At 39.2% G+C, this 288,358-nt stretch overlaps 4 protein-coding genes across 25 annotated transcripts; 2 read left to right on the top strand and 2 right to left on the bottom strand.

Moving 5' to 3' along the window:
• Positions 1-13,070: 13,070 nt before the first annotated feature.
• Positions 13,071-57,489, top strand: ABCD3 (ATP binding cassette subfamily D member 3). Of its 4 annotated transcripts, none has more exons than XR_016280502.1 (24): positions 13,071-13,324; positions 25,939-25,972; positions 27,527-27,625; positions 30,159-30,247; positions 32,434-32,503; positions 36,994-37,091; positions 37,274-37,397; positions 38,269-38,325; positions 38,947-39,089; positions 42,015-42,084; positions 43,165-43,234; positions 43,751-43,848; positions 43,934-44,025; positions 44,725-44,813; positions 44,897-44,969; positions 45,946-46,009; positions 46,957-47,034; positions 47,127-47,192; positions 47,276-47,365; positions 49,160-49,279; positions 50,088-50,192; positions 51,390-51,446; positions 53,181-53,895; positions 57,268-57,489. XR_016280502.1 is itself a non-coding variant. In XM_089515695.1 (24 exons), the coding sequence occupies exons 1-23, from the start codon at positions 13,197-13,199 to the stop codon at positions 53,256-53,258; spliced, it is 1,992 nt and encodes a 663-aa protein (XP_089371821.1). In that variant the 5' UTR covers positions 13,071-13,196; the 3' UTR covers positions 53,259-53,299; positions 57,268-57,489. The 4 variants fall into 4 exon arrangements, 3 of the variants coding, with proteins under 3 accessions (XP_089371821.1, XP_089371820.1, XP_089371822.1); XM_089515695.1 differs by having other exon boundaries at positions 53,181-53,299; XM_089515694.1 differs by lacking the exon at positions 57,268-57,489 and having other exon boundaries at positions 53,181-56,154.
• Positions 57,490-64,764: 7,275 nt separating this feature from the next.
• LOC149316504 (tissue factor-like) lies at positions 64,765-78,731 on the bottom strand. Its single transcript, XM_089515693.1, has 6 exons — positions 78,471-78,731; positions 70,949-71,063; positions 69,211-69,395; positions 68,086-68,267; positions 66,831-66,990; positions 64,765-65,630 (listed from the first exon to the last, which is right to left on the bottom strand). The coding sequence occupies exons 1-6, from the start codon at positions 78,562-78,564 to the stop codon at positions 65,491-65,493; spliced, it is 876 nt and encodes a 291-aa protein (XP_089371819.1). The 5' UTR covers positions 78,565-78,731; the 3' UTR covers positions 64,765-65,490.
• A 3,912-nt stretch (positions 78,732-82,643) lies between these two features.
• On the top strand, positions 82,644-237,873 carry SLC44A3 (solute carrier family 44 member 3). Of its 18 annotated transcripts, none has more exons than XM_089515682.1 (27): positions 82,644-82,710; positions 82,836-82,914; positions 127,058-127,170; positions 128,399-128,447; positions 134,248-135,905; positions 138,920-139,029; positions 148,248-148,316; positions 152,417-152,504; positions 160,619-160,768; positions 162,658-162,794; positions 163,544-163,635; positions 168,697-168,897; positions 183,958-184,065; positions 186,631-186,773; positions 187,545-187,681; positions 190,471-190,564; positions 195,639-195,808; positions 198,395-198,484; positions 199,643-199,767; positions 202,619-202,805; positions 210,533-210,698; positions 218,496-218,652; positions 223,422-223,505; positions 228,212-228,349; positions 229,746-229,982; positions 232,072-232,170; positions 234,930-237,873. In XM_089515682.1, the coding sequence occupies exons 12-27, from the start codon at positions 168,715-168,717 to the stop codon at positions 234,939-234,941; spliced, it is 2,130 nt and encodes a 709-aa protein (XP_089371808.1). In that variant the 5' UTR covers positions 82,644-82,710; positions 82,836-82,914; positions 127,058-127,170; positions 128,399-128,447; positions 134,248-135,905; positions 138,920-139,029; positions 148,248-148,316; positions 152,417-152,504; positions 160,619-160,768; positions 162,658-162,794; positions 163,544-163,635; positions 168,697-168,714; the 3' UTR covers positions 234,942-237,873. The 18 variants fall into 18 exon arrangements, with proteins under 18 accessions (XP_089371808.1, XP_089371806.1, XP_089371813.1 ...); XM_089515680.1 differs by having other exon boundaries at positions 152,369-152,504; XM_089515687.1 differs by lacking the exon at positions 152,417-152,504 and having other exon boundaries at positions 160,623-160,768.
• Positions 237,865-272,830, bottom strand: CNN3 (calponin 3). Of its 2 annotated transcripts, XM_089515691.1 has the most exons (8): positions 272,629-272,830; positions 244,370-244,491; positions 243,167-243,233; positions 241,738-241,875; positions 241,126-241,242; positions 240,307-240,453; positions 238,882-239,031; positions 237,865-238,517 (listed from the first exon to the last, which is right to left on the bottom strand). In XM_089515691.1, exons 1-8 carry the CDS (start codon positions 272,683-272,685, stop codon positions 238,500-238,502), a joined length of 816 nt encoding a protein of 271 aa, XP_089371817.1. In that variant the 5' UTR covers positions 272,686-272,830; the 3' UTR covers positions 237,865-238,499. The 2 variants fall into 2 exon arrangements, with proteins under 2 accessions (XP_089371817.1, XP_089371816.1); XM_089515690.1 differs by having other exon boundaries at positions 237,865-239,031.
• Between the last annotated feature and the right edge of the window lie 15,528 nt (positions 272,831-288,358).

Genomic DNA, 288,358 nt, shown 5'->3' with positions numbered 1-288,358 from the left:
CTATTCTGACCCCAGTGCTCACCCAGATCTTTCCTTGGGTCAGTGCATGGACAAGTGGGTATTTACATACCTGGGACCTGCTACAGCTATGTATCCCCTTATCTCTGTTCATCATTGTCTTGAGTAGACCCCATTGCCGTGTCTGACATGAAAACGGGGTGTCTGGTTGCAATCACATGGCCAGACACCCTGCTTTCACACAGTGATGGGAGCCTGCTCACTTGCAGCAACCACAGATGTAGGTAAGAGGTGCGTGGGACTATCTGATCAGCCAGGGTTTGCCATGGAGTTTCAAAGAAACTCTGCAGCAAACCAGGGGTCAAATTACCCCTTTTGCCCTGGGATTAGGCTGGATACTCTGGATTTGCATCTGGTCTGACAGGATTGGTACTAGAAGGATTCCTGTTAGAAAAGCATGGTTTTGGTCTATATTGCTTAAACAGGATGATGCACAGCTGGGGGGAACCCAGGCCTTTTGGCCTGTATGGACAACCCCCAATCTTCTCTTTTTCCTTTTTCCTTTTCTTCTTCTTTGAAGGTTTAGTAGATGAGTTTCTGGACTCATTGTGTCTGATCTCTTTAGAGTTGAGAGATCTGGAGGGGTGGTGAATGATATATAGTTCAGTGCAAGTTAGAGTGCAGTCCTGGACCAGTCCTGGTCCTGAATCATCAGCTGCTGGTCCCTGGTGAGTTTCCAGGAAAGAAAGAAAAATTGTAGCCAATTGACACTGGAGGAAAAAGAAAATCTTGAAGCCAGTGTGATGGTCTCTGGCACACTGGGAGAAAACTGCATCTCCTTCACATCAGAAAGCTGGAGAAGCATTAATGTACTTCATTAATCACTCCTGCTCTTTTAGAAAGAGGTAGAAGCAGCCGGTACTACAGGAACCATCAGTGAAGTATTCAGGTTTTGCAACTTGATCAGCCATGTGTAAGCATTTGTTCCAAGAATGAAGATAGATAGATAGATAGATAGATAGATAGATAGATAGATAGATAGATAGTTTTGGAGGTCCTGCTTGGTGCAATGATATCAAATGAAACAGATATAAATATTGGGGTCCTCCCTCAGACAGAATAAGCATAGTGTATGACCATCTAATGGAGCTATTGAACCCCTGTAAATGATATACTTTTTTAAAAAGGGCTGGAGAGGAAGAAAGTGGACAGAGTTCAAATAGAGGAGAATGAAATAGCCAACAGCTAATCTTTTAAAAGGAGAATAGCAGAGTGGCAAGATGAAAAAATTGAGTTGTTTCTTAGTCAAAGGACCAAATGATGTTGTTCTTGCAGTAAACAACAAAGAAAAGGGAAACAGTATTCCAGATGTGCCAAAGCATCCATAGTAATGTAGAGTTCCCACCAAAAGCTATTAGGTGTTACAATTTTATGGATGTGACTCTGCAGTGGTGCATACATGTGAATTATGGAGACCACCAGAAGAATTATGCTTTTCTTTTCAAGCAGGATATTGAGTCTTGGTTTGCTCCCAAGACAGCAGATTACATTTGATATTATTTTTCTAAAATACAAAAACATATCCCAGTTTATACCAAGGAAAAATACAGAATTGGTATATAAATTACTAACAAAGATAGAGGAACGTACCATTCTAGCCACCATGAACATTTCCAGTAGCTTTATCAACGAAATTATTTTAGCTTTAGGCATGACTATGATAGTGACAGTTTTTAAAACACAGCAACTTTTTTTTTTTTTTTGCAAAAGAAAAATCATTAATTATGAAAAATGCTTAAATCTTGCCTTGGGGTTGTAATATAAGATAATCAGTAGGAATAAATTACTGTGAATTAACATTCTGGACTTTCATTAATAAATGAAGAACCATGACCTGGCAGGTCAAAACCAATTAGATACAAATTAGATCCCTACAATTATACATAGCCATGTTAGTCGGGAATATCAGTATGCAAAGAGATATTGTAACACCATGAGACTAATTGCGTGCAAGAAATTGTAGCATAAGCTTTTGCAGATACATGCGAGATAGTAGACCTAGTCTACGAAAGCTCATGCTACAAGTCATTTACACGGTTAGTATGAAAGTTGCTACAAGATCCCTACAATTATGTCTAAGAAACAACTTCTTAAGCAATCTGATTTTTAGAAGATATATAGTACATTTTAAAAAAAGTTAATTCATAGAGAAGAAGTGCTTTTCACCTGCTAGTCCAGCACTCAGACCACTGCACTGGCTCTTTCATCTTGGAATAATTATTCATCTTTTCTTTATCCCACTTTTCTGCAAACTTTCTATTGAAGTGATCTTGGATCAATGTATGCCATCTGATCTGCTGTTCTTTGGCAGAATGCTTGACAGAGTACTGTCAAGAAAACATTCCTGATTCTTGGATAAAGCTGGTTATCAAAATCTGGTTTGACCTTCCTTGGTCGGTGGTTTATAATTGATGGAAAAGTCTCACGAGGAATGTGTTCCTATTGTTCAGCATGGACTTCTTGACAGGTTTTGGTATTATGTGGAATATTGTGGTATACTGTTGTATATTGGCCTATTACTGGGAGTTGGGGGATTACTTTGTGATGGTTCTCTCTCTCTCTCTCTCTCTCTCTCTCTCTCTCTCTCTCTCTCTCACACACACACACACACACACACACATATCCTGGACTATTTTTTGGCATTTCCAGGCACATGCTGCAATATTTTATTCCCACCAATGAATGGGTATCTTTTTAATTCTGAGACATGTAGGGACAGAAAAGTCTTCTCCTCTCTTCCTTTCCCTGTCTTTTTTTAATTTTATTTTATTTTTATTTTTGAAAAAAGAGTTATAGCAATATAATGGATTAGTGCATCAATGAAATGGCACTTTTGCACTGTGACACTAAGCATAAGAAAACAAACAGGAAAAATGTGCCCTTCAAACTATAAGCCCAATTCAACAAACCATATCCCATTAAAAAAAAGAAATACCTTTGGAAGAACCTTAGTACAGATCCAAGATATCACTACAAACAGGCCCCCAAATGAATATAATGAATGGACACTGAAGTTACAATACTCGGCAAAAGCCAAGGAGTTATATTGTTAAAAGTCATGCTTGCTTAGCTCAAAATGGAAGAGCCCAGCATCTTCCAGAGTTTCCCTTCTTAGGGCTTTCCTTAGGCTGGGAGTTGTCTTCTCATACTTAGCTAACACTGTTCTGTACTGGCTTTTCTTCAGCCTCCTTTCCTGTGTCTTCTCTTTCCAGGTTCTTCTCTGAACTATACCAGCTATCCTCCCTGTCATTGCAGTGTCCTGCACTGCAGTTTCCGGCAGGCCTTTCCTGAATAGATACCCGGCCACCAGATTAAAAACCCAAGTTGTGACCCGACCTCGCTTTAGCCACTGTTATTGCCTGCATGCTATCTTTTAAAGTATGTTTTAATTTAACTTGGGACTGAGGGTTTGGAAATGTATATTTTAACTTTGTAAACCACCCTGATTGCATTTCATAGAGGGCAGGGATATAAATAAAATTTATTATTATTATTATTGTTGTTGTTGTTGTTGTTGTTGTTGTTATTTTAGTATCTGGACTCTGCTGGCCACAGTCTCAGACCAGTAACCTCACCAGGTGTGGTGATTTGACAGGACCATCTGCCAGTAAGATTTACCCAGTGATGGATATAATTTCAAGTAATTTTGTGAGGACCAGTCAGCTTATGATAGTTCTTTCTGATGCCCTGATTGATATAAAAAGTAGGTATTCCTTTTACTTTTACGTTCCAAAACATGTTGCCTTCTTTAGTGAGTGTATCCAAAGCCTCTGTCTAATATTTAGAGGTGGTAATGAGACACTTATGAAAATCTCATGAGCCAAGGTGCTTAAATTGCTGAACCACACTTATAAATATTCGTAACGATCTACATTTTATTCATTTACTTTAAATAATAATAGATAATAAATGCAGTCTCCACAGGCTGTGACTACATGTTCTGCTGCCATTTCCCTTGGGAGACAAGCTACCAAAATAGATTTTATTTTATTTGATGTTATTCCATAGCTGAGCTCAGCTCCTACATCATCAATAAATGAACAGCACAATTCCCCTAAAATATTATCTAATAGCAATCATCTTAGGATTAATCCACAGTTGCAATGACAGGTTTAAATGTTTTCCCATGTGCTGCAACTGATTTATGCACATTTCCCAACAGCTGAAGAAAACATCCATGTACTTACATGGCGCAGTGTGCATTGTGAGCACAGTAAGTCAAATGGAAGGCAGGAAAAAAAACCAGGCAACCATGATACTAGGCTGGGTGTAGGATATTACAATTAAAAGCAGGATGCACCATATTACTATGATTGGATGCTAGAAAGGTGTATGGTATGTAGCTTTTATGTTGGGAACTATGGCGGGTTACAAACCGCCATTTTGTACATATTCACTACGTATTAGGGTTAGGAAGGGGTGGTGCTTCTGCACCCCTCTAACCCTAGTACGTAGTGAATACACGGCCGCCGTCATATCGACGTAGTGGACGCTGTGCGTCCACATGTTGCGCACGCTTATGATGTTGCGAGTGCACCATTGGCGCCTCGCGGTGTCATAACTGCGCCGCAGGAAGAAGCTCCATTTTGGAGCTTCTTTTTTGCTCCGCGCGGGAATCGCATGGTTTGGCTGCTGCAGCTCCCTCGCGGAGCAAACAGCAGCACCAGCAGACCGCCGCAAAGCAGCGGTCTGTAACGCACCTATGTGATCTTCCAGATGTTATTGTCCTGCAGCTCCCAGCATTCCTCATTTGCTAGTGGTGATATTTTGGAGAGCCACAAGCGTGTCAACCACTAGGTCCTAGGTGTCTGTGATATCTAAATCCAGGATCTTCGACATGTGCTATAAATCAGGAGCAGAAATTATGCACACCTTCACTACCTGAAGTACCTTATTTCCAGCTTCTATACTAGATAGAGGATGAATATTGAAAGTACTGAAAACTGCTGCTATGGACAAATAGACCAATATAGCTTGCTGTTGTAGAAGAAAGGTGCAAGCTACACCTATCTGATTTTTCAGTAAATGGATTCAGTTATGTATCGAATTTATCCATTTGCATTGAAAGTCAAGAATCTTGAGAAGTTTTTAGATAGAGACAATAATAGATTGTATGCTTAATATGAACATTAAAAAGAAATTGCATAGAAGTACTCTGTGGGCTCATTCCCACTTACACTTTAAACCGGTTTGGGATTCACCTTCGCTCTGTGTTGGTAATCAGTTCCAAAAGATTCGTTGTTCCCACTATGAAACCGGATCTTTTCATTATCCCTGTGTAATCACTTCTTTTTTGGCATGATTGTCGTCCCCAGAAGTTTGTGCCGCTTCAAAATCTATGTCAATAAAGTGACATAAGTGGTAGCCTGGACTCTGGGGGGGGGGGGGAGAGGGTGCTGGCAGGCACTGGGCCTCTTGACAAGCCTGTGGGGGGCAGAGGAGGAGGAGGAAGAGAATGAGGAAGAAGAAGGCGAGGCGGGAGGAGGAAGAGGAGGGTGAGGAAGGGGCAGTGCGGTGCAGTGCGGTGCAATGCGAGGAGGAGGAAGAGGAAGGAGAGGCAGGAAGAGGAAGGGGCAATGTGGCATGAGGGGGAGGAAGAGGAACGCAAGGCAGGAGGAGGAAAAGGAGGAGGGAGATGAGGAAGGGGCGGCACGGTGCAGTGCAAGGAGGAGGAAGAGGAAGGCAAGGTACGACATATGGGCTTTAAAAAAAAATAGATCGATCATTGGTTTAGCAACTACTTGCCTTTGCAGGTAGTTGCAAAATAAATGAATCAAATCTTCTTTTTTGTTTTTATTTAAAAAAAACATGCACCCATAGGTCACACCATAAGCAAAAAGGCAGCACTGGGGTGTGTGTGAAATGCTGGATTTCCCAAAAACTGAGGAGGGATGGTAAACACCCCTCTGTCATTAGTCCCTCCCTTCCAGAACGATGTGATTCAGATCTGTTGTTACCACTTGTTGAACACGCTTCAGGATCGATTCTTTTCAAAAGAACCACTAGGAAACTAGTATCTTTTTTTTTCCTTTTTCTTTTTTTGGGAGGGAGTTTGCCTTGCTTTATCACAACAGAAATTGATCCAAGTACGACAGGAACTGGTTTCAAATGGGAATGACAGTCATTTAAACCAATCAGAAATTCGCTTTATTTCATAATGGGAATGCACCCTGTATGGAATTAAAATTTAACTGATGTCATGCGATAACTTGCAGCACAACTTTAATAGATTTTCAATTTTTAAAAGAGATTTAGAATTTTTAGAACTTATATTTTATGAATATATTAAGATACCATGATTTTTTTCCAGATCTCACTGTACTTTTCTGCTATTGTACATCTAAAAAGGAAGTGTTGAATGGCAATTAACTTAAGACTATGAAAATGATTTCAGCATATTCACATGATGGAAATCAGTAGATAACAGCAAGATCAACAAAGCGAGCTTAAATGGGGGCTTAAGCAACAACTAACCCTTAAAAAAAGGGCTTGGAGCTTTGGAAAAACAGATATGAATTTCCTGCTAAGCAGGAAAGACAGCTTATTCCAGTTACTAACTTTGCTTAACTACAAACCAGTAGGTAGTAGAAAAACCTGTATGACTAGTTACATTTCTAAACCTTACTAAACATCTCATGCTGCACAGTTTTAAGGTGTGTGTATAAAAGTACTTGGGAGAAAAGTAAGATAAGTATATGGATTAGTCAAATAAAGGTTCAGAGTTTTCTTTCAGAAATTTTTGATGAAACTTGAGATCTTTTTTTAGATCTTATCAAAAAACCCTAATCTAATCAAGTATGCGCGATTGCTCCCACACTCTATATTGAGACTGTGACAAAATGCTGCTTGTCATCCTTTTAACCCAATTATGGTTGACCCTGCTGTGACTTTGGGTGTTTCCCTCCCTAAAGGATCAATGTAGTTAGATGGATGGCTATTTTGTGTGTGTCATATATATAAGATTGTAATGTGTATAGCGTTGGAAGGGGCCTCATGAGCCATTGAGTCCTCCATTACTCAGTGCTCCAGCATCCCCAGCAGGCAGCTTTCCAGCCTCTTTTTGGAGACATCCAGAGGAGACTCCACCATCTCACTGGGCAATCAGTTCCATGGCAAACCCGCTCTTACTGTCAAAAGGTTTCTTCTAATGTTCAATCAATATCTACCCTTCTGTAACTTAAAACATTTAGACCAGCTTCTACCCTCTGAGGCAGCAGAGGACAAGCTTGCACCCTCCTCTTTGTGACAGCCCTTGAGGTACTTAAAGAGTGTGATCATATCACCCCTCAGTCTTTTCTTCACCAAACTGATCATGCCCAGCTCCTTCAACCTCTTCTCATACATTTTGTTCTCCATATCTCTTATCATACTCAAAGTGTATGTATACTATGTACATATGAAAAGCTGTTCTTCACCAATTTATCCCACACAAAATAGCCATCCATTCTTGCAAACAAGCTTGTAAAATGTGGGCTAGTCAAAGTAACTGTTACATGGATTTGTAATTGGTTGACCGGATGAACCCAAAGGGTGCTCAACTATGGCTCTTTTTCAGCCTGGAGAGAAGTGACCAGTGGGGTCCCACAGGGCTCTATCCTAGGCCCAGTGCTATTCAACATCTTTATCAATGACTTGGATGACAAAATTGGGAGCATACTTATCAAATTTGCAGATGACACCAAATTAGGAGGAATAGCTAATACCCCAGAGGATAGGATCAAAATTCAAAATAACCTGAATAGACTAGAAAGCTGGGCCAAAGCTAACAAAATGAATTTCAACACAGAGAAATGTAAGGTACTGCACTTAGGGCAGAAGAATGAAATGCACAAATATAGGATGGGTGACACCTGGCTTAAGGATACTACCTGTGAAAGGGACCTTGGAGTCCAAGAAGACCACAAGTTGAACATGAATCAACAATGTGTTGCAGCTGCTAAAAAGGCCAATGTAATTTTAGGCTGCATCAATAGAAGTATAGAGTCTAGATCAAGAGAAGTAATATTGTCACTCTATTCTGCTTTGGTCAGGCCCCACCTGGAATATTGTATCCAGTTCTGGGCACCACAATTCCATTTAATTAAATTTGTGATCTCTTTCAACTCTATGATTCTATGATGGTACAAACATATATCAGGAAACATTACTCCAACTGGAGCTGTGTCACTGACGGCTGGTCTCTATACATTAGGCCTGGATGGATTTTCAAAGCCGGAACCACAAGTGTCACATATTTTCATTGTTAATAGTGCAGATCTTGGGGATAAGCACTCGTTTTCCAGATAATTTCTATTGTTAAAGATTGTATTTATGCAAGCAAATTCACAGGAACCTGAAACCTGGGATGAATATGATCTGTCAGTAATATTTTAACATAAATTATTCTCATTCAGCTAATCCCTTTTACTCTCCACCCATTTTTTCCCTACTGTCAGCTGCCCAAAATTCTCATCACCAGTCTGTCATTACATGTTCACACCAACTTCTTTCTCATTTAACATCCCACATTCCAAGCAATCCCCCACCTTGCAAACACAAATCCCATGTCAGATGAACACACCTCTTAGCTTGTACAGGCATCCTCAAATACATGATGTTATTTTCCCCATAGAAGCCAAGAGAAAAGCAAGAGTGGGCAACTGCTGTGGGCCTGAAGGCTGTTTTCTACGTGAAACCCTTCAGGGATACACTAACTGCCACTCCCCCCCAAGCCCAGTAAATGTTAAAAAGTCTACTTTTCATTTTGAAAAATCAGTACTTTTTGGATGTGAATCAGGGCAGGGCAAGGGAGTATTGCAAATTAGAATAATAGAACTGGAAGATACCACCAAAGGTCATCCAGTCCAACCCCCTGCCATGCAGGGATATACCATCAACATGCTCCCTGTGACAGATGGCCATCCATCCTCTGTTTAAAAACCTCCAAAGAAGGAGACTCCACCATTTTCTGAGGCAGTGTGTTCCATTGTCAAACAACTCTTATTGTACTAATTACCTACAATTTTTTCTTTCTTTCCTGGAAACTTGTCAATGATGAACAGCCAATGGCTTGTGACCTGGCAGTCGTTCATGGATTATCATTCTGAGTATCACTGCTGTAGAGAAAAGAGAGGCCCACAGTGACTTCATTACAACACATGATATCAGAGTCTTCCGGCCCCCAGTTATACTTCATAGCCAGAGAAAATACAACAACAAACAGCACTGTGCCAACAACCTATTTTATTTTTGATTGCTGGTTTACCACAGGATTAAAAACGATGGTTGGTGTGGACAAATGAGGCTGAAGAAATCAAGATGAAAAAGAGCAAGCAAAATGTCTTGTGTAAAAATAAAACTTTCTAGAGAACGTGACAGTCCTCCCATCTAGTTTCCCTGAATACATTTTCTTGAAGTTGACATCTGTAAATACACTTTCACCTTTGGACAGGGACACAGGTAACTTGATGGGGGGGGGGGAATAGTTCTGCACATTTTTAAAAATGTCTACCTATCTGTATCTATATCAATTTATATTTTAAAGATAGGACCAAACTTTTCTTGCTTCAGTAGACCTAGATGTGGTTCCAGTTGGAATCCAAACATTAAAACCCAGCACTTAATTTGTATTACTGAAGACAAACTCATCCCCAATTTCATTTTAAAAGGGAGCAGGCAAACACTTCTTAGAGACAACAGCAGTGGCACCATAGCTAATACCTGTTAATAATGCACAGGAGGCATATTAAACCTTTTGAATACACACACACACCACAAAACCCCTATGATGAGACAATCCAAAATGAAAGAAGAGAGTACCAAAGATGAGACTCCCAAGCCAGATGGCACTCAATAAGCTAATGGGGTACAGCAGAGGACAACTACAACTAGTTCCATAGCTAGTAACGCAATTGGACTCAAGCCAAAAGGATGTTCAGCTGCTGATGTCCTCAGAGGTGAAAGGAAAGTCTGAACTAACACAACACTTATTATAGGAACATGGAATGTGAGAAACATGAATCAGGGGAAGCTAGACATAGTAAAACAAGAAATTGAAAGATTCCATGCTGGAGTCCAGGAGGAAATTGATCACACCAAAACAGGACTTCTTGTTAATCATAGGCGAATGGGATCCAAAAGTAAGAAACAGATTAGTATCAAAGATTGTAGGAAATTTTGGCATATGATCAAGGAATGAAGCAGAGGAGTGACTGATGGAATTTTGTGCGGTCAACAGTTTGTTCATTGCAGACACATTCTTCAAACACCCAAACAAGCAACTGCAGACATGGACAAGATGTGACAACCAATATAGACTACATCAGTGATTCCCAAACTTTGGTCCAGATGTTTTGGACTTCAGCTCCTAGAATTCCTGACTGTTGGCCAAGCTGGCAGGGAGCTCTGGAAGCTGAAGTCCAAAACACCTGCAGGACCAAAGTTTGGGAATCATTGGACTACATAATTAGAAGCAAAAGACAGAGAAGCTGAAAAAAACAAGACCAGGAGCAGATTGTGGCATAGACCATGAACTGCTTATACACACGTGCATGCACACACAGAAGAACACTAAACCAACCATCATGCCAAAATATAATCTGAAGACCATCCCTATAGAATGTAATGATAATGTAAACAAATAGATTTGCATTATTAAGTTTAATTGACTAGGAGCCAGAAGAACTCTGGACTGAAGCCAGGGACATTTTCATGGAGGAATGCAAAAAGATATTAAATGCAGCCTGCAAATAAGAAGAGAAACCTCAGTGGATGATAGATGAAACTCTTCAAGCGGTTAAGGACAAATGAAACAAAAGTGAACAGTAAAAGAAACAGAGTCAGAACTCTAAATGCAACTGTTCTGTGTGCAGGGACAATGAGAACTACTCTAATTATCAATGCAGTTAACAGAAGGTGACAACAAAAAATGAAGAACAAGAGACCTCTTCCACAAGATCTGAAAAATCAATTGTAAATTTAAACCAAGAGTTAGGATGCTCTACCCTCAGTAGGGCAATATAATACATGACCAAACAGAAATAAAAATATAATGGAAACAATGCATGGAAGAACGATATAAAAGAGATGAAACGATGATTGATTAATTGAACCATCTGAAGATGAACCTCCAATTATAGAAGGTGAAGTGGAAGTTGCACTCGGAGCACTTGGGAGAAATAAATCACCAGGAACAGATGGTATGCCAAAAGAGCTGCTTCAAGATTCAGAAACCGAATCTACTCTACCCCTAACTAAAATCTATCAAAAAGTACGATAAAACAAAACAATGGCACATAGACCGGAAACATTCAATATACATTCCAGTCCACAAGACAGGGGACACTAGGAATTGCAGTAACCGCAGGACCATTGCATTAGTTTATCATGCAAGTGAAGTGATATTCAAAATTATACACCAAAGACTTCCATATTTAAAGGAAGAAATGGCAGATATCCAAGCTGGGTTCAGGAAGGAAAGAGGCACTAGGGATCATATTGCAAACATTGGTTGGATAACGAGAAGACATGACTCGTTGGAAAAGACAATAATGTTAGGAAAGGTGGAGGGAAGTAGAAAGAGAGGAAGGCCACATGCAAGATGGATGGACTTTATTAAAGAGACCACGAATATGAGTTTGCAGGAGCTGGGCAGAGCAGTAGAGGATAGGGAGGCATGGAGATGTCTCATCCATAGGGTTGCCATGGGTTGGGATTGATGCAATGGCAGTTAACAACAACAAAGAGTGTAGAATTCAAAGATACAGCCGTGTTAGTCTGTAGAATCAGTATGTGAAAGAAAGAAATTGACAGCATGAGCTTTTGCAGATTTCATTCTACTTCCTCAAATGCAGTTGGGTATAATGATGATGTGGAGAGATCTTGTAACACTTTTGAGTCGAACTGAAAGAAAGAAGTTGGCAGCATGAGCTTTCATAGACCTCAGTCTACTTCCCCAAATGCATTTGGTTGAGGGGAAGCCAGGTACAGACATATATCCTCCCAGTTCCTTGTAGTGAAAGTATTCCCCAATTGACTTTGTTGTATATATATCCTTCGATTTTAATATTGTCAGATTGCATGTTTTTAGATAATTATGTTGGATTGAAAATTGTATTATTGTTTTTAATTTGCGTTTATTGTATCATGACATTGGTCATATTTTATCTGTTGTTCACCGCTTTGATCTACAAGGAAAAGCGGTATATAAATAAACAATTTATTATTATTATTATTATTATTATTATATGCCATTGGTATATGAGAATGTCAATTCAAAATACAAAATCCTTTGTGTATGGAAATGAAAGTTGCAGGTCCAGTTTCAACGATAGCCATTAGTGCACAAAGACATTGGAAACTGACCTGCCAGTGCTGCCAACTTCTTTCTTCCAGTGAGTCTCCAAAAAGCTGCTACAAGATCTCTCTACATCATTATTATTGTTATTACAGTATATCCAACTGAATCTGAGGAAGTAGGCTGAAGTCTAGGAAAGCTCTTGCTCCCAACCTCTTTCTTCAAGTGAGTCTCAAAGGTGCTACAAAATCCCTCTACATTATTATCATTATTATTATATTCCAAATGCATCTAAGGAAGTAGACTTTAGTCTAGGAAGCTCATGCTGCCAACTTCTGTCTCAAAGGTGCTACAAGACCTCTCTATGTACTGATTCTACAGATGATAGATAGATAGATAGATAGATAGATAGATAGATATCTGTATATATGTGTGTGTGTGATATATAGATATCTGTGTGTATATATATATATATGTGTGTGTGTGTGTGTGTGTGTGTGATATAGATAGATATCTGTGTGTAGATAGGTGTGTAGATAGGTGTGTGTGTGTGTGTGCATGGGGTATATCTTTGAATTCTACTCTTTGTTGTTAGTGTAGTGTGTGCTGTAGGTAATGTAGGTAAACGCTGTTGTGACTGGTGCTACTGGTAGCTTGCTGACCCTCAGCCATCGAGGGAGGGAAAGTGGGCAGAGCCGAAGGAGGAGGAGGAGGAGGAGGGGCCGCCATTACAGCCTCCTTCTCCTCCTCCTCCTCCTCCTCTCCGTCCCTTCCCTCATCCTTCCTTGCTGACAGAAGAAGGCAGGCCTCTCTTCCTTCCCGGCATCCTCCGCGCCAAGGAGGCCATTCCAGGCCGGCTGTCGCTGCTGCTGCTGCTGCTGCCGCCGCCGCCGCCACCTTCGCCATGGCCGCCTATAGCAAGTTCCTGACGGCTCGCTCCTCGGCCATGGCTGGGGCCACCACCGCCGCCGCCTGCCTGGTCCTCTGCCTGCTCAGCAAACGGAGGAAGGCGGCTGCAGCCCTGATCCAAGGGTCAGTGCCATGGGAGGATATGGCACTGGAGGGGCAGGGAAGATGGAGGGCAGGAGGGGGGGAATGAGGGCATCCACACTGGGGAGATAACCCGGTTTAGTACCGCTTTAACTTGTCTGGCTCTTTGCTATGGAATTCTGGGAGTTGGAGTTTGCTCCGCTCTGGGCCCCACAACAAACTCCAACTCCCAGAATTCCATAGCAGAGCCATAGAAAGGGTTAAACCGGTACCAAACCGGGTTATCTCCCCAGTATGGATGCAGCCTCTCAACAGGTGTGTATTTGCAGCTTAATTTTCCTTTTAGATTCATCTCTTCAATTCTTTTCCTTTCTTTTCATGGTGACCCTCTCTATCCTAGGGCTTTCTCCACTGAGAATTGGTTTGCCCTTGCTTTCTTCCCCTTGAGGCCGAGAGAGTGTGACTTGGCTAAAGTCACCCCACTGGGTTTCTATGGCTGAGTCGGGAGCCGAACCCCGGTCGGTCTCTTAGAGTCCTGGTCCGACGACCGAGTGGATTTAGAGCAATCTGGACAAATGTATTATGGTTAAGATAGGGGTTTATCACACTAGCGAGTTTCCACCGGCAAACGGGAGCTAAACAACCGGAGTCAAGCTGCATTTGAATTTAAAGAAGGCGTGTAAATGCTGTTAGTTTTCCGCAGTGAAATAACGCAAAGTGCAATAACGCAAAGTTAATCTGCGGTTAAAGTGGAGGAATCCAGCAGCTTTTTAAAATTCAGTTTGTTCCGAATTTAAAAAGCTGCTGGTTTCCTCCACTTTGCGTTTGGGTTAACTTCGCGTTGTTTCACATTAGCTGCAACGTCACGTGATAAACTTTGGGCATTTCCTGTTATCTTCGTGTTATATTGTGTTTAACTCCCGTTTTCCTGCGGGATCTCGCTAGTGTCATAAACTCCCTAGTCCAACAACACTCAAACTTCTACGCCAAGTTGGGGTTTGAGTGTTCGGACTACGGAGAGCAGGGTTCGAATCCCTACTCAGCCATGGAAAAAAACCCACGCTCTCTCAGCCTCAGGGGATAGATAGCAAGGGCAAACCTCTCTCTGAAGAAACCTTGCCAAGAAAACCTTGGTCGCCATAAGTTGGAAAACCACTTGAAGGCACACCACAACAACAAACTCACAAGGGTGTTGTCAATTGACATGCAACTTGGAGGCACGCAAAATGCGGGTCTTTAGGTTATAGGGTTAATGATGTAAGCCACCTCGATCCAATTGGAGAGGCAGGATATAAATACATTGTTATTATTATTATTATTATTTAAATCCATGTCTGCATTGCTTGGCCAGTGTGATATCGCTGGATGCTTTTGCATCATTTAGACCGGTGGTCCCCAAACTGTGCTCTTTAAGGGATTTTGGACTTCAGCTCCCAGAATCCCAGACTATTGGCCAACATGGCTGAGGCTTCTGGGAGCTGAAGTCCGAAACCTCTTAATAAAGAGCACAGTTTAGAGACCACTGATCTAGCAGATGTGCTTAATAGGATAACATAACAATCATAACAATAACAATACAGGAAGCCTGTAATCATATATATAGAGAGATAGAAAGATAGATAGATAGATTAAGATCTTCACTTCTACTACTACTGACAGGGAACAAACAACTCAGTATGGTAGATGGTTGTTATCTCCATCTGAGATGATTGCCTTTGAGAATGCTTTGCTTAAGATAAATTGTGTAGCCCTTTGGATGTTGCTAACTGCAAGTCTCATCAGCCATACCCAGCTTTGCCAATGATGAGGGATGCTGGGAGATGCAATCCAGCAATATCTAGAGGGCCACATGTCCCCCACCTGTGACCTAAGCCTATTCAGTGGGTATATGGTTGTAAGGAAGATAAAGAGTAGAAAGAGCATTCCTCCAAAGTCTCAGTTTGTTCACGAAACAAAGCTGCCTCTTCCCTGTTCTCTAAAGAAAGGGAATGTTGTCACATTGATAATTTAAAGAGGCAGGTGTCTTGTCTTAAAGTTATAGGCATTTGGTAATTGTAAAAATATAAGCTGCCAGGTTTCTCAAAGAGGAAGTGGCACTTGACCTACAAACATAAAATACATGTGCAGAAATGTGTGTGAATCAGGGTTTTTGCTTCCTAAAGGTAGCATTGTTCGGCTTGGAAGAGAATCACAAATGTTTTGGGAGGAAATGTATTTTTAGATAAATCGAGATTGCTGTCTATCTGCATAGGGCTTGCAAATCTGCAGCTGTGATAATTAAGGCTGGAGTAATAGTTTGGGAACTTGTGTTTGTGAAATCCTTAGCACCTACACACCATTTGGTTTCAAGGGTGTGCACAAGCATAATCAGGGCGTGACATCTAAAAGATGGGATCAAAGTCTGTGTTTCAATCTGACCCAGTCGGAGTAAAAATTTGACAGGACCAGGCAACATCAGTTTACTTGTTGATTGCTATATTGTTGATTTCAAAGCACTTTTATGAATTTGTAAATTGTACACACACACACACACACACCAATGTTATGTATCTTTTAAAAACTTAGATAATTATATGTTGGATAGACTTAACAGGGTGTCATTTTGAGGAAGCGTCTGGTACATACTGAACCACATTTTAACTAGTTTTTAAGATATAACAGTAGCTCTCTTCTGAAACTGAATTTCTCAAAAAACCACTATCGCTCAGATGATCTGATGCACAAGTGGGTTTGCTGCTTTTATTTGGAAACAGATTTTCAGCATCCAGTGGCTCTTTTGGAGTGATTTAATAAAGGGGTAGCTGCTAATGTGTACTGTACTTGCTCAGTTGTAAAACATTAAGACTAGTCAAAGAACTGTAAAGATGCAGTTTTTCACAGCCAGGTTCCCTAACCAGGTTTACTCAAGAGATGGTTTAATTTCAGGGGTGATTTCAAATTATATGGAACAGTTAGAAATGTGGGGCTCAAGAGAAGGTATTTTGGCCTTGTTTTGTAGTAGTATTACTATTTAATATTTGCGTAGAACAAAATATGTATAGTGGGCCCTTATTATCCACTGGTGTTTGGTTCCAGGACCCTCCATGGTTACTAAAATCCTTGTGTGCTCAAGTCCCATTAAATACAGTTGTTTAGTAAAATGGTGTCCTTATATAAAATGGCAAAATCAAGGCTTGCTTTTTGAAATGTATTTTCTTAAAATATATATTTTCAAGCTGTGGATGGTTGAATCTATGGATAAGGAATTCGTGGATTCGGAGGGCCGACTGTAACATTGAAATTGTCTGTCCAGATGGAAGGAATAATAGAATAGAGATCTGTAGCAAAAATATAGATTAGATGTTCTAATTAATTGTGAAATTATTAGTCTGTTGAATGTAAAAATGAAAAAAACGAAGGTAGCTAGTGGTCAATCTACTGAAGGACTATATGAACATATTCTTGTATTTGAAACAGATTAATTTCCATTCCTGAGCCTGTTGACCAGAGTACCACCGAGAATAACAAAAGCTGTTTAATCAGATGATGTGGTACAAAGTCTGAAACAGGTTTTCGTTTAACCTGTTGACTCATCACCTTTTTGACCTTCAGAGACTAAAATCCATTTACTTTTAGAAGCTAACATGTTTCTGTCCTTCCTCACTTGCAGTGGTGGCTTGAATGTAGTGCTAATGCTAAAACAAACCACACACATTTTCTCTATCTGTATTACATAAAAGTCTTGCAAGTTAAACTACAACATTAGTCTGCTAATATTTATCACTGGATGTATTATACAAAGAACTCTTGTACTGCCTTTGAGACTAACTGAAAGAAAGTAGTTGGTAGCATAAGCTTTTGTAGCATAAGCTTCCATATGCAGATGAACAAAACTAAGGTCCAAAACCTACAGCAGAAGTAATCCAGTTTGAGACTGCTTTAACTGCCCTGGCTCAGTGCCAGGGAATCCTGGGAATTCTAGTTTATTGTGGTACCAGAGCTCTCTGACAGAGAAGACTAAATGTCTCACAAAACTTCCGTTCCCAGAAAATTCCCTAGCATTGAACCGAAGGCAGTTAAAGCAGTCTCATACTAAATTATTTCTGCAGTGTCTTTTGATACTAAGTCTGCAAAAATTTATGCTATCAACCTCTTGTGCTCAGTCTCAAAGTTACTACAAGATCCCTGTGCATACTGACTGACAAAGATTAACAGATCTATGCCTTTGGAAATGAACTAATTACACTTTTAATTCCACTTCTGTAATATACAACAAATATCTTGCAGACTGAGAATTTAATTCCTTATATATGAACAATATATGTTTTATGTGGAAAGGTTAGCAGAAGTAGAGAAACTCAGGTGTTGAGATACTTTTATTTTGTGTAGCATGGTTTTATTCAGTCGGAGAAATAAGGTAAATACTAATTTCTTCTACTCAGTCTTGCCAAATGTAAGGCTCAGAAGCCTTACCAGGCTCTCTTAAAATCCCCAGCTGCACTACATAGTTCTCTTCTGGGCTAGAAAGCTATTGACTTGAATACAACAGGACTGGCATACAGTGAGTAATGTTTATTATTTTTATTTGTCCATGTTTGAATTTTTAATTGTGGTAATGCTAAAAAATATACGGATACATCTTTGATGGTCAAAAATAATTCAGTCTTGTCATTCTGCCAGCTGCAGAGTTTTGGTCACCAGAACTGAGAAGGCCATGACCCCCCCCGTGTGTCACCAGAATCTGGGAAACTCTCCAAAGTACAGATATCTGAGCAGTGAAGATGAGATGAGAAAAGGACAGAGGGACTCAATAGTGCAATCCCACTCATTCTCTGAATTTTCTCCAGTTTGGACTATCAATGAGATTCAGGCCTAAGCCTAAAAAACAGTGGCTTTTACTGCATACCACAGTGTAAACCTTTCTATCCCAACTATCCATTTTGAATATGGCAGCTCTCAAGGAGTTCAGCAGGTATATAGTTCATAGAACTAGAATGAAATACGGATAATTTTTTTATAAATTGGAGAGGACTTGGAATGGAGGAGGAGGCAGGAATGTCAGGGATATTTGAATTGGAGGGGTAGAGAACTGTTTTTCCTTGGAAAATTGATCTGGATTTCCTGCATGGCAGGGGGTTGGACTAGATGGCCCTTGTGGTCTCTTCCAATTCTATGATTCTATGATTCTATTCTAATTTGGGAAGGCAGGCAGTGGCATGTGTAAAAGGAAACCTAGATCTTGAGGAATTTAGAGGATACATAGGTCCCCATGATAGGGATTTGGTAGCTGATGGTGCAGCTATGGTGTAGGTGAAAAGATTTAGGTAAACAAAAGGTACTATTGTGGCACCTTAGAATTGGACAGTGACTTGTATTTTTTTAATAAGTTAACAAATGATCCTGTTATTCATGAGCAGATTTTAAATGAAGCACAGGGGCTGCCTCTCGCACCATTTTGAAGGGAGGCATGCCTTCAGCTCAGTCTATGAATCTCCAAGGTTATTATCCTCCTGAATTGTAACTGTGTGGGGTTTTTTACTGGTGAAAAATATAGGATCTTTAAATTTAATTATTTAATTTAAATATAAACATTTAAAATAATACATTTGGCTTGGTTTACTAGTCTCTCTCTCTCTCTGTGTTTGCAAGCAGCATCCTCCTGATCCTATAAATGCACAGGAGGTAAGAGTGCCTCGTTTTAATTGGGTATGGAGAAGGTGGCAAATGACAGCTGTTTCTGAACTCAGGACGAGTGACAGAAAAGCCTTCTCTGAGGCAGAGAGTATGAGAGAGAAGTGGGATGTTTTCCCATTTTCACTGTGATTTGGAGAGGACAAGAAACCGTGTAAGAATCGTAGTCTGCAAACTGCAGATCAAATGATAGCTCAAGGGAAGGAAAGTGTATTGCTGTTAATCTTCTTGACTAGAGGAAATAGGCACTTGTCGCTTATATCTTGCTTTTGGAAAAGGTCAAGTGTTGGCTTTAACAAATATATTTTGCCACATAGCACGAGCTCCCCTGACAGAGTTCGGTGATCTTACTGGAGTGTGTAGGTGTTAAAACAATGAGGCAAGTGCAGATAGGGTTATTCGTCGTCTTCTTACTAGGTGAACAGGGTATGATTATTAAACTAAAAAAACAACACCACCACTTTTATAACACTGTAGTACTTGAGTCACACTTTACTCTTTATTCCAAAGGAGTTATGAAACTGGATGAAAGTTGAGGTCAAGTATCTTGAGAAATACTGTAGCAATAGTGTCGTATCTAGCAGTGTTAGATTACCGTATACAGTGCTTGAATTCTTTACAGGCCACATACTTTGTAGAGAGTTCCAGGATAATAGGCCTCTTGTTAGAGGTTTCATGTATAGTGAATTTTCCCAGATAAAAACAACAGTATGAACCCCTCTAAAGGTGTTTAAAAATTTGAAATGTCAAAGCTGTTGCAGTCAAAGCAGGTGGCGTCCAGATAAATGGTTGGAGCAAAGTAACATTAAGCACTTTGGAATAGAGTGTTTTTTTATTATTATGTTTTTTGTCATTCAGGCCTAACCAATTATGTTACCTGAGGTGGAAAAGCAAATAGTCCCACTTCTTCCCAAGTCAACAACAGTACTCAAGGCTAGCCAAGTTATTTTGATGCCTGAGCCAAAATCCCGCATGTACTTGTCCCCAGAATAAAAAATGCAGTAAATATATGTGACAGTTTACTGCCTTTTTGTGTGGCACCCCAAATCCGCTGCTTGACATCACTGCCTCACTTTGAGTAAAGACGGGGCTGACCTTGCTGTCAGTGTAGCAAATGGGAACTGCCCATATCCTAACTAAAAGTCAGAAAAAGAAAAAAACTGAGAGAGGTGTTTTCCTTCCAAAATGCAAACTAGTTAGGGTTATGGGAAAGTCCGTGTTTTCTCCAATATCATTGTAAGCTTTCTGAGGAAGCCTTAGGTGACTCTTGAAGATTCTGAATCTCAACGAAAGAAGCAAACACTTGGTAGGGTGTATCGTATATACTTGACTATAAATCGAGAAATGTATGCCCCAAAATTGACCTTAAAATCCTTGGTCACCTTATATACAGGTCAGTACACTAATACTGGTTAGAAAGGTTCTAAAACAAGCACCCCTCAATGCCCCACTCTTCTCCAATCTTTGTGTCTCAAGGCAGGAGGTTTTGTGTGTTTGTGTGTGTGTGTTGTGAAAGAGTTCCCCAATCCGATTTGAAAGCCTTCTCTTCCCATCAAAGAAACACCCCTTTTAGTTCCACTTCTTTCCCTTCCCAGTCTATTTGAAAGCCTTCTCTTCCCGTCAAAGAAACATCCCATTAATTCCACTTCTTTCCCTTCCCAGTCTATTTGAAAGCCTTCTCTTTTCATCAAAGAAACACCCCATTTAGTTTCACTTCTTTCCCTTCCCAATCCGATTTGAAAGCCTTCTCTTCCCATCAAAGAAACACCCCATTTAGTTCCACTTCTTTCCCTTCCCAATCCGATTTGAAAGCCTTCTCTTCTCATTAAAGAAACACCCCATTTAGTTCCACTTCTTTCCCTTCCCAATCCGATTTGAAAGCCTTCTCTTCCCATCAAAGAAACACCTCATTTAGTTCCACTTCTTTCCCTTCCCAGTCTGATTTGAAAGCCTTCTCTTTCCATCAAAGAAATACCTCATTTACCTCCACTTCCTTTCCTCCTCAACCCAGTGTTAAAACTGTCCCAATTTGCAGCCTCAGGGAAGTGGTCCCATGTGGTCGGGAGAGGTCTAGAGAAGGTAAAATGGAAGTGGTGTTTTCCCTTTTCCATCCTTTGTTATCGCTCCCTAAGTTTTACCCTCGACTTACCCACAGGTCATATCAAAATCCATGATTTTTACCTTGATATCTTCATGTTGGAATAATGGATCCTGGGGAAAATGCTCAGATGAAGGTGAAAGGTGACAAGGTTACTTGGAGTCACCCAGCTGTCATGATGAGTAAGCATTTGGACTGTACTAAGTCACAGGAGGTGACATTGTCATGGGCAGAAATCTGCAAAATGACCGTGCATAGAGGGTTCACACAGGAAAAGACTGGACTAAAGTGCTTGAGAGGTGCACATGTATATAACAGAGGAACCTCAATGTGCAGCGTGAGTGTTATGGTATCTGGTGTATTGCAAGTAGCTTTGTCCGTCAGGACAAGCTTACAGTATATACAGAGAAACAAAAAGTAAAGAGCCTCTTTGAGAGATATCTGCCTGGTGTCTTGTTTGTCTGCTTCTGGAGGGAGAGGGGAGATTCTTATGCCTGCACAGAGCTCAGTGTCGCTTCTCAGGTGGCCATTCAGGTGCACAGCTTTGGCGTGGTGCAACACAGCCAGCGCAAGCACACTAACACTTCCCTGGACTTATACATGAGGTTGATTTGTACACGAGTATATACGGTATATATCTTTCTATAAGAACGTAAGATTTTTGCTTGGTAACAGCCAAAGTCCATCTACTCAGCCTTCTCTTTCTAACAATAGCTAAGGTGATTAGTGTTTTTGAGAAAGTATATAAGCAATCCCTGTAGACAAGTGCTTTTTCCTTTGTTTTGTCTGCCAATCTTGCTTCTTAGTCATTGAGTTTCGGGCCAGCAACTAGATCCTTTGTAGCACACAGCAGAGAAAAGTACTCCTGCATTTTATCCTTTTAGTCTCTCCCAAAAGAATATCATGGGACTTGTTCAGTACAAAGAACCTAACTTTATACAATGGCCTACTGTGTGTTACTTTTGCTTAATGCTGCATAAAATATATGAAGCTGCAGCCCAAAAGTTGCAGTATGCAGTAAAAATACTGAAAGTGAATAGAAAGAGGTTAAATGATAGATTTGTGATCAGAATTCAGTCCAATTATAGTAATGGATAAAATTTTCAGTTGCACAATAATTAGTTCAAAACTTTTTGAACAACTAAAAATGTTCCCACGGTGAAGTGGGCAGATGATTCTGCTACTTGAATGTTTTAAATTCAAATGCTTATAAAAACTGCAGATAAAAACCTAAATCCTGTTGTTAGTTCCAACTAGAGTAAACCCATTAGATCAGTAGTAGTAAGTCATCACTTACTGAGGTTCTATTGATTTAATGGGTCTCCTCTGTTTGAATCTAATAATAAGATTTAGGTGAGAAAGAGGCATTTGTCCCTTTTTGAAAGGAAAAAAAAAGTTTGCTGGGACACCTGTATAAATAACCAAACACCGAGACTTCATGTTATTTAGAACTTTGTTTTCGCATGCTTAATTCATCTTAATTCACATAGCAAATTGAATAAGTTTTATTTAATTGTCTGGTACCTTTGTTTACAATAGTTTGCATATTTTAATGTACTCTTTCCCTAGATTTTTACAAAAAATGTATTTTGGAACCAAAGTCTCTTGAGAGCCTTATGGAGGGTAGAAAAAAGTGTCTGATGGCTCGCAGCGTTTCTGGGAAGGGAGTCAGAAGTTGGCTGGCTGAGAACAGAAGTGTGCAATATGTCAGTGTATAAAATCTGTAAACACCCTTCCATTTTATGGAACTGCCTTACTTGGTGAAAGGTAACATGTTACCTTATTACATCACCTTTGAGCTTTGATCTCTGCAATAGATGCTGTACATGGGTCGAAAAGGAAATGTGGGAAAGAAGCCAGAAGTACAGTATATACAGGCTTTAGTTATTGTCAAAAAACAATCTTATTTTCATTAATATTGCTGCTCATTAATGAGAACTGTATAATAAACAGGCAAGAAAGAAAATTTAATTGATTCTGCTTGGATATTTACACAACCTATGCTGCAGCTTCCCAGTCCACCAGTGCCGTCAGTGGTACCCATAGCTCTTAGAAACAAGGGTACTGTTTTTCCCCCCTCTGGCTGTGTTGCACAAGGTAGCTTAGGTAGAATTTGGAGAAAGGAGGAAAGGGAATGTTTGTTTATCCTTCCTATTCCAGAAACCAGCTAAAAGGAGAAGGAAGAAGAGAGCAGTGGCAGCAAAGAGAATGGCCACAGGTGATCTGCCAAAACTGGCTTCCTGTCAAACCAAGCGTAGGAAGGAGTTGTGAGAATAATTAGCCATGTTGCCTTCCAGCCTCTGGGTAGAAATCACTGAGTGTAGGATAACTGAAGTAAGCCTTTCCTCATTAAGGAGGATCATAGGATTTGTGAGGAAACCTCACGAGTATTATCAGTTTTGATTCTGTCATCATCTTCTGTCCTCCTTCTTTTCCTTTTAGTGAAGGGGAAGGGGACTTGTTAAAAGAAATGAAGAGACGCTACCCTTTGCACTAGATCCCAACAAAAGGTTTTGCTGCCCAGCACTCATGGGATCTCAAAAGTGCTTTATTCTGCACCAACATTCAGACTTCACCTTTCTCTTAGACATATTCCAGTTTCATGAAGTCTGATTTAGGACCCTGGTATGTAACCCAACATTTTATGTCTTTTAGTACAACATACTATAGCAATAGCGGCTATATTTCTATACCGCTTCATACTGAACTAAGCAGTCTCTAAGCAGTTTACAAAGTGTAAGCTAATTGCCCCCAGCAAGCTCAGAACTCATTTTAGCGAACTCGGAAGGATGCCAGGTTGGAGTCCCTGGCTGGAATCAAATTCACAACCTTGTGGCTGTGGGTGAGTCACTGGAGTACTGGCATTTAACCACTGCACCATCAGGGCTCCCTGCTGAGTTATGTATTGGTTTGTAGATTAAATTATAAAGCGATATGCCTTTGTACGTTTTACTTACTTTTAAAGATAAAATAGTTGCACTTTGATTAAACAGCAGTAGTACATCTCGTTTTTCAGTTGGCATGGCCATTGTAAGTGACATTGCTGTGAAAAGAAAATGCTATGAACTAGCTGCACACCTAGTAATTCAGGTTATGCCATCTACTAATTGTACATCTGTGCACATTCTTAATTTCCAAATGGAACTACCTTTCCAAGTTGGTTGCTCAGCCAAATTTCAAATTTAAAAGACCTGCATAATTGCCCCAGGCAAGAATTTTGAAAGTCACAGAAACCAGTTAACTGCACAACTGTGAGAACTTCTGAACAAATTTCACAATTCTCTTTCTCCACATTATAACATTGTAGTGCCAATTTCTCCCCCCGCCCCCAAACGTACTGGCGAAGATTCCTCTTAATTAGAAGTGTAATTTACCATATATACTTGACTATAAGTTGGCCACGTATAAGTCAAGGGCAGGTTTGGGGGTCAAAATTGTGGATTTTGATATGACATGTGGATAAGGGTAAAACTTAATAGCATGTTGCTATGCCATTGTATTTAATAGGACTTGAGCATCCATGGATTTTGTTATCCATGGGGGTTCCTGGAACCAAACCCCAGTGGATAATAAGGACCTACTATATTGTTTAATATCTATATAAAAAAGCAGTGAGCATGACTTTTCAAATCTGACTGTCATTGATTTCTGAAGAGAAGTGGAACAGATATTTAGGCGTCAAGCATTGATATTCCTCTTCAGCAGTTTAAGTTCAATACACGGAAGGTGGGGCAGGGCTTATTTTTTGAAGGGACAACATGCAGTATTTGAGTCACATGTCTGCATCTTGTTCTGTGTGTAAACCCCATTGCAAACATTATTTATGTAATGTGTGAAGGGAGCAATGAAATCAAAGTATTGTGAAACAGTCTGGTTGAATTGTTATACTTTTTTGTGATGAATTTTCCCCATGTGTATATCCTTAAAGGATTTCTGAGGCATTCAGTAAAATCTCTGGGCACTTTCCAGTAGGAGTTTCTTCTGAGTAATAGTTTCTGGATAAAAGCTTATGAGGAGGAGATTTTCATGCAGATTCTTTTTCTGCAAGCGAAAACAGTAATGACTTGTGCTCTTTCTCACCCATTCTTCCTGCAGGAATATATGGTGATTAGTTTACCAGCCCCCAAATATTTCATGCTCTTTTCTCACCTGACAATATCACCTATTTAGATTGTTAGTGCTTATTCTTATAGCTTGAAGTGTAAGAATATTAAAATCCTGAAATATTATTGTTATAGCTCATGTCAGTTGTGTAAAATTAAATATTAAGCTATATTAATAGAGTGGTCATGTCTAGTAACTTACATATTTCTAATTCACCTGTTTATAATGCATCTGTAAAGATACATACAGTGCACCTGTGCCATATGTGGGCACGCCATATGCAGCTTTCAGCTTACACTGAAGCTGTGCAATGGAAGCAGCAATGGCGCACGCATCTATGGCACACGCACCACGCCGCATGCACAAGCCCCATTGTTTTCAATGGGGCTTGAGCATATGGCGTTATTTCCCTTATGCGGGGGAGGGGGGTGTCCGGAATGGATCCCCACGTAAGGCAAGGGCCAACACTAATTTTTTAGTCAATGAAAATAATAATTTTAGAATGTATTACATTACCCCAAGACAATAGATATAATGATACATGTGGGAAAAGTTTGTGGTAAAGTAAATGGTTACTATTGTCTACCATGGGGTAGAGTAGAGTATTGTTGTCCTAAATAATTGTATTTTGAGAAGTGCATAGCGTGATTAAAAACAACAACAATGTTGTTCTCTCTGTTTGAGAGAGGTGGGGTGATGTTTTTATTGGTTACTTGTCATAAATTCCTTACCAGAATTAAAAAGAAATATTTTGATTAAAAATGTAAACCTATTTCATTTTCAGAAAGAAAAGTGATAAAACGTTACCCGGCAATGAGGTGAGTTTTTCAGGATTTAAAATGTAAAATACAGATGAAGTAATTGCTGAAAGTCCAATATTTCCAAGGAAAAATTCAGTGAGATTATTTGAAATGTTAGGGCATGCCCAGAAGAGTAAACAAACAATTCCATAGGAGAGGGTTCATCCTCTCAATTAGTTTATAGAATGATAGAATGAAGTGTTTGATGTCTCTAGCCAATATAGCTAGATTGATAGTCTCAGAAAGAAATCCTGCTAAATTCACATGGGTGTGTGCCCAGGTAAGTGGACAGAGGATTGTGGCTAACAGGAGCAAGTCAAATGAAATCTTATTCTTTATGACAGTATTATATGTAGCTTTTGTAAATGGAAATATCTCTGCTAAATGTTAATTAATTATGTGTTACCTAACACGTGTAAGAACAAAAAGATGTTCTGCACTATTTTGTGTGGGAAAACTATGAGTTTCCTCCTTTAAAATCACCTGTTTCCCCTCCCTGCCATTTAGTTGACACTTGCAAAGAAGAGCAGCATTTCTGCCAAGTAAGCGCCCTAGCCTACTGTGTCAAGTGACAAAGTAGACTGCTTCTTTACACATAGGTAGAACCATTGATTGCAACTGTTGCACCTTACTGCTTTAAGCTTTTCCCTTACTGTGTATTAGTTCACAATGTTTTTGCATGGCAAACTGGAGCTGTGCTCATATTAGATACATTTAGAAGCAAGCCATTGTGATGTAGTGTGCTGAGCTTTGGACTGCATCCCTGGAGAGCAGGGTTCGAATCCCCACTTGGCTATGGAAGCCCACTGAGTGACCTTGGGTAAATCACACTCTCTGAGCCTCAGAGGAAGGCAAAGGTAAAACTCACTCTGACCAAATCTTGCCAAGAAAATCCTGTGATAAGTTCACCTTAGGGTTGACATAAATTGGAAGCTACGTGAAGGCACACAACAAGAAGAAACACTGATGTAGTGGTATTATATATAAAAGGATAGTAGTGCCCAGTGGTTCCATTCCAATTATGTCAACTTTATATAATTTCTGAGGGCCTGTTGAATCCTTGCATAAGTTTCATATCCAATACTTGATTCTTTGTACAAAGCATTACAGAACTCATTACTTCATTGAGCCAGGTATTATTTCCAATAATTGAAATGGTTGTTCCACTAGCTGTTATTCTATTGGCAACTTGTGTTCCTCCAGTTGTTGGACTGCAACTCCCATCAACCCTTATTACTGGCTTTGATGACTAGGACTCATGGGAATTATTTCTGGAGGGCCAAAGATTACCTTTTCCTGTGCCAGCAGAAGTGAACAGTGTCTCACTTCATACTTCTCCCACTACCACAACACTGGGCACAGTCATAACAAAACAAAGCAAACACTGCCCTCTTTGAAAACTGAAAGATTAGGGCTCTGAAAGATTAGGGCTCTGAAAATAATTCATATAGAAGGCTTTAAAAATGAAGAAGGTAATTAATATATTCTGTATTGTAGTAGACTACAGTCAGTTCACCAAAATAGTTTTCAAATATAAAAAAACAATGTCTTGTGTAATCTTTTCATGTGCAGAAAGAAGTCAAAAAAGAACGAGCTGTAGTAGACAGAGTTTTTTTTGCAAGACTATCTCAGATCCTGAAAATTATGGTCCCCAGAACATTTTGTAAAGAGGTAAGTTCCAGGAGATGATCATTGTCTCTAATTATGTTGCTCTTATTTGTCATCAGCGCTGGAAATGTAGATACTTGCTACTGTCATTTATGCCAACCTATTTCTGTGCAATCTTATCAGTTGTGTAAAATCAGACTCGGCATACTGAATAGGTTATTCTTAGTAAGTATAATCATTTCAAAATTGGGTATCATACAGTTTTATATATATATCCTTGACTACATACTCAACACTAAGATGATTGGAGTTATAGAGCCAGTGTCAGCATTAAGCCTTATCAACAGAAACAATATGGAGTGAGTATGAAAAGAGCTGCATAATATGGTTTATAGGTTTTTCTCTGGAAACCCCAGATTAAAAAGTCTTCTCAGACTATTATTTCCAATGACAGTAGACATTTATGAACCTGTTGTTTTAAAACTAACTTGTCTTGATTCTCAAACTAGATCTTGTGTTTTGATCTTTTTAAACAGTAAAGGAAAAATACAAAATACAGAAAAATACAAAAACAGGACACACCTTTTAAAAACTCAGAGCGTAACAGGGACTTACTGAGAAATCAGCAGCATCCCAGGGTATGCTCAATTTGTTATGTTCACCCAAACCTTCTTAAATGGTAGTGTCTTCACAGTTAGCTGAAAATTAAGGAATAATGTAACCGAATGAATCTATTATCATTCTTTGAAAAAGTCCTTTTATGGCCATCAGTTGGAGGGTAGAAACCAAATTCTTATTAATTCCTATTAGGAGTTGGTTCTTTTAGCTGTTCTTCCCTGACCACATATTTATTGATTTTGTTTTATTTATATCCTTCCTTTCAGCTAGACTTGGGATGCAAGGCAGTTTGCATCATATTTTTTAAAAGTTCCAGTAAAAACATAAGCTAAAAACACAAATTAAATAGTACTTACAGTACTGAACAGATTAATCCATTTAAAGCAATTTTAAAACAGAACACAAATAATAAATAAGCAGTAAAATATAAAACAGCCAACATGGTGTAGTGGTCTGATCATTGTACAACTCTAGAGTTCAGGGTTCAAATCCCTGTTTAACCATGGAAATCCACTGGGTGACCTTGGGCAAGAAACACTCTCTCAGCCTCAGAGGAGGGCAAGGGCAAACTCCCTCTGAACAAATCCTGTCAAGAAAACCCCTTGATAGGGTCAGCATAAGTTGGAAACTATTTCAAGACAAAAAACAAAATAGGAAAGTCCAGAACCCTCATCTTAAATCCTCTGATGGTAAAAGGTAGTTAAATGCCATTCAGAGATTTAAGGCCGAAACAGACGACCACGAAGGGGCAGCTTGAAGCTGTCCCCGCCAAAGACGCATCGGGGCTGTGGCAAACACATGTCATGCCCCCAGTCCACCCTGAACCCAGCCCAAATAGGAGTAGAAAAGATCCACGCCTATTTGGGTTGGGAAAGAGCAGTCTTTCCCAGCCTTGCTACGGCCCCAAGGCAGCTTCTGGGCACTCTGGCGGTGTGCAGTGTGTAAATCCTGTACTGCCGGAGCATCTTCGCAGCACGTGGTGTGTAAACGCTGTGCTCCCAAGATGCCCGAAAGTGGGCTTACCTATGCCATGTATTCTGGCCCTTAGGGACAGATACCAGAAAATCAAAATCGATGATGATGATACAGAATTTGAATCATTTGTTTCATATAACAATTTCTGTTTAAAATCACTTTTGGCTGCACTTTGATCTCCTGAAGTCTACAAACATTTTGAGGGTGTTCTTATGTAGAACAAGTCCCAGTAATCTAGTCTGGCTATTAATAAAACATGTGTGGACTGTTAATACAATGGGCCCTTGCTATCAACTGAGATTTGGTTACAGGAAGCCCCCCCAAATCTGTGGATGCTTCAATCCCTTAAAATACAGTAGTGTAGTAAAATGGTGTTCCTTATATGAAATGGCAAGAGCAAGCTTTACATTTTGAAATTTCTATTTGTTTTAATATTTACAAGCTGTGGCTGGGTAAATCTGTGGATATGGAGGATTCACTGTATTCTAGCCTACATACTGAGAAATGCAGATGGTATTTATACATTTACTGGAGTTCTGAATGGGAAAGGAAAGAATGCTTATCTTGGGGAAACAACTGTATTATGCTGTGTCTTCTGCAGAAGTAAAAGAAATGGCCTAAGATTAGCCTAATTTCTGATGATGATGATGATGATGATGATGATGATGATGATGATGATAATAATAAACTGTTGTTGCAATCCTGTCTCCTTTGCAAATTGCCATTACTGAATGGTGTAAATGACATGTTGGTTTGGTTTTTGGTTGTGGTTTTTGGTACAAGTGGGCCACAGCTGCCTAACATTGCCCACATCTTATAAACATAAAACATAAATCGGACTGTATCTGCTGTGCATTTCATGCCAAAGACTGGCTGAAATTTTTATGCAAAATCAATAAAAAGTAGTTTTTTATGGTTGAGCTTGGTCCTTAAACCTTTTTGTAGAAATTCCTAAAGGAAAATGCAATCTCTAAACACTGTCTTCTCACTTCACTTATATTAGACAGGTTATTTGGTACTTATTGCCATGATGTTGATACTTCGGACATATTGTGACATTTGGATGATTCATAATGGAACAGTTATTGAGAGGTAAGTGTTAGAAGTGATTTTAACATCATTTATTGACTGTTGTAACAGAAACTAAGGTTGTGTTCTCTAGAAATAAAGCTTACATCCAAATGACTGATACTTGATTTAGAGCTTAAAGATAATGGCTCTGTTCACATGAAACAGGAAACCATAGTTTACTTCTGTGAAAAGAGCCATGGTAAATCTTCAGATTCTCTTCTTGTGTAGCTGTCTGAACGACAAACTTTCATCTTTAAACTAACCATGGTTTGATCTTAGCTTGTTTTACTTAGTATAGTTTACACAAATTACAGTTTCTTGAGTGAAGATGTCACAGAGAATACTGTTTAGTTGAAAAATCAAATCAGAAACCTTTGGTCCCCTCACATCGAGAAAAGCAGGAGCACTTGAACTTAAAGCTACCTGTGTATCATTAAGTTCATTGCACAGCCATTGAGGTATAACTGTCATGAATTGAAAGTGGAGGTAAGGAAAAGTGTTATCAAACTATTAGGTAGTTGATTTAAAAAAGCATTCTATCTGTTGGTGATTACATTTCTGTTTGATATACAAAACATCAGGCAGCATATTTTGTCTATTTATTTGGAGAGTATTCATACAGTACAGTTCAAATGCAATATAAACCTATGGACAGACATCTTAGAATTTATCTGTGTTTTTTAAAAGAGAAGAAAGAATGTTAATGCTTTTTAAAAGCAAGAAGTATTCTGAGATTTAACTGATTTTTTTTCCTTCTGAATTTCAAAGTACATTTTTTGAAAAGCTTATGTGAAATAATTAATTTTTTTAAACACCTTGTTTTTGGTCTCTGTTTTGACATTCTTGCAATATGGTTGTGTTCTGTCTAAAAATAATTTCTATGCAAACTGCTGGAGTACATTGTTCCATTGTTGTCCTACACATTATGTTGTCTATTTAAGTAAATTGTCTTTTGGTATTGCAATTGTGTGTAATTATAATTTTTTTATACTTTATGTACTGTAAAGTTATAAACTAGAAACTCAACCTAGCAGTAAAGTTGTTAAATTATGTACATTTTTTTTCTTGCAGTGCAATCGTAAGCAGGGATCTGTCGCTATTCAAGAAATTCTTTATTAAATTTGTAGTTTCCATTCCACTGGTAAACAGATATTGTAAATATTAGCATGCATATATTACATTTATGCTCATAACTGATGCATAACTGAAGCAATTTGCTTTATATCTCCAGTGGTTTATGGCTTCAGAGATTTAGTTTGAACTGTATCAACTAAATTGTAAAGTCTATAGTGCTCCTATAGCTCTTTAATTTTCATCTTAATTGCTTCAGAATGTATATTCTTACAGTGAAACTGAATGCTGTTGGTGACCTTCGCTGTTGCTTTCTGTCTCTTCCAAAGAAAACCCTTTACCTAGGTTGAGATCCCTGCTTGCTTCCATTCTTGATCTAGGGATTACCAGACAGCTGCTTTCCTGTTTTGTTTTTAAAAGGCTGCCATGATTATTCAGTCTGTTTAATTCTTCATTTGTTTTAACATATATCCATTTTAGATAACCCCTTTTTCATTTTGTCTTTACGTGTTGATATGAACTTTGTTCAGATCAGCACTTTTCACCAAAATGGGCCTGTTAGTACAGTATTAGTTTTTTTTTTACAAAGAGCATGTGGCAGCCTCATCAAGTGGTAGCTCCCTGTAGTGCTGTCCTTTCCTTCTGCAACATCTAACATCATTGCAACATCATTTATTTTCTTCTAGTATAAAATGATGTTAGGGAAAGGGGACAGGAAAATGCCTCTTGTCATGTTGATACCAGGCTATAGCAGGAGTTAATAACTAGGCATTGCAAAGAAGTGGAGTTGAATAATGAACTTGTTCAATTGCAGCTTTTGTCATTTGTAATATGTAGTACCTTCCTTAAAGAAAGAAAATATATTGGATGCCCTTAAGTGTTAATAATGCCTACAGTTAGGGCTACAGCAGTAGCAGTGAGAAGGTGAATGGGTTTCAGTAAGCAAGCTGTCACTTTGTCAACAGATGTGGGAGCACATCTGTAATGGCTCTCTGGTGGCTACAGAATCCTGCTTTCCCTGTTGAATTTCTTGTTCTGTGTACACCTTAAATGGCTTTCTGCTTGCTCTTGTGGAAACACTGCAGGATGGGTCTTGCTTCCTATGCCATTAACATTTTGCATGTGGTGGTTTGCAGTGCTATCATTGGTCGCAGTAGAAAAGATTTCAAGAGGTACTTGTTCAACTTCATCGCTGCCATGCCTGCTGTAAGTGGTGCTTTTTGTTTTTGTCATCTCTTTGATAAAAGTTACTGATATTGTTAATTCCCAATGAGGGACAAACCAAGTTCTAAAAATGATTTTAAAATCTTACAAATGAAAGATCATGAGTGATCTCAAAAGGATACAAGAAATATATAATTTTTCCTTTACTTGGGCCACTTTGCACTTAGATTTAGTATCGGGTAATCAGTATTTTATGATGAAGAAGACTGTTAGTCTGCTATATTGCATTTTCCTAGCCCCACTGTGTGTCTGGATGTTCTAATAATTTCATTAAAAACCAGGGAGTCCAGGTAAAGGGAAGTGAAGGAGAAAATAAGGAAATGCTCAATATCAGAAGTCTCAGAAACCTTTCCCAACATGGTGCCTCCCAGAGGTGTTGAACTGAAACTCCCACCATTTTCAGTCAACACAGTTAGTGACCATTCTGGGTAAAGAAGATGCAGTTCAACACATATGAAGAATACCAAGTTATGGAAAGCTAGATTAAGTTATAAAACCTCTTTTCATAGCAGTAATAAAATTCTTTATAACATTTCCCATTTTAAAATAAATTGGCCACCTTGATAAATGTGTTTCATGTACTTTAAAAAATGTTCTCAGGTTTCTCTCAAATTGAATATCAGCTTAGTAAAAATTATTTTACAAATGTGGGAACTTTGTGAGATTTTTGGGTTAAGACATTCTTGTTTTAGAATACTGTGGCTGCAAGCATTTGTTTAAAATACAAGCATAAAAAAATATCCTGCCATACTCACAGGATTGGGTTAAATCTAATTTAAAAGATTCAAATAAAGGCAATAGGTTATATGTACTGGAAAGAATTATACTTTAAAACTCCAAATAAAATAATTTTAAAATACCACACAAATAATAGAAAAGAAGAAATATGTTTAAAATTTCAAGGCATTCATTTTAAAACTTCTGATCATCTCAAGCAGTTGTTGGAGGTCTACCCAGATACAAAGATCTTTGTCTGTTTTTGGAAGGGCAGTGAAGCAGCTAGATCTAACCCCCTCTGAAGAAGTTCCATAATCTGAATGTGGCCACGGGGAAGCTTCTCTCTTGCTTCTCTACTAGACATGGTTCTGAAGGGATTCTTTCAAACCCCGTGAATATGTTTATAGGAGAATATAGTCTTTTGGGTAGCATGGGCTAGTCACATAGGGCTTTACTGGTCATAACCAGCATTTTAAATTGTGCCCAGAGATGGTCTGGTAGCGGTTGTAATAAGTACAACCAGCCCAGGAAACAGTCTAAACACAGCATTTTGAACTAGTTGGAATTTCTGATCATTCTTCAAAGACAACCTCAAGTATAGAGCATGTTGAAGTAATCCAGTTGGGATGTAACTAATGCATGAATCAAAATCTCCAGAAATGGGCATAACTGATACACTAGATTTGATGGTACAAATGCAGTCTTGGGCACCTCTAAAACCTGGGGATCCAGCTTCAGGGTTGAATCTAGGGGTACACTCAAACTGAGGATCTGCCTCTCCCAAGTGAATGTAAACTAATCCAGCATAAGCTAAATCTGTTTTCCTGATCTGCCTTCTGGCTAACTAGGTATACTTGCCTGGATTAAGCTTCAGTTTATTCATCTTCATCCAGTCCATTACTGACACAAGTAGGTTTAAACTAGAGCAGCTTTTGGAGCAGGCCATGCAGTCTCCACAGTCCTGGAGCGATCGTGGCCGGAGCAGCCGGAGATCACTCCTTCCAGGCCATCTGCTGTGGCCCAGAGTTAGGTGTCATCAGCCTGTTAGTGAGACTGAACCCCAAATTTCCAGACAACCTTCAACAGTGGTTTCATGTAAATACTACAGAGCCCTGAGTGATTCCACAGCCCAATAACCAGAGCATCAAATGAATCCCCCAGCACCCCCTTCTGAAACCATCCTTCTCAGGAAGAAAAGAAGCAACTGTAAAACAGTGCCTTCTGTTCCCATCCCAGAAAGGTCCAAAAGAATATCATGACTGATGGCATTGTAAACTGTTGAGAGGTCCAAGGAACTAGTCTGGGTCCCAGTTTAAGTCATTACCAATATAATCAAAGCTGTCTCCGTCCTTCAACCAGGTTTGAAGTTAGATTAGATTGAATCTAGATAATTCATCTTCTCTAAGGGCTTCTGGGGCTTTAAGGCTGCCTCATGTTCTAGGGCCTACACCTAAAAATGGAGTAGGGGGAAATAGCTGGTAGTTTATCCAGTGTGGTAGATCCTGAGCAGAGCTTTTTAAACAGTGGCCTTACAACTGAATAGAACAGTTACATTAATAAATAAATTTGGTGGCTAATTAGATTTAGTTTGTACCCTTTTAAATTTCAAAAGTAATGCATAAAAAATGGAGTGTATTTGTAAATAACTAGAATAATCAGTTCCATTGTAAGCTATCCATAGACTTCATTTTCTGTTGTACAATCCACTTGCTTTAATTTTTAAAAGTTGTACTTAGTTCTAAAAACATGGGCATAACTTATTATAATAATATGCTTTGGAAGAAAATATACATGCAGTAATCTGCTTTCTTGAAAATACACATTTTGGGGCATATAAATATATACTCGACTATAAGTCAACCTTGTGTCTAAGCCAGGGTCTCAACTTTTGGGACCAGAAGTGTGGATTTTTATATGACCTGTGGATAAGTCAAGGGTCAGCTGGGGAGAGGCTGCAGGGATCACCGTTCACTCTTCCCAGCTGGGCTGTTCCCACAGAGGAAGCCCAGTTGGGAAGAGGCTCAGGATGGATGTACCGTATGACCCATATATAAGTCGACTTAGGTTTTTTGAGGTCAATTTTTGATCTTAATTTCTCAACTTATACATGGGTATATACAGTAGTTAGGTTCATTTTGTGGCTGTAAAATATAGAATAGAGCTAGCATATTTAGTTGATCAGATTAAGCCATTTAAAAAACCTATTTATATTGACTGAACAGTGCCACTGGTCAATGAATTTGCAGCTTTACAATCCTTATTTTATAAAATTGTACATAAGGCCTAAATACCCTAAAGGCACCAGATCCTGTTGATTTTAGAAGCTAAGTAGGGTTAGCCCTGGTTACTACTTGGATGGGAGACTGCCAATGAATACCAGGTTTTATAGGCTATATTAATGAGGAAGGAGGGGCAAAACCATCTCTGAGTATTCCTTGCCTAAGAAACCCCTTAAGATTCATGAGGTTGCCATAAGTCAACTGGTGACTTGAAGCACACACTCACAGTAAATGCTACCTTACAAGATCTGCTGTGATGTGTATGTGTTGTTTTAAAACAACCTAAGAGTGGCTTGAATTCAGAAATGGTCTTCCACTAGAGGACAGACTTTTCTGTTTATGCAAGTTTTTTTTTCTAACCTGCTAGGAAAGCATTGCATGAGAGAAATGACTCTCTAGCTAGAGATGTTCTTTCATTTGTGCAAGGTCTTGTGCAAGTCTCTGTACAAGCTATTTACTGAGACATTTTATGGCCTGTAAGACTCTCCACTGACTATTCCCAGGACCATTTACAGCCTGCTGAATTATATGCCATAGTTTATATCTAGCTTCTATGCTATGTTTCTCATTCTATAATATTAAACAGCTCCCCATTAAACTAAGAAACCCTTTGTTCTCTTGTGATGTTTTCTTCATGGGTTAGCATTATTACCTGTTCCCTTCCTCCTTGTGGTTCTTTGGATCCAATCCAAGTTCTTTGGATTCTTAAAACTTTAAGAAGTTTCTTTAAATAGTTTCCTTAAAACTATTTTATTCAATTTTTGTGCATATTTTATCAATTAAGTAGTAGATCAATCAATTAACAGTGGAAACCTATGCATTTTTACTCAGAAGGGAGTCCCACTGATTTTATTGAGAGTGCACCTACGCTGTAGAAGTAATGCAATTTGACACCATTTTAAGTGCTGTAGCTCCATCCTGTGGGATCCTGGGATTTGTAGTTTTACAAGATCTTTAGCCTTCTCTGACAAAGACTGCTGGTACCTCACAAAACTACAAATCCAAGGATTCTATAGAATGAAGCAATGACAGTTAAAGTAGTGTCAAACTGCATGATTTCTCCAGTGTAGATGCATCCTGAATCTTGCTCCAAAGTAGGATTTTAGTCTATGATTGGGCACTAGTCTTGGATTTTGGATTATAATGTGCCATCTCTATCTTAGAGTTTGCCTTCTTAGTGAAGCAGTTTGGCAAGTTGTTTTATATTTGTTGGCCTAAATCCATTTGGGGGACATGATAAAATTTCTGTTCAGAACTGGGAAAAGACTGAACTTTTCTCATCACTTCAGCAAACTCCCCCCCCCCCCACTCCCGCCCATGTGCCCTGTCAACCCTTAAGAACCAGTTTTCAAATGATGTCAGGAGATGTGATGGGAAACAGGAGGTGTGCACTAGTGTTGCACCACCAGCACCTTGTTGGATTTTGGTCTTTGTTCTCGCTGTTTGCAATTTGTGTTATATTCTTACTGTTCCTAGATTTCCCTGGTGAATAGCTTCTTGAAATATGGGCTAAATGAGCTTAAGTTGTGCTTCCGTGTGCGACTGACCAAGTACCTTTATGATCAATATCTTCAGTAAGTAATGCCTTTTTCTCAATGTGTAATGATTTAAAATTGAATTAAAATAATGGTGAGGTCAATTAATATTTACTTTCCCCCAAACCATACATAAAGTCTTCCAATTTTGTTTAATCATTTGATTTTTTTTAATGAAAGTGCCATATTAATTTGAATTTGCTGTTTTTATGACATTCTAGGACTTACACTTACTACAAAATGGGGAATCTAGACAACAGGATAGGAAATCCTGATCAGCTGCTTACGCAAGATGTAGAAAAGTTTTGTAATAGTGTGGTAGACCTATATTCAAACCTTAGCAAGGTGAGTATGATTTTTTTTAAATCATTCTTCAATTCATAATCTGAATCATTACTGTTTATAGGATATGTCCATTAATTATATTAAATAAATGTTTAGCATGATAACTTAGTATCTAAATCCAAGTTACCAGGTAGTTTGTCATGGCCTGGGTTAATTGCAGCCTTTCCTACATGTAATTCACTAGCATTTGTAAAGCAGTATTGCACAACTTGCAATACTTGCAGCCCAGGTTTGAAACACACACATACACATACACACAAAACCATCCAACAATGCTGCCAGAAATATAGTGGCTGCGTTCTTCCCTTCTGTAATCTTCCTTTTCCAGGGCTCTGTGGTATGCTCTGACACCATTCTGCTCACCCACACTGTAGTCACCTCCAGGCTTTAGCAGTAACTGCAAGGATTTCAAATGTAACAGCAGGGAAGCCTTTGATGAGTTATTTGTAATTTGGTGTGGTCCTCTGACTTGGGAAGTTGTCCACCCTCATTATAAAAGACATACTGTGCACAACTTAAATTATTCCAATTAAGCTTCTTCCTCTAGTTGATATAGTAGCTTGCTGCATCATGTTTGTAATCTATAGTTTGTTGTTTGCCAAGAAACACTGAGGACCAGCCTTTGCAGTCTCTTTTGTTTCTGTCTCACCATAAATCTGGAGAACTATATTGTATTGAACAGGATTTTATTCTGTTTTTAGATAGCTGTTGGGCAGGAGACATAACGAACACAGGCTTAATACACAGGATAATCCATTTTCTCTTTTATTTTTGTTTCTACTCAGCCTAAATTAGTTTTCTAAATAGAAATGGAATGGATGCTTTGTATCAGAGAATGAATATAAAACTAATATTCAACCTTCTTTTTCAGCCATTTTTGGATATTGTTCTATATATCTTCAAGCTAACAAGTGCAATAGGAGCCCAGGTAAAATAGTTTTATATTTATGCACTACAGTGCTTTGGTATATGACGTGATATGTGGAATAAAGGATGTTTATTAGGGAATTTTCTATAGATCGAGAACTAAGAAACACTTGTAAAACCACTCTTAACATGTACAACCAACTATACAGAAACTGCATTTCTTTTAAAGTTGATGTGTGGTGCTAAAGAAATGATAAATAATAATGTGGAGTATTAGGCTAAGTGCTTATTGATACTTATCCTGAGTTTAATATTCATTGATGCTTAACATGCATGTAGTCTGTGGTAATACGTCATATGAAAGATGCAATTATCTTTATTTTTTAAAGAACCTTGTAGAGTAGCCTTAGAAAAATAAGTAACTAGTATACACCATCTATTCACCCCACTACTCAACGAAGGGCATGGTTCCTTTTTAGACAAGAGTTATGATACAATACCCGCAAACGGGTGAGGGATGTGAACTCCAAGTCCATAATATATCAATGCAGCAGTTCAGATATATCTTCTGTACATTTACATATGTGTTCATTATCATTATTATTATTATTATTATTATTATTTTACATGTTGTTAATGGTTTTTTTTCTGAACTCTTGCCTTCTTTCCTAAATATTTATAGGGTCCTGCTTCTATGATGGCCTACTTGATTTTTTCAGGCTTTTTCCTTACCCGCTTAAGAAGACCCATTGGTAAAATGACTATCACAGAGCAAAAATATGAAGGAGAGTATAGATTTGTCAATTCGCGGCTCATTACAAACAGGTACTAAGGTTTAAACACAAACATTTCTTTGTAAAAGCCACACAATGCAGGAGAAACAAGATTATTTCAGTGTTTTTTAAATCTGAAAAAAAAAAAAATTAAGAGCAGAACAGCAATCCAAGTTCATCATCTTAAGACTGCATGAAGTCACTCTGCATATACACTTAATTTCTCTCTTGTCTTGGAAAGCAGCTACCAAGATGGTTTCCTCCCACAAGCTGAGTAATTTTTTTTAAACATTCGCCCCTGTAATAACAATATGGAGCGTAAACCTATGGAGACTTGTATTGTGCATCTGTGTAATAATAATAATAATAATAATAATAATAATAATAATAATAATAATTTTTATTTATATCCCGCCTCTCCCTACAGATCGAGGAGGGATACAAAAGGCAAATATAACAGTAAAATACATTATCCATTTAAAATTTTACATACTCCCCTACCCCTAACCTCCCTCCCTACCTTAAAAACATAATAAAATAAAAATAACAATATAAAATAGTAATTAAAATCAAATAAAATTAGAGGTACTTAAGACGAGACATCTTTCGTGGGGTTGATAGGAGCTAAGAAAAATCAGTGGAGGGGGGATTTAATCTGGAAAGGCCTGCCAGAAGAAATCCATCTTGAAAGCCTTTTTAAGGCGTCAAGAGTGAGGATGTGTCAGATTTCCTCCGGCAGGTCATTCCATACTTTAGGAGCGGCAGATGAGAACCCCCTCTGGGTAACCGCAGCCAGCCTGGTCTTCCTTGGCTGCAATAGGTTTTTCCCAGAGGACCTGAGTGTGCGGGGTGGATTGTATGGGAGGAAGGTGCTCCCGCAAGTAAGCTGGACTCAAGCCATGTAAGGCTTTAAAGGTTATAACCAACACTTTGTACTGTGCCTGGAAACTAATTGCCAGCCAATGGAGGGATTTTCGGACTGGTGTTATATGGTCGGCTCTGCATGTCCCAGCGACCAGTCTGGTTGCAATATTTTGCACCATTTTAAGTTTCCAAACTTGGCACAAGGATATCCCCCTGTAGAGTGCGTTGCAGAAGTCGAGAGGTTACCAGCACATGTACCACCATTTCTAGGTTCCCCAGCTCCAGGAAGGGTCACAGCTAGTGTATCAGCCAAAGCTGATAACAGGCACTCCTGGCTGTCGCAGCTATCTATCCTGACAACTGGAGTGACAAGTCCAGGAGCACCCCCAAGCTGCGAACAGAGTCCTTCAGGGGAAGTGTGACCCCATCCAAGACAGGTTGACCTCCCTGGATTCAGGGTCTCTATAGCAAGTACCTCGTCTTGTCTTGATTCAACATGAGTCTGTTTTTCCTCATCCAGTCCATTACAGACTTATGACATTCATTCAGAGGAGAGATGCCATCCATAGTCACTGCAGCAGTCCGAGACATGGAGAAACATATTTGGGTGTCATCAGCATACAAATAACACCCCGCCCCATGTCTCCGGATGATCTCACCCAGTGGCTTCATGAAAATGTTAAATAGAATAGGAGACAGAATGGCGCCCTGGGAGACACCAGATTTTAGCTCTCTTTTAGAAGAGCAACTGTCTCCCAGCCTCACTATCTGGAATTTGCCTGAGAGATAGAAACAAAACAACTGCAGGTACTTCCGGGTGGCGGGCATCTGTATTAGATCCCTTACCACCCTGAACAGCTCCAGCAGACAAGACTTCGCAGATGCAATACATGGAGTAAGACTTCTTCGCTGCATCTATTGCCACTCCATAGGAATCAAGAAAATGCCTATGGCGTGTCTTATCAGATAAGACTCAAATTTTTCTCCATATTGATATCCGGTAGAGGGTTGCTGTTATGTTTCTACGTAACAGAATCAGTGAAGTGTGCTGATTGTGTGATGCACATTGTATCAGTCCAGTTGTGCATGGCATTAGTCTTGATGTTTGTTGAGCACTCTTGCTGGTGTCCCATTATGCCTCTTTGCAATTCAGTAAAGGAGTTTCTTAGCACCCATGCTATGTATCTAAGTATACGTAAAGATAAATAACATAATGAGAGTTAGTGTAGTGTGGTGGTTTGAGTGTTGGACTATGATTCTGGAGACCAGGGTTTGTAATCCTGTTCAGCTATGGAAGTCCACTGGGTGACCTTTTGCAAGTCTCATTCTCTCGGCCTCAGAGGAAGGCAAAGGCAAATCTCTCTGAACAAATCAAGAAAACACTGTGATAGGTTCACCTTAGGGTTATCATAAGTCAGATACAACCTGAAGACATGCAACAACTGCGTAACTTAAAAGGTCATAATATAATTCCAGCAATAGTTTGTTAACAATTTATGAGAGCTGTTGCCAGGTTAAGAATAATCAAGGATCACAGCTTACAATATATAATAATATTTTAAAAAGTGTACTGATTATGAGCTATTTAACTGTCTGTTTTGATCATTTCAAAGGAAAGCACAATTCACTGGTTTTGATATGATTGATGATTCTCCTTTAATTATTGCAAAAGGATACTTTTACAACTTTGAGGCATATTCAACACGTGGCAGAAAAAAGGGAATTATGAATAAGAATCATGAGGAGGTACAATAGACTGTACTGCTTCATACCAGAGAGGATGGGTGATGCTTTTGAATGCTCTCCTCTCTTTTAAAACAGTTTGTACAATTAGAAAATGAGAATAGCAAAGTAAAAGAGTCTAGCTCACCTCGTTCTTTGTGATTTTAGCTAACCATTTAGCAAGGAGTTTTTGGGTTAGCTAATGGTAAAAACTGCCACCACCTACTAAAATCCAAAATGATCGCTACTGTTATCACTTTGATTCTCTAGGCTGATTCTCTTACCTGGATTGTGTCACTTATAGCCTCTCCATCCCATTCTGTAGCATAGGCCTGATTGCTGATTGCTCCTGTGCTCATCTGTGCATTAAAAGGGATGTGTTTTTTTACAGTGAAGAAATTGCTTTTTATAATGGAAATCAAAGGGAAAAGCAGACAATTCACAAAGCCTTCCGCAAACTGGTAAGTGGGAATTGTAAATATAAATACTAAATTCCACAGAGTTTGAAACTATCGCTTTGGTGGTTTATGGATTTTTGCATAAGCAGTAGAGGGCTGTCTTAATGTAATTGCCATCTAATATGACACTGAATTATAATGAAAAAATGAACTAGTCTGTTTCCCAGTACACAGTGCTGCATCACCACTGTGTAGAATCCAAAGAGATCTTGTAAAACATTTGAGCCTAACTGGATGGAAGAAGTTAGTAGCCTAAGCATCTACTTCTTCATATGCAAGTACTATATAGAATGTATTGTTTGTTAGAGGATGCGGTCAGACAAACGAAAAGAATGCTGTCCGTTGAGCATTCCTTTTCCTTTAGCCTGTGTTTGATTTTGCATCCTACTGAAGGTTGCTGAGATAAACTGCATGATGACTTTGTATCCAAAAGAGTTAGCAAAGAGAACTGACTTTTTTCTAAAATAACTAATTAGAATTAAAATAGATTTTTTTAAAAAAAATTGCTGGGTAGTGTAGGTTTCATTTTGAAGAAAGTTTGTGTGTTACAAAAGGAGCGAGAAGATATTAAGGAATGTTGAGATTATACTCCAATGAGGCTAAATTATAAGCTGTAACAGTAGGCCTGTGTCTTCTAATATGGGTTGTCACCAAAAAACTAAAAAGTGGTGAGGTGGGATGGAATTTCCAATGAAGATTTGAACAAAAGAGGTTGGATGTTTCTCCTGACTGCTAATCTCTCCCCCTCTTCTCCAGTTGCTTTCCACCTCCTTGACTGAGAATGAAAATGAGATTATTTATGAACCATGAAAAATTATCATATTCCTTTTAAAAAGTTACTTGGACTTATTCAGGTTGCAGTCGTAGCCTTTTTGATGTGTATTGCCCATCCTTGATCAGGCACTTTGCTCTTGTATGCTGTAATGTGTTTCACTGTTCACTTGTTTCCTGTCCCCACAACTTTGTGCATATCTTACTTCTCAAACAAGCAGACAGAGCTTCTTAGTACTACAGAGCTACTAATTCATTTGCCTAAATATTGTGAATGTATGGACATAATTCCCAACTTTTTCATTTCACTAGGTCGAGCACTTGCATAATTTCATTTTGTTCCGGTTTACTATGGGCTTTATAGATACCATTGTTGCCAAATGTAAGTGTGGACAACTCTTTTCCCCCCTGTCAGAAATCTCTGTAATAATTCCAAGACCAAGTATACATTGCTTTGGTGATTGTATAGCCCTGTTGGTCACTCCTTGTCTTTGCCCTAATAATGCCTTACACAAGTGGAAGTATTTGAGTCAAGTGACCTCCTAACTTCCATGGATTCTCCATTCCACTTTTGTGTCCCTCTCATGCCACACCCTTCACAATTCCAGAGAGTCCACCAATTCCAAGGAGTGGGTTGTAAGGATAAGAGGAATGAAGAATTCCTCTGGCACGAATATAGTCCTCCTCATCCTTTTTTGGATCCCAATCACTTTTAAAAACTGTAAACATAACTAGAGTTCACTTGACTGGAGTTTAGTGGGTGGAACTGGTAAGGAATAGAGTGGAAAAGCTGTGTGGTATTGCTACCTGATGGTTGGGTTCATGTCTGCTTTAAAAATCATGATAGCCTTCCATTCAGAACAAATATTGAAAGAAACATTTTCTTGAAATCTTACAGATCTTGCTACTGTAGTTGGCTATCTGGTTGTTAGCCGTCCATTCTTGAATTTAGCTCATCCACGCCATCAGAACAGTACACATGCAGAACTATTGGAGGTAAGTAATGTGCTGCTTAGAGTAGCTAGATTGGATGGCATGCATGTTACCTGTTCATTCATGAACTGTATTTTGTCACTTTAAGGATTACTACCAAAGTGGAAGAATGTTGCTGAGAATGTCTCAAGCTCTTGGCAGGATAGTTCTAGCAGGTCGTGAGATGACACGATTGGCAGGGTAAGGTTGATCAATAATGTATGTAACTGGTTATCCTTATAAAACTAATATTGGCTATTTCTCTTTATTGATATCTGCAATAATTATCAGAGTCCAAGAACTTAACTTCTCTAGCTCTAGCAGATTGATTCTATTCGGACTGTCCAAACTTAGCCACTTTCATTAATTCACTAATGTTTTAGAGTTGTCTCAAAACACTAAAATACATAGATCTTGAAAGATTTGGTTTTAATGAGGCTTAGGGTTTCTTGGTGCCTATTCGCTCTTTCCCCCAGCAGTTTCCCCTTGTTATCCCCCACCCCCACCACACCTTAATGCCTATCCTTGTAATAGGTTTAGATGTGGGGCAGAGGGAGCCAAGGTTTTACTGCCACTGATATTGAGGCAAATTCAAGCAGAAGTGGGGAAGGTCTAATGTGCCAACCTGGCCTCTGGATATTGCTTATTCCTACTCTTTAGGGTTTCAAGTTTCACTGGTCATGAACACTGACCTAAGGCAAACAGATTGTTGGATGAATTTAAACATTGTGGAAAAACACGTTTTAAAATTCTCTGTAGTAATAATGTAAGTGTGATTTGTTTGCACTATTATGCCTTCAGTTTTAGCAGCTTGGGAAATTTAATATATTTTCTCTGAACATTTGATTTTTGAAGAAAAGTTATTAATGTTTTTCACTTAAATAAAATCTTTCATTTTAGTTTCACAGCTCGAATTACAGAATTAATGCAAGTTCTGAAAGAATTAAATAGTGGCAAATACCAACGGACCATGCTATCACAAGAGAAAGGTAATTGACAATCTTAATGCAAATATTTAACTTATGATAACACCTGTCTGTGTCCTAACATTTGTGTCTGTTTGTAATTTCAGATTCAGATTTAGAGCAAGATATCCCACTGATTCCTGGAGCTGGAAGAATTGTCATAGCAGATAATATTATCAAGTAAATAAAGTTTCCTGCTTGATATTAAACCTTTCTAATTAGCCCTCAGTTTTATACACTCCCGTTTCTAAAATGCTTTAAATATTCAGCACTCGCTTTAGATCTTCTCCATGGGGTATGTGCCCAAAAGCTTAAAGCACTGACAAAGGGGCTAAGGGGCCATGCTTGTAATCCTGTTCCCCAAAACACATGGTTCCTCTCAGTCCTGTCTCTTCCACTGACATGTTTGAACTTTACAGAAGCCACCCTCTTAGACTTCTGTACAAGTTGGCTTCTTCTTAGAGTCCTGACAGCATAGCATTCTAGAACCTCAGGAAGCCTAGCCTAGAGGCCTGTGTGGATGAACCTGCCTGGCTCAGCTATTCATGTGACTGCATGGATTTCAGGATAGGGGGAAGCCACACATTCCCAAGGGTGAGAGTCTTGTTGGAAGATGGTAGTCCAAGCAAGGAGGCATCTCATCCCGCTACGGAAAGCTGAGGTGCCCCCCATTCAGATGATGGGCTGCTGGTAGTCACAAACCATTTCTGTGCACATTGCCTGTTCACATGAGTAACTGTAAAGGGGACTGTATAAAGAAAGATTACACCATTCTTTATCAGACATCCTGTGAAAGAACATTAGCAACCATAAATGCAAATAATTAAAAATGCCAAAATTAAAATTTTATGCAAATTGTAGATTTGCAGATGCATCCATAATCACTGTCAGAGTCTTTAGAAAATTTCCACCATTTGGGTTCAGCAGTGCTGGGCCAAACTGACCAGTCATCTAACCTGACATACTATAGCTTTGTACAGTTGTCTCTTTTGTCACCCTGCTTAGTTGCTATCTCTTTGACCCAAATAACGTTTTCTGTTGCATTTGGATTTAATAATGAAAATATAAATCCTAGCAAAGCGTCTTGGAAGTTTATTATGTTGTGTAGCAGTAACTTAGCAAGTGTAACCTTTGCTTATGTTTGTTTTCTTTGAAGGTTTGACCATATCCCATTGGCAACACCAAATGGTGATATCTTGATAAGAGATCTCAACTTTGAGGTATGTGGTCACAATCAAATTTTATCCTTGAAATAATTGATTGGATCCAGGTTTCTCTGCCCAGCTTCCAGAAAACATATTTGGTAGGTCAGGAGACATTTCTGAAAATTGTAATGTGTGGTGATAGTGGGAAAATTTAGTAGAGACATGTTGCACAAATTAATTTAAATTTTACCTCAAGTAAAATTCTTTGCAGTAAAGCTTTCTTATCATATGGGAATCTATACATTCATTTAAGATTTTAGAACAGTCCTGAATATCATAAGATGATACAGCACAATTATAATGCAGGAAAGAAAACAGATTTAATGTATCATATAGGCCAGTTTACAGCTCAATTCCAAGCATGTTTACTTAGCTTCACAGAACTAAGTTGTATTTATTTCCTGTCAGTAAATATGCTGTCAGATTGCTTCTGTAATTACTTGTAGTTCCAGATTACTGTGTCTGCTATAAAAGCTATAAAGCTATAACCTTGTAAGTGACCTCAGGTCTCATGTTGTGAGAAAGGTGGAATATAAATAAGTAAATAGTGAATTAAATTAACAGAACAGGAAGGAAGCAGAACCACACAATTTTAAGTGATTGGCAAATCATTTGGTGGTTTTTAATTCTTTAAAAAAATGCTTCCATCTTGAATACTTAGGCAAATGTCATGGTAAAGCAATAAAAAACAGTCTTTACATGCTATGTAGCTGAACCCCAGAGAGATTGTTTAAAACTCTTGAAGTGACAACATTATAAAATGGCTACTTTGTATGTCTCGTTCTATGTGAATTCTATAGTGAAATGTGACTGGAGTTTAGTGAAATATCCCATCTACTAGGCTGAAGATTAGAAAGGCTAAATTTCTAGATAGATCCATGCAATCTCAGCAGGTATGCTTATTGCTCTTAGTTTCAGCTTTCCTAAGATTTAAATGCTTCGTGCCTTGATTTCATTTTCAGGTACAATCTGGTGCAAATGTTCTGATTTGTGGGCCAAATGGTTGTGGAAAGAGTTCACTCTTCCGTGTCCTTGGTGAGGTATGAAAACACAAGAATAAGAACACTTTTAATATCAGTAACTACAAAATAACAACTTCCTGAACTGTTTGATTTTTCTTTTCCAATTGTAGTTGTGGCCTCTGTTTGGTGGCTGTCTGACTAAACCTGAGAGAGGAAAGTTGTTTTATGTTCCCCAGGTAAAGCAAATCACCATAATAATTCACATTTCTTATTTTTAAAGTCTGTCAGTGTTTGTTGATTCTTTATCATTTAATTTCAGAGGCCATATATGACTCTTGGAACTCTCAGAGACCAAGTAATCTATCCAGACACTGTAGAAGACCAGAGAAGAAAAGGGATCTCTGACCAGGTGAAATATCTTTTTGAAGTATTCTATTATTTTTATAGACAGATTTTTATGGCAAAGGCCAAGAAAGGCAAAGCTCACTATCAAATACAAAAAGAATGTAATCATAACAAATATAAGGAAACTAAGGCCCAAAACACACTTCTGAAATAATCCAGTTTGGGACCTCTTTAATTGCCCTGGCTCAATACTAGGGAATTCTAGAAACTTGTGAGACATTTAGCCTCCTCTGTCAGAGTGCCCTGGTGCCATAATAAAATACTATTCCCAGGATTCCCTAGCACTGAGCCAGGGCAGTTGAAGCAGTCTCAAACTGGATTATTTCTGCAATGTGTTTTGGATTTAAGGCTTTTATACAATATTTGACTTAATGTTAGTATGTTTTTGTCTTTCGCTTTCAAGTAAATCTTATGTGGTTGAATGCAGCCAATTTTGATACTTTATGGGTAATTTTCCCCAGTTGCCTTTCTTAGAATTACGGTATAATTATTTTTAATGTGTGTGGAGGAGAAGAAAAATTCTGTTAATAGAAAAAAAGCGTATCTGTTTTTTAAATAAAAGATTTGTAGTGGGAGAGGAAATAAATGCACATTCTGAGACCTCATTCTCCATCAGAGATACAGTGTTTAAAAGATGAAAATCTCTAAAACAATTGCAAAAATACCAGGAGTGATGGAGAAAGATACCTAGTCAGTTCTTGGATTTGGTTGTCATTCTTTACTTCTTTGTAGATTTGTAGATCTGTAAAGAACTTCACAGATAAATGTATCTGTATGGCTGCTGTGTGATGTGGTCTGAGCTGTTTAAGCTGCTGCAGGGACCAGTTTGTCCAGTTGGAGTTCTGCAGCAGCACAGAGATTGCCTTGTAAAAGCTAATCCTGTAAATTTACTTTCGATGTATGTCTACTGTGTCATGCATTTAGTGTGGGTAACACTTTTCCCCAAGTGGTAAACTTTGCAAGCATCCACGTACGTGTTCATTCTTAAGTCTAAGGAGAGAAGCTAGGGCACGTAGGTAGCTGACATTAAATCCAGAATGCATGAGTAGGATGGGAGATAAATGGGACAAAATCTGTCAGGCCAGCCTACATGCAGAGAGTGTCTTTGACCTAACCTTGAAGCAGGAGATGTTGGAGATAGTTAGCTTGACATCTTGGAAAATAACAGTTTCTGTTGGTTTTGTGCCTGTGGTCTCACTGTAAGAGTGAGACAAAGATACATATAGCTGGGCCCTCTGTATCCGCAGATTCTGCATCCATGGATTTAGCCATCCATAGCTTGAAAATATACCGTATATATATTAAAAATCCAAAAAGCAAACCTTGACTTTGCCATTTTATGTAACGGACACTATTTTGCTGTGTCATTGTATATAATGAGATTTGAGCAACCATGGATTTTGGTATCCACAGAGGGTCCTGGAGCTTAATCCCAGTGGATACCAAAGGCCCACTGTAAAAGATCAAAGTTCTCACTTTTGCTTCCCTGATTTGAATGTCCCAGTGCAAGTTAAGATGAAGTAATGGTATCTATTCCTGTCCGAGGTTGAAAGCAAAAGTCAGAGAGCAAACTGTGAAAGTCATAGTGCAGCTTCACAGAAATGTAGCACAATATTAATGGGAGTAACCTATCTTAGGGGGATTGAGAGTGGTGGTCAGATTTCTCCTTGGCCTAGAACTATTAGAAGTCAGAACCTTTTTTTAAAAAAATCCTTTCGAGGATGAGGCTCTTAGATAAATTTGAAGTCATGAAGAAGTTACATTTACAAGCTTGTTGATCTGTTTGTTTTACATACAGGTGTTAAAGGAATATTTAGACAATGTCCAATTGGGTCAGATCCTGGAACGTGAAGGAGGCTGGGATAGTGTTCAGGACTGGATGGATGTTCTCAGTGGAGGAGAAAAACAGAGAATGGCAGTATGTATTTCCCTTTTCAAGCACCCTTTTTAAAAGATATTAAGTAAAATTGCTGCCCAGTATTAAATATGAAAAAACCGTTTTAAAATGCCTGTGTTGAAAATAATTTTAAAAACTGTGAGTTGGCTCTTAACAACATTTTTAAAGTAATAATAACCTGAGAAACTGTCGTATTCTGGCTCAGAATGTTTGTCTGTTTAGTCCTACACTTGGTCTGGCAGTAGCTTTTTAGCATCTCAGGGATTAACCCTTCCATATGCCAATCACATGCTCTACTAATGGGCTACAACAGTCTTTCTCATAAATCTGAAAGATGGTACTAGATTGAGATCTTATTTTGATTGTTTTCAGTTGGAAAGCAAAAAGATTTTTTTGGGGGAAAATCTGTGCACAAAGGTAGGGATCAGAAACCTGGATCCCTCCAGCCTTTGTTGGGCTCCTGTTTCTATGGCCAGGCCTCAGCCAGTCTGGATGTTGGTGAGAAGTTATGGAAATATTAGCTCATTATCATCTGGACAGCCAGACTTTCTCTACTTGTGTACTAAACATAAGTAGTACTACATTTTAACTGGAGTGCCACATACTCCCATGAACTCCAAAAACTTACAAATACTGGTGCCCTTTTTGAAACTTGGGGATTATAGCCAAAATGAGATTTATATAACAGTTCTATCTTTGCTGTATATATTTCATTTTATTCAAATCATTTATGTTTCCTTATGTTAATTTTGGTAGAGTGTAGCGAAAATGTATAAAAGCATTGTGTCATGGTGTTGTGTGTTGTTTAGCATTTACTTTTCCATTGCAGATGGCCAGACTGTTTTACCACAAACCCCAGTTCGCCATTTTGGATGAATGTACTAGTGCCGTTAGCGTTGACGTGGAAGGCTATATCTACAGCCACTGTCGGAAAGTATGTGTGCTTGTTTTGCATTGTCTTAAGTTCTCCTTTTGGAAGCAAAATCAAGAAGTGTCAGTATGGCTATATTACAGTGGGCCCTCCCCATACGCGGGGAATCCGTTCCATTCCCCCCCCCCCCCAGCGTATGAGGAAAAATGCATATGCTCAAACCCCATCTGTTTTAATGGAGTAGTGTTTTTGTGTTCGGCACAGCACATGCACCAGAGGGCCACATGCCATTGTGTTTCCAGCAGCTTAACCTTCCGTGTAAGGTTTAAGCCATGTATAGTGCACCCATATATGGCACAGGCGCTCTGTACTATGTGTTCCTATACCAAAATGGAATCAAAATGTTTTCTAGAAGAAGAAGCATAAGATACATGACACTTAACTAGTGCAGAATAGAATCTGGATGAGTAGATCTCTCCACTTCATTTTTCTATAGGACACATATCTAGTTGTGTGTCCCTCCACACACAAAAAGCTCTTCAGTCCAGAGGACACATCTGTGAATAGAAGTGGAGAAGTAACTTTTATGACCATTTTCACTTTGCCGTCCTCTGTGCTCCTGCTTTCCCCATCTGATGGTTAGAAGACCTTGTGGAAGTGCATTGGATGTGGCATGGAAGCTGCAGGTTAAAGGAAGAATTTGTGAAAATCACTTCCCTCTTTTCAGTCATAATAACTGGAGAAAAGGGACTTTTGGAAATAGATGTATATACACACATACATACTCATATATATCCAGTACATACATGTGTATGTATGTATTAGATTCAAGATCCTAGTTGCACATATTCTTTAACCCCGTAAAGGAAGAAATGTAACAATAGCTGATGGCAGGGTGGAGGGGTTAGGAGTTTTGGTTTGGAGGCAGGAAATAGGGTTAACTTTTATTCCCTCGTGGATTCTTTAGTGTGCCAGTTGCTTGCCTCCATGAACTGCTATTCTAGAGGAGAAAGTTTCACAGACACCATAGTACATAGTGGGAATCTATGCTGAGTTAATAGGCCATCCGATTGTAGACCTGCTTCAAACTGTGTCTTCTCTTAATCACTGATTTTAGAAGAAGAAAACAAAAATATTGGGAGATCCACTCTCTGATCTCCCACAGGCAATGAAGGTTGGCATATTTCATTTTAATAATGTTTGGTGGAAAACTACCATCATAAAGCTTACTTAATCTTCAACTATGTTCTGTCACTATAGGTCGGTATCACTCTTTTCACTGTATCTCACAGAAAGTCCCTCTGGAAACACCATGATGTAAGATTTATTTTTATTCCCATATTCCTAGGATATTTTGATTCATAAAACTCATACCTCTTTCATTAAAAAGTGTTATTTCCTACAATAAAATGTTTTAAAGAGCTCTTTAAAATAGTAGCTTAATAGCAGTATATGCAAACTTTACAGAATAATTGTGGAAACTGAAAGTTATATGTGTATTCATTGAAAATTGAAACTAATAAATCTTATCAATGGAATTCAGAGACATAGCTATGTTAGTCGGGAAAATCAGTGTGGAAAGATATCTTGCAGCACCTCAGACTAATTGAAAGAAAGAAGTTGGTAGTGTGACAGTTCATAGGATTGAGCCTACTTCAAATGCAACAAAACCACTTTTAACAAGGGGGTTTTGAGGACACTAGAGCACAGAGAAGGATCTGTGACAGTCATCTAAATAGCTGTGTGGATTCATGGGGGGGTGGGAACAGTGGCTCTTCGGATATCTTGTCTGAAGAGAAGGGCAAAGTGTGGCTTTAGAACATCTGGATCCCTGAGCCTCTTTTTGTGGCCTTTTGTGGAAACCCCTCAAGATTTCCTGGAGTATCCTTTTTTTTCTGCATGAGCTATTTTTCCTAGAAACCTCCAGGAGTGGCAATACCTTTTTAAATAGAATGTAGGGCTCCTTTCCATGTTTTTTAAAAATATTTTTCCAAGCCAGAAATAGACTTCTGACTGCTTCTGGAGTTTTGGTTTTGGGCATTTTTGCCAGTCTCTCTGGCTTCCAGCAACTCTTAGAAGCAGAAAATTAGCCCCTGGTTCCATCATAGCTGCCTGCTATTTCTTATTCCCAAGGGTTTTAAAAGTTATCAGCAGTGTTTTAAATGGGATGGAAGCAAATCTGTCAGTGTAACTGTTTCACTGAGAAAATTGTATGCTCTATACATGACCACTGTTAACAGCCTAGCTCATTGGTTCCCAACCTTTGATCCTCCAGATGTTTTGGACTTCAGTCCCCAGAATTCCTGACTGTTGGCCAAGCTAGCTGAGGCTTCTGATTGTTGATGTCCAAAACACCTGGAGGACCAAAATTTGGGAACCACTGGCCTAACTGTAGCATTCAAGACCAATTAGAAATTCAGAACATTGTTTAAAAGGCAGCCATTTGTCTGTACATACCTGTAGGCAGTTGTCCAGTTCTCATAAAGCTGGGTTGCTATTACCCGCATCATAAGTATTGAGTAAAGAAAATAATTTAAATCTAGCTAAGATACAGTACCAAAAAACTGTTGTTTGGTTTACCTGTGATAATAACCAGTGGTTGCATAAAACTAAGATGAAGGCTTAGCTCAAAGATTTGAGAAACATTGCTGCTCAGTGTATTGCAGAGCCCTCCAAAGTTTCCTAGCCAGTTCTAATTCTATGAGGAATTCAGAATTATTTTAAGCATATTTTAGACGTTAAAAATATGAGGTTGTAGCTGAAACTGTAAGGACTATTCCGAGGCAATTGGTTGCACTTGTTATAAATCAGTCCTTCAGCACCCTGCCAGTGCCACCAGGTGGTGCTGTAACTTGTGCAAAATTTTACTGTATTTTAATAAGAAATATTTTGGTGTGGGTTCTTGTATAGATAGACACTCCTTATAGAATCAAATTTAAAAAGGGGATGCCCTTTTAAAATCCACACTCTCTATATGTGTTGGCTATGGATATGTATTGCATGCACATGTATTGTATTGTTCACTAATAATCTGTTTTCTCTCCTTTTCAGTTTTATCTTCACATGGATGGAAGAGGAAATTATGAATTCAAGAAGATCACTGAAGACACAGTAGAATTTGGTTCTTAAATCAACCCCCCCGCCCCCCAAAAAATCTACAGCCTATTTCGGTAATTGATAACAGCCCAGAACATAGAAAGAAAAAGCACACAATAATTTAACAAAGCTACTTGACTTACTCTTTTAATTCAGTTACTGTGGGTAGGTTAATATGATGTCCAAAAGAAGCTGTCAGTTCATTTATATTTATGTAGGAAGTGACTAATTTGTGTATATGTTGATTTAATTATTACTACATACTAAGAATATCCTTATTCTTGTGGTTTTTTTTAAAAAAAAGAAAACCTGCCTAAATTAAATTGGGCTTAAATCACTGTAACTTTGATTCATCCTGGGATGTAAACATTCTGAAGTCAATTAATTTGACTTCTGTTTGTCTTGCACTTATTCTGGGGAAGAGCCCTTATTAATGTTAGGATTGCTACCTCCTCTGGGCCAAGCACGGTAGACATGAAAATTCTGTATCATATCCTGGTGTGGCAACTATACTCAATATCATTATTCTTTTCAGGGTGATGCAAGTCTCTTCTGTTGCAGCACTGCAAGGCAGTGAGCATTTTCTTTCATCCAAGGTTGTGGCAGGGCTCTGCCTGCAGCCAGGCTGGGTTTAGGAGACAAAAGAGTTCTAGGCCTAACAGCTGAAGAGGTGAATTCATACTGTTCTCTTTTTCACAGCTTCCCGCTGCTTTTTCAGTGGTATCCTTCCATTCCCCCCATCAAGATAAACAAAAATAAAATAGTGCAGGTTCCATTTTGACCTTGAAGCCCAGCTTTAGGAGGACAGATGCAGTGGAATGTGGAAGATGGGAAAGTTTAAAGAACAAAGAGAAATACATGTTCTCCATTTCAGAATGGAGATAATAGAATTTAGAAAGTGTTGCTTCCATTTGCTGGCTCTGGGAAGCTGTGTACCTGACTTCTAAATAAAATGCCATGAGTAGTCACAATACAGAGATTCAGATTTCGCAAAGCCAGAATTTTTAAAAAATATTGTAAAGTCTAACTCATAACTGTTCAGAGCCTTTCAAAACTGATTTTTTAAAAATTATTTGTTTTGGAACTTGAGTGGTTTTTATGTGCTTCCCATGAATGACTTCCATAAAAATTACTTAATGCTTACCCACATATGAGCATTATCCCCGTGAGGTGGCTGCACATTTGTATCTGTTGGCAATGACCAAATAAATAAAGCAAAGGAGTTTTAAAATTATTTCAAGTGAAAGCCAATATGGCTGACCCATGATGATATGGTAATATTGCCAAGATTAGCCTCATAGATGGGACTGAGAACAAAGTGGTTGGCTAATCTGGACATATACGAAGCTGCCATAATAATAATACTTAAAAGCACTTCAGCACAGCAGAGCTCTGGGCACATGGTTTTGCCCTTATACTATAGAAATGCACTATATGAAGGCATGCACTACATATGCAAATAAATGTGATCAGTCTCTTTCTTTTGTTTTGCTGTAAAATTGGTATGCATCCTCAGTTATCATTCAGTCCTGAATTGTGCCCCCTTTTGACAAAAGGCTTGCTACGTATCAAACCACCAGGTGACAAATTAATTTGTTCTTGAATTACTCACAAGAGAACAGTTAGAAGTGTTTTTATAAGTGCCATGAGTTTTATACAAGTAATCCACAGAGAGCCATAACAGGATTAATTAACAGTAATACTTAAAAGTGATTTAACATTGGACTTTTTGTTGTCCCTTCATGTTTTTCATACTTAATGTGGCAATCAGGTGCCCTTCTGCATCTGTTGTTTTTTAAAAAAGCAATTTCAAACATCGATTCTGGAATTGCTTGAGTCAGCCAACATACACTACAGTGGGTTAATACATCAGGACTGTATCATAAAATCAGATATTAAACAGCTGTCACAGATAGTTTGGTTGGCATAATAATTACAGATTATAGATTGGTTGGCAACCTGATTTCAGATGTACATGCAGCTGTTCTGTAAACCAGGTTTCTGTGTTACCAGTGAACATTTTTTTTAATGTAATCCTTTTCTTTGAGATTAACTATTCTGTAGTGGCTGTTCTAGAGAGGCTGGCTTTCTCAGACACAACTGTTCTTAAAAATAGCCGTAATTTTTTTAGAGTGGTAAATGCTGCTTTTTAAATATTTGTATTCTTTTTCAGAAAGGTCTGCACTAAAATTGATAGGCGCAGACTTGAGGTTTTTAAAAGAATGTTGTATTTTTGTCACTAACTGGAAAGCACCTGTTATTTATATAGCATCTTTTGCAGAGGCCCAGACGTGTTGCAGTTCTGGTTAATAAGAATGATGAGTATGAACTCTGTTAATTTTTGTCAAGTAGCACAGATTAACTTCAGTAGCCATTAGCCAATGGAACTAGTCTGTTGACCACAGCAGTGGATAAGAAGCCAAGAAGAACTTGGTGTTCAGAAAATGCCTGGCCTTTATAACATCTCACGTTCCCATAGCCATACTTTCATTAAGAGTGTATCAAAACACCTCCCCAGTAGAGGAAGCCTATTTGAAGTGGAGCAGTGTTTAAGGGAAGTGGCATTTTAAGATTATGCTCTTTCCAAATGTCATGCAAAACGATCCAGAAATACGGTGCAGCTGTGAATTTGTGCTATGATCTTGTATGCTGATTGCTACTCTTATGAATGCTTAAACTGGATGTTTTGGCATGATGGGAAAGTCAGCAAGAATGGTTGATCCTCATGTTGCATGATTCATCTTCATGTTTGGCCTGGTGGTATTTGAAACTCCACTGATCACAGATGGCTCCTATGTCAATGGGAACTGATTGCTGTCCTTTAATATTTTGTAGCTTTTATGGCGCTTTGGGAAGAAAGGCGCTATATAAATGTATTTTTTTCTATATATATAAGTGCCTCTGGAATAATAAATCTGAGATAAACAGACTCCTAGTTTTTTTTTAACTAGTGTCATGAAAAGGGTTTTTAAAATTCCACAAATAGTTGCTACATCAAGTAAAATGGGAACTGGTCTATTACTCGTATTTTACCAGACACAACAGGTAAAAACACAAACATGACGTATTTTTCATGCAACTAAAGAAGTTGATCTATTTTTAATTACCTATGCATTAAACATTACGCATAAAATTAAACATTTTTTACTGATCTGATATACAGTGTAATATCTGTGTGTGTGTGTGTGTGTGTGTGTGTGTGCTTTTGTGAAAATAAGTATCTTTGATGTACAGTATTTATTTTTGAACACAGGATGGAGCCCTAAAGAAACTGCTCTATAAAGGACAGTTTTGGTTGCCCAAAACTGCTTACACCAAGCTCCTACTCCAAAACTACTTTTTATTTCTTCCAAATTTTGATTTACCATATATCCTTTCAAGGGGAGAAAAGGAGACAAGATGGACCATAGGTAGTGTGTATATACATTGGGCCACAGTTTGCCTCTTTTCTTTTGATTGGTTGGTTGTGTTTTTTTTACTGGGGCATGTGTAACTCCACTGCCTTTTGCATGTTGACCATTTTGTTTAGACTTGTTAGAATCCCATCTTAGATTTACTACATTGTACACTTGTCTGTGCTGATTCCAAGTGGACATGGTAGATTAGAATGGATTAAAGGTATGTGCCTTAAATATTTTGTACACTGTTATAGTTTTCACAGCTGATAGTGAATGGCATAGTTAAAATAACCTATTTGTGAGGAAATGTGAGAGCCTGCTCTTCCCCCTCTGGAAAATCGCATCATTTAATTTACAGCTTAAATTAAAAGTCAGAAGCTGACTTGGGTTCCTTGGCAAGAATTGCAAGGTGACTATTTGAGAGCCAAAAGACACACACATCCATTTTTTTTTAAATGTTGGGGTCTGAAGGACCCTGCAGAAGTGCAGAGGATTATAGAAAATCTGAGGACAGTAGGGGGAAACCACACATGGACAACATAAATCTTGTTCCTGAATTACGTATTATAACTGTGAGATACTGAAGCTAACAATTTACCTCTCCATTTTCTATGAATCACATCATACACATTACTGAATTCCAGAGAGCTGAAAGCGAACTCCATTCTTGTGACAGTTACATATTTGCTTGGGAAGAGGAAGCAACTCAAAGTACCATGGATAGATTCTTTAATATACTGGAAAGCAAGGTGATGCCGGTGTACTTGACGTATTTTTAGATCAACCAAATTGTTTTTCAATGGTGTAAGATATTAAACTATTAAACAGCCTTGCTGAATTATACATTTCAGGACATTGTGTTAATACAAAAGAGCTATTGTTGAATTTATGGCTCCTCTTCTGTCATTTTGTTACCATAATGGGGAATGGAAATGAGTTGTGAAGAGCAGGTTTGTAGCTGATGTAAGACTATAAAATACACAGTGGAAATACTGGAACTGAATGTGGTTCCTTTCATCAGAACAGCTGATAAAAAGTAAGCACCAGAAAGTAGACTACTAATTGGCTAATTGGAATCAAACGTCTGGTACGAAGCATGCATTTTATGCAAGCAACCCTCAGAATTCACAGGATGAGGTCTGTTCAAAGTCTTCATCCCACATGAAGTAGTTTTTCAGATCCTGCACCTTCAGACACCACATTGACAGTATGATAATTGGGTCTTGAGCTTTGCCATCCACTTATTCCATCAGTTTTGGATGGTAAGTGTTCACAGGTCCTTTCATTAAAGATATGTTGGTGATTTCCTCACTGAAGAAGATGTAGCATTCCTTGTTCAATTGAAAAGGGCTTACACTAATAAAGAAGCAAACAATCATCAAATATTAAGGAGAGACCAATAGAGGGAAAAGAAAGGAAAGCCAAACTCCTACACATAGAGAATTCCAAAAATTACCAAGGTAGTAAATCTAAAATTTCCCTCCATGGTGTGTGCACTTTTGTTGCCATATTACTAAGAAGCCAGACAATATTTTTTATGAGCTAGGAAGAACTAGAGGCGATGGTTTTGTTTTACAGCTATGGGTTTCGTTTGTAAGTAAGATTAAGATATAAATATAGTGTAAGTGTTGTATTGCATATAGTGCATTTATTCTTCTGAGACTTGCAGATGCTCCCCTACTCTGAGAGCTTGTGTTAAAACCTGTGGGTGGTGGAACATCCTAAGAAAGTGCAGGAAGAAGAGCTTTGCGTGAGAGAGATGCCAGCATGATGACACAGTGATTTGCCTTTCAAACAAAGATGTCTTGTTTAAAGTATTCAAGAGAACCAAAGGACTTGTTTATAAAGGGAATTTAATAGGACCTTTTTTTCCTCCTCAAATACCAGACGCAGCATGCAAATGATAATCTTAGATAATGACTTCAAGAATGTTAATATACTCTGCTTTATTCCTGAAAAAGTTTATCAGATTATAAAAGAAAGCATCTATTCCCAGAGTTGAAATTCTAGAAAGAGGGTCAAGAAGGGGTGGGGAGATGCTAAGAATTTCCATCACAGCAACAATTCAGGCAGGTGGCTGCAAATCGAAGGATAATCCTGTCTAACTGGAAAGCCTAATATATTTATTGCCTACATTTCAATGCCTTTCGAGGATGGCCTTGGTTGAAAGCACATCTAGCAGCAGTGAGGAGAACAAGCATCACCATTGAATTTGAAGATGTGTGAAACACATCTTGCTGAAGCTCAGCAATTTTATTGCTGGTTAGTGCTTTGGTGGAGATCCACTGGAGACTCTCTTGAATACCATAATAAAAGAAGAGGAGAGTATAAATTCTGTTTTCTTTCTTCATTTATAGACTACTTTCCACCCAAAATTAAGATTCAAGGTGGCTTACAAGAGTTTTTTTTAAAAATGCAAGTGTAAACACATATAGCTAAAAACATATAAAAGGTTACAACTAAAAGAGTATTAAACTGTTTATAGAATTAAAACCATTTGAAGCATTGCCCGAAAAACAAAGAGCAAGGTAATGTAGCACTCTTAAGAAAAGTTATTTTCTTGTAAAAGCAATCTGTTCCTCCAGACCCTGCTATAACAAAAGGGTCTTCATGTGCCAGCCAAAGGACAGCAAGGAAGGAGTTAACCTAGGCTTCCTAGGAAAGGAATGCCAGAGTCTTCAAGGAACCACAGTGAAGAACTTTCCTTATTATTTGGAGTTCAAACAGTAGTGCCAGAACATGTGCAAAGGCATAAGATTAAATTCCCAACTGTTGTAAATGCCATATTCTACTCAGTGCAAATATCTCATATGGATACTGCTCCCCAAAGTCTGCTGTCCAAAGTTGATCTAATATACAATGGTCCATTAAGTATCTATGTACTAACAGTATAAAAATATTACATTGTATCAACTCTTTTCCTTTCATTCCGAAAACTGGACACAGGTTATAATTTTAAAAGTGACACTAAGACAGAAACAGAGTGTTCATGAGCAACACACTCAGTTCTTTGTTTGATATTATGACAAGGTCAAATTTTTGAGTCAAACAGCTTCACATTTTTTAGGGATTAAAACAATAAAAAGTTCTTTGACCTGGGATGATACCGTGATGAGCATGTATGCCATTCACAACAATAATTATATTGTACCGTGTTCATCATACTGAAAATACTTCCCATCTATCTCTCATTGAGGCGACTTATATGATACAAATTAAGAAGAGAAAATATCAATTGGCACCCTACACACAGAATCAAGATTCACACACAGAATCAAAGCACATTTCCCTCCAAAATGAACAAAGAAGAGCCCCAACTAACACACTGTGTACCAAAACAAAAAAGAGAGAGAGAACACAGGAAAAATACTATCTTGTGTTCTGCCACCTTGTTAGCTTGTCCAACCCAGAACAGTTCCCTCCCCATCCAATCCCTGTAGCCATTTTGGATGCTTCCACCAAGCCTGAACTGTTCAGGATGCACTCTCAGCAATGTATATTTCTTTATGGGGTACATTTCAAGTTGAAGCATCAGCCTGGAGGCTCTCACCTGGCATTTCTGTATTCTAAGAATGTATGCAAAGCTCAAAGCTAGTATTGGAAATTTCATAGCATCCCAGGCTTTCTTTAATTATAATTTCATTTAAAACAAAACAGAACTAGAAATCAGGAAAAACAAATGCCAAAGGAAGCGTTCAAAAGGACCATAGTGGTTATGTGCCAGTAGTAAATCCTATAGGTAAAGTGACAAAGGCTTTTGCTCCAGACTATGTATGGCAACTCCTTTGTTGTTGTTGTTAGCCATGCTTGACTCATGGTGACACTGTGGGTGAGACATCTCCAAGACTCCCTGTCCTCCACCGCTCTGCTTAGTTCCAACAAATTCATACCCTGACCTCTTGAATAGAGCCCATCCATCTATCATGCAGCCATCCTTGTTTTCTTCTTCCCTCCACCTTTCCTAGCATTATTGTTTTTTCCCAATGTGTCATGTCTTCTCGTGATGTGGCCAAAGCATGACAGCCTCAGTTTAATCATCTTGGCTTCCAGAGAGATTTCTGGCTTGGTTTGGTCTGGGTTTGTCTTTTTTGGCTATCCACAGAATCCCTAGCACTCTTTTCCAGCACCACATCTTGAATTAACTGAGTTTCCTCCTATCCACTTTCTTTACTGTCCAGCTCTCACATCCATACATGGTAAAAGGGAATACAATGGCTTGTACGATTCTAACTTTCATGCTTAGTTGTATATAGTTACATTTTAGGATATTTTCTAGTTCTTTCATAGCTGCCCTCCTCATTCTTAGTCTTCTTATGATTTCTTGACTCCAGTCCCCACTCTGATCAATATTTGATCCTAGGTTTGAGATCTCTTTTACTATTACTATTTCCTCATTGTCTAGGTTGAATTTGTGTAAATTCTCTTTGGTCATTAATCTTGTTTTCTTTATGTTCAACAATAGGCCTGCTTTTCCACTTTCTTGATCTTCCTCAGTAGTTATTCTGGTTCTGTGATGTTTTCTACTAGACGTATGGTGTCCTCTGCATACCTTTGATTGTTGATACTTCTTACTGCTATTTTTACTCCTCCTTCTGTGTTCAAGCCTGCTTTTCATATAATATGTTCTGCATACAAGTTGAACAAATAGGGTGAAAGAACGCAGCCTTGTCTGACCCCTTTTCCAATTGGGAACCATGCAGTTTCTCCATATTCTGTTCTGGCAGTAGCCTCTTGTCCTAAGTACAGATTTCTCAGTAGGACTAACAGATGAATTGGCATTCCCATGTCTTTAAGGGCAACTCCTATTTTCTTCTAATTTATATATTCTGCTTGTTAGTTACATTTAAAGACCATCTTCTCTTCTTACTGTCATGAAGCAAGCAACATAGTACAATTGTCTGGGTTCAGCCACTGTATTTGTCACTTTTTTATTATACAAGACCTGTGTCTCTTTTACTCAGACCTGGGAAGCTGTGTGCATATTTGAAAAATTGTGCTAAATTGTTTCCTAGTTGACTGTTCCAGCAAAAACCATCAGGAGTGACCAAGAGCCTGGCTATTGCTGACTCCAAATGTTAGCAAAGTTCAAAAGTTGAAGCCCTGTCTGAGAACACCAGATGCAGCGTGTTTATTGAAGCTAAGTGGCTGTGGATTTGGTCAGTAATCTAGTTGACAGATCAGGAGAAGTTAAGTTAAAAAGCAAGATAGGCATAAATATTTAAAACTACAAAACCTCAAGAGATTAGAAATAAAGGATGGTCAAAGAAGGCATTTGATCAGATCAGCTTATATGATGCTTGGTTCTTGAGACTGTTGGAATATATTTTGTTCTTAGCAAAGACAAGAAATTCAATTCAAATGTTTTTCCTGCCATGTGAGGCAATCTTTAGTTATCTCTTTAGTTAGGACCCAGAATCTTCCTGCAGTGTGGTCTAGTGATTTGAGGATTGCACTGACTCTGGAGAATAGGGTTCAAATCCTCGCTCAGCCATTAAACTCACTCGGTCACCCTGGGCAAGTCACACTCTTAAGAATGGCAATGGCAAACCCCCTCTGAAGAAACATGCCAAGAAAACCCTGTGATAGTTTTGCCTAGAGATGCCATAAGTCAGAAATGACTTGAAGGCATATAGCAGCAACAAAGCGCTGTGCTGGATCTAACTCAAAACCTACCTAACACCTACACAATCTATCTGCCCTTCACACCAGATAATCCTGGGAACCTGATTGCTACTATGCAATGGTCCAAAGGTCCAGAACTAATAATCTGGAGCCCCACAAGGTTAGCTGTCTCCAAAAGACAGTGCTGAAGCTTTGCCAGTTGAGACTGCAGATCTCTGCTGTTATTTCCTCAACTCTTTTGGGAGGGCAAGTGTGGAATCAGTGAAGGCACTGGAGTGGCAAGAAGACTACTCCATTGCCGTTCTGCTCTCATTGAGTGCTTCCCCCACAAAAGAGTGCCTGAGTGTTTCGGTTCACTGCTGCTCAGAAGACCTGAGAAAACACTTTCATTTGGGATGGTACAGAGCTTCAACCTTGGTAGCAGTACACCTGAAAGTATAAAAAGGCAATCATCCTGCCAAGAATGAGGAGTAACAGTTGTGCTGCTTTCCCATAGCTGAGGTCTGACTAGATTGAGCACTTTAAATTGATAAATCGTAACAGAGGTGGAACATACTAGTACCTCTTTACCAATCTAAAGCCTTTTAATATTAGCAAGCGGTGGCGTTTCATAGGAAGGGCAATCTGACCCTATCTGCTTACAGGGGAAATATTATTCGAAGGGATAGGCTATTAGTAGTTATGGATTCTTTAAATATGCATGCACAGGTTGCAGAGAGAAGCATGCTCTATTCAGCTGGACTCTTTCAGTCAAGGAGACTCACCAGCCAGGTAATAGTCTATCTGTAAGAACAAACTTGAAGGGTATGGTTGAGTGACACCTTTTCTCTAGTACCAAGTACTTCTGTATCCATCCCAGGAGCTCACATAGAGACAGAAGGGGTTTTATATAAATCTATTGGCTTCTCTTTTGGCTGAGCAGTTTTCTGGGTGGTCTGGGAACCTATGAAATGTATTACCCCGGAATCCAGGAACTTCCCTTAAGAACAGCAGTCGGAAAATTCAGCTCTCCAGGTGTTGATGGACTGCAGTTCCCAGGATTCTTTCCTGTTAGCTAGGACAGCGCAACAACATATGGAGGGCTGCATTCCCCCTGCCAATACGTTAAAGGGACAGAAAGAAGCCAAAGTGTCATATTGAATGTCTCATCCTCGAACTCCCAAAACAGCGCCACAGATAACTCCTTCAAATTTTGGATTAAAACCTGAACTGGATTCACCATCTCACCGATATGAAAGCCAACTTTTTCATCCCTTACAGGTCTGGATACAGACTGAAGATGTACAGTATGACTTCTATATCCACAAATTCATTACCTGCTGTTTCACTTATCCACATCTGAAAAAATGTTCTCCTTAGGTATTTCTAGGTCCTCCAGTGCAATTCTGTGGTCAATGTCTGGCCTAAGCATACCACAGAATTACCCAAGGGCCTAGAAAAGGCTTTTGGCATTTCTAGGTCCTCCAGTGTGATTCTATAATATGCTTTGACCAAAAGCAGTTCATCTCATCAAAAATAATAGGGTTCCCTTTTATCCATAGTTTTAGACATCCATTGGAGGGAGGGTATGGAAGGTAACCTACATGGATGCACTGACATGGCTTTAAAGGAGAGATGCTAGGCAGTGAGTGTGCTGCAAGATTAAAATAAGAATGATGGAATGGGGAAAATAAGAGTGATGCGATGGGGAAGAGCTGAAGTTCTCCACTTGATACAAATTCACCTGTCCTTAAATACTTGAAATATTCCTTTGTTCACACAAATACTTGAGCTCCACCACTGGGGAAATCAACAGAATCCAAGCCTCCTCTGAACTATTTGAAGTATATTGGCCTAATAGATTTTTGTACCACGTTCCATCTGACTGGACAGCATTTCAGCAACAGAAGCATGAAGTAAAGAAAAGATCGAAAGAAAAGAAACACATGGTGTGTGTGAGTGTGTGTTATTCCTGCAAAGCCCTTTGTCCTAAATGGTCACATGCTTCATGTTCCAAGTTAAGCCCATAATCACATTCCTTTCATTATATGCATTTTGGCAGCCGCTTGCTCACAACCAGGAGTGAGATTACTATACTGGAAATGCTAGTTAACCTCTTCTGTTCCTAAACAAGATCTTATCACTCTATGAATGGTGTTATGGATAGCAACTGTTAATTATGTACACTGCATAAAGACATCTTAGAACAAAACAGATTATGCATCGTATATTACCATAGAAATCCATAGAGATCCATGATGAATCTTATATCAATGTTTTGAAATGCAATAATTTTTGCAACAGGAGTATGACATCCTATTGAGAGTTTTATATAAATTATGACTGTAGTAACTGTTCGGCAAATGTTTATGTAGGCTAGTGGTACTAGGCTTAGAAAATGTTGAATATTGGAAGGAAATGAAGCAGAGGCATTGCACTCATTTGGCTCAAAAAAGTATAGCAACTTGTTCGTTTTATGCATGCACTGAAGTTAACATGTGAAAAAAGATTTTCCGCAAAATCAAGCAACACACTTTTTAAATTCTAAATTATTTTTATTTCTGTAAATATCATATAAAATAAGTTAATGCAAAATATACAAATATATATCTCCTTTATTAAAAAATCATAAATATATTAACATTGATTGTTGTACCATGAAGAACCTCAAAATCACATCACCTACATGTACAGACTTATGCCATTTAAATAAATTAGCTCTGTCTCTGTCCAGCAGTTATTAGCTGGTAAAGTGCTAAATCCTAATACATAAATTAAAACGTATAGGTTATCATACCTATTAATTCAACATGTCTGCCAATAATGAGTTATTGCTCTGAAAATTTTTCTAGAAATCTGTTTCAAAACAGAGAACTTTCCAGTTTAAAAATGAATAGCATGTACCTGGACCTGGCATATTCTAGTGTTTAATATTGATCGGACACCATAAAACCTTACATGAAGTCTGTCAAGCTTCAATGAAAGGCTTTTCTTATGTTATAAAACCCGTACCATGATATAAAAATATACCGAAAGTGCAGAAGAAACAGTAGCACTTTAACCACCTCTGTCAATTAATATATTTTAAACAGTGCACACAGTTGTCTCTGGCAGACTCAAATGAAGTTTTTGAAGTAGTGATATAAGGAATGTTTCACAGAAACAGTAGAAGTCCTCTGATGTAAGGAGTCAGTCACAATTGCTTCCACAGGTGAGAGGAGAGTATTTTGTGCCATCAGCACTTTGAAGGCTTGAGCTTTTTCTCTCTACAGATTTGGAGGTATGTTCTCTTTTTTTGTTGCTTTCGGCCTTGTGCACTTATATGCAACCACAGACAAAATTATAACAAGAATGATGACTCCAGCTGCAACAGCTGCTATGATAAGAATTGTGTCTAAGTCAAGTCCTGGGGAAGAAAGAAAAAGTGAAGTCAGTTTAAGAGGACATACTTTTTCTATAATTGCTCTTGGCTGTGGTTTCAGAATAAAATGAACCTATGTTCTAATTATGAAATATGTTAAGAGCCACTTTCCTTGAATGCTAACACATTAGGGTCATAACCGGAGTAACACATTTGTTGAATTACATACCTACACCTTTCATAAAGCAAGGGTCCAGTTTTAACATGAAGAGACATACAAATAAGAGGAAATGAACCTGTCCCTCCCCCTTCTTTTTCAGTTACACATTCAGAACAATATAATAAGCAACTTTACTAGGAATATTAAAATCTCAGATGAGGTCACATGTCTGAATACTTCGTATCTAAACTTTCAATCATATACACAATTAAATGGAAGTGTTTGGGATTTATTTTTCAATACGTATATGTGGTCCAAACACCCTAAAGCAGTGATGTCCAAACTCTGGCCCTCCAGGTGTTTTTGGACTTCAGCTCCCAGAAGCCTCAGCCACCTTGGCCAATGGTCTGGGATGCTGGGAGCTGAAGTCCAAAAACACCTGGAGGACCAGAGTTTGGACATCACTGCCCTAAAGACACCAGATCCTATCTTGGAAGCTAAGCAGTGTCAGCCTTGGTTAGTACTTGGATGGAAGACTGCCAATGAATACTAAGCCATCATCAGCTGTATTTCGGAGGAAGGAACTGGTAAAACCACCTCTGAGTAGTCCTTTCCTAAGAAACCCATATGAAATTCATGGAGTTGCCTAAGTAGGTAGGAAACCTAAAGGCATGCGCACACACAGAAAGAGCCTCTGGCTTGGCCTTTGTCTTTACAAACTAGTTGTCTGTGCAAAGAAGACTGTTACACTGGAACATTTAATCTCTAAATTCGATTCTGAATGGTACCACCCTTCTTGGATTGTAATATTCTGGGCTATGCAGTTGAACTCTCAAAGAAAAAGAAAACAGATGGATGATGTTTCTAATAGGAAGAAGGAAATCGGACAAACAATGACAACATGTGGGGAAAGGAAACATCGCCAATTTTCTACAGACCAAATTTCATAGTAAAGAAAGGATAAATGCATTGAGAGCTCACTTTATATGATTACACAGGAAACTAAACAGAAATTCCTCAGTAAGGTACAGAAGTAATCTGTTATCAATATTTTATATGAAGCATAAGCATTGATCAATACGTACTGTCCAATTCCTCCCTTTTAATGCTAGTACATCTTTCCATGCTTTTTGGACTTTCACGGCTCTTTGAGTTTGATCTAACAGTTGCTTGGACATAGAAGCAGTAGCTTTTCCCTTCATCGACACTCAGTTCAAACTGGTTGCTTCTTTTGGTCGACCACTTCTGCAAGCAGAAAGAAATTTATTTGAAAATATAACTGCAAGTAATTTAGCTCTTCACATTGATGAACACAGACTGTGCAAATTCAAAGTACATAAAAGGGGGTGAGCTTTAAGCAGATCAGATTCAATATAGATAAGGTAATAGGGAGAGGTTTGAAATTAAAAGTTAGAAATTTATCATATCAGATTAAGATTTGTTGTTGTGTGCCTTCAAGTTGATTCTGATTTATGGCAACCCTAAGGTGAACCTACTACAGGAATTTCTGGGACTGAAAGTGTGATTAGCCCAAGGTCACCCAGTGGGTTTTCATGGCAGAAGGAGAGAATCGAACCCTGGTCTCCAGAGTTGTTATCCAATGCTCAAACCACTGCACCACGCTGGCTACCATTTAATTAAGATTAAGGTAATCTCATTAAAATAAATCTATTTGCAAGGACTGGGACAAATGTAAGGAAGAAAACTGGCAACAATTAATCCTTTTAGTGATCTACACAATCCCATTTTGTAAAAGTGTGAATAAATCAGTAAGATCTACATATTTAATACAAAACAAAATATAAACCTGGCTCTCTTACCTTTTACACATATGCAACAATTTCATATCACATGTATTGTATTTATCTTCTAGGTTTATAGAATCCCAGTGTTATCCCAGTGTTTAAACAGATTATGAGATGGCTTAAAATCAAATAGTTTAAACACCATAAAATAACTATTAAACTAAACCAAGGAAACAACTCTTTCAAAAGTATCATCCAAAAACCCCAAATGGATCAACAGAAGTGGAGAGGGAAAGCCTAATAAAATGAAAAAAGGTCTTCACCTGTCACTGGAAAGACATTCAAAAAGGTGAATCTCTCTGGAAAGAGTAGTCCACAACCAAAGAGTAGTCCACTGCCATCTCCCCAGTAGCCACATATGACACTTCAAATATGAAACATCCCCTCATGACTACATCAGACTAGATTTATAGATAATTTCTTTTTAATACAACTTTTGTATACATTGCCAATTTGTATCTGTATTGAGCTTTACAAATGTTAAGAAAATTGTTATAGAAACCGAAAACCTTGGAGACTGAAAACAGATGCTCACCTTTCCTGTACTTTGGTCTTTCCAGTAGTACACTGTATATTCTAGATCATCTTTGAATATGTCCCTGATCGTTTGGAAGCTTCCATTCTCAAATCTGTAAGGTGTTAGTGGATCCAATATCTCTATTATCAAAGTTTTGTCTATCTGTTCAAATTGTTTGATGGTTGGCATTCCAATCTCAGCTAAAAGAAAAATGGTTTTAAATTGTACCTGGAAGAAGAGCTTTAAAAGCTGGCTCCGACTGTGTTTTTATCACAAATGAACAAGTTAAATCTTTCAGTACAGTGCTCTAAAGAAATTGCTTATCTTCTCACAATGTAAGGAGCAGGATTCAAGGCCTAACACTAACACTGCAGATAGTATAAATACTTAAAATGAAGCACACTGTACAGTATTATAAATCATGATATTACTGGCCAAAATAGAGAGATGTTATATATTCCACTGCAAATGAAGTTTTGAGTAATTTTATAGGCGAGGTCTCTCTTGCAAATGCCCAGAACTCATATGTTGAAGGGAATATACACATATATTTTATGCATTTAACACCTTTCTGAAGACTCTCTGAAGGCAGATTACAAGTAATATCCTTAAAGATTTTCTCACACACAACTCCCATTAGATCTTATGGACAAAATACACATTAGGCAAGAGATCCATAATGAGACTGCTTAACAAACAAAATGAAAAGTTCTCAGTTTGACAGGGGCAAGGGGATAAATAACTAGATTGTAAACCCTTCCCTCCAGTGTATTTGTAAACATTTGATGGAGCAGGACTTGCAGATATTGGTATTTTCACCTATTGTATAAACAGCAGCATAGGAACAAGTTCAACTCAGAAAATGGCACAGAGAGAAAGGGTTCAATATACCCTCTCTCTACTGCTCCAATCAAATGTGATCCAGCCTCCCAGTTATGGAAGAAAAGGTGGGATATAAATAGCATTAATGGATTTATGACTTAAAATTAGCACTGAATGCTAACTGAATGTCAAGGGATCCAAAATCCTTCTTCCTGCACAAACTGCATAGAGTTGTAACTTTGTAAATCCTGAAATCTGCATGCAGAATCTCATTCTGCAAGTGAGAGACAGGGGGACACAAGTATAACATTTCTTACTTACTCTGTGCATAAGGTGTGAATGATGGAGAGACTTCATAAGGAGGAGTATTATAATCATCATTCTGGTACGGCACTTCAGAGTATATGCGAGCAACATAGCTATCTTTTACATTCTTCAGCAGGTTCGTAACATCACATTCAGTATTTCTGGTATGAATACAAGCTTTCTTTCGATCGGATAGCTGCCTATAATGATAAAGTAAGTAATGAAGACACAGAAAATTAACGTGTATGCTCGTGCTTATATATGCCTACAAGTCATTTGTTGATTTATGGCAACCCATCCACTTGTTGATTTATGGCAAGCCCATCGATTTCATAAGAGTTTTCTTAGCACAAGGAATACTCAGAGGTGGTTTGCCATCACCTTCCTGTGAAACATAGCCCCTGGTATTCCTTGATAGTCCTAAATCCAAGCAGTAACCTGGCCTGACTTTGTTCAAATCTGCAAAAGGAGGCTGCAGTTCAATAAACTGTGGCAGTCAGAAAGAAGTAGCTATTCTTGCCAGATGCATCATACTAACCTTGATCTATATTGTCAAGTAGTGTTGGGCAGATCCCTGTTGGGGAGTTATAAATGTGTATCCTGGAGTCATGCATCTGTAACTGTGTAGTATAATTCTATTGTTCCTTAACACATATTCCCTAGTTTAGGGGCACATGGAAGTCCTCTAACCCCCACTTACCAGGATGTGGTTGCTGCACTCAACAGTGGTCCATTACCCTGTTGCTCAGGAAGCATTTCCACCCCACTTCACATGAGTGATTGATCTCTGGCACTAGGAAGAATTGTAACAGAGAGCATGCTTCTGCCTTCTGGAGATCACTAGTGGGGTGAGAAAGTCAGTCATCTGCTTTTTAGAGCAAGAGGGAAACAGGCCCCCATCAATTGCAATGACTACTTCCTGGTAAGTGGGAATTGGGAAACTGTGCCAGAACTTACTGCACAGTTCCGTAACCATAGAAATTAAGCATTTGTAACTGCCAAATAGGATTCTGGCTCTTCCTGTTTGCATTTTGGCTCAACCAAATGAGCAAAAACAACAGATTCTTAAGATTAACAGTCATTCCTATGTCTGTTACTATATGGTAATAATTGTCATTAGGAAAATTCCAAACTGACACAATGTTTCACACCTGTAAGGAAAAGGAAATACTGTATATACTCATGTATAAGTTGAGAAATTTTAGACAAAAAAATTGACCCAAGAAATCTGAGTCAGCATATTCACGGGTCAATGTAAGTAGTGTACTTTAACTCTTATACAGTATATATTAAAAAGGAACCATCCCCTGGTGAAAAGGAAGTGTGTAATCTGTCCTGGAATCATTGACCCCATTCTACTCTCTCATCTATCTAGGCTATAGTGTAAACTTTTTAAAATATGTATTTCTTTCAAATTTTAGGAGCAAGAAAAAGCACAATGCAATACAAAAAGACTATGCATGAAAACCTTTTTAAACTTGAGAACAGAAAATATGAAATCTCTGGTCTTCTCACCAAAATGTGCATTTCAGTCCACACAAGCATGTATTTGTATGGTCAGTGTGTTCCAAACTGAAGTGTTATGCAAAGAAAATAAAACCAACTGCAGTTTCCTCAAAACAGGTGCAGCTAAGATCAGGTTAAAACTGTCATAGTTGCATCCATACAGTCTTACAGTTTCTTAACTCCCTCACCCCCAAGTTACTGTCCCTCAGCTAAAAGAGGAATGGATAAGCCATCAAATGCAACTTACCCATCTATTTCTACTGTATAAACATAATTGGTTGGCTCAGGTTCCCAAAGCAGTAGTGTCTTAAAATTGATGGATGACCAGGTAATGTTAACAGCTGTTGATACACCAGAGTTGCCTTTGTAAAAAGAAAAGGAGGAAACACATTGTTAGTCACGCTGATATTTTGACTGGCTCTGTTGTATTCTGTAAGGAGCAAAAACAACTAGGGTGTGGTTACACAACAAATATATGTTTTACATCTGTTTTATTGATGACTGCTTCCATAGAGATGTCATGACATCCCTAATCCCTTTGAGAGAGATAGTTTCATGGTGGAGAGGGAATGACTTTTATGTCAACTCACAAAATCCCTCAGTTAATACAGCTATATGACTGGGCTGGCTGGTTCTAGGCACTACAATCCAAAAAAGTTCTTAAAGGTCTGCTTGAAGAATCCATGAGATTTTGTTTTGAAGAAAATATGAGAACATATTCTCAATGTGCTCATGCCAAAGAGTAAGTATTAATAGTTACTAATCATGATGGAACTTCCAACAGCTGGAATAAACATTAAGAGATAATGATTTCCTTAATCAAATCTACAAACAATTACTTTTTTGGACCAGAACTCCCAGCCCACATGGCCGCTTTTCCAAACACATACCTTAATGCCTTGCCTGAGGCTTGCCACTATGGGAAACAGGAAATTGCACTCAATGGGCATTTGGCTCTGGTTATTGTGTCCAAGCAAATCCCCTTTCACTGCTGCCTAAGTGCAGAAAGTTCCTTTAGCTGTGTTCCACTTCTAGTCTAATTTCTTTCTTTTTGTTATCCATCACATTGATATGCTCCTCACATCCACAGTAGTACAACCAGACTGTTGTATTACTCTGGGAACAGTTTGTAAATTTTCCTTAGGCCTTAAGCCAACTGTAACACTTAACAAAAACGTTTCATAACAGGCTTTCCAAGCTTTAGAAGACGTAACTAGATTATATTCCCTATATATGCAAATGAAATTTAGCTATGAAGGGTGAGACTACCTGCCTGAACAGACTGGCAAGAAATAGAGTGGGGGCTTGGCGACAGCACACTGCATGACCCAACTCTGCCCCAATGCCGGCATCACATCACACACCCAACCAGGTGGCGGGCGGCGTCACACCGTTTCTTTGGGGCAGTGTTTAGATGCATCGCACCAAAGAAACGCCAAAAAGCCACTGTGACGGAGGCAAGAGTCATTTTGCTGTTCTAAAAAAGAGTGGCATTTTGTTGCTTCTTTTTAGAGCAGCAAACTGCTGGTTTGGGACCGCAGCCTGCGGTTGCTGTAGCCCCGATCTGGTGCTGAAAGGAGCAGCGGGATGCTGCTTTATCGGGAGATCTATTCAGCCCCTAAATTACCAAGATTTATTTTATCTGTTGTGCATATTTCTATTTTATCAGTGTTGTCAGAAAAACAACGGCAAGCCATTCTGCACTGAGAAGTATATATTATCGAAATTCCTGTTTGAAAGGCTGAGATATACATTTCTGTATTTTGTCACTGTGAATTCACTGACAGCATATGCAATACTTTCTGTAAGTTATGTAGACAATTTCTTATATTGAGTCAATTTACAATGAGGATGTACTATTTACTAAATCTGTTTTAAGTACATTTGTTCTTAATTTGTCAGTCGCCTACTGATGTTAAATTAAAATAAGACTGCCAATACAATGCTACAATAAGAGTCCAGTGGTAGCATTTAAGTGAACAACTTTCAAATAAAGGAGTGAAATTCTCTGAATTTAAAAATAAGACACACAGTTGCAGAAAACAAGTTACAGGAATAGTACCATAACCAGAGTTTTTAGAGTAACAGCTATTACTTCAGTGAGTTGATTTGGGAGGCAATGGTGGATTTTTAGACACCAACAAAACTGGTTTTTGAACATTCAGGCTGCTGCCACACTGCAAAAATAAAGCAGTTTGGCACCATTTGAACCTTCACAGCTGTGGATTTGTAGTTTGGTGGGGCACCAGAGCACTCTAACAGAGAAGGCTAAATAGTTCACAAAAGAACAAATCCCATGATTCCAGATCACTGAGTCATGGCAGTATGAAACTGCTTTATTTCTGCAGTGTGGATAATACACCCAGAGTAATATTTTGGGCTTACAAGAGACATGACGCTTGTAGACAGGGTGGGAATAATCAAGCCTGTCAAATGTTACTGGAGTGCAAGTCCCAACATCCTTACCACTGGCTATGCCCCCTGGGGCTCCTGGGACTTGCACTCCAAGAACACACAGAGGAGCCACATAATTCTCAACCATACTGTAGGCACCTTCAACGGGAACCACTTCTGTACTACATTGGTTTCTATGGTTCATTATTTTGAACCAGCAGCAAACAGCAGGATCCTTTGCTGCTCTGACAAAATGCACACATTAAAAGGTTCTTTAAAAACACACCACTTCTCCCATTTGGTCACTTCATATAAGTAAGAGCCAACACTCCTCCTTGCTCTTCAAAGAACAAATCAGTGCAGCACGTTAATGGCTAAGACATATTATAACACACACACAAAACACAATGATTTTAAAAAGGATAGTTCTAAGGAATAATGGAACAAATTCCTTTTATGAAGTAACATCCTAAGCTCTGATTATAACACTTTAATATCTTTATCAGGCCTGATTAAAAAACAGAGAAGTGTGTTTATTGGCTAGATTTAGAAGGAAGATATACCAGACTAAATCAGAAAATTAAGCGTAAAATAACAAACAGGGTTTATGTGCAGTATTTCTTGCAAAAGAGCAAAGCATTCTAAGTACAAAACCAATATTTTAGAAGATTTTGACAGTATTAAAACTTCATTAATCATTCCTAAACAAAACCAGTTCTGCATAACCATCTATTCACACCCTCCACAAAATCAGGTCGCAATAATACTGTGAATTATGAATTGTTTTATGGGGAAAGATTCCAGAAAACCAATTTTTGTAGTATCCACACCAATCAGTTTTGCATGTCACATAGGACTGAGTGGGAACAACATTATTATGCTTGTTCCAGGAAGAAAAATATTTTGTAGTTGGGGGGGGGGGGAGCTGTGAAGACTGAGACAAATAAGAATACAAAACTCACAGCAACATAGGCCTTGATACAAATTATGCAAAGTTCATAGATTTTAGTCTGAATTTGGAGCACAAAATGGTTTAATAAAGCCCCAACAGACCCTTGGTTCAGGGATGCAGCAACAAAAAAATTCTCATGTCTCACAGGGAAAGTGGCCACAAAATGTTAAGAGAACCTACATTTCAAAACAATGAATTATCTGGTTAAAAACCCCAGGCATAACACTATATGCTGAAGCATTGTAAAGAGCAAACTGAACCAGCCATGTAGGAGAAATGGGAATGATACAGAATCTTATGGTTATAGTCATGTTTAATGCTCTTATGACCCCAATACAAAAATCAATAAGTTACCTCAGACAGATAGTGGATACAACACTCTACAAATGTTTAGTACTCACTATGGCTGCTGCCATACTGCAGAAATAAAGCACTCTGACACCACTTTAACTTTCCACGGCCTAATGCTATGGAATTCTGGGATTTGTAGTTTGATGGGGCACCAGAGCTCTCTGACAGGGAAAGTTAAATTGCTCACAAAACTACAGATCCCAGAATTCCATAGCCGTAGAAACAAAGTGGTGTCAAACTGCTTTATTTCGGCAGTATATTTAATTCTGCAGAATTCCCAAGTAATTCTCCATGGTCTATACATTTGGTGGGTTTGCATGCCTTAAAGCTTGCTCAAAAATCCAGACAACGGGTTCTTCATACTTTAATCATTTTATTTCAACTCTGCAAGGTATCCACAACTAAAATACTGCTCCTCTGCGGATCTCCCATCAATTACTGCACTCGTTTTATTAACAAAATGGGTCTTTGCCGTTCATGTTCTTTCACTCTCAGTCTAGGGATCCTGAAGTCATTTTATTGTAAGCCTCAACTGATCTCCTCAGAAGTAGGCTCCACTTGGCATGGGACTTGTGCCATAATAAGTATGTTCAGGAAGACCTCATCCCTAGTTTGCTCCAGCACTATGCTACAGAGAGTCGCCATAGGAGACCTTGAGGACAGAATCATATTATCACAGAGCTGGAAGAGATTTCCAAGACCATCCAATCCAACCCCATTCTGCCATGCAGGAACACAGAATCAAAACACCCCTGACAGATGGCCATCCAGCCTCTATTTAAAAACCTCCAAGGAAGGAGACTCCGCTACACTCCGAGGGAGTGTGTTCCACTGTCAAACAGCCCATACTGTCAAGAAGTTCCTTCTAATGTTTAGGTGGAATCTCTTTCCCTGTAGCTTGAATCCATTCCTTTGTGTCCTATTCTCTGGAGCAGCAGAAAACAAGCCTGCTCCATCCTCATTATGACATTCCTTCAAATATTTAAACAGGGCATATCACCTCTGAACCGTCTCTTCTCCAGGCTTCCTAAGTGTCTCCTCATAGGGACTCATCATTTCCAGACCCTTCACTATTTTGGACACACTCCAGTTTCTCAATGTCCTTTTTGAATTGTGGTGCCCAGACCTGGACATAGTTTTCCTGGCGAGGCCCAATCAAAGCACAATAGAGTGGCACTATTACTTCCCTTGATCTGGACACTATTGATGGAGCCTAGAATCGCATTGGATTTTTAGTTGCCATATTACACTGGCACCTTTTTTCTGGCACAGTCTTCAGCACTGGCCTTGGAAAATGGCAATGGGTGCGTTATTTCCACACTGTAGAAACAATGCTGTTTGACACCAGCAGAACTCCATCCTATGGAATCCTGGCACTTGTAGTTCTTTAGCCTTCTCTGCCACAGAGTGCTGGTGCCTCACCAAGCTACAACATCACCTCTTAATTGTCTCTTCTCCAGGCTACAGGATTCTGTGGGATGGAGCCACTGCAGTTTTGGAGTTCAACTACACTGTATAAATAATGCAGCTTGACACAGCTTTAAATGCTGTAGCTCTGTCTTACAGAATTCTGGGACTTGCACTTTTACAAGCTCTTTAGCCTTCTCTGCTAAAGAGCATCGTGCCTCACAAAACTACAACTCCTGGGATTCTGTAAGACTGAACCATGGCATTTAAAGTGGTGTCAAACCACATTATCTATCACAGGGGTAGGCAACCTGCGGCCCGCGGGCTGGATGCGGCCCGGCAAGGCTTTGGGACCGGCCCCAGCCCGGTCCTGCCGCCAATTGCCGCCGGAGCCTTTGGCCTCCCGCGTGAGGGTGTGGGGCCTTTGGCCTATCAGGAGGAGGTGGGGAAGGGGGGGCAAGTGGCGGGCAAGGGGGGCAGTTGTCTATAGAAGCCTCAGAAACATGCATTTATATTAACATTTTTTAAAAATCAGCAAATTTTTTCACGTGTCCTCCACTTTTTTTAAAAAAATTTCCTCCATTTGAAAATTTTGTCCTACATTTGTCCCGGTTTATTTATTTATTTAATTTTTTTAAAAAAATTATTTAATTATTTACTTTTTGGCTTCGGCCCCCCAGTTGTCTCAGGGACAGCAACCCGGCCCCCGGCTCAAAAGAGTTGCCTACCCCTGATCTACAGTGTAGATGCATCCAAAAGAGGTTGCATTATTTTCTGGCTCAGCCCTGGAAACCAACTGGGTGATCTTAGGCAAGTCACATGCTCTCAGCCTCAGAGGATGACAATGGCAAAAGACCTTTGAAGAAACTTGTCCAGAAAAGCTGTGAAAACCTGCCTTAGGGTTGCCATAAGTCGGAAATGACTTGAAGGCACACAAAACACACACACACAATGCCAATGAGTTCTAATGCCAGTCTTTCAGGACCCAAACATAGCAATAAACCGTTTAAGCCTCACATATAAATATAAACACAGCAATACTAGGCAGGAATGGGCCATTTTGCCTCAGGTAAACTATACAGTGTTCTACTCAGGAAACAATAAAAGGAGAAAGAATGGAGTGACAAGTCACACTCTCTCAGCCTCGGATGATGACAAAATGGCAAACTCCCTCTGCGAAGAAACCTGTCAGAGGTGCACCATAAGTTGAAAATGACTTGAAGGCACACAACAACAAAGGTGCACAGATTTAAGTCCTACGAGCAAAAAAGACTAGGTGAATAAACTCCTAGGGACCTCTGTGGGGAAATCTGCTCAGTGTCCTGGCATGGAAATAGTTTAGGTCTTCCTGATTTTTAATTCTATTTCTAGACTCATTGGTTTGGATGAAGGAGTGGATAACTGCAGAAAACCAAATACTTTTGCAAATTCAAAGGTTTTGATTTAAGGTATGGATGTCATTTTGTTTGTTACGGTACGATAAACTTAAAACTCATGTTCGATTTTAATAATCCTTCAGTGATTCCCAAACTCTGATCTTCCAGATGTTTTAGACTTCAGCTCCCAGAATCCTAGACTCTTGGCTAAGATGGCTGTGGGTCCTAGGTGCTGAAGTCCCAAAAACTCTGGAGGACCAGAGTTTGGGAATCACTAGAGGAAGGCTTTCTGAAGAATCTGGGTGAAACATCCAGGTTGAATTTGTTTCCAAACCCCTCTTTGGGCTTTACCCCAGGAAGCTCTGTTTCTATTATAGAATTTAAAGGTCAAGGAAAAGGGTTGAAATAGGGAGACCATTTCAAAACATGGCTGATGCTCTATGCGCACTGAAGAAATAACCTAGTTTGACACCACTTTAAATGTCATGGCTCAATGCTATGGAATTCTGGGAAGTGTAGCTTGTTGTAGCACCAGAGCTCTCTGACACAGAAGGCTAAGTGTCTCACAAAACTACAATTCCCTGAATTTATTTATTTATTTATTTGAGCCATGGAATGCTTAAAAGTGGTGTCAAACTGAATGATTTGTGCAGTGTGATTTAGCCTAAGGCAAGTTAGGTGTGTGTGTGTATAAAATTAACATTTATGTATAGAGCACTATAAAGTTTGCACAGTGCTTTACACAGTAAGGGTCAAGTAAAATAATAAGAAAAGAATAAAAACCTGCCAAGCAGCATACAATATAAAAAAGCAGCATTACAAGGCTAAAATCTCTCTAAAATAATACTAACTAGTCTACAATAAAGACAAAGTAAGCTCTCTCTCTCTCTCTCTCTCATATATATATATATATATATAGTGTGTGTGTGTATATATGTATGTGTATATATATGTATGTATGTCTGTGTGTATATATATATATATATATATATATTACACACAAAATCTTGCCCTATACAGGTGGGGTATAAATACTATCATCATCATCATCATGATGCCACACACACACACACATATATATAAATGTGGGAGCCACCTTGGATCCTTTTCTGGGAGAGAAATGAAATAAATGACAGTCGTATTAGCTCCCATTGCTCCAAGACAGCTCTGGGCCCCACAACAAACTCCAGCTCCCAGAATTCCATAGCAAAGAGCCAAGAGGCATTGAAAGCAGTGCCAACCCGGGTGACTTCTCCGTGCCTGTCTGTCTCCTTCTAGTTCTCACTCACCTGAGCAGGAGGCCAGCAGCAGCAGGAAGGCCAGCCATGCGCCCAAGAGGAGCAGCTCCAAATGGTCCCTGCTTCTGGGGGCTCTGGGGGTCATCCTCAGCAGCTCCGGGGAAAGAAGGGGGTCTAGGCAGAGCAAGGAGAGGAGTGGGGAGAGGAAGAGTAAAGGCAGAAAGTCACTGAGGCTGAGGAGGAAGAAGAAGAAGAAGAGCAAAGGCAAGAAAGCCAAGGCGCGCCTAATGATGAAGCTCCTGCTGGGAGGGAGAGAGAGCACTTTTGGAGAGCTGCGGAGGCGCATCCCTTTTTATAACCTCCTCACACCCCCGGAAAGTCCGGCCTGAGAAGGAGGAGGAGAGTGGGCCCAAGGCGGAGCCAGCCTTGTGGTTGTGTGGTTTGTGATTTGTGAATCACATCCCTGTGCTTGCCTTTCTCTCTCTCATAAGCCACAGCCTCTCCTCCTCCTCCTCCTTCCAGGGTGCGCCCAGGTGCGCCTCAGATGCACTAAGGGCATTTCCCGCCTTTTAGCCAAGGGTCTGTCTCCCAAAAACCAGAGCCACCAGGGTTTGCCCTCCTTTTCCCGGACCTGTCCTCCATTCCCACCTCCTCCTCCCTTTGGACCCAGGACCAAGAAGCAAGGATTCGCCTTTCCAGGAATCAATAAATAGACCCTTAGTTTTCTCTTGTTCCAAGTCTCTCCCAGAGAATACTTTGTAGGTCTTAGGAGTTTATCATGTGAATGGAATTGGGACTTTAAACAGTGATTAACCCGAGAAAACCACGCAAATGACATTCAGATGCGATTAAAATGAGATTGACACAAGAGCTATTATCCTGGGAATAACCAGGCAATAAACAGCAAAAAAGGCATTCATGGGAAAATCCCGTGCTGCTTTTTCTTGCCTGGTTATTCACGGCTTCATGGCACTTTAATCACGTTTCACCTTGACGTCAATTGTGTGATAATAACAGGTGTGATAATAACAGGATAACAGCACTTTGAATACAACGTCATGTGAAAAGCATTAGCACAATTGCAGGATAATCGGGGATTAATCACTGTTTATACTTCTAATTGTCCCCCACGTGATAAACTGTTTTCCTGAGACTATAGTATTTTATCCAGTTTGTTGTTTATCCTCCAAACTTTCGGTTTCCTGGTCTTCGATGAGCTTCTTAAATTTGTAGGTACATGAACCAATTTGTAGGTCTCTTCTAAATCCATAAGTACATGAACCAATGAACTGCTTTATTGTTCTTCTCCAGCCTTTAATGTTTGTGATCTAACATTACCTCAGTTGTCTTTCATTATGAGATCTTTATATCCTCACCAGTTTTGTTTCCTTTCCCATCAACCAAAAGAGAGCTTCTTGGATGGATAGCCATAAGGGGATTTAAAGCAGAATTTAAAATATGGCCCTGTTGATTCTGAAGGGTCTAGTGTCACGAAATGTGAGTCAGTCCATGCAATTGGAAGGCATCTCAAAAGTTTATTTCATCCAGCCCATGCAGGAAATCCTCTGTATAACATCATCTAACGAAATGCATGTTGTGAAAATCCTGTGGGTGGTTCCCCCCCCCCTTCACCCATTTACAGCATAAAATGAGCTGCACAGTTGAGGTCCCCCCTCACTTTACCAGGATTTACATAAATACACATTTTTAAAATATCTTTTTGTCATAGTATCGTATTGTTGTGTTATACTTGTTGAATCCATATTGGATTTGTTGAACTGACTTCAGTAGTCATTTTCCTATGTAACTTTTTTTTTGCAGTGTTATCCTGTATCTCTTTTGTGGACATGCTCAATATTTCCGTGCAGTGTCAATGCAAGCCTAGTCCTTTTTGAACACATAGCTGTCAGGTAAGAACCAAGTGATCTCAAAATGGTCACAGAATCCACAGATTCAAACTCACATTTGGCTATAATTTACTTTTCAGCCTAAATTTCTAGTTAGGGTTCAGTAACCAAAGGGGTCCTCCAACTGGGACAAAGGTGTTGGAGGTGGTTATATTTGTGGTTGTAGCTCTTGAGTATTTTTTTTTTTAAATTTCCAAATGAATTACATTTGGAATTCTTGGGTGGATTTCTGTCATCTCTGACGGTTTTCTGACAATTCTGGCACCCGCTGCAACATTTTATTTCTACCCTTGCGTGGGTATATTTTTAAATTATGTCACGCATTGAAACAAAAAGTCTCCTTTTTCATTTTTTAAGAGTTATAGTGCTATACTACACCAGAACCACAGTGAAAAGGCACTTAGTGCTGTAAGATTTTTTAAAATTTAGATAATTTTTAATTTAGCAGATCCAAGAAACTGCTACAAAAAGTTCCCTCTGGATTGAATGAATGATATGGAATGACATGGAAACAATTTTAATCAGTAAAACCCAAGGAGCTGTATTGTGAGAACTTGCTCATTTTTAGAGCAGTTCAGAAGGGCAAAGTGGGGGGATTATAGAGGAATGGAAAAGAAATAGGTTTTACTTGTTGAGGGGAGTTCTACACATATTTTGTGTGAACACTGGTGGTAGATGTTTTTCTTTTGTTATTTGCCTATATAATATACATAATAATTGTTTTTTGAATAACTTTAATTAGTGCATTAACAAAGCACTTACTAGTGAACATACAAAAAAGAAACAAAGGAATGAAAAAGGAAGAAAAACCAACCAACCAAACACAAATAAAAACAAAACCTCAAAAACCCCTACCATACTGCAACCTCACCCACCCACCACCTCTACTAAACATATAGCTTGTAAAACATGAAATTATTGAGCTTCCAAGTCATATTATATAATAATTATTTTGAGTTGTTAAAAGCTCTGAGGTGTAACACATAGGTATATCTGCACATCTCAAGTAAACAGGCTGCTTATGACATGTATTTACAGCTGTTGTCCAGCATATCAGCAACTGGTGATATGAGACTTTGCTGAACCCTGATAAGGTCATTTGAAAAGGTGTCTTCCCACAAATGAACATCTGAGAGGGAAAAGGCAGGAGGAGCAAGTGGAGAAAATACGAAAATGAATTAACGACCATGATTTCTGGGTGCTTATTCGTTGAATATAGTTGGTGAAAGAAAACAATTTCAAAGCCAGCTGTAGCTGAGAGTATTTTCAAGAGAGGGTGGTCATATAACCCCCTCCACAAAAACTGCATTAATTATTACTTTGAGATAGGGAGATAATGTATTTTACAGTTAGAAAAACTGTTGAGAACTCTATGTTCTCAAGCTCCTGTTCTGTGCATGCTTACTTGACAGTCAATACCATTGAGCTATGAGGAATACGCACTACTTTGGTGTGCACAAGACCAGGCCACCTGTCTTGGTGTGCCAGTATGATATAGGATGCCTTTACTGCCCCAACTGAACAAAGTCCCAGACTGTAATATTTCACTAATACTGATAATCCTGTGTGAATGGCAGACACACCAGTGCAAATACTTCAGTTCGTTAAAGAAACCCACATTCCTGTCTGCTTTTTTCACCTTCCTTTGCAAATGTTACTGTGTTCCACTTCCATTGGACTGTTAATTAAATTCCATTCTGGGTGCTATGTAAATAGTAAGGACACAGATCTCCTCTCCTGCTCACTTTTGCAGTCACTTATCTGTACTTCAAGTTCCAGATTTTTCTTAGATCAGTATTATACTCCAGCTGTCTGGGGTGTAACCAAAAAACAGCTTAGAATTCAGGTTCATTCCCAGGTTTTTCCACTTCAAAAGGTCTTAGAAAGTGGGGCTGGAAAAACAGCTTGGTCTGTTTCTTTTTTAAATGCTTTAAAAAGCATTTCTTGTTGGTTTCCAGGGCCAGTGAAAAGGGTCTATTTACTTTTTTCCCCTCACCAGACTTTCGCCAGCTCAAAATCCTCTACCAACACAACTTGCATTCCCACTTTGAAGTGTGGGAAGGCTTTTCATCCTTTCCTGTACCTTCATTGGAGTACGGCCCTGGAGACCAAGGTTCAAATCCACGATCAGCCATGAAAACCCACTGTGTGACTTTGGACAAGTCACACTTTCTTGGCCTCATGGGAAGGCAAAGGCAAACACCTTCTGAACAAATCTTGCTAGGAAAACCCCATGATAGGATTGGATTAGTAGAGTTACCAAAAGTTGGAAATTATTTAAAGGCACACAAGAAGAAGTAGCTTCTTGCATTTGGGAAGAAAATCAGCTTTGAGTAGAGAAGGGGTTGGGAACCAAAAGTTAAGCACCCTGTTTCCTTCTGCAGGTACTTGCGTCTCCATGCTTCCAGAGCAGGTGTACACACCATGATTCATTTACTTCACTTTCGTGGGGTAAAGGGGTGGTGTCTGGAGGGTAACATGACTCAGTGTCTGACTCTTTTCTTACCAGAGAAAATCCTGTAAGGAGAGAGGGTGGAAGAGCAATGCAAACTCATTGCAGGTGTGGACAGGAAAACTATATAATTGAGGTAAAGCTGGAGAAGTTTGGCTGATGTGTTCGAGATGCCTCTCCCTTCTTGACTGGTTATTGTGTATTTCCTGTTATAGAGTTATTTCATGTCCTGCAGCTTGGCTCTTTTCTCCTGAAGTGTTTTGCCATTTGGCACTGATGTTTGTTAATCATTGGCTTACTCTTAAACTAAATAGTTATAAATCCATTTGTTGTGATCTCAATCAGGTCCTAGTCTAGACCTTCCTTGTTCTAGCTGTTACCAGCAACTTTATTGCTTCCTGAAATTGTTTCCTTCCGGGGGAGAGTAATCCTCAGCCACGACAGTGAAATTTCCCACGTTAATTATAGGGTTGAATTTTACCTTTTTGTTTTTAAAAATAAAAAATAAATGAATGTTGACACATGCACATACCAAAAGAGAATTCTTCAAATGTTGTTTCTAAAAAAACCTAAAAAGAACAGATGGGGCGGTTTAATGTTTGTGCTGTATGTGGGTAATGAGATCTTACATTTTTTCTCAAAAAACAAGGATGTTCCTGTTTCTCAAGCCTTCTATTTAGCTACCGCTTACAAAGCAGCAAGAGACAGTGCATTCGTGGGAGTGAAGAAATCGGCTCAGTTCTCAGCATTGTAAAAAAGGTTTCTTAGCAGCACTGTCTCTCCCCTACTTGCTTTTTAAGTAAGAAGAAAGACTGAAGTTATATTTTCTCCTTGCTCAGCTCACCTTTGGTATCAAAACTTCACAAGAACAAAGCTGACTAGCTAAGCAAAACAAGGTAGGGTTATATGTAAGTGCAGGGGTGTGTGGTTGTTGTCATCCCCCACAAAAGCAGGAAAGTTGTTTTCAGGGGAAAGAGGAACTCTGCTTTCCCTGTTTGCAGAATAGCTGGTTTACTACAGCACTGATCCAGATGGAACATAGTAGGATATAATGCCCTCTCCTCAGCAATATGGGAAAGACCAGGGCAAGTCTGAACGTAGAAATGGTTTGATAGTGCTAAGTACCTTTTGTCTTGAGATACCTTGAGTCTAAAGCCACCTATGGGTGTTTTGAATCTTAAAGGTAAGTACAGGAACAAAACATTTCTGGTGCTGCTGGTAATATGCAGTACGCCTTTGAGATCTCAGAGAGCTGACATAATTTATAACAGACAACTCCCTCCCTAATTTTGCATAAAGAGGGAGAAATGATATGCTCACAAATTTATTGATGTACTCAAGGAAAATGCAAGTTAAGGTACTGCTTTGACTTCTCAAGTATAAGCAGTGCAAACATTTCTTCTTGGTTTTTAGGCTGCGGCAACGCTAAAACTTATGACATTACCCCTGCAGCTGTTTTCTTCCTATGCTTTGTCTTAGAAAGGTAGTCACACATGTATATACTGTCTGGGGGGGATACAATGTTGTGGCTAGTTAAAGAATGGCACAAAATGTGGAAACAGAAAATGGGGAAAGTGTCAGTTTCATTGTGAGGTTACATAAATCAGCAGGAAGAAGGAAGAGTACCATATTCATTATTATACATTAAGTGAATATTTGCAATAACTTGTCTCTGTTTAATTGTCTGATTTAATTTACAAGTAGAGATGGTCAATTTTAAATAATTTTTAGCAGCTCTTGACTTTTGTTTATCCATTGTGCATGGCTGTATTGTGCATGGTTGCATACTGCAACTTAATATTAGCTTGGCTTGAAGTTGATTCTTAGAATTAACAGTTTAGAGTTTAAAATCTTTTGTTGTTTTTGTTGTATCCCATCAAGTCATCTTTCACTGACAGTGATCCTATGAATTAGATCTCCAGTGACCTCCAAGATTCCAGATCATCAACTGCCCAGCTGAGATCTTGTAAACACAGGGCCATGGCTTTCTTTTTTACTCTTTCTGTAGTGTGGTCTCCCTCTTTTCTTCTACTTTACCAAGCATTATCGTCTTTTGCAGTGTGTCGCGTCATCTCACAGTATGTCCACAGTACAACACCCTCAGTTTAGTCACCTTGGCTTCCAGGAGGAGTTCAGACTTGATTTGCTGTGATCCATTTATTTGTCTTTAGCCATCCATTATCTGTAGAATTCTTCTCCAGCACCACATTTCAAATAACTTTACTTTCTTCCTATTAGCTGTCTTCACTGTCTAGCTTAATTATATATCTCTCTGTGTGTACCTATATTACTAAGACATGGCTATATGGAAACTGCATTGTAAGAGAGTACAATATATAGTGTATATTTTTGTTGGCACAAACTTGTTTGCAAACAGAAGCTCTCTGCCCTTCATTCTTTTTGAGATATTATAACTCAGGGATAAACCAAATGTGATGCTAATTGCATTAAAAAGTCAGCATGTGTTTTTTTTTTTTAAAAAAAAACTAAATATCTAGTATCTTAGGAACAGCATGACTAAACCATAGCAGAGTAGGAGGAAAGGGAATTTAATACCCATCCACCCGCCTTTGTTGTTGCCCAAATTAAAATCTCCTTTTTCAAAATTATTATTGGAAACTTCTTTCTTGCTGAAAATAGCAACCTCAGAGGGTGAGAATTGTTTTAGGGAAAGGGGCAAAGGCCTACCTCTGGGGGAGCATTGTTAAGCAATGAGCAGGAAACAGTTCTTACCTCCAGTCACTGGTCAGAGATGAGCTAGTTCCCCTGTTCATTGTTCAATAAATTGCTATATGTGTTTGCAGGTAGTAGTAGTGTGGTGTGTATTTGAGAACTATGTGGTTGTGCCTGTTCATATAAGCACTGTTACAGATGGTGTGTGACAGAGTGGAACAGCTACAACCACTACTGACATATGACTCTCATGAAGTTTTCTAGGCAGCAGTTTTGCTAGTCCTCGTCCCTTTTGTATAGCTATTTGTTGTATCATGTTAAGGGGAGAAAAGGTCATAATTTATTTAGCAGTTTTGAATATGTTAGTTATGAATATGGAAGTGGAAAAACCCCTGGGTAAGTCACATTCTCTCAGACTCGGAGGATGGCAGTGGCAAACCTCCTGTGAACAAATCTTGTAAAAAACCCCACAACACTCCATGATAGGGTTGCCTTCAGGTCACCATAAGTCAGAAATGACTTGAAGGCACATAACAACAACATGAATATGTAATCTAGAGTTAGTGATATGTGACTGTTTTATATTTACAGTCTCTGCATATTCCCTAGTCGAGGGAATATGTCAAGACTGTGAAAGTCATCAAATCTCCATTTACTGGGCAGCAGCCATTGCAGTTGATGGAGAGCTGTTCCCCTGTTGATTAGGAAGTAGAAGACTGGCTTTTCCACATACATACCTCACCCTCTTGGAGAAGCAAGCTGCAGTGTGAGAGAATTAAAACAGGTACCCACTTCTGCCTGTTGCAATGGAGATCTTTCATGGGAAGGAATGGGAAAGTCAACTGCTTCTCTAGTGACAGGGGAACAGATTCCTGTTGCTAGTAGTGGCTGCTGAACGAAGTTAGGGAGTAACTGTGGTTGGTTATGCATTCATAACTGCCTGAGTTAATTCCACCTTACCTTTCTAATGCAACACTATTATTTTGTATGTATACAAATAATAGTTTCCCCTTTTTTATCAACCAATTTTTATATGTCATGTTATTGTATAATCTGTTGCATAGCAAATCCAATTTTGTTCCTCTCTGTTTCATTTATTTCTTCGTCTTTTGTTCGGTGGCTTCCATTTTTGTCTTCTTTTCTTTTCTTTTTTCTTTTCTCATGTCCTTTTACAATTTAGTCTATTCACTTTTGTATTTATTCATACAAACTTTGCTTCGTCTCTTGCACTCCTGTTCCATTTACCTAATGTACATCCTTGTAGTTAGTAATAACTTATACTCTCCAATCATTTTTTTCCTTTATTCCTTTATAGTAATTTTTTTCCTTTTTTCTCCTCCATTATTCTTAGCTTCTGATTTTCCTTCCTGCACTATTCCCTTCTTGAACCTTCTTATTTTTTCTAACTTTCTTTAACTTTCTCTCCATCTGTTTTCCTTTCTATTCCTTTCTATATCTCTTTTACCACCCTCCTACATCACTTCTGTCCTTTTTCTCCTTTCCTTTAATCTCTCTTTAGAATAAAAGACAAATAATATTTTTTCTAAGAACAATATTTCTCGAGTATCATTACTAGACATGACAAAAGAGTAATTTTAACCAGTTACTCTTGGGTGAATGTTGTTAACGATTAATGAGTTATATTGCTGCAAGAACATATTATACAATCAGCCAAGTAGGACGCATAGAAGTCTCTTTGTCTCTAAAGTAGGACATCAGGTCAACAGGTTGTGTACACATTTCCTCACACAAACACATGTGCATAATCACAACCTTTTTTTCTTTAGAAAAAGGAAAAGAATTAGCATTGTATTTGTGTTGATTTTCATTTGATTTGATATTTACATTAGTAGGCTCTGATATTTTGCAATAAACAATTGTCATGAACAATTGCAATGCAATAGATTTGACTTGGTGTAACAGCTTTGGTACTTTCTTTTCTACTGAGAATACTCTAAAGCAGAACTTAATGGGAACAATTAAATTTGTTCTGTTTTTATGAGAAAATAGGTTTTGTTTATTCAAAAGATACTAAGGCAGATAGAAATTAATTTGCGTCACTTGGGTAAGCTTATAGTCTTAAAGTGTCAATAAAGATTCTAGCCAGCTGTTAACCATGGAGTCTAGTAAAGGTTTTATTAACTATTGTTAATACAATTTGCTGATACAAAATCCAACATGGTTTAGTGGTATGAGCATTGGTCTACAACCCTAGAGATCAGGGTTTGAAACCCCACTGAACCATGGAAACCCACTTGGACAAGTCACACTCTCTCAACCTCAAAGGAAGGCAAAGACAAATCCTTTCTGAACAAATCTTGCCAAGAAAACCCTGCAATAGGCTGGCCTTATGGTCGCCATAAGACAAAAATGACTTAAAGGCACACAATAGCAACAACAGTGTTGATACAGATGATTTAATGGTTGTGAAGAAGAGGGAATTTCAAAAGGTGTTGCTTGTTATCCGGTTGGCATGATAAGCAACACCTGTTGAAATTCCCTCTTCTGCACAATCATTAAAGGTACAGTATCCAATTCAGTTTTCAGTTTGGTAACCCTAATTAGGAATATTAAGAGTAAAGAGATTTTCTGAACAACACTGGAGGAAACCCTGATTCTCTCAGCCAGTTCGTCATACTGTTAGCATACCCAACATATACTGCATTATATTTGGGGCTTCACTATTTCATATTTTTAATCTGGAGCTAGGCATGTTCTTAAGAGGTCACAGAGACCTTTGGAGCACCAGGAGACTTTCCCATGGGAAGGTCATGTAGACCTGAAGACATGTGAAAGACCCAGGTAATACCTAGATACACAGCTGTAGCCTTTGTGTGCACAAAGAGATTCTTCCACTCATTGTGGCTCCCTCAGACTCTGCCTGAGCCCATCCTAATTTCCGTGGTCTCCTCTCCAAGACAGGTAACATATACATTTCTATACCACTTATCAGTGAACTCGGCACTCTCTAAGTGGTTTACAATCTGTAAGCTAACAAGCTGAGTATTTATTTTGCCAATCTACGAAAGTCAACCTTGGAGCCTTCTGGGTTCCAAGGCTGCAATACTGGCATTTAACCACTGCGCCACCAGGACCCCCTGGTAGATATCCACTATCCACTTTCCATACCTCTAGTTTGGTTATCTCTGAATGGTGTGTCTCGTTGAATTACTATGTGTTTGTTAGCACTCCTACATATTTTTAAATAAAAAGCTTCTTATTTACCCAGACTTGAGAGTTTTCCATAGTTAGTACTGGTATAAATAGGTGGAAATGATCCTCAGGTTACCCATCCTAACATAAGCTTCCTTGAGCTAATGAATTCCCTCAACATTTAAAGAGATACTGACACAATTGGTGGGGACCCTCCTTTCCCCCATCTGTCTTTGGGTAACAATGTGTTATCCATAGTTAAAAATCTGGGTGTTGTGTCTGTATGGTGTTATGACAACAATCTATGTCTTGTTCAATAGAGGGGGAGTTGTATTTATTGGTGGTAAATATTCTGTATGAATTACATATGACAGTGCCACATTATAAAAGAAGGAAGGAGTCAACAAAACTCCCATATATTCAAGATGTGATGATTTCCAGATACTTTCTACACACAGATTTGAACTTAGCCAAAGCCAGATCTCTTATCTCTCCTTTCACCATACATCACTGGCTCTATTAGAGATCTAAATCCAGGCACTCTCATAGGTAGAAACTATTCAGGCCTGGACTTGCTCTTGCCTTCCTGAGGTGCAGCACTCACCAGTGAAGCTTTCTCATGTGGTAACTTTAATCTTCACAAACATTCCAGGTTTGACCATTCTAGAAAACAATCCTTTGGTGTTTACATGGAAATGTTAACTAGATATGGAGCAGGAAATAGCCTTAAAATAACAAAACAGTTCCATGCATATATGTTGTAACTGATAGAGATGACACAGGTCTCAACAGATATTCTGTTATGATTCTGTGTAACTGTTCTCTAAAGTTATGCATGTAATAGAGACAGCTTTGGTTGCCTTGGTGGATGACATATGCAGGGAAGTGAACAAAGGGGAGTGTGTCCCTGTTGTTTTTGCCAGACCTCTCCGCAGCTTTCTAGGCCATCGACCATGGTATTTTTCTGGGCTACTGCTTTGGGATGCGACTTGGGGCATTGTTATGCAGTGGTTCCTGTCCTTTTTGGAGTCACTAACTCAAAACTGTTTTAAGTTTTGTTAGCTGCCTTGAGTCCCTAAGCATATAGGCAGGATATAAATAAATAAAATAATAATAAAAATAAAAGGTAATGGTGGATTTCTGTTGGCCTATGGTGTCACTCAGGGTTCTATTTTGTCTCCAATGCTATTTTAACATCTACATGATACTGCTGAGAGAGATCATCTGGAGTTTGGGGGTATGATGTCTCCAGTATGCTGATAACACTCAACCCTAATTTCTATATGATTCCAAGGAAGCTGTCTCGGTACTGAACCAATGTCTGCTGTCAGTAATGGAGTGGATCAGGATAAATAAATTTAAACTTAATTTAGGCAACATCATGTTCCTGGTCACTCAAAAGGTAGATCAGGGAATAGGGACTTAAACTGTATTGGATGAGGATACCCTATGAAATCTCAGGCTCACAACTTTGGTATTCTCCTGAATGCCCATCCATGCCCTAAAGACATGATTGACTTGGTTGATGAAGAAAGATTTGGATTTTGTGGCAGCTCATGCTGTTAATTAAACTTTTGTCACAAATACTGATGGAGCTATTGGAACCCCAATATTGCTTTGAACGGTATTCTGCCTACTGTTCATTCCATGGACTTCATCACATGGGGAAAATTGGCCATTTAAACAGTAATTTTCTGGGAAAGTGGCACGATCACGGTGAAGATTTTCACACAACATCATGATTAAAGAGGACTTATCCCAGGAATCACCAGGGAATAGCAGCAACAAAAAATTAACAGGGAAATCCCACGAATGATTTGTTGCTAGCTGTTCCCTGGTTAGTCCCAGGATAAGTCCTCTCTAACTGCAATGTGTGTGAAAATCTTCACTGCGATCGTGCAACTTTCCCAGGAAAATGACGATTTAAACCCCGATTTTCCCCACATGTGATAAACTCCCTAGTGTGTATCTTTAAAAAAAAGGTTATGAGCATTCAAATAAGGACCATATTTTTTCTTTTGTCATGGAAATGTTCCTAGTTTCAGATGCTTTCCAAAATACAGTAGTAATGTCAAAAAATTATAATACACTTTAAGAGTGGATTCTTACTGGGCATTCCTGCTGTTACTGTGACTTGGATATTTAGTTACTGGTTTAAATTATTTTTAAACTACTTAAAAGGTTTCTTTTGTGTTTGGATCTTATTTACAGGATCATATTCTTTCTGTAGAAAACCTAACCACTTAATCTGATACGATAATTACACTGTTGTTAATGAAGATTAATTATTATTTCTACTTGAATACTTCTTGAAATTAAAGTCGATTTGTGTGCATATAAAGTTATACCTGTTGCTTAATTCTTCTGTATATGCTCTCAGGTCAGTTCAGACATTTTACAAGAATTATTTTATACTCTTGTCTTACAGGTGAGTTAAACAAGCAATGAAATTCAAGAAAAATCTGTTTATACAAAGATCATCCTAACTCTCACTGAACTCAGTCTTGGGGCTTACCACAGGAAGTCTTCTAAACATTGTGTGTGTGATGTGTGCGTGCCTGCCTTCAAGTCTCCTATCGACTTATGTTAACCCCATGAATTTTATAGAATTTTCTTAGGTAAGGGATACTCAGAGGTGATTTTGTCAGTCCCTTCCTCCGAAATACAGTTTCCAGCACCTAGAATTCGTTGGCAGACTCCCATTCAATAGTAATCAGGGCTGATCTTGTTTGGCTTACAAGATCAGACAGGCTTTATTTTGACTTTTAGGATATTTAGACTTGGCTCTTCTAAACATTGCGTTGTCTTTTTTATTCATTTTGCAATCTTAATATACTCACATTTCATTGCTTATGTAATTAATTCATAGGAATATGTTTCAAAGGGACAAAAATATGCTCCGTAACAGATATCTCCAGCAAATTTCTAAGAATGATGCTCATGTAGCACTCTCCATGTCATATATTTCCTGATGCCATTTTATTTCACTGGCTCCTCCATCTTTCATCCTATTCTGGTCTTCATTCTTCTTTTAGTAACATTGTTATAAATACTGAAGAGATGCAGTAGGGCTAATGTGGTTTTAAATAACTATTTATAGACAGGATTAATTTCTATGACTCATGTTTTATCTTACTAAATTGCCACGGCACTTTGAAAACTAAAACCAGTGTGGTGCAGAACGACATGCTATTAATACCACTCATCCCATGCAAACTTTAACACATCTGTTATAATTAATGCTAATCTGTAGAGACCAGCATTTGGTACTGCCATATACCAAACCCTAGGTCCCTGTATTAATTCATGACACTTTTCAGGAGAAGTGTTACTTGGGATTTTTAATGGCACCTACTTCTGAGAACTGAGCATATAATTTACCTAGTAGTTAAGATAATCAATATAGCTGTCTGTTCAGCCTTATGCACAAGTAATGTCATCTCCACATTTCTATGCAATGGTTTAAACAATAGTAAGGAGGGTTATGGCAATGTAAATCTGTCTAGAATTTCTTTTCCATTTTGCTAAAGATGGGTTTCAGGAAGGCAATTTAAAGCTAGAAGTAAGATAATAATGATGACATATCATGGCAAGACAGTGGTGCTTGGATTTGGGAAGATGTGGAAAACTGATTTCATTATTTGAAGCAAAATTTATGTATTTATGAATTTATGTATTTTCCTTTGTCTACAAACCAGGTTGTCATATACAGAAGTTATTGTTTTAGGTTTTTTTAGATATTTATAAATGTGGATAAGCTGTGATACTGAAGACTTGTTAAAGATAGAGAATGAAAGTAGGACAACTAACTTATCATAACACTGGGGGAAAGTGACAACTGATATAGAAATCTCTCTTGTAAACAACGCATGGATTGGATTGAATTATTAATACTTACTAATATTGCCATTTTTGAAATAAAATAAATGTATAACAACAGGACCAGCTAACATGTAATGTATGCATTATCCTTTTGTTGTTTTTTCTTTTGCTATTGGTACTATGGTTAGAAGCATTTGATACTTTTCTCATTACAAAAGTAAGCCAAGCAGAATGGCAGAGAAGTGTCTTTCTGCTTACCTTTCCTCATGCCCTCGAAGCACTTCCATTCTCCTTCCAGAGGGAGATGGTTGTAAAAGTGTGTCTTTTGTGATACTAGGAAAGTTTATTTGGCAAGAAGCATGTTTTTACAAACATCTCCCCCTGGAAAGAGAACAGAAATGCTTCAAGGGCATGTGGAGAGTTAAGCAGAAACCATCTCTCTGCTCCTCCATCTCTGCTTCTTTTGTAATGTAATAAGATTTTTGTTAATTCGGGGAGAGAGAGAGAGAGAGAGAGAGAGAGAGAGAGATCTTACGATGAAAAAATTAACTGTATTTGGCAAGATAAATTGGCAAACAAAGTATTTAGCCAAGAGCAAAAAATTGTATTTTCTGTGCCTATAAATGTATGGCTATTGCAAAGTATCTGGGCCCTCACAAATAAGAACTCTGAATAGTGAGGTCATGAGATAAAAGAGACTCATAAAATATAGTCTTTATTAAGATTCTTTCAGAAGATTACACAGGAAATTGACTTAAAAGGATATACAAACATGAACGAACTGTTCTACCCACACTGTGGTTTCTCAGATAGCTGTAATCTTGCATGTGATTATTTCTAATTGCTCATTTAGTTTTACCAAAATAGAAACAGGAGTGATGTCTGGGAAATTGCCAAACACATCCGCATTGCACTATATACACAAAACCATACATCTACCTCTTCCAGAGTTATTTATTTATTTTATAGCATTTATGCAATATCTGGAAAAGCTCTCAGAGAAGCTGACATCTCAAAATTTTAAAATGATAAGGAAGTTCCTGTTTAAATGCTCACAGTCTAAATTAATTAATTAAGCACCTCCTGCCACCGAGGACTCCTTCTCTCAACAGAATTCTCACACTGTTACATAACTGCAATGGCTGCGTCCTATGGAATCCATGGATTGGCAATTTGAGAAAGCTGTCGTAGTTTGGAAATATCATGAGATGACATGACTCTCCAGAAAAGACAGTAATGTTTGTAAAGATAGAAGGCAGTAGGAAAAGAGGAAGATGGCATTCCTGTGAAGGAAGCTCTCACCACTGCACAGTTCAGTAAACCAGCCTTCTATATTTCAAACAGCAAGAACTTTAATCCAGTAAATGCAGTATCAGGAAGACGTTTGCAGATCGAAATCCTATCATCCCCAAACACAAACCCAATATTCACAATACTCCACCCTACAACTTTGCAGGCTTCACTATGATTCGTCCATAAATCAATACATATCGATGTACTTCCTGGTCTAATCTCCCATCCCCCCCCCCCGCCATGTTTTCCCTATGCATCTTTTCTCCCATGAGAAGCAGCATCTTCCACACATTTCTGCATTCCTGAGTCAAGCAATCATCTTCCCTGTGAACCAACAGCAAGACTTTCTCCAACACAATACCTTCCATCTTTCCCCATGTCCACAATACACATATGTTATACAACTCTAAAACACTCCCCCTATATTGCTACATCAATACCCAATTAACACAATACATACACACAATATATGACAAGTTCATTTAGATTCTGGCAGAAGCCATGACCCTGAATCTGCAAGACCTGAGCAGGGTTGTGGATGATAGAGTGACTCGGAGGTCTCTCGTTCATAGGGTCGCCATAAGTTAAAGGTGACTTGATGGGAGTTAATGACAACAACACATTTAGAATTTTCAGCCAGAGAGCTCATCTGATGCTTCCGAACAAGCTGCAGATGAAGCCCTGGTAGTCAAAATTGAATGGCAGCATTATAGTTCTGTAATAGTAGTATGAATGAGCCCCAGTTGCATTCATATAGCATTCTTTCATATCTAGATTTAAAGTTAAAAGGAGAGAAATATAAAGAGATGCTCACAATAAGATTTAATGTAGGTTCTGATGACAGTGTTCCATGAGAATAAAAGAAACAGAGTACATTATAGCTAAAGTCTAGAACAGTTTTAAATCTTTTGTATTTCACATACTATTAAACAACCTGGGTTCTTTGATGAAAAGTATAAAACTTACTTTTCAGAGACAAACATTTATATGTTTGCAAATATTCTGTTATCATATTTGTCATTTGGAAAGGGTGACCAGACATCCTCCTACATTTCAACCTTTTGTCCAGGAGGAATTCCCAAGTGTCCTCTATTCTGAGCATGATTAACAAGCCCATTGAATAACATCACGTTTGCTGTTCCTCTTTGAGAAATGGCAGCCTGTCCCCACTGCAAATAAGATGGATCCTTCTGAAGTTCTTTTTTCCTAGGAGTAACGACAAACAAGACTTGCCCCCAGAGCTCAGGGCGTTTTTGTTTCTCAGAGTGGAAAAGGACAGAAAATGTGTTAGGCAATGGGCTGGTTGAGGGCACAGTGCAAATGCTGAAAGGGTTTTCCCCTTAATTTCAGCTCAATGGACAAATGAAAGGAATAACTGAAATGTAGATTCAGTCAAGGGTGTGTTGCTAGTAAAGTACATTTCTAAGCATTTTGTCTTGCTCAGTTATATAATGCCAGCCAACAAGACATTTTAATAAAGTTAACCTCATCAGAAAAATATGATTGAATACATACTGAAATACAATATATGTTATAGAGCTCTAAATGAACCATATGAAATGAATTTATATTTACATTTGTGTTTTTAGCCTTTTTTGGTTATGTCCTACATTTTTCTTGAATGGCCTAGATTTTGAGCTCTCTTGTCCTCCTTTGCAGTTACGACATCTGGTCACCCTGCATTTGGACCAAGATTAAAAGACAATAAAAAGTTGTAGTAGTATTGTTGGAAGCCAGCACGCACACAAATAGTAATTCCATTGTGGACTTTGCTATACGTTATGTTGCTAGTGTGGAGAATCCAGCACACAGAGAGCGCTTCTAGTTGCCTCACAATAAAAGAAGTTTGTAGGAGACCTTAAAAAGTGTAAATTAGATGTCTATTACATACTGGTCATAATAGACATGATGTTGTTATATTTAAACAGAAGGCTCAGAACTCATTTACAAAATGTTTATAGGCAAAGAAGTGTCAATCTGCCTACTACACTGTATCTGGAGATTAAGGTTAGTTGGTGAGACCTGGCCACTGCTTCCACTCCAGTGGGAACTGTCAAGTGTCCATGCTCTTAGAAAACATTCGTCATTAGTGCATGCATACATGAATCTATAGGTCCAGACTGATTTTACATTGCAACTTTAAAGCACTCAAATTCCATTTCAAGAAGAATACAACCCTTGAGAATAGTGCATTTTCCCTTGAATATTGGTAAGAAAAAGGGTTCTGAAGAAGAATTTGGAATTGGCCAGCTCCAATCTTGTCTAGACTAGTCATGAAAAGTTATGTCACAGCCATTTGTTTTTATTTTAATCCTTGTTTCATTTTCTTTAGCATTTTTATGCTGTTGAATACCTTGTGGTTTGGAGCCTTGTGTGTGTGTATAATACATTCTGTATAAAAATTCAAGGACCAGTTCTTTTTCTCTTAATTGTCCCTTTTGAAGAGATTCCCTGCATATTACAATATACTGAAAATATCTGTGTAGGAAACATTTTGCTTTTCATCAAGGAACTTGAGTAGTTACACTTCTGTAATATTATCCTGCACTAAAATCTAATTTATTTCAATCCATAGTCTTTTATTGCCATCATTTTTAATATATGTCAATGTTTAACTTAAAATGCTCAGGAAATAATATTTTGTTTTGTTGTAATGCACTATCCATTCATTGTTTAATTTCAATTCAATATAGATTCTGGCATATTTGAGTACCCATGGCATCCCAATTAACTTACTCTTCTTAGGGAGCCATGAGCTGGTATCTCTCTCTCTCTCTCTCTTTTTTTTTTTTTACAGACATCGAGATACAAAAACTCAAGTCCACTATAAGTTAAAGTGTGGATTTGTGAAACTGCCTCTGTCTGCATCCACATTACAGAAATAATCTAGTCTGATACAACTTTAAGTGCCATTTCTCAATGCCAAGGTATTCTGGGATTTGTAGTTTTGTGAGAGTTTAGCCTTCTCTGTCAGAGAGTTCTGGTGCCACAACAAACTACAGTTCCCAGAATTTTACAGCACTGAGCCATGACAGTTAAAGTGGTATCAAACGTGATTATTTCTGTAGTGTGGATGCAGCCCACCTGGGCTTCCTGCCAAGAATAAAAATTAGGCTGCTGTCTTTTCTTCCTCTTATATTGCTCCTTTTTAGTAATTCATACTCCTCCTAAGGAGACAGTTTTGCTAGCATTACTTTCTTGTCTGGCTTTCTTCTTGTGCAGCATATCATTCCACAACATAGGGCTGAAATAGATGGCCAGGGGGGGCAGCATGAAGCTGCCACTTGTCAACAGCCATTTTCTGATTTCTTGTTATAACAGTATTCTGCAATTTCCTGTTCTCCTTCCATATTCTTAGCTATCACAAGAAGCATAATTTCTAACTCATCACCTTGTTCCAGTTGCAGCAGTCATGCGCTTGGTCTTCATTTATATGTAAACCATTTGCTGTATTCAAGTGGGCTTATTCCAAGGGAAGTACGTAGAAGTTTATAGCCTTAATCAAAAATACTGTATATACTCATGTATAAGTCTAGAAATTTAGGTCAAAAAATTCACCTTAAAAACCTGAGTCGACTTATGCATGGATCAATGTAAGTACTGTATCTTAACTCTTATTTAAAAGAAGGAGCCATCCTCTGGTGAAAAGCAAGAGTATAATCTGTCTTGGAAGCACCAACTCCCCTCTACTCTCATCCATCCAGCCTTAAGAGTGAGCACAAAGAGTTATGTCTGCTGGAATTTTGTAAGTTCTATTACAATGTTTTGCTTTGCTTCACCCTTTAGATCCTTTGCTATATGCCCATATGTTTTACCCTCGACTTACCCACTGGTTATAGCAAAATCCATAATTCTGGCCCCAAAATTTACCGTTGATTTATACATGAGGTTGACTTATAGTCGAGTATTTACAGTATTCCTGAATAATAATGTAGTATCTTTTATTCTGCAGTGAACTTTTGCAGTTAAGCTTTGCGATGAAGTTTTAAGTCGAATGCCTGAAATGAATGTTTGAAAATTTGAAGCTCAGCTCTTCTGCTTGGTATTTCTTAGACTATGTTTTATGTAGAGGTAAAGCATGTAGCTCTGTTGACACCTAAGGGCAAAAAAATAAACCTTGTTCTTTTGTGATTCACATCCAAAAATCTACAATTCACATCCAAATTCTAGTTCAAAGCACTTTAACAGTTTTCAGTCTACGTTTTTACATAATGAATATTGAACCTTGTGTTTCTTGGAAATCTGAAGGAATGTAGGAAGGTTCCTCCCTCTGCTTTCTGTTTATTTAGCAGTCTTGTTGACTGTGCAGCTATCTAGGGTTCATTAAAGAAATGACATGGTTTATTGCCAAGGTTGTTATAAACAGGGTTGCTAGTCTAATCATATATGAGGAAAGCCAAATAACATATTGCAGATTGCCCTTGAAGCAATGTTGGGTATATGTTAATAGCTTGTTTGATCCTTTACATGGTAAATAATTGCCTCTGCTTCTGTGAACTAAATGCATACATTATTGTGCTCAGTGTTGCTTGACTGAGAGGGATGATACTCATCTCAGTGTCTCCTCTGTTGATCTAGAAGTTTCTTTGCTTTCTTTTATAATCATTAGATCTACTTTTCACAGTTGTGGTGCTGTGACTTGTGGAAGTCACACTTTCTCTGAGGATGGCAATGGCAAAACCCTCTGATGAAACTTGCCACGAGAACCCTGTGATAGGTACACCTTAGGGTTGCTATCAGTAAAAAATGACTTGGAGGCACACATCAACAACAAAGTTTTAGCACCCGTTTGAAGAAACCCATATTGCATGTGTGTATGCATTTGTATGGATGTTCCTAGTTGGCACTTTTATACAGAGGGAACCCTGTATAAGCATCTATATTCAAGTCTGCCTCACTCTTTGATTATTATTATTTATTGATTATCTGCTCCTAGTGCTTTCATTCCATGGCCAGACCTCCATAACTCCTTTTTTTGTCCCTGCTCTTTGCTGTCTGCGTCTCCAAATACTGAGCTTACCGATTTTCCATGCCATAAGTAAAAAGTTATCTAATTCAACAATAGCACATTGCTTTTTGAGGCCAAAAGTATTAGCAGATTGACCATAGAAAATTTATATTAAAAGAAATGTTTACTACAATGTTTTAGGGCTGTCAAGTCTCAGGGTTTGAAATGAAGTTTTAAGAGCTCAGCCTCCTCATTATTATTCTTTTCTTGTCTGTTATACTTTTCTAGTCATAAACTCTTCATCTTTATACTTCTGACTTGCGTTTGCCCATTTTTGATGGAAATGACACTCATTTTTTTCCTTTTTTTATTTCACTTCCATAAAAATAGGCAAATGTAGACATATAAACAGTGAGATAGAAAAAAGTTTTTTTAAAAAAATCAAAAGGCATTTAGAAAATAGACTATTTTAACTGTGTTCACAGAGGTCACAAAACATGGAAAGATGTGATCTGTAAAGGGATGAAATAGGTTCAGGTAGGAAGAATGAGAAGATAATGCAGGGCATAGTAAGAAAATGTTGAAAGGCTCTATTTGAAAAAAGTAAGGGTCAAGGTCCTGATTCTGAGGAATCATTATCCTGTGTTCGTTTTGTAAGAGTGAGAAATTCTAACCTTCCACCATGAAGGATATTAAAGTTGCTGTACTTTTTTGAAATTTTACCACTTAGTTTATTTTTGCATTATCAAAGTGACTTAAAAAGTAGGTTTTTCCCCCCTACTAGCCAAATTCTGAAAATATTTACTCTGATTTCACCTCCCTGTTTAACTAACTGCAAGTGGTGTACTCAATTCATTGCCCCCATTTCTGGAATCAGATATGTTTCTGTTAATTCATCTGCTTTCTGTTCACACTCACTTTACCCCCACAGATTTTTCAAAGAAAGCTTATTTGTTCAGCTATTCTTGCTTTATCTTGAGTGGTTCTCTGACCAGATTTCAGGGAGTGTTTTGCTGACAGTGATGTTCCTTGAGCGTTCTCAGGTTGTTGAAGCACACTGTTGTTGAAGCAAGATTTTTAATTAAACTTATGCCTCATTGCATATGCATCTTTAAATATAAATATATAAATTATTTGGAGACATCCAGGGTAGACATTTGAGGCAAAAGTGGTTTTGCAGGAGGGAGTTAGACTGGTCTACTTCAAGGTAAGACACAGCCAACCTCCTTCTCTTCTAGTGATTTATTGAGATTATCATAAAGATAATGCAACACAAATGGAATGCATAATAAAGTCACATCAGTAAAAATAGTCGAACTTTTAAAACCTTTATTTCTTTATTATATATTTACATAATATAATGCATAGAAACACTTAAGGTTCACTGATGTTAGGTTTTGCAGAAAAGTCAGCAAAATACATATATTTAATATAAAAAGATTTAAATCAATGAAAAGAGTGCATGAAATGTATATTTTTCTGCTGCTGTAAACTTTCCCACCTCTTGACATTTTAACATTCAAATATCAATTTCCTCTTATCAATCTTACATAATAGGTGAGACTCATACCAAGGCAGTGTGGTGTAGTGTAGTCTGTATGCTGGACACTGGTAGACTAGGGTTAGAATCTTAGTTTAGCCATATAAACCCACTGGGTGACCTTTCTTGCCCTCAGAGGAAGGGAATGGCAAACTACCTCTGAACAAATCTTGCCAGGAAAACCCCATGTAAGATTTCCCTTAGAATAATAATAATAACAATAATAATAATAATAATAATAATAATAATAATAATTTGTTTTATTTATATACCGCTATTCCAAAGATCATAGCGGTGAACAGCAAGTAAGTTAATTATAAATCAGAAACAACTTGAAGGTACACAACAAGAACAATCACACAGCCCTTGAGGTATTGTAGACTGCAACTCCCAGCACATCATACCATTGACTATGTGGCCCAGGGCTTTGCTGCGACTTGCAGTCAATGACATGATTCCCACTCTTGTTATATACAGGTATACCTCAGTAACTGTGTTCCTGGACATTATTTCTTTAACTGAAGATTTGCTACTAAAAGCAGAAATAACATGGAAAGAATTGGAATTGGTTCCTCTGTCACAAAAATGCAGAGCTGTTGAACATATTTCAGCAAACATTTTATTCAAAACTAACAGTATGCACGCAAGAAACAAAATAACTAAGGCAGGTTAGCCTTGCATTAATAAACCAATTTATCTGAACATTTTAGAACACTTGAAGGCTACTTCCAAAATGCATCCAGGGATGACATTTTCTTTCACTTTTCTTATGATTTCCAGTTTGGTAACCAAAGATCTATGACTTTTTTGAGCTGCTGAGGAAGGCTTATGTGCTCTCTCTATCCTTTTCTCATATTTTGCTGTTTATGCATACTTGGTAAGGGATTCTGGAGACAGCTGCTGTTTACCTTGGTTGTTGTAGGTAGATACACACACCTAAACCAGTATCGGCTAGAACAGAGAGCTTTATTCCACTTGCAAGATCCTGCAGGAAAACAGGAGTTAAATGAGAGTTAAGTTAAATTTGTATGTAAACAGAGCCTGCAAATTCGGAAAGTTTGTCTCACCAAATTGCTGGTAAAGTGAAATGACACGAAGTTAAACTGAGTTAAACCGGAGAAAACATCACCTTTTTACTTTTTGAATTTCCTGAAAGTAAAAAGCTGCCATTTTTCTCTGGTTTAACTTGGGTTTAACTTCATGTTATTTCATGTTAACAGCACCGTCACATGATAAACTTCGGGCATTTCTGGGTTTTCTCCAATTTAACACTCCTTTAAATCCTGTTTTCCCGTGGGATCTCGCTAGTATGATAAACTCCAGAATCACATTATTCCTTAGTTCAAGCTTTAGTGCATCGTTTAGTTCAAATATGGTGCTGTAACACAGCACTGAAAGTCTTCAGACCAATTTCACCATCCTCCCAGTGCTGATGCTGCTAAAAAAATCATTTTATCTAGACACAGGATGACAACAAAAAAGTGGCTAGATAAGTATAAAAAGAATTTATAAAAAGGAACTTTTTTGTTAGAGGTTTGTTAACTGACGTCTGCCTGTAATATGTCAATTTTATCATGATCATAATTCCTATATCCTAACAAGCCATTCAGATAATTAGAGTGAAAAAAAAGAAGGGAATGCTCTCTCTCTCTTTTTTAAATGAGGCTGTTGAAATTTTAGCTGCTGTCAATAAATTAATAATTGATTCCCAAGTTTGCCTTCTACAAGATCTAGAAGAATTCTAAGTACACTGGAAATTTATATCCTCTAACTTGTTCTACGTAGTGCTGCACTAATTTCCAGTATAATGTATTCCTATCTTGAAATATTCCCGTTAGATTACAAAGTACAGCCACAAGACACTGATAAAAGGCAGGAAGTGACAATGTGATTTTTTAAAAAAAGAAAACCTTAGGCTATGCAGAAAAATATATTCTGAATTCTGTGCAGGATTTCATTACAAGTAGACGATTCCCCTTGTTTTCTGGAACACAACATATTCTGTGCATGCCAATAAGAGAAGCTCATCCATCTTTGACAGGGGACTAAATTCCCAGTCTTGCAAAATAAGATATTTGGTCACTAGGAAACTTCTAAATAATCACGGCTTTTCTTTCCCTTTTAATATCTGTATACCCAGATGGACAAAAGGGACTGATTCATGAACTGTTCTGTTTCTTTATGTATGAGGCTAATATTAGCAGGAGAACATTGCCAGCAGGCAGTGGATATGATTATCATCTCTTCATCACAAGAATGACAATGTATGGCCCTCCAGATGTGGCAAAGTATGGTACTCCATAGTTTCACAGTGTGAGAGGAAGAGCCAGAACCCAATCCTCCCATTTCCCCAAATTTTGTCAGGGGGCTGGGGAATGTGTGCCACACAAGGATTAGTTATTGTGCAGGAAGAATTTGTTTCTAAAAGTAAACATAATTTGTACTTGTTCATTGATAGATTGTTGTAGCTGAATTCAGCCTGCTTAGACTTCCATGTTTCTAGATTCCAATCAAAGTTGTAAGATGAACTGTTTTATTTTGCTTTATGTTGTGATATGTTTTGTATATAGAGGCACTTTGAACATTTGGAAGTGTTATATAATGACATTGCTAATTATTCTTGTTACTTATTAGTAACTTTTCACTTTGTATATCTAGTATTTCAGGTTAATACCTGTAACTCTGCCCTTAAAATGATATAATTAAGGTCTGCAGTATCATTGCCTGAACAGGGTAAGAGAGCATAACTGGTTTCTAGGATTGTTGTACTGTGGTTCTTGTTCCTGGAGCATGTGTATGTGTGCTTGTGTGCATGTTGTCCATGCTTCCAGGCATCCCAATAATCTAAAAATGCAACTCTCCAGCAAAAGAAAGCCACAGAACACAGATATAAACAGAAACCTGTCTCTGCTATGACTTTATGGCTTATAATTTATGTTGCAGAAAGGGCTTTTAAAAATTAATATTTTTATTAAAACACTAAAAAACTAAAACCACATAACAAGGTTACAACGCTACAAACACGACAAACATAACACTGCTGTTACCATATATTGTATAACTTTCCCACTCTTATTTTCGATTTGTTCAAGCAAACAAATGTTGTACTATTTGTTCAAGTCCAAGCAAAAAATGTCCAGGTTTCAATTAAATTTTAAATTTTAATATCTATTCCATCACTTTGTTTATTCACAACCAGAAGTCTTTTGCTCTTCTATAAATCTAACACATGTGATTAAAATTTCCTGCTTTTTTCTGGCACTTCCAACATACATTGGAGGTATCTTTATACATTTTGAAATCTTTTCTGGAATTAAATATCAACAACATATCATCTTATACAAAATTTCTTTCAGATCATAACTCAAGGTACATCTCAAATCCTTCTTCCACACCTTTTCCCACTGGTCCATTTGAATATTGTGACCAATATTTTGTGTCCAGTTTGCCCTACATTCTTTTACTTGTTCATCATCAATCTCAATTCTTGAAAGCAGTTTATAAACTTTAGCTTTTAAACTATCATTATTTGTACACAATTGTAATTCAAATTCAGATCTTAACAGTCTCCAAACCATACAATTTCTTAACCACTTTAAATCATTGAAATGATTTTTAATCCATTTTAAACCATTCAGACAGTGTCTGTATTATAGACTCTATATTCAAAAACAGAACAATGCTTAATAAAAATATAGCAGGGGTAATTGTTTCCAAATGTCACATAATCCACATATGGCATATCATTCAACAAAAGAGAAATGACCAGAAATGGAAATATCATCCAATCTGTGAGTGCTTGCCCTCTCTTTTGTAAGTTGTCCATGCCATGATTTGTGGCTGCAGAGGGAAATAGCATTTAGAGATACAGGACAGCAATAGTTTTTCCTTTGTGACCTAACACTTTTAGCTCTAACCCCACAACAGGAAAATACAGGATACAGTTTGTGGATTCCAGGCATTTACTCTTCATCTAGATGAAGAGAAGTTCCCTGAAATCCAATTCTCAATTTTCAGAACCTATTTTTCAAATATTAATACTTTAGATTCAGCCCATCTTTCCTAGGTCAACCATCACATGGTTTTATTCTTTTATTCTTCACTTACTCTCATTTCAGTGGTATTAGTTGAAATACTATAATTTAGATTTTCTAGATTAATCCTCTCATTCCTTTTTCATTTTTATGCTGAATTAGACTAACATGGCTGTTTATTTGAAAACTACCGCAAAAAAGCGGATAAATAAAATGGCTTGTAATAGGTATTTTGCTATCAATGTTGTCAACTCTGTATGTGTTTGCATATTTATTAGTACTGGACAACTGCATACATACAGCATGAAGTGATGACATGAATGTGGAACTAGCCATTATAGATTTATAAGCCTAGCCAGGACTTTCACATTAAGATGTTTTAAACACTGTGCATTTCTATTGGTATTGGACATTTAGCTGCCAAAATACAAGTTATGTGAATGTCCATGCAAATGTGGATTAGCCCATTTATTTACAAATATGCTTTATTTGGTTTCTATATGGTCAACATTTACCACATTCATGAAGCATACTGTAATTTGGTGATCTCCATTAACATTCCAGGTGTGGAATGTTTAAATCTAGCTTGCTGAAATTTTGGTATGCAACTTTCTGTACTCTGTAATCTCTGGATATTTGCATCCTCCTCCTGCAAATAAACTTCTGTCTCCTCATTTCACATCAGTCAGAAAATTTGCTGAAAATTATTGCAAATAAGCATTGCTTTCGTTAGAAATTTTATGAACAGCTAGATTGCCAAGCTTTTGTATTGGTAGAAAACATGAATAAAGAAATCCCAAACCAACCGTTTGGTGGAAAGGAGAAGCAGTGTTATGCAAGGCTTTGTGTTTGGTTTTGGTTTGACTGTAAAGTAGACGTATACCATATACTTCTAGTCTAGTATTTTCTGACTGTCAGTACTCCAGGGTCTCAGATGGATTGTTTTTTAATTACCTGCTATTTAAGATGCATATTCCTATCCTGTCCAATGTCACATTCAGATATTTGGAGAGATACATAATTGACAAAAGAAATGTCGCTTTATTGTACTATGCAACCTGAAAACCATAATGGTGTAGTGTTGTGAAACCATATGCAAACCATACTTTCTCAGCCTCAAAGTCTAAACCTAACCCAGAAATTACTTGAAGGTGCATAACAACCATACAACCTGGGTTGAATTGTAACTCAGACTTGACTCTTAATAATTGTAACAAAATAGATTTTAACTTGGAAAGGAATATAATTTATAAATATTATGAATCCTTTTTCCTGCTTTCTCCAGCAACCCAAAAGATGTTGGTTTATGTTATTATAAAAATAAAATTCAGTTTAAAAGGTGAAAAAATAATAATACTGGAGATGAAAGGTAACCTTGGGTGTTCTGCATGCAATATATGGTCTCATTGCTGAGCTGTGTCCTCTCCTCTGACAAACCTATAGCAGGAGAAAGAGAATTATCAGGCATTAGGCAATGGGCCTCATTGTATCTTACTGTTTCTTTTGAATGCTATTCACATTTATCTTGAGCATCTTACTCTACAATGTGTGGCAATGAGTTCAGATACAAGGAATTTTTATTTTATTTGGTCAGAACATCTTGTAATATGTTTAAGGGAATATGTGTGCATATACACACATATACTCTTTAATGGAAGGATTACACATGAATGAGCTATGAAAGGATCTTTGGAAAACTACCACAAAGTCTGAGACTGGTGGAACTAGGAGTCATGATGACCGGTTATATAATGACTCAGCTGTTACAACTTCATCCCGCTATGTGTTTTGCTTTTAAAATAGGTATCACAGTTATTCCACTCTCAATAAACAAACGTATTTCCATCCAATTACTGATTTGCAAGTAGAGCAGACCCATTTGTTGATTTACTATTCACCAATTGATGGATCTGTTCCATTTTGATGAGACTAGCAATTAGATTTAGGCCTACAGTTTTAATGGAATCAATGTTTAGGGACAAAGCAGTTGGGGCTGATCACCTTGGGACCACCACAGGGCCATGACAACCAGACGCCGTGGTCCCAAGAACACCCACTGCCATGTTCCTAAACAGGCTGCAAAAAGGAGTGGTAAGAAATTGCCACTTTCCCAGCTGGTTTTTGGCCATGTTCAGCAGCCCTGGCGTGGCCTCCACTTGGCCTCAGAGTGATCCGGGGCCGTGTATCATGTGCATGCTATGACCCCAGATCAGCTTGACGGTGGACCTTTTGGGCTGTCTGTTTGAGGCCAGTTGTTGTTGTTGTTGTTGTTGTTGTTGTTATTATTATTATTATTATTGTCTCTACCCATGTTTTGCACATGCAAGATAGCTTTCCTGGAAGTGCTGTAATTTATTCCTTGTGAAACTGCAAGATCTCATTTTCAGATAATACATGTACTGTTGTCTTTCTATATAGGAGCCTGCTTATTAACTCTGATACTATTCATGATGACCAAAATAATAACTGTCCCAAACTGTTATTTAAACACCCCCCCTCTCTCTCTCTTTCACACACACACACACACGCACTCGCTCATTTTATATTATTTTCCTACTGGCATGCTAACTGGATGACATGCCAATCTATTTTCCTTTGATGTTTTGATTTAATCACTTTTGGTAGCTGTTCGCATAGTAAAACAAACAAACAAAACCAGTATGAGGCCAATGAGGCAAACACAACATGTGAATGCTAAATATACATGTGCAAGCACCTGTTCGTTCACATATGGGAACTAGTTAAGAAGCAGATTTATTCAAATTATTTGGGTAGCCAGGGACAGAATAAATTAGAACATGTTAGCTCTATTCAGATCTAGGCTGCATCTGCAGTGCAGAAATGAACTAACTGCTATGGCTCAATGCTAAGGAAATCTGGGAATTTTAGTTTAATGTTGCACCAGAGCATTCTTACAGAGACGGCCAAATGCCTCACAAAACTACAGTTCCCAGAATTCCATAGCATTAAGCCAAGGGAATTAAAGTAGTGTCAAATTGGATTATTTCTACAGTGTGGATGCAGCTATAGTGACAAACTGGTTTATTCTTATCAACATAAGCAGTTGTAGTTGTAGCTAGGGTCTGCATCTATCCTCCTCTGATTCTTTCATTTTTAAGGAGAGAGGTCTTTAATAACAATACATTGTGTTTTGTCCAGATGTTAACTATAGTAGTTAAGAACTAATGCCCAAAACTGCTTCCTTCCCAATCGCTTTCCCTTCTATGCCATATCTCTTTAGAGTGAATGCCTGAAAGCAGGGACTGTCTTGTTGCTAATCTTTCTAAGCCACTATGGGAGCCTTTGCATGGGGTGATGCACATATTAAAAACCATGGCAAATAATAAAGTTTATTGTTGTACATAAAGGTCTGTTGAAGTCAGCACCCTAGAAAGAGGACACCTACCACATAACACATCTTGTTAAATGAGCTTTTGAAACCATGGTAGCTCCCTGTGTTGCTTTCTACTGTTCTCTGTTCTTAGTCTTGTTGAAAGTGTTTGCAAAATTATGTACTTTTTAATTTTAACACTGTATTTATTACACTTACATTTTGATCTTCCTCCAAGGAGCTTGGAAAGGCTTGCATTTGTCTAGTCAGATTCCCTAAATTACTTTTGGATGAAATTTGTTGAAAGAGGAAGATGGAGCAGCCACAGAGTAACTTCTAAATACTGTTATGCTCCCTTTTGGCTTTGCTAGAGATAAAATGCCTACACCGATCCTCGAATACTTGACAGTCTATGAAACAAAGTTCTCCCCCAGTTATCTCATGGGATTGAGAAGTATGTGTACAGTTAGAGACTGATTCCCTGGAAATCCCAGAAGATAATTGTCTAAAGGTGTCTCACAGATAATCTGTTCAAACATTACAACATGTATTAGAATGGAAATAAAGATATATGCCAACACATTTTTGAAGGTACTGTGAAGACATGCTGCCAAGGAAATGTTTGCCTGAATAAAGCAGTTGTAGCAGTAATTAGAAAAGCCAATCAGAAAAAAAATCTCAAAACACTGAGCCTTAGTTCTCAGAATGTAAGATACTCGAGGAGCCCATCCCGATAAAGCAGGCCATTAGCACCAGGCAGGAATCGGGTAGAACAGACGTGGATCTGGTGGATCCAATCTAATCCTGGCCGAAAAAGGCCTTAACTCAGTCTAAAAAAGACCATCTGTTTGCAGTGGGGATTTTAGGAAACGCCTCAGCAACAGGCAACAGCCCAGACAGCCCATTTGCCCTTTACTTCTTCTAGCATCGCAACCCTGCTGTGGCCTGTGACATCGGATGGAAGTGCCTGGCCACATGGGTATAGCCAGGCGCCCTGTTTCCACCCTTATGGGCTGCGACAGGGATCTTCTAAGCAAACATGACAGTGGAGTCAGGCATGGTGTGCAGGGGAGTAGCGGGTCCACAGTGCAGCAGTGGGAGGGTGTATAAACACCTGCCCATTGCCACACCAGCCATGATTGGGCCATGCTATCCTGCCATCTCCTAAGGGCCTAGGTCACTGAAAACACTATGTATTTTCTGGTTTACATCAATGACATCTAATATTGCTGTGACTAATCCTAACTTGCATGCATTTGGCACTGTAGAAATAATGCAAACTGACCTCTCTTTAAGTGCTGTAGTTTCATCCTGTGGAATCCAGGGATTTGTAGTGTTACTAGATCCTTCACCTTCTCTGCCAAACAGTGCTGGTACCTCACAGAACTACAAATCCCAAGATTCTGTAGGAAGCAGCCATGGCAGTTAAAGTGGTGTCAAACTGCATTATTATTACAGTGTAGATGCACCCTTCATGTAGACAGCATTCTTAGATGGTGTCTGATCCAGACAGTTGCAAGGCTAGACCTGCCTGATGTCAGGGCCAGTGCAAAATGCCTTTCCAAACAATTCCTGGTTATAGCCGGAAAATACAGTGATAAGCACTGTTTGATAGGTATCCAGTAAAGTTATGACAGAGCAGTATCTCCTGTAGAAAACAGCTTTTTTCATAAATGCCATAAAAGAGAAACAAGAATATGTGTTGATATCGCTGTGTGTTTGTTGGAAAGGTTAAAAGTTTATTCCCTTAAAACGTACACTGTCCTGAACAAATATATGAAGCTGAAAGCAACTGGGGAAAAAAAGCCTGCTTGCAAAAAAAACCACCCAACAACCAGCAACACCATACCATGATATCCATTGTTAGTGCTGAAGTGCCTCTAGGCATCTTATTGAAATTACCTTGACATAAGCCAGAGCAGTGTTGTGTTTAGGAATTTGCTGTAGCAGGATCTGGCATAGTTCAGAAGCTAGTGAAAGGGGGCTGGCAACATCAAGACTCTATTTTGCCCTTACAGTGAATAGTGATTATCTGTGCACTCCTGGAAAGCAATGTTAGTTTAGTGTCTATTGCATTTCAGAGTTGAAGATCCAAATGCTGCTTGGTATTTTAAACTTCCATTCAGCCGGATACACAGTCCAGTTAAATCAAAGAATTTAATTTTGTTGCATTTTCAACAACTCTTTTCAACTTTTAAAAAATATTTTGCTGAGTCTTTCAGGCATTAAATACCATTACTGTAGTGAAAAATTTAAAGTAATTTTCTTTTAAATCTTGCCAGAAAGTGAATTTCTGTGTTTTTCCTCACAAAGTTCCCCATTGTTCTAAAGTTATGGAGTATCCAATGCTTTGTGCCCATTTAATCATGGCGTCACTCACGACTTCTTTCTCCAAATCTAATAATAAAATAAAATTGTATAGCTTTGCTATTTCATGTCTAGGTTTCTCTGTCAAAAATGTTTCAATATCTTTCTCCTCAAGTTCAAAAGCTTCTAAGCTTAAATCCATTTTAAATCTTTAATATAATTGTTTGAAGAGAAACCAATTACAATTTATTTCTTCTTTATCCAAATCTCTAGATTTCATCTTCAAATTGGGATAGCTAGTTGCCTTAAGATCTTTATAGTGTGTGTGTGTGTGTGTGTGTGTGTGTATAGAGAGAATTTCTTCCATATATGAATTTATATGTTTTTCTTGTATTTCCACTAAATCTTTAACAGTGCTCTCCTAATCCTGTTGTCTTCAAATTCTCTGTTAGGTTTCAGCTTTCCATACCATAAGTAAGCATGCCAACCAAATCTATTATTAAATTCTTCTAATTTTAACAGCCTTTCATTATCCAAAGAAATCCAATCCAAGAGCCAAGATAGTCCACTTGCTTCATAATATAATTGTGAATTGAGGAGCCCAGCACCTCTTCTGATTCTCCACTCTGTTTTTTCCATATGTGGTGGCAATGCCCCAAAGCTAGGATCTTCTGGTCAAAGATGCATATAGCAGTTATTCAGATAATAGGAATTAATTTTCCGATGAGATCTGATTTTTACCTCCTAAACATGACCCGCATATTAAGTAAAAATGATGGAAATCCATACTGGCAGACAGTGTTATATATGCTTCCATTCTTTATGCTAAAAATGGAAGGAAAAAGAAATACCTATAGATATTTGGATAACAAGGTTAGTGAACATGATAGTACTAGATAAGCTTATCTATTTAATTAACAATAAATCTTTGAAAAAAATGGAAACAGACTGGGAGCCAATGGTCCAAAACACACTGCAGAAATAATCCAGTTTGAGACTGCTTCAACTGTCCCGGCTCAATGCTAGTGAATTCTGGGAACTGTAGTTTTGTGAGACATTGAGCCTTCTCTTTCAAAGAGCCCTGGTGCCACAATAAACTACAATTCACCGGATTCCCTAGCACTGAGCCAGCGCAGTTAAAGTGGTCTCAAACTGGATTATGTCTGCAGTGTGTTTTGGACCAATAATAACTTACTGAAAAAGGAAGTGGGCAGGTCTGAGCAACATTGTATAACATATCTACATTATAATAGTATAAAGCATTTTGTCAAATGACTTAAGAGTTACAGTAATCCAATGATTTGAAGTGAAGAGGGAACCAGGGTAGTGTTAACTGATTTATCAAAATAGCAGTCGTCAATGAGACTTTCTTGTAATCAAAAATAAGAACATATAGGTAGAATATGCAAGGATTATCTTTGGTAATAAGGTTGGAAAATGAATGAAGAATGTATGAGTTTACAGTGAAATAGTCAACAAAAACAAGAAGGAAGTAATTTAGTTACATAGAATTTTATTAAAATATATTTAAGGTTTAACATAAGAAAAAATAATGCTATAAGATATAGGCGAATAAAAATATAATTTGACTTTTCTTTTTTACTTTTTTAATGAAGTAACGAAATATTGCTATGTACATGTATATGTTTTGTATTTGTATGTTTAATAAAATGATTCTGGGGGAAATAATTTCATTTTACTTAAATGTAAGAGTTTTGGATTGGGCTATAGTCATAATTTTATAAGCGTCTTTTACAAATTTCATTACTCAACACATATACGCTTCTGACAAACAGAATGAATGATATCAGTTTCTATCTTTATAGTTTTTCCCCCCTTATAAGCACTTGAGCAATTATTTAGCTTCAGTTCCCATGTGATTTGTGGCTGTTGCATGAATTTGTGAGATTAAAAGGATGTGTATTTTGGCACCGATTTAATTATCATCACTCTCAATGGTCACCATATGAAGCACCAGTCTGTGGCATACCAGAGAATATAGTGACACATACTATCAAATATTGGCTAAAAATTTATTTCAGTCTTTCCTTTGGAAGAAAATATATAATTTTTTTCAATGCAAATTGGGTTTGACTCTATTTCTCAAGATCAGAAGATAATTCTGCCTTATAGTCCTCCCTAATTTTAGCTATAATCATCTAGTGCTTTTTTCTTTTCTTTTCTTTTCTTTTCCTTTCCTTTCTTTCTTTCTTTCTTTCTTTCTCTTCTTTTCTTTTTGTATCAGCTGTCATAAAACCCTTAAAACAACAGGACAAACAATACAAGTGCAGTACATAAAAGTTCAGTAAAATTCCAATAACATTACATTTAATTGGTCTTAAAGTCAAACATCAAGACTGGAAATGTCTTTTATCAATGTATAATCTATAATTTTTGGAGAACACGTGAAATTCCCCCCAGATTGGAAGATAGGTAAACATTGCCCTGATCTTCAGAAATATGAGATGCAAGTATCTACTGATTAGTCAGCTTGATACTCATCCCAGGAAAGGTGAGCACTTAGAAAAGAATGCCATGATTTCTAAGAGACAGCAAACATAAGTCTTATCCATCCATCCATCACTGGAATGGCGAGTTTAGTAGATATGGGAAATACAATGGATACAGTGAATCTTGTTCTCAATAAGGCTTTCAACAACATCCCCCATGATATTCTTGCAGACCTGCCTTGAATCCTATTGTTGGATAAAGGTTGGATACAAATCCTTGAAATAAATAAGATGATAAAATGTGGGCTAGATTATGCTGCTTTTAGTGAGTTTGTAGCTGGTTTATGGTCCCAACTCAAAATGCTTTTTGTTGGTTCCACATTATTCCAAAGAGAAGTGACTAGTGGGATGCCATAGGATACAGTCCTCAGTTTTTGTTGATCAAGAACTTCACAAAAAACTTGGATGAAGGAAAGAGGCGATGCAGATCGCACAAAAATGGGAGATGAAGCTAATACCACAAAAACCAAGAATCATCATTCAATATGACTCAACAGATGGGAGGCAAAACAGGACCCAAAATGCATTTCAGCAGGCAGAAATGTAAGCTTTTATATTCAGACAGGAAAAAATGGATGTACAAATATAGAATGGATGACACTGACTTGATAGTAGGACATATGAAAAGGTCTTAGTAGACCACAAGCTAAATGTGAGTCAACAACATAATTTGGTATCCAACAACATCAACAACAACAAAACACCCACCTCCAGACAGCTAATACATTCGAAGGCAGCTTCAATGGAAGTAGTGTCCAGATAAGGGAAGTACTGCAATTGTATCACTGTGATCTGTTTTGAGCACATCTCACTTGGAATACTGTATCTGCTTCTGGACACCAGAAGTTAAGAAGGATATTGGCAAGCTGGAATGTGTCCAAAGGAAGGAGAGAGCAATGGTAAATGAACTGCCAACCAAACCCTGTGAAGAACATTTAAAAGAGTTGGATTTGTTTAGCCTGGTGAAGAGGAGGTTGAAAAGTGATAAGACAGACATCTTCAAATATCTGAAGGGCTGTTGTGTGCAACACAGAGTGACCTAGAACCCAAACAAGTTGAATCAAATTGCAAGAAAGGGATTCCAGCCAAAGATTCAAAAGAACATGCTGACATTAAGAGCTGTTCAACAGTGGAATGGTGGTGACTCTCCATCACTGGAGGATTTTAAACAGATGTTGGATAGCCATGTGTCAGGGATTCTTTCTGTGTGGATTCCCACACTACTACTACTACTAATAATAATAATTCTTATTATTATTATTATTATTTCACTTTTTCTCAAAAGAAAAACCACTAATTTGGACACATTAACCCCTAGATATCATTGACTCATTTTTCTAAACTACTTATATTTGAAAACTTTAACAGAACCCCTCTTCTTTTGAACTTGTCTCTTATTATTACATAGGAATTGCCTAGATTGTTGTTTTCGTCACCTCCTCTTCTTAAAATGTAGGTTGGACATGTGTGATCTGGAAGTTCTCAATTAAAAGGATCATTAAGGTTTAAAATGGGAAAACTGGAGAAATGAGATGGTAGTCATAAGGTTCACTCTCCAAATAACCATGCACTAGAGAACCATACAGAAAAAAACAATTTGTTTACAAGATACAAGTAAGTTGTACCCTCCAGGTAATAAGATAAAACACACTTCAGATGAAATGCTAAACTGAGTAATATTTAGTGGGAGAAGCGTGCAAACCATGGATATATGACTGCATTGTACAACCTTTACTTTTTCAAAACATATAATGTCTCTCTGACTCAATACACATGTTGTCACCCATTCCTGGTGATGATGCCACAGTTATGGTAGTGTCTGGGCAGTATTTTCAAGCCACAACCATTAAACAGCAAGGTGCCACAGGGTGCCATTTTATTTCTCCTGCAGCCACTGCATGAAATTAACAGGGATATTGTAGTTGGACACTATAATATACTGATCACAACTAACTCTGCATAGTTTCTCCTTGTCCTCAAGTCCAGATGACATTTGTGCATGAGCTGAACTGGTGGCTTGGTGCTGTACTGAGTTAGCAACTGGGTGAATGGAGAAGTACTTAAATGGGGTTGCACTCCACCTGAAGGAGCATTTTTGTAGTCTGGGAGTACTCTTAGATTTATCCCTATGTCTGGAATATCCTGGCCACAGAAGTTCTTACACTAGTAGCTTCTTTTTTAAACTATTCCAAACATGTTGTACATGAGCCTGCCCTTGGAAATGATGTGGTGGGTACAGCTAGTGTGATATGCAGTGGCTAGCTTATTCATGAGAGCCAGTGGGGTGTAGTGGAGACCAAGGTTCGAATTCCCACTCAGCCATGGAAAGCCACTGGGTGACCTTGGGTGACTCAAACAACCCCAGCCCCAGAAACTCCCATTATAGGGTTATCTTAAGCTCACCATAAGTCAGAAATGACTTGAAGTCACACAACAACAACAAATTTTCATAGGAACATTTTACAAAAGGCACATAACATCAGTTCTACAGGAAATATACTGCTCATATGCATCTAATCTAAATGCAAGGTGCTGTTGACATTGAAAGCCCTCTAGACATCTGCCCGGGTGTTAAAAACTGTTGGGATCCTCCTCTGTGTGTCCCAGTGAGAAACATAGATTAATTGGAGATGTAGGAAGGTCTTCTCGGCTGTGGTGTCTCATGGGTGGAACACCCTTTCTTTGGAGGTATGCTTGAAGTGTTTTGCTGTTTATATCCTATCCTGTGATTTTTCTGGTTCAACATTAATATTTAAATATATATTATTTTATAAGGCTGAATTGTAATAAATGAAAGCTGTATTGTTCTAAATAAAAGATTGCGCACTATTTCACTAAATCCACTACTTTTCATTGGATTTACTTATTAGTGTGTTCAGGATTGCCACAATGCTTAAGGTCAGACTGCAACCTTAAACCCTCTTATGAGATATTAAGCCCCTTTGAGGGACTTTCTTGTGAGTAAATATGCTTAAGATTGCACTGTTACCTTCTTGGTTTCAGTCCATAAAATGAATCAGACAAGCTGGAATTCAGCTTCAAAAGTTTTCCTTTTCAGCAAAACAGACAAACAAAAACCCCACCTGAGTAAACATCTTAAGTTTGTTCCTGCTGTTACTGACAGATCAATCTTCATAGTTTGTGGAGGAAAAGCAAACACTGCTTGCCTTCTTCGCCAGTTTCAACATAATCAAGTGTTATTTCAAAAGCCAAAAATCCTTTAAAAACCCAGTGGTAGGGAGAGAATTTCTTTGAAGACAGATGGATCTCTTTGCCAATGTAGACAGGAACATAGTTGCCAATGATAGCAGCCATTCCGTCTGCACCAGCATTAAAAACTGTATTCAGTGCTTTCCCCATGTTCTGCTGCATGTGCTGCACAAAGCATTGGTCAGAGGACTCCTAGGGATCTTTGCTTGTTTTCTTTCTCAGCTGAACTGGAACACATTTTGTATGGCAGGGTGAAAGAACCCTAAATTTGATGAGACCTGATGTACATTGGGCCCTCCACATTTTCTGGGGTTGGGGACTCAGGACCTCCATGAAAGTGGAAAAACTGCAAATTAAAAACAAACATTTTTTTTAGACCTAGGACAATATTTCTCTAGGAGTCTCTAAGTCCTCCAATGCAACTCAGTGGTCAACATCTACTGGATGCTGATCATAGAATTGTGCAGGAGAACCTACAAATGCCTAGAGAAGTGTTCTCTCAAGGACTTTCTAGGTGCTCCAGCACAACTTCTAATGAGAATTGGCTATAGAGTCATGCTTGAGGACCTAGAGTTCCTAGAGAGAAGATACTAATCAAATCCGCAAATAATCAAATCCACAAAAGTCGAAGTCACAGATGTGAAGGGCTGACTGTATTATACTCTTTCCATGTTACTTTCTTGGGCATAGGGCTTTTGGGAGATGACTCAGGCCATATGTAAAAAGAGATAAACCAGCTACTATTAGCCCCCTTTTCGCGTTCATATCTTGCTCATGCTGCCTGGGCTCTGCTCTACACTGTGTTCCCTGTCCTGTGGCCAGCAGGCCAGCATCCCTCCTTCCTCTTCCTCTGCCTCTCCCCTCCAGGCATCCAGGAAGCAGAGGATCCCACCTTGCCCTGCATAAAGTTTCATTGTCAACAATGCACCACCACTGGGGACAACAGGAGCTGTCTCTAATGGTTGTGTGGCCACATGCACGTGCTGCCATTGGGGATAACATGGGCTTGCTGTCCATGGATGTTTGAATCCACAGATGGCAAGTCTGTAGATACTGAGGGCTGACCGTACAAATATTTCCTGGCCAAAACACACTGAGCTAGGTTTTGGAATAACCCCCTTTTTCTATATGTCTTGAGACTCCATCTCTCACATCACTGACATATTAAATCAGATTGCTTGTTGTTGTTGTTGTTAACTTCCCCCGAGTTGGCCATGATTCATAGCGAAACACAGGGCCTCATTTCCTTTAACTCTTCTTCTATGAATAAAAGCTTTTCAGTGTTTTGTTCTGTTTTAAACCTGTGAATGAGATATCTCCAAGACCCCCTGTTATCCACTGCTCTGCTTAGGTCCTGTAGAATCATGCTGTGATCGAGTCCAGCCATTTAGCATGCAGCCTTCCTCTCTTTCTACTGCCTTCTACCATTCTTGGCATTATTGTCTTTTCCAGTGAGCCGTGCCTTCTCATGATGTGGCCAAAGTACAACAGCCACAGTTTCATCATCTGCTTCCATAGAGAGTTCAGGCTTGTTGTTAGGAAACACTAAGTCAGGCCCAGAAATTATCATTTTTCTTTTTGCAGAAGGACTTCTTCAGAAACTTTGCAATATGTTCATTGCCCTTTTGCTATGATCAGAAAACCTGTTTGTGTGTGTGTGTATGGGTGTGTGTGTGTGGGGGGGGGGGGAGTTGGCACTACTTTTGTAGCCCTGCTTCCTTTCTCTCTTCTTTGGACTCTCCTACTGCTGTTAAAAATGGGGGGAGGGTAAAAGAAGGGGGGGGGGTAAATAGTCTCTTCCAGAATTCTCGAAGAGTAGCAGCCCTCTGTATCCATGGATATTGCATCCATGAATTCAACTACACATGGTTCAAAAATATTCACACATGGACAAAAAGTTAAAAAAGGAAACCTTGATTTTTCCATACCAGCCAGAGATTTTGGTATCCATAGGGGGTCCTGGAACCAAATCCCAGTAGATAACAAGGGACCACTTTATAAGTAACAGTCCTTTCAGATCCCTACTTTCTTGTTGCTCCTGGGCACATTAAAACTTTCCCAACTTAAGACATCTCCCCCACCTGACCTGCACATAGATATTTTGGGAAGAAAGACTTAAAACTAATAATAACTGTTATTAGAAATATGTTAATAGTAATTCCAGGCCTTAAAAAACAGCAGAATGTTTGCCAGAAAAGGAAAACACTTAATTGACACAAACAGTTTTGCAGACAGTGTTCTCTCTACTGAGAAAAGTATCCTCGTCGATAAACAAACATTCTTCTTCCTCAGATTCTTCCCCAGGGTTTAAAAATTTCAGTGGAAAAAATATGGAATAAATCTCAAGACTTTCTGATAAGGAAAGAAGAACAGGGTTTAGGATCTTTATGCACTACAGTGCTGTCTTTTTAATTTTTTGGTCATTGGAATATATTTTTCCAATGTTGCGACTTTCAATTTTAGTCATAGGCTTTTCTCTCCAATTTTTTCTTTGTAGTTTTTCATTATATCTTGGAATTTTCCATACTCTTTGACTGTATTAGTTACATTAAAAGGCTTCAAAAAGAAAAGAAAAAGAAAGAAAGAAAGAAAGAATCTTGGTTTCTCAGGCAAAATGAAAGACAGTTTGCTGTTCTGGGCATCATAAGTAAAATGTGATAAATGTCTGTGGTTAGCTTAGCCATTCGTGTTCATAGCACTGATGAAGCAATGTGTATATATATCATGCTACAAAAGTGATGTGCAGTTTGGATTGGTTTTGTCCACAGAACATTCAATTGTGGACTGAAGCCCATGAAAGTTCATTTCAGTTTATCCACTTTGGTTGCCTCTAAGACCAGTAAGAGATGGAAGAAAACCTTTCTGTGTCTCAAAATTTCTAAATGGTATTTGTATTTAGAAAAAGAAAAGGTATTCTTAGAGAGTTGTTTTATATGTATGTATGTATTACACAAAGATGAAAAATTAGACAGTAGCTGCTGCCACACTACAAAATTAATGCAGTTTGACACTCCTTTTAACTGTCACCGCTCCATCCTATGGCATCCTGGGATTTGTCATTTATTGTGGGAGTAGAGCTCACTAATAGAGAAGGCTAAATGACTACTCTTCCCAGAACTGCATAGCATTGAGCCATGACAGTTACTGTGATGTCAAACTGCATTCATTCTGCAGTGCAGATGCAGCCAGAAACAGAACAATTTAAAACTAGTTAAACAGTGTGGCAAAAGAGGATTAGCTGGGATTGTCCCTGCAAAATTAGGACAGTTGGAAGGTATGACATTTTCTACCCAGCACCAGCCATATAGATCTTTTCAAGTAAAATATTACAGCATTTGGATTTAAGAGGGTTACATGATTAAAGTTAATCTAAAATAATTTTAAATTTTAATGTATAGTATTATTAATTAGAAAGTAATGGATTCAAAATCTATATTTGCTTTCTTACCATTTTTTGTTAATACCTCAAGTGATAAAAACAGCTTTCCGCTGTCTTTGTTCAATAGTTGACACACAGAGATAATTTGCAGAGGAATGAGCACAAAGAGGCAAGTTGGTATTTGACCACCAATCCCATTGCCGCACCCACATATTTCTTTTCATGTTTGCTTTGTTCTTCAGTACTGTGTAAATAATTACTAAATATGTCTGAACCCGCAGTTCAGAGTGGTAGTTCCAGATCAGGAAAACAGTTTTATCTAGGTTGTGATCATGAGACATTTTACAATGTGGTCCCTTTCAAAGCCTGGAAAAGTTACAGCTCCCATAATCCCCAGCCAAGATGGTCAGCGGATGCTGGAGGTTATAATCTTAACATGTGCATTGCTAATTATGCTGCCTCTACTGTCCCTCCTACATAATAAGAGTTAATATATGGATTTTTTTGCACATGTTCACTTTGCTAACCTTCGTGAGCATACACATTAATGGGGAAACATTCTATATTATTAATTATCCATTTGATATTTTCTCAGTACAGTGGGCCCTTGGTATCTGCTGGGGTTTGGTTCCAGGACGCACATACACATTTGTGAACACCAGAATACAAATACAAAATACAATGGCATAGTAAAATGGTGTCCTTTATATAAAATGGCAAAATCAAGGTTTGCTTTTGGAATTTATTTTTTTAATATTTTCAAGCCATGAATGGCTGAATCCATGGATAAAAAAAAATCTGTGGATATGGAAGGACAACTGTATGTTCTTTTGATTAGTTATCTTAAAAATGTACATTAAATTCCACATCAGATGTGCTGAAGTTTCTCAGTAGATGAATGAATAAGAAAAAGTTCCTGTCTTTTCAGTATATTAAATATGGCAAACTGTTTGCATGTCAGCTTATCTGCTTAGGAGTCAAACACTATTAACCTGTGTGGGGCTCACACAGTGTATAGATTCCATGGAACGTGAACCCCATTCTCTGTCTTTCAGTAATCTTTCTTTCTGTCTTTCAGTCTATTCTGAGATGTCACTCAGTTCTCAGTCAAAATTGTGAACAACTCCCAAACATATGGACTAGTGGTATGAATTGTGGCTTCATTCATGCATGCCTAGTTCACACACACACACAGGCTTTTGTATGTGCTCAGAGATCCAGCATGGTATGGTGATTTGAGTGTTAGATTCCGCTTCCGGAGACCAGGGTTAGAATCCCTGGCTCAGCCATTTAAACCCATTGGATGATCCTGGGCAAGACACATTCTCTCAGCCTCAGAGTATGACAATGGCAAACCCTCTCTGAAGAAACAAGAAAACCCATGACCTTAGGGTCGCAGCAAGTTGGAAACAACTTGAAGGCACACAACAACAACAACAACAACAACAACAACAAAATGCTCAGTTTTAGCAATCCTCACCACACCTTTATTTTATTTATTTATTTAGGAACTTCATATCGAGGTAGTGGTAGTACTCAACAGCTTCCGATATGGAGCATCCTCCATAGAGTTGTGCCTCAAACTGTGACCTACATTATTTTTTAAAACTTTAATTGAAAGCAGTACAGTTTAACAAGAGTCAGCAGAACAACAACAACAAAATTATTTAATTCTTTATTTATTTTGTATATCACCTTCCTCTCAAAGCGGATTTCAGCAAAAAATATATATTTAGAAACGAATTAAAATCATAAACATAAAAAAATATAAAATCATTTTTAAAACATGCAACATTTAGAAAAGATAAATAAAACATCTCAATAAGAAGCTCCCCTGCTTATACAGTAAACACCTTCTTAAACAAACAAAAAAGGTCTTTGTCTGCCAGCAAAAGGAAAGGAAATAATATTGCAGACTGTCAGCGTTCTTTAGCAAATGTGTGGTAAATGTGCATACATACATTTCATTTCCTAGCCTTCAGGTTAAGATGACATTACAAAGACTGACATGAGAACTGGGTGGATCTAACTCTGTTTCTATTGGAAGAAATAAATGGAAACCAGTCCATAATAAAGCAGTCACTGTGATGAGTTACGTACCTATATTATTGTATGTGTATGGGAATTCTGCTTTTGCCTGCCTTGGATTGACAAATCAGATCAGTGGCTTTGGTGTTCCAGTGAACCTTGTGTCTTTTTGGAAGTTCAGCAATGATTTCTAAGCCACTGAAAGAGTGATTGTAGTAGAGTTGCCATGGCCTGGCCCTTCTTCTTCTTCACTCCTGAGGGTGAGGAAGAGAAATCTGAGGGCAAGAGCACTGTCTTGAAAAGTGTGCATGTGTGTGTGAGAGAGGGCATTCATTGTACATTCAACTTGATGCATATTTTGTACAATTATAGCCGGTGCTTATACATCACAAAATATCATCCATAGGTCTCAAGGATGGGTCCTGAAATCTCAGGACCTCAGATATCCTGATCTGCAAGGCTAAATGCTAGAATATGTTTTCTAGTTTTTGCATCACTGCTGATATTCCTGGACATACATGGCTGCAGGAGAGTGTAGGATAAGATACATTTAAATCGTTTTTTTCAATCTAGATTTATTTCAAGGCCAATCATGGTTAAAAAAAGATAATTTTGGACAGAATGTATTACTTAAATACACAGTTAATTCCATCCCACCTCTATTTTAATAGTACTAAATGTGTTACTATTGAAAAGTGGCCTTTTCTTAGTGGTTCTTCATTTCAAATGTTCAGATGTTTCAAATGAACTGTTTATTTTGGTTTATTTTATCATAGAGGTAGCTACTTAAACTTCTCATATATGAATCTCAATGCCTGTATAATTAACCTTTATTTATTTATTTATTATTATATTTACAAATTTATACTTTACATCTTCTCAAGCAGAGTGTTGTAAACTAAAAGTAATTTCCCTGAAGTGAAGTTATCATAGGAATTACATCCGGGTTTGTTGTTGTTGTTGTTGTTATTGTCCTTCTTGCAGAGAGAGAAAGCCCAGTTGTGTGCACTGTACTGTAAACACTCGTCCCTCCACATTTGTGGCTTTGACTTTTGCAGATTTGATTATTCACAGATTTGATTAATGTGTCATCTCTAGGAATATCTAGGTCCTCCAGCATAACGCTATGGTCAACTTTAACCAAAAGGTGCACTAATGGACCTAGGGATTCCTAGAGAGAACACTCCACTAGGCATTTGTTGCTCCTCCAGCACAATTCTGTGGTCAATGTCTGACAGATGTTGATCACAGAATTGTACTGCAGGACCTAGAGGTTCCTAGACCGGTGTTCGCTCAGGTTTTTGTTATTTGCGGTTTTACCACATTCATAAGGGTCCTGTGGTCCTAACCCCAGTGACAAGTGTATCTTATTTTGTATTATTATTATCTTATCATTTACTCACATTGCTCAGGACCACCTTCTCCTCTGTCTCTAAACAGAGAGGTGATGATTGGGCCAAAGACATGCAGTTAGAATATTGGCTGAATGGAGACTAAAAACCTGATCTCTCTTGGAAATATGAGTTTTTTCACATGTTAGTAAAGAACAGTGTGAATGTACAATGTATGAAGGAATTTAACAGTTCACCTCAACAATGGGTCAAGTCATTACCGTGTGCCTTGTCCCTTCCCATATTTTAAAGCCTGTTGAAACTTGTGCTGCTACTTACTGCATGTTCGTTGTTGATATATATCATCTAATCTACAAACCTATTGCAACAGTATTGTTCTTTCTATCTCTGTTGCCCTGAATACTTGTTTCTCAGGCATTGTTGTCCATACACAATTTCTCTCACATACTCACTGGCTTCCATAGCAGACCTTTGATAGCATTTCTAACAATAGAAATGGTGCTACGTTTTTATTTGACCAACTTTTAGCAATGAGGAGCAAATGCTGATGTACACAAATTCCTGCAAATAGCTGAGCATCAGACATATCTTTTAATTCAGACATACAAATTATTCATCTTAATTTTAGGATTACCATATGACCTCCAGAGCTATTTTTTTTATCAAGATGGATTTTTAAAATGTCTGTTTTCTTATATGCTCTGGACTGGGGGAAGAGTGTAATCAGATAGTATCGCTCAAGAAGGATGAAGAGAGAAATTCCATGGTAAAGTGGGGAAGGGAAGTCCCCAAAGTAGCCAGTCTCTAGTAGTAATTATCACATCTTATATAGCAGGAATATTTAATTTAAAATGTTAAAGCTTACAGTTTTATCCTCATCCCCAGCAAAAGCAGTAAGGCACATCCATTTGGTTTGAGAGTTGGACTAGGACTCTGAATACCAGGGTTATAATTCCTGCTTGGTCACAGAAACCCAATGGGTGATCATAAGCAAGTCACAGCCTCAGAGGAAAGCAAAGACAAACCATTTCTGAATAAATCTTTCCAAGAAAACCCCATGATGGGTTCGCTTTAGGGTCGCCATAAGTCTGAATCATCCTGAAGGCACCACCACACAATAATATCTGTTTCATATCTCTTATTCCCACAGGCACCAACAAGGCAACATAGCTACTTTTCGATTTGTCGCTCTTATAAATATCAAACAACATTTTCAGTCCTAAGAAAATTTGTTTGCTTTTAAAAATTAAATTATATAAAAACAACATTATTAAATGGCTTGCCTTCCTTATAAATATCAAAGAACAATCTTATCTAGGAATCTTAATTTTAAAAATTTAATTAAATTAAAAGCAATGCAGTTATCAAATGGCTTATCTGTCTTATAAACATCAAATAATACCTTCAGTCTTATCGAAGAATCTTAATTTTATAAATTAAATTAAACCAACATTATCAAATGGCTTATCTTTCTTATGAATCTCAGGTAACACTTTCAATATTATCTAGGAATCTTAATTTTAAAAATTAAACTAAAACATTTTTAAATTAGCTGTTTTGTATTTTATGTAATACAAAAACACATGTACATTGTCACTTGGTAATGTTGGCATCCCTTTTGCCATCCAGCTGTCAGAGCTGAACTAAAGGTCACATCATTCATGCAGTTAGCAATGAAATTAATAAATTACATATGCAAGGGGCACACTCCAGATACGGGTATTACAAGTTGGGTATCTCTTATTGGAATTCCAAAATCTGAAATACTCTAAAATCCAAAACCTTTTTCATGGTTGGCTGAGATAGTGATACTTTTGCTTTCTGATGTTTCACTGTACACAAACTTTGGTTCATGCACAAAATTATTTAAAATAGCATGTATAAAATTATCTTCATGCTATGTGTATAAGATGTATACAAAACATAAATGCATTTCATGTTGACACGTATATGCAAATATTCCAAAATACAAAAAAATACAAAATACAAAACACTTATGGTCCTAAGCAATTTGGATAAGGAAGATTCAACCTCTTTAACCTTTTGGCTTCATTGTGGCTCTGATTCAGATGAGGACTCCTGCATCTGTTTAGTTATACTGTGGGAGGAAATCCTCAGTGGCAAAGAATCAAGGCCCCCTCCCTCCATGCCAGGGACCCATTGTGCTTGCTGTTTGTTTTTTAAAATGCTGTTAATGCAATTGCTAATTGCGCAAATGGAATTGTGTCTAGTTAGACTCTCAGTAAAGCAGTATGATAAAATGTTGAAACCAATGTGGGAAAATGATGAGCTTATTACCATACCGAAGGTATTATTGAGAGTGACAGATAAGATCACATATCAGTATGTCTTAGATAGGAGAGGTTTTCTGTGCTTATGTCACAATACTTAAGCTCCGTGAGACTGTCCAGGGTGTGTATGCGTCACTACCAAGAATTTGCAAGCTTTGGGCATTAGTAACAACAAATGCTGCCAGTGATAAATTCTTGCTTAATGGCACATAATTAAGTGAGCACAATTGCAAGAAAAGTGGCCCTGTCATTGACAAACAATTTATTTGGGTGACATTGCAACAGGTCCTTGTTTGGAAGCAAGGAGAGATGCAGGGAAGGGCATGCTGAAAAACTTTATTTTCACTTTCAACAGCCTGCAAATCTTAGATTTCGAAGACTCATGCTCCCGATTCACTTATACAGGCAGCCCTGCATATCAACAGATTCTTCACCCACAGATTCAACCATCCATGGCTTGAAAAATACTTTTAATACGTTGCTTTTGCCATTTTATATAAGGCATTTTACTATGCCATTGTATATAGGGGGACTTGAGCATCCACTGGGATTTTGTAACTATGGATGGTCTTGGGACCAAAACCCCCAGCGGATACCAAGGCCGACTATTAAAGAGTAACTATTGTTGGTGGTTTCCATGTCAGTAGAGTGGTGAATCCACTCCATGTTATAGTCTTAATTTTAATGGAGGTACCTAAAGTGATGGAACTATTCCCCCCCGCCCCCCCCCCCCAAAAAAAAGGTTCAGCACATTGGATAGTCCTTTTAAAGACTGGCTAGAACAAAGAGCAGATTTACTGATATGAAAGCCACGAGCTGCCAGTGGTTACCATGGAATACAATGGCGAGGAAAGGGGCGGCTGCACATCGCTCCAAAGGGGCAATCTGTTTTATTCCTAAATATATGAAGCTTTAAACTACTGATAGTTTTTTGTGGGTTTTTCGGGCTATGTGGCCATGTTCTAGAAGAATTTCTTTCTGACGTTTTGCCAGCATCTGTGGCTGACATCTTCAGAGAATGCTTTCCTGGAAAGGAGTTGGGTATATATACTGTGTGACCTGGGAAGGCAGGAGTGATTTGCAGGTATATTGTTCTGTTGCTAATGGCAGGCCTCTGGGTGGGAGGGTCTGCAAAAGAGGATTAGTGTCTGCTTGATTAATGTTCATTATCTGCTGAGAAACCCCTGACCCTGGGAGGTTTCTCATTTGCATTTGTTGAGTCCTCATCTTGCTATTTTTCAGGACTGGTAGGCAAACCTTGTTTACTTTAAGGGTTTCCTCTTTCCTGTTGAAATTGTCCAGGTGTTTGTGGATTTCAATGGCTTCCCTGTGTATCCTGACATGGTCGTTGTTGGCATGGTCCAGAATTTCAGTGTTTTCAAAAAGTATTTTACGCTCAGAACATGTTACAAACCATCCTCGGCATAAAATAGTCACATTTGTCTGGTACATGAGAAACAATTCATTACATACAAATACAGAATGGCAAATCATTGCACAATGGGAAATGATTGCAAGAGAGATTTTTGTTAGATGGTGTTAGAAAGGGTACTTAGAGCCTTTTCTCCAGCAACAGCAGAAGTGCCCACTTAGGAGGATGAAGTGAAAGCAGAAAATAGTTCTTAATTTCCTCAGAAGGAACAATACTTGTTAGAGAAATCCATTCCTTAGATAGACCAGCCTGATCCTTGCTGAACTATTCTGGAAAAGTAAAGGTAGTAGGCAGACAAGCTTCAGCACTTCCTCCTCCATTAAGACAGAGAGAGCAAGCACATGGCAGAAAATGTGATCACCCTGGGTTCAACAAAGAGCAGTTATTGGAGTAACCCTGGCTGAACCAGATGTGTAATCTGTTTATAATGCTTTGGGATAGGTAGAAGAAAGAGGAAGTAAACAGGCAGGAAAAGAAAGTTCAAGTTCTTAATCTCTGTCTAAACCAATTTACCTCCGTGGTCAAGAGAGCTGCAAGAACAAGGGCATAACCTGTTACATCTCCCAAAAGAATTTTGGTCTGATCCCAATAACTAAAATACTGGTGTACTTAATATGATTTGGTACAATTTGGTTTGGCACTGCATGTGTAAAAGAAAAGCAAATTAACTACTGAAGCTAGGAGTGCAAAGTGGGAGGTCGGGTGGCATTTCAGACCTACTGAACAACACCAACAAGTTGTTTAAGTATATTGTTAGTCCATCAGCAAGCCATTGTACAGCATCCTGTTTGCGAGAACATCCATAACTATCCTCTTCCATTCCTACTTAGATGTAAGACTGAAAATACACATATTACAAAATCCAATTTATAAAACTACTCATACATGAGATGGACTCATTGATAAATGCATAAGCATGGTCAGCAAGTTTTAAGCATCTAAAATACATATCTTCTGCTGTTTTTCTCTATTTCAGCAATAAAACAACTAGTCTGAAGACGAATCTGGAATATCTTCCAAAAGAAGGCATGGAAGGCTGTGGTTTGCTCTGGGCCGGCTCTTCTCTCTGACTAGTTCTGAGCCATCATAGTCAGTCCTGGTTTATTTATGATTTATTGTTGTTTATTGCAGTGAGAGATGACACTACCTTTTCCCCAAAAGAGCAATACCTTCAATACCAACCAAATAGCAACAGCATTTATAACAATAGCATTTACATTTCTATACCAACTCATAGTAAACTCAGCACTCTCTAAGCGGTTTACAATCTGTAAGCCAATTATCCCCAAACAAACTGGGTACTCATTTTACTGACCTACATAAGGATGGGTGGCTGAATCAATCTTGGAGCCCTGGGATCAAACTCACAACGTTGTGGCTGCAGTACTGAACCAAAATGCACAAAATACATCATGCAAGCTTTCAAAGCTCCACTGGCTTCTTCATCAGGTAAAAGATGTTTTTAAAAATCATACAGAAGAAGAAAAATGATAATGTTAGATTCACATGCCTGCATTTTGTATCAGATATTGTTTCCATTGTAGTTCCGTTCTGGAGGGATCTCAATGCATCATGACGTATCTTCTCCTGTATGATTTTTAAACATTTGCCTGAAGAAGGCACTAGGATTTTTGAAAGCTTGCATGATGTATTTTGTGCATTTTGGTAAAGGTATTACTCTTTTGTGGATTTTGTATTTTGTTGTATATTGCTATGTGGCCAATACGACTATCCCTGAATATATACAACATCACAGTCTGACACCCTGCCTCACCACCATCTTTTCCCAAGCTGTTTAAAACATATGCAAATATGCATTTATCCTCTTTCAAAAAAACCAGAGATGATTCAGCCAACAAGAGTCAGGATTGTTCAGGAACATTCACAGACACACGTACTCCTTTAGTTTCCAGTAATACTAAGAGATGATCTCATTTGGATATTCTCTAGAATCTTGCTGGTGTACTATGCTAGTGGTTGCACTTTTTTGAAGGCTGTGCAGAGAGATGGCAGGCAAAATCTGCTGATTCAGAAGAACAGCCTATTGCTCCAATCTCTTAGTTTTTTTTAATGGTTGCTGTATACACAGTTGTTTCCATTCTGCCTTGGCTCTTGCAGTGTACCAACAAGATTCCAGCCTGGGTTTGGTACTGATTGGAGAGGGTTGGATGACCATTGCCTTTGTATCCAGGTGTTTACCTAGCCTATGCTCACCTGCCACTTTACCTATAAAATTTATCAAGGAGAGAATGCCAGCTATTATATACCTGACCTTAGCAGAGGCAGCTCTGAAGATATTTTTCCTCTTTGTTTTTAGACTACAATTCCCACCTGCCCTAGCCAGAATTGTCAGTGTCTGGAATGATGTAAGTACAACATTTGTAGGTTCCTGGGGTACACATCTATTTTCCAAAATCAATAGCAATAGCATTTACATTTCAAGACCACTTCATACAGAATTAAGCAGTCTCTAAGCAGTTTACAATGTGTAAGCCAATTGCCCCCAACAAGCTGGATACTCATTTTACTGACCTACCAAAGGATCGAAGCTTGAGTGGACCTTGGAGCCCTCCTCTAGAATCGAACTCACAACATTATGGCTGCAGTACTCACATTTAAGTACTGCACCACCAGGGCTCCCTATTAGAAATATAGCAGGCCCTTGGTACCCACTGTGGTTTGGTTTCAAAACTCCCCCCCATAGATACCAAAATCTTTGGTGGCTCAAATCCCATCAAATATAATGACATGGTAAAAAGGTGTCCCTCATATAAAATACAAAATCAAGGTTTGCTTTTTGAAATTTATATATTTTTGGGAATATTTTCAGGCTGTGGATGGTTTAATCCATGGATAAATAATCTGTGAGTACAGAGGGCCAGCTGTATATTTTGCCCTATGGATGCTTTCATGTGTCACATCATAATTGTAACTGGGAAAGGGAAGGGTCATGTTAATAGTTAAAATTCCACAGGAAGTAGTTAATCCAGTGCTCTTAAAAATGGTCCTTTTTAATGAGAAACATTAGTGCTGACAGGGGAAGGATTTTCTTGGTTCTCTGTCCCCTGTCATTGACACTGGGAAGAAACCGTTTCATCTTCTCATCTTCTGGAAATACACATTCTGAAATTCATGACCCTTTCAATGTATAGTGTAAGCAGTTATGTGGCACTACAGCCAGAGTTTCCATTCTCTTCTGGCTTCCTGATAAATAGTTAACACATCTTGGAAATAATTTTTATTACCATAAAGTTGAGGCAGTGATGATGACACTACACATGCTAATTTCCTCTTTCTGATTCTTACTGTACTTCTTTCTAAACAGAAAGTGCATCAGTGTCTGACCCCTCTTGCAGGGTTTACAGTGTATGGTAAAACGGTTTCAGTTTTACCAACAAAATATACACATAGTGGACATATACATTTGGATTGGAAAGCTTTAACATCACACTTGTGCATTGTCATTCAGCTAGTCCCCTGTAGTAAAGATGAATAAGTTCCAAGCAACCAAATTGGAATAAGGTTTTGGTTTAGGAAATTAATGTGCCATGAATGTAATAGTTTTTTGTGGGCTTTCCGGACTACGTAACCATGTTCTAGAAGAGTTTATTCCTGATGTTTCGCTCTTCTAGAACATGGCCACATAGCCCAGAAAACCCACAAAAAGCTATGGATGCCAGTCATGAAAGCCTTCAACTTCACATTCATGTAATGTTTATGGAATAATGTATAAACTGTTTTCTGTAGAGCTGAGACTGAACACTGACTGCCAGAAAGCTATAATAAATAGATAGATAGATACACTGACATGGAAAATGACAGTAATCCTTGAGATAGGAAATGCATTGGACAAATGCTAAGCCAGGGAGTTGTATAAGAATCAATGTATGGAGACTTTCAGAGAAAAAGAATTCCCTGGAAATACTTATCGGAATCAGAATTGCTGACTGTAAGTCAGATAACTGTAATGCCAAGTACAAATAGTCATATTTGTAAAGCCACAGTGGATCTGCAGTTCCTTCCCAGAGTTTTTAGAACAATGTACAGTGACCAATGATCTAAGGACAGGGCCTGTTTGCCTTCGTAAACATGCCATCATCATTACCAGGAAAGCTTTTCTTTTCTAGGAAATGGAGCTTATAGGCCAGTGTTTTAGGAGGTCTGATGAATAGCCGATGTCTGTTAGAGCCATTGGGTCCAATCTGGAAAAGAAGTCTTGCTGAATTAACATTTATTGCACAAATACATTGTTCTAACGGTTAATGTTGAATTCATCTGATGAGCCAGCATGGTATAATGAGTCAACTGTCAGTATTGTCAGTATTGCTGGATCCCAATTCCTTTTCAGACATAAACTTCACTGCGGCTGCATCCATGGCCTGATGCTATGGCCTTCTGGAAATTGTAGTTTGTTGTGGCACCAGAGCTCTCTGACAGAAAAGGCTAAATGTCTCACAAAACTGCAGTTCCTGGAATTCCCAGCACTGATCCCGTTAAAGTGTTGTCAAACTGGATTATTTCTACAGTGTGGATGCAGCCTGTGTGGGCTTCTGGCTGGTCACTGTCTTTCAGCCTAAAAAGGAATAGTCCCCATGTAGCCTGTCCAAGCTACCTGTGGGTTACCCCTGTGATAAACAATATACTAAAAATAATGCTGTGGCCACCAGAGTACACATGCATGAGTATTTTATTTTTACGAACATTTTTGTTTTGCTGGGTGACCTCTTGCTCCATCCATCTTTCTCCGAGATGTATGAGATTCTAGGGACAGCGCTACCATGACTTGTTCCTTTGAATAAAGGAGTACTGCAGCCTCAATCTGTTTATATTTTCTTTATTTATGAATTAAGGATGGAAAGAACATTTGAAAACATTCAAGAAATTCAGGAAAATAGGTTTTTCAAGTTCTGGAAAAATCTGATGAGAAAAATCCTAATGAGAACTTTTGCAGGTCAGGACTTATTCTCAGCAAAATTCACACTTGTGTTTTTTTTAACACAGAAAGCAGCATTTTCTGTGCTGGAAAAGCTCTTTCCGGCACAGAAAATGCTTTTTTTTTGCACAAAAATACCACATAGAAATATTGTGAATAATAAGCCTCACACTGCAAATGCATAGAAAAAAAGAAACTTGCTAAAATTACTTGTTCCTTCCTTAAAGAACAAAATTAATGACGAATCGCATCCCCATTACAGATATATAAGCAAAGCACACATGAAAACAGACATTCCTACAGTGCAGTTCCTCCCCTTGAAAGTTTTATCGCCTGCTTCTGCTACATATTCTAATCGTTCTTTTGTGCTTTCAAGCTGTTTTTGAATGGCAATGGCCCTAAGGTGAACCTATCCCAGGGTTTTCCAGGGCTGAGAGTGTGTGACTCATCCAAGTAGTTTAAAAAAGTAACTTTCACCAGCACTAAAAAGTCATGTAAGTTTGCTATGGATAGAATAAGCCCATCTGATCTGGAAAGCCCAACCATGTCTTCTCCAAGGCAAAGCAGTAGTGAAAGGAAGAATATGTTATTTTTTGTACTTTTGTTCATGTTATTGTTTGTGTTACGTATTCTGGCAACATTACCATTCATGACGAAAATTGTTCATGTGCATTTTATATTAACAGTGTGTGGAGGCTGGCTGTTAATCTGGCCAGTTTCATGGGAAGGCACAATGGTTTTGAAAAACCAGTTGACTTCACTTGGAGATAAAGTAAAGTATTATTATTATTCTTTATCCAGTAAGGATAATTCGTCTTTACACAAGTGAAGAAATAATATCCAAACCTCTGAAGAAATTGCAACTGAGCCACATTGTATCTTGGTGCACTGAATTCTGACTTGGTAGAAATAAAAAGATCAGACAATGTCTCTAGTGTCTTTTAGTTCTCCTCCTTTACCCCAGTCAATATTTGTTTTGCTACAAAAGAAAATCTAGTAAATGTACCTTACTCTTGTCTCATATTTCATTTTAAAGGGCTCAGATGCATTCATATGTCTCGTCTACATGGATGAGTGCCATATGTGAACTCCAGATTTCCTCTTGACACTCTCTGTTGTTTATTACTAATAGTACAGGTACTGACATATTAAACCCAAGTACAGGAAAGCTTACTCACATTTGGATAAATTGTCTCTACAGGCACATCTATTTTGTACTTTGTCTGTTTCCGGTTCACGTTCCAGATTTTGTCTGTCTATTTTAACGTGTGCTTTGCTTTGACTATTGCAAACTATGGGCGATAAAGCCATTCAGAGTGAATCAGAAAATGGGGTTCCCCATGTTTGAGAAAATTAGCAAGTGAGTTATTAAAATTTCCCTGAACAATACTATAAAAATATTTCTGGCTATTGTTATCACAAAAATAGACAATGAAGATGTGATGCCCCTTTCACTCACTCCACTCAGTATTATCCCTGGGTTCCTGTTCTCCACTCCTAAACCCATCCTTGGGTTGCTCTATACAGTACCTCTAAGACTGTTCCAGATATGGACTAGTTTATATGTTTCTTTAGTATTCCAATTTGCATGTGGCTGAGACTCAGATAGTCCCCCCAATAAACAACTTAAACAGAACTTAAACTACAAGAAATAACTATTTATTTAATAATCTACTTCGTTCTCAAACTAGAAGCCTTGTATCTTATATAAAGAGATAATTAATAAAATGGTTAGTATGAGCCATGTGTATCTTACAAGAGACTATGGGCTTTGGGGCTGGTGCAACATCTTCAGCATGCGACCTCTTCAGAGTTGCCCATATGGCCTTCAATGTTTTCAAGGCAAATTCACCTTCATCCTATGAAGAGGATGAAATCTCCAAGGAAAAATGATTATCTTGGGCCCAAGACTTGAGCTTCAACTTGTCCTCACCCTTCTCAGGTTCCATGCCCTACCTCAGATCATATAATAAAGGACCTGAGACATTTTGCATGCAGATATATCTCCTATTAGCATGCTACATCAATTTTTATCTCCCCTGGTTGTTTTTTTTAATAATCCCCTTCAAAAATACTGAGAATATCAGGGACTGGTCCTTTCACATACAAGTCTTATGCTCCACTGTCAAACTATAGACCATACCCAATCAGAAAGCAGAAAAACCAAACAGACCCAAACTTATGTTATGATTTAAGAATATAATTCAAAATTCCAAGGTTAATAAAGCAAATAAGAGAGGAAGAATGAAAAGAGAAATGAAGGGAGAGAAGGAGGGAGAAAAAAAAGAGAGGTGGATAGGATCACTTTGTTGGTCCTGTTTCTGTGACCCTGGGGGCATTACGCTTCAGCTTGGGCTTCATTGTTGAGCTGACCTGTGCACTGCCACAAAAGAAAATAAGACTACTATAGACCCACACATGGGCTGGATGAAATCTTGCCATCTATTTCTCCTTTTCCTGCCTGTAGGAGGGAGTAGGAGTAAGACTATGTTCCCTAAAAATCTTCAAGCATCTGGCAGGATTCTCTCCAAACAGGAATGAGGAAACCAAATGGCCACCTGGACCTTCCTTTTGCCACGCAGGCCAAACTCCCTTCAACTGAGGCTTTAAACCATCTACTGCTGCTGCACTAAGCCGTGTGGCAGAGAAATGATTTAACTGAAAATTGAGGGCTGTGCCACAACTAAATGTTGTATGAGACAACCTAAAACACCTATTTCCCAGCTCCATCCTATGGATTCCTGAGATTTGTAGTTTCTCAAGGTATTTAGAATACTGTGCCAGAGAGCTCAGGTGCCTAACCAAATGAAAAATCCTAGGATCCCACTGCAGCTATGGTAATTAAAGTAGAATCAAAGTGGCACATATAACTTTGTGGTGAACGAGAACAAGCATCAGTGCCAGCTCACTGTGTTACACCAATCTCTTCGCTCTTTCTATCAGACACTTCAGACATAACTCTTGTTTAGCCTGAGGCCCTTTTACACTGGACAGTTATATTGTAGTAGAATGATTCCACTTAAATGGTCAATGCTGCATTCCATGAAATCCTGGTGTTTGTAGTCTGGTGAGGCTGTATAGCCATCTAACAGGGAATTCTATATGCACCTCCCTGGATTGCAGATCCCAGGATTCCATAGGATGGATCACAACCTGAATCATAGTGTACAGATTGTATACTACAAAATGGTCCCTACATTTTCATATAATCTGTCAAATTTTTCTTTCCACAGCAGATCACCTTCTCAATGGAGAGATGTGATTGGTCAATTCCCTGTGTTGGACAGGCCCTCTGACTCTGCTGCCAGGCCCAATAAATAATGCAGTGAAGTACCAATAATTGGAAATATTTCGTCTAGAGAATTAAAATTATTTTCTTGTTCTGTGGAGCATACATAAGAATAATATTCAAGAGTATTCTTATTTCCTTGCCTGAAAGAAGAGCCCTCCCCTTCATCCACCATCATCCACAGGGAGAGAAATGCAAGCTTGGAGGGAGTGAAATGGCAGGCCCAACGCCATCAGACCTACCCTTAAGAAGCAGAGCCCTCCCTCCGGTCCATCTTCCTTGGTCCAGTCCTTAGAGGGAGAGATGAACTCCAGGACCCGATCCCCTTCTCCACCACCATTCCCTACTCCGTTTGTGTCATGTCTTTTTAGATTGTAAGCCTGAGGGCAGGGAACCATCTTATTAAAATGACTGTATGTACAGTGCTGTGTAAATTTACAGCACTATAAAAATAAAGCATAATAATAATAATAATAATAATAATAATAATAATAATAATAATGGAGTAGCATTGAATTTTGAGAGCCAGTGTGGTGTAGTGGTCTGAGCATTGGACTATGACTCTGGAGACCAGGGTTTGAATCCTGCTTGGCCATGTAAACCCACTGGAGTCAATTCTGAGGGGGACGTAGGGAGCTGCATACAAGGTTGAGGGGAGAGGAAAGTTCTGTTGTAGAAGTCCATTCATGTGACATTTGATTTTTTGCTAACAGTACCTCCTCAGGACTGAGTAGTCATCTTAATGTTGGAGCAGGACTTCAAGAAACCAGGGTCTGAATCCTTGCTCAGCCATGGAAACCCACTGGGTGATCTTGGGCAAGTTGTACTTTCTCAGCCTCAAAGGAAGACAATGGCAAATGCTGTCTGAACAAATTTTGCACACAACATCCCCCCTTCCAAAAAATACAACCCTATGATAGATTTGCCTTAGGGATGCCATTAGTTAGAAATGACATGAAGATACACAAAAAGGTATTGAATGGGAAGTCCACAGTTGCATGCTAATGTAAACAAGATGCCATAGCAAAATGCCAGTTTTACATTTCATAGATTTGCTTAAAATCTTCCTCAGCCTGGTAAACCAGTTCAGGATGATGGGAACTATAGTTCCTCACATCTGTGGAGCACCTATATGGAAAGACTAACTTAAAACATTAAAGATGTGCAAAAGAGTCCTTGTGAAAGCTCCACATGACAAATATCACACTCATTCATTCGTTAGGTTATTGGGCATACGGAGAAGCCCAATCTTGGAAGTGGTAATGGTGGTGGTGACTGCATAGCAGAGAAGCTATCAAAACTGTTCCATGGCTGTGTCAGAAGTTGATGGGGGCAATAATGCTTGTTTTTTAAATGTGTAAATCATTTTTACTGTTTTAATTTTATATCTTTTAAATTGATGTTATTCTAAGCTGACTAGGAATCGTATGATATAGGGTAAATGCAAAGATTTTAAATAAATATGGTACATTTATGATTCCATATCTTCCAACATTTCCTAGATGAAAACCAGGATACATGTGGCCAAGCAATGTGAAAGAACACACAAGCTGGGAGAATGCGCAGAAGTTTATTTTTTCCTGAGCCTGCAGGAAAAGGAAGGTAGATTCCAACCCTCCTCTCCTTTCCTTTCTCCACTGCTGAGTTAATTCAGAGCAAACTGCTTTTGAGTTCAGTTTGCAGCAACTGAAGTAAGCTGAGGAATAAAGGGGGAAAGTGGGAGGAGGAGAGAGAAACTGGGAAATTTAAAAGCAGCTGAACAAGTGGGCAGCATAGGATTAAGCAAGACTGTCTGTGCCAAACCAGAACAGTTGGAAAGTTCGTGGTTCCCACTGACTCTAGGGCTGCATCTGCACTACAGAAATAATGCAGCTTGACACTGCTTTAACTGCCATGGCTCAGTGCTGGGATTTGTAGTTTTGTGAGATACTTTGCTTTCTCTTCCCGCAGGAGACAGTTTTAAAAGTGCATCTTTTGTCTAGCTGGAAAAATCCATTTGACAAAAGACATGCTTTTACAACCATCTCCCATGGGAAGAGAGCTGAAGCGCTACGACATCGTGCGGTAAGGCACAGATAAAGGTAGGACTCTCCATTTCCACCTTCTTTTCTTGTGTGATAAGGCTATATGTATTGACTAGCACTGTGTCATTACTAAGGCACATCCAATCCTTAATCCCAAGAGTTAATTTGGAACTATTTTCCTTATATTTTTTTAAAGTGAAAAGTAAACATCTACTTATTTAAATGTATGTGTGCATTCAGAATTTGTTGGGAAGGGCATAACGTAAACCTGAAACAGTGTTCAAGGCTCTGGTATGCATATGTAAGGCAAGGGTCACACTTTGTGGGTAAAGGACCTGCTTCAAATGTTAGCACATTATGCTTGCCTGCAGTCTGGTATCAGTAACTATTCAAACCACAATAATGTGGTTTTGATAGTGAATCAAAGTGAGACTGTTGGGTTGTGAGTCACCATTAGATGTAATCCGTTCCAAAACACTGGGATCCCATTTCAGTACTGCCTTTTGATGTCCCCATTTTCATGTAAGGGCCATTAGGCATGTCATTGCAAACACAGAGATGGTGAAAATATAGAAAGGGAAGCCACAGCTCTTTAGTCTTGGAAAGCCTTTCGAAGAACACATTTGGAAGAACAAGGACTTCTTGTAGTTATCTGATTATAAGTCAAGATAACAGGGTAATGTCAAAACCATACAGTATTAGAGCTTAAAAACAGTAGTTGGGTCTATTATTTTAATTTGAGTAGTTGTCTCTATATTTTAGTTGCTGATATTGTGGTTGATATGATGATTCATTGCCTTAAATATGCAGATTTCAGTATTGCAATTCTAGGCAGAAATCCAGTTGAATGTCAGTGGAATGGAAGCCCTTGCCCATGTAGTTATATTGGATTGCTATTGTCAAAATAGTAGTAGTAATTGTCATTGTGAAAACGAGATATCCACATCCATAATGAGGCCTGGAAGCACTGGAAATGGAGAATTGTTCATGCTATGAGGTGTTGTGTGAGAGGTATGACACAATAGAATCTTGGCCCTAAAATCTAAAAAAGAAGAATGTCTCCTTTCATTACTGCCATTCCTGAAAATGTTAGTCCTTAAGGTGCTACACGATCCCTTTGCGTTCCTGAAAGTAATAAGTGATGAAATGGAACAAGAATTACTGCATGATTGCAATTCTTACCAGTAGTAGAGGATGAATTAAGAGATTTGTGGTAGTCGTGAATCAAGTGGCATCTGTTTTTCTTTTTTCCATAGTTAATTAATAAGGTTTGTGTAATAAAGATAAGGGCCCACTAAAAAGAAAAAAGTTAGATAAGAATCTGAAGCTATATGTCTGTTGTCATTCCTGCCTTATGAACTCAAATTCTATAATTGCCAGCTACTCTGAAAGTTTCTTATTAATAATGTTCAGCTTTTGTTATTTGAAAAATTAAGTTAAATTTTACTTAAGTTAATTTGTTTCAAGAGAGGTCTTTATTATTACCTTTTAAGGAATTCCATTGTGGCCCTAAAGCATGTCAAGAACTGAAGATGAATCATTATTAATGAAACTAAGAGTTTATGAGTCAACATCACAACATCTGGAGAAGGGATTATTATTGGATTATTTTATGAAATTATTTTATGTGTCACATAAAATACTCTAAAGCATGTGGAGATTTTGCCACTGTGTTTTCTCTTATAACAACTATATATTTTATTTGGAAAGGAAACTTGAACGTTTCTGTACTTTTGACCCCAAACCCATTCAATTCAAGAGCAGTCCACTCTTACTCATCAGTATCCAGATTAGGTTGTTAAAACAAAAAATGCCTAGGAGTGTAAATTTTATAATAAATTATCCAAAACCATAACTATCGTATTATATGGAAATTGCATCCCGTTAGAAGTGAAGTCAGCAAGGAGACAAGGATTTTAATAACAAAGTCCATTTAGTTTCAATAACTATTCCTAGTAGAAATTTCACAAAGTTTTCATAATTTGAAGTTTGTTGTTTGCTAGAGCATCACATAAATTTTGCTTTCTTAAAGTAGAAGAAAATGTTAACCTGTCATGAATCAACTATTTGTTAGTGGAAGGCAGACTGTACAAGGCAAAACCTTGGCTGTCATGCAGTGATTCTAATTTTGATTTGCGTTGGAGCTCTTAATTTCTAGAAAAAAGTAAGCCAAGCATCTTTTGGGAAGGGAATTTTTGTAAAACATACATGCAAACTAATTTGTAGCCCATTTAAGATAAACTAGGGCTCTATGAGTTTGTTTGTTTGTTTGTTTATTTATTTATTTATTTATTTATTTATTTCCTCTTCATATATATTATATTAGATAATTAAGTCCTATTATAATGATCTGGAGTAAGTCACAATGAACTCATTCCTTTGATTTTATAGCCTTTAATGTAACTGGAGTCATCAATTTTAAGTGTTTTTTTCATCTAGTATTGTGATCCCCCTCATCCACCTGTGGGGCAGGATTCATAGTATAGTTATTAAAAATGTTGTTCATCAAAGGTTTAATGATGCAGAAGATAGGGATAATGTATGCCAATTTTATTCAGTTTCCCCTTTGTTTTTCTTTTCCATCCTATCTAGAAGCAAGAATCCCAGTCCTGGAACCAGCTGAATCCAGAGAAGGGAGTGGCAAGGAAATGAAGATACAGTAATTGTCAGGCAAGCCATATAATTTGGAGGAATTTAGATAGGTGGGTTTTAAAAATATATATTACTTACATTTAGAGTTCTAGTGGTTTCTCCTTTTCAGAGAAAGACCAAAAGACTGTCATCTATACTTTCAAAATCTCTTGGCTTGGCTGCTGCTGTGTGTTCTGTAGGTCGCAGTCTCTGTTTGGACATTGCCATGTTTGGACAAGGGAAAGTGTAAAATTGCTCCTCTATTGAGAAAAATCATTAAAGAGATAAATACCAATAGCTGCCAGGAAATTTCTAGGTACCACTTACTTCCCCCCAGCATTATCACTCCAAACCTAGGTGGCCCATTTCTTATTATGGTCCTGTTGGGCCATTCACTCATTGCTGGGATGGAAGGCTGAAATAGTATTTATTTTTTCTCCCATTAGCAGTGAGTGTCACCTACTTGTTTCCATATCTGCAGTGTGAAAATGTAGGAGCCAGCATGGTTCTCTGGAGATCAGGGTTAGAATCTCCATTTGGCCATGGAAACTCACTGGGTGACCTTGTGCAAGTCCCACTCTCTCCGCCTCAGAGGCAGGCAAAGGCACACACAGACACCGAACAAATTGTGCCAAGCAAACCCTGTGATAGGGTTACCTTAGGGTCACCATAATTCAGAAATGAATTGAAGACACACATCAACAACAAAATGTGAAAATGCATAAATTAATCATGTTCACATATATATCATTTCCACATCCTCCTAGGGATATCAGGGCAGCATGCTATAACATTTCATGTAAAATGGGTTAACCTGAGAAACAGCGAATTAGACAAGTCACTATGTATCAAACGTCATGGCTGAGCAATGATCAGACTGGAACTCATTGTCTCCAATTAAAATCCAACACTCTGCCTGACACTCTACTGACTTTATAACTGAGGCACAACTTGCTGCAATTTGTATTTACTGATTTCCATACAAATATTTAGTCTCGTCATTTGAGTTTTAGAGACTATCATAGCTACCCCTCTCAAAATTGTTACACTAGTCTGGTACATTCTTGGAAAGCAGCAGCCGTCATCCTCTGCCATTGTTGGAAATATTTTTAGTAGCTGTTAGTTTATTTATAACCCCACTTGAATGGAGAGACTCATATAATAGCAGCTCAGAGGATGAGTCGACATTGTATCCAGGGAGAAGGCTGAATAATGGAAATGTTCACATCTGGAGGACATCATATGTTAACCTAGCCAAACCACACCTCCTCAAAACACATGCTGAATGGAACATGTTGTCCTGAGAATTTGGTTTGCACAGGACACTCCCACAGAAATCTGAGGGGGAGATGTATTTACAACAGACTTCAGGAGAGCTACAACAGAGTAGGAGGCATGTGAATCACTCCCTTACAATGTGAATTGAACCAGACCAGGCTAGCCCACAAGTAGTGCATGTCTGCTCAGAGGTCCATCTTGGCCTGATATGCAATGTCTTTCAATATGCCAGAGCTAAAAGGTGAACTTTGAAACACTGGCCCACCATCAAGTCACTTGAATGTTTATCCTTTATTTTGAGAAATTATATGGATATCATCCACATTCTGCAAGTCTACTGGAATTACTATGCTTCCTTGTGTGACATAAATTGTGTTTGGTCCCATGTGTATTTGATTATTGTCCCGGCTTCTGAACAACTCTCAGGGAGGGGAGGGAGAGAGAAAGAGAGAAAGAATATATGTGTCTGAAAGAGAGGTGTAGGCAATTTGGGGGTGGTTTTAAAAGCATTCAGTGGCGACTGTGGAACCTGCCATTTGAGGTTTGGCTCTTTTATGATTTGGCTTCAATTTCAAACCATGGAAAGTCCCCCAGAGTTCCAAGCCTGAGCAACAACCATGAGAACTTCTCCCCACACTGCTGTTCCTTGTTTCTTGGGAAGTGGCCACAGAATAGCTGAAGATGTGCATCATCACTGTAATGTGTAAGTAGCTGGTCGCAAGTCTGAAGGAATGCCCACACCAAGCATTTTGGGTGGAAATTCGCTCCAGAAGAAGCTTTTACTCTTTGATTTTGCTGAATGTATAAACCAGCCATGGTTACACCTGATACACGCAGCCCTGTCCCATTCATGTGCCCAACAGGATCATGCTATGAGCTTGGTTATTTGGTTATTTATGTATATGTATGTGCCTTCAAGTTGCCTGTTGACTTATGGCAACCCCATTAATTTAATAGGGTTTTCTTAGGCGCAAGGAATGCTCAGATGCGGTTTTTCCAGTTCCTTCCTCTGAAATATAGCTGGGACTAAAAAGGGCTTTGTCCTTTGCTTGCTGACTACTTTCCACTTTTGGCATCACCATGACTGTCTGGCTGAGCATGCTGCATGTTGGCGTGTTGTAAGTGCTGGAACAGATTAGCATGCCTTTTATCTTTGTCACCTTATGGACCCTTCACAGGTTACTGCTGTAAAGGCAGAGATCACATCCTCTTTTTTTAAAAAAAACACAACACACACACAATGTAGGCTATTTTTATTAATTCACAGTATTTACAGGGGTCTCAATGCATCTCACAAGAAATAAAACAATTTAAAATTAAATCACAACAACAACAAAAATATAATACAGCATAAAAGCAATCAGAAGAGTGATAACAGTTTTAGACTAGGGCAGATAAAAAGATATGGGAAAATAGAAAGATGGTGCTGGCAAGTCGCCTCTGTGAAGTAGGGTTGCCTGATCTCAGGGTCTGAGCTTCCAGTTTTCATCTCCAGGCAGGAGACAAGGGCACAAATGCTCTTGGGCTTTTGGGGGAGTGGGGGAAGGTGGGAAGGCTCATCTTAGCTCCAGGCAAGAAGAAACAGCTATGTGAAAATCTACTGGTCACCTTGGAGAGAGCAGTTTGCTAAAATTTTGCTAGGCTTAATTGATTATTGCTACAATTTGAAAATACTTTTCAGGAGGCTTACGTATTCACTTGGGGGGGGGCAATACAGACCACTCTTAAGGGGCAGCCTGCAGCCTCCTCTTCCTTTGCCAGATCAGGGCCACATCAACCACACACCATGGCTTTGATCTGGCCTTTCTGCAGTGCAAAAAGGAGCCACAGAAAGCAGCTCCTTTCTGCATTGCGGAAGGGGCGCCATAGCTGCTGGCACTGCAACTTTTCTGTGCTCCTTTGGAGCTACGTCATCTGGATGCAGTGCCAGAGGAGCGTCGTGACACTGTCCACCATTTGGTGGAGTGTGCAGTGTCACACCAGCATGGGGATGGAGTTGGGGCATGTGTCGTGCAGACACCACACCCCCACTTTGCCCTCATGCCAGCCTTTAATGACAACCTATACAGCCCCTAAGTTAGCTTGTTCCTTCCTTCCTGGTCATTGTGACTTACCAACTGCTTTGCTCTGCTTCTGCTTTCTGGCTAGAAGCCTGTAGGCTAGATTAAGGGTAGGTGAGAAAGAAGAATCCCCTCATTTCACCTTGAAATTTTCACAGAGGTGTGTGTGTGTATCTGTCTGTCTATTTCAATGACAAGCTGTGTGAACAACTGTAGTTGGTATTTAATGCATAACACTTGATCACCAGGAGCCACCTCTACGTATCAGGCCTTGGCCCAGAAATTTCAGGGATGATTCTGAACTGGCACCACTCCTGGAGAGAGTGTTTGGCACCCAGAGCAACTCTGCTATACTTGCTCCACAGGGATAGTTGAAATTGGACCTCCAAAGATTTCAAGTTTCAGACAGGTAAATGTGGAGAGATACAGTACTTCAATTATCCTGGCCCCAAGGCATAATTATCAAAACCAGCAAACTGGAGCCTAGAAGTGGTCTGAAATCCAACAAAGACAAGTGAAAAACAGTTCCCCATTATCACCTGTCTTGCAGCTATATTCTGAATGAATGAGGTTTCCAGATATTTTTCAAAGGCAGTTTACAAAGGCCTTATACCATGTGTTGTGACTGTAAAAACCAGAGGTCAGCTGGACTTGGATAAATGAGGTATGATTATCTCTGTTCAATCAGTCACATACCTTCTAACATTTCTCAGATGAAGGTTGGGACATATTAAACAGAGGCTGAATGGCCATCGGTCGGTGGTGCTTTGACTGTGTCTTCCTGCATCACAGGGGTTTGTAGTGGATGGTCCTTGGGGTATTTTCCTGTTCTATGATTCTGTAATATGTGGCAAAGCGACACTGGTGTGTGGTTAAGATGGCAAAAGCTATTAATGAGGAAGGATGTGCAAACTCGGTGAGGATAAATATTCACTTCTAGTAGCAATATTTTTAGTGTTAGAGGTCCTGTGACTCTTAAAAACATTTTTAAAAACACTGTTGCCATTTCATGGGAAATTATAAGAAAAATGGTTAATGTTGAGGAGGCATTACAGCATTGGGGAAGGGCTGTAGGCCATAAGGAAGGCCTTGGGAAGGCCACTTGCAACACATGTGCTGCATTTTGCCCCGTCTCATTTAGATGAAGTGCAAACTCATTTTAAAACAGGTTGGATGCCATTTGGACATCAGTGCCACTCATAGACTAAGATGACCTCTTGTTGTTTGAATTGTGTTTCAATTCCATTGTGTTTCATATATTTCTTTTTGCTTGCATATACTAAATTAACTCTTCCACTGCCTCACTTGCATGAGATGCAGTGAATAGAATTGGGTGTCATACACATGTTGATGGAATCTCATTTCAAATATCTAAGTAACTTCACTGGTATCTTGTATGTTGTTTAAAAACATGGGGAATAAACAGAGTCCTGCACAGACTACAAGGAGTCTGCAGGAATCCCTCAGCACAATCTTCTGGGATGGAACATCCAAGTACAAATGGAACCACTGGGGAAGACTGCATAAGAGAAGTTGCTTCTTGATTTTGTCTGCTGTGATTTGAATTCATCTACCTTTCCTTTCTCACTTTGGCCACCATGAGTTAGCTTGACCTAACTTAACTGAATTTACTTGCCTTTAATTACCTCCATCATACTAACCCCCACAAACCTCAGGTTCTCGCATAATGTGGCATAATGTGGCACTAACGCTGGAAGTTAAAAATGCCATTATAAAACAGACATCCAAAATAAACAGTCCATTAATAATATTACACAAGTTTACAGGGCATGACTGTAATATAATCCTATGCATTGTTGCCTAGGTGTAAATGCCATTGAACTCAGTGGAATGCATTGGTTCAGCTTGTAAAACACACTGAATTTTAATAACTAATCTTCCGTCAGCTGAAGGGCAGTCTCTAGTTTTTAATTTGGAATGAAAACAACCTTGCAAAGAAGACTTTGCATTTAAACTGCTAGTGTGAACACAGAACCCCACCAAACAAAAAGGAAATGGTTATCAAAATTCTGCTTGATTATTTTCCTCATTCTCTGACATCCTCTCTAGTTGTCTGTCTGAGACGATAATAAAATTTGAGAGCCCTGGTATCACATAACTCCTTGCCAAAGCAAGAAGGATCTGTCAGTTATTCTGGTGCTTGAATGAAGCTATCACTGCAGCTCAAGAAAAACAGAATAAAACCTGGAACTGCACTGCATCTCCCCTCCATTACCCCATACAGAGCTGACGGTAAGATGATCTCCATAGAGTATGTTGAATGAGTAAAAAAGCACACCTGCCCTCACCTACTAGGTAAAATGAGGTAATCACCCTCCCTGCTAGATAAATAGTAGATAAAATATCTGTCTGTGCAGGGAGGATAGAATAGAAATGCAGTTTTTGAGACAAAATGAAGTTTGAGGTGTGTGGGTTATCAGAATTTTGGGCAGTTCTACCTAGTTGTTTGATATAGGGCAGTGATTTAGCTGTCTGTTCAAGTGTTTAAGCTGTGCTTTTCACTTGTATCTTTGTATATAAATTCAAGTATTATGAAAGGCCAGAAGCCCCCAATGATTTGTTTCCAAATGAACTTAAACCTGGGCAAACACCAGACCCCTGGAACTTTGGGGGAAATGAAATGAATGTCACAATAACGGCTGGCATCCAGTTGGTGACAGGCATGCTTAACTGGAAGGGACACCTGTGTATCTGAATTTTTTTGGTGATGGTGGATGGAGCCATTTGATGCCTCCATTCACTATGACTCTACCCCCAACCACCTACCTATTTTCTGCTGGATGCCTATCCCCACAGCCCTTTAGTAGCCAAGAGAATCAAAGCGGAGGATGACAGTCATTCAGGCTGCCAGATGGTTTTATTCTTGCTGCTGTCTATAAGAAGAAAAATGCATGCTCTTTGGGTATCCCTCCAGAGCTCCAGGAGGATGGTATCATCGTTCTGTAGGTGGCTGCAGGTATGGCTCTCCCTCTCCTTGGCTGCCCTCCTGTCCTCCCCTGTCTTTGTCTGCCCCTTGAATGGGATGGGGAGCAGTACCCAGCCTGAAAACAGGTAGGATGATATGTCAGGATGGGCCACAAGACATAACTATGCATGGTGGGATATTGGTGGTGCAATGCAGGAACTCAACCAATGTTTGTGTAACTTTTCCAATGAAAGCACATGCTAGGAACTTATTATCACAGGCTTTTGCCCATACTGGTGGGAAAAAAACTGTTTTGTAAGTTTCTGGCAATGCTGTGGTCTTCCCATTTTTAAACATCCTGAATCTATTTAGATGGTTTGTCCGTTTGCTTACTCATTCAATTTAATATGTCATGTTTCTTGTAACTGAGCTCTTTTAAGTCTTTGCTCAATTATTTGTCAAAGATTATACCTTTAGACTTGTTTCCCCAAGTACTGTCATCTGGTGCTGAGGTACTTTTACGTCAGTATTGCTTTTGTTAGAGTACTCTAGGAATTAAATATTTTGAAATGCACCAAGGTGCTTAAGAAGGAACGTGAATGTATGGCAACCAGCTTGGGAGTAGAAATTAGAACAGTATGTATTGGCTATAAAAATCTCTCATGGCACAAATACACATTGGAAATCACTTATCATAAAAGTGTGCATACTCATTCCATGGCAATATGTCCCTTCCCATGCAGCATTAAAATGGAAGAAGGAGGCTAAACATATGAACTCACTTTATATTTAGACAGAACACCCCAACAGCGACGGCCCCTTTCGCGTTTGTATTGCTGGTGCAGCTGTGTAAAGGCTGCATCAGTGATACAAACGCGGAAGGAGCTCCGTTTCGGAGCTCCTTCTGGTGCCGCTGAAAGGGCACCACAAGCGCCCTGCAGCAGGGCATGTGTGTCATGCCCGCACTTCTCTGTTTGGAGGTGGCGCTGCGGTGATGTCGTAATGGTGGTGCCCATGTAGACAGGGTGCTGCCATTACAATGCCGCGGATACGTGCTAGGGTTGAGGGGCGTCTTTAAAGGACGCCCCGAGGCAACCCTAGTATGTATCCAGGCCGGCGCAAAGCACTGGCCTGGAAACCGCCTAGGTTTCTGGAAAATCAAGAGACTGACTTCAGTTCTGTCTTCCCATCTTGAAAAACTATGACTGGGTCAGGCACTGCCTGGTTGCCTCCCCTGGCTAATAAATGGCCATGGCAACAGCCCCATGTCTTGAATGTTGCCTGCCTTTGGCAGGTGTTTGGATGTTGCAGAAAGAAGTAGCAAATACCTCATTGCACAATGGCAAAAAGGAGACATAAACTCAAGGTATTCATATGTATATCACATCAGGATTGCATCCATGGGTATATATGTACGGGTTAATCATGTACAGTATCTTGATACGATTATAGGCAAGCACATTGTATACACAGCCCTGTATACTGGAATAAGATTGGTAAATTTGTTGTCGTGCGTCTTCCAGTAGTTTCCGATTTATGGTGACCTTAAGGCAAACCTAACACAGGGTTTTCTGGGGTTGAGAGTATGTGATCTGTTCACCCAGTGGTTTCCATGGCTGAGTGGAGAATCAAACTCTGATCCCCAGAGTCATAGTCCAATGCTCAAACCACTAAACTATGCTGCCTTTCATTGATTATTTGCTGTTCTCAATGAAGTAGATATAGCGAGACCTGAAGCTAGCACATGAGACTCCATTCTCTTAGGATTGTAAGGGATGCTAAGCTTTCCTTGTCCATCTCATGGCAGGCAAAAGTCTTTTTATTCAGGCAGGCAATTGACTGGCAGTTATCTCGCTGCTGAGAAAGGGACTTTTAATATATCAGTTCTGGTACTGTTTGTTGGTGGTGGTGTTAGTGTTGGTGGCGGTGATGTGTTTTTAAATTGCTTTTCATTCAACTGTGTTTTAATATTATGATTTATTTAATTGAATTTGAACATTATAACTTTTTTTGTTTTATTCCCAGCTGTTTTTTGTCTTCGTAGAATCATCTTAAATGCTCCTTTTGTCTATGAAATGTATAAATAATAAATAAATATTTGGTAATATCAAAGCTTGAAATTAAAAGTATAAAAGACTCTACATTTTAAATTCTAGTGAACATTCATGCTTAATCCAGTAGTTTAAAAATAGGGAGCTAACCAAGTAAATGATGCATTTGTACCTGAGTCCAAATTTTCCCTTCATCTTCAGCCACAAATTCTTGATGATTCAGCCTTTCACTTTTACTAAGGCTGATTTGTCTGTGGTTTTCCAAACCTCCAGACCCTGTGCTTGGTTCTCGCGCCAGACCCATTACACATAGCCAGTGAGGATCTTGGTCCCTGTGTTGCTTCCATTGACTACTGTATGTCAAAAAAGAGGCCAACAATGGGTTTTGAGTGACTATAGTAAGAGAGAAGCTACCAGTATATGAGCAATTCAACCCACAGTTTGAAAGCTGTTCATTCACTAATTTTCCATTACTGGGGGGTCCCACAAACCATCAGTGAACAAAGAAAAAATCCTCCATCTGGCAAAATGGATATACAATTAGTCATCAAATAATTGTATGGACTGGGCTATTCTGCTGCAAAAAACATGATTAACACATTACATTAACTTTAGCCATGATAGATAAATGAGCACCTAGTGCTTCAGCACAGACTAAGCCATTCTGTGGTTTTCCTGACTGGTTGAGTCTTGATATGCATTCAGAATATGGATCTATAACATGGTACATGAATCAGTACAATCAAAAAAGCAGTAGTGAATTTACAACGTTCTATGATCTGAAAATAAAATGAATAGTTCACTAGCTGGCAATCTGCTCTAAGAAGTAGATGTAGAAAGTTACCTTGCTATGGAAAAAAGTATTGGCTGTGATGGACCCATAAAAAATTAATTAGATGACAAAAAGTAACTGACTGTTTGTGCCCAGGATGCGTTAGCAGAGATGTAACTCTTTATACATTTCATTCTCACAGGAATGCCATGTTTCTCATCACTGCAAGGAAGTCCCCAAAACCTGCAGAGTTTTCATGGACTATTTGCAGGTTAGTACTTTTTCAGCACAAAAACACACACAGAGAGAAGAATGTCCTGGACCTCCCTACCACAGTAGAATAATTTGGACCAGGATCTAGGAAGGTGGATCGTGGAAGAAGTTATCTCCATCCCAAACTGATAGTCCCCATGCACTTTCAGTATCTGCTGCAGAGGTTTGGGAGAGTTGTGGGTAGTGTGGGATGATGGTGGAGGAAGGATGAGAGAGAATGTGCTCTTGTGGATACTGTTCTTGTGGACGCTGCATGAAGATAGAAATCACCTCTTCCTTCTTCTTCTTTTATATTTAGTTGAAACAGTAAAGTAAAAATTGTAAAAAGAGAAAATGCATAGGAATTACAGAAAATTCTGAGGGAGTAAATGTCCAGTTTCAGATGAATTTTGATCCAAGTAGATTGCAAAGAGATTGGTACACTGTCTAGATCTTATTGTCTATTCTGTCTAGATCCTATTGAATTTAACAGACCTCTCCATATCTTGCCATGAGTTGCCAGACCACTCAAAACACAATAAGTGCTTAGGGTTGTGTGCAACTGAACACTTTTAAAATAAGATTTGTGATTTATGTACGCGTGAGCACTGATTTATAAAAATGGCACACACACACACACATTCTCACCCCATGCTGAATCTTCACCTCTCCTTTTGATGCTAGAAATAATTTTTGCTGTTTCCACAGACTGGTTTTCATAGTAACAAATGAGCCAGATTTTCAGTTAAATGACTCAAGAGTTCCATTTTCCTCTCTCTCCATTATTTCCCTGATTGTGCAATCTTTCTGATATCATAGCTCTCTCCAGGCACTGTAAACAATTTTTCCAGCAAAGATGTGCATAGATTCTATTATTCGTGCAAAACCATATGTTTATTGAGCACCATCTCCAGTGGCATCGGAATATATACACATACTTTACATCTGCATGCTAAGGGAGAAGATGTAATGCTTACATTACTAGCATTTAGTTCTAAGTGCTGTGCACCTATCATTGCACAGGATAGCAAAAGAGCCACTGGGGTAGAGTAATACTGTATTGTATTACAGTATATTACACCAATAAAGTAACTTGTTCACAGTTATGCAAAGGGATCTTGCAGCACCTTTGAGACTAACTGTGCAACAGAAGTTGTACCATGGTCTACTTCCTAAGATGCATGGAAAGAACTAATGCTCGAAAAGGAGCTTTATAAATCATATGGATACCCAAGGAAATGAAAAACCTGTGCGTATGGTGATGAGGTGACAAGTTCAGTTTTAATGATGGTCCATGGTCATTGAGGGTCAAGGGCAGGGGTAAAGATGTTGCCATTGTTACGCTGTTTTTAAACACAAGTTTGCTATGCCCTTGTAGCCATTTTACATATAGATTATACAGTAGGTTCCAAACTCTGTCTGGGCTGAACCCACATATAAAGTCTACAGAGACATTGGACCCTCCTAAACAGTGGCTCCATTAGGGTTGGTGTCACCAGATGTGGTAATTCAAGGTGTCACCCCCCCACACACATTGACCTCCTCCCATAACACACTATACAGAATCCTTGTTAATGCATTTTTGCACTAATGTTACTTGTAAATCATAATTCCCATATACCACTGCATGTAATGGTAATAGTTGTGACACAAACAACTAACAAAATTAAAACTATACCTTCAAATTACAATGCACAAATTACAATGAACAACATAAATGTATTTACATATACATAGTGAAGATTTGGTTAAAATTTAAAATTAAGAATATTTTTTTAAAAATTAAATTTAAAATTAAAATTTAGAAATTAGAAATTTTAATTTTAAAAAATGGGGCCTCTATTTTCTCCTTCTACTGCACTTCACCTCACTCCCACCATCTCTTGAAGCATTTTAAAGGGAAGCAGGTGAATGCCACAATCCATTTCTGTCAAAAGGCAGGTGTTTGAAGAGCAGTGGTGTCACTGCTTAGGACGTCACTTAGTGCGAACTTAGTGATGCCACTGCTCCTAGAAAGGAGGCTTTCCTCTCTGGTTTGAAACACATTTCCTGGCTTCAGTATATTCTTTGATTCTGGTTCCTGGCTCCCATTCCTTGAGTGTTTTCTGTTTCTTGACTCCATTCCTGACTGTGGGTCCCAGCTCCTGGATCCTCTTTAACTGCTGCCGAGATGCTAATGCCAAAATGTCAGTCAACTAAACTACAAACTTTTCCGTCCTTCCTTCCTTCCTTCCTTCTTGATAAAAAGGTTTACAGCAGGACCAGATTTTTTTTGGAAACCTTCATCTTCCCTTTTCACGTGCTCTTAGACTCTAGATATGCATCTTCTTTAAAGAAAGGTGCCTTCCTGGTATTGCTTTGAAAAGCACTTTTTCCTCTTACCTTTATGATTTTCAGTAGCTCCCAAGATGATTGATTCTTTTATTCTTTTTTTAAAAAAAGGAAGGAGAAGGAAAATAAACCACAGAATAAAACTGTGGCTTCACAACGGCATTATTGACATGTTGAGTAATATGTGAAAATACCAAATTATTCCTGGGTTTGGCTTTTTAGTGATTCAGCCCACATCATCTTACATAATCTTCTTGGCAAGTATGCTCGCTGATCGTCCTTTCAGTTTCTAGTAAGAACTGAACTAGACAAGAGGAAGTCAGTCTCATTTGTCTATAAAGTGTCAGTAAGTTCTAATTTTAACATTTGAAGGGGTTCCAGGTCCAGAAGACTGAATCCACCACCACCCTGTTGTCTTCTGCTGTTCCCACAGTCCGTTATCCCAGTCAGTTTGGTTCCAACCAAGCTAATCTCTAGTAGTAGAACCATACAAGGTGAAAAAAGAGATCAGACAGTGACTATAGGAAAGGGGAAAGTACCATTCCAATCGTCCCTCTAATATTAAACTGTATTCCTACTGGCTATCCTTGTTCCCAAAGACTACCTACATTTTAAATCTTGGTTTGGTTAATTTAAAAAGGCACGTCACTGTGTCAGTAACTAGCTAAATACGATATAGTTGATTATTTATTGTTGTTGTGTGGCTTTAAGTTGTTTCCGATGTATGGTGACCCTAAAGTGAGGATTTCTTGGCAACAGAATTTGTTCATAGGAGGTTTGGCTTTGACTTCCTTTTGAGCTGAGAGCATGTGACTTGCCCAAGGCCACTCAATGGGTTTCATGGCTGAGCTGGGAATCGAACCCTGGTCTCCAGAGTTGTAGTCCAATAGTCAAACCATTAAACTAGTTAATTTATATCCCGCCTTTCTCCCAGTGCGGAATCCAAGGTGGCGCACAACACCTTAAAAACACAATACAACTAAAACTCTTAATATAAAAGGTAGAAAACAGTCTAACCAATTTAGAAACACAAGTTAAAACAACATTTAAAACATGATAAAGTTTTTTTAAAAAAACACTACAGCCTCTCCCCATTAAAAACTGTATCTGTTGTCACCAAATGGTCTCTTCCAACTCTATGATTCTATGATTCTATGAAATGCCTCCTTAAATTAAAAACACCTTCACCTGCCAGTGGAAAGATAGCAGAGACAGGGTCAACTGGATCTCCTGTAAAAAGTCTGTGAGCAGCAACAGAGAAGGATCTCTCCTGAATCCTCACTAGCCACACTTGCAAGAGTGGTGGGACTAAGAGAAAGCCCTCCCCTGTAACTCTTAAGGTATGGGCTGGTTTAAATAAGGAGATTTTGGGCCCAAACAAACAGGCCAAAATAAAGCTGCTTCGGGTCACTTTGGAGGTATGCTGTTTAAATGATGCATGCGTCCTAAGAGGTCAGAAGTCACACTCTACTCCTAAGGACTGGAGTGCAGCTTTGGTGCAGCTTCTGGCCTCTTGGGATGCATGTGTCATTTAAACAGCATACCTCCAAAGTGATCTGAAGCAGCTTTATTTTGGCCCATGGTCATTCATTCAAATAGTAATTTGGTGTTACCAAAAACAGGTAACAACATTAAATCCAAAACAGGATCAGTATCATTAATTATTTTTTCATTGCTTTTAGAGAGGACAACCTATCCCACCCCTGACTAGAAGGAGCCTAACACATTTTTTTGTAACAGGCATTCACCTCTGAAGTATGTAATCATGTTGCATTCCTGCATCAATAGTGATTGACTAAGCCACTTGCAGTTGGAAGCAGACAAGACTCAAATAATGAATCATACAGAGAGAGAAAGGGCAGCAGCCTTGGGAAAGGTACTTCATAGTAATCTTTCAAGTATTTAATGGGTCTGTACAGCAGCAGATGGTGTATAAATCCGGTTTGGATTGCACTGAAAAGTGTTCGGACAGTACCCTGTCTGTAGCATCTACTACTTTCATGAAGTGAATGAAATAATAAATTCTAAAGAGCTTGCCATTATATCAATCAGAAACATCTCTGAGAAGCTCAGATATGCATTATACAGAAGTCTAAACAGACAAATGTGTGCAGAGCCTACGCGTGAGGTTATGCCAAAAGCAGTAAAATCCAAACTATCAATGGGACAATGAAACATAATGTTTTTCTCCTCCTGTTTTAATATCATACCAGATGGTTAAAACCAAGAAGTAGCTGTTCCTATTCTACAGATTTTCAATTTATATGTTCCTAATTTGCCTTAAACGGTTTTAACTGGTTTTAAACTGTCTTGCTATAACTTGTCAAATTGTTTAATATGGTTTTAATCTGCTCAAACTAGGTTTTTTTTTACTGTTTTAAATTGTTATAAATGGGTTAAATTTACTATATGTTGACTATAATGTGTGTGATTCTATCTAACTTATCTGTCTGTCTCTATCTATCTATCTATCTATCTATCTATCTATCTATCTATCTATGAATGAATAAATGAAAGAAAGAAAGAAAGAAAGAAAGAAAGAAAGAAAGAAAGTTTCCCATTTTGAGGTTGTGCTGAGAAATAAGAAGGCTCTGGATCCTTCCTTAGTACTTCCGAGATCTCTCACTACTTCTGTTGAAGCACCAATAGTGGAAGGACAATATATTTAAAGCAGGAATCACATACTCCAAACTTGAATGAATGTACTTTTCTATTTTCAATTTAGGCTGCATCCTCGCTTCAGAAATAATCCAGTATGACATCACTTTAACTGGCATGGCTCAATGCTATGGACTTACAGGAATAGTAGTTTTGCGAGATATTGAGCCTTCTCTGTCAGAGAGCTCTGGTTCCACAAGAAACTACAATTCCCAGAATTTCATAGTATTGAGCCACAGCTGTTAAATTGCTGTGAGACTGAATTATTTCTGCAGTTTAGATGCAGCCTTAGAACCTCAAAGTCCACCAACGAGAGCCTGGAGCAAAAAGACCATGTTCTCAGAGTTAAAATATTGTGTGCTCAGGAATTTGTTCTGAGCAAAGTTCACATTCCTCCCACAGGAAAATCGACTCCTATTTAATCCCTTCTCTTTCACCAACTTTTCTTCATTTCTGCAGGATAATGCCTTTTGCTGATGGTAGTGGGTCATTTTGTTGTAACCGGTATTCTTATTAAACACTTGGAACAGAAGTAGAAATACTTGCCAGTCTGGAGCATCTCACCCAGAGATCTGTGTTTATCCTCATTCTCTTTCAGTCAGCCACTGCTCATATATACATACCACTGTCCCTTCACTCTCCAAGCATTCAGGCTATTGCATGGACAAGTTTCCCTTTATGTTGAAATGTCTAGTGGTGGCTGGTGGCTTCCATGTCAGTGAATCCAGGTTTTAGTTTGAACTTGAAAAAGTTACCAAGGCAGTAAAAACCTATATGCCATAAAAGCCATCAACCAGTACTGGAAATCCCTTATGAACTGGAGAGTTCTCTGTACAACATAGAGTTCTTTTGTGTATGTTGACAGTGGGGAACCTCAGGCCTTAGGGCCAAATCCAGTTGGGTTTGACAATCCTTTCCCCTGACATCATAATCTGATGCTTTTTGTACAGTTTTTGTTTTGTTTTGTTTTGGGGTTGTGCCCAAAAGGTTGCAGTGCCTCTGCTAAGGCTTAGTAGGTGGCAACAAGAGCTTTAAACTAAAATATGCTGACATTTTTGGTTTTGTTCCTTCTGGTTTTGGTTCCACACACCACTGGAATGTCTTCCCCAAGAACTCTGAAACTGATTTTGGTCCTCAAGATGAATGAGACTTCCTATTCTTGTCTTAGGAGGAAACATCAGATGAGGGCTACTGCTAGAGAAAATTAGGCATGGCCAGGGTTGGTGTATTTTCTAAACAGGAGGAGCTTTTCTGTCACCTTGCATCTCAGTACAAAATGCTTTCCTGTTAAGTCAGTATGCACATGATTCTAGAAGGCATCAGTGAGAATAAGCAACTGATGGGAAATCACCTATAAATTGTACAGTACCTGCGGCAGTTTATTCCATGATGCATTTAACACAAATACATGCAACATACATAATAGCCCTGTCGGGTGAGACCAACGGATCATCTAGTCTAGCATTCTGTTTCTACTGTTGGCAAACAGAAGCTTAGTAAAAACCCAGAAGTGGGATAGGAGTGCCTTAGTATCCTCGCCCCTATATTTCTTAGCACAGTGCTATCACAGTGGTGGTCAATGGACTGACACCAGTCCCGGAGCCATGGGCTGCCATTCTTGGTGAATGTCCAGGAAGGAAAGAAATAATTGTGACTAATGGGCAGAAATATGGTCCCACTCCCTAGCACACTGTGGGAATAAATGTCAGCCCAGCATATCAGTCAGCTTGAAATGCACTACTCTATTATACTGGTATTGAAGGTAGTTGCTTCTGTTTCCAAAGGCAGTAGATAGACATCGTCATGGATAATAACTACAGGTGGCCTGACCTACCACTAATTTGCCTAATTCCACTTAAAGCAATTTGATTTGGTGGCTTAACAGCATCCTGGAACCATGAATTTCACAATGAACATTAGGCATGCATGTATAAACCTGCTGTAAAGACTAGTGGATGTTATTGTCATGTTTTATTTTTAATTTTAATGGAGCTATCAAAGGTGCTTCATTTTATCCCCTAAACAGGTTTGGCATATTGCATAATGCCTTTCAAATTCATGGATGGATGGTTCCATGCATGGAACCTAGAGAAGACCAATTGCCCATGAAATTTTAGAAGTAAAACAGAAATAACACTGTGACTATTGCGTTATTCCTGAGGTCCCTTTTACACTGCACAATTACATCATTATAATTCCATTTTACCTGCCATGGCTGCATCTATAAAATCCTAGGTTTATAATCTGATCGAAAGCACTAGAGAAGCTCTCTGGCTGAGCCTTCAAAATTCCCCTCCCTAAATTGTAAATCCCAGAATCCTGTAGAATCCACGTCTGGCTTGACAAGGGACCTAGGAGTCCTAGTAGACCACAAATTAAACATGAGTCAACTGTACGATGTGGCAGCTAAAACAGCCAATGTGGTTCTAGAATGCATCAGTAGAAGTATCATGTCTAGATCAAGGAAATTAATAGTACTACTCTATTCTGCTTTGGTCAGGCCTCACCTGGAATATTACATCCAATTCAGAAAGGATGCTGACAAGATGGGGGATGTCCAGAGGAGGGCAACCAAAACGGTGAAAGATCTAGAAACCATGCCCTATGAGGAGCTGGGTATGTTTAGCTTGTAGAAGAGAAGGTTGAGAGGTGATAGGATAGCCCTGTTTAAATATTTGAAAGGATGTCATACTGAAGATGGAGCAAGTTTGTTTTCTGCCCCTCCAGAGATTAGGACCCTGAGTAATGGATTCAGGCTACAGGAAAAGAGATTCCACCTCTATGTTAGGAATATCTTCCTGACAGTAAGAGCTGTTCAACAATGGAACATGCTCCCTCAGAATGAGATGGAGTCTCCTTCTCTGGAGGTTTGGATGGGGTGCTGTGTCAGGGGTGCTTTGATTGTGTATTCCTGCATGGCAGAGCGTCGGACTTGATGGACCTTGATGTCTCTTCCATCTCTTACGATTCTATCACAGTTAAAGTGTGATCAAAATTCTGAAGCTGTGTAGTGCAGAAGGGCCCCAAGTGTGGCTGTCAATGATCTCTCCTCTTGGTAAAATACTTCTTATGACTGCTTGTTCCAAGTGTAGTTATTCTCCTTATAACTAAAGAATAGAGGTGTTTTTTTAAAACAGCCGAGGGAGTATCCTCTATTTTTTTCTGTGTATCTAAGATTATTTTTAATCACATACCATTAAGAAGGCTGGATGGCTGGCTGTACAACTTGTAGGAGTAGCTCTCCCCAGATGTCCTTGATAGTCAAATGCAATAATGCTGCCAAAACTGTTTTGAAGTGGTTTGAAAAGACTTTTAATTACATTTTTTCATGTGGAGAAAAAAAATTCTAGCACCTCCACTAACCTTCTCCACCTTTTAGGCTTCCCAAACAGATTCTGACAAATGGAGTGAGGCAAATGACAGCTGAATCTACCATTTGGAGTTTTCCATGACTCACTGGAAAATATAATAATGCTTGGTAAAGTCAAAGGTGAGAGCAAGCGAGGTGTAGTGATTCAAACATTGGATAACAATTCTGAAGATCAGGGTTGGATTCCCAGCTCAGCCATGAAAACCCGCTATGTGCCCTTGGGTGAGTCACAGTCTCAACCCCAGAAAATCCCATTAATCTTTTGCCTTAGAGTCAATTTGCAAGGCCTAAGCAATGCCGCTGGTGACCAAGGGTATTGGAGGTCTCTCATTCAAAGGGTCAACATAAGCAAAAACCAACCTGGTAGTAAAAAAACACAACAAAACAAAAACACCTAACTGAAACCAGATGTTGGAACCATATATGGGTTGCCTATTTAAAAGCACAATTTAAATAGCTGGATCTCACCTTTTAGAGTTCCCTCATGGCTTGGGATCTTCATATCTGAAGTGGGACGTGTAAGAATAAAAGGTTATTCCTTTCACCTTGCAATGAAAATCATTCCGCCAAAGATGCCATTCACTTTGGGAGAGAAGTGGAAAATCATCTTCTTCTTTTTTTCGCCTAGCATAAGACAAAAAATAAAATATATAATTATAAAGTTGCAACACGTCTTCAGCTCTTCCTGGACCTTTCTTCAAATAGACTTCCTTTCATTCCGATTGGGAGATGAACTTCTTTCTTGACCATGCCACCGACGACCTAGCTCCATCGCTTGAATGTACCACAAATAAAAAAACTCCAAAACTGACTATTAAGTTCATGCAGGCACACTTAAACATCTCTAATCAATCAGGCCCCTATATATCTTAAATCTAAACTAAAATATCTCAACAAGTAATTTCCTAGATAAATCATCCTGCACCCTACAATGTCTCTTACAATTCATAAAGTTAACCTGGTATTATCCCGGTTGAAATTTATCAACTATGTTGCATTTTTACTTCCCCCTGGCTCTCCATTAGTTTCTCAAATCTAGTTAACAATAGTATCCATTGTAATCTAGGTGTCTTCGAGATGTAGTTTAAAGCAAAGAATAGGGATCTTCCACCACGGTTATCCCTTCGGCTCTTGCACCTGGATTAATAGAATTAACAAAATGAAAAAAAATAATAGTTTCTCTTTTAATTATAAAAAAGCTCCGTTTTCAAGTTCCATTCCTTTCCCCAGAAATCTAAAACTTTTTTCCAGTCCTCCTTAGCTCTTTTCTTACTAAAGTTCTTAACATTGCAAGAGAGTATATCAAGTACCCTATAATCGTTTACTTTTAACATCCAGTTCTCCCACGTGGGAGTGGGGTTGTTCTCACTAGGTGAAACCCCGCGTTCTGAATTGAATCCAAGGAGTGGCGTTCCTATTAGGATCCGATTTAAACCTAGAACGGTTCTAGAGCAACCCGCAATCGTCCCCACTACAAATCGAATTGTAGAGTGGGATAGAAATTTAATTCGAGCTTTCCTCATTTAATGCGTGTTAAAAAACACTAGGGTCCGACCTACGTTTTTCCATTGATTCGAGTTAGGAACCGGAGTATTTAAATAGGAACGACAGCCTTTGAATCGTGTTAGATGGATGGGAGGAGCGGACTGCGTTGGAGCTGGCCTTGGGAGAGTTGCCCTTTCTGTCCCCATCTGTCATGGCTGTCACCATTTTTGCTTCCCTCACCCCTTTGTCCGCTGTGGTCTTTCAATAAGAGATAAGGATTATTTTTATTTTTGCAACCTCCCCTCTGTGTGGGGAGAGCCCATTTCTAACGGAGGAGAGGCAGGAAGGGAAGGCTCCTCTCGAAGAGGCATTCCCTGCCCGCTTGGGCTCTGATCTCGCCCAGACAGGGAAGGGAAGGCTCCTCGCGAGGAGGCATCTGATCTCGCCCAGGCAGGGAAGGGAAGGCTCCTCGCGAGGAGGCATCTGATCTCGCCCAGGCAGGGAAGGGAAGGCTCCTCGCGAGGAGGCATCTGATCTCGCCCAGGCAGGGAAGGGAAGGCTCCTCGCGAGGAGGCATCTGATCTTGCCCAGGCAGGGAAGGGAAGGCTCCTCGCGAGGAGGCATCTGATCTCGCCCAGGCAAGGAAGGGCTCTGATCAATTGGGGGGGGGGGATAGAGCCTTTCTCCCTCCCTTTCTCAAATGGAATCTGCCTTCTCCTCCAACCCTGGAAAGAGAATCTGTGGGAAGAGTGCTCCCTCCCTGCTTTTCCAGCAGCCTCCTTCATTGATCTCTGTGCTCTCTGAAGGGATTCTCCCTGGCTGTCTTTTGGGAGACATGAAGAGGGGATGCTGTCATGCAAAACCTATCCCATAGTTCCTCTGGAAAGAGCTTGGGTTTCCTAAATTCGCTTTCCTAAATTCGCTAAATTCACAAACAGTCAATGAAATGGAAACGATGCCAAAAGATAAATCGCTTCCAAATATTCCGGATTAACGTTACGTCATTCTGACGTACTATTGATTGACAGCTCCAAATAAGGTATGGAGGAGAAGAATCGCTTTATTTAAACACCGATTTCATGCCAAGTAGGAACGCTTGCAGGTAAAAACTTCGATTTAAATAACCAGATGGGAACGATGAACAAAGCGATTCGGATAGCGGGATAAGAACAGTGTTATTTTGAATTGATTTTATTAAAACCGTTGTATCTTAAATCGTTTCAAATCTTAAGTGAGAACAACCCCAGTGTCAGATGACTTCCACCGTTTAGCAACCTCTACCCTCGCTGCGGTGACCATATAAAGCACAACCCTCCAGTATTTTTTTTATCCTCCGGTTTGAGAATTGAAGTCATATTCAGTAGGTAGAGTTTGGGGTCCAAAGAGAAATTAATTTCTAATATGTCCTCTATTGATTTATGGACCTCTTTCCAAAACTTCTGGATGTTTTCACATTTCCACCATATGTGGATCAGGTTGCCCTTTTCAAAGTTGCATCTCCAGCATTTGCCGCAATTTAAATTATACATCTTTTTAATTCTCCAGGGTGTATAGTACCATCTGTTCATTATTTTAAATAAGTTTTCTTTAGGTTCTTGGGCTATTGTAAAATCTTGTGTTTTTCTCCAAGCATTCTGCCATTCGTTTAAGTTAATATTCTTTCCTAAGTCTCGTGCCCATCTACTCATATAATCTTTTATTGTTTCTTGTTCCAATTTACGATCTATTAATAACTTATACAATTTAGAGATTTTTTTTTAATCCGGCTGCCAAATTATTTTATCTAATTCATTACGCTGATCTTCTATTCCTACCGTTCTAATATCTTCTGAAAACTTATTATTGATCTGATAGTAATTAAACCAATTAAGCTCGAACCCCTCGTTATTTAATACCTCCCTGGATGGAAAATCATCTTCAGTGAATTAGACTTTGCACTGAACAGTGTGTTAAACCTGCTCCCCCTGTGCATCATGGTTCATATCCCAATCTCTCATCTTTGCTGTTCTCTCCCCACACACACCTTTCTCTTTCACACGCACTGGGTATTTTTTAAAAGAGTAAAGCATCAAATGCAATTGTGCTTTTAATGCACTGCGTGTTTAGGCATGCAATAAGCAGCTGGACATAATGTTTCCTGTAGGGTTTCCTTTTATCTCTATTAATAAAAAAGGCTAGGAACAGCTTTCTCTCTCTCTCTCTCTTTCTTTTAATTAAAGTGAAAATTCATAGTAGTTGTTCTAACATGTCCCATGAGACTTATACGCTTTGCAGATGTTTTTGTGTCTATAACTGTTCTTTCAATACTTTAATATTTGGATATTTATTTTTGAAAGGTCCTCTGGCAATGCTAGCAAGGAAAAGCGAGTTTTGGCAGGGTAAAAGTGGAGATGAGTCAGGCCCTTCCATCCATTCACCTCTTCACCTCCATTGTCCTTCTCTGTTTCTCTTTGAATTATTCTTTTCTCATTTGACAGAAAGATCCCAAGGCCAGAACATTGGAGGAATGGAATTAAAAGGATAGAGGAAACAGCAAGGAAGGCCCCAGTTGGTCTGGCTCATTCTCTCTATTATACTGTTGCCTCGTCTTGGAAGAATGAACTGTTCTTATTTGTGTGACTCAAAGGGTAAGCAGAAGAGGGGAGAGACAATCGCTTCCTGATTTATTTATTCTTTCAGTTTATAAGTTGCTTTATTGCTAAAGCTCTCTGGGCAAAATACCCAGTAAAACATGGGACATAAAACACAATAAAAAACCTAGACTCCATTAAGGATTTAATGCAGCAGCAAAACACACTTATAAAAGGAAATTAAAATATCAAAATCATCTATTACCAAAAGGTTTTTTTAAAAAAACAAATCAAGGAAGGGGAGAGGTGTAAAGCACAACTTTTCAATGTGTTTTTACACAGTACAAGTGAATAGGCCTTAGAATTTTTTTTAAAGGACTTTGTCTAGTATTGGAAGTTCAATGAGTTAAGTGCCAAGTGAATTTCTCTAGGAAGGGCATTTCCTCAGTTTTGGGATGGGGGAATTATTGAAAAGATCTGCTCAAAAGGCAATAGAAATGCAAGGGAGGGAACAGATCTTAGGTGGCACAGAGCTTGGGACATTACTCATTGAAGGAAGGTCAGTTATTGAAAGTTCCGTTGAAAATTAGTCGTTATGGGGTTACATTTACATTTAGAAAGTCTTTTCTTACTAAACTGTTTGACTTGAAGCAAGAATCTTAAGAATGAATTAGAAGAGATATTGCAAGCCAATGGATGCTGGGGCATCACTTCATCCAGGTTGGTCCTAGATGGAGAACTCCTAGTGCTAACACTCAAAAGGCACTGTGGTTTGTGTAACAGCTTATCCAGTGGAGGTCTGGGAGAATGATATCTCTTCTCAGATGAAAAATGGTGGCCAGATGCTACCTGAGAGACCCCTGACCGATCCTGGCCACTGATCAGCCACTGGGTTGCATTTCAGCATCAATGAGTTGCATTTTGCAGCCAGCAAACACCCCATAGACTCAGCTCCAAATGGAAATACTTGTTATATAAATAGTTATGCTCCCCCAGTAGAATCTGAGTTTGTCTCTCCAATATCAAATTATTCTAATCTGAGACCACACACTATGTAGAATCCACACCAAGGCAAGGAAGCTGCCATAAAACTCTTGCTACTTAATTGGAAACTTCTTATTAATATGCAAAAAGGCCCAGTTCAAACAATTACAAGAAATCACTGTCTGTGTTATCAGGAATCCATTATACTGAAATCTGAACTAATGGGCTCCCTCAACCTTCTCCTTCATATGCAAAAGAGCAGAGTGAACTCTTCTGCTTTCACTTGAGAACAAACCACAATTTCTTTTCTTATGTATGACGCTAAAGGACTTTGATTCAAACCAGCCTTCCTGGACTGGGGTCAAGTGCAGCCTGTAGGACCTACACTGATCCCCACAAGCCAATAGCAGCCCTCTAGTAATAATAATAATAATAATAATAATAATAATAATAATAATAATAATAATTTCCCAACCCTCCATTTTTACTTTAAATATAATAGAGTGTTGTTTTGGAGGATAGGTCTAAAACAACAAGATCCACCCCCCATTCCCCCCAAAAGGTAATCCAAAAGGAAACAAGGAGTGGAGTTACTTGTGGTTGCCCAAAATGACATCCATGACAGGTTATTGCAAATCACCAAAGAAGCCAAAATTTAGCTAGCACAGCCTTCTAGCCTGTGGGAAATGCCTACTGTGTTTTAAACATGCCAGGGTCAAACTGTGGTTTTATATCCTGGTTTGTCAATTATCATTTGCAAGGAATAGGTACTCTAGATTCCGGTGTAATACATTCTCTGTTTTGTTTTGTTTTAACATTCATTTTGTCATTTATATTTATATTTTTATATTACAGATAAAAAATAATAACTTTGCTTTAAAGTTTATTTTGTTGTTCATCTTTATAAAATTATAACTCAGATTTTTTTTTTTTTAAAAAATGTACCTTTTCTTGAAATCCAGGGCCTCAAGAATTATCTGGAGGAGTGTTTTACTCATTATTGAAGAATGTACTTGAAACCAGAGTTTGATGTCTTAATTGTGATTTTCTTATGCATGTTATAGTTGTAACAGCCCTCATCTCCCGACCTGGATGTCTAGTGAGTATGCTAGCAATGTTTGCTCTGGCATTTGGGAAGCTATCTTCCTTGGTTGATAGAAATGGTAATGGATTAGCAGTGTTGGAGCCTTACGCTCTGTAAATGTGATGTAAAATCATGACCAGTATTTGAAAAATCATGGTCTGATCATTTTGAACAATTTTGAAACAATTCTTGGAACAGTACAGATAGGGAGAGCTGAAGCATAGTGTCCATTATCAGATAAAAGCATTTTGGCCTCATAACACACTCTGAATGGCTGCCAGCTAACTTCCTACATGCTGAATATATGCTATTGAAGAGATGCTGAAGGAATATTTATTTTGGACTCTGTCTTTCTTGTTCTCATGCCCAATAATTGAATAATGAGTGTTGTTTGCAATGTAGACAGCCAGTGATCAGTTCTTCTGGGATTGCAGCTGTGTCAGTTGCCAAGCATCAAATCTAACCACACCAGATGTATTTCCCCAAGGCCTTGTCGCAAGAGAGACTTCTCTGTGGGAAAAAAAAATAACAGCTTTACAGCAGAACAGGCTAGGCTTCTTCTCCGTTTGTAGGGAAATAAATGGGCAGGAGAGGGAGAATATTCACAGTACCTCATCATTTGGAGAACCTCCACATTCATACTCCCAGCTGCACACAGTTGAAGATGTAGCTTTTAACCCTTTTTAAACTAAGGGTTTTAGAACAGTTTTTTGTGCCTCTTTGACCATATATTTCTGTTTCCTGTTTCTCACAAAATGTGTCAGAAGAGCCATATGATCAGCCATGCTATAAATAGTAGTGGTACATGGGGAAGTTAACATCAGGTAGCCATCTCCAGTTTCCTTCAGGTGAAAAGGTAAAATGAATTATTATTATTATTATTATTAGTAGTAGTAGTAGTAGTAGTAGTAGTATCCTTCTCTTTTCCCAGAACTGGGACCTAGAGCAGCTCACGGTATTAAAAGAACAATACAGTTTAAAACATTAAAAAGTGGTACATTAAAAGAGAATTAAATTGTTAATAATCTCCTTTCCATGAATTTGCAGACCACCAGCTCTTTAGACTACTTTAAGTCCACACTAAAGACTATTCTATTCAGGGAAGCCTTCCAACTTTCATCTTGATTTTATGTCTGTATATTTCATGACATATTATTTGTATTAATTTACATTTTTATAGGATTGTTTTAACTTTGTTGTAGTAATATTTTATTAATTTTATAGATACAGGATATTTATTTATTTATTTTGCCCAATTTATATTGCCTAAGTGGCATTAAGTGACTCCAGGGTCAATGGGTCATTACATCTACTTCATTTTCAGTCTGAAATTTAAAGGTGCTGTCCAAGGTGCTAAAACTACTTTGGGGGCTCTGTGGAGAGTAGGCAGGATTATGCCCTTCTATCTCAATCAACCAATTGATCACACACTTACATACATCCATACACATATGATGGCAGTCTGTAGACTTTATCATGTGTGGCTGTTAAACCACAACTAGATCTGGAAAATAGAACCTTTGGTGATATGTATTGTACAATGATGCCTCCAACATGTAGTTGCTGTGTCCTCGGAGCACAATTAGAGCATCCCTTATGGAGGAAACCCGTCACTGAGTTCACAATTGCATTAGTCCCCAGGTGCAAAACATCATTGCCAGGGCAGTTGCAATATTGGCAGTTGTGGTGCCAGTGTCCCATCCTCTTCAACTTTGTTCCCTTGTTAGTATTATTTTTCTATTTTTTTCTTAAAACAAAACAAAACAAAACAAAAAACCCTTAACATTGCAGTAGCAGAGCTTCAGAATTGGGTGAAAAAATGAAAACAAAAATAAATAAAAATAAAATTTTAGAAACCTGAAACCTATGTTGTGCAGGGTATAGTGCAGGGAGGCAGGGTTAAGGGGGAGTCAGGAAGAGAGCGCAATTGTCTTGTTTTTCCCTTGAGAAGCAAACCAAACTTTCAACACAAAAGCATAGCATTTCATAAAGTTATAGGGAGAGAGAGTTAGACCAACACCTCACAGCACTTCCGAATGCCACAGTCAGCATCACTTTAAGTTTTGGCATCAGGGAGCTACGAAAGGTGCCTCTGTCTCAGCACCTGTGCCCCATGACAGTTATGGTAAGTAGTGCCTCTATGTTAGACAAGTATTTCATGGAATTCCAGTTTTCTGTGGACCACAACAGGGAGGGGAACTGGTTTCAGCAATCAAGAATGTTTTCACTGAGGCTCCATATTATTGCGATAATACAGTACATTTCCTTTATAATACATATAATGCTTGAAGCATATAACAGATGTAATCTCTTCCTCAATGTGTCTTGTTGCCTGCCAGGAGAAACAGGATGTTGGACTAGATTAATACAGTCAGCATCTGTATCCATGGATTCTGCATCCATTGCATGAACATTTTTTTTAATTCCCAAAACTTGATTTTGCCATTTTATATAAGGGGCACCATTTTACTCCCCCATTGTATATAATAGGACTTGTGCATCCATGGATTTTGATATCCACGCAGGGTCTGCTGTATTTGGAATCAACCAGCCCAAGTCTTATGCTCTTTACAACTGACAAAATAATAACTGTGTTGGATTCATTTGCAGAAATCACATGAGTTTGGTCCTGCAGAGTTGACTGGGTTCATGGACACCAGCCTCCTTGCTATAAACCCCAGAAACAGTTGAGGGAATTCCATCACAAAACATATTAATATGAGTCAGACTGTGCAGAGTTCATCTGGTTCATGGGTTTTCTTGTTTTGTTGTCTTCCTGATTTTTCATCAGCTTCTGAACATATCCATGTCATTTTCTGATGACGTGATGGGTTACTGCCATGCTGCCACAGCTTAGTGTGTTTGAGACCTTTTTTTTTCATGAAAAAGAAATGCAACATCCTGTTGCCCCAAAATAGAGCTTTCTATATAAAAGCACACCATAACTACTGAAGAAAAGGGCTTCCTCTTCAGAAAATATTGCACTCCATATGCACTTCCTGTAGATTGCACAATGACATCCTTCCATGATTACGTACACATCAGCTCAAAAGAGAGGATTACACACAGTCAAGCATCTTGGAAGTCTTCTGTAAACTCAGACGATCTTACACTTTTCGATATGCCATGTTAGCATTCATTATGGTGATCTGAACAGCACAAAATATTACTAAAAAGCCTTGTAAGCAGCCAAGGAACCTTTCACATGACACAGTCATAGCACTGTTCTTCTACTTTAACTGTCATGGGTCTGTCCTATGGAATTCTATGGTTTGTTGTTTCCTCAGTGGCAGTATTGCTCTCTGGTTGAGGATTCCAAATGCTACTCCCTAAATGCCAGTTTCATAGGATAGAGCTTGTAATACTCCCAACACCCCCTGAAAAATTTATTAATGCAGCAGTGAGTTTGATGCCAGCATGAGTAGACAGAAACTGTGATGACACCCATAGCACCAACACTGGCGAGAATGGCAAAAAAAGTGAAAACAAAAATAAATAAAAAATAAAATTTTAGAAACCTGAAATGTATTCTGTGTAGGGTATAGTGCAGGGAGGCTGGGTTAAGGGGGAGTTTGGCACATAGATCCAGCCGTTTGGAAGGCATGGGGAAAATGGAGACCATTGTTGTGAAAGTATTGCTACCCACACACATCCCTCACTCTGCATTTAGGATGGAAATTGATAGTCAAAAGATCAGTGCAAGCCCAAAATGCCATTCCTCTTTTGTGTGTTTATATGTGTCCCTAAACTCCCCTGCCCATCCTCACATTCCCAGGAAATTTAGATCTTGTCTAAGACCCCATTCCCACTGAGCTATAAAGCAAATAATGGCCTGTTACAGACAGCCAAAATAAAGCTGCTTCGAGTCACAGTGGAGGTATGGTGTTTCAATGATGCATACGTCCTAAGAGTCCAGAAACCACACCAAAGCCACGCTCCAGTCCTTAGGGCTGGAGCGTGGCTTTGGTGCGACTTCTGGACTCTTAGGACGCATGCATCATTGAAACACCATACCTCCACTGTGACTCGAAGCAGCTTTATTTTGGCTGTCTGTAACAGGCCCAAGAATAGGATTATAGGGACATCGTTCCCATTTCAATTCGTGTCTAATCCTAGTTTAACGAAAATCGTTCCCATTTGAATTTGTGTCCAATCCTACTTTGATCGATTTCTCTGTCTAAAACCCGAATCAACGGTAGATAACCTGGGTTATCCTGACACCACTTTTCCAGCAGTTCTTTTTGCAGTTGCCGTGTCAGATCCGGGAAACTAATGGGAACGAAAGGGTGTCCAAATTGGTATTTTAGGAAGGAAGGAGCAATGTTCAAGGGGCTGTCCCAGGGGTGTCACCAGCTTTGTTCTCTTTCCTGCATTCCCAGCGCCATTTCCCCCCATTTCGCGTAGCCTTTCCCCTGTGGTGGGGGAAGCAGGGTAAGGTGATCACATGTGTAGACAAATTTATTTTCTTTAAAAAAATTAAGCTTTCGATCACCTAGGCTACATTGGCTTCCAAACGCGGTAAGCACATTACCCCCCCTGCAACCCCTCCCCTTCTCCACATAGATAGACGTGTGAGGAGACCCATTGAACACCATTTTAAACTATTATTTCTTCTTTTTCCTTTTTTGTTTTACTGAGTGCTTAAGCGTCTAAGCGGCCAGGCACCTAGGTGATCGATTGACCCCCCCCCCCCCCCAAAAAAAAAAAAAGATAAGAAAACCAGCAAAACAGGTTTGAAAGATGCAAATGGGAACCAGGAGCAAAAATAGCCCGCAACAAAATGCATCGAAGAAATTGGCGTCATTGTGACATCTAATTGCCTAAGCGCTTGATTGACAGCTTTTTTTAAAAACAGTACCAGAAGGGCAATGGGAATGGGGAACAAAAGAAATCTTCTCAGGTTCTGCTTGGGATAATGCAATTCTTGGTTTCCCAAGAAACTTTCTTGGTTTGGGGTTGATGTTAAAGTATGCCCCCAAAACTGTAACAGTCTACAAGTGGTAGCAGCAGAAGCCCGCAACCCTCAGTTGTAGTCTGCTTCCCCACAGTTTGATTGCCTTGGACTTTGGTCTGAATTTCTTTTGTCCATGCCATCCACTTGAGGACACACAGCAACAACAGCCACAAGAAGTTCATATTAATAAATTCCACTCTAGGCTGATAAATGCTCAGATAAATAAATGTAATTTTAACTAAACCTCATAAGAAAACCAGGTGCAAAGCAGGTAGACAAGGAAAGAGCTTCCCATGGTGTCCCCACAGAAAAGGCCCTGCCTCTGGCAGTGAAAGATTGATACTTCTGGGGATGGAGACATTGACAGCACTGCCTTTGATAAGAGATTTTGGCTTTAGATATTTCCTCTAACTCCAAGGAATGAGCAGACTTGCAAAAAAATAGTTCTACACTGTTTAAGGCTTTGGAAGTTTAAAAAAGCACTTTTCAACTTACCCTGTTTAACTTCCAGACTGTTGTATTCTGGAGTTGTCATGCTCCCCCCCCCCCCCCCCATGGACCACCATCAGGCAAGTGATGAGTTATATTCTGTTAGTGTAAGTGTTGGATCCCAGCCTGTGAGGAAAACACAGTGTTGCAAGAGCTGTATTTCTCTTATAACACTGATACAGAAACTGGGAAATAATTGATTGGCGAATGAAGGATGCACACGCTGACTCCTTCCCACTGATTCTTCCCTGCCAATGCTATATCATTTAAAAAGACATTTTTCTCTAGTCAGCTCTGAAATTAAGTCTATGGGGATATGTGGATGGCTAAAATGTAAGGGATTTTTTTGAGAAAATAGGCAAGAATAATAAGCAGTAAAATATTCCTTGGTCCTGCTCACAAAACTACCTGATAAGTATTCCTTTCCCTCAGCGGATGTGAGTTTATTGTAACCATATAGCTCTTGAGTTTCAGATCTAGTTCTGGCCTCAGATGTGGAGAAACTTTCTTAGGCAACTATCAATATTGAGCAACACAAAACCACATGGAAACATGTCTCCAGAAGAACTAATCTTTATGCCTAAGACTTCACAGATACAAAAGATTTTCCCTGTCCTCTGCTGGCACCTTTTGGAGACGATCTGCAACCACATCAGCAACTCTTTAATCAAGCAGGTAACTGCAAGTTTAACAAGCAAAAGCCTGTTGCCCTGGATTGTACATGTAGTAGTTACTTTTCATTTGTGAAAAACTTGCCAAATGCTTTTGAGGAAAAATGAGTTGCCCCTAAAATAAGAGAATTAGAAGTAAATGCCTTTAGGTTTACCTTCCCCATTTCTTTCCTATTAGCTGCTTTGTTTTCTTACTTAACAAAAGAATCACTGGTAGCTGAAGCTTGTCCAGCTCAGCTGCATTCCTTTTAAATGAACACATTATTGATATAGGTGTTGGTTGCCTGAATCACAGCTCACTTATCAGACCAGAACATTTTGTCCCCTGTTCACTCACAACTGGACATAGGCCCAAGTGTATTATTGATATGACAAGAAACTGCTGGATGATAGGTTTTTGCTTGCAAGGCTAGTTGATTTGCCTGGTTCCATTTCTTCTTTCTGGCCACTACTTTTCTGGTCCGTTTCTTTGCTTCTTAAAGGTTGTTCTCTGTCCTGCCCTTCCTGACTGATCATTCAAGTACACTTTTCAGGGACAAGTTAAAATCTGTAGTCCTCAGAAGTACGGAGCTTTTAACGTAGGTACCACTTTTAAGATAAATTCTATCCTCCTTTATTACATTTGGAGCAGTGAAATCAAGCTTAACAGCAGTGCCTCCATGCATGCTGATTAAAATTCTTCAGTTTTAAGATAGTTATAAAAATCATCAGCATTTGGGGACTTCTAGTTGACAAAAATGAACCAAACCATGAAATGCAATAGGGACCCCCATGGGAAGAGGGCAAGACAGTTTGCTGACACCAAAGTCAAGGTACATCATACCCACCAATTTGTTTTGGCAAAGGATGCCCCCCTCCATAGGTCATGAACACATCTTCCCAATCCTGGTGCTAAAAACAGAATAACAAATCAAATAACTGAGATGTTTCTCCCTTTCTATGACCCTCCCAAATCTGGTGCCTGAGGAAAGTGTTTTATCTTGTTTAAATGTAGGGCTAGTCCTGAAGGCCTCTGATAAAAAGTCCTAAGCTGTGTTACCTGAATTGCTTATGCTCTTAGCCTTGAATAGAAGAAGTAGAAGGAGTAGAAGAAAAACAGCAAGGAGATATATGACTTGTCATAATATATTGGTCAAAGCCCTATTGCTTTCTTTGTGTTTCTCATTTGAAATGAGTCACTACCGTGGTTGTTTTTTTTTTTTTTGGGGGGGGGAGTGTATGTGTATAAACAACAAATCCAAATGTTTGAATACTAAATGGAAAAAACTCACTAGCTTTTCCAGGATACCAATCTCTCCTGTATCCATACATGTCTGAAATGTAGTCATTTCATGCTTTTAGATGTCATTATGAAATGTGTTACTTTCAGCCCCTATCACTGATGTAGTGAATATCCACGTACAATACATATAATGAAGTCTGAGAATTTTGATTTAGGACAGAGGTGCGTGTTTGTACTGAGGTATGTATTATGGGACTTTGAGTTGTTTCCATCTTATGGTTCCCCTAAGGCAAACCTATCATAGGGTTTTCTTGCCAAGATTTGTTCAGAGGAGTTTGCCTTTGTCTTCCTCTGAGGTTGAGAGAATGTGACTTGCCCAAAGTCACCCATTGAGTTTTCATGGCTGACTAGGGATTCCAACCCTGCTCTTCAGAATCATAGTCCAGCACTCAAACCACCATCAATGCTGGTTTATACAACTCCAAATGCTTTTTAATAGATATTTTAAAATCTTACTTTTGCCTAAATGTCTTTATTATCTCAAGGCAAATACAAATGTTTGCTTAGAAGAAAGTTCCACTGGTTTCAGTGGCAGTTTCTTCTCAGCAAGTATGCCTGTTATTAAGGGCAAAGGTTGCATCCAAAGCCTATTTATTTCACAGAAAATTTGGCTGAAATTAAGAAGATTAATCCAGGGGCCCAAACATCAATTGGGGAACTGCCTGCAATTTTGTCTTAGTAGCAGACTGGGCCAGTAATAACTAGAAGTAGGTCCTTGAGTCATCATCGCTCAGAAAGGCACCCCTTTTCTGAAGGATTTAGGAATATTACTTACTAGATTTTAAGAAGAGTTTCAAGCTATTCCCCCTCCTCCCAAAAGATATTTGGCTGGTGCAAGTCTTTTTGGTGGTTTGTAGTTTGTTTTAATGCATAAAGTTTTGTTCTGTTATTTCTGTTTGCTCTTGGTAGCAAGCTTTTTTGTTCGGGAGGGAGTTACTCCCTAGGCTGCATCCACACTGCAGAAATAATCCAGATTGTTACCACTTTAACTGTTATGCCTCAATACTATGGAATTCTAGGAACTGCAGTTAGTTGTGGAACCAGAGCCCACTTGCAGAGAAGGCTAAAGGCCACACAAAACTACAGTTCCCAGAATTTCATAGCAGTGTCAGCCTGGATTATTTTTGCAGTGCAGGTGCAGCCTTAGATGAGTAGACCCAATAATGCATCCAAGTTCATGTCATGACCACAATCCAGGATATATCAAAATTAATGTGATTAAATATATCTAATTCTTTTCTGGACAGTGAAGAATGTGTCTGCACTGGCTGTCCACCAATAGAACCACATCTATTAATAATGTAGCAGGGCATGATGACCTGCAGTCGCTTGCCATGTTTCCTCAAAAGCTGCTTCAGAAGCCTGGAAGATTCTCGGAAGAATTGGGAGGCATGTTGCAGGGGAAAGAAAGCGAGGAAAGTCACACAACACTGGATGTGATCCCAAATGCCCATGTTTTTATTTCACCAATATGAAGAAGCAACAACTTTCAAGTCTGAGAGCTCCACCATGTGGAAAGAATTATTATCCATGTTAGTATGCCAGTTCTTTGAAACTGCAAGCAGAATTCTTTTTGGAGTTTAGAGCTATAAATAAAAATCCTTATCATAAATATATCCAGGAAAATATTAGAGTTAATAACATGTTTATAACTGTGATTACAGAAATATATATTACTTAGAAGTCTTCTCTCTTCTTCTTCTTCTTTTTTTCAAAAGGTGAAACATAACATGGGATATTCTAACCTGAAAATACTGGCTTCTTTTTTCTGACTTTTCCATTTCATTTTTAACACTATTAGCCCCTCCTCCCAAAAGACATTTGGATGATGCAAGACAAACACAGAAATGTCATCCCAGCAAAATCCAAGAGGAAAGGGGAAATTAGTGAGACTTGAATGCTTCAATATATGCTACAGTTCATATATATATGCTTCAGTCATTTAGGCTGCAGCTCGATATCCCCTTTCAAGGTAATGTAGGACTACATTATAAGGAATGTGTGCTTTATTGCACAAAGAATATGAGAAATTACAGCACAAAGAATATGAGAAATGATTTCTAACTTTGAATAGCTGCAACAATTCTACACCTGAAATTAAAAAAAGCTTTGGAGTAACCAGATGTAGGTTATTTTGTGTATAAGGAATCATAGAATGCTAGGAGAGTATCACACCACCTTTCCTCCTGCACTAGATGTGGCATGTAAACCTAAACAGGCTTATTTTATCGCACACACCTATGCCTGGGCAGTAGGCATCCGGGCTTCTCCTGAACCTTTTAAAGAATGGGATTTTCCTATTCTTTAAAAGATGTGAGATTAGCTCGGATAGAGTAATGGGTTGCATATTGCCCAGGCATGGGGCTGTGAGATAATAACCTATTTAAATTTACATCCTGCATTTAGCATGGGAAGAAAGGTGGTGTGATAATCTTCCTAGAGTTGGAACAGAACACAAGGGCCATCTAGTGCAGCCATTTGCAATGCAGGAATATAAAACAAAAGCACTCCTGAATGATACCCATCCAGCTTCTGTTTAAAGACCTCCCAAAGATGGAGAGTTGACCACCCTGCAAGAGAGTCTGTTCCACTGTTAAACAGCAGTTACAGTAAAAACAATCTCCACATGTTTAGATGGAGTCTCTTTTCTTGTATTTTGAAACCATGTGTTCATGTTCTAATCTGTGAAGCAGCAAACATCAAGCTTCCTTCATCTTCTATATGACATTCATTCAGATATTTAAACATCAACTTTCAGGGCTTTATCACATGGGGACCTTCTCCTTGCATAGGAAACAGTGTTGTTTTCAAAAGGACTATGCAATCAGACTGCTCTCTTCCCTATTGCACTTTCATAATATTTCTAACATGCATCTTACATTCATACTAAAACCTTGCCACACGCTGAATTTGGTAATGCCCACCAGTATCTCAACTTTTCCTTGTCAGGCATACATATACAAACACAGATTCCCCCCCCCCCCCCCAAATATAAATCAAAAGCACTCTTACATTGTAAAAAGCCTTTTTTACCCCTTGTGGGATAGACTGGTTCAGGATAGACTTACTGGAAGATGAAAACCATCAGCTAAAGCAGTGATTAATCTGCCAGTCTGGAATAGACAGAATAATGAAACAAATCCTGTGATGTCACCGTGCCGTTCTACAGTATTTGTGGTGTCGCAGCTGCACAGCAAATTGGAGCTGCTTCTGTGCACTCCTTTTTTGCTGTGCAGCGGTACTGCACCATTTGAGTGCTGCGGTAACGCTGCGCAGCAATGAGGAGTGGCTCTAGCCCACCTTTTGCAGGCGGGGTGTACCGCACCATAGTTATTTGGGCAATTGAAAGGAAATAAAATGGAAGTTTCCACCCTTTCTTTCCAATCACAGGTAAGTAAAGGGCATCTGAGCTACATGCACATCATATCCACTGACCACCCAAAATTGTCATAAAGCAGAACTCAACTTTTGCACTGGAAATTCTAGCAGAACAGTAACAGGAAAGAAGGTCATTAAAGGATTCTCTCTCTCTGTGTGTCCATATAAATAAATGTTTTCAAAATGGTCTCCCATAAGAGAACAACAGGAGAGGAATGATGTCATGTGATAAGCCCCACACAAAGGCACTATTATTTTGCTCTAGTTGCAATTTAGCTTCTTTGTATGAAAAAGCCCTCAATCTTTTCTTCTCCAAGCTAAACATACCCACCTCCCTAAGTCATTCCTCATAAGGGGATTTCCATATGTTTGATGGTCTTGGTTGCTCTTCTTTATACACATCCCAGCTTGTCAATATCCCTCTTGAACTGCCATCCCAGAACTGAACACAATATTCCAGGTAAAATCTAACCAAAGCAAAATAGTGCCACTACTACTTCCCTTGATCTGGATACTATACTCCTGTTTATGCAGCCCAGAAATGCATTGGCCTTTTGGCCACCAATCCTACTGTTCAGTTTGTGGTCTATTATGACCCCTTGATCCTTTTCATTTATACTGCTTTAAGCCACGTGACCCACATCATATATTTATGGTTTTACCTGTCTCTATAAAGTATCTTACATTTATCCTTGCTGAAATTCATTTTCATGACCTTCTTTCCAATCTGTGGCTGTTTGCTCAGTTCAGTTCTAGTATCATGCGGGTCGTGTGCCATAATAAATTATTTCTATTTCTGTTCTAGTATCAAAACAAATTTATGGGATCAAGAGTTCTTTTATTCTACATCCATGTCTTTTGCAACTTACTGTAGTTTGATGGATCTTGAGGTTGCAATTAATGCGCGCGCATGCACACACACACACACAGTTGGATGCAACTTGACAATCATGTCAAAGGGGAAATCTTTACCTTTACCTTTATATTTATGCCAGAGTAGGTGTAGAAGCATGTTGAGTGAAGTAAGGTTTAAGAAGTCTGTTTTGCTATGCTGCTTGTCAGCTGCAATTCTATGATGGAAAGTTACTGCTATAAACCAGGTGTGCAGGTTTGTGCTTTACCTTCAGGCTAGCTGGCTTCACTGGACTTGAAATGCCATTTTGCTCTCCCATATCTACTCCAAGACCACTCCTTCTGTAAGATGTATAGATCTACATTATGTGATGGTGCTAAAAGACGCCTGGCTCTGTTAGGTCAGTCATGCTGAGTGACTCATCTTGGTACCCTAAGGAAAATGTTGGAGAGGAATGGGAAAATAACTTAATACTGACCTCAGTGGAGTCACTTTTAGGAGACAAATCCAAGTAAATATTTTTATTCAAATCTAGTCCACACCAGGAAATATTTATAACTTGGAGAGACTTGGGAACAATTATACATATGTCTTGCATTGCTAGGAAGAGGTTTTAATTACCTTGCTTTTAAATAATGTTATTATTCTGAAACAGCAGGCAGGTGCTAAAATGTGACTATATGCAGTTTGGCACAGTTTGAACAGATTGAATAGGAGAAAGAATTGTACACGTGTACCTCAATTAACAGAGTAGATGTCTTCCTAGAAATTACTTTTATAATAGAAAATTTGGTACCAGAGACAGAAATAACATGCAAAGAACAGGGATGGTTTCGTACACCATAAAAAAAATAGAAGCTGTTCAACATGTTTCAGCAATGTTTTTATTTAAATATGCACATGAGAAATTACAAATAAAATAAAACAAAAGCATACCAAGCCTTCTAAAAAGAATTTGAAGATTTCTTCCAAAATGCATCCATTATAGGTGACTTTTTATTTTACCAGTTGCCACTCGTTATATGATTGCCAAATACAGTATTGTACTACCATTCTGAGACACAAAGTAGATGTATTATTATTTTACTCTCTGACTTCTTAGAATCTGGGAGAGGCAGCTAACAGAGTCAGGGATGCTGGAAACATCAACAGTGCCACACTGACTACTTAGCTTTGCATTTTCAGGAAGGCTAGTTTGCCAGCTAGAAAGGGCACCTTATGTACTGACATCCCATATCCACCATGTGGTTATAAATAGTGACATCAACAACAACTGACTTACTCTTTGGGAAACAGCTGTAGCAGTATCATTTGGGACCATTCCTTGTTCACTGGCTTTTAACTTGTCCTGACTGCCTTGCCTTTTTTTTGTAACAACAGTACAGAACAATTGTCTCTGTACCTAGTTAAATTAATATTTACACACATGATATGTACCACAAAACAGTGATTAATTATCTGTTTTAATACTATTGCTACACTGGACACTGGACTTGGTTTGCCTGGTCCTTATTCTGTAATTAAATACATTATAGCTGCAAAAGACATTTTGTTATTGGTGGTGTGTGCTTTCAAGTCATTTCCAGCTTATGGCAACCCTAAGGTGAACCTATCATGTGGTTTTCTTGGCTAGATTTGTTGAAAAGAGGTTTACCATTGCCTTCACCTTAGGCTGAGAAACACCACCTTTCTACCAACAGGTTTTTTTTTTTTTGGGGGGGGGGGTTCAATAAATCTAGAAGTTCTGGAGAAGTTCAGTTAAAAAGAATGGGATCTGTGTAAGACCTCAGTGGATAGTGCAAGTCACCACATTTAAGAGCACCCAATAATTGCTCATGAGTCACCTCAGACAGGTGCTATTGCATAGGACATATGGTGATCATGAAGCAGTTTTATTATGGGACATTTCATAACTAAAATAAATAACTCTTGTAGTTGTAATTGCAGCTTTTAATGGCCTGTTACAGACAGCCAAAATAAAGCTGCTTCGAGTCACTTTGGAGGTATGGTATTTCAATGATGCATGAGTCCTAAGAGTCTGGAAACTTCACCAAAGCTGCACTCCAGTCCTTAGGACTGGAGCGTGGCTTTGGTGCGGCCTTTGGACTCTTAGGACGCATGTATCATTGAAATACCATACCTCCAAAGTGACTCGAAGCAGCTTTATTTTGGCTGTCTGTAACAGGCCAAAGTTTCCGAGGCCAGAATCCTGTTGGTGCACTATGCTCACAGTTGTGCCTTCTTCAAGGTTGTGCAGCAGTATGAGAGGAAGCAAATAAATGCCAGTGTCTAATTAGAGCCTCATGCAGGTATATATGTACACAATACTTGCAAAGAGATGATTTTTTTACAATACTATCAGGCTGCCTGGGACCATTGCACATATGTTAGCCTATTTAAGTACACAGAGTACCATTAGGCACACTTGTTCATATCAGGTGGGCAACTGCATGGGTGTCAGGGAGGGGTGATTTTTTCCTCCCTATGTCTGCTTGTTGGGCCATCCTGCCCCGTTTCATCCTGCCCAAAGTGACACAATGCCATATTCAATCACCATTTTGATTTGTTTTTTAAAGATTTGGGGGGCTTGGTGGGGTTAGGGGAAACAAATTGCTGCAGTTTTGGTAGACTTTGGGCAGTTTGCAGGCAAAAACTCATCCTAAAATCAATTCTCAGCCCAAAAATAATTTTAAAGTTGGAGGTCCCAAGGGCCACATGTGGCCCACCCTTTGTTTATATATTTTGCTTCTGCGTGTTGCTCACTGCATTTTCACAGTGGGTTGTCTGCCATGCCCATTGACCATTGATCCACATACATGGCACTACACTGGTATTCACTGTAGAGACTGTATAACATAATCCCAGTGGTGGGTATTTACATTACACTGAAGTGATGCAGGATCTCAGCCATCACCTGCTAGTTCTGGGCAGCCTATCCAATAGCATCACTAGGATTGGTGTCACCTGGTGCAGTAACGTATGATGTGACCTCCTCATATACCACACCATACAGAATCCTTAGTAATGTTTTTGAACTAATGTTACTCATGAATCGTAATTCCCACATATCACTGAATGTAATAGCAATAGCTGTGACATAAACAACCAACACACTTAAAATTATACCTTTAAATTACAATATCATATGCACAGTCTAATTGTATTTACATGTACAAAGTGAAAATTTGTGGTGTGTTTAATAAAAAATTAAAAAGAAGAATTTCTAAAGTTTCAATTTTTTAAAATTCTATCCCTGAATAGAATAGAGCAACTTCAGCTTCCAACTCTGGATATTCTGCCCCAGGTGCAAAGAAAAGCTTTTTCAACATCCATAGATAACCAGTATGATGAGGATTACTATTAATGTCATTAACACTGTTGGATTTATGGTTGTTGTACCTGTACTTTACTTCTCATGGTGCTGTAATATCTGCCTTTTTTGTGTCTGAGATGCAGCTGCCATAGCAATGAAATACTTTTTTTTAAAAAATGCACAGCCTAATTGTTAGAAAATATTAGAAAGGGGCAAGAAGTCATAAGAGGTGTCAATGAATTTAAGCATAGCTTCATAGCCATGAGTAAAGGGAAAGGCTTTCCCAATCAGTATTCCCTGGAACATTAGGTTTCCATGAAAGGTTGGTAGAGGTTCTGTGAGAGATGGTGATTGGAAATATATATGGAATAATTTTTATGCACAAGTTCTTTGAGACCTGAAAATTATTTGAAAGGTTTCTCCAGGGATTAAAAAGGAGAGAAAGGCTGCCATAGAAAAATGAACATTGTGGGCAAGGTGTAGTTCTGCCTCAAAGAGCCTCACCAAGCTACAAACTCCAGAATCCCATAGGACACAACCATGGCAGTTAAAGTGCTATAGTTGTATATGTAAAACTTCCTAGGTCCAATATCACACTACACTGTTATAGCGCTATTAGCCCACTAACTGCTAGGGCTGCTTCCTGTGGAATTTTAGGTTTGGTAGTTTAGTGAGACCTAAGAGTTTCCTGGTTCCCTGCAAATTCCAGGACTCTACAGGAGGCAGCCATAGCAGTTAAAGTGGAAGAACAGAACTACAGTATAACAGTGCAGTGTGATATTGTACTTGAAGAGAGACCAATAAAGCTTCTTAATGAAGAGGTCATTTTTATCTCTTGCCACAAGCAACCAGGTAGTCACTCCTTTTCAAAATACAGTAGCTCAGTGGTTCCCAACCTGTGGGTTGGGACCTCTTTGGGGGTCGAATGACCCTTTCATGGGGGTCGCCTCAGACCATTGGAAAAGACCTATTTAATTACAGTTATGAAGTAGCAACGAAAATAATTTCATGGGTTTGAGTCACCACAACATGAGGAACTGAATTAAAGGGTCATGGCATTAGGAAGGTTGGGAACCACTGCGCTGTTTCTTGCTGCGATGGCTTCATAATGTTCCAATGGAAAGAAGACTAGTCTGATTATACAATCTGCCCTCCATATTGGTGAACTTGTCATCCTCGGATTTAACTATCCATGGATGGCAAGCCTCCATTTTTCTTAATGATGGTGTGTGCATGCTGTGCTATTAAGAAAAATAGAACTTGAGCATCTGCAGATTTTGGTGTCCACGGTGTGTGTGTGTGTGTGTGTGTCTGGAACCCCTGCGCATATGGAGGTCTCATTGTACATGTAAGACTGTAGAATAGATCCACCGCACTCAGCGCCTGAGGTGCTGCAATCCAATACGGGCTTTCTTTCATGGGTGTCCATCCCAATGGTGTCAGTAAGGTTGGTGTCACTCAGTGAGTGCGGTAATTCACTGTGTCTCCCCCCACACACACACACACTGATCTCCTCTCATGCCACACCATACAGTAATGTTTCTTGTACTAATGTGACTCATAGATTGTTATTCCCATATATCACTGAATGTGATAGCAATAGCCATGACAGAAAGCAAACAGCAGAATTAAAATTACACCTTAAATTATAATATCACACACAAGGCCTAAATGTACAAATCAGCCATTCATAGCCATGGATTTTTTTTTATCCATGGATTGAAAATATTCAAAAATTATATATATTCCAAAAAGCAAACCTTGGATTTTGCCATTCTATATAGGGGATACCATTTTACTCTGCCATAGTATTTAATGGGACTTGAGCATCCACAGATTTTGGCATCCACGGAGGTCCTGGAAATAAACCCCTGCAGATACCAAGGGCTCACTATATTAACATGCATCTGAGGAAGTAGACTTGAGTCTAAGAAAGCCTATGCTACCAACTTAGGTCCAAAACATGCTGCAGAAATAATCCAGTTTGACACCGCGTTAAGTGTCCCATGCTAGGGAATTCTGGGAACTGTAGTTCTGTGAGACATTTCGCTTTCTCTGTCAGAGAGCTGTGATGCCAAAACAAATTACAGTTCCCAGGATTCCCTAGCACTGAGGCAGGGCAGTTAAAGTGATTTCAAACCACTTTCTCCACTTTCTTTTCACTGAAAGAAAAGAAGTTGGTAGCATGAGCATTCCTAGACTTGAACCTCCTTCCTCAGAGGCATGTAAATACTGTGGCCCCTTGGTATCTGCTGGGGTTTGGTTCCAGAAGTGGAGGCTGGCTGGCTGGGGGTTAAAGTGGGGCTGCTGGGCCTCTAGCCCAGGGCACCAGGAGGAGGAGGAGGAGAGGAAGGCAGGGCAAGGCAGTGGGAGGGTTAAGCCAGCCCTCCTTGCCTCCTCCAGGGAGGGAAGGTGAGGCGGAGCAGCCCCAGGTGCCCCAAAGGCGGAGGAGGGCAGGAAAGAGGCAGCCCTAACACCACCACCATTATGGCCTGTTTCAGCGGGGAATATTTGGTAAGGGAGCCCCCTCCTCCTTGGCTGGAGAGAAGAAGAACTGAAGGAGAAGGAGGGAGGAGGGAGGAAGAGGGAGGCGCCAGCCTTGGGCTGAGAAAGAGGGAAAGGACCCTGTCCCACTGAGGGAAAGGTTCTTTTCACCTCTGGCTTTTTGGGGGGCAGGGGGGGGGGGTCTGTGAGAAACCCACCTCTGGAAACTTTGGACACCAAAAGGGGAAATAGGTGGATAGTGGAAGGGGGGGAAAACCATCATCCCTTGGTAGACTTTGGAAGAACTTTTCAAGGGGGTCTCCTGTTGTTGTTGTTGTTGTTGTTGTTGTTGTGTGCCCAACTTTCCGACTTAAGGTTGGACCTGTTAAGTTTAGGGGGTTTTCTTGGCAAGTGTCTTCAGAGGCTGAGAGAGTGGGACTTGGCTGGGGACACCCAGTGGGGTCTATGGCCAAGCTGGGATTTGAATCCAGAGTCAATAGCCCAATGGTCAAAGCACCACACCATGTTGGCCCTTTGGCACCCTTTCATTCAGGTCCCCTCACTACATAAAATTCCCTTCCTTCCTTCCTTCCTTCCTTCCTTCCTTCCTTCCTTCCTTCCTTCAGCCTGTCAGGTGGGCTGAGAGGTACATTTTTAGTGGGTCATTTCCCCTCAACAGGTGCACCTTTCTCTCTCTTTCTCTTAACTCCCAGGGTCAATAAGGCCTCTTTCCTTCCTCTCTATTCCTCTGGCTCACTTTTGTTATTCTTGTCCTGTGCCTTCCATCCATTTCCAACTTACAAAGACCCTAAGGCCCAGAGAGTTTTCTCAGCCAGATGCGTTCAAAAGAGTTTGCCCTTGTCTTCCCCTGAGGCTGAGAGAGTGTGACTTGCCAGAGTGACTTGCCCAGTGGACATCAGATAAATAGTTGCAGGGGGTACCAAAATAAAAGCTTTCCTCTCTGGCATATAAGACTGTAAGGGGAAAATGGAAATTGGGGTCCTAATGAGTCGCGTAGCATAAAGTAGACATGTGTAGCAATGCCTGGTGTAGTGGTTTGAGTGTTGGACTAAAACTCTGGTGAACAGGGTTCAAAATCCCCATGCAATCCCACTGGGACTGCTGAATTAGTGCAGTTTTGATACTGCTTAATAATAATAATAATAATAATAATACAATTTATTTCTATCCCAACCCTTCAATAATGCCATGGCTCCATCACCTTCTGGCTCAAAGCAACCAAGCTATTCCTTATCCCATCTCACAAAGTGAGTGAAAAAGAATAGTCCTCTCCCTTCCCCTTGGTTTGGGAATAGCCTCTTTAGCTATGTCTTAGGCTGCATCTACACTGCAGAATTAATGAGCTTGACACTGTTTTCAAAGCCATGGCTCAGTGCTATGGAATTCTGGGGTCTGTATTTTTTTGAGCTATTTAATCTTCTCTGCTGGAGAGCTTTGGTGCCACAACAAAATACTATCTCCAGGATTCCATAGCATTGATCTATGGTGGTTAAAGCAGTATCATGTTGTATTAATTAATTAATTAATTAATTAGTTTTATTTATATACCGCTATTCCAAAGATCATAGCGGTGAACAGCAGGTAAGCTAATTAGCAAGTAAGCTAATTTGCCCCCAACAGTCTGGGTACTCATTTTAGCGACCTCGGAAGGATGCAAGCCTGAGTCGAGCTTGGGCCCTTTTGCTGGTCTTGAACTCGCAACCTTGTGGTTTCGAGTGAATGGCTGCAGTACAGGCATTTAACCACTGCGCCACCAGTGTGGAAGTAGCCATAGTGACTTTGAGCAAGTCACATACTCTCAGCCTTAGAGGAAGGGAAGGGCAAACCCCTTCTGATCAAACCTTGCCAAGAAGACCCCAAGATGGGTTCACCTTAAGGTTGCCATATACTGGAAGTGACTTGAAGGCACACAACAAAATTATGCTGTGGTCCTGGATTGCTCCATAGCATAGCCAGTAGCCCAGTATGGCAATGCGCTCTCCCTTCACACAATATTTGCTCCAACTTCTTACCCACCCACTAGCTCCTAGACTAGGGAGTTTATCATATGAAGACGATTGAGAGTTTATGCCATGAATATCCCAGAAAAATCACATAATTACATGTAACAATGTCACACGACGTTGCACAAAATCCACCGTTAAAGTGGCCACAAAGACATTAATGCATATCTTTTTTCTTTCAGGATTTCTGTGACAATGCATTTCCAATATCGCTTTATTTGCGCAATTGCATGTGATAATCTTTTGCACAATTACTCACCATTTCCACTTCATTTGTGGGATGCTTTAAATGCGCTTTAATGTCTCTTTAATGCTGAAATCAGCCCCAGTGTGATAAACTCCTAGGACAACTCTGAATAGGATGTCACCCCATTCAGTTCAGATGTGTAACAGCATTTATGCCAATGACAAAGTCACAACAGAATCCCATCCATTGTGTGTAACCTGTCCTGATAGTAGCTTCCAGAGTAATGTTACTCAAAATGGTGGTCCATGTGGAGATATGATACCCATCCCTGTCACGTTGGTGGAAAAATTTCCCTGTCTCCCATGTCAGGTAGCTTGGGAAGCACTGCCGTACAGAGCAACAGTGCCAATCTTCATAAATAAGACAGCGTATTTAACAAGTTTTTAGCCTTCTATTCCTATTATGATTGGTTTGCAGCTGTTTGAGTCCATGTTGTGGTTTGATTAGTTTGAGTCTATGTTGGAAGATGTGTCAGGGCCCATACTGGAAAAAAGGCGTTTACTAAGTAAATAAAAATGCTGTAAGAGTGCTTGCTGCAGTACAACTAAAAGTCACCTTGCTTTAGTCCCAGAAGGAGCTGCCTCTGGAATGATATATTCAATAAGCATAATGTAACAAAAAAGATGTTAACTGGGTGCTGTGTACAGTTGGCAAATTTGCTTGACCTTGGTCTATTTCAATGTTACCATCGGAACATAAGGTACTTTTGTATGTGGGGAGGGGAACAGGCATATAAAGAACGCTACATAATTCGGAGTATTCATACATGTTTCCATTCTCATCTAAATGTGATCTAGTGACTAGTATGAACATGAGCACTTCTTAAAAAGGGGGATCCTAAACATTTCATGTATGAGTTGACCTAAAATGGGAAACACCTGTTGATTGCACAGTGGGGAAAAAAGGTTTGGAAAGTAAATGCATAGAAATGTGATACCCATATATTACTTTCTTCAGTATTACTCAGTGGAAAAATTCTCAGCACACTGAAGAAACCTGAGATCCTGCTCTGTATACATATATAGACAGGTTTCCATTTTGGGTGTGTCAGTATAGGAGAGAGAAAACACTATAAATGGGGAAACTCGTGCTGATACAACTCCTGTCAAGAGGAAGTAGACACTATGTGGCCTATGGCTTTTTCTCTCTGGTTGAGGCATATATTGTAGCTGAAGACAGGTGCTGACTAGGTGTGAGAACTGGATATGGCAAAACACCACATTTGATCCATGAAAACTGGTCCATCTGGACACACCCATTCTCTCTTGAATATTTACAACTGCTAATTATTACAGTGTCTGGCTCTTTTAACAGCCTCGACCTTTAATGCATTCGGAAACATTCCTTATTACCCATAGACTGCTAGTGCAGTGATACCTGTATCCTGAATGGAGAAGTAAATCTACAAAAAAACATGTCTACCTAAAGTTGCAATACATTCAGAAGGTATCATCACATTTTGCTTTTTCTTTGTAAATTCTAGGTTTCTGAAGATGGGTTACCTGAACCAAGAAAGTGGCGACCATTGATGTATAGGAAATGCACAGATCCCGTTTGGCTGATAATATTCTTTCTCTTTTGGTCAGGTTTAGTAAGTAGTCTTTTTGTTGAAATGAATGTTTTGGGATGAGGGGAAATAAATGATTAGAACTATCTGATCAGGAATCTTGCTATATTGGAGTGTGTTGGTCTTGTGGTGTATCAACAACTGTACAGGAAGAATTTCCTAATACTATTTTGTACTGGTTTCATATTAAACAGTCATAGCACTATTATGCCACATTAACTGCCATGGTTCCCTCCTAAGGAGTTTTGGGATTTGCAGTTTAGTGAGGTTCATTCAGAATTATCAATGAAGGCGGCCTGATGCCTCTCCAGGAGTCTCTAGGATGCAGCCACGGTAGTTAAAGTGGAATCATAGGCTGCATCAGCACTGCAGAAATAATGGGAGTTTGACACCATTTTTAACTGCCATGGCTCCATGCTATGGAATTCTGAGTTTTATTGTTTTGTGACCTATTTAGCCTTCTCTGTCAGAGAGCTCTGGTGCCACAACAAACTACAAATCCTAGAATTCCATAGCATGGAGCCACGGCAGTTTAAAGTGGTGTCAAACTGCATTGTTTCTGCCGCACAGATGCAGTTTTAGTATTTTAAGAGGTATGAAAGGACCCCAGGTTTATGGTTGTGGTTTTGCTTATTCTGTGAGTGGTATAATGGCATAGATGTTTGGACTCAGGCAGGCCCACATTTTAATGACATCCTCATAATTTCTCAGCACACAATGGAATTGTTTGATTGTCTCTTTTCCATTTTTATTTACAAATGAATATTTCTGCATCCTTGAGGTATCCCCTTATTGTGCAGAAATCTGGGACTCTATTTTGCTGCCAAACTAAAAGAAACAGCGTTACAAAGTCTGATGCTGGAAAAGACTAGCCAGGACCTTCAACAAAATGTTGCAATATGATCTGACTTACTAGTAGCAGTATTCTGTTCAGGACTCCATCTAGCCTGGAACAGTAGGTCCATAGTTGTGTTTGCATTCAGAGGAAGGGGGAGGCTCAGAAGGGATAAGAAAAAACTGATAGTTCCCCCTCCTGTACTTTATCAGCCTTTTGAAAATTTTGCCCATTGTCATGCTAAGGTTTCAGAATGCCTGCACTGAACATGTAGACTTCATTGCTATGTATATGAGGTTAGGTATTTCTTTGAGTAACAAGAAGGAGAAATGGTGACGTTTCCTTTACTTTAATTTCTCCTGAAACTATGGCACAGTACAGACCGCCCCAAAAGGGCAGCCTGCCAGCAGCCTTTTTCCCTCTGGAGGGATGCCACAACTGCCAGACCGCACAGCGTCACTCTGGAGTAAAAAGAACCCGGAAAACCCAGATTCTTTTTATGCCACTGGGTGGACATAACGAGTGTGCCAATGGCACACTCGTTACATAAGCAACATGCAGCAATGTGTGAACGTTGTATGTTGCTTACATCAAAATGGCAGCACCCGTATGGACAGGACGCCATGTCGTGCTAGGGTTAGGGACCATGCGGTCGGTGCGCAGTCCCTAACCCTAGAATCGGCTCCAGCACGGCGCATTTGGATGGTCTGAGTTTGAGTGTTGGACTATGACTCTGGAGACCAGGATTCAATCCTACTCAACCTTGAAAGCCACTGGGTCACTTTGGGCAGAATCAGGGGAAGGCAATGGTAAACCTTATCTGAACAAATCTTGCCAAGAAAACCTCATGATAGGTTCACCTTAGGGTCACCAGGGACGTAGCCAAGGGGGGGAGTTCTTGGGGTCCGGACCCCCCCTTCCATTAGAAAAATGAATGGTGCGTGCTGCTGCGCTGCCGCACCCAAGCCACATTATAATGGTGGCACTTAGTCTGGACCCCCCCCCCCCTTCCTAAAATCCTGGCTATGTCCCTGGGGTCACCACAAGTCAGAAATTATTTGAAGACACACAACACCATACAGCACATGATCTAGTAGTATGTGAATATGCCTCTGCTTCTGAATCTTCCCCTTCCTTAGGTGCAGTTCTAAGGAGCAAATGCTCATGCTTCCATTTTCAACTTCTTATGATTTGCTGTTGTATGTGAACCAGGGCAGTCATGGCTAGATTTAACTATGGTTTGTCTGGGGGGGGGGGGGGGACTTCAAAATTTCATTTACAACCCTGGCATGTGGGATAAACAGTAATGAAAAACTACAATTTACTATATGCTTGACATGAGAAGGTGCAGTTAGATGCAAGCATAAAATAATACTTCCAATCTGCTCCCTTTACCTGTGCCAGAGAAGCAGTGGGGCTCAGACTTATTCTGGGCAATTGTATTCATTTTGTCTGCAGTGGTTTGCATTAGATATTCACTGAATTATAACAGAAGATAAGGGGACACTGTTAGGTTAGAGGTATTTTGCCACTACACATCAGTATAATGATTTCTTAATAACTCTCTGTAGATGTTTCACTTTGAACAAATCATTATATTGGGAAGAAGTCTATGCAAGTCTGTACAGATTTTTTAAAAAACCAATATGAACATGAAGTAAGTGAACCATAGGAATCACAGGAAAACATAATACACTGTGGCAGATAGATGATTTCCAAGAAGAAAAGGAAAAATATATGTTTGTCTTTCATAGATGTTCATAACTGGCTATGCCGTAACGGCTGGAGCTGCAGAAAGACTTATATTTGGCTATGACAGCTATGGAAACATATGTGGTCGAAAAAATTCTCCAGTGGTAGGTGCACCTTTGTCAGGACAAGATATGAGAAACAAAAAGTGAGTAGGTTATTATTTTAAAAGCCTTTATTTTTATTGACATCTATGGGAAACAGGAGAGCCAGCATGGACTCTGAAGAAGAATAAAAGGAAAAAAGTCCCATGTGCTGTGTGATGGTTCAAAAACTTTATTTTCTTTAAATACTTTTTAAAGGGCTTAAGGAAATAAAGTTTTTGAACCATCACACAGTGCGTGGGACTTTCCCCCCTTTTATTCTTCTACTGTAAATATGTGCTTTCCAGTTTTTTGTTATGTTCTTTGACTCTGGATACCTGGATTTGGTTCCCTATTCAGCCTACTGAGAAACCTACTGGGTGACGTTGGGCAAATCACACACTGTCAGCCCCCCAAAAAACCACCCTGAGATAAGGTCACCATAAGTCAGAAACAACTTGAAGGCATGCAACTACAACACAGGAAATAAAATTTTGATCCATCAGTAATGTGTTGTTCGTATGTCTTACAGGTATTTTTATATTAAGAAAAGTATATATAATTATGCCCAAAGAAAGAGTTGCAAATTATGGAGCCTTGATTTAGCAGGGCATAAAAAGTTACTTTGTGCTGAGTCAGTGGCTGACTTCATTTGTATTTTGTTTATAATAAAATTATAATATGATGAAATATGTAGCATATAAAAGATAATTGTTTATTTTTTAACTTAACAATTTTGACATTTCAGTTTGGCATAGCAAAACAGTTTTGTTGGACAAACAAAGAGAAAATTTATCTGTTTCTAAAATGGATGTTTTTCCTCTCCTTTTCCTTAGATATGTGTTCTTTTTGAATTCATGTGGTTTGGAAATAAACAATCTTAAAATCAATTCAGTTGCATTGTGTGTATCAAGTTGTCCACAAGAGCAGCTCATCTCCTTGGAAGACATTCAACTTTTTGCAGATAATAATGGTATGTGGTAAAATTCTTAAATTTCTGTATATGTGTATATGCACTTGTATTTATCTATGTCTATCTTAGTTATTTATCTTTTGAACTCTTGTGTTAATCCAATTGGTTGAACAAGAAATACTTAATTTGATTTAACTTAAACTAACATACAAATACTATGCTACACACACACACACACATATATATAGAGAGATATTATTGGATATGCATATTGCTGAAATTTATTTTTGCCATCAGGATGATTTTTGCTGTGTAGCCATACTTAAAGGCTGTAATCCTATGTACCAGGGAGGTTTTGTTATGTTTCGCTTTGTTTTGTTTACTCTTACAGACCACATTCCCCTGGTGATAATCTTTCAGAAGCTGCTTTGCCAAGAATGTAGGCAGGATGAAAGCCAGTAGTAGGTGGGGCTAAAGAAGACTTCTCTCTCTTCTTCTGCTACCCTCTTTTCCTTCCTTCCTTCCTTCCTTCCTTCCTTCCTTCCTTCCTTCCTGTTCAGTTAGTGGCCAGGCAAGGTATAGTTTATTCTTTCCAGCAATCTGAACTGATAATTTATAGGGAATGCTTAAAATTTGGCCAAGGTTTCCTTCTCCACACTAATCACAGTTACCTGGGAGTAAGTCCTACTGAATTAAATGGGATTTAAAGCCCCCTCCATGTCCATGTACACAGCCCCCCCTCACTATAGGGCTGACTTTGTGCTTCAGCACATTAGGCCTGATGGTGGTGCTAGGCAGAGAGGAGTCCTCTCCAAGAACAAAAACAGCCAATCTCAGCGATGAATGTCCCTTCACCTATGTCCCAGCCAGTGTCTATGGAGGTTATCACATGGGAGGAATGTCTCCCTATTTTGAAAGAAAAGAAAGTGGGGCCAATTTGGAAATGAATGCAAGTACGTGGATGGTTATCACACCACAGAAGAACACATTGCCCATCCTAAAGCCAAAGTAGTGTGAATACAAAAGAAATTATCATATGAGTACGTACCCATCGTAGTCTAGAATTTGAATTAGCGTCCCTGCACAGTTAGGGCAGAATTGGATCGTGACCTTTTTACACTTCCGGCAGGTTTTGCCTGGTTTTGCCTTTGTTCATTTAGTATCCCTTATTTCACATTATGTAGGCAATTCACGGACTCAAAATCAGTCCAAAGCAACCTTGTACTTGGTTTGAGCATTGGACTATGACTCTAGAAGGCAGGGATGGAATCCCACTGGGTGACCTGGTGCATGCCACACTCTCTCAGCCTCCTCAGAAAATGGCAATGGCAAACCGCATCTGAATAAACCTGCCAAGAAAACCCTGTGACAAGGTTGCCCTACGGTCGCCTTAAGTTGAAAATGAAGCTTAGGAGAGAAAACTGCAGCCAGCAAAGGAGCTTGGGAATTGTAGTCTGATTTAAGGGCAATCCAAGGGCGACCAAGACATGCATTCCATACCTGGAAAATTCAAATTGAATGAAACTTTGGAGTGGAACAGGATTTGTAAATTGTCTGTTTCCTGAATTTACACATCTCTTGGTTGACCCTGGATTGAGTTCGAATTGACTTGGCATTGCCTTCAATTATGCCTCTCGTGAAAAAAACGTAACCCCCATGATTGCACTCGGGATCACACTGCATTGACCTTCCAATTTTCTCCATGTGATAATGTCCTACGAAAGAGTGACCCTGCCAAACTACCCACTTCTTCACTCATACCGTCACTAGAAGTAGTAAATGCCACCGATCCTTAGGGAGGATTTGGAAGAAAGAGAGTTATGTTATCTCCCCAGGAGTGTTTCTCTCTTTAGTAACATTACAGTACTGCAAGTGCGCGTGTGTGTGTAACAGGGGTCACCTAGACAATGAGAATCATGGAGCATTTGGTTAGTAGCATCCCTGATATCCAGCCTTGATTAATATTTCATTCTGCTACATCCATTCTCCATTCTTATCCTGATGGTTTTGTGTCAGTTTATAGTTTTTGTAATGAGACGTACCGTAATTAAAGACTAAAGTTGTGTGGCTTTCACCCAAAAGTGCAGTGATGAATAACCTGATACTGCCATCGTCTGCCTGAAGGTTATCAGTGCTAGATCTTCAAAAGCAGTGAAGTACGTATGTGTGACAGTACACTCACATGAAAATGATGGCTTTAAAGATAGGCAGTGACACCCTAAACACCATCTGCAGGTCACTTCTAAGGTGTTGGTGGAATTCACTTATAAATGGTGTTATAAAACTTGAATTGGGTGTTCAATAACCAGGAATTTTTATCCTTTAGTCCCTCTGCTGACATAAATACTACATTACAACAAAAACTATCAAGAGAAGGGTGCCAAATGGATTTTAGGTTTGGAAATCCAAAACGGCTGTCTTCTTAGAACTGCCTCTCCTACATTGCCTTTTTTGTTTGTTTGCTGAATTTAGTTTTTATTTATTGTACTTATATCTGTGTGAATGTACAGGGGGTCATTAGAGATCCAGCAGATTTATCTTATTCAATTGTGACTACTGATATTTTCAGGATTCAGGACACTGACCTTTTTATATGGGCTTTACAGACCTGTTTATATAAGCAAACTTTATATTTGCGGTAATTTAGTTGTTGTTTTTATTCCACTTATTGTATCTTTCAGATAATTTTACTGATATTTTACATTGTATCATAGATTCATTGCAATTTTTTTCTTTGTCTTGAAAAATATTATATTGAAAGGTGAGGTATACATTTTCTACATTAATAAATTAAAGTAAATAGCATTCTGATTTCTAGCATATTGCTTTGTGGATTTTGTTTTCTGTAGGTTCTTGCCTTTGCATTTACAATTTGAATGTTAGCAGCTGCACACACAATTCCAAAGCTACTGGACTTTGTCCTGCCTTACCAGTTCCACCAAGGTAAGGAATATTGTAAATATTATTTTATGAATGCTATAAATAGGTTTTGTGTTAATATTTTGCATTAGTACTTTTTACAAGTTGAATATCCCTTATCTCAAATGCTTGAAACTAGAAGTGTTAGAATTTTTGGGGTGGGTGGGGTAGGTGTTGGAATACAGAAACAGTATAGTGTGTACCTGTACTGTATTTGTGAGGCTGGAGAGAGATGCAAGGCTGGAAAGAGATGTGACGATCTGTAAAAAAGGTGGAAGGTGTGAATTTGAATCAGTGACTGTGCTTGGATTTCTGCCATTTCACGGATCCTCAGTCTCTCTCTAGCCTTTCTACTTTTTGCCACCAGCTGCCTGCTTCCACTTTTGAGGCAGGGGCTGTGGCACTCCTGCTTATTAATTTCTGTTTAGCCTTGTATCTCTCTCCAGCCTTGTGTCACATTCATTTACTTCTTGTGTATGACTTACAAGGCTGGAGAGAGACTGAGGATTTAAGAGACAAATGAGTAGGAGTGCTGCATCCATCACTTTGAAGGCAAAAGCGGGAGGCTGGCTGCAAAAATTTCAATTTTTTGAGGTTTGTAGATTTTGGCTTTCCAGATTAGGGGTGCTCAGTCTGCATTTGATACGTCTAAATATAATGCTGCACACAATTACGATACTTGCTTATTTATTTATTAATTTCTATTCTTCATGTTGGAAGGATTCAGGAAATAGTTTAAATGATATTTCTTTTTAGCAAGAATGAGAAGGATGTGAATACTGTCTACTAGCCAGACAAACCTACCCATGGCCCAGATCATCTTGTCTGGATTCAGTTTCCGAATGTGTGTAGGAATGGTTGGCCTTCATGTGTTCCATTATTGATAGCAAAAAATGAAACTGTTACATCCACAGTTTCATCTAACTTCTGTGAAAAATAGAAATATAACTAGTTATTATCAGCATGCTGATAGCATCCTTCGAATCATCACATGGCTTTGTGCCTATGCTCAATCAAGAGTAACCTACAAATTTCCACCTTCTGAAGTCAGTTTTGCTATTGTATTAAGAAATACTAGTAAGGGTTAAAAAAAACCTCCTTGGATCCTTTTTCTATTTTTTTTATTTAAAGTGCATATGCATATTCTCCATAAGGCATGACATCAGACCTCAACGTACATAGGCTAAAACTCAAGAAAGTCAGCATGGTGTAGTAGTTTGAGTGTTGCATTAGGACTCCAGGAGACCAGAGTTCAAATCCCTCTTGACCATGGAATCCCATGGGAAAATCACATTATATCAGCCTCAGAGGAGGGCAATGGCAAACTCCCTCTGAACAAATCTTGTCAAGAAAACCCAGTGGTAGGATCACTTTAGGGTTGTCTTGGACAAGTGATACTCTCTCAATGCCAGAGGAAAGCAATGGTAAACTCACCTGAGCACACCTTTCAAGAAAACTGCAAGATAGTTTCGCCTTAGAGTCGCCAGAAGTCAGAAACTATTTGAAGACACACAACAACAACAAAGAACTGGGGGGAAATGATGAAAACGGCAGCAAAAATGATGTAGGGACTGGAGAAATGCTTTTACAAGGAGAGTTATGAGTAACTCTTTAGTTTACTAGCAGATGTCAAGTAGGGAAGGCATGAGAAAGATGTTTAAAAGAAAATTACTGCATCTGGGTACATCTTTAGTTTATAAAAATAAGTCAAGTAAAGGAGACATAAGAAAGATGTTTAAAATCATGTGTAGTGTGGAGAAAATAGATAAGTGGAAGCTTTTTTTCTTTCATAATACTAGAACTTAGAGTCATCCAGTGGAGCTAAGGTGGGAGATTCAGGACAGATAAATTATGTACATAATTGTGCAGGGCCTAAAAACCCTAAAGGCATCAGATCCTATCAGATCTTGGAAGTAAAGCAGGGTCAGCCCTGGTTAGTACTTGGATGAGAGAGCGCCAATGAATTCCAGGTACCATAGGCTATATTTCAGAGGAAGGAACTGGCAAAACCACCTCTGAGTAGTCCTTGCCTGAGAAACCCCTTTGAAATTCATGCAGTTGCCATAAGTTAACAGGCAACTTGAAGGCACATACACAAAGACATGGAGAGAGATGCTTGTGAGATTTCCTACTTCCAATATCAAAATGACTTGCGTGGTGTTGAGCATTTCGCATCTTGGCTCTTGTGAGTTGGGAGAAGGAACAATTTATTATTCTACCTCAAGCAGCAAAATATCTTAGTCCAGGGGAGGGCAATTCTGACAGTTACGTAGTTTTGGTGGCCAGTTTGGATGGCTTTAAAAGGGCAATTGGATAATTTCCTGGAGTTGGAGCAGTTGATAGGTACTAGTCAGGATGGCTATATAGTCACCTCTAGTGTTAGTTGCTGGGAAACATGAAAAGAAGAGTTCAGTTTCCTTGTAATCTGCTGGTAGAGCTCCCATAAGTAACGGATGGGCTGAAGTTGAACTAGAGAAGCCCTTGGTTTGATCCGTCATGACTGTTACTATGTTCCAGGAATATAAGCCATGTCAGCAGCACTGTGATCCATATGTCGCTGTGTAGTCCATATATGTATGTCCTTGTGTGCATGTGTCTGTGTACACATACACGTAGTATATATACCTTTTCTACAACAGCTCCTGTGTATATAATAACTTCTTTGGGTAATGGAGCATATACTTAGAATGTGATGTGCCTTATTCATACACTGAATGTAAACTGTTTTATCTTATGCATTGATTGCATTATGCAAAAAAGGGGAGGGAGTGAACTAGGATTACATAAAATGCCAGGCAAGATGAATATTTTGACTGTTTCATTATGAATGAAGTAGTGTGTCTAAAAGCACTTTCTGTCACGGCTGACTTGTTTCTTATTTAAAGCAAAGGTGATGAAAGTCAAGGCACTCCATGTCTTATCAGTAAATTATTAACTGGGAAGGAATGCTACACTGATTAAACATTTTTCCCACAGCACAAATGTCTGGGTTTATTTAATATTTAGAATCCTTTCAGACCTATTTCAAGTTAAAAATAGATAAATCTGGTGAGAGGCAAGATGCATAAGTATTATCTCGGCAAACTTTCATTTTTATAAATTATGGATTAGCTTGAACCTTTTGTAATTCTTTGCACATCTGTCATACCATTTCAAACATTTGGGTATCCAATGTGTGCAAACTGTATACTCATATTTATGATGGATAACATTTACACAGCACTTAACGTGCAAAATACTACGTTTTTTTCATTATCAGGTTAGATTTGCACTGGAACAGAATAATACAAACAAGAAGTAAGAAGAAAAATTCATGTGCAGTGCAGAGTCTGTTGATGATTATTAGAGATCCAACAGTTTTATCTAAAATAGTGTAGCGTTTTTGCAAATTGAATGTACTGTCTTTGAAATTCAAGGGGTTGCCGTAAGTTGACAATTGTCTTGAAAGCGTGCATGTGCGCGCGCATACACACACACAGAAAACTGGTTTTGCTTTATGTATACAGCTGTCTTAATGGGTCAGAGTAAGAGCGAGGCAGCATAGAATCATAAAGTTGGAAGAGTCCCCAAGGGCCATCCAGTCCAACCCCCTGTCATGCAGGAATATACAATCAAAGCACTCCAGACAGATGGTCATCTAGCCTCTGTTTAAAAACCATCAAAGAAGGAGACTCCACCACACTCCAGGGCAGCAGCGTGTTCCACTGTCTGACATCCCTCCCATTGAAAGCAATATATTAGTAGTTATCATTTCCTGGATATATATTAGAAGTTCCCATACTCTCTCAGGAGCCACCAGATGGGACAAATGTGTTGCAAGTTGCAGCCTTTGTTGCAATAGTTCTTAGGCTGTTGTTTTTAAAATATCAAAACAACATTTCTGCTGTCCTTTACTAGTTTCTGGCAGTTCCTGTTGCACCTATATCAACATTTTTATTTGAACTCTCAAGTGAGTTTCTTTTTAATTCTGACACATATTGGAACAGTTTTTCCTTTTAAATTGTTTTTTAAAAAAGAGTCTGAGTGCATCAGTGAAAATTTGAATCAGAGAACAGAAATCTTACTCTTTAAATCATAGGAGCACTTCAGCAAATCATGGCTCAGTTTCAAACTCTTTAAGAACCCTAATGCAAATCCAAGATATAGTTACAGCTCCAAAAAAGAATGGAACAAGGGTTCACAGACAACAGCAACCAACAAAACTTGCCAAAAACTAAGGAGCTATATTGTGAGAATTCATGCTTCAGACCACTCTGGAAGAGCCTAGCGAGATAATAAACAAGAAAACATCAGCTGCTGCTTATACTTTCTCCAGTAGTCCCTGAAGATCCACATATAATGAGGAAAGAATGATCAACTTTGTTTCCTGTGGCTCCCCTTTAATATATATTTTAATTTACATTTTAATATAACATTTAAAATTGTGTCTTAATGTATTCATAGAAAACAGAAGGAATACATTTTAAAAACAACAATTAAAACTAAAATTTCACAAATCACAGATAAAAGTTAACCATCTTTTACTACTACCAGTTTACTCTCATTAGGGCTTAGCAAGTGATCATTTATAAATGAGAGAGTAAAGACTTGTATCCAGAAATCACCAGAGTTGAGGTAGACCTGGCTCCAGTCACCTTGGCCTCCCACATCAATATAATTAATTTTAGTTCTGTAATCAGTTTTACAGATAAATATGAGCTTTAAAATAGGCCCCCTACCCACATTTCTCAGAGCATTTTAATGAGTACATACATTAATCATGGTGATGCTAGAGTTTCGCCTTCCCTATGTTGAACCATGGGTTTGGTGCGGATATGATAAAAGAGTTGTCCCTCACATTGTACTAAATAGCATCACTTGTGTGTCGGAGCTCCAACAGACAAAGAAGAGCCTCTGGATTAAGATGTAGTGGTATGTAAATGGAAACCTGTATTTAATTGAAGTGTTTTTTGTATATTGTGTTAGGAGAAAATATCTTTTCCTAATATGCTTTGCTTTTTAAATACAATTATATGATAGCTTCACTAAGAGTTTGGAGCGGAAAAATTATTTGAAATTTTAAGCTCAACATCTTGTCTTCTTTTATAAAACCATTCAGCTCATCTTTCCCATTGTTTAATCGATGTGTTCCACAAAATGCTGAGTGCTATTCGCAGTTTGCGTCTGTGCTGATTGATATGGTTAATGAAGTGGACATTTTTCACCGTGTTCTTGGTGGACTAATGGCCGGAAGAGATACTGTAATAGGATTATGCATCCTTGCACTTGGTGAGTTAGTGGTTACTTTATATAATTGTGGCATTTCCTGTATGAAGTGAATGGTACTTTCTAATTGAACATGCCTAATTTTGTTAAAGAAGATATTGTTCAGATAAGAATGGTTTCCAGTTGGGGAGACAAAATTTCCCAGGGAGTTCCCTAATAATGTATTTAGTTAAGGAGCTATCTGTCCTATGTACTGGTGAAGTAGTTCAGTGGGTGGCAGAAAGGAGTGGGGCTTTTATTTTTTTAAATGTAGAAAAGATGCAGAATAATGATTCTAAAACAGACCTTTCTTTATCTTGTTCAGAGAGGAGGAACAAAGGTATGTGCACAAGTACAGTGGGCCCTTGGTATTTGCTGGGGTTTGGTTCCGGGACCCTTTTGGATACCAAAATCCATTGATGCTCAAGTCCCATATGTATAGTGGAGTAGTGAAATGGTGTGCCTTATATGAAATGGCAAAATCAAGGTTTGCTTTTTGGAATATATATATTTTCAAGCTGTGGATGCTTGAATCTGTGAATAAAGAATCTCTGGATATGGAGGGCCACCTGTATAATGCTTCCCTGTCCCCATATGGGAAGGAGTGGTGATTTCTAGTGGCACTTATTCTGTCTCACATGGCATGCAACCTGAGAGAATCCTATGACTATGGGCCCTTTCACACTATAGAATTATACTGCTGTGATTCCATCCTGTCATCTTCCAGCCTGAGAGAAAGTGATCAGGCAGGCCCAGCTCCACCAGGGCTAGCCTGAAGAAAGAGGCTCCTCCCTCCTTAACTGTCATCTTCTGGCCTCCTATTCCCCTCCAGCTATGCTCTGACTGTGTGGGGGAGAGGCTTGCGTACCCTAATGAAGTTGTGAGCTATGCTGGCGGTGGTATAATAGTCACTGGCAGGGCCTCCCATGCCAGACAGGTCACAACCGAAGGGTCTGACCAAGAGCGCCAAAGGGCAGGATGGGCTCTCTAGCCTTATGGCAACCATCCTAGAAGAAGGAAAACTCTAATTCCAAATCCGGGCAGATGGTGCTCGTCTAACCCTGTAAGGTCAACCATCTAAGAGAAAGAAACTCTAATCAAGCCTATGACCCGAGGACCTCGCTGCCACCATCCATGCTTGTCAAGGCCTCAGCAGTCGAACCTCTGGTTTAAAGGGTGAGACCAGTTCTGTGCATGCTGTGCTCCACCAGAAAAACCCATTGCACAGGCTCGAAGAATACAGCCAACATCATCAACCTGCTTCTAGAAAGCACGGATGAGTCCTTCCTGAATCTTTGTTCACGAAGTAAAGCCAAGAAGAAGAAGAAGAAGAAGAAGAAGAAGAAGAAGAAGAAGAAGATTCCATCCATTGTGATCCTTAGATTATCAGTTTAGGGAGGGACATTTAGAATTGTTATCCAGGGAATCTTCTAGAGCAGTGGTCTTCAAACTGTGCTCTTTAAGGGATTTTCCCCAGTATCTCAGACTATTGACCAAGATGGCTGAGGCTTCTGGGAGCTGAAGTCCAAATTCTCTTGAAGTGCACAGTTTGGTGACCATTGCTATATAGCCTCACCACCCCAGGATCCCATAGGATGCAGCCATTGTAGTTAAAGTGCAACCATAATGCTGTAATGTGAAAGGGCCTCTTCACAAAACTTTTCTGAGAGGGAAGGCTGGCAAAAAGAAGAGCAGAAATTTTGGGACAGGCATTCCTGCCCTGCAAAGCTATCTTAGCAAAATAAGAAAACACAGTTAAATTAATATTAATTATTATGGATCAAGTTAAATAATATGAAATAGGGGCTGTAAATGGGACAAGTGAAATAGAAAAATGACACTAAATATTTCCCATCATTGTCATTATTACCATTATTCTTATTTATTTAAATTTTATTTTACTTATACCCCACCTTTCTCCCAGTATGGGACCAAAGGAAGTGTCATTACATCTCAGAAACCTAGATTTTATGTTTTTACTTTTACATTGCATTACAGTGAGTAAGTAGATCATTATTAAGATGTCTCAAACTCCAATGCTATGTTTATATAAGCCAGTTAAATTATTGTTCTTTCAAAATGTCACAGTTCTATTTTGAACATGTTAATAAACCGAATATATATTCTAAGTCCTTCACTGTGTATAGGTTTTCCAGGATATATGAGAAAATTAGCAAATGATATTTAGGAATCATACAGAACAATAATTCAAATAATAGAAAGAGGGAGAATGAGGCTAACTTCGGATGTGAATGCAAACAAAGTGTATTTATGAAGAAAGAGAAATTTTATCATAGATTTCTAGCATAATCAACTAAGGAGGAGCATGATGATAAAAAAAAATATGACACTGATCTGGATGGGATGTTGGTTCAGCCATGTCTGTACAGTACACACAGATTGTACAAAACAGTGGTATAAGAGCTGGCAAACATTATTAATGTCAGAGGCTGCCATAATGCACACAATCAGCCTGCTTAAATCCCTTTGGGTTCAGTGGGATGTTGGCAGTCAGATTGGCATAGTGGCAGTCAGAATCATTAGGCAGATCAACTAAATGATAAATAAGCCAACCACTTTATTCTCTCTCTCTCTCTCTTTTAATTGCAGTCTTCTCTATAGTAATGATGTTAGTCTTCAAATTCATCAGTGTGCTTCTCATCCGTATATTCCTTACACTCCTTGTATTTGGATTATTATGTAAGTATTGGTGCTTTTGATACATATTTAGCAAGACTGGGACACTATGTCAGTGTTCCAGATGCTCATGAGGGCTTTCTAGCACTCTCCCCCATCTCACATTTCGGTATCCCTCTGAAGTGAAGATCTGTCTTCAGAACCAAATGACTCCTGTGTTCATTCAGCAGCACGTTGCACATATTTGGAGTTGTGATCCATTCTTTGAGCCCTGAGAAAAAAATACTTAACTAAGAAGCTCATGTAGGTACACTAAAGGCACCAAATCTTGTCAGATTTTGAAAGCTAAGCAGGGTCAGCCTTGGTTACTACTTGGCTAGGAGACTCCCAATGAGTCCCAAGGGCTGATGTAGGCTGTATTTCAGAGGAAGGAACTGGCAAAACTCTATGAAATTCATGGGGCTTCTATAAGTCAACAGACAACTTGAAGTCAGATACACACACAAACATCTAGGAGTAAATTAAGTATTCTTGAAGAGGATTTCAGGAGTATGAACCAGAGTCCTGAGTCCATTGTGACACATCAGGATGCAATAATGAACAAGAGCCTGGCAAGGAAGACCTCTTCCTCAGTGACTCTGGAGTGCTACAGTTCTCACATGATTGATCTGTCCAAATAGCATTTCATCTTGTATAGAAAACCCCAAATGCTCTTATTTTCATATAAGAAAATTCATATGATCTATGGTACTTTTCATAGAGGACCATTAATTAGCAAAAGCATAAACTAGTAGTATTGTCATTAAGGTACCTCTTTGCAATACTGTATTATGGACTAATTATATATGAGAAATTATATATGAAAAAAATAGATGGAAATTTGATGTCTTCAAACTTTTTAGCTATTTTGCTTAGAAGGCTCTCTGGCTCAGAAAGGCAGGATATTAAATATTTCCTCATGCCCACTATTTTTACATTTCATTTTATACATGTTGAACTTTTAAGTTCAAAAATGTAACTATTACACTTGGCCGTATATATAACCTTTAAAAATTAACTTGTTAGCATCATTAAGGTTTGTCATTTTGTATCACTCTTTCTGTTTGCTTCACAATTGCACTTGAAAGACTGCATCATGTTAAATAGGTATTTGCTGTTAAGTAGTTACTTTATGCCTTTCCAGATTAAATGACTATGTTTGCATGTCTGTATTTATTGTAGTTGTTTCAGGAGTCATGTGGTGGCTGTATTATAATTACACCAGTGAGCCCAGCATAGAATTAGAAACTGAAAAGGAAAATATGAAATTATTATTTGGACTTTCTATTTTCTCTACAATTATCACGGTAAGTCACTTTATCTGACAAATTACCTGGGCAATTTGTTCAGCATGGTTTAAAGTGGGACTTCATCAGAACGTAACAGTAAACTAGCAGGCTATAGCTAATTTTTCTGTTTTTGCAGCAGCAGCAGCTCATGGGGTGGAGCATGCTGCTATCCCAAGCCACACCAGCCTCACATTGATGATGGTCTCATTGGCTTGTATAGCTCATTTGAGGCCTCTGTGCCAAAACACCATCCAGCTCCTGCCCTCCTTGCCACGGCTTTCACTCAGCAATGGTGGCTAGCAAGAAATAGGCCCTTTCTTCCAATAACTGCTCAGTAGTAAAGGCTGGGAATGGTAGTGCCCCCCCTTCCCTTAGTACCACCTCCCCCAAACTGGTGCTTTCTAGATGTGTTGGACTACAATTACCATAATTATCCTGCCTTGATCCACCTGGGAGAGGCAGGAAAATACAAATCAAAATTTATTATTATATTATTATAATTATGGAAGCCATAGTCAGTTGGAGAGCACCAGGTTTGGGAAGTCTACCTTGTCCACTGCCTGTGAAGACAGAGAACAGCAGCATTCACTGTCATATAAACTACTTCTGTTTTGAATAACTGCTGTAGTGTAACTTGTCTACATGTACATGAAAAATGCCAGATTATATTGTTTATAATGTATCATCACTTTAGCTGTCCCATTCTTATTATGACACAGGTACTTTCAGATGTGATCAGTATAAGCCTTGATAAAGCTTGGTGGAAAGACATAAGAATAGTGAAAGCTGAAAAATACTTACAATTCAGTTCACTTTCATCAGCATCCTTATTTCTTTATCACTTTGTGCTGCTATATTTTAAGTATACCTGTGGAACAGTTGTTTTTTCCCCTAAAATAAAATTTGTCATTGTTAGGATTGTATTGAATAAGTATAGAAAGATCAGATTTCATGCCCTGCATGAATTAAGAACATGTTAGTTGACATCAGTGTGGTCACAGTTCAAGATTGCATTAAAATTAATGTGGTGAGTTTGTTAGAACCAAAGTATTGTTTTTCATGGAATGATCACTATATGTCTCCCTACCTTCTCCCTCTTCACTTTATTTATATCCTGATTTTTCCTAGAGCCAAGACACAACAAATTTTCAAATTTAAAGAAAAACAATATGCTTAAACATGCAAACAACCCTGACAGTTAATATACAAACAACTTTTCATTTGTCTACACCAGAACTTGAGTAAAAATGTACCACACAATGTCATCTCATAGAATCATAGAATTGTAGAACTGGAAGTAATCACAAGGTCCATCCAGTCCAACTCCCTGCCATGCAGGAACTCTCAATCAAAGCATACCCAACAGATGGCCATGCAGTCTCTGTTTAAAGACCTCTAAGGAAGGAGACTCCACTACACTCTGGGGGAGTGTGTTCCACTGTCTAACAGCCCTTACTGTTAGTTCCTCCTAATGTTGAGGTGGAATCTCTTTTCCTGGAGCTTGCATACATTGTTCCAGGTCCTAGTTTCTGGAGCAGCAGAAAACAAGCTTGCTCCCTCCTCAATATGCCCCCCTTCAAATATTTAAACAGGGCTATCATATCACCCCTTACCCTTCTCTTCTCCAGGCTAAACATCCCCAGCTCCCTGAGTCGTTCCTCATAGGACATGGTTTCCAGCCTCTTCACCATTTTAGTCGCCCTCCTTTGGACATACTCCAGTTTCTCCACATCCTTTTTGAATTGTGGTGCCCAGAACTGGACACAGTATCTCAAACACTGTGTATATTATAATGATTTAATCATCAATGATGTAATTATGTGATGTCATTATTAATGAAATCATAGGCAGATTATTCTAGCTCATAATTTTCAGACTACATAAGAGTAGTCTATGTATATTCATTATTGATAACGTCACAGTGCAGTTCACTTAAGTTGTAGATGGCATGCACTGTGTTTAAATTCTTGTCAAGTTATAGCAAAGAGAGAAAAATGATCTTCTGTGCATTTGTAACACTAGATCATAGGCACCTATATTGCACTTTCAGATTAGCTGAAAGTGGTTTTGGAGGCTTCCAGAATCAGTAAAAATGTGAATCATACACCCTTCCTATATCCTATTTCTAGCACAAGAGGGCAGCATCCATGCTAGGAGAAGAGAGCTATTCTTGTAGTTTTTTAGTGTGCCTTTTTATATTGTATGTTGCTGCTTCTTTTTTGCATTTTGCTGTTAAAACTAACTTGTTACTGTACAAAAAAAACAATTCCTCGGAAAAGGCACAATGTTGTGTTTCAGTATCTTCCTTTTATGTATACATATGACAGGTCTCTTTAATATGCTAGTGCTTCTTCCTGCAAAAAATGCTGCAACCAAGATTTTAGTAACATTGGGCCCAAAAGACAGGCCAAAATAAAGCTGCTTCACCTCACTTTTGGAGGTATGCTGTTTCAATGACACACACACATCTTAAGAGGCCAGAAGCTGTGCCAAAGCTGTGCTCCAGTCCTTAGGACTGTAGCATGGCTTTGGTGTGGCTTCCGGCCTCTTAGGACGCATGCATCACTTAAACAGCATACCTCCAAAGTGACCTGTAGCAGCTTTATTTTGGCCTGTCTGTTTGGGCCCATTCATTCTCATCTAAAACCTATGAAACAACACTTGATCTTAGCCAAAATTTTATTTTAATTAATTAAATAATAATAATAAAACCTATGAAACAAACAATATGTTTCCTGCATATTTTCCTGTACAGGAGGCTGGTATAAAATTCATGTTAGTGAGTCTGGTTTTGAAATCTAAATCCTAAGGTTTGCTGGTTTGTTAATGAAGCATTCTAATGTGGTTTTTTTTTTCTTTCTTTTCATAGGTTGTTTTAGTTTTCCTGATGCTGATATTAAGGAAGAGGATTCACCTGACTATACAGCTGTTCCAGGTTGCCAATAAAATAATTGGCAATGTTCCTTCTCTGTTTTTGCAGCCTCTTTGGACTTTCATAATACTTATTTTGTACTGGGTGTACTGGGTGGCTGTGTTACTTAGCTTAGGAACTGCAGGTTAGTAATCTTCTTTTCTGTGATACTAAATTACAAAAATATTAAGCATTATTATTTGCAAAATCCGTACATCTATTCTTTCAGATAATCAAAATGAACACAAGATATTTATGTATAACAACAGTTTTATTATTTTATTGCAAGTATACTTTTTGCTATGTTTCTATGATTTCAGCACATTACTGAGGATGCATATATAAAATCCAGTCTCATTAGACCCTACAAGTTCTTAATATTGCCTTTGTGCGCCTGAAAGTCATTGGCCAGGATCTTGTTGCTGTGTAAGTTCTCCATGCATGTGGTTGTGCATTTTTTATTATTGCAGAACAGTTGCATTCAATTTGTGGTCATGATAGTGGAGTTACATGAGCATCAGCACAGAGCAAGCAGTTGTGCATTTTCAGCTATGTGTAACTGTGTGTCATTGTAGAAACAGGCTACATTGATATTTATAGTAGAAGGTACTCTGGACTCCAGTTGGGCATTTGTGAATATGCCTAAATGATGATTTCAAATCTAGGCAGTTCAGCACTAGCCGATACTAGGAACAGGAGGCAGAGGAAGGTAGAGTTGATATCAAGGAAGAGCAGGTCTGTAATGAGGACCAAAGTGCCTTGTCATTGGTTTCACAAGCAGCTTTGCAAAGAGGGTGGTAATTGTAATACAGTTGAGCACATTAGAATATGGTTACCATTGCACATTGTCCAGTGCACAATGGGACCAAGAGCATGCATATAGCACTATTTATATAACTGGCTACATAAACATCACCATTTACAGTGAGACTCATAAATTCATAGAGTTGGAAGAGACCACAAGGGCTATTCAGCCTAACCCTCTACCATGCAGTAAGACACAATCAAAGCACTCATGAAAAACGGATGGACCGTAGCACAATCATTGCATAATTATCAGACAGTAAATTAAGTTATGCGAGCCTGATACAAGATCTTGGAAACTGTTTCCGGACTAAAACTGCCATAGCTGTTTAGCTGTTTTCTGGTGTACTCAGAATGCACCTTGGCTACAGTTGCTGTAAAGAGCTGGTTTGTGTTTCACATAACTTTCATTCTTGCAACCATGATTTGTCCAGCCTTCCTGGAAACACTTACTGGGCCGTGTGGGCCGTTCTTATTTGATTCCCTGTACAGCATAAAGGTCAGCATTTCTTAGCAAAAACTGCCTCACTTTCTCTTACTCCACTTTAAGGCGGTTGAAGAACTATGGTCTTGGGTTAGAAAGGGAAAGTTGACTAATCCATTCTTTTTCAGAACACATAGTTGTTGTCACAGTAGGAAAGCATAACATATGGTCAGTGATCTTTTTAATGCATCCAATAATGAAATATTGTAGAAGAATCAAATCTGTGCAAATAGCACAAAATGATAACAAAGATTATCCATGTGTGAAGCTTAATAGGCAAACAGCCACCAGCAAGCAGTATTAACTTTTCTTTAACCCTCATGTAATGTGTGTGTGTGTGTGTGTGTGTGTGTATTTTTTGAAAGAATTTGAATTTTATGATCTGTGGGATATTTTCTGAATCCAGTTAGAATTCCAATCTATTATGAGGTATAAAAATGTCAAAAAGAATGTTTATGTAAGTAGAATCAAGTGTGTTCCAAAGAAAGCTCAAGGTAGACTGAAAGAAAGTAAAATGAAATCTCCTAAAATAAACTTATATAAAAATACACTTCTTGAATTCTGAGGCATTTCCTCACCCCAATGATTTTCAGTCTCCCTGCGCAATAGATAAAATTTTGATTTTGTTGAATATGAGTCTTATCTAGCGACAGGTACAGCATATCAATAATTGCAATGTGGTAGTAATGTGGTAATATTTTTTTGTCTTCATATGTTATATGGACTGGGACAAAAAGTACCTCAGTGCCAAAAAAAATCATTTTAAGGATTTTTTTTAAAATTGCAGATTTCATTGCGTTGTTTATAGAGAGGAAACTACATAGCAAATGGCTAAAATTTGGGGACTTTTTTTGCACCTGTGGTAGAATGTCTAAATTGTAGCTCTAGTTCTAAATGGATTCTGGCTCTGCAAGACTAAAATGACATATTCTATTAATTATTTTATTTAGTTAGTTAATTTATAACTTGCTTTTCTCCCAGTACAGGACCTAAGATGGTGTACATGACTTTAAAAACCACAATGTGTAACCTAGCACACAATAGCATCAAAGTACTTGTTGTTCTTTAAAAGTAATTTTTCCCAGTTGACTAATATATGATTTTAAAATGCAAGCTGCTGCTTATTATGCAGAAGTGGCTATTTAAAGGTTGGGTTTTTTAGATGTCTTTTAAATGACAAGAGACAGATATCATTTAATCCTGGTTCTGCTCAAGCTGCCACATTACAAAAAAAATGTTAAATTTGAAGAAATGGCTATAAAATCAATTCACTGATGTCTGTGTTACAAACATTTTTGCACATAGAAGAGCATTCCTGGACAAGGTCATTGAGCTGCCCTTCAGTCAAGTCACAATTACATTTCACTCAGCAAGTATTCCCAGTAGTACTGGTTGTGCTTTGTCTGATAGTATATCAAATGTCTGCAAATTTCCCCACCTCCATCTGCAAACAAGCACTGGCATGAGGTAGCATTAGACTGGTGATATATCCTGGTAATTAATGCTGCAATTCTGTCACATTCAGAAATGAGTGCACCTAGCTGCCAAATGCTACCTATTTGGGGAGAAATTTGCTTTTCTAGTTTCCTAGCCTGCTTGATACCTTCTGCATACAAGTTGAACAGCTAGGGTGAAAGGAAGCAGCCTTGTCTGATCACTTTTCCAATTGGAAACTATTCAGTTTCTCCATATTCTGTTCTGACAGTAGCCTCTTGTCCTAAGTACAGATTTCTCATCAGGACTATCAGTTGTGTTGGCACTCCCATGCCTTTAAGGGCGTCCTGTAGCTTTTCATGATCTATGCTGTCGAAAGCTTTGCTATAGTCTATAAAACACACAAATTATTAAAAATATTGCATAAAATTACCTTCAGGCTATGTGTATAAGGTGTAGATAAAACATAAATGAATTTTGTGTTTAAACCTGGGTCCCATCTCCAAGGAATATCATGATATGTGTGTGTGTGTGCGCGCACAAATAAATGTACAGTCATCCCTCCATATTTGTGGATTTGATATTTGCGGATTTGATTATTCACTGATTTCATTAATATGTTCTCTCTAGGACTGTCTAGGTCCTCCAGTGCAACTCTGTGGTCAACTTTAACTAAAAGTTGCACTGAAAGACCATTTGTAGTTACTCCAGTGCCATTCTATGGTCAGTGTATATTGGACATTGACCACAGAGTTGCACTGGAGGAGCTACAGATTTCTAGAGAGGTGTCCTCTCAGGTAAAAACAGTGTTTTTGTTATTTGCGGTTTTTCCATATTCATGGGGGCCTTGTTCCCCCTAACCCTAGCGAATATGGAGGGACAACTGTATTCCAAAATCTCCCCAAAAATTTGAAATCCAAAAGCCATCTGGTCTCAAGCATTTCAGATAAGGAAGACTCAACTGTAGCTGTTACATTGACCAAGTATTTCACTTACCTGTTCTGTAAACTGTTTAATGTGTGTGTGTGTGCGCGCCTTCAAGTCAACTTATGACGACCCCATGAATTTCATAGTGTTTGCTTATGCAATGAATAGTCAGATGTGGTTTTTCCAGTTTCTTCATCTGAAATATAGAAGATTATCGCACCAGGGTTAAAACGTTCCCCGGTGCGTTCTAACGTGCACGTGTGGGGGCATGCACGGAGCCTGATGGGAACACAATGGGGCCCAGAATGCTATTTTACCACACAGCGGAACGCTGCCGTCGCCGCCGGGCATTCCCATTGCATTCCCATTGAGTTCCAGGGGACGCCATTTCTGGGAACTGTTTCAAAGAGTCCCCAGAAATGGCGTCACCTGGAACTCAATGGGAACGCCCGGCGGCAAAGGCGGCGTTCCAGTGTGCAGTAAACTGGCGTTCTGGGCCCCATTGCGTTCCCGTCACGTTCCATGCGCGCCCCCACACGGGCATGTTAGAACGCATCGGGGAACGTTTTAACCCCGATGTGATAATCTTCATAGCCTAAAGCATCTGATATTGATTGGCAGTCTCCCATCCAAACACTAATCAGGGTTGACTTAGCTTCAAAGATCAGATTGGATCTGGCACCTTATTTAAGTCCTGCCCAAACTGTTTAATACTTTTTAGAATTGTTATATATATATTTTTAAGTACTATTATGTTGAAAGTATGGATATAAATGTAAATAACAAGTGAGAAAGCAGATAAGCAATACTGTTTATGCACAGTAATTACCATTTAGAAAATTGTGAAAGGTAGCTAATCCAGAATAGTGCTATGTACCAGAGTGTGAGCTTTCATTTCAAGTATTTTTATTTAATTTTTGTCAAAATATTTTATCCTGCTATATAACCAAGGATCTCAGGATGATATACATGTTTATATCTTTCTTCAGTATCTATTCAGAGTCAAAAAGAAATCTGTTAATTTTGCAGTTGCCTTCATGGTTGTAATCAGATGAAATTGTACAATGCAAAAGACATGTGGGTTGCATACTGAAACATTTAGAATTATACATCCTACCAGTGTAAAAGTCCTAATAAATTACAAATCATCTCTTTTAATTGTTATAGCATAATAACCTGTTCAGGAAATGACCAACAAAAATAGCTAGCTTTGCACTGTCTTGGTTCAGCTAGTCTTAGCCTTGCAGCCTTTCAGGTTGTGGCTTGAGGTTGAAGCAGTGTTCAGTCAAGGCTGACCTAAATGAGGACTTCTCTGCAATCCACCAACTACTTGCACAAAAGCATGCTTTCCAGGGAATCAGCTAGTGTGTTTCCAGACTGTCTGCACACCAATCCTTGACCTCTTTTATTCTCACTTTAAGCTGTGTTGTGTATTTTTACAGATTTAGCAATAGCTACCAATCATTTGAACCTCCTATACTGTATTGACATGTGACATTCCATTTTCTCTAAACCATGGCCTGTCTTATTGGAAATTAGTTTTTTAACTTCTTTTATATGCTGAAAACATAACATGGTTTGTTAAACCAAGGTTCATTTTGTTGCCCAGAGTAGCTAACTATTTCTAGTGAGCTCCCAATGATTTGTGTAGTCATGCTTTGAAGAATCAGGATGGGACAGTCAACTGTGATTTGATGAAACAAGGAAGTGGGAGAAACAGGGTAGGAAGGTCCACAGGATGTCACCACTCATTCCCTTCCAATTCTATGATTCTATGATCCAATCCCCCAAATCATGTCCTGAGCTTGACTAGATGTTCACGAAGCAAATTTGGTCAATGGCAGAAGTGTGTTGAGAAGCTCAGGAGACCAGCTTGCTTTAGTTAGAACATGACTGAAGCCTCTCAGATCACCTTTCCCAGATTTCACTCCTTCCCTGAGAAGTGGAATAATTTAAGGAAGAAGAATCATTGATTTGGAGCCTGCCACTCTTTTTCCTTTTCACAGATTTCCTGTAGGCTCATTGCTTGCCTTGTCAGGAATATGGGCCCTTGTTTTGGCATGCTCAGTTCTTCAGGGATTTTAAATACTAATAGTAAGAACTCAATCAGCCCCAATTCAGAGTCCCAGTCTGTGAGTCCAGCCCAAGCCTACTTATGATTGTGGGTCAGGCTGGTTTCCAGTACCTCTATGTCAGTGCCCCTGGTCCAATGAAACTGGCCTGAAGAAACTGGCTGCCTCCTCTTTGGATGAGTTGGAATCTGAGCCCAAGCCAGTGGTAGCTCACGGTTCTTTCTAAGCTGGGCAGCAAACCCAGTCATTGTAATATTTACAGGAGCTATCAAAGCTGCTGAGTGCTATCCCCCAAATAGTATCAACACCTTGAATAGCAACTTTAATATTTGCCCTTAAATCTGACTGGAGACTCCCAGTTGTCACTGGGCTAAAAGCTTTTAACTGTGTGAGATAGAGTTCTGACAATTATGGAAAATTAGCAGTGTAACAATGCTACCCTGTCTTTCCTGTTCTGCAAACCAAATCACTAACATATTTGCAGATGATTGCAATTACACATTTAGGAGCTGATTGCACAGCTTTAAAAAGCGGCTTACCTCTCCTGAATTGAATTCTAATTCAGGCTGCATCCTGATACTATCACACATGTTTTTGCCGCCTACGCCATTGTGTGGGTGCATCCTGGGTAACCTCTGGCTACAATCCGAGTTCAGCTGGCCTCTTTTCAAAGCCGGGAGCTTCCCGGCTTTGCAGATCAACCATCTGAACTCGGATTCCCGTCCAGCAGTGTCAGGAGCAAAAACAAGTGCGATGGTATCAGGATGCAACCTGAATTAGAATTCACTTTGGGAGACGTAAGCTGCTTTTTAAAGCTGTGCAATAAGCTCCTTAGTATTGTATACCAATATGGGCCCACTGCAAAAAGTTGTGGACAAAACTGTATACCTGATTCCAAAAATACGATTCTTTACTAAACAAACAGAATAGTTAGTCCGGTCTTTTATTTGCATGGTTGGATCATAGCTAATGTTCTGTTATATTAAATATTATTATAGGGAAACATTTTCTATAGCCTGTCCTTGGAAGGAAAGCCTTGCCATTGTGAGTAAAGTGTCCTTGTCATGAAGGTCACATATTTGACTTCTAAGAATGAAAACAATTTCCCAGGACAGTGTGTCTGCACTTAGAATCTCCTTTCCCTTCACTTCCTCCCCACCTCTCAGAATTAGAGGCTGTTAGAGGTCATACCACCAATATTGCACTGAATTTGTTTTCCAAAAATAATAAATCCTGCAATTATAGATAATAGGTTCCTGGCTACTATTGGGGGAGTGGAGAGGAAGCAGTCTATTTCAAATCTGACTTCGTAAATGAAGAGGAAATAGAAACAGCTGATTCTAATGTGTTGTTTGGCTTTAACTACAGTGTGATGGTAGTTAATTTGTTAGGCATACTTTGAATTATGAGTTCTGACTGATAATGTACAATTGTCCTATTTTCATTTTTGTTCTGTTAATCAGGGTTGGTGTTCTACATCAGCTACTTAGTTATATTTGTGCAATTAAATAATGTCCCCTAGTCTGACCCCCCCCCCCCCCCCCCCATCTGCTTTACTGGGTATCAGGCATACCAAGAGAAGGTGGTCCAGTGTGCTAGTAATCAAATCACATCTGAATTTGTTTCTATCCTCCTGCAAAGTAAGCAAGCCTGTGACAAGGAATTGCAACAAGACTGCTTCTGATTGCCACAGTTTCACTCTCTGGTGGGAAGGAGGTGGAAATATCCTCTCACTTTCCAATTGCCAGCAGAATGGACCTTCTTCTCTCCTTTTGAAGTTATACATGAGTAACTGTGTTACAGAATACCAGCCCTGTATCTTAACTCTGCACCAAATTTTAACTTTTAGCTAATTTCATAGAAGTGTAATCATTTGGGGGAGTACACTTCATCTCCTCTTTGGACCAAGAAATAATCTTGTAGTAATCTTGTAATGTCTTGGTTTGGAATATTAATAATGGTATGTTACATGTAAATCTCTGAATTTTATACTTGGGATAAACCACATTTATCTACCAATCAGCTGAATATTATACAGATTGAACCATGGACAGAGCCTGGCTGGAATAAGAAAAGATATATTAAAGGAACATTGCCATCTCCTTAAATATTCTTGCTTGATGAGTCATTATATTTTTGATATTTTTGTAGGGAACGCTCAAGTCATTTCAGGAGGGCAAGTGGAATACAGATTTCGATTTGGCATTCGCTATATGTGGTGGTACCACTTAGTTGGACTTATTTGGACAAGTGAGTTCATTCTAGCATGTCAGCAGATGACCGTGGCAGGAACAGTGGTTGCTTGCTTCTTCAGTCGGTATGTGTAACACTCAATATCCTTGTCATAATTTTTATCTTAAGGTGCATCTGTAATGTAGAAGTAATAAATGCCATGACTAAATCCTACAAAATTCTGGAATTTGTAGTTTTTGAGGGATTAGCACTTTTTGGCAGAGAAGGCTAAAGACCTTGTAAAATTACAGATCCCAGGATTCCATAGAATGGAGCTACAGCACTTAAAGTGATGTCAAACTGCATTATTTGTACACCATAGATGCACCTTTAAAAAACCTATAGAAGAAGTTGTATGGTTTTTAAAGCTGGAATCCTATATCTACTTATCTGAGAGTGAAACCTCTTAGACTTGCTAGGAATAGATGTGTACAGGATTGCACTGATAGTTAGGATTGTGAATCACAAGAGGAGCTATTGTAATTTATGTCCAAAACACACTGCAGAAATAATCCAGTTTGAGACTGCTTTAACTGCCCTGGCTAAGTGCTAGGAAATCTTGGAATCTGTAGTTTATTGTGGCACCAGAGCTCGCTGACAGAGAAGGCTAAATGTCTCACAGAACTACAGTTCCTAGAATTTCCAAGCATTGAGACAGAACAGTTAAAGTGGTCTCAAACTGGATTATTTCTGCAGTTTTGGACATTAGTGTCTATTAGATTGAATTGCTGCTTAAGCAGTTCTTTTTTCAAATGTTGTTTCTGTCATGAACTCAGTACCTTCATTCAGACATAACACAAAGCTTTAGTTAAGTATTACATGAATGAGAATCAAGATGTAGAAAAGAGAGCTTATTGTTATGTCCAAGCTGGGATAAACAGTGGTTAATTTTAACCATTATTTGCCTGAACAAGCTAACATTATACCGTGATTTGTGATCCTGGCTTGTTTGGATAAAACTAACCACAGTTTCATCTTTGTACAACAGGATCAAATGGAGTTAATGTAAAGTAGAAGCAGATGTTTTCAATCTTTTACTTATGGCTGCAAGGAGAAGAGAGTGGAGAGCAAGTTTGTGGACATAATGCTAAGCTGTGGTCTAACATTACATCCAAATTAGTCCAGTATTTTATTTTAGGCAAGCTATAATCTCACAATTTAGGTCAGCATAACAACATTGAACAACTTTATAGGCTTTCTTTAATGTTTGTTAAAATAATATATGTAAAGCATATTTAACTTAATAAGTGCTATACAAATGGTAAGAAAACCAGTGGCTCACTGTGGGTCATCTAGGAAGGAGTGAATGTGAATGATAGATCTCTTTATGTTGATTCTAGAAGTACTACACTTTCAGCAGAAGTCAGCATCTCTAGCACCAATAAAACTGCAATTCAGGCAATGTCTATTTGGTTTTACCCAAGAATGAATTCTGTAATATCAAAAGAATTCATCTGTTGACATTAATTATAAACCACTTAACCCTCCTGTTCATGAAGTAAACTAACTTGGAAAATTTTTCTGTTATGCTCTATATTTATCATGTCATGTTGTACAAATATTGGCCAAGATCCAATAAGATTATTAGTAGAGCATAAATTTATTTTGGAGTGATGCTGGTCTGTGTGTGTAATGCTAGATCTTCCTCCCTAAGTGCTCAAGGGCAGCCGGAAGCTCTTGAAAAAAGCTCCCTCTCATCTCCTGTAGCCACTGTAACCATGCAGTGTCTGGATCCAATCGCTCGGAGGAGTGGGATATAAATAAATAAATAAATAAATAAATAAATAAATTATTATTATTATTATTATTATTATTATTATTATTATTATTATTATTATTATTCTAAGCACAACACAGGCCAGAACAAATAAATTTGGAACACATTGTAGTAGGGGTCTGTAATTTGTGGTCTTCCACATGTTGTCAAACTTAATCTCCTGTTGCTCTTCACCATTGGCTATGCTGTGTAAGGCTGAAAGAAATGACAGTCCAACAATACCTGGAGGGCCAGATGCTACCCATTTGTGTGATAAGCCTGAGTTCTCATAATAATGTAGGAATATTTGGGATATATATTTAGCAGAATGCCGAGGGGCTAGTGCAATACTAGCTTAAGTTGGAAATAGGAGAAAGTATGTAGGATGCTATTGTAAGATAAAAAAGACATTGCCTAAGGAAATCTATCTTAGAATAGTAAAAGAGATGGACAAGAAAGTTGACCTAAACTTGGTTAGAAAAGCTCTAAAAGCTGGCTCTCATGTCTGGGTGTAAGATAACATCCATTATTGAGGTTGGAGCCTCATGGATGCTCATTCCAGTTAAAGGAAAATAAAGAGATTGACTTCTTGAGAGAATGGGAAAGTGATGTCTGCAGGTAAGGAAACAAAAAAAATTGGGTACATAGACCAAAGAAAGATACAGCAAGGTGAAAAACAAAAGGACAGGTCTTATATAAACTCCCCTCTCTCACTATTCACTTTATATAAGCATTGATGCCTCTTTACTTCTAACACCCCTTTTCTGAAACATTTGTTTTAAGTCCACAAGATTAATCTTCTCTGTCAAGAACTGGAAGTAGTCTCTAGGAAGTGGCTTGATGAGAATGTTAGCAATAATTTCTTTTGATGGACAATACTTCATCTCAATAAGCTCATTTTTTTGCAGATCTCTCAACAGGTGATATTTCATATTTATGTACTTGGGGTGTCAAATGACCCTCCCAGTCTGTGTGAGTTTCATGCAGCTTTGGATGTCTTCTAGATGCTCTATAGAGTTTGATTAAGTTATGCCAATTTCCTCTAGTAATTGGCATTGCCACATAAATTCCTTGTATGCTTGAGCAGCTGATGCGTATCCTGCTTCAGTAGATGAGAGTGCTATAGCATCTTGGTTTTTGTTTGTCCAGTTAACTGTTCCACCTCTATAGAAGAACGGGTTTGCACTAGTAGACTTGGTAGGAGGTTTGCCATTGCGTTCTTCCGAGTCTGAGAGCAAGTGACTTGGCCAAGGTCAGCCTGCAGATTTAATGGCCCAGCTGCATTTCCAGATAATCAGTGATGACTTATGGAAACAAAAGGCTTGAGTACACAGACCAAAGAAAGATACAGAGAGGTGAAAATGAAAGGGCAGGCATTCCCTAGACTCCCCTCTCTCACTAATCATTCTATACAATCATTTCATAAAGGGTTGAAGACCTTCCTCTTCCATTCGCCAGATGAAGTTGCTGAGCATGCCTAAAATGGCCAAGATGAGTAGTGACTGAGGAGTTGTTTGTTTTTATTTATAGCATATTAGTATATTATTTTATTATTTTATTATTTATAGTGTGGTGTTTTTTGTTTGCTTTTATTGTTTATGTTCTAGTGTACCGCCCTTTGGTGGAAAGGGTGTTATAAATAAACTATTATTATTATTATTATTATTATTATTATTATTATTATTGATACCTCTTTGTTTCCAACAAATATGTTCATTTCTAGTGTGCAGCAATGTAACTGCCTTCCCGCATCCAGTTTTATCTCAAGTGGAAGACAAGTTAGCATTGGCTTATTTCATCCCAGCTAGAAATATTGATCCCACTACTGTTCCCCCAAACTAGCACTCATGCGTTTCCCCTCACTCCTTCTGGTGGAGGAAGAATGCCATTGTGGCTTCCTGGGTAGCTCTGGGCCTTTGGCGTGCCCTCTTTTCAAATCCAGCACCATTAGATCAGAGCCTTTTTATGTGCTGTATCTCGTGTTCATTTTGTGCTACTTGTGTTTTGTAACTCAAGATTATTTATATTTGGTTTGAAAAGGCAAATACACAGTCTTATAGTACTGAGCTCTCTTCCTAGCATTTTTTTTCTTCACATGGGGGCTGCATATACTTCAGAATTAATGCAGTGTAACACTGCTTTAACTGCCATGACTGCGTGCCATGGAATTCTGGGATTTATAGTTTTGTGAGCTGTTTAGCCTTCTCTGTCAAGAACACTGGTGCCAAACTGCAAATCCCAGAATTTAATAGGATGGAGCCATGGCAGTTAAGGCAGTGTCAAGCTGCGTTAATTCTGCAGTGTGGAGTGCATTCTATATTCTAATGAATGTAGAAAACCAAAATAACAATGTTATTCACTTGTTTTGGGATAGTAGCATGTCACAAAAACTTTGTCACATTGCACACAGAGCCTTTCCGTTTAGCTAGTAAGCAGTTACAGGAAACAGAACAGCCTTTACCTCAGCAAACTTGCTTCCTAACTACAGAAAGCAATCCATTAGACACTCTACAGTCTCCCCATAAGTGTGGAGGGTGGAGAGTTGTTTCAGCTGGATTAGATTTCCAGGGGACATCTGTTTGACCCGAAACAACAATACTAAAACTGTACTTTGCTTTCTTTTATTCTAGATGAAGGATACATTCCTTAGAGGCCTTAATAATTTAATAAAAGTAATAGTTTCATTTAACAGCTACTCTTTCATGATTTGTGAAAGAGGGGTCAGTGTCTGCTTTTAGAAAAGGAACTTTGTCTTGGGAGATTAAGTACTGAATCTTTGGAAGCTTTAGCTGAGTGGCAGAGCAGGTCAGTGAATAAGATTTTAGATACGAGTTAAAGTCCTCATTCAGCAATAACATTAACTGAAGAGCAGAATCCCCCAACTAACATGCTTCTGACCATGCTGACTGGAGTATTCTGGGAGTTGCAGTCCAAAAAGGAATAGTTATAAGATGCCCGTAAGGGTAGGACCATCTCATAAGATTGTAAAGTACCTTGATGCTATGGAATAAAATGTATGTATGTGACTTTAAGTCTCCAGTTGATTTATGGTGGCCCATTATATTTTTATAGGGTTTTCTTAGGCAAGGAATACTCGGAGGTGGTTTTGCCAATTCCCTCTTTTGAAATATTGCCTACAGTGCCTGGTATTCATTGGTGAATTCCCATCATATCCCTCTTTGCAGATAAAAATGGTAGTGTTTATACTATGCAGTAAGTCCTTTTAAAAGTTGTAAGTGCAAATTATTTTCAGATTTAGTAATCGAAAAGCCAATGAGTCCATACCAAAGTTACAATGGTGCCTCAGTAAGAATTCAGCTCAGAAAATTACTGTTGTACAGATTGCTGCAGCAGTGGCAGGACTGATTTCTTTACTTAAGTCTACTCAAGTCACAGTTCTGCTTCTAGCTGTCTTGCAGAAGCCTGCTAAACTTAGAATCATGCAATAACTACTTGACAACACTAGGAAGTGCTTAATAATCTCTCCCCACTCCGGTCTTAATTTTGACTTCAAATCTTTGGTAATACTACAGGTATAGCTTATATTGAGGTATAAGTAAATAGATGTGTTCCTCAGCATTACTTATTTAATTTGATGCCAGCAGCAGAAATAATATGGAAGGAATAGGGATAGGTTCCTACATCATGTTTTAGCAAACTTTGTATTCAAAACTAATAATATGCATCTGTAAAATGAAACAACCAGGCCAGGTAAGCCTAGCCAACGTGAACAAAATCATGTTGAGCCTTCTAGAAATCACTTGAAAGCTTATTCATAAATGCATTCAGGGATGATTTTTCCTTCACGAGCCTTCCCTTTTACTATTTCCATCTTAGTGGCCAATTTACAGATTCGTTTATTTTTTATATGGGGGCATGCAGTGGGTGAAGCCCATAGCCATTTTCTCTCTTTTGCTGTTTGTGCATGCTCAGGAAGGCATTCTTGAGGCAGCTGCTGTCTACATTGCTATTGTGGGCAAGCAGAATTCTGCTTGTTCCTACCTTTATTACAATACATTGTTTGCTACAGACATGCTGCTTGCTAAAAGTGGCACCTATTTTAGTCTATTTTTGTCTAGCTCTCCTTCGCTTGTCCTCCTCCTCAGTGGACAAGCAGAAAAAATGGGCACTGGCCAGCTATAAAAAGACTGTGAAAAGAAGCTACTTTGTCAGAGGCTTTCTTAACTGAGGAACTGAACAGACAGGCCAAAATAAAGCTGCTTCGTGTCACTTTGGAGATATGCTGTTTAAATGACACACGCATCTTAAGAGGCCAGAAGCTGCACCAAAGCTGTGCTCCAGCCTCTTAGGACACATGCATAATTTAAACAGCATACCTCCAAAGTGACCCAAAGCAGCTTTATTTTGGCCTGTCTGTTCAGGCCCTGAGTTATGCTTGTACTTAGTGATCTCTCCTAAATAATTTTAGCCATAGTAGCTATTTATTACTTTATACCCTTTATTTCTGTACTTGGTTTTGATAAACCACTTTGCTGCTCATTTATTTATTTATTATCTATTTTAAAAATCTTTTTTGCTACAACCAGATATAGGAAGCCCCTGGCTAGAACCAGGCAGTTGAAGAAAGTGTTAAGAGACTCATCAAAAAGCATTTCAAAATCTTCAGTTTGCCTTCATTAATAATCCACTTGCTAATCTCATAGAAACATAAATGTACAATCCTGTTCTTATTTGCAGTAAGAAATTTGTGTTTAATATGAAGGCATAAGCCTTGCCTTTTGTGTGTCATATATTTGGTTACTATTTTTATTTTAACATTCTGCAGTTATATATTTCCCAGGTATGACAAATATTTCACATGTAAGATTTTATGAAAAGACATTTTCATTAAATAAAGTTCAAATGAGGGGGGAGATCTATTTCAGACATACAGTATAAGAATTATATTTCTCAGAAAGTATGTCAACATACTTGTTTTACATAGAAATCCAGCACTTACCCCTGAACTGTTCCCCTGGCTTGAAAAACTTAAATATATGCATACCATTTTCCTGGTATTTCCTAGTAAAAATATTGTGGTGTGCGCATATATAAAGATAGCCTTATAGCTGTAATGTAGCTATAACTAGGGAAAGGCTGTAGGGATTGTATTACTATGGTACCTCTGCCAGTGTGGTGTGTGTATATTTGAATTCCTGCTTAGGTTAAGATTTAATAAAAATATAGTTACAGAACTTCAGTTTCTTACTTCACTTTTCTGGTCTTGTCTTCTTGCATACTGATCTCATATGTAAAGGTCTTGAGAGAGAACAGTTGAAGGATTACTTCTAAAGAGTGAACATTTTAATATGTGGTATTTATTTCATTCTTTCAGGAGGCAAGTGCTGACTGTAAATTAATAGGAACCTCAATTTAAAGAATATTTAATGTCAGCTCACAGAAATCTATAATTTGATCCTTTTTCTTTCCCCTTTCAAACTTCTATTATAATATTATAACCAATCATGGATAAATACAATCCTAGAAATGCTTCAGAAATACCTTTTGGAAATGAAGGCCAACTCTAATTTGCTATTGTAGAAAAATATAATTAGCATTTTAAAGGTGACTGAAAAGCTGCATGAATTAGATTAGCATCAAGAAAAAAGATCAACAGTATTAGATATTATTTCAAGTCATGTAGCAGCTTTTGCCTGGATGATGGATATTATCTTAACCTCTCCAGGGCACATAAAACTCTGTGAGTGGAAGATAGTTCACTCCTTTCTTGAGTACAATCTCCAGAATGTGTACAAAAGAGTGTCCCATAGTACACCTATGACCATTCCTCTATTCATGAAATAGTTTGGTGCAGTTTCATAATATTTTAGAGTAGGTTGCTATTGGATGGTATATTGCAGGTAGCACAGCTCCTTCTATAAGCAGAGTGGGCCTTCTGAAATGAAGACATTGGGTGTATGTAAATTATAACAGTGTAAAATTTATGGTCATCCCATAAAATATTATTTGGGATTGATTGAATTTCATTCAAGAGAGGTCAGTAAACACAGGACTACTGTCAGATCAAGAGGATTTTCAAAGTATGTGGTGCAAATCCAAATGCCTGCACTATGCTCGTGTTTCATTTTCTGTGCAGTTTTACATGCTTGTTTATTTTTATTCTAGAAATAAGAGTAAACTATCAAGTCATCCACTCCTGTCTTCCATATCAATGCTTTTTTGTTATCATCTGGGAACAGTTGTGAAAGGGTCCCTTTTAATCACAATAGTGAGAATCCCAAGGATCATTCTGTTGTCTCTGTATAACATCCTCAAAGAAAAGGTAGGCTGGTCCTTTTTTTCCAACACCATAGTATAGCAATTAAGGAACCAAGGGCAGGAAAGAACTGAGCAAGATATGAGAATGTAGTCTTTATTTTACTTATTTACTTATTTATTGATACTGATAGAGGCTTCCTCCCAAAGCCTAACTGCAGATAACAATCTATTGCCATAAAAAATTATTGAATCATCTCCACTCTCTGATGGTTTATTCCTAAACTTTTGGCAATATGCTCAAGCAGGCAGGTTTTGTCAGAGGCTTTTTACAAGGCTTCCAAGAGCTGCTTTGGCTAGGACTTTGGAAGTCTCTAAGTGGGCTTTAGTTCCATAAATGTTGGCGTAGCCATTGTACATCCTTGCTGTTTGGACTTGGCTGTCAGATATTATCATTAAGAGTCAGCTTTGCTTTCCTAACATTGTGTCAAACACATGGAAAGAAGTATTTGACCACTCACCCTCTCTAGGTAGTGAGTAGCCACATTCTGAGAGAGCCAGAGTGGTGTAGTGGTTTGAGCTTTGGGCTCTGGCTCTGGACACAAGGGTTCGAATCTCAACTCAGCCATGTAAAGCCACTGAGGTGACCTTGGGCAAGTCCCACTTTCTCAGACTCAGAGGATGGCAATGGCAATCCCCCTCTGAAGAAACTTGCCAAGAAAACCCCATGATAGGTCCACCTTAAGGTTGCCATAAATCAAAACCTGTTTTGAAGGCACACAACAACAACAGCTTCAATCTGTCATTAGTATCTTGTTTAAGTAAAAAACAGTTGCACAAATCAAGAAAAAAAAAACATCACTGCATCTTTCAAGGATTTGTTTTAGTATTGATTTCCTAATTTTAAACATAATTGGCCAGCATCCTGTTGGGAAGTTAGGTAATCATAAATTGACTGATGATCACATAAATGTGAATCCATAATGTTGAGAGCCAGTGTGGTAGAGTGGTTGGAGCAATGGACTATGACTCTGGAGACCAGGGTTCAAATCCTCTCATGGCCAAGGAAACCAGTTGGGTGACCTTGGGGAAGTCACATTCTCTTGGCCTCAAAGGACAGCAAAGGCCCTCTGAACAAGTCTTTCCAATAGAACCCAGTGATATTGCCCACATATTTTTGCCTTAAGGTCGCCATAATTTGGAAGTGGCTTGAAGGTGCACAGTACCAGTAACAAATTTCAATCCCACAATTATGCAATGTGAGGAGAACAGAGATGTAGCTACGAGTATGCCATTGGGACCATTGTATAGGCAGAGCCAGCAGTACAGCAGTTGTACAATATGTCCCAAAGCACAATGTATCTGGATACGCAACATGTTCTGTTATGGAAGGTGAGCCCATGTTGTTGTGCAGTGAGATATCTTACATGGTGATCCATTGTGCATCATTGCAGTTCACTCATAAGGTTGCATAATGTCTCAGCAAGATAGTCCCATCTGTGTAATATTATGCATCATAGCCTCTGTTACAGAATCTCAGCCATTATTGTTCAGATGTTATCCTTAAGCTTTCAAATGTTTGTTCTAATTCAAAATATAAATACAGCTGGCCCTCCATATCCATGGATTCTCTGTCTACCAGTTCAAGCATCCAAGGCTAGAAAATTTATATATAAATTTATTTATTTGAGGGGAATTTTTAAATGCTTTTTTAATTGATTTTATTGAGATGTTTTATATTCCAATTGTATGCCGCTTTGATCAAATTTTGGAAAGGCAGATTATAACAAACCTTGATTTTGCCCTTTTATATAAGGGATGCCATTTTACTATACACTGTATTTCATGGGACTTGAACATCCATGGATTTTGTTATCCATGGGGTGTCCTGGAAGTTGAACCAAACCTCATGTGGATACCAAGGGCCCATTGTAGATAGATAAATAAATATTCTATAATTAGCTTTTTTCTGTCACTTATTTCCCCCCTCTCCAACTTTATAAAAAGTAGCTTTTGTTTTCTGCTTTTAAAGGAGAATTATTGGTCTTGAATAACTGGTTTTTAGGTCTACGTAAATGTTATAATAGTGTATAACAGCCCATTGGTGATCATTGGGTTCCCATAAGACAAAATTGCCAGAAAATCTCTAGTATTAACAATTCATCCTAAACATGCAGCAGTTAGGATGATGCCAAAACATCTAGAAATATCCACTAAAAGTAATAGGGATCCTACATTAGATAGAATGTCAAAGTCCTCTTTTTCTCTTCTTTTTTCCATGAACCTGTTTTCAAATATCAGTGCCAAGAATATTCATGGTATCAGACTTAACTGGAAAGTTAATATCCCATTGAAATCACTGGACTTCATTTGTACACCAAGCTAAATCTGTGTGACATAAGTGAGCAGGTGATAGGAGGAGTTTGAAAGCTTTTGCTTCTGGTTGTGTCTCTAGATCAACTGACTGTAGCTAACAGTAATGTTGGTTTGATTCATAGAATCATAGATTTGGAAGAGACCACAAGGGCCATTCTGTCTAACCCATGCCATGCAGGAATACACAGTCAAAGCACCCCCGACAGATGGACATCCAATCTCTGCTTAAAAACTCCAAAGAAGGAGACTCCAAGTTCTTCCTAATGTTTAGGTGGAGTCTCTTTTTCAGTAGTTTTAATTCATTGCTCCATGTTCTAATCTCTGGAGAAAACTACCCTACTCCATCCGCATTATGACACCCCTTCAAATATTTCAACATAGTTATCATGTCATCCCTTAACCTTCTAGCAAGCCATCTTAAAAACATAGTCCCCATAGAACAAAGATGGGAAAAGTGTGAACCACTGACCTCATGTGACCACACACCCCTTTTTTATGGCCTTGCAGTGTCCCCAGTGCTTTCCGGCAGTTTTATTTCAGGGGGAAAATGACATTGTGGTTTGCTACTGAAATTCTATTGATATACTATCATCCATGGAAAAGAGAACTAAATGCACTACAGTGAAAAGGATTGCCAATGCCAGTGTCAATTTCTTTGTAATTCAGTATTAGTAGTCAGTATCATATTAATTAAAATCAATATAAGTTGGTTTGAAGTTAATTTTTGTATTATGTATATGATAAACATTAACCAAGTGAAGGGACCTTATTTACTAGTTATGAATGGGATGATTTTGAACATTTTAATAATGGTTAATGAATAACACATTTCAGTTATTTTTTTTAAAAAAAAATATGCATATACACCCAGTTTTTAATGTACGTATTTTTATTTTTGTAAAAACTAAAAATAACACAGAGAGAGAGAGAGAGAGAGAGAGAGACTTGAACACTCAGCCAATCTGAAAAGTCATCTCAGATATATGGCACAGATTAACCAGAGTTGTGAGTCCAAACAGCATGACTCTGATTAATCAAAAGCAAGAATGGAAGCTTCTAAACTCTTCCCCTTTTTGATCCAGGGTTTGCCATGGTTTCTTCCAATACATTCATGTTGGGCAAAACTGCCTTACATGAGAATTCAGCCATTCTGAGGCTGCTGCCACACTGCTGAAATAACGCAGTTTGACACCACTTTAACTGCCATGACTCAGTGCTATGGAATCCTGGGATTGGTAGTTCGTTGTGGCACCAGAACTTTCTGACAGGGAAGGCTAAATATCTCACAAAATGACAAATCCCGAATTCCATAGCATTGAGCTATAGGAGCTAAAGCAGTGTCAAAATGCTTTATTTCTGCTGTGTGGCAGCAGACAGAGATAATTTTTGATGATGAAAAGCTTCTGATAATACTATGTTAATGTGCTTATTTCATAGAACTTTGCGCTCTATGACCAGTCTACAGCTTTTAAAATAATTTCCCTTTAAGGGAAAATTCCAGTTCTGAATACAGACAATAACATGAAGCTTTACTGCAGGGGTGAAGGCAGAAGTGCTAAAGGACTGAACTTTACAAATAATTGACTATAATATTGTCCAAACATCATTTCTTCCTGTTTATGAAAACTGATTTGGCCTCGGGCTAGCCCTAAATGATTTGCTCTATTTGCAGTACGTTTAACATTTGTAACCCTCTCCTCTGTTCACAATCAGTAATGACTGTTCATGTACATTGTCTTTCTGGCTTTCTCAGTTGCCTTCAGATCTGTGGGCAAATATTATTAATTGGCACTAGTCTATTTATTTCATAATATTTTATGCATGCCTAGGATTGCATATATTGGTTTATCTAAGCTGAAGAAAGAAGAGTAAGAAAGGGGAAGAAAAGATTCAGCAGCATTTGTAGATGAGGAAAACAGTGTCTGAATAAAGTTAAAGAAAGGCATAATAAAAAGTTTGTATTGGGAGGTATGTCTAAATCATACTACCGTAAATAGCATTTTCAGAATTAACTCCTGGATGGGTTTACTACTGATGGAAGACAGTAGTTATGCTACAGTAATCCATGTCAGGGATAGTTCACACTGTTCTCTGAAAATGGGGGCCCTGTAGTAATGAGACGTTATGGAACAGTAATGTTTGTATAATCTGTATTACCAAATATAGCCTATTCTTAAAAATACTATTTCCTATATCCACTGTGATGAATGCTTTTTGTCCATTAAGAAGCTTTAAGGTCCAAATGGCACAGATTAACCAGAGGTCTGAGTCCAAACAGCATGCTTCATGCCAAATGAAGTTCTCAAATACTTCAGTTCAATTTCTCAAATACTTCACTTCTTACCTACCTGGCATCTGCACACATGGAAAGTGTGGCATAATGTCACACCATGTGAGCATAAAATATTAACTTTGTAAATGTTTTTTTCTGCCATTGATATACTCCTTTTTCTTTCCTAGGAGAATGCATGTGCAAGGTGCATGTTCAAATGCTGTTTTTGCTGTTTCTGGTGCCTAGAAAGAGGCCTAAGATACTTAAACCAGGTATATTATATCAAGTGAATTCGTTTACAGAAATATGAACTGAAAAATCTCAGAATGAAAATGGAGGTTCTTATAAAGAAAACTTTTAGTATGAGATATGTGTATAGATAATAATTCCAAAGTAGCCCTGAATTGTGACTCTGAAGAAGAGGAAAGATTGAAGTGGGAGGTGCCTTTTTCATTCCAATTTACTTCACAGTAAAGATGATTTCTAAAACAAAGCCTGACCACAATACAGCCATCAATTTCACTGATTTTAATGGAAAAGTTCCAAGTTCCATGGTTGATTTTTTTCCATTTGCCTTTTCTTAAGTCTGTCAGCAACTGTAGTAATACCAAATGGAAATCCCTTTTGGAATAAATTAAATTCATGCTCTATATGTTTCATCTTTTAGATTTTGCTGTAAGGTCCTTGACTCACCTTAGCTGAGTTACATACTCTCAGCCCCAGAAAAGCCTATGATGTGGTTGCTTTAGGGTCACCATAGGTCAGAAATGACTTGAAGGCACACAACAGGAGCAATTAAATATAAAGATAATTTATTATTAAGACAATATTTACTTTTGCTCAATTTAGTGTTAATTAAGAAATGCTCATTCCTGGGGCCCTTTCACACTACACAATTACATTACAGCACTATGGTTCCACTTAACTGCCATCACAATATCTTGGGGCTTGTAGTTTGGTGAGGCACCAGAGGAACCCTCTGGCTTAGAATCCTATTTACCCCTTCCTGAACTGCAAATTCCAGCATTCCATTAGATGTTGCCATGGCATGTAAAGTGGAATCATAGACATTAATTGTCTATGAAAGGATCCCTGTTTTGAGCAACCTCAGTTTGATGATGAAAGCAGCTCATTCCTAATAACAGCTAGCTGGCGTCCAGTTCAGTATTTATGATGTTGGAATTCAGCTATATGATCATTGTGCCATTGCAACAACTGCAAGTACCCTCTTCCAAAGCCTTCCATTTCAGCAGCTCATTTATACATGCACACTCATACACACTCGCACATACACCAGAAGAATTTCTGAGGCGCTGGGGCAATGTGTAATTATGCCTCCAGCCCTCTCCCAACAGTAAGGCCTCATTGCACACTGCCCCACTCTTCAGCGCCTTAGTAGTTCATCTATGGGTGAGGCCACTGTGCTGCTGAACAGGTAGGTTTGGGGGGCATAATTGAAAGATGTAGCTCCAGAGCTCTTTCATTATAGCTACATCACCCAATTAAGATCTCAGCCAGCCTTTTCTAGTTTTGATGCTGATTGTCGTGGCTACATGCCATGACTAGCAAATACTTCACAAAAGCCTATTGCCTCACCCAGTTCTGCTGATATTTTTACTACCTGTCATGGCTTCCATCTGCTCCACCTTCCATGGTCTATGCATCATTGCTCATTTTACTGTGCCATCAGATGACTGGGTTTCTGTATGCAACATGAACCAAGACCAGTCAGACTGGAAGTACAGTGCAAGGAGGTCAAAGAAGCTGAATACAATATCTGCCAAGCTTGTTCTTGCCTACTTCTAAAAGAAGATTCTGTTGCTATAGCACTCCTCTTTTCACTTTTTAATAGAGTCTAGGATGGAAGACTGAATTCAGCTGTTACACAAAGTAGCAATTATTCTTCACAAGCCGGGAACTTCAGGACCTGGATTTGTGCCATGGGGCTTTTCTCATGAAGAAGCCTGGCCTGTTTTTCCAAGACCCTTGACTTACATTCTGTGTTGTGAAGTCCAAATGATTTTTTAATGAAAAAAAAATACTGTATTTGCGTTCAGTGCTATTTTGAAATATGTAAACAATCTCATTCCTTATTTATTTGTGAGAAACACACATTTGGTTCCCATATACCAAAATGTAAGTGTCTAAACTTCTTGCAAAAGGGGAGATAGCATAGTAATGCAAATGCCATAGAGAGGTCTATACTGTATAATATATACAGTATATACTATATACTGTATATATACTGTATATAATATCAGCTTGCTAGTTGGTGCAGCAGTTGGGAGTTTATTAACCTTGGTCTGAAGACTGGGGCTGAATGTAGGGATTAGGGAGGGATTTAGTTCTGTAGCGAGACATACATCAAGTAGTCAGTTTCCAATCGAATTCAGATTTGTATGTTGTTTTTGTTCATTAATGATTAGCTGTGTTGTGGCACATAACACTTAAATTCAATCCAGAGAAGTTAAACTCAAAACCTATGTAATTCAAAAGGCAGTTAGTTTCACACTGAAGATCTATTGGTATCAGTAAATATGGGCGTGTTGAAATTTATTTGGATTGTTCCATTTAGTTGGGTGATAGTATTCTTTGTAATTTGGGAGAGAATACTTTTTTATATTTTGGTGCATCTTCATAATATAGTTGTGTCATTGTCTAGAAAAACAAAACCAAATCTGCAGCTATTTCATATTCAGATTTTAGGGAACCTTGACTAGGCATATGTGTGTGCGCGCACGAGTGTGTGTAATTAGCTTTCATATCATTTTGTCTGCTAGTGTGCTGTTTGGCTGTTTTCACTAATGGCTGTAAGTATGTGGGTTAGATAAAAATTCATTGCAAATTGAAGACAGACAGGCTAATAATGTTTATGATTTTTGACACTATTTAAATTGGTGACTACCTTTCTATATTTTCTAGTGTTTCAATTGACTTTTTAACTTGTGCTTGCTCAGCGTTCTAGATTGATTGTTAGTTTTCTAGAAGTAAAACAAAAGCAAAGTGTTGTATGTAATTCATGGAACGTTATATTCATCCTGGCTTGAACGTCTTCAGATGGAAAATGCTAATAATCCAGATGATTTCTGGATCGTTGATAACATACTTTGGCAATGCTAACACTATTTTACTTGGGCTCCTTTTCTGCATTTACTACCTAGAATTGTACATTTCATTCTTCATGTTAATATTCTTAATACCTTAACTGCTGTTCAGTTAATCATCTCTCACTAAAATATCATGTACCACTCATTACCTGGACAGTGTTCCTTGATAAAAGTGCCAAGTAGTCCTGTAGCATTTTAAAGATTAACAAGTGCAGTGGTGGAATGAGGTTTCCTAAGGTACAACATGCTCTATCAGATGTGTTCAATCATTACAATTTTGGTAGCAAACATAGAAAAGTCACCAGATTCACTTGGACTCCTGTTTGTAAGTGGCAAGGTAGGGCACAAAGCAAGTAGCTACCATCTTCTTTTCCTGGAAATTTTTGCACTCTCACTTTTGGTATGGAAATAAATTACTTTATTTTTCATACAGACTTCAGAATCCTGCTGTTTGTAGGTAGAGAGTGAAATTTGGGACGTAAATCTTAATGAATCACTGCAGTGGACACCAAGGACTTTTTAGTCACAAAACTAAAGCAGAATGTATTCTAGTCCCAAAATAAATAGGAGTGTAAATTCTTTTTGCAAAATAGTGTTTGTCAATTGCTAAACTTACTAAACATGTCAGTATGAAGTGACATTTCAAAATAGTTAGTATACTTATAGAATTATAATTATATTTTCTCTTTCGCTTTGTAAGAACTGAAAAATAACTATCATTTATACTTGACTATAAATTGACCTCATATATAAATTGAGGGCATATTTTGGGACCAAATTTATGGATTTTGCTATGATCCATGGATAAGTAAAGGGTAAAAGGGGCATATAGCAAAGGATCTAAAGGATGAAGCAAAGCAAAACAATGTCAAAGAACTAAAAAATTCCAGCAGACATAACTCTTAAAGCTGGATGGATGAGAGAGTAGAGGGAGTCAGTGCTTCCAGGACAGATTATACTCTTGCTTTTCACCAGGGGATGGTTCCTTCTTTTAGATAAGAGTTACAGTACTTACACTGACCTGTGAATAAGTCGATGCAGGGTTTTTAGGTCAATTTTTTGACCTAAATTTCTAGACTTATTCATGAGTATATACACTAGTTATTCCTCCACATTTGTGGCTTTGACTTTTGAAGATTTGATTATTCACAGATTTGATTAATACATTCTCCCTAGTAATTTTTAGGTCCTCCAGCACAAGTTGTGCTGGAGGACCTAGATTCCTAGAGAGGTGTTCTCTCAGGTTAAAAAAAAATGTTTGTTTGTTTTTAATTTGTAGTCTTTCCACTTGCAGGGGAATCCTGCTCCTCTAACCCATCAAATGTGGAGGTCCCACTGTATGCAGTTTTATGCATCCTTTCTTCATGTGCACACTCTTTAACCTAAAGGCACCAGATCCCTTCTGATACTGGAAGCTAAGCAGGGTCAGCCTGGTTAATATTGGATAGGAGACTACCAACTAACGCCAAGTGCTATAGACTATATTTTAGAGGAAGAAGCTGGCAGAACCACCTCTGAGTATCCCTTGCTCAAGAAAATCCTATGAATTCATGGGGTTGTCATAAGTTAATAGGCAACTTGAAGGCACATACAGTCAGACCAAAGTTGTAGAGCACTAATCTTCTGAGTAGGTAAGGATTGGTGGGGGTGTCGTGCCAGGAGTCACTGCATGGGCACATAACCATGGTGGTTATGCATATGTCACTATCCAAGTGGATTCCAGCCTTCTTTTCTATAGAACATTTTTTTAAAAATAATACTTGATAATAGCTTGGACCAAGATAAAATTTGGATTAGGATTTCTTCCTCCTGCTTTTATGCTGTTATTCCCCTCCACCCTTTTTTTTTAACAATTTACATTCACATTACAGAATGCATACACAGCAACAGCCATAAATGGGACAAACTTCTGTACCTCAGCCAAAGATGCTGTCTTTATTTTATCAAAGAATCCAGCTGAGACCACAGCAATCAACTGCTTCAGTGACTTTATCGTCTTTCTAGGAAAGGTAAAATACTAAAATTTATTTAATGTTATGGCTGGACTCCTTTTCGTGTCCTACTCACATATAAGTTATACTTCTTGGGCATTCTGCAATCAATGTATTCAGTTCATAGTTGCATAAACAGAATTCCACGTGGGCTTAAATTTTCTTGTTAGTCTCAGCTAGAGTAGGGCCATTGGCTCTATAAAACTTACCTATGTATTGATTCACCTCTCATCAGTTGATTCAATATGTCCATTGTAGCTGCTGTCAATCAACAAAATTCCAGCAATGTAGCACCACCATCTTATATGGTGTGTCCCTGTTCATGAGTGCCTTCAATGTACTTCTTTATTCACTGGAATTTCAGAAGAAGACATTGCGCATCCCTATTTCACAGGGGGAGAATTAAGCAGGCACACTGGCAGATACATAGTTGAAGGCACAAAGTCACTATCCCACAGAAGGGTGGTGTACCAGAACCACCATATAAATATGTGAGTGGAGATTTTCACTAGCCAGTACAATGTAGAATCTTAGCCTATGTAATCAATCATTAGTGAAATACCCAGTTTTATCATTCTGTTGTATAAAAATGGATTTAGAAGACCCACGGCTATGCTGTCTTGTCATGACGGCGAATAGTGATTCTTCCTTCAAACACCGCAAATGACAGAACATATGACAATTAAGTACGATGTCCATGAGTATGTCTTCGTGTCTGAAGAAGCAGGCAAAATTGAGAATTACTGTTGTGGAAAGAGGGAAATGAGGTTTGGCTTTCTTGCTCATAATCTCAAATCATGGTTTGAAATTGTATGGGTGACCCCCCCCCAGGTTTATCCGAAGCTCAAACTTCCCTGCCCTCTTCTTTTATCTCTCATTTTGATTCAAACCATAGTTTGCACTTTTGCTTTAAATGAGCAAACTGTGGTTTGTGCAAAAGTGATTAGATTATGTATGTATTCAAGGTATAACTTCAACATGTTACCCAGTTCTTATTTGATGCAACTTATATATTTTTAAGATTTTGGAAGTCAGGGGATTGGACTACCCAGTGGGAGGGAGAGGGGAAAACACAGGCAGGTCTGAAGTTTGTTTATGCAATATTAAGCAGTGGGATTACCAAATATTAGAAAGATGGCAGTGGGATTATCAAATATTAGAAATCAATTAGTCTGATATTAATAACATTAACAGGAAGAAAATCAAAAGCTGAAAAATAAAAATGCCATAGTGATTAACTTGACTCCTTGTGTTGCAAGCAGAAAACACCTAACATCAATTTTTATATCAGGTTTTTTCTTTCAAAAGCAATTATCTTGGAGAATCTAAATAATTAAGATAGTTTGGTTACTTCTGATGCATGAGATCTGCAACAATAACTTTCAATGTGGTGTCTCCTTTTGTTTTGAAACAGGTGTTTGTGGTGTGTTTCACAGTATTTGGAGGCTTGATGGCATTCAACTACCACCGTGAACTACATGTGTGGGTAGTTCCATTGCTGCTGCTAACCTTTTTGGCTTATCTCGTGGCCCACAGCTTCTTATCTGTATTTCAAACAATAGTGGATGTCCTATTCCTTTGCTTTGCTGTTGATAGAGAAACAAATGATGGGTCTGCAGAGAAGCCATATTTTATGGACCAAGAATTAGTGGTAAGCTAAGCAGCCATAAAGGACAAATCAAAGCTGGTTTGAAGAAATTAAGAATGCAACCCTGCAAAGATTCAGGTCCATCTAGTTCTGCATCTAGCCTCCCACCAGTGGTCAACAAGATGCCAAATTATCTATCTTTATATGTCACTTCCATATCTTATTCCACATGAAACAGATCATGCTGTGCATATCCTAAAGTTTTATTTTCTGATTGTCTCCTTTGATCCTTATGTAAATGGTATGACAGTATTTAAAAATTACTGTATTGGTGTCAGTTTCTTTTTCCCCTTGTTGATGCTAAGCTTTTATGTGTATGAGTGATTGGAATCTGTTGGGATGACCAACTGAGTCAATTGTTGAACAGGAGCATATGGATAAATTCATTTGATTCAGTGGCTCTACTCTAGTCAAGACTTAGAATAAGATTTAGGCTGAGTAACTCCATAGCCTGCTCTTGCTTCTAATAGTGGCACTTATTTCTAGAGTCTTGGAACTTCTTAGCTCCCTTAGTAATTACTAAGTAATAATCACTCTGTTGTTGTTGTTGTTGTTGTTAACTGCAACTCGATCTTGACCTATGGTGAACTTGTGGATGAGATATCTTCAAGACACTCTGTCCTCCACTACCCTGCCTTAGTTCCTGTACATTCATATCTATGATCTCCTTAATAGAGTCCATCCATCTAAGGAGTTTATCACACAGGAGGAATTTCTCTTAATTTCGAATGAAAAGAAAGTGGGGCCAGAACGCATTCACATAAATTAGTTAGTTCAGCGAATTTACGTGAATTCGAATTGCATTCGAACTGACTTCCCATTGCCTGGAAATAGCTTGCCATTGCCCAAAATTGTGTGTGGTAGTCGATCACGCAATAACATTAAACCTCATGATTGCGTTCGGATTGCCATTAGATTATACTTCCACCTTTCCTGGTGTTATTGTTTTTTCCAGTGAGTCATGCCTTCTCAAGATGTATCCGAAGTACGACAGCCTAAGTTTTGTCATCTTGGCTTCCAGAGAGATTTGTGGCTTGATCTGCTCTACGACCCAATTGTTTGTCTTTTTGACTGATCATGGCATCCTCAACACTCTTCTCCAGCACCACATCTCCAGTGCATTGATTTTCTTCCTATCTTCTTTCTTAACTGTCCAGCTCCTAGGATCTTTTCTAGTTCTTTTATACCTGCCCTCCCCATTCTTAATCTTCTAATTTCCTGGTTGCAGTCCCCGTTTCTATTATTGTTTGATCCCAAGTATGAGAATCTATATCTATTTCTTCATTGTCTAGGTTGAATTTGTGTAGATTCTCCATGGTCATAATTTTTGTTTTCTTTATGCTCAGCAGTAAGCCTGCTTTTGCACTTTCTTCCTTGATCTTTCTTAGTAGTTGTTCCAGGTCTGTGAGGTTTTCTACTAGTATTATGGTGTCATCAGCATATTTCAGATTGTTGATTTTCCTTCCTCCTATTTTCACTCCTCCTCCTTCTTTGTCCAAGCCTGCTTTTCTTACAGTATGCTCTGCATATAAGTTGAACAGATAGGGTGATAAGATTGTTCTGTTCAGACAATAGCCTCTTATCCTTTACCACTCATTGGTAAAGTGTAAATCAATGGAGGAGGAGGAGGAGCATTTAGTTATATTCCACCTTTATGAAGTCAACACAGCATTTTATACCAAACTACTTTTTATTGTTGTCCTATCAAGAGGTGATAGTTTTCTTAACTCTGTCCTGTATATCCCAGAAAGCAAATTCTGTTTAATAACTGTTGATTAGGAGATAAGGTTGTTGATCCAAATCTAATACAGTCGGCCCTTCTTATACACAGATTTTTTATTCACGGATTTAAGCATACACGGTTTGAAAATGTTCCAAAAAAGTATACATTTACCTTGATGTTCCATTTTTTATTAGGGACACCATTTTGCTATGACATTATACTTAATGGGACTTGAGCATAAACGGATTTTGTTATACACGGGGGATCTTGGAACCAAACCCCAGCGTATAACAAGGATCCACTGTACTGACCAATTTGAAACTGCTCAAATATTTTCAAGTAATGGGTCGTTCTTGTTGTTCTCTACAGCATTTTGTGTATCAGAGTAGCAAGCTTGAAAAAGAGATCAAACAAAGAAATAAGAAGACCTTGCATAACAGTGAATACGGCACAGAACTCCAGCCCATGGTAAGAAACAAACTGTATAGACAACAAATAATATGCCTTTCTATTTGCATTTTAGGTATTTTTATACTTCACGTTTTCTGTACTTTAGAGAAATACTGGGAGTCAAGCATATCTGGCCACCCTTCACAAAACAGTCAGATATGCATTAATGCAGCAGTTGGAATCATGTAACTCTCCAGGTGTTGTTAGAATGCAAGCCCCATCAGCTGTAGCCATCATAGTCAGCAGTGAGGAATGCTGCTGATTGCAATACAGTTGCATATGAAGGACCACAAATTCCACCCCTTCATTAATGAGTGCCGAGTCTTAATCAGCAATAAGAGTCTTTAAGGCAAAGCACTGTGTACATTATTAGAAAAAAAATGAGTTACTGCCATCTGGAATTTCTTCTCTTGTTTGCAGCCTGTGTTAACCTGAAGTAAAACCGGAAGTTCTGAAGTTCTTTAAATTTGTTGTGCTAACTGTTAAGGAAGAATGCAATATATTGGGAGGCAAAAATCTGTTTGAGAGGAAGGGATATGTTATTGTTGCTTGAACAATTATGGGGAATAACACATGATAAATAATGGGAAGGATAGCCATGAGGGAACTAGACAAGATCCTAAAGCAGTGATGGCGAACCTTTTCAGGTTCGCATGCCAGGTGGCAGGGCTTCTGCCCCCTCAGGATGGGGTTGTGTGCCAGGGCAGGACTTCTGGCCCAGGAGCATGGCTTCCACTCTCTGGGTGGGGCTTCTTCTCCCCCCCCCACCCTTTTCCTGGCCCCCAGCTGTCTCTCAGAAAGAGCTGGGGGGCAGCAAAGGCCTGTGAAGGGGCGGAGCCTTGGGCACAGCCCCAATCCTCCTCTTCCCAGACCTTTCTTCACCCCAAAGGGCTCTCTGGAGTTCTTTGGGGGCAAGGAAAGGCATAAGGAAAAGAAGAGGAATGGGCATGCCCCCTGCCTTCCTCCCCATGGGCCTTGCCTGCCCTCCAAGTGCCCCGTTTGGGAACACTTGGAGGGCAGAAAGGCTAAGTGGGGAGGAAGGGGGCTGGGCACGCCCCCTGCCTTCCTCCCCACAGACCTTTTCATGCCTCCAGTTGTCTCGCCCAAAGCAAAGATACCTTGGGAGGGGAAACTGGCACGTGCCGGTTGCTCCTCCTCTCCTCACCCTTTTCCCGGTCTCTAGCTGTCTCAGAGAGGCAGCTGAAGGCTGGGAGAAGGCTGCGAGGAGGAACCAGGGGTGTGCTCCTCTGGCTCCTTCTCCCGAGCGCCCTTTTCTGTCTTCCAGGAAAAGGCAGGGAGGAGGAGGAATGGGCGCGTGTGCCTCTTCCGCCTTCGCCCCTGCCCCGTGCCCAAGGAAATGGCGCCAAGTGCCAATTCCAGCACGCGTGGCATAGGTTCGCTATCACTGTCCTAAAGTGTAAAGATATACAACTGAGCACTAAAATTAGAATTGTCCAAGCCATTGTATTCCCCATCACCATGTACCGATGTGAGAGATGGACAGTGAAAAAAAGGAGATAGAAAGAAATTCAACTCATTTGAAATGTGGTGCTGGAGAAGAGTGCTGAGGATATATACCATGGATGGCCAAAAAGACAAATAAATGGGTCCTAGAACAGATCAAACCCGAATTCTCCCTGGAAGCTAAGATGACTAAAGCGTGGCTGCTATACTTTGGCCCCATCATGGGAAGGCATGGATCATTAGAAAAGACTGTAATACTAGGCAAAGTAGAGGGAAGCAGAAAGAGAGGAAGACCACATGCCAGATGGAGAAAATCAATCAGGGAGGCCATAGGCCTGGGCCTGTAGAATATAAGCAGAGAGGCTGAGGATAGGAAGGAATGGAGGGTAGTTAGCAGCAGCAGCAGCCACAGCAACAACAAACATTTTCTTTCTTTTTGATATATAAGTCATTTTAAAAAGTGGGCACCAAATTTTGGCCGGCACTTTCTGACATTCATTCTTCCAACAGTATATGGTAGTACATAGAAGCATGCCCTTTTCTTGTGTTCTCGCATTCTTTTATAAAAGTACATTTGGCATAAGCTTTTAGTTACTGTATTTGGTTGTTTTTTTAAAGGGTGGAATTCTCTCCACCCGCCATTGCCATCTGTTAGAGATCAACAACAAAAAAAGCAGTGCTTCCAAGTCACCATGTTTGCAGTAGATAACTGTAACCCTTTTGCCCCCTATTTTTACATGTGTTTTAAAAGTACAGCTCAGCTGAACTATAATTTCACTGAAGTGTCGTATTGAAATGAAAAAGTAATGTCATCTTCAAAATAGTCCCTGTATGTCATAGTTTGTTTTGGAGCAGGAAAAAAAAGTCACTGGGTGCTTCCCAAAGTAGATTTTCTGTGAGATTTTTACAGTAGCAGCTATCATTTTTCTGCCAAAATAGTTCGTGCCAGAAAAGCAAATGTGCACGTAGCGGTCATATTTCTGGATTTTTGTTCGTGTTGCAACCTCTGGCAGGCATAAGCCCTTGCATAGTTTTTCAGACCTTTCTGGAGTATGGAAATAATAAGCTGGTCTTGCAACCTGGAATGTGTGGTTTTAAGTGTATTATATGTTTATAGACGGTTGTGCTTGGTTTATTCATTACATGGATTTCTGTACAAAAAAAAAGGGGGGGGGGTAAAATCATATTACATTAACAGAATGTACAAAAGTGTTATTTCTATACCACACGTCTTCCTTTTATATGGTCTGTGTCCCTCTGCAGACCTTGTGTTACCATTGTGACTAATACTACACATTTTCTCCCACTTATAGACCAGAACTTGAGATGGCTTTAACACCATGCACAGCAAGACAAAACAAAGTGAAGGTTGCCAGTGCTTTGAAGAAACAGCCAGAGCCGATTTGTATTTTTTGCACTAGAAGAGACAATTGAACCCATTGTCTTCTTTTTTAAAAAAAACAACAAACTTTTAGCACACGTTTTAATTAAAATTGTTTTTTTAATGAATGTTTGTAAATGTGGATCAATCTTAAACTCTGTTGCCCTTTTGGTATGAGTTCTCTTAAAGAAAAACAGCAGCAATAGAGCTGACTCAACAGCAAGTAAATATGGAGCCTTGCTTAGTATCAGTGGCCTGGAGAATATCTAAATCATGAATATTCATTCATTAGATTAGAAGCCATGTTAGAGGTGACCCTATATTATCTTGTGGAATCAAGTAACTATGAATTCTTGATGTGTGTGTTTGTGTGTGTGGAAAATTTCACATAGAAATCTTGAAGGTGATGCTTTCTTGGGCAATTCTGTCCTGCAAAGAAAAAGTACTTGATCATGTAACAAGGGAAAGCGTGTGGGATATATACACTATGCTCTTCTTTTTCTATGGCATTGTTAATGAGAACAAAGCCTAATTATATCAAATACGTTCTAGAACTTACTTTAAATCAACTGCACTATAAATTTTATGTAGAGGCCTTAAGACGTCCAGGACATGTTTCAGGATATCACATATGGCTAGCTTTTGTCTTGGTCGAAGGGAAACAGTCCTTTTTCTGTACATAAAGCAGACTTATCCGTTGCTACTACTATTAAATAATATCCTATGTTGGCCCCAACTAAAAAAAATATGTTTATATATCATTATGAGACCTTCATTCCTACAGACTGCCCTCTGTGCTTTCTGAAAAATAATACTGTGTCAGGCCTTAATCCACTTTGCTTTTAAGAGCCTTTCAAAGTTTCAAAAGTGGCTTGTGCTGGTCACTGCAAAGTAGAAAAATAAACCCATATGAAGATCTTCCCTTACATTTCTCTGGATTCTGAACACTGGTTTGTAAAAAGGTTTGGCTGTCAATATCCATGTGCAAGGAAGTAGAATCAACGTAAGTGTATCATTGGGGTGGTCCGCTGTTGCCCCTTTTCTTGCCAGGTTGGAGGCAGGGCAGCCTCACCGGCAGCCCCTGCGGCCCCAACCCAGTGCTTTTCCAAGCCGGGAAAAAGCAGCAAAATACCGCTTCTTCGTGGCCTGGAAAGAGGTGTCCATGGCGCTTCATGCCTGTGGACACCCCGACAGGCGCGGCCATGTAAAGGCCGTGCCAGCGATGCACGCACACAGAAGAAGTTCCATTTTGGAGCTCCTTCCCACGATGCCGAAAGGGTGCCCCAAGTGTCCTGCAGCACCGCGGTGGCGTCACGCATGCGCCGGTCCATGTGGAGGCGGTGTGTGCATGACACCATCGTTGCGCACGCTGTATGGATGGCGTGCTTTCAAAATGGCACCATCCATACAAACTAGGCCTGGGGAGCGTGTGGATGCTGCGTGTTCCCCAGCTCTAGTTTTGGCCTGAGGACGGCGCTTTCACGCGGTCTGTACTGAGCCATTATTTTCCATTTACAGCCAACTACTGTGTAGAAAAAGAAAAAAACACTTTTCAGGTAGGTTAAGCAGCAGGACCACTGTAAATAGTCCGATATAACATAAGAACTGAAATTAAAAATAGGGCATAGATGAAGTTTTGTTCATTTTTTTATTGCTAAAGCACTAAATCATTTCCTAAGGGATTTTAGCAAGGGTGAAAATAACAGTGTTGTAACTGTGTGATGTGAATGGGCCCTGGTCTGGAGCCCACCCACCCAAGATGTCTAGAGCAGCTTTCCAGGAGACCTGGGGGCTGCAGGGAAAGGTGGAGTCACAAAAGTTTGCCTACCTGCCCACTTTCTCTAGCACAAGCAGCACACCATGAAGTGCTGTTCTAAATAAAAACCCATTATTGATTTGGCAATACAGTGGAACCTCCACATTCACTGGGGTTAGGGGCACAGGACAACTGTCAAAGTGGGGAAGGTGCAAATAAAAAAGGCACTTTTTTTTTACCTGAGAGAATACCTCTCTAGGAATTTCTACATCGTCCAGCACAACTCTAACGTCAAGATCTGTCAAAAGTTCACTACAGAATTATGCTGAATGACCTACTAATGTCTAGAGAATTGTTCTCTCTCGGAATCTCTAATCCTCCAGTGTGACTTTTGGTGCAAGTTGACAAAAGAACATATTAATCAAATCCATGAATACTTGAATCCATAAAAGTCAAAGCTGTAAATGTGGGGAGGAGGGGATCAACTGTATTATTATAGTTGCTAGTGAGGCTACTGTTTTCTGACAAACATGACCCCTGATTAGCTGAGAAATTACACTTTAGCTCTGTTTAGCCATTTTCTTGAACCTGCAAGGGTAGAAACTGGGTATGGGCAGAATTATGAAATCTGATGCTGCCCAAATGGTCAGGTGCATGTAAGACCCTGCCTCTGCAATGCTTAACCTTGCCAGGAATTTGTCCAACTTTATCCGCGTTGCCAGTGGCGTTCGACTGGCACTCAAGAAAGCACAAGTACAATGTTTCTTCAGGCTTATCGCCTCAATTCAGGAGGGGCTTAGAGTGAGCAGCTCCATGGCTCTGCATACTTCCAGACCTCATGAATTCAGGTGTACTTCAAAATAAGGCTTTCAGGTGAAATCCAAAATGTTTACTATGAGGTTCTACTGAACTGAGCAACAGTTACTTATAAGCTAGCATATATAATGTTGGGGTGTCCTATTGACCTTCCTACTTTCTGTTACCTTTCTTTCAAGCTGTTTACCTTGTGCAATCTTTACCTCTTACTAACCAGCAATTACTTTGATACTGGGTATCTATGATTCTGAGAGAATGGTTATTTTGTATTTAATAACACAAGTTGTTCCACACCTTCAAGAAAACAACATTTATTTATAAAAAATACAACAAGATCAGTTTATGATGAGAAATGTGGCAATAAATACAATTCAAAGAAAAGGCAATTCTACATGGATACATTATGGCACAGAAAATAAAAGTCAACGCACCATCAAAATATGGAGACTTCTGTGGGCTCAAGACTTTATACAAGCTCCCTTTTAGGTAAAGACAGCTCTTTCTATGGATTTGGTCAATTTATATATTGGAATGGAACACACACGATCACAAATGCACATTTATTATGTCTACTGTGACATTAAAGGTTAGCAAGCAAGTAGTTATGAAATTTGGGGGGGGGGGGCTTTAAGTAATAAACCACAATCGTTTTGTTTTGTTTGTTTTTGTGGCACAGTCCATAATTACCAATATATGCACAAAAGGTTTTTACAGTCTTCCAAAGGATGGAGCTGTAAATAAAAGAAGTTCTTTAAAAAAAGAAAAGGCATGGTATGATACGTAAAATGCCTATTTCAGAACAAGCTTGTAAAAAATGCATAGTTTATTATTATTATTATTAAAAGACTTGGCTGTATGAGAGAACTCCTCTTTCACAGTATTCCTTTTTACTTCATATGCAGTTATTGTTTATGCTGTAGAGTGCAACTGTTACAGCACTAAAGGCAACTAGAGAAGGAAAGGGCAGAGAAAGGAAAAAGGAATGTTATGTAAGGCAATATTTCCTTAGGTATATGAAGCATAATGTGTAAAGAAGATGGGTAACAATTCCACAAGGCTAGTTTCGTTTTAACTGAATAAAATAATAAACTAATACTGAGCATCTGAGGCAAATCTAATAATCAATGCCATGGTCACTGTACTGACCATGGTAATCTCTCTGATAGTCATCTTGGTATTCGCTGTGATAATCATCCGGATATTCTGCCTGATAATCACTATCACTGATTTCCGACCCATTAGTCCCTGTTCCTTGGCTCCCATTATGAATGACAGGTTCTGTTGGTGCAGCACAGTATTTAGGGTCATATACCTGCCGTCCAAGCCCATATACACTCATGCCCTTCTGGGAAGCTACTTTGTTGGTGCCCATTTGTAGGGAAATAGTAGTGTTGTCCATAGGTTGTAATGTGAGCTTCTGGTCATAAATGTCTCGCCTCGTCCCTGGTGCAAGCATCCCTGCCTAAAAAATAAATAAATACATTTTAAAACCATCTGAACAAAATAACCAGTTTAAGATATTAGTAGTAATTATTAACAATGATAGTAGTAGAATACATGCATCTTAAAATCTGGCAGAATCAGCTGCTTGGCATATTGGTATACAAGTGATATTGATATCATACTTCCATGATTTCTTTAAACCAGTGGTTCTCAACCTTCCCAATGCTACGATCCTTTAATACAGTTCCTCATGTTGTGGTGACCCTCAACTATAAAATTGCGGTGTCTCAGTTCCTAAGACCATCGGAAATATGTGTTTTCCAATGGTCTTAGGCGCCCCCAAATGGGTCACGACCCACAGGTTGAGAACTGCTGGTTTAGACTCTACATTTTTTGTGGAGAAAACTAAATAAAAATAATTATATTGCCAGGAAAAAAAAAACAGTGAAATGACTGAAACTGATTGGTAACCACATATGAACTTTGACAATTTTGCTCTGCGTGGTTGTTGCCACACACAAACCACACTGCTCACACTGCCAAGTAGCCATCCTGCCACACACCTTTGAAACTGTGCAAAGGTGGTTAGAGAATATCCTGTCTGTTAGTCTAAACACCTTCCAGTTGTAGCGCCTATCCTCCCCCTTGATTGAATTTTCCCTCAGCAAAGGCTTGGTGGGCATGAGATGCCAGGCACCATCACAGAAAAGAGCTTTGCAGTCTTTCTAGCACTCAACTTTTGACTGTCCCTTCTTTTGGGAAATCCTGATTAGCGCCTTCCGGAGATAGAGTCTTTTCAGCTGCTCTCCACTAGCAGTTCCCTGTCTTCCCCTATCATTTCAGATGCTGCAATGCAAAGGAGCAAGAGCACTTTCAGTTAGCAGCACCAAACTAGCATGGTCTCTTTTCTGGAGTAGGAATTTGCCAGGAAATGAATAGTGGTGGCAATTTTTTGGTTTGGCAAGTCCCCCTGTTAACTTAAGATCCCTGATTAAAGGTAATCTTCATTTCCTTGCCTATATTCAAAGATTTGGCAGAGCTATCCTGCGATAGTTTCTTTGGTTATTCTGAGTAAAGAAGCAGATAGCTGACAGGTAAAGAAAAATGGGTGTCCTAGCCATCTCCAAGATCTAAATGAACGACTGAATATGGATTTGGACTTAACAAATGTTTGAACTGACATCTTGCTGTTGAGTCAGCTTTTCACATGCTCTGTAATGTCTCTAATACTGAAACACATTTTAATACAGTTTAGGATAGTAGAAACCTAGATGGTAGAATAACTCTTGCTTACCTGACTGGCCCCTTTATTAGTCCCCATCTGCAGGCTAATTGTTGTCTGGTCAAATGGCTTATCAGTTTGCATCTTTGGATCATAGAGATGCCTCCTAGTCCCATAAGCTGTCATGCCTGCTTGGCTGGCACATTTGTTGGTTCCCATCTGCAGACAGAAGAGACTGGTGAAAACTTAAGGGAAAAAAATAAGTCCCCAAAATGTACAATTGTAATTTATAACCACCACCCTTTCATACTAATGACTAGAAATAACAATCACTCCATGTAGGAAGACTAAAATACAGTCTGCAGCACCTACTCCACACAACAATGTTAAAGACATTATTTATTTAATTAAATTATCTCCCACTTTTCTCTCAGGATGGGATCCAAGGCAACTAGGATAATCCAGGTATACATATAAGAGGAATTCACTAGCCTAAAATCAATTGCTAGTTGCACTTAGAAAATGCCAAATGAATCAGAATCACTTATATACATTTCACTGATCCAATGGGTCTACCTTAGATGGAAGTATAGTAGTTGAGTTTAGGCCAAAGACTAGTTATCCCATGCCTGCTGATCACAGATCCCTTTGTATACTCCACTGTGGGCTTTTTTGTTCCTCAGTCGGACACAACTGGACAATCACATAAAAGGGGAAACCCTTACCTTTAAATCATGTTATCTAACAGTAGTCAACATATGTTGGAAAACTCCCAGTCCAAAGGCAAGATAAATCTTGCAACTATTTTGTAAGTAGCGCAAACAGTTATCTGTCAGATCTTAAGCATTTCCCCTGAATGCTGATTTAGTGAAGTTTACCTTTATTCCTTACCTGCAAACCAATCACACTTTGCCCAGCCTTAAGTTTTCCAGCATCAAAACATCTTGCTTGTTTTTCTGCATATTTAACACCAATATCAATAGTAGTGTGAAAGCCTTTGGTTTTTGCCTAGATAAAGGATAAAATGGCATTCAGTGTTTCTGGTACACATTTTTGCCACTGGATCAGTATGACACAAATATATCCTATTCTTCTATTAGTGGTCTGAATTATCCTTGATTTAATGACTTTGTGCCAGAAGTGTTTTTAAACTATTGAATGGATCTCTGATTTGACAACTACAGTACATATTTGGCAACAGAGGTGAAAAGTGAGCAATATCCCTCAACTTTAGTACAGAGTAAGTTTGGCTTGGAGCTCCAACAAGCCAACACCAGCTTTATTAACTTCTGTGCATGGAATGTCATGGCATGCTTGTTACATAAATCCTATAATGGAAGAGGCTTCTTTTGGATAACAAATGAGGTAAGGATTGTAAAGCATTTTCTGTTCCTTACTGACAGGCATATTGTAATATTGAATATTATGCTGATGGTATTCATTAGACATGGACCCAATAATATAACTGTTAGAATTAGACTCCAAATGGCAATATAGACTTACCAGACCTGCTAGTGCAACCAGTGATGTCTGAACTTGGGTCATATTTCCATTCTCAAAGAGATCATTTGCTTCAAAAATATCATGTGGTTTCATGCCATATTGTTGAATAGACTTGATAAAATTTCCAATGTTCTCCAGCTAAAATTAAAACAAATGCAGGAAGTCATTACTTCTTTTTATTTAAAGTGAACTAAACATTTCATGTGTGAGCCAGTGTAGTATAGTGGTTTGAGTGCTGGACTGTGAATCTGGAGACTCAGATTCAAATCCTCACTCCTTTCATGGAAACCACTGGGTGATGTTCAGCAAATCACACTCTCTCAGAGGATGGCAATGGCAAACTCCCTCTGAAGAAATTTCCAAGAAAGCCCCATGACAGGTCACCAAAAGTTGGAAAAGGCTTATGTCCTAGGATCACTTTAAGTTGGAAATGACTTGAAGGCACACAACAATAACAAACACATGAAATAATCCTGAACTGATGTTTTGTTAGGCATGAAGGGGCACTGATTTAGATTGGAGAAGTGGAGTTCGTATGCCTGATCCTTTCCTTGACCACTAATTCTCCCTTTCTAGATAATGCTGTGTAGGGCTCCCCCCCCCCCTTTTCAAATTTCTGTTGGGAAGTTGCTTAAATGTAATACAAGTTCAAATGCTCATAAGCATCATACATGAAACCGACATTCAGGATAATAGTCGTGTGAACACTGGCACTTTGTTACTGGTTTATCTTGTTTTGATTTTGCAAACTGGGTTAATGCAATGGAAAGTACATTCAGGCCCCTAAAATATTTCAACAATTACTTAAATCCAGTTTTTAAAATGTACCGAAGAAGAAAGAAAGAAAGAAAGAAAGAAAGAAAGAAAGAAAGAAAGAAAGAGCAAACACTGCTTTCTACAAGTCTTCCTGTCCTGGTTGTCTATTTTGGACTTTAGCATGTTGGACAGGAAATGTATATACATTAACTCCTTCCTGTATCACATAATGTGGATAATGACATCCAATTTGTTACTTTGGCAAAGCCAGAAGCCAATGACAAATGCATCTTATATATAAAAGGACATTTCCTTGGGCTATCAAAGGCCCCTTATTTGAAATGTTAAAACAAAACAAAACAAACACATTCCTTGGGCTGTAAAAAAAAAGGCCCACTGAATCAGTTCTATTCTACTCACGTAATGAATGTCTCTACTCTGGTACACCTTCAGTGAAGCTCTCATCAGAAAATAAAATAAAACTTCTAACAGCTTAATCATTAATGCCTTTACTGTTGAAAATTTTATGTCTCTCCAAATCTAAATCAATAAAAGACTAACTTGCTGAAATTCTCCTTCTGACAATCAGTGACCATTACGTTTTCATTCATACATTTTACATGTCCTTTGAAGAGAGCTACAGCAACTCTACAGTATTTAACTCATTGATTACCTGATGCCAGTTTAATTTGGACTGATTGATTTTCTTTACTGATCCTGGGTGAAGTTTATTGATAAGCCTGCAAAAACAACAGAATGAAGTAAAAGCCCTTTTTAAAAATAATCTGTACATAATCACCAAATGAGATATTCATCTTGCATATATCTGGATCAAAATCTTTTAAAATTGTCAATACATACAGCCTGTAGGGGTGGTACTTTGCAGAATGCATCCAACTATTAAGTTTTAATAGGTATCACACTTTAGAATACACTTCTGAAAAAATCTCACTACATGTAGAAAATAAGCATTCCAAGAAACAGACTTTCACCTTGCCAATCTGTGAACAAGCTGTCTGTGTCCATTGACTGGGAAAGGATCAAAATAACCACCTGTGGCATGACATGGGATAGTCCTTGCAAAGTGAGGCCAAAGCAAGCATGTAAATGGCATTTAGACTGTAAATGATTTAAAAGTGGCCACTATATCATATGTTAAAAATTGTAAGTACACCCATGAATAAATAAAGCCAGGGATTCAAGTCACCCTATTCCTCAAACTAACATATTTATTAACGTACACCTTTTTTTGTTCATTTTAATTTTGCTTTGGTATAAAAATTTTGTTAGTTTGTATCGTTCTGGCATCACCCCAACCCCACTCACCCCACATCATCTAGAAGGCACCAGTCAACATCCAGTTCACTGTTTTTTCAAAAATGCCTCTCTTGGGCCAAAAGTCACTGGGGGGATGTGCCAGCATTGCCTCTTGTACCCCCCTATGAGGCATTTGAAGATTGAAAACCATCCCCAAAAATTGGGCCTTAGGGGCCACAAAAATTGCTGTGGGGAAGCCATACTTCCCTAAGCTCTGTTCTCAGGAGAGGAAGAATAAAACCGGTACACACATCCCTCCCAAAACATGGGGGATCCATTCCGGACACACACACCCACGAATCAAAAATATTGCAGATATTCAAGCCCCATTGGTTATAATGTATGTGGGGGGTGCCCTCCATTTTGTCCCTCCCCGCTTGCCGTCTGCATGGGACAAAAACCACAGATCCCAAGTTCACAAACGAGGAGGGATGAATGTATATCTCGTTTTTAAAAATAGGAAGTAGATATATATGAGGCTCCTGAATATATTAAGAACTCTGGTCTAAAACTCAGGAGACCTGCATGATATGAAATAAAAAGAAATTATGTTGCTTACTCGCACAGTATGATGCCATCTTTTAAGCCCAACTGAAAGTTTGCCCCAATGCTCATGCCAGTGACCTCTTCAATCCAGTTGCGGAGATCTTCTTCTACTTGTGGATCATATTTCAAAGCAATCTGAAACAAGAAAAAAAGTGAAATAGATTTCTTCATTTGTAACATAATGACAGCCTCTTTGATTCAGTAAGGATATGTTATGAACACATCTTAAAATGGATCCAATCTTATCTTGGTTATCGGCTTTACTGATTTGCATAAAATTAAATATCTAAATATTTTGGAAGCTTTACCTAAATACATATGATAGTTTCCAGCTGTTCAAACAAGCCAACAGATTTCTTCAAAAAGATTTCATCCCCGACAAGGGATTTCCACTTGCAAGCATACTCTTGCTTATGGAAGCAACCATTGCCATTCTGCACAGCTCTCCTTCTACATCTCTCCAGTTTCAACCTCTTCTTGCTTTGTCCCTGACTGTCCTCAGCATGTGTGCTCAATAAAGGTAAAGGGAAAGTTTTCCCCTTGACAAAGTTGTCAAGTTATGAGGTGGTGCTCATCTCCGTTACTTAGCTGAAAAGCTAGCATTGTCCAAGACAACTCTGGTAGTCATGTAGCAAGTATGTTTCTATACCGCTTATCAGTACACTTAAACATAACTGCACTGAATGCTGTTGCCTTCCCACCAAAGTGGAACCTATTTATCTACTTTCACTTTTACATGCTTTTGAATTCCTAAGTTGGCAGAAACTGGGACTAGTGATGGGAGCTCACTCTGTCACAAGACTTGGGTCTTGAACTGCCGATCTTGCAATTGACAGAGTCAGCATTTTAACTGCTCAGCCACCCCATCCCTAGCTCAATACCTATGGCTTAACCTATGCGCTTATAGGGGAGGAAAGAAGAGAAAACCCTTGCACTGCATTTCTAAGTGATGATGTCAATGTGCTCGGGCGGCCGGGGGGGGGGGGGGGGAGATAATCTATGTAGCCATGGATAAGGAATTCCATCAGTTCTCTGAACAACTGCCAGTGTTACACTTAATATTGTGCAGGGGGGAAAAACCCAAATTGAAATATCTGTCAAGAAGCCAATTTTAAAATGTATACAAAAGCAAATTATAAATGATATTTTGCCTTGATGTTTGTTTTTACTTCTTAACTTCAACAGCTATCGAACTCATTTACAAAAAAAATTACTCCACAAGAAAAACAATCCCAAATCTAGTTTACCATTTTTAAGAAAGATAAGAAGAAAAGGTGTGGAAACATAACAAAGCTTTTAAGTTTCTATGCTTTATGCCAGTGGTTCACAAACTTTGGCCTTCTAGATGTTTTTGGCTCCAGTTCCCAGAATTCCTGAATACTTGGTTATGCTGCCTGGGGCTTCTGGGAGCTGAAGACTAACACAACTGGAAGACCAAAGGCTGAAGGATCATTGCTTTATTTATTCTGCAACGTTGATGCAATTGAATTCTCTTGCAAAGCTAGTGGGAATGTGGCCAGAATTATTTACCATTGAGAGAAAAGAGAGAGAAGTGTGGAAGAGAGAAAAAGAGAAAAACACGAAGACACCGTACTGATACCAGTAATTTTTGTTACTTTTCTCTTCATCAAACTCAAAATCCGTAATTTAGAACTAAAAATTTGGGGGCATTAGCAATCCTAAAGCAAACTTATTACAGGGTTTTCTTGGCAAGATTTTGATCAGAGAGGGAACGCCTCTGAGGCTAAGAGAGTGTAACTTGCCCAAAGTCAGCCGGATTTCCATGGCTGATTGGTGATGCAAACCTTGGTTTCCCAGAGTCATAGCCCAACATTCAAACCACACCACCATGATGGCTCTCACACAGAGATTTACATACACATACTTCAAATACAGAGATAAATCTTGGATTTTTAATTTCCATTATTTTACATACTTAAGGATTCTTCTCCACTGTGAGACTGTTTTCTTAATGAAGCTATTTATTAGAGGTTTATTGAAAATGCAATACTCCTTAGCATATTCTTAAAAAGCAGCATTTCTGACACCCAGTAAAAGACTTTATACGTTGGACATTGTTTTCCTCTAGTTTTTCATTTATGAGTTGTCAACATAGATTTGTGGTATGAGAAAAATGCAAAGTAAAACAGCAAGCTATATATATTGAGACAAATTTCAAATTAAAATATGTTTGCTTGAAATGTTATGAAACATGCCAAAGTGTTATCTTAAGTGATGGGTGCCACATGAGAGAAAAATGTGTTTGCTTTTACAGTGGACCCTTGTTATACACTAGGTTCTAAGATCCCCCGTGGATAACAAAATCTGCAAATGCTCAAGTCCCATTAAATATAATGGCATAGCAAAATGGTGTCCCTTATAAAAAATGGAAAATCAAGGTTTGATATCTGAAATTTAGACTTTTTTTGAACATTTTCAAACCGTGGATGCTTAAATCTGTGTATAAAAAAATCTGTGTATAAGAAGGGCCAACTGTACCAAATTTCAGGCAATTTCAGTGATAACAAACATGGATCCTGCTTCAATATTACTAAAAATAGCAAAAATGAATTTTAGTACATTATGATGTCCAACTTATGCAGTCTTATTGGGAATAATGTCCACTAGTCTCAATGACACAGAGTTCAAGCGAATTGGGCAGTGTCTTCCTATTGTCCTTTCTTCCACTCTGCCCAGAGAAATATGGCCATACCTGCACATGTTGCCTATGTTTTTATTTTGGCAGACGCTATCGTAATTTACCAAAACTTTTTATACCCATTATAAAATGCAGTGGCTTTCAAAGAAGATAATAATAATAAACAAAAATTGAAATCCTATGTAAGGATTTTTAGCTGGTCTGCCAAAAGCTCAAAACTGTTGTCATGTGGGCCAGGAAAGGAAGCCAGACTCTTCAGGAGTTGCTCCCACAGTCAAGCAAAGCAGCCAAGCTGCATGAACAAAATATTAAGGTCCTCCTGTTCCCAACTGAACCAGACTCCAGGACACCCCAGGTATTGGTGACCCACCTCTATCCCCAACCCCCAAACCAAACTGTTGCCTTGCTCCCCACCCCAGGCATCTCCCCACCCATCTTCTTTGCTGCAAGGAACATTGTAGACATGCTCATTAGGTATACAGCCCATGGGCAGCAGGTCTCCAGAGTCTCTTCCCGGCCTGCAGGAAGCTAGAGAGAGGGGGATGGAAGGAAGCAGGAGAACAGATGCTCCATGAATCCCTCCCCTTCATGTATTCCTTTCCCAATTGGCCCAAAGCTCCCATCACTCACAAAAGGTGCTTAGCTACCTGGCTAGCCAGCTAGTCAGTCTGTGGTTACCCACTGGCAATCCCTGCCCATCACACAGATCTGTTGCTGATGAACAATTCCAGTCCCACCAGCATAAAAGATTTGCACCAGGGTCTGAACTCAAAATACGAACGGAAAGAATAGATGAATTCAAGTGCAATATATTATCATTTTAAATCAATGAACACCACAGTATGTTGGTAAAACATACCAAATTAACCCACAGAACCCTGACTTTGTTGCTTCTGTTCCCATTGGGGCCCCATTTTAATAGGAGAGAGAGGGCTAAAAGATCATGTCATCACAAGAGCATTTCAGAGCGAGTCTGCTCTTGAACTGGAACGCATAAAGGGTGACTAATGTTTTATCCAGAGCAGCATTGCCAAGGAATGTCATCAGTTCTCTCATTTCTGCAAAACCACCTTTTTCCAGTATTCATTTTGCAATTTCTCTGCACATTTGAAATCTGATATTTTCATAGCAAGTCCAAAAACACAATGCTCAGATGCTTCTATCTTCAACTTCTATGAGTGAACTAGCTATGTAACATTTCACCATGAACTCCAAATAAAATGCTTACACTGGCTCAACATATGTGTATGAACACAGATATAGGAGCAATCCAGATATATTAATAAGCTTTTCTATTATTTCTTTATTTCACTAAGGTGCACCTCAGACAGATTTGCAGTGTTTTATGTATAAAAATTCATACAAGCTCATCAAGCTTGTTGTGAGAACACTAGCAGTTATTTCTTTGGCTCTGATAGTCCCCACCCACAGTCACGATAAACCTAGAATAGCAAGAAAGAATACTGACATGTTTGAAAAAGGAGTCCCATCCTCCTTCTAGAACTGCCCTGGGTCACTGCTGGCAACCGGGCAAAGGCATCTGGGAACCCTCTTGTTGTGCCACAAAGCTCCGTTTGCAAAACATCACTTGAAGCTATACTTTAAATCAGTGTTCCCCAAACTTTGACCTTCCACGTGTTTTAGACTTCAGGTCCCAGCTGGCTAGGGCTTCTGGGAGTTGAAGTCCAAAACACCTGGAGGACGAAAGTTTGGGAACCACTGCTTTAGATGCTACTTTCCACAAAACAGCTATGATTATTCATTAAGTGGACATGTATCAGCCAACAGCTGCTACATTTAAAATACAAAATGTATCAACTTTTACTATGTTCTGCTAGGCTCTCTAAAAAAAAATCTCTAATGTTTGTTAAGACATAAATTTTTAAAATGTTGTGATGTGCTACAACATGTGGCCCACAGAGTTCATGTCCTGTGCCCCCCCCCCCCGGTTGTTTTTGTAGATGCCAATGTACCCTTGTCATGACCAAATTTTAGTGGGACAGAGAAAAAAGACAACTTTTTTTTTAGGACAAAGACATCTAAAGCAATGTTTCTCAAACTTTTGTCCTCCAGTATTTGGGGAACAGAAAACATTACTTATTGGAGCTGGATCTAGCTGCTAGTGAGCTTGGAGGGCCCAATGTGGCCTCTCACCCACTGGACATTCCCCACTCTGCTATGCACATTCCTCATCACCAACACTTATCTTTTTAAATATGGGTTACTGTAACCATTCAACATTTCTCCCACCAGTTTTAGCCAGAGCGGAAATTAGGTTTATTGTTGTGTGCCTTCAAGTTGTTTCCTACTTGTGGCAACTCTATCATGTGGTTTTATTGATAAGATTTGTTCAGGGAGGTTGTCTTTGCCTTCCTCTGAGGCTGAGAGGGTATCCACAGAGTTCCCTTGGCCAAGCAGGGATTCAAACCCTGGTCTTTCAGAGTCCTAGTCCAACACTCCAACCACTATAGCATGCTGGCTCTTTACGAGCCTATAAATCCCAATATACTTTTAAAAGTGGTCTTCTAGGTCTGTTACCTATTACTGCCAACAACAAACTGAAAGATTTTAGCAGCTTCACCACTCTAGAGCTTCTTCTTTTTTCTTATTTTAAGGGAAATATGTTGTTGTTGTTGTTGTTGTTGTGTGCCTTCAAGTCATTTCTGATGTATGGCAACCCTAAGGCAACCCTATGATGGGGTGTTCTTGGCAAGATTTGATCAAAGGAAGTTTGCCTTTCTCTGAAGCTGAGAGCATGTGACTTGCCCAAAGTCACCCAGTGGGTTTTCATAGCCAAGCAGGGAAGCAAAAGCTGATCTCCACAGTTGTAGGCCACAAACCACTACGCCACACTGACTCAGAGGAGAGATACTGGTTGCTTACAAAGTACCTACTGTACTCTGCACTTGCAAAATCTATTCTGTCAGTTAACTGCTTACTATCCAAGTATATAACCTTACAAACAGCAACAAAGGAACCAAAAAGTATGCCAGAACGTTACAGCGCTAGAATAAATATAATTATATGTAGGATGGCAATACATAAATTAAAAAATAGTGAAGTAAGCAATGTAGAATTAAGGCAGATAGACAAGCTCATCTTCTTAGAATATAGGATGACTATAAAGATGACTGTCATCTTTTAATAAAATGCGTTAACAGGGAAAAAAATAAAGAGGAGAATCTGTTGATGCAAGCTTCTTCCCACACTGGGAAGAGTAAGACCCACACAGTTCAATGGATAATCAATAGATTATTAAAATATCAAAATACTGATATAGAAAGAATTTTTAAAATGTATTGTCCAGCACAGTGACTACATGATGCAACAGTAAATGGAATAGCTATAATTCTCCATCACTGCCTATGTTATGTAACTTATGTAAACTGAATTTTGCAGCAAACAAACCCTGTTAGTGAATATGAAGATGTCTATGAGAGCACCGGCAACAGTGTCCCGATGAACACTGGGGCCTACCAATGCACAATGTCACTTCATAGCCAGTGTCCTAATGCACACTGTTCTCATTGTGCAACAGTCACTCCACTGGTTCTCCTACATAGTAATATCATGGCAAGCCTTTGCTCAGTATGAATGTTGCAAAACTGCTCAATTCCATTTCCTGCAGGCGTTAGTCCACTTATGAAGATCTAAGTCCCTTACTGAATTCTGGCCAATACATTTGCAATTAAGTTGCTGTTTTAAAATTTATTTTAATAAGTACTAAGGCTTCTAAGAAATGTTGCTTTTAAAGATAGCTGTGATGTGCCAGAAAAGTTATGCACTGTTTTCAAGGGCAGAGCTGAGGCAGGGGTCTGTCCCTAATGCCTCTGCTAGGCAAGAAGACTAAGCTTCAGATTCAAGGAATTAAGTCATTTCTTGTGCTGCTGCAGTGAAACCATTCTACTGGACTACAATATAATCAATGAGCTAAACTTTTTGTCCTTTTAAAAAAAATTTGGCCCTTGCTGGTATTATTTGCTAATGAAAAACACTGTAGTATTATATTGTTAGTGACTGAAATCGACAAATCTGACAAAACAATAGGCACATGGCAGAAAATCAAGCATGCAACCACAAGTATTTTTGTAGTTTCTATTGTAGCCGCTCAGATGACAGAACAAGAACTCATTTTAAACTGAAATGCAGAGATGCTTCTTCAGCACTGGGCACAGCTGCAGATTAGTGTTAACAATAGATTCAAAGAGCTAGATTTTGTATTTTCAAAGAGCGTGTTTATTGTATGTTTGTCCCAGTATGTTTTGATGCAATATGTGACCTCACACATGGGGTATAAACTGATTCAAATAGTCGGCAAAAAACACTGTTAATCACTATTTTAAGTTTAACATATGTCACGGGCCAGGAGCTGCAGGACTGGGACCTGGAGGAAGAGTCTGATGAGGAGGCTGAGGAAGGGACCCAGGCAAGTCTTCCAGACAAGAACCTCAGCTAGCTCACCCTGTGGAAGTGCAGCCTCAGCCAGCAGGGCAAGGGCAAGACTCACCTGCTCATGAGGCAGAGGACACAGCTGGGGTCTTAAGTCCTCAAGCTAGGAGGCACAAAATTAAAAAAGCAAAGGATATAATAAAATGCTCAGCCAGGCTGCAGGGCAAGCAGCAGCAAGCCAGCTCTGATTAGGATCAGGTGGTGTCAGGCTATTTAAGAGCTGAGTTTGCCTAAGACTAGGGCTGGAAGCAACTTGTCTGCTTCCTAGCCAGCATTCCTGTCCTTGATACCTGTTTCCAGGCTCCTGCATTTCATACTTTGGACTTCCTGGTTTCTTCAGCCCTTGGACCATGTTGTCCTTGATTCCTGTTGTTGCCCTTGACTTGGAACTGCTTGACTAATGCCTTTCTCTTAACAGACTCACAGGCATGGATGCTTTCTAGCCTCTTGCAATTCACTGCTTCTGCCTGCATTATCAGTTGATAGTTCCCTCCCAGCAAGCCTGTGTGGGTGTTTGGTGAACCAGGAAAACATATTGCAGACTAGGCACCTACCATGTCCTTTGCCGACATTATCATTTTCTTCGTCCTCTTGCCTTTGGAATATCAAAATTTATTTGAAACTCTTAAAAGCTCTTTTGTGATGTTTAATTGGTCTTACTGAAGGTACTGGAAGAGAGCCCAGACTCAGTCCCTCCCATCTCCAGTTAAAGCAGCTAGTGTCTGACATGGGATCATTATCCTATTCAAAATGTTCCACTCACAGTTCACTGGATTGAATCTGGAGCGCCATTCAGGCTGGATGTGCATGGGCCAGGTGATCTTTATAATTTCTCAATCTCACTGTGGCCCCTGGGCTTCCTGCAAAAGCTGGTCTGGAAATCCCTTCAAGAAAAGCATGAGAGAGAACAACACGAGGACCTGCAGCAGTGTTGCTTCCCTGCCCATTATCTCTAGGGGAGAGTCTCCACTGATTCCTCATACTGTTCTGCTCATTAAATGACCAAACTGAATCTTAACTACTGCATTACACTGGGCTTAAAGCTAGTCTCCTCTGAGATACCAAAGAATCTTCTCAGAAACCTGATGAGAGGTAACTAACTAAAACTTGAGTCTGCCAGATGGACAAACTGATTGGAATAACTGCTGGGATGTGCAGACAGTTGCAATTAGTGTATGGTGGTTATGTTATTACTGACTTAACACATAAAAGAGATAATTTGATTCTTGCATAGATTTGTTTGCTATCTAGCTACTTGCAGACATAAATCACCATAAAGTAATTTTAAATTGTTTCCCTTTAACTCTCTGTTAGTAGGTGAGGTCAGTCCTGGCAGCACTGGGTTGTTGTTCGTGTTGTTTAAAACAACACATTTGTATTTGTTTCCTTCTGTTTTCAACTGTGTGCAAACTGAGAAGTCTTGTTTCCAGTGCGCAACCCCCTGGTTTTAAGTGACTTTTTAAAGTGAACAAGGAATGTTTTTATTTTTATGGCTCTGGGAGTCAATTCTACTATAGTAGGATGAGCAATTCTCAGGGTCTAGGGTCACACTGGTCCTCCAGGATACTTTTGAGGCTACATCCCCTGCAAAAGCAATTTGATTTTTTAGGTCTCAAATGACCCTAACACATCTGCCCCTTGTGGACATGAGAGGTGATTCCACTGTTGTTTTTTGCCACCTTTGACCAAGAGAGGGCTTTTTTCCAGCAGGAAGTGACCTGGAAGTCATGTACTTTGTTATTTCCTGCTACAACAGCAGCATTTAGAAAAGAACATACAAAACCAGCTTAAAAGTCATGTTGCCCCCAACCTGCAAGACCTCCCCACAGGACTTCAGGCTACAACAGAATGTTACAATGGTTGGACAATTACTGTACTGTCATTTACTGGCAGAGTATACCGGTGGCGTCACTAGGGTTGGTGCGGTAACTCATGGTCACCCCCCTCCATTGACCTCCTCCCATTTCACACCAGATAGAATCCTTAGTAACACTTTCTTGGAGTAATGTCACTCGTAAATCATAATTCCCATATACGACTGAATGTAATGCTAATAGTTCTGACATAAACAACTAGGAAAATTAAAATTATACCTTTGAATTACAATACCATATGCACAACCAAAATGTGTTTACATATACACAGTGAAGATTTGTTTAAAATGTGATGTTCTTAAATTTCATATGTCTATGAAATTAATATCTATAAGGGTGACAGAGGAGCTCAAAATCAGTAACAGCTGAGATACTAATACAGTTCCTTATGTCTCAGATGAACATTTTTTTCCAGTGTGCTATTAACCAGGGAATTTGCTAATAAAACTCTGGCTCTAATTTTACACATTGAATAAAATAAATCAAGCAGACAATTTAGCCATGAAAACAGAATTCTATCTTTTAAAGAAGATTTCACACTTGTTATATAGCAGAAAAATGACTATTACTATCCTTTTTTCACTGGATAAATAGATAGCAATCTTAAACAAATAAGACCTTGACATTGTTACTCATTATTGGAAGATGTCTCCACATATACTTCCAAATACAGTGAGCACTTGCTATCCATGGGGATCCTTTCTGGATTCCCCCCCAGATAATAAAAATGTGAGACCTTAATTCCTATTCTTCTCATTGGGCATGCACTCCCACTTGCACCACCATGAGGGATTCACATTTACAGTTATTAATAACCAAATGTGACCCCCCCCCCCCAAAAAAAAGCCCCTACCGCTTAAGCCAGGGAGTGCTGCAACCCAATGGTTACCAAAGTGCTACAGTTCAGGACAATGGTAAATGCCCAGGAGAGTGCAGCAGAATGTCATTTCCCAGCATCCTGATCTGTCAGTGTGTGCGTTTCTTCAAGTCGCTTGTCAACTTATGGCAACCCCATGAATTTAAGAAGGTTATTGCTCGACAACATCAGTGGCTGGCTGTTTCTCTTCTTGCCTGTAGTTCTTGTGTCTAGACCAGTTATATAAGCAAATGCTTACCATCATTTAATCTCCAATTATGTTGGACATGGCTTAATGATCATATGACAGTGTCAATATGTGGGATGACTTTTTAAGTAGGTATAATTATTTTTTCTAGCACGTGTGTATAGGTCTCCAAGTTGCCTGTCACCTTACGGTGACCCCATTAATTTTATAAAGTTTTCTTAGGCAAGGAATACTCAGAAGTGGATTTACCAGTTATTTCCTCTGAAATATAGCCTATGACACCTGGTATTACTCGGTGGTCTGTCATCCAAATACTAATAAGGGCTAGCCCTGCATAGCTTCCAAGATCAGACAGGATCTGGTGTTTTCTAGGGTATTTAGAGCCTTGTCTGCAGAACCTTGGTAACCATTCACTTTGGTCACTGCCCGGCTTAAGTGTCAGATGTATATACATCAATGGAGCTTGGTCATCATAATTACAAATCTGACAGTGCAGGATCTTGGTCATTTATTTGTTATTAACAATATTGATTTGCCACTCCATGATACAACTTTCTCTAAAAGTAATATAACAACACTGCCTAATGGTGTTTTTTCAAATGTAGTGGAGTCTGGGAGCAGCCATTGAGGAGGCCCCCTCTCATGTTCCTACCAGACATACATACCTGTGTAATTGGATTAAAAACCAAGGCCTCACCAAAGATCTTAAAGAGTGTGGGCAGGATCATATAGGGAGATAGCCTAGACCCAAGCTGTATAACCAGCACTTTGAATTACATCCAGGAACAAATAAGCAGTGAGCTTTTGCAACAAAAGAACTGTATGCTCCCTTTAGCCAGCCCCAGTTAACAATCTGACTGTGGTTCTTTGTGCCAAATGACGTTTCTGAGCCTTTTTCAAAGGCAGCCCCATGTAGAGTGCACTACAAAAATCCAGATGGAATTTAGCTAAGGCACGTACACTGTGGCCAGATCAGGGATTCTGAGGAACAGACAAAGCTGGCAGACTAGCTATAACTGTGCAAATGCACTCCTGGCCACTGAAAAAACTTGAGCATCAAGGTTCAGGGCTGAACTGAGGAGTACAACCCAAACTATAAACCAATAACCCTATCCAGAACGGACTGAATCCTTATTCCCTGATCTGCCTTTCGATGGACTGGGAGAACTTTTCGCTTTAAGTTTCAATTTTCTCAGTCTTATTCAATCATTTACAAACAACAGACACCAGTTTAAAATGGAGACAACTTCATCGGAGTTTGATGGGAAAGAGGAAATGAAGCTGAATATCACCAGCCTGACTCTAATTTTGGTGACATCTGACCCAAAAATTCAAGACAGCCTCCCCCAGTGGTTTCAGTTATGTCAAATAGCATGGTGGGACAGAGACTCGAGAGGTCAAAGACGAAATCCACAGCACCACCTTCTGAACTCACACCTCCAAGAAGGACTGGAACCATTGCAAAGCAGCCCTTTCAAGACCCATCCAGGAGACAGCCCAGACAGATCAATGGTATCAAAAGCTGCTGTTACAGTCACCCATGTTGAATCCAGCAGACTAGGCAACCGTCTGTCTGGTGAGAGGGGTGGAATCCTGATAAACCACTGTGATTCCAATTCCCTCCCCTGTCTCAACTGCTACTGTACAGATAATCCTGGTGGGCAAAGCCAAGAGAGATTAACACCCCTACCTCCAGCTTCATCTGGACCAGATTTCTGTGATACAGGTTGGGTCGGTATGTTTATCCAGGATCAGTTCCTGAATGGCAGTTGTTCTACCATTCACCAATGCCATTCAACAGCAGCATTTTCAACTGGGGACCGTCACCAAGGCTATCCAGGCTATTTGAATAGGGAGACAGTTATTGTAATCCCTTTCCCCATGACAGCACACTGACTCCCATTTCTGTATCTCCCTCTGCCCTTTATGTCTGAGATAGCCACTCCCCATACCACAACCACCAACACCTTTTTAAAACACATCCTTGCAAAATACCCTCAAAAACAAGCCCACCCTTCTCTCTAAAACATGGAAGAAGGGGCAACTCTCCAAAGACCCCCCCCCCTTTGGTGTCTCTCCTTCAGTGCCAAGTCCACTAGCATCAGCCCCCGCCACTCCAGCAGGAGTCCCATTTATATCTCCCAACCCAGGTAGCTGACACAAAACATCTGGGAGCCAGCTAAAGACTGCTGGCTTGTACCTCAGTCCTGCAAAGAGGAATTCATGTACATGTAGATGAAAAAGTTCCACAATGATGGAGAAGGTGGAAGATACAATAAACATCCCATACAAGCCTCAGAAGGAATTGTTCTGCATACTTCAACAAAACAAATAAATTATTTTGACAGTAATTGTGCTACCATGACACAATCTTATAAATGATTACATTTACTGCTGGCGGTTTTGATCCCATCATCAGATGTATCTGTTTTGCTGACATATATGTGCTGCAGACAGTCAAACATCCACCTAAGAGCAATTCAATAATCAAGGACAAAACACATGTCAATTGTAACAGGCTGATACTTGTGCAGTCAAATTTCCACTTAAGCAAGCTTGCAAATTGTCTGTGGCTAGCCAAATGCACAATAAAATATTGTGGCCAACATAAAGAATCTGTGTAGGCTGCAAATTGGTATATAATGAGTACTGTATATCCTGCTATTATAGTTGCATTCTTGAAACCACCTCAGAAGAATCTTTGTCTTATTGACACAGCTATTCCAACTTATCAGTATTGCTGAAATTGAATAATTTTGTATATATCTAAGAAAGTTCAGCGTTCAGGTATTAAACTCTCCTACAAATCTGGATCTAAGTAATTGGAAGTCTCCTACACTACTTGAATATGGCTAAACTGAAACTGGAGATGATACACAAAAATAACTAAATTTCTGTGGTAAATTCAAACTTTAAATGACGGTTCTGGTTAACCTCTTAATCATCATTGAATCGAAAGATGGGTAAATGGAAGTTGGTAGAACTGTCCTCAAGGCCAGATGATGGAAATAACATCATACTGAAGAGGAGGAACCTGCTGAATAAACAAGGGATGGGGGTAAATGTTATAACACGCACACACAAAAATAGGTAGCTGTGCTGTGGCACAAGAAAAAAATTACCCCAAAACACAATCAATTTATTAAAACCAATCAGATGTCATGAAATCATGAGCAAGCTCTGAGTTCTTCAGAGCTTTTCATCAAACTGATGTCAAATGAACATGGAAGGAGGAGTTGGCCTCATATTTCTGTCTGCATAGTCTGCAGTTTAACAGTCTTCAGATGGAATGCAGGAGGATTTACACAGACATGGTAATGTAAGCCTCTTCAAGAGTGTGTGATATATAGACATAAACAGCAGCATAAATGATTTTTTTAAAATGTGCTTTTCTAACAAAACAAGAAGCAATGGGCTGCTAGAGAAAAGGCAGACTAGGCTTTATTAATTTATTCACCACTAATTCCTGCTATTTTTGTGTGTAATCATTTCGGCTCCTGTTTTCTCCTAGCTCTTATTGGCACGCAAGACTGTAACTTCCTAAGCAAATGATGTCTGAGACATAACTCTATATATCACATTTCTGGCCGTTCTATTCAGTTCCAGACTCTCCCCCAAATCCTAGCTAACAGGAAAATCCTGGCTTACTGGTAGGAACACTGAAAGTATGCAAATTCACAGCATTCCAGAAGCATTGATGATAAATAGGTTATATGACCCATCCAAGCTCCCCTACTTAAAGAGGCTCAATTTTTCTTTCACTTTTTGTTCTCACATAATTTTTCACTTCAGAAACAAGTGCATCAAGGATGTCCAATAGGCTTGATGAGAACAACTCAGAGAAGCTATCATGGAGAAGGCGGGGAGATTCACAAAAGACACATTGAAAACTCACCAAGGACCAACATGAACTGCCTCGGGATAATGTCCCTAACACTGACTGTACAGTGTACACACCCTACACTGTTTTGCACACAGATATAGCACATAACACAACTGCTTCATGGAGGATCTTTAAAGTGTAGATGGATTCATATGACAGCTTGCCATGTATGGGTACAAAACTGGTTTAAGGCAGAAATGGGGAAAGTGTGGCACATGGGCTGCATATGGCTGCCAAGGACTTCCTGTCACCAATTTTAATTTTGTAAGTAAGTACCGTATATAGTCGATTATAAGTTGACTTCATGTATAAATTGAGGGCAAGTTTTGGGGCCAAAATTATGGATTTTGATATGACCCGAGGGTAAAACTTAGCAGCATATAACAAAGGATGTGAAGGATGAAGCAAAGGAAAATAATACTAAAGATCTTTTAAAAATTTGACAGGCATAACTGTTTGTGCTCACCATAAAGGCTGGATGGATGAGATAGTAGAGGAGTTAATGCTTCTTTTAGGCACTCTGAAAAGAGATTAATCTCTCACCTTTCACCAGAGCATGGTTCCCTTTTTGATAAGAGTTAAAGTACAGTACTTACATTGACCCATGGGTAAGTCGACCCAGGTTTTTTGGGTCAATTTTTCTGACTAAAATTTCTAGACTTATACATGAGTATACAGAGTAAGTGAATGTTTCAGTGTCCCATGTACCTTCTAACCTCTTTTTCTATTTTGTAAAAGGTCTCTCCTGGGCTGACAATGTTGGAGAGAAAATGACATCTAGGTTGTAGGGGAGCATTCTGAGTAACTTTTGAAAAAAATACAAATTGGACAGAGGTGAAACACCTCAGCTTTGAGTTTTAGAAAGCGTATACCTAGTGCACACTTCCCGTTTTGAGGCCTCTTGGATTAAAGGAGGGAGGATTTCAGCCTATTTGCAGTTCATTCAGTTGTCAGTCAGGGAGGCTTGAATTGCTGTCACCCACCCTCATTCTTTTTTCTCTGTCTCTTCTCTCCCCATCGCCAGTGCAACACACATGATATCTGGCAGGAATGACATGTTGAGGCCAGACTGAGGTCCTCCATCTGTCTCCCAACTGCTGGAGTAGGACACAGAAAAGAGTATGGCCAGAACAGCCCCGAGGGGGGAAAAACACAGCAGTTTTCATCCCTTTCCTTTCTGCCCAACCCCATGATCCTTTTTCTTGCTTTTTGGATTAAATTTCCTGGCCAGGGACCTTTCACTGGCCTGCTTTACCTCCCACATGAAAGTGTTCTTAGAGCAATTCCTTTTCCTTGTAAAGATCTGCTAGATCCTTTATTTCCTCAGGAATCCTCCCCACTACATAGCCCACTTTTCCTTCTCTGATTTTGTTTCTCTCAAGAGAATTTTCAAGCCAAAGGTCTTTTAAGAACTATGTCCTAAACAAAGGTAAACCTGCATTGGAAAGAGCTGTTTCTGTGGTTAAGATCTGCCATTTCCAAGCTTTACAAATTAATAGCATTGTCGTTGATCTGTATGGGTACTTCAGAGGCTAAAAGTGATAGTAATTTCTTCCATGTAAAATGTCTAAAAATGTGGGGATGTAGTATGCCATCAAATGTGACGTTTTGACCGAAGATGAGTCTAACAGGGATATTTGAGATAATTCCTGCAGGAGAAAGCCTGGCATATCTATGCATAACTGCCCTTCTGTTGGTGTTGGGACATATCTATAGGGTTTTAATATGGTCATTTACATTAATGCTGTACTGTAGACTGTTTCCACTACTCTATTTCACATTGATTTCACAGGATGATGACAGTTCTACACGTATACATTCCACTGAATTCAAGAAAAATATGTTAAGTATTGCAATCTAATTGTATTTTAAAGAAATGTTAAAGACACAATCCTCAGAAGCCATAGATTTTGAGCTGGAAACTCACCAGATACACTGTTGTACCTAGACTTTGTACAGTCGGCCCTTCTTATACACGGATTTTTTATACACGGATTCAAGCATACACGGTTTGAAAATGTTCCAAAAAGTATAAATTTACCTTGATTTTCCATTTTTTATAAGGGACACCATTTTGCTATGTCATTATATTTAATGGGACTTGAGCATACATGGATTTTGTTATACACGGGGGATCTTGGAACCAAACCCCAGCGGATAACAAGGGTCCACTGTACATACCAAGAGGCCACAACAGGCCCTACAGTTTGGTAGAGTGAAGTGCAGAAGATCTGAAGCATCATGCACAGTCTGAAAACTGTGAAAATTGGCTGAGATCCTTCGGGAGGAGATGTATGTATTATCATGTAGCTATGTCTCCACAAGTACATTTCACAATCCTATCAGAGAAAACCACACCTTGTGAGCAATTCAGCCCACCCAACGTTAGTATTTTCACATCATCAGAGAAGGGAGTATCCGTAGGAACATGTTCGGCTATTTTCCTGTAGCTGGAATCTCTGCAGCAGGCATCCCTAAGGACCTATGGGGGTCTTCAGGAGATCCCTGCAGATGACATCCTTGCAGCAGGTTCAGCTAGAGGAAATACTTAGCCATGCCCTTATTGTTCTTCCTGCTCTCTGACAACACAAAAATGGTGTGTTGAGGTGGTGGGCTCTGTTGCTCACAAGGTGTGTTTTGGTCATTGCATGGCTGGAACAGAATACTATCCTCTCCAAAAAACAAAAAAAGTCTGTTGTATTGATGTAAGTCTGACTTACAGCATATTCACCAACAGCATGCTAGCACTTGTATTTCTACTGTTAAAATGCTGTTGGGATTTTCTGCCTTAGGCACCAAAATATCTAGAGTATTATGTCCTGGCTTGTGTTTGTGTATGATTTGCTGCTCTATTCCCGAAACAAAAATTTTTCAAACAGCTCTGATATGCAATGCTTACATTCTATAGTATTTTGTAGACACTGCTTTGGGGCAACACCAATAAACACATCATTGAGCCTGTACACACTGGCCTGAAACACTGGCTGGGGGACAGAGTCGGGTGTAACATTTCCATGATGCACAGCCCAGCTCTGCCCCCAGGGCATGGTGATGCCACACACTGCACCACATGGTGCGTGGTTTCATGGCGTTTCTCTGGCACTGCATTCACATGCCGAATCACCGAAGGAGTGCTGTATAGCCACGGCGCCGTGACTATCGCACCCTTTCCAGGACACAAAGAGAAGACGCTTTTTACAGCTCCTTTTCACACCCTGGAACGGCCAGATCAGGGCCATGGCATGTGGTTGTGGCAGCCCCTATCTGACTGAAAAAGGGGCGGCTGAAGGCTGCCCCTTTGGCGCTGTTTGTCCAGCTCAATATGTGATTAAGCGCATGCTTAGATTGATTGTATGCTTGTTCTCTCTCTCTCTCAAGAATGGGCCCAGCCAGCACATTAACCTAAGGTGGCAAAATGTACCGTAGTAGTAGTAGTAGTAGTAGTAGTAGTAGTAATAATATAACTTATATTCCAAGTATCAAGAAACAGCCCAGAATCCAAGCATACACTCAAAGTGAACTCTTGAGTTTTGTGGGGAACCTAACTCCATCCAATATAATCTATACACCAATTCCAAATCCATAGAATATCCAGTTTGTCTGGATTAAATGTCAGTGTGTTCACCTTTATCAAGCCCTATACTGACCAGACATCTGTTCAGGTCTTTTACAGTGGCAGGTTACAGACCGCTTCTTTAGGGCGGGCTGCACCCGCCCCTTTCCCTGGTGTATCGGGGCCTCAGCTGCCAGAGCGGCAGCCTCCGAGGCCCCAATCCTCCACTTTTCAGGCTGCGGGGAAGCGGCAAAAGGCTGCTTCCCCGCAGCCTGAAAAGGGGTGTCCTTGGGGCCTCAAGCCCCAAGGACACCCCGCGGCGGCAGGCAGGAGGAGAAAGGGGCCGCTTGGCCCCTTTCTCCCTTGCTTCGCTGGGCGCAGCCGTCTGAAGGCTGCACCCAGCGATGCAAAGTGGCGCCACAAACCAGGAAGGAGCTCCGGAACGGAGCGCCTTCCTGCTCTGCGGAAAGGGTGCACTAAGCGCCCTGGCGCAGAGCGACGACGTCACATCCGTGCCGCCCTGTATAGAGGTGGCGTGGTCGTGACGTCATCATGGCGCTCCCCATGTGCAAGGGGAGCTGCCATTTTGTACGGACTCAGTCCGTACTAGGGTTAGGGGTGTGTGGAAGCACTGCACCTTCCTAACCCTAGTACGGACTGACTCTGTACTTTCATGGCGGCTCCCCTTCCACATCATAGCATCCCAGTATATCTCTGGGATGTTATGAAAAAGAGTTCAATTCAGAATCTTGACAATGTCCCACCAAAGTGTCATGTAGATGTTAAATACTGTAAGAGATATATGTACCATACACCAACCCAATGCATGAAATGTGGGCCAGCAGGTCCTAGCACAATCTTCTGTATCTACTGTGTACAGTAATCCTCCCTGTTTGTTGTGAAACATATGAGGAAATGGTCTTTAAATCCCATTCCAACTCCTGAGTGTTACATTAGTAACTTGGCCTCCCTATTATAACCAGCCAAACAAAGAAGAAAAATACATTGTAGCATAATCCACAAGAGACAAACAATATAACAATTTGGGATGACACACTATTGCATAGTACTGAACTCCAAAGTATTTAAACATAGGAGCGATTCTAGCTAGATTTGTGCAGTCTCTCTGGACAAGTAAGGGAGAAATCCCCACATGCAGTTAGTAAACGTTTAACTTCTTTCACCTATCATCCCTTTGATGCAGAACAGTAAACAGTGAAGAGAGACTTATTCTGAAGGACACTGCTGCTACGTCATAAAACATGGCATCACTACCTTCTCTGAAATATATTTGGTGTTTCTAAGGAATCAATTGTACATAATTTGTACAAATTAGTAAATTAGCAATTTGTAAAATGCCTATAAAGCTATCATCTGTTATGTTAGCTTAACCTTTTCCTTGCCAAGAAATTTTATGTCATAATGAGGTTTGCAGTTCACTTCTCAATGGAAAGTACATTGATACTTTTGTCATGCACCACTTTTATCACGTATTACTTCCCCTTACCATTTCTTTTGGCCTCTTCTTTTTATTTTCCATGAATGTTTTTTTTAATTGCCAGTTATGTAATTTCTGGACTGTATGTTTTATATGTAAATGTAAAATGTTTAACACACTATTGAATTATAAATCAACAAAGGAAGATATAAGGGACAATTCTTTCTTACTCTTTGATGCACTATCCTCATCTTTTCTTTTTCTGAATTCCCACCTCACACTCTATTACCACAACCATACTATTCCCACGTGAACCCTGTAACAATCTTCTCTGTTGACACTACTGATTTTGTCAATTGCTGGGAAAGTGTGATAAGTCTCTCTTCTGTACACTATCTAGTATTGAAAATGGAGACTTTAATAGGCAGGTTTTTAAAAAACAGTTTTTTGCCTGGAAAGTCCCTGACAGGTGAAGAAGCACTATGCTTAGATTATAATCTAGGAGCTAGCATAAAGGTGGCTAGCGCATGCACATGTGAGCCATATCTGCTCCATAACATTTTTTCAGGCCTCCCAAGCCTCACCACTGAATATCTTGCCAAATTTCATTGGCATGGTAATTAAATGATCTACACTTTTATGCAGTTCTCCCCTAAAACAAAGTGCAGAACCTGTGTGCACCTTGTTTTAGGTGCAAAATATGGGTTCACCAATGGCAGACACACTCCTTGACCTAGAGCCATACCAAAACATGTTTGTCCTGACTGATACTGACAACGTAGAAGGACTGGACATTGTCTAAAACTTACCAGTATAAAGGTTTGCACAAGATTGGTCTGGGACTTTGAGGCCTAAAAACCCAAGGGGTATGCAGTTCTATGCACAGCTATGTGTCCTTCGCCCAAGTAAAATCAAGGGCATCATTTGCACAGGACTGCGCTGTAAAATGGTCTTCCTAACTAGCTTTTGAGTTTGGACTAGACTTGATATATTTAGAAAGCTGTTAATCAAATAAGGCCTAAACCTCTTTGCTACTAACTATACCTATTGGGCCTCTCCAAAACAACCAGCTCAGATGACTAAATCCTATACAAATTGACATTATGAACTTCATATCAAGGGAAATAACAACTGTGGACCACACTACCTTCTTCAATGAATTTTCAAACGCCAGGAATCATTTGTAATGGGACTTCATTCTCTGCCAAGCCAGAATCTAATTTCACTCCCTACATACTTTTCACAGCCCCTTCCTGTTTTCCTATGAATTTATAAAACTGTACTAACTAGGAAATCCTTTTTTCTATTTTTAAATAGCATGTGTCTATATCATTAATTCTTTCCCTTAGGGAGATGACAGCTATGTATGATCTAATCCTGTACCATTTCAAAGAGATAAGTAAAGAATGAGTTGTTTTATTATTATTTTTTCCAACGTCTACTCTTCCCCAGATGAGAACTACAAGCATTTATTGAACAGAATGCTCAGGATTACCTGCAGATACCTAGGCCAGCCTTGATGTTAGACAGGGGCAATTTATCATCTTGACTGTTATGTGCCTTCATGTCCACTCTCAGTTATGACAATCCTATCCTAGTGTTTTCTTCGTAAGATTTATCCAGGAGAGATTTGTCATTGTCTTCTTAGTCTGAAAGAGTGTTACTTGCCTGCAGTCATTCAGAGGGTTTCTATAGTTGAACAGGGATCTGAACCCTGGTCTCCCAGGTCCTTGTCCAGGGATGGACAACTTATACAGGGGACATTTTCCCACTCTGTGCCCACCATGGGCACCACACCAGCATGTTTCAGCATGCCTAAAGCAATGTGACATCACTTCTGGCTGCCATTTTAACTGATTTTTGGCTGATTTTTAAGATTTATTTATATTTTGGGGAAGATTTGGTGGCTTTGGAGGGTCAGGGGAAACAAAACGCAGTGGCATGGGCACATTTTTTGGTGGGTGTTGGCAAATGATTGCTCTGGGGGTTTGAGGAAGCTTCTGGGGCTACACTTGGGGGTTCCAACGGATGCATGTAGACCACGCTTTGCCTACCCCTGTACATACTCCAACATTCAGACTATTACATCATTAAACAGCTGAGAATAACCAAATGTGAAAATAACAGTCCACAGAAATGAAAACTATCCAAAAATGAAAGGGTAAGTACTTTTGAAAGCCAGTGTGGCATAGTGGATTGAGTGTTGGACTACAACTTCAGAGACCAGAGTTCGAATTCCCACTGAGCCATGTAATCCACTGGCTGTCCTTGGGCAAATCGCACACTGTCAGCTTCAGAGGATAGCAATGGCAAACCTGCTTTGAGGAAATCTGCCAAGAAAGCCACATGATAGGTTCGCCTTACAGTCACCTTAAGTCGGAAACAACTCAAAGGCACACAACAACAGACAAGAAACACTTTTTATTTTTTAATCATTTATTAAATAAGCCTTTATTGGCTTTCAGCTTGCTAGGGCCCCTGCTTCAGTCATGAGGGCAACAGAGGGTAAAGGAAGTCAGTTCAAGACTTCAAATTCACTCACTCCAACTATAACTACAGTCAACAAGGATTCCCTTTACTATTTGGTCTTCTTTGTTTTGTCTGTTCCCTGCTTTCAGAGCAGAAACACTTTTTTATCTAGGAAAATATTTCACCAAACTTACAGTCTGGGAAGCAGACTTCATTAGAGATATCATTTCTTAGATAACATAATGGCCTTACTAGAAGCAATGAAATAACGTTTCAGTCTGATCCATGTATATTACAGCACAAAGTTAATGGAAAGACAAATGTATGTAAGATTATGTTCCTGACTTCATTTACCTAAAAATAAGTTCAAGTAGCATCTGTTCAAATTACTTACAAATAAATATATTTAGGAAAAAAGGCTGTAATTCCTTTTAGAAGTCAATTCCACTGAAACTAATGGGCCTACTGAATGGGAGTTTAAAGCAGATAGAAAACAAACAGTAAAAAACTAATGGTTTTATGGCAAAGTAATAGAATACAGAATGTTGTTCCTCTGGAGATATGTAATTTCTGATCCTGGTTTCAGCTAAAATCCATCTACACTGTAGATATAATGTAGTTTGACACCACTTTAACTGCCATGTCTTCATTCTAAAGAATCCTGGGATTTGTAATTTTGTAATGCACCAGCATGCTTTGGCAGAGAAGGCTAAAGACCTTGTAAAACTACACATCCCAGGATTCCATAAGAAGGAGTTAAAGTACTTAAAAGTGGCATCAAACTGCATTATTTCTACTTTGTTAATGCATCTTATGGCAGCAATAGCTTCTTTGTACAAAGCATCTTCCAAAGTACTCTGCTGCTAAATACACTGGCCAAGTTCCATAGCAGGGGACAGCTACATGCTCACAAGACCTTTAAACTTGACTTTTCTCAAACAGCAAGTCCCTCACCCCATATAACAGAGTATTTCAAATACAGTATCAGGGCACTTTCAGAAGCATTTTGTGTGAATGATAGATGGATAAAAAGTTTTTAAAATGCACCAAATAACCAAAAATTCTTAAAACAAAATGTTGTATAATTTACTTCATATCCTGTCTCACTCCCATCATGGGACACAAGGTGGCTTACAACATAAATTAAAAGAAGGTATAGCTAATGATCAAGCCATAATGACTAAACTAAATTAGAGCTTGGAAAAGTTAATTTTGGACTATAGCTCCAAGAATTCTCCAACCAGTATGGCCAGCAGCTATGCTGGCTCAGACATCTGAGAAGTGTAGCTCCCCCTCCCAAAAACACACAAAATTCTTGCAAGCTCTGCATTAAACATCCTACTCTTAGTCAGTCACTGAGTAGAAAACAATCTGCACAGTGAGAGTCTTTCCATCAGGCTGCCTGCCCCAGCTGTCACCTGCCCCATCCCCTCTTGAACTCCATCTCTCTTCAGCTTAGCAGAAGGAAATGGAAAGAGTGAGGCACTTTCCTCTGGCCTACATGTCCCCGTCAGAAGCCAGATGCTCTGCATGAAATCACTTGGACTTTTTGTTTACCTTGATTGTTGTGGTTCAGAAAATAAAAATGGGGGTATACAATATATGGAATAAATATTCTGTCTTTGTGGAAAAGTTTTCGTATTGTTCCTTACAACACAGTAATACCTGGATCTGACACTTTAAGACAGCGATTCCCAAACTCTGGCCTTCCAGCTGTTTTGGACTTTGGTTCCCAGAATGCCAGCCCTTTGGCCAAGATGGCTGAGGCTTCTGGGAGGTGAAGTCCAAAACAACCGGATGACCAGATTTTGAGAATCACTGCTTTAAGATATATGGAATCAATATTCTCTCTTTGTGGTAAAGTTTTTGTTTTTTTGTTTTGCATCATTACTTATAAGCCAATAGCACCTGGATGCAGCACTTTTAAAACTGTTGCAGCGAAATACAAAACACAGCTCCTCTATACTGATTTTTAATGTCCCCATCAAGGCAGTAACACAGTATTACAGAGACAAAAGTGCTATAGTTTGGAAAGAAATATACTGGAACACCTGCAATTCCATTTTCCAACATAAGTTAATAAAACGAGGTTAGTTATACTGTTGGTCTTTCGTATCCACAGATTCAACCATCCACAGCTTGAAAAAATTCAAAAAACCCTGATTTTGCCATTTATATGAGGGACACTATTTTACTACACCATTGTAAATAATGGGACTTGAGTATCCATGGATTTTGGTATCTAGGGGGGAGGAGTGTTCAAGAATCCACATTACAACACTTTAGTGTATTATTAGGCTGTAGAACAATTTTGAAAATAAAACTAATTGATTGGAAAGTCTACACAGGCCAGGCATGTGATTTAATAAATATCTTTTTTTAAAACACCATTCTCTACTTGTACTGTCTGAGCACTTTAGTTCTGAGGCCAAAATCAGTGCTCAGATAAACCGTGTAAGACTTATTTCTGATGTGATACTGATCAGCATAATCACACCAGACACAGAAAAGCAAGGGGGAGCGTAAGAAAAATAGCACAAACTTCAACAAGAACATGCGCTACTGTATTTACCACACCACTGGGATAAACCTACTCAAATCTCTGTGACCTGTTCACAGGTAAAGACACACAGAATTGGACAAAAGATGGTTCAAAAATACATACCGAGGCAAAAACCAGAGAAAGTAAAGTAAATTGTCATGGAGCACTAAGAAGCAAAACACACATACAAAGGAGTATTTCTCCTATCCCAAAGATTGTGCATTTTCTCTAAGCTTAAATATCCAGATATTGCTAGCTGCAATTATTTTCCTACGTATCAAATGTCCCCTTCCCATTATTGCATGTTACATATGTTTTAGTGCATGGCTGAAGTCCCATCAACGCAAGCTTCCTAGATGAAGAATATGGGGGGGAGGGAGGAGAGTCTTGGAATACTTTATTTCCCAGGGGAGTTAATGGAAAAGCCGCAGGAGCTTCCTTTGTGCGTCTCTCCCCCCCCCTTCCTCCCCGCTACTTTGGACTTGAGAGCGGCAGTGTGGAGACAATGAGCATTCTGTGCACAACGCCCACACAGCTTGGCTGGTCTCTCCCCAGTACCCCATGATGTCATGTAGCTGGAATGCGCTGGGGCTTTGGGCTGGAAGTTGGGGAGGGGGGAGAGAGAGACAGAGGTGGCATTTCTCATCTGTTTCCCAGACCAATGGGTTCAGCAAGTTAACATCATGGCCCTGGTGCAGTTGCCAAGTTTTGCTCCTTTTTTTCATACTTCTGTCTAGGATGGAAAGATTATCCCTTTTTAAAAAACAAACACCCAAAGGGCTTGCTCCATTCCCCTGTCACTACATCACTTGGAAAATACGACTGCATGCAAAAGTGGACAGGAAATGTGTAGGTGAAGAGATAGTATCAAATATAGATGGAGGGGGACTAGACTAACAAAGGTGTGCATGAGAGGACTTCTTGAGTCACGATGCCAGAGAAAGGGAGGAAGGATACACAATAAATATGTTTCCAAAGAAGAACAAACTAGTAGGTCTACTCAGCATCCCTTTTAAGTGCTGGTACAGTGGGCCATTGGTATCCGCTGGGATTTGGTTCCAGGATCCCCTGTGTATAACAAAACCAGTGGATGCTCACGTCCCATTAAATACAGTGAATCGGTGCCCCCTTAAATAAAATGGCAAAATCAAAGTCTGGTTTTGAAATTTATATATTTTTAAAATATTTTCTAGCCTCGGATGTTTGAATGCATGGATAAAAAAATTACATGGAGAGGGCTGGCTGTATTTTAATCTACTAGCCTTTCTGCCCTCTTTTTCAAAACAGCTAGGTCCTCAGCAACAGAAATGTAGGGGATCGGTGTTTTTAATTTCGTTGCTGCTGGCGGGGTGGTCCTCTTTCTCCCTCAACTTTTTCTTCACATTTGTTGTTGTTGTGTGCCTTCAAGTCATTTCTGACTTATGGTGACTCTAAGACAAACCTTTTTTTCCTTTGTCAAGCTTTGTTCAGAGGAGGTTTGCCCTTGTCTTGCCTAGAGGTTGCGAGAGTGTGACTTACAGAAGGTCACCCAGTGGGTTTCATGGCCCAGCTGGGATTCAAACTGTGGTCTCCAGGGTGGTAAAACTCAAAGATATAGCTGTGTTGGTTTGTAGAGTCAGTACGTAGGGAGCTCTTGCAGCACCTTTGAGACTAACTGAAAAATTGTCTCCAGGGTCATAGTCCAACGCTCAAACCACTATGCCAGGCTGGCTCTACTGTTTTGAAAAGCAAGTTTTGTGTCTAGCCACTTGGTCAGGTGAAAGCACCCTGAGGGCCAGAAGAGGAAGGAGAAGAAGAAGAAAGAAAAGAGGGAGGAAGGGAGGGAAGCAGAAAAGTCAGTTCCTCAGCATTACTCTCCTGCTTGGCGCTAGCTAGCTAGCTCTAGGCTGGAGCCACGTAGGCTGGGAGCACCTCCTTGCACTCCCCCTGCTGCTGCCGCCATCTCCCAGTTTGGGTGGGTCCCAGAGGCAGGAGCACCAGCAGCAAGAGCTCAAGAATCAGGGATGAAAAGTGGGGCAACCAAGGAGTGGTGGTCCTCCTTCCTTGCCCCTCAGCCTGGCCTTCCTCCACCGCACTGGAAAAGCCAGGATCACAGGTGCCAAAGTGCCTGGACAAAAGCCACAGGCTCCCAGCCTTTTCTTTGTCTGCCCATCTTCCCTGTTCTCTCTTCAGTCATCCCACAGTGGTTTGCCAGAAAGGAGCCCTGTGACTGCATTTCGCCTCCTCTGTATCTGGGGAAAGGGAGGGGGGAAAGGGAGGGGGGAAAGGGGGGGCAGAAGAGAAACAAGGGAGGAAAGTCCCCTCATTCCTGTTGTTTTTGGGGGGAATGATTTTCCACCCAAAAGAGGAGGGGACCAAAGTTAAAAGTGGTGGAGGTGGAGGAGGAGGAATAAAGCCTCCCCGTTTGGAAAGAGCTGCTTTTGGCAACCAGAAAGGGAGAAAAAGAAGCCAGAGGAATGCGAGCCCTTCTGCAAAAGACTGGCTCCCTCTCCTTCCATCCCACTGAATATATATATAAATATATGAGAGACAGTTGTGTTCTTATTCAGTTTTGCACCATTCTTTTTTAATTACCCTGTGTTTGTAGGTATGTATCTCTCTCTGTGTGTATACACACACACACACACACAGGGTGATTAAAAATGGAGCAAAACTGAGTAAGAACACACTCTCTCTGTACAGTGTGTGTGTGTGTGTGTATGGGGGGGAGGGGTAAAACTGGGACTTTGGTCATCTTTCCTATCCTCCATAATCCAAAGAGTTGAAGTAAAAGGGACTGGTAAACTTAAGCTGCAGAATATCCTCAGCAGAGGATGGTATAGATTTCCCTACCTATTTTGTCTTGTATGATCTTTTTACACAGCTAAACGTTAATAGCTGATGAGGGGGAGAAAACAGTAGAAAGGTTAGTTATTTTTTCCCCCTTTAAAGGGAGGGGAAGCTATGGCTGCCTGCCAGTGATTTTTCCCCCTTCCCCTTTAAACCTCAGGTCCATCTGGGAAAGGAGGACAAACAAGAGGTCACTAGTCCTCCAGGGCAAAAAAAAGGTGGGCTCCTGACTTCTCCCCACAAAAGGAAGGCTTGGGCAAAGCCTTCGTTCCTTGGAGGAGGGCTATCAGAGCAACAAGAGTCAGAGCTGGCAGATAGGTCTTTCCAAAGGTTTGATCCAAATCCATTCCAGTTTAAGAACTGAGGGCTCTCTGGCCTCACCATTCCCTCTGATTTTTCTTTTTGAATCACAAAGCAAATCAACAAAGCCTTTCTTCTTCCCAAGTCCTTCCATCATTGCTGCTGCTGCTGCTGTTGTGTGGGGACAGGAGAACAAACTCCTGGGCTTTTCTGAACTTTCTTCAGAAGGGTTGGTGGTTCTTTTCCCCCTTCTCTTATTGTACACCCAAAACCTCAAGAAGTCGAGAAGACAAACAACAAACACAAACCCCAATTAAGGCAAACAATGGGGGAGAAAGGGAGCTTTAAAAAGGAGAGAAAGATATGAAGGTTATACCTCAAAGGGGAGAAAGGAGGTTTAATACACAGTTCAACACACAAAATTAAGCCAAAAATGGGGGGAGAGGGGGAGGGAAAAAGCTAAAAAGGAAGAGAAAAGGAAGAGAGTTGCACCTAATAATAATAATAATAATAATAATAATAATAATAATCGTTTATTTATATCCCTGAGGGAATCAAGGTATAGGAATATAGTATAGTATAGGAGGGGGAAAAGGGGGGGGGGGGTTAAAAGAACTCAGTTCAACACAAACACCCACAAACCCACACTCACACCCCAATTAAGCTGAACAATGGTAAGAAAAGAAGCTTTAAAAAAGATGTAGACAAGGGAGTTACATCTCCAAAGCATAAGAGGGTAAAAATGAAGGTTTAAAAGGACCCCAGTTCAATACACACACACACACACAACACACACACACACACACCAATTAAGTCAAACAATGGAAGAGAAAAGAAGCATCAAAAAAGAAGAGAAAGAGAAAGCAGTTACACCTCTAAAGTTAAGCCTCTCAAGGAGGCTTAATAGGACTCAGTTCAACACAACAACACACACACAAAGAGACACACACACACACAAATACAGGTACCCAATTGAGCTAAGCAATGGGGGAGAAAAGAAGCTTAAAAAAGAAGGATAAGAGGAAAAAGGGGTGTGTGTGTGTGTTTTAAAGGACTCAGTTCAACAATCACAACCACAACGCCATTCCCCTCCCCTCCGCCTGGAACCCCATTTTGAATCCGATGGAGATGGGGTTCCCCCGAAAGAGGCGCCCAAACAATGGCTGCTAACGCCCCCCCCCCCCCCCCGTTGCTTGGGTTGTGTGTTGTTACCTTGTTCTTGACCTCGGCCGAAAGCCCATACGAGGGGCCCTTGTTGAAGTGGGTCATGGCTGCAAACGATGAGCAGGCTCCTCGGTGGCTGCCTGGACGTCTCCCTAGTCTGCCCGCTTGTGTGTGTCTGTGTGTCTGTGTGTGGTTGTGTGGTGAGGCTGGCTTGGTGTGTTGGCCTCAACTGGATATTGCTCAGGGAGAAGGAGGGCGGGACGGGGAAAGGGGGGATGAAAGAGGGAGGAGAAGGAGGGGCCCAGGAGAGGATGCTGGGGAGGGACTTCTAGTCCTCCTCCCTCTTGGCCTCTTTCCCCTTCTTCTCCTTCAGGGAAATAACGCCGCCACTCCCCTCCTGCTCCTTCTGGGCTTCAAGGATGCCTCAGGGGAGGATGGAGGCATCAAAGATATAGCCCTGTTAGTCTCTGGAAACAGTGTGGAGACAGAGATCTTGAGCACCTTTGAGACTGACTGGAAGAAAGGTTCAGGATATAGCCATGTTAGTCTCTGGGATCACTATATAGAGAGGGATCATGTGCCACTGTGAAATGGCCAGCATCCATAGTTTTTTGTGGCTGTTTTGGGCTATGTGGCCATGTTCTAGAAGAGTTTCTTCCTGACGTTTCGCCAGCATCTGTGGCTGGCATCTCCAGAGAATGCTGGCATGGAAGAGTGTGTGTGTGTGTGTGCATACATATATATACACACACACACACACACACACACATACTATATATATATATATATATATATCGGTGTGACCCTGTGTAGGGAGGAGTGGTCTCCATGTTCATCTGTGTATTGTTCTGTGGCTGATGGCCAGACCTCAGGGCGGGAAGGTATGCAAAGAGGATTACTCTCTGCTTCATTCGTGATCCATTCTCTGCAGGGAAAACCTCTGACCCTGGGTGGTTCCTCCTTTGCAGTTGCTGGGTCCTGATTTTGCTCTTTTTCAGGACTGGTGGCCAAACTATGGCCCAATACAGACGGGCACTTCGTGGCATGGCAGCGGCACCAATACTAGGGTTAGGGGACCACACACCAACCGCACAGCTTCTAAACCTAGTACGGACTGGAGGCATAGTAATGGCAGCATTCTGTGCCACACAGTGTCCACACAGCACCACATGTGGCTTACTGTGCAAGAGTGCCACTGGCTCACTCACAACATCACTCCAGCACCGTAAAATGACCCAGAAATACCGGGTTCTTTTTACTCCGGAGGGAAGCTGCACAGTTTGGTGGCTGCGGCTCCCCTCCAGAGGGAACTAGGCCACCGGCTGGCCACCCCTTTGGGGCAGTCTATACTGCACCTTTGTCCACTTTAAGGGTTTCTTCTTCTTTCCTGTTGAAATTGCCTAGGTGTTTGTGGGTTTCAATGGCTTCATTATGCATTCTGACCTGATACTTGTTGGCATGGTCCAGAATTTCAGTGTTTTCAAATAGTCCAACACTGAAACCACTTTGCCACCCATGTATTCCACCTGGAAGTCAGTTTTCATCCCTGTCATTAGATATTTAGCCTTCACTGTCAGAGAGTTTGGGGCTGCATCTGTGTGTTTACTTAGAAGTAACAAACAAAATCCCAGATTCGCCCGCATGGAGCCATGGCAGTTAAAGGAGTGTCAAACTGCATTAACCCTGCAGTGTGGTGATAGCCTGGTCACACCAAACTGTGATAGTGCTGAAGTCGAAGTGGCAAGTTTCACCAGAGGAGGTTTGCCATTGCCTTCCCCTGAGGCTGAGAGAGTGTGACTTGCCCAAGGCCACCCAATGGGTTTCCATGGTTTAACTGGGCTGCAAACCCTGGTCTCCAGAGTCATAATCTGACACTCAAAAATGTGTTTCCCTCTCCTCCCAGAGGTTTAGCTAACAGTACTTGGTTCTGTTCTATGTTCAGTACTATGTTCAAGTAATGCAAGGACTAAGAGCTTTTGCCTCTTTAATAATTGTGAAGTGTGTGTGTGGGGGGGAGGAAAGGATCTCAGGAGGAGGAGGATCATGTGGTTCAGTGACGGCTTGTTGTGTATCAAAAAGGAAAATGTCCACTGAAACAAATAGTTCAAAGATCTGGAGACAGACATTCTGGATAGGAGTGTGTGTGTGTGTGGGGGGGGGGGGGGGAGACAGAGACGAAAGAAATATCTTCAGTTTTTCCACCCCAGCCCCTACATTGAACTCATTCATCAGCTCTGCTTTTCTCTCTCTCCAGACCTAGTTCTTTTGTATAAATGCTTTTTAGTCCTTCTGCCTGGTCCTTGCAGTCACCTTTTGACTTTGGAAGGTATATGAAAGTCAACAAAAAAGAGAGTGCTTTTAAAGGAGTCAATAACAATATTGAGGCAACAGTGACAACTAAACGTGCCATTCTCTGCCAGTTCCTCACTTTCTTTTTAAACAAGTGGTTTAAAGAATGAATTAATTATTATATGCTCTTTGTTTTCTTGGCCTTTCCTTATGTAGCTTTAACAACGAGTTTCTCTTTTATTTTTTTAGATGTAACATTGCCATTTTCTTTTGAAAGCTGCCCAGAGAACATTTTGTCAACATAAGACAAATAAATTCGTATATTGGTATTAAACATTTTTAAATGAATGAATGAATATTAATTAAATAACAAATTTCCCCTCTTTTTCCAACTATGAGTGCAAATAAATTAATTTTAAAATTCCAGTATCTGGATTAAATTAAAATTCTATATGTCATCCTACCATGTATGTCACATTTTATTCCACATAAAGTGCTAATGTGAACTTTTTCATCACTCTGAAGATGCCAGCCACAGATGCTGGTGAAACGTCAGGAAGAAACTCTTCTAGAACATGGCCACATAGCCTGAAAAACCCACAGTAAACTATGGATGCCAGCTGTGAAACCCTTCGACTTCACATTTTTCATTACTGTTGTATAATATAGTAAGCATGTTTCTACCAATAATCCTCACCGATACAACTCCCCACCCCCTACTCAGAATGCAATGCTGTTAAACCCATTTACCAGTTGTGGAAACAGAAAGCGATGGAAGTTCTGGGATTTACACAAGGTGCTATTAGGAGAAGGGTTGCTCAAGGGGAGCAGAAGATGTGGGAAAAGCTATTGTGAAACCATATTGTGAACTGTATGCTAAAATCAGGGAGCCAAGGGAGAGCCAGAGGGAAAAAATGGCAATCCATTAAGTAGTGGAGAGCACTCTGTTCATCACTTTAGCCAAACGGAGGAGAAAGATCAACAGCAGCAAAGAATCCTGTGTTTCAGACCTTTTGTAGCAACGTAATGTTATGGAAAATAGCATGTAGGAAACTTTGCTTTAGGAATATGAAATGGCCACTAATTTCTAACACATGGTGCAGAGAGATATAGAAGTGTGTGTGTGTTTAAAGTCATTGCTTGACTACATCAGTGGCTGGCTGTTTCTCTTCCTGCCTAATATAGCCCTTGTGTCTAATCTAGTCTCATAAGCAAATACTTACCATCATTTAATCTCCAATTACTGTATGTTGGAGACGGTTCAGGTGTTCCTTGCCGCTATGAATCTCGAGACCCAGCATAGTGCAGTAGTGGTTTGAGCCTTGGACTATGACTTCGGAGAGCACAGTTTGAACCCTACTGGGTAACTTTAGGCAAGTCACAGTCTCTCAGAGACAGTGGCAAATTCCCTCTGAAGAAACATGCCAAGAAAACCCTGTGATAAGTTCACCTTAGGGTCTCCATAAGTCAGAAAGAACTTGAAGGCACAGAACAACAAGAAGTGCATTTTGAAAAAAAGGCTGGACTTATTTTTGTGTAACCTGGAGTTATGCACACATGACTGTTCATGGTTTTATGGGGGACTTTCACAGTCCCTACATAACCCCTAATTTAGGGACTTTGTAGGGACCATGAAAGTCCTCCAATCCACACTTACAGGAAAGCCTCCATTATAGTCAATGGGGATCTGACCCCCTGTCATTGCACCAGAGATTGATCAAGGAAAATTAATACATTTTGTAATTACTTTGTGTAAAAACGGTACTTTGGAAAATATCTGATAATCAAACCGAGTTATACATAATATAGGTTATGTTCCTAAAGTAACAAGGTAGTTGTCAATTTGTAAAGGTACTAATACTGCATTTTAACCCCCTCCCCCCATGCCTTCAACATTTCTGCAAGTTTTACATCTCTACTTGCAGCTATTTTTGGTCCTCTAGTAACTCCCATTTGGACTACTTGCATGATTATACATGGAGTTTCCTTTGAAAACAATGCAGAAATGTCAGTCCAAAATGAGCTCTCTGGGACTGGACAAGAGGATCATATTACAACGCTAGTTTGCTATTGAGTTAACTGGCTGCAAGATCCTTCCAGATCCAATTCAAAGTACTAGTTTTATGCTCTCTGCTTGTAGATGTGCCTTAAAGTCACATGTCAATTTATGGCTATTAAACCCTACATGGTTTGAGGCCAGATTACTTGCAGGAGTAACTCCATATCTACCTACTCTAGAGTTTAACTGAAGCCCTTCTCCAGATACCACTGGCAAAGAAACTGAGTATTTTCTGTGGTGTCAGTCCATCTGTTGAATGGGATGAGTTCACCTGGGTCTGGATTATGATCTCCTGGATGCCAGGTGAACATTATTTTTCCCCAGGCATTTTAAGAACTGTTTTCATCCCATATCAATCTGCAGTTTTTGGTGGTGTTTTTACACTGTTTATATACTGTTTTAATTTTTTTCTGCTGCTCTATCTTGGTTTTTTAAGTTATTTGTGAATAGTTTGTATTTCATGTTTTTAATATTTTGTACACCACCCGGACTTTTTTCATCAGCTGTTTTAAAAGTCCATTAAACAATTACTGAGTTTCAGAATGAAAACAGAGGTTACGGGAAGGGGCTATGAGAGACGATAAATGTAAATTTACAGTGCAATATAAATAAAGCTTAATAATAATAACAGTAGTAGTAGTAGTAGTAATAGACAATATGTTTGCCCAGTATTGTGTGTGTGTACCTTCAAGTCACCTGTTAACTTATGGCGACTGCATTGCTTCCATAGGGGATTCTTAACATTATTTACCTTTCCTATGACTTCCCTGAAGCTATTTGCACCAGAAAAGCAACAGTAGACATTAGAATCAGGCTTGCTAATTATGTTTCATTTAGATTCTCTTGCATTTTGTTGTGAAGAACACAGTCAAGTACAGACAATTCTTGAACTGATTAAAACACAGGAACAAATTATGTGTCTGTGTTCAGAAAATGAGAGTCAACAAGAACAGTATTCAATAAAATGAATGTAAATTCATCTGCTTTCCATAATTCATTTTCACAAACAGATTTTAGTTCTGTGGTCACAAATGATGGAATTTATTTATTTTTAAATGCCCTGGCCCAAATCCCGGAGGTTTTTGCAAGAAAAAAAAAAATTAGAAACAAAAGATGCTGTGCAAAGCAACATGGCCAACCTCAGCCCCATTAGCAAAAGGCACAGTAGGAAGGCCTAGATATGCATACCTGCAACACTGTCTAAAGGTGGCAAATTGGGCAAAATGTAGAGTGGGATGTATTGATCTGTAGTTGGTTTAAAGGAAAACAAATTGAAAATACCAGTGTGCTTGGGCACAGCTTCCTCATCTGTTACTGTGCTCCGAGGCTCCTGTTCCTTCATTCTTAGTCCACTAATCTACGCCACTAGGGTCCAAAACACACTCCTGTAATAATCCAGTTTGAGACTGCTTTAACTGCCCTGGATCGGTGCTAGAGAATCTGGGAAACTGTAGTTTATCTTGGCACCAGTGCTGTCTGTCAGAGAAGGCTAAATGTCACACAAAACTATACTTCCCAGAATTTCCTAGTGCCGAGCCAGGGAGTTAAAGTCTTAAACTGGATTATTTCTGCAGTGTGTTTTGGACCGAAGTTGCATGTATGTTCTGGCAGGTACACCTTGGGGATCTAGGAAAAACAAAAGTAGATCCCATTGGCTGCATCCACACTGGAGAAATAACTCGGTTTGGCACCACTTTGGCTCTTTCTGGCTCAAGGCTATGGAATTCTGGGAGTTGGAGTTTGTTGTGGGTCCAGAGTCAAAGCGGTGCCAACCCGGGTTATTTCTTCAGTATGCATGCAGCCATAGATTCCATGTCAAAGTCTTAGAAGCAGAGTGCATGTTGGAGGAGAGTACTGACAGTTGCCACTGCAACTCCTTGAACATATGCAAAACATTGTCCATGCATAATGTGCATGTGTTATGTGACACAGAGATATATTATTCAAATCTTCACTAGATCCTGTTGAATACGTGTTCAGCTGAAATTCTAGAGCAGTAGGCGCCTTCCCCTGCAAAGTAGGAATCCGGTGTGGAGTTGAAATACTTCCACCATACGTATTGAGTTGATGTATTGAGATATGAATTCTTATCATTGTCCAGGAATACACAAAAGGGAAAAATAGGCATATCAGTTTAAAATGCTGAACCACACTCCTAGCCCAAGTATGAGAGATTGCTACATACCAGTACAAACCTTCCAAGAATAAAAGTTATTTATTAGTGTGCTCACTTTAAGTGCCTTGGAGGATACAATGTGTAGCAACAGCTCCTCTATTTTGTATGGGTTTTTTTGTTTCTTGTTTGTTTTTTGGGCTATAGCTACATGTGTTCTACTAGAAGTAGAGTTTCCCAGCTTTCAGTCTGTCTTCAGTGTTGACAGATTTCCCCTTTCATCATTTCATCCCATAAGGGTTTTTATCTGCTTTTTGAATGATTGCAAAAGCTACAAGGCACCTGTGTTTCTCTCAGTCTTGTTTTGTTGGAGATAATAGATGATGACAGGTTTTCTTGGCAGTCACCAGCAATTCTTAAATTATATTTATAGATATTTCCTAATCAACACCTGGGTTGACTGGCTCTTTTTAGGAAAAAAAAACTTTACAAAACCCAAAATATGAAGTCTAAAGAAAACATAAATGCATGTGTATCTAAAAATAAGAATGATTGTGACCAGTTCTGAAAATTCTTAGGCCTGTTACAGACAGCCAAAATAAAGCTGCTTCGAGTCACAGTGGAGGTATGGTGTTTCAATGATGCATGCGTCCTTAAGAGTCCAGAAGCCACACCAAAACCACGCTCCAGTCCTTAGAGCTGGAGTGTGGCTTTGGTGCGACTTCTGGACTCTTAGGACGCATGCATCATTGAAACACCATACCTCCACTGTGACTCGAAGCAGCTTTATTTTGGCTGTCTGTAACAGGCCTTAGTATATATTCTATGCCATGTCTCCTTTTTCATTAATGTCAACTTTTTATTGGCCTAGTCCTCAACAATATATTAAGATCTGCTCCACATTTCCAAGTTCCTTGCAGTTTTCAGATTTTATCCTCCCTTAATTCAAAAATCTTAGTTGCTCATCTAGTCTTCCATGATATGTAGGCAAATCATATATACTGTGGTCTTCAATATTATAGGGAATGATTTTCTGGTGATGTCTGCTACTACGTTGGAGGTGGAGAGTCTGCAGAATCCTTATTGACCAGGGCAGAAGATCAGGTGGGTTTTGTCAAGATGACCGTTCCCCTTCATTTCACTCCAAGACAAACAGGAAGGAAGTTCATGACATCAGCTCCATGGCTGGTGGAATCCCTGGCCCTTCTTTTCAGCAAGCCAGAGGCACAAAGAGATATAGGATCCTTGCTGCTTCGAACATGCCCCCAGAACACCCCTTTCTTCTTGGAGTGGTGGTAGTGGTGCAGTGTCTAGCTTTCACATAGGAAAAGTCTCTCTTCACCTATAAAAAGAAATTCCATAGCATCCTATGACCTCTTAGCCACTCTTTAGGGAGCACGGAACCACTGCCTGATGATAATACCTTTCATAACAGTATATTAGCAATTGAAATAGTATTTTCCCTTCATTTGTCCTACCTATTCTTTTGCTCCATCGTATTTTCCCTTGCCACTTGCTTTCACCACTCCTCGTTCAGTCCGTTTTATGGTTATGCTTCTGTACAAAATGCCTCTTCAAATGTCTCCATATCTGTATTGATTTTCAGTTTATGAATCAGGCACTCACTTGTCTTTCACTACCTGAATGAAATATTGAGCTCATAGATCCTCCTGGATCAAAACTAATGCTGTTGCTACAGTCTCCCTTCCTCAAGGCCCATACCTCAAGGGAGACATACACAGTTTACAATGTTTACAAGAGCCCAAACGCAGGGCTGTGTGTCTTTATTTCTGTCTCTGTCTCAAAATTACAATCTGTCATTTACATCTTGATTACCTCATCCTTAGGAGCAGGGTTTGGGGAGACTGCCTCCTTCTTTGATTGGTTTTTCCATTTCAAATATTCCCCATATGGTCCTGTATCAAGAAACAATCTTCTAACTATTTAGATTGTGTGGCAACATGTCACATATAGTTTACCTAGCAAAAATAAATCCCAGTTCCTGGCAGACCTGGCCAGTAAGTATTAATAACTTTAACTGGCCCTTCTGGTCCACTAACTCTGTCCTATCTTTGTTATGTAGTGATTTTTCTTGGTTATATTATGTAATAAAATATGTAGGCTTTATCTTATTTTCAAGCTTTTTTCCCTTAGAAGCAGCAAGACGAAGACATTTCCTTTTATAGGCAATGAACTCTGAGATTAGCATATTTGCTCGGCTGAGGCTCTCACAAAAATGTAGCAAACGTTACAAACCTAATGATACTATCACAAGAATTGGCACTATTAGGAAAACCATGTAACCTCCTTGTGATATTTGGTCATTGGTAACAAATGCTAACAGAACACATTTTCTGCCTTAGATCTAATCTACTGAAGTTTTACTGATCAATGAAATAATGCATGAAAGAGAATGAAGGGCAAATGTGAGCTGTACTCCCCTCCAGATGATATCGATAGGAAACATAAACTGCCTAAAAAGAGTATGGTAGTGGAGATGTGAGAAATGTTTCAGTGAAGTAGACATTATTACGCCAGCATGGTGTAGTGGTTTGAGTGATGGACTAGGACACTGGGAGACCACGGTTCAAATCCCGGCTCAGCCGTGTGAACCCAATGGGTGACCATGACCATAGGCAAGTGACATGCTCTCAGCCTCCGGGGATGGCAGTGGCAAACCTCCTATGAAGAAACTTGCCAAGAAAACCTTAGGGTCACCATAAGTCAGAAACAACTTGAAGGCACACAACAACAAAGACATTATTAGTTGTCAGGAACCACATGAATCTGGGGTGAGCAACTGTGCAGAGGCAATTTCCCCTCAAACCCTCATAGATACACTCCTAGTAGCATCCAAACAAACCTCTTCCGTTGGCAATATCACAGCTAAAATGGCAACTGGACATCATGCCAAATCTGCTTTCTATTTATTTTATACATATTTTTCCCTAGAGTCCTATGTAACTGAATTATCATGTAAAACTTTTAAGGGTAGTACAGTCCGCCTACCCCATACATGGGCTTGCCATACATGGATTTGAGCTTATGCGGATGGCGAGCCTGGGGGGGGGGACAAAATGGCACATGCAGGGAAGTGTGCCATCATTTAAATCAATGGGACTTGAGGTCCTGCAGTTTTTTTCCATATGTGTGTGGGGGGGGGGCTGGAACGGATCCCCCGCATATACAAAGGACTGTAATTTTGCTTTATGAACCATTGCAGAGAACATTAATATTTGGTTACCATCTAGCCTCTTCACCTTAACTCCTTTCTCTCAAAAGCTTTCAACCGTGTAGGAATCAATTAAGAAACTTCAAGCCCCAGGGAATTATGTTTCTGTAGAGGTTTTAGTCAACATTTGATATTCAAATTATGCAAAGAGGACAAAACCAATCCTCACAACACAGCATTGAAACCAGCTATATTCATTTACTTTTGTGTGATTGGAAAAAACATCTATTGTTAACCTTGTTTCCCTAATATTGAATTACTTGCAGTGGAAAGGGTTCAGGGATTTCATTTTGAGAGAGGATTTGTAACTAAATATAAGATAATTTCATTTCCCTGTTGTCAGCTCAGTTTAACTAAATGGCTGGTATACAGATGTTACTATGGACTGATAGACCAGGATGCCAAAGCTCACTCTGGGCCTGTATCTGGTCCTTCTTGGTGCTGAATCCAAAGTGCTGGGGCTCCTTGGTACCTTCATTTGATGGTTTTCATTTGATGGAGTGTGTATGTTTTTCTCCATTATAAAAGAACGAAATGCTACTCCTAAGGCATAGCTCCTGGTTATAAGAGTATTGAACTAAAATATGCTGCTGCTTTGTGGTCTCATCCTTCTGATGTTGGCATTAGCCACTATTGGAGTATGTCTTTGAAACTCAATGCTGTCCTTAGACTGAAAGTGGTTCCCCACTTGTGACAGGCCATAATAAACTAACTACCCCAGAACTGTGCCAGTTCAGACCAAAGACCCATCTAATCCAGCATCTTTCTTCTCACATTGTAGACAACCAAATTCTTAGAGAAAGCCAATGAACAGAGCAGTGATGCCACTGCTTCCATCACAAATAAAACCAGTGAAGAATTACATCTCTATATTATTATATCCTCCTATAGTCAGTTTAAAGCCTCAAATACTTGTTTCTTTCAGCATATTTTTGAGTGAGGCTGACCAGAACTGACTTTACTATTCTAATCACAGCTGTACCACAGATTTCTATAAGGTATTATAGGGAAGGAGTCCTGATGGTGCAGTGGTTAAATGCCAGTATTGCAGCCACAAGGTTGTGAGTTCAATCCCAGGGCTCCAGGGTGGCCATCCATCCTTCCATAGGCCACTAAAATGAGTACCAAGCTTGTTGGGGGCTTACATGTTGTAAATCCACTTAGTGACTACTCAGTTCAGTATGAAGCAGTATAGAAATGTAAATGCTGTTGCTACTACTATGGCTATTATAAATGTTGTGTGCCTTAAAGTTTTTCAGATTTATAGTGACCCTAAGGTGAACCTATCATGGGGTTTTCGTGGCAAGATTTATTCAGAGGAAGTTTGCCATTGCCCTCCCCTGAAGCTGAGAACATAGGACTTGCCCAAGATCACCCAGAAGATTTCATTGCTGGGAGGAATTGAACCATGGCCTCCAAAGTCTTGGTCCAATGCTCACTGCAACATGCAGTAATACCTGCAGTCTTAATTTTATTCTTTTTCTATATAGTTCTTAGCATTTTTTCCCCATAACTGCCACACATTTATAACATTTAGACAATCCTAACTCATACCAATAAGCAGTTATTCCTTCCCCTTCATTTTAAAAACGGTTAACTCCTAGCTTTTGCATCATGTTGAACAACCAATTTACTAATTAAAAAGCACCATCCTCATATTTCTTTACTCAAAATCTTGGTAATGAATTTGGGTGATGGAATTAGTTTTCCTTCTCGACTAGTCTGTAATATTAACTCTTTTGTTCAAGGTATCATTCTGTATTTATCCCTTCCTCTGCTTTCCCCTTTCAAAAAGGATGGCATCTAAGACCCCTTCATTAAATCTGTGTTTTTTCTTAGAACAAATGATGTGTTTATTTTTAACAAATGAATAAATGTTTCTTTTTTAAAAAGATGGCTGCTTCCCTTTGATCCCATCAAAAGTATTTGCTTAAAAAATGTAATTACTTTAAAGCTTATTCTAAACAAATGGAGGAAAAATGCAAACATAAAAACAAGCAGAATAACCGAGGAAGAAGAAAAAAACACATTTGATCCACAGAAATATACAGCGCAGAATTATTGCAGTGTAAAAATAGATAAAAGTACTAAGCAAGCCAGATCTGAATACGGAGATAGATTAAAACATTAGTAAGTCATCCTCAGCCACCCTTCCTTTATATTTATGTGTTTGTTTTTGGAGGGAGATCCATTTACAAAAATACTAAGGGGAAGTCCAAAGCAAACTGCCACATTAAAGGACATTTATTACAGGAAACATATACTGAATGAACTCTAAATTCAGCCAGAGTTCAAAGTTCATCTTCTCTTTCTAGTGCTTTCTGTTTAAGCCAAGTATGCATTCTTAGTGTATGTAAGGCAACACTGAAGCCTCCCAAATCTGGATTTGCATAGGAATGAACACAGCGTGCATTTAAAATGTTCCCTAGAGTCTTCTGTAATCTTCAGTGGTGCCATAGCTGTCTTCTTGGGGGAGAACATCCCTGAACAAAGTACTCTACCAGATTTAAAGGAAATTCCTTTTGAACTTAGAAAAATGATTGGAATAAATAGCTTCTGATGACAGTCATTATTGACCCAGTCTGTTCAGATCTGAGGAGGGTTCAGATTTTAACTTTCTTCTTTCTTTTCCAGTACAAATATACCCCTGGCTGTATGGATTTAGAAGACTAGGAGCATTCCCCTGAAATTGTGCGCCATCCCTTCTTTCTAGCACTCATGCGCTACTTTACTCTCTTTACTCCCTCTCTCTTCTCTTTACCCTCTCACACAAATTCCTTCATCCCTATCCAGGATTACTTGATTATTGGAATTAATCCTGTTTAGTCAAAATGCTGTTGGAGGACAGATAATTCAGAAAATGCGAGTTTGCCTTTGCGCGGGGAGAAGGGGGAAGGACAGCTGTAAAAGATGGTAGATACGAATACACAGAGTCTTTAATATGCATGTCTCATTATAACCCTGCAAAATATTCAGTATCAATAGCCTCCTATTGCAAAGAGGAGGCTGAGGCTGAAAGAAAGGTCCAGATCAGCTGCTTGCCTTTGTGTTGACAGTTTTCCTACATTGGGGTCAAGGACAGATTATGCTCCTTCCCCACATGCTTTGCACCTCTGCACTGGAACACTCCTAAATGAAATAAGACTGGAGAAACATTCCTAAATGCAAAAATAAATATAGTGTTCTCACCTCTGTTTTATTATATATTTTATTTTAATAATATCTATGTGTTCATCATGTGTCACATTGATCATGGCCATTGTTACTAACACATTCCATAATGCCTGATGCCTAATAAAATTCTGTGAAAGCGAGTAGCTATTTGTTTGTTGTTGACTGCTGTCAAGTTAATTTCGACTTATGGTGACCCCATGAATGAGAAACCCTATCCTCAACAGCCCTGTTTATGTCTTGCAGACTCAGGGCTGTGATCTGTTTGATTGTGTCTGTCCAGATGTGGAATGTGGTCTTCCGCTTTTCTTACTGCTTTCCTGTTGTACCAAGGATTATTATATTTACTAGTGAATCATGTCTTTTTATTATATGTCCAAAGTACAACAATCTCAGATTAAGAATCTTAATGTATAGGGAGAGTTCAGGCTTGATTTCCTCTAGAACTCTTTACAGTCGTCCCTCCATTCTCATGGATTTGAGAACCATGGTCTTGAATATTCATGGAGAGGTGACTTCCATTAATTTCAATGGGGGTGCGCCCCGCATGCGCTCGTGGGCACGCACCCTATTCAAGCCTATGGGGCTTCAATATCAGCAAGTCTCCATTTTCGTAGGGGGTGGTGGTCCAGAACAGATCCCCCACAAAACTGGAGAGCCAACTGTAGTTGTCTTTTTAGCAGTTCATCATATTCATAGACCTCTTTTCTAGCACCACATCTAGCGATAAATAGAAACCTAAATGCTCAAAATGTTTTTGTGTTCCTTCTTTCACCAGATCAATGCAGTGAAGCATTTCCTATTTCTGTAACCCAATGGATAATTCAATTTTGCAGCACAGAATGCAGCTGAGATTAGGATATGCACTCCACTTTAATTGCCACTTAAATTTGCGAGCAAGGTCAGAATTCACAACACCAGTCTTTAGTGGGACAGTGTTATGACAGCGAAAGAAACATTAATCACTGAATCACAGCCAGCAGAAAATTACAGTTTAAAGGAGTGCTCATTAATCTCTAATGTAGGGATTGCTCCCCCTCCTTTTCCTTTTCTTTAAAGAAAGAAACATGTAGGTGTAATGTCAGGTGGTGCAGAGCTGACTGCAGGCACCACACATTAATAGCTAATGTGAGAAGTCTACATGTTTTATTAAACATCTTTTTGTTTTTCCTTCAACATTCAATTGCCTTACTCCTTGCGGAAACGTGAAACTGCCAACAGTTGACCGTAACAACATCAGTATGCTGATAAACCATCTCAGCCTGTAAAGAAAATGGTTGTTTCTTTTGATACTCCATGTCATGGCTGGCTGGGTCTAAGAACTAACAAGAAGTGTTAATTTTCTGTATTACCTAACTCATTTATTTAATATATTTGTATGCAAGTGTCATCTGTCATGGAACTCATGCACCGTACTTGAGATTTGTTAGCAACCTGCATCTCAGTTTGGGGAAAAGGCAGGGTATAAATACAGTGGATGGATATTTCCAGATATTCTGAAATATCTAGTCTCTCATTTGGGCAGTACTCAGATCCAGATCTGCTTAGGTTCACAAAATAGTTACATCATGTTCCCTCAGATGAAACAAAAGCACCTTGCTTTACCCATGCATAGTTATCTGAGTGAGGACAAAGGGACTGCAGGGACCAAACTGTTGTTGGCCTAGTCTGTTTCATGGTCATTTACCTCTTGCACTCAAGACAGACAATGAATAGGAATTGGAAAATTGGGAGTGGGAAAATGTCTGCACAAACGTAATGTGGCATTCCAGGAAATTGAATGCCTTCCTGCTTTGGAGTTCATTGTCAGGATTTGAACCTTGCTTGAAGGGGTGAACTGAGGACAGAGTATGGAATTATATTTTTTAAAAGTGACTTGACCTGTTTTTTGTTGTTCCATCTGCATAGACAATCATTTTCACTGGCATTATTGTTGAAAAAGTAATTGATCTTACCATAGCACCATTACATTACAGTTGGCCTTAACTTCATGCAGAAGATTGCCAGGGTGGGAGGTCTGTTCGGTTTGTAACAGTTGAACAGTATTCCCACACCACCCAGATCAGCACAAGTCCCTGCTTGTTGGTGTTTCTGTTGCTGAAATCTATGTCACATTAGTTCAGTGATGCAATGCTCTAACCTGACAGGAAATTTGAGTACTTCTCAAAGACACTTGTTGCAGTTGTTAGAGTATTCATCTCAACAAGTGATGCAGTTTTCAAAGGCAAGAACAGCAGACATGATCCTTTAGAGCTCTGAGAGATATGGACCCCAGTTTAACGGTTATTCAGTCATCGCCCACTCCCATCCCAAAATGAGACTCAAAGTGGCTTACAAATATTAAAACAAATACAGACATAAGTAAAAACATTTTTTAAAAAATCCAATGAAGCTACCCAGGGAATTAAAGCTATAAAAAGACAAAAATCAGTAAACCAGCATACTATTGAAAGCCCTTGCAGTCAGTTCCTTTTGAAGCAAAGTAATTTTTATTAGATGAAAGGAGGGAACAAGGAGAGGCCATTCTGGCTGAGGAGCAGCCACCAAGAAAGCCCTCACCCCACCAGACGTTATTGTGAAAGTGGTCGGACCATGAAGGGATATTTTTCCAGGTAACTGAATTATTTATCAGGGATCCCAAAATTGTATTTTGAGTGAAGGGCCTCAACAATGGTAAGCAGGTTGTTAATAATTTTACCTACTTGCAGACACAGGGCATATTACTTTTCCCATCCAGTTTCATTTAAACTACTTAAAAAATGAAGACTCTTAGAAGCACAATGCCCGCCATGTATTCAGTGTCACTCACTGCCAAGTAAATGTGCAATGGATAATTGCAGGCAGTCTTTATTACGCCTGAGGGAATGATCAGTGTCTGATGATTAGAACACTTTTGATGGCTAATTCCTGAGGA

Source organism: Sceloporus occidentalis, unplaced genomic scaffold (genome assembly GCF_023333645.1).
Source record: "Sceloporus occidentalis isolate IW3139 unplaced genomic scaffold, rSceOcc1.0.p SCAF_3, whole genome shotgun sequence".
Lineage (NCBI taxonomy): Eukaryota > Metazoa > Chordata > Lepidosauria > Squamata > Phrynosomatidae > Sceloporus > Sceloporus occidentalis.
Note: the sequence above shows the minus strand (reverse complement) of the source record. Positions and strands in the feature narration are given on the sequence as shown.

Coding starts and splice junctions, on each gene's coding strand:
- ABCD3 (XM_089515695.1), top strand. CDS start 13,197: ATGGCCGCCTATAGCAAGTTCCTGACGGCTCGCTCCTCGGCCATGGCT. Junction 25,973..27,526: donor AAACGTTACCCGGCAATGAG/GTGAGTTTTTCA, acceptor TTTCATGTGCAG/AAAGAAGTCAAAAAAGAACG. Junction 37,092..37,273: donor CTTTATGATCAATATCTTCA/GTAAGTAATGCC, acceptor ATGACATTCTAG/GACTTACACTTACTACAAAA.
- CNN3 (XM_089515690.1), bottom strand. CDS start 272,685: ATGACCCACTTCAACAAGGGCCCCTCGTATGGGCTTTCGGCCGAGGTC. Junction 243,234..244,369: donor GATGGCATCATACTGTGCGA/GTAAGCAACATA, acceptor TTGTTTTTGCAG/GCTTATCAATAAACTTCACC. Junction 241,243..241,737: donor TGGTTGCACTAGCAGGTCTG/GTAAGTCTATAT, acceptor TCCTTTATCTAG/GCAAAAACCAAAGGCTTTCA.
- LOC149316504 (XM_089515693.1), bottom strand. CDS start 78,564: ATGACCCCCAGAGCCCCCAGAAGCAGGGACCATTTGGAGCTGCTCCTC. Junction 69,396..70,948: donor TATACAGTAGAAATAGATGG/GTAAGTTGCATT, acceptor TTATCATTATAG/GCAGCTATCCGATCGAAAGA. Junction 65,631..66,830: donor TAAAAGGGAGGAATTGGACA/GTACGTATTGAT, acceptor TTTCTTCCCCAG/GACTTGACTTAGACACAATT.
- SLC44A3 (XM_089515683.1), top strand. CDS start 168,715: ATGTGGAGAAACTTTCTTAGGCAACTATCAATATTGAGCAACACAAAA. Junction 186,774..187,544: donor CAAGATATGAGAAACAAAAA/GTGAGTAGGTTA, acceptor CCTTTTCCTTAG/ATATGTGTTCTTTTTGAATT. Junction 228,350..229,745: donor TTATCGTCTTTCTAGGAAAG/GTAAAATACTAA, acceptor GTTTTGAAACAG/GTGTTTGTGGTGTGTTTCAC.